At 38.4% G+C, this 280,330-nt stretch overlaps 30 protein-coding genes and 4 pseudogenes across 49 annotated transcripts in view; 22 read left to right on the top strand and 12 right to left on the bottom strand.

Moving 5' to 3' along the window:
• Positions 1-7,644, top strand: part of LOC149014016 (rho GTPase-activating protein 5-like) — an 8,023-nt gene extending 379 nt beyond the window's left edge. For 2 of the 3 annotated variants that reach the window (XM_089159378.1, XM_089159377.1), the window contains exons 2-6: positions 1-545; positions 4,794-4,914; positions 5,015-5,134; positions 6,293-6,523; positions 6,787-7,644. The exon at positions 1-545 is cut by the window's left edge and continues 4 nt beyond it. In XM_089159378.1, coding sequence (XP_089015504.1) covers positions 25-545; positions 4,794-4,914; positions 5,015-5,134; positions 6,293-6,523; positions 6,787-7,110 — 1,317 coding nt within the window. In that variant the 5' untranslated portion in view covers positions 1-24 and the 3' untranslated portion in view covers positions 7,111-7,644. The remainder of the gene's footprint in view (positions 546-4,793; positions 4,915-5,014; positions 5,135-6,292; positions 6,524-6,786) is intronic. The other variant, XM_089159376.1, reaches the window with a different exon arrangement.
• Positions 7,645-14,310: 6,666 nt separating this feature from the next.
• Positions 14,311-16,086, top strand: LOC149014015 (basic helix-loop-helix (bHLH) DNA-binding superfamily protein). The gene is given in 2 exon segments (XM_089159809.1): positions 14,311-15,192; positions 15,194-16,086. Coding segments are annotated over 2 exon segments (1,524 nt in total). The 5' UTR covers positions 14,311-14,340; the 3' UTR covers positions 15,866-16,086.
• A 1,150-nt stretch (positions 16,087-17,236) lies between these two features.
• On the top strand, positions 17,237-28,921 carry LOC149014014 (uncharacterized). Of its 2 annotated transcripts, none has more exons than XM_089158526.1 (16): positions 17,237-17,804; positions 17,892-17,960; positions 18,059-18,307; positions 19,374-19,472; positions 19,584-19,639; positions 19,912-20,023; positions 21,097-21,276; positions 21,488-21,754; positions 25,289-25,510; positions 25,608-25,808; positions 25,915-26,034; positions 26,199-26,498; positions 26,588-26,686; positions 26,774-27,300; positions 27,425-27,457; positions 28,617-28,921. In XM_089158526.1, coding segments are annotated over exons 1-16 (2,658 nt in total). In that variant the 5' UTR covers positions 17,237-17,681; the 3' UTR covers positions 28,618-28,921. The 2 variants fall into 2 exon arrangements, with proteins under 2 accessions (XP_089014652.1, XP_089014651.1); XM_089158525.1 differs by lacking the exon at positions 28,617-28,921 and adding an exon at positions 27,571-28,602 and having other exon boundaries at positions 18,071-18,307.
• Positions 28,922-30,637: 1,716 nt separating this feature from the next.
• LOC149014013 (GRF1-interacting factor 2-like) lies at positions 30,638-34,350 on the bottom strand. Its single transcript, XM_089160133.1, has 4 exons — positions 34,182-34,350; positions 32,587-32,663; positions 31,101-31,185; positions 30,638-31,020 (listed from the first exon to the last, which is right to left on the bottom strand). Exons 1-4 carry the CDS (start codon positions 34,263-34,265, stop codon positions 30,748-30,750), a joined length of 519 nt encoding a protein of 172 aa, XP_089016259.1. The 5' UTR covers positions 34,266-34,350; the 3' UTR covers positions 30,638-30,747.
• A 4,491-nt stretch (positions 34,351-38,841) lies between these two features.
• LOC149014012 (putative lysophospholipase BODYGUARD 3) lies at positions 38,842-42,549 on the bottom strand. Its single transcript, XM_089160026.1, has 4 exons — positions 41,471-42,549; positions 41,023-41,360; positions 40,706-40,908; positions 38,842-39,502 (listed from the first exon to the last, which is right to left on the bottom strand). Exons 1-4 carry the CDS (start codon positions 42,060-42,062, stop codon positions 39,178-39,180), a joined length of 1,458 nt encoding a protein of 485 aa, XP_089016152.1. The 5' UTR covers positions 42,063-42,549; the 3' UTR covers positions 38,842-39,177.
• Positions 42,550-51,223: 8,674 nt separating this feature from the next.
• On the top strand, positions 51,224-53,246 carry LOC149014011 (GDSL-like Lipase/Acylhydrolase superfamily protein). Its single transcript, XM_089157767.1, has 5 exons — positions 51,224-51,467; positions 51,686-51,825; positions 51,923-52,165; positions 52,296-52,554; positions 53,011-53,246. The coding sequence occupies exons 1-5, from the start codon at positions 51,224-51,226 to the stop codon at positions 53,244-53,246; spliced, it is 1,122 nt and encodes a 373-aa protein (XP_089013893.1).
• Positions 53,247-58,070: 4,824 nt separating this feature from the next.
• LOC149014010 (CBL-interacting serine/threonine-protein kinase 9-like) lies at positions 58,071-66,597 on the top strand. Of its 2 annotated transcripts, none has more exons than XM_089157961.1 (15): positions 58,071-58,559; positions 59,078-59,140; positions 59,337-59,408; positions 61,699-61,806; positions 61,983-62,063; positions 63,096-63,149; positions 63,278-63,403; positions 63,496-63,585; positions 63,776-63,898; positions 64,184-64,291; positions 64,574-64,690; positions 64,802-64,858; positions 65,416-65,490; positions 65,590-65,661; positions 65,769-66,597. In XM_089157961.1, exons 1-15 carry the CDS (start codon positions 58,383-58,385, stop codon positions 65,781-65,783), a joined length of 1,338 nt encoding a protein of 445 aa, XP_089014087.1. In that variant the 5' UTR covers positions 58,071-58,382; the 3' UTR covers positions 65,784-66,597. The 2 variants fall into 2 exon arrangements, with proteins under 2 accessions (XP_089014087.1, XP_089014086.1); XM_089157960.1 differs by having other exon boundaries at positions 65,763-66,595.
• Positions 66,598-69,364: 2,767 nt separating this feature from the next.
• On the top strand, positions 69,365-71,446 carry KCS1 (3-ketoacyl-CoA synthase 1). Its single transcript, XM_089159327.1, has one exon. The coding sequence runs from the start codon at positions 69,590-69,592 to the stop codon at positions 71,213-71,215; it is 1,626 nt and encodes a 541-aa protein (XP_089015453.1). The 5' UTR covers positions 69,365-69,589; the 3' UTR covers positions 71,216-71,446.
• A 4,949-nt stretch (positions 71,447-76,395) lies between these two features.
• Positions 76,396-80,614, top strand: LOC149014008 (uncharacterized). The gene is made up of 2 exons (XM_089158845.1): positions 76,396-76,778; positions 79,649-80,614. The coding sequence occupies exons 1-2, from the start codon at positions 76,656-76,658 to the stop codon at positions 79,742-79,744; spliced, it is 219 nt and encodes a 72-aa protein (XP_089014971.1). The 5' UTR covers positions 76,396-76,655; the 3' UTR covers positions 79,745-80,614.
• A 108-nt stretch (positions 80,615-80,722) lies between these two features.
• On the top strand, positions 80,723-82,690 carry LOC149014007 (protein CANDIDATE G PROTEIN-COUPLED RECEPTOR 7 pseudogene; annotated as a pseudogene).
• Positions 82,691-89,647: 6,957 nt separating this feature from the next.
• LOC149014006 (protein BRANCHLESS TRICHOME-like) lies at positions 89,648-91,837 on the top strand. Its single transcript, XM_089159747.1, has one exon. The coding sequence runs from the start codon at positions 90,142-90,144 to the stop codon at positions 91,144-91,146; it is 1,005 nt and encodes a 334-aa protein (XP_089015873.1). The 5' UTR covers positions 89,648-90,141; the 3' UTR covers positions 91,147-91,837.
• A 162-nt stretch (positions 91,838-91,999) lies between these two features.
• Positions 92,000-95,768, bottom strand: IQD17 (IQ-domain 17). The gene is made up of 5 exons (XM_089159799.1): positions 95,087-95,768; positions 94,650-94,943; positions 94,300-94,548; positions 94,061-94,198; positions 92,000-93,959 (listed from the first exon to the last, which is right to left on the bottom strand). Exons 1-5 carry the CDS (start codon positions 95,210-95,212, stop codon positions 93,156-93,158), a joined length of 1,611 nt encoding a protein of 536 aa, XP_089015925.1. The 5' UTR covers positions 95,213-95,768; the 3' UTR covers positions 92,000-93,155.
• A 2,097-nt stretch (positions 95,769-97,865) lies between these two features.
• On the top strand, positions 97,866-98,438 carry LOC149014004 (uncharacterized). The gene has a single exon (XM_089157766.1). The coding sequence runs from the start codon at positions 97,866-97,868 to the stop codon at positions 98,436-98,438; it is 573 nt and encodes a 190-aa protein (XP_089013892.1).
• Positions 98,439-103,700: 5,262 nt separating this feature from the next.
• On the bottom strand, positions 103,701-105,845 carry LOC149014003 (NAC domain-containing protein 43-like; annotated as a pseudogene). Its single transcript, XR_016173947.1, has 3 exons — positions 105,528-105,845; positions 104,929-105,236; positions 103,701-104,806 (listed from the first exon to the last, which is right to left on the bottom strand). The product of XR_016173947.1 is annotated as an NAC domain-containing protein 43-like (transcript).
• Positions 105,846-120,329: 14,484 nt separating this feature from the next.
• LOC149014002 (uncharacterized) lies at positions 120,330-121,317 on the bottom strand (annotated as a pseudogene).
• Positions 121,318-127,008: 5,691 nt separating this feature from the next.
• LOC149014001 (alcohol dehydrogenase-like 4) lies at positions 127,009-131,205 on the top strand. The gene is made up of 9 exons (XM_089158595.1): positions 127,009-127,184; positions 127,298-127,434; positions 127,572-127,621; positions 127,761-128,175; positions 128,293-128,368; positions 128,435-128,511; positions 130,154-130,249; positions 130,644-130,805; positions 130,933-131,205. Exons 1-9 carry the CDS (start codon positions 127,136-127,138, stop codon positions 131,041-131,043), a joined length of 1,173 nt encoding a protein of 390 aa, XP_089014721.1. The 5' UTR covers positions 127,009-127,135; the 3' UTR covers positions 131,044-131,205.
• A 9,096-nt stretch (positions 131,206-140,301) lies between these two features.
• LOC149014000 (RNA-binding (RRM/RBD/RNP motifs) family protein) lies at positions 140,302-143,115 on the top strand. 2 transcript variants are annotated; one of them, XM_089158756.1, is made up of 6 exons: positions 140,302-140,870; positions 140,976-141,108; positions 141,585-141,702; positions 141,798-141,834; positions 141,939-142,194; positions 142,322-143,115. In XM_089158756.1, the coding sequence occupies exons 1-6, from the start codon at positions 140,664-140,666 to the stop codon at positions 142,426-142,428; spliced, it is 858 nt and encodes a 285-aa protein (XP_089014882.1). In that variant the 5' UTR covers positions 140,302-140,663; the 3' UTR covers positions 142,429-143,115. The 2 variants fall into 2 exon arrangements, with proteins under 2 accessions (XP_089014882.1, XP_089014881.1); XM_089158755.1 differs by having other exon boundaries at positions 141,582-141,702.
• An 829-nt stretch (positions 143,116-143,944) lies between these two features.
• LOC149013998 (polyadenylate-binding protein-interacting protein 12-like) lies at positions 143,945-156,270 on the bottom strand. Of its 5 annotated transcripts, XM_089158135.1 has the most exons (12): positions 156,039-156,269; positions 155,273-155,912; positions 154,988-155,098; positions 154,841-154,885; positions 154,622-154,694; positions 154,426-154,538; positions 154,257-154,316; positions 154,082-154,129; positions 153,904-153,972; positions 144,749-144,810; positions 144,512-144,617; positions 143,945-144,426 (listed from the first exon to the last, which is right to left on the bottom strand). In XM_089158135.1, the coding sequence occupies exons 2-11, from the start codon at positions 155,870-155,872 to the stop codon at positions 144,560-144,562; spliced, it is 1,239 nt and encodes a 412-aa protein (XP_089014261.1). In that variant the 5' UTR covers positions 155,873-155,912; positions 156,039-156,269; the 3' UTR covers positions 143,945-144,426; positions 144,512-144,559. The 5 variants fall into 5 exon arrangements, with proteins under 5 accessions (XP_089014261.1, XP_089014260.1, XP_089014262.1 ...); XM_089158134.1 differs by having other exon boundaries at positions 143,947-144,617; XM_089158136.1 differs by having other exon boundaries at positions 143,948-144,617; positions 154,988-155,095; positions 156,039-156,268.
• LOC149013999 (putative clathrin assembly protein At4g40080 pseudogene) lies at positions 150,622-153,053 on the bottom strand (annotated as a pseudogene).
• A 334-nt stretch (positions 156,271-156,604) lies between the features above and the next one.
• LOC149013997 (uncharacterized) lies at positions 156,605-168,052 on the top strand. The gene is given in 8 exon segments (XM_089157856.1): positions 156,605-157,113; positions 157,115-157,766; positions 157,974-158,329; positions 164,162-165,355; positions 165,436-165,582; positions 165,737-166,088; positions 166,229-166,347; positions 166,823-168,052. Coding segments are annotated over 8 exon segments (3,408 nt in total). The 5' UTR covers positions 156,605-156,894; the 3' UTR covers positions 167,192-168,052.
• Positions 168,053-168,841: 789 nt separating this feature from the next.
• LOC149013996 (glucan endo-1,3-beta-glucosidase 11-like) lies at positions 168,842-171,489 on the bottom strand. 2 transcript variants are annotated; one of them, XM_089157858.1, is made up of 3 exons: positions 170,902-171,489; positions 169,686-170,815; positions 168,842-169,593 (listed from the first exon to the last, which is right to left on the bottom strand). In XM_089157858.1, the coding sequence occupies exons 1-3, from the start codon at positions 170,951-170,953 to the stop codon at positions 169,588-169,590; spliced, it is 1,188 nt and encodes a 395-aa protein (XP_089013984.1). In that variant the 5' UTR covers positions 170,954-171,489; the 3' UTR covers positions 168,842-169,587. The 2 variants fall into 2 exon arrangements, with proteins under 2 accessions (XP_089013984.1, XP_089013983.1); XM_089157857.1 differs by having other exon boundaries at positions 168,846-170,815; positions 170,902-171,487.
• A 5,708-nt stretch (positions 171,490-177,197) lies between these two features.
• SR34A (SER/ARG-rich protein 34A) lies at positions 177,198-186,080 on the top strand. 4 transcript variants are annotated; one of them, XM_089158542.1, is made up of 15 exons: positions 177,198-177,370; positions 177,480-177,548; positions 178,189-178,229; positions 178,709-178,832; positions 179,075-179,140; positions 179,229-179,303; positions 179,384-179,480; positions 180,739-180,785; positions 180,873-180,930; positions 181,162-181,211; positions 181,301-181,357; positions 183,127-183,212; positions 183,295-183,357; positions 183,471-183,519; positions 184,891-186,079. In XM_089158542.1, exons 4-15 carry the CDS (start codon positions 178,746-178,748, stop codon positions 184,909-184,911), a joined length of 756 nt encoding a protein of 251 aa, XP_089014668.1. In that variant the 5' UTR covers positions 177,198-177,370; positions 177,480-177,548; positions 178,189-178,229; positions 178,709-178,745; the 3' UTR covers positions 184,912-186,079. The 4 variants fall into 4 exon arrangements, with proteins under 4 accessions (XP_089014668.1, XP_089014669.1, XP_089014671.1 ...); XM_089158543.1 differs by having other exon boundaries at positions 178,189-178,558; XM_089158545.1 differs by lacking the exon at positions 178,189-178,229 and having other exon boundaries at positions 184,891-186,080.
• A 1,086-nt stretch (positions 186,081-187,166) lies between these two features.
• Positions 187,167-188,556, top strand: LOC149013994 (large ribosomal subunit protein P1-like). 3 transcript variants are annotated; one of them, XM_089160085.1, is made up of 4 exons: positions 187,167-187,278; positions 187,385-187,453; positions 187,645-187,863; positions 187,936-188,556. In XM_089160085.1, the coding sequence occupies exons 2-4, from the start codon at positions 187,385-187,387 to the stop codon at positions 187,987-187,989; spliced, it is 342 nt and encodes a 113-aa protein (XP_089016211.1). In that variant the 5' UTR covers positions 187,167-187,278; the 3' UTR covers positions 187,990-188,556. The 3 variants fall into 3 exon arrangements, with proteins under 3 accessions (XP_089016211.1, XP_089016210.1, XP_089016209.1); XM_089160084.1 differs by having other exon boundaries at positions 187,363-187,453; positions 187,936-188,553; XM_089160083.1 differs by having other exon boundaries at positions 187,169-187,278; positions 187,380-187,453; positions 187,936-188,542.
• Positions 188,557-191,938: 3,382 nt separating this feature from the next.
• On the bottom strand, positions 191,939-197,066 carry LOC149013993 (granule-bound starch synthase 1, chloroplastic/amyloplastic-like). Its single transcript, XM_089159694.1, has 14 exons — positions 196,841-197,066; positions 195,467-195,837; positions 195,249-195,329; positions 195,062-195,160; positions 194,848-194,937; positions 194,338-194,401; positions 194,141-194,241; positions 193,923-194,032; positions 193,576-193,819; positions 193,289-193,465; positions 192,995-193,186; positions 192,810-192,896; positions 192,595-192,723; positions 191,939-192,425 (listed from the first exon to the last, which is right to left on the bottom strand). Exons 2-14 carry the CDS (start codon positions 195,821-195,823, stop codon positions 192,309-192,311), a joined length of 1,848 nt encoding a protein of 615 aa, XP_089015820.1. The 5' UTR covers positions 195,824-195,837; positions 196,841-197,066; the 3' UTR covers positions 191,939-192,308.
• A 2,246-nt stretch (positions 197,067-199,312) lies between these two features.
• On the bottom strand, positions 199,313-209,199 carry LOC149013992 (uncharacterized). Its single transcript, XM_089158278.1, has 6 exons — positions 208,165-209,199; positions 207,743-207,905; positions 207,377-207,553; positions 207,210-207,293; positions 205,202-205,283; positions 199,313-200,235 (listed from the first exon to the last, which is right to left on the bottom strand). The coding sequence occupies exons 1-6, from the start codon at positions 208,539-208,541 to the stop codon at positions 199,799-199,801; spliced, it is 1,320 nt and encodes a 439-aa protein (XP_089014404.1). The 5' UTR covers positions 208,542-209,199; the 3' UTR covers positions 199,313-199,798.
• Positions 209,200-217,161: 7,962 nt separating this feature from the next.
• On the top strand, positions 217,162-219,987 carry LOC149013991 (28 kDa ribonucleoprotein, chloroplastic-like). Its single transcript, XM_089160181.1, has 4 exons — positions 217,162-217,734; positions 217,830-217,931; positions 218,024-218,329; positions 218,412-219,987. Exons 1-4 carry the CDS (start codon positions 217,315-217,317, stop codon positions 218,466-218,468), a joined length of 885 nt encoding a protein of 294 aa, XP_089016307.1. The 5' UTR covers positions 217,162-217,314; the 3' UTR covers positions 218,469-219,987.
• A 1,480-nt stretch (positions 219,988-221,467) lies between these two features.
• On the bottom strand, positions 221,468-224,567 carry LOC149013990 (30S ribosomal protein). Its single transcript, XM_089160207.1, has 5 exons — positions 224,077-224,567; positions 223,799-223,942; positions 223,437-223,685; positions 222,077-222,185; positions 221,468-221,987 (listed from the first exon to the last, which is right to left on the bottom strand). Exons 1-5 carry the CDS (start codon positions 224,422-224,424, stop codon positions 221,857-221,859), a joined length of 981 nt encoding a protein of 326 aa, XP_089016333.1. The 5' UTR covers positions 224,425-224,567; the 3' UTR covers positions 221,468-221,856.
• Positions 224,568-231,375: 6,808 nt separating this feature from the next.
• On the top strand, positions 231,376-237,697 carry LOC149013989 (two-component response regulator-like PRR95). Its single transcript, XM_089158836.1, has 8 exons — positions 231,376-231,876; positions 232,754-232,915; positions 233,027-233,157; positions 233,255-233,392; positions 233,908-234,022; positions 234,144-234,576; positions 235,876-236,638; positions 237,036-237,697. Exons 1-8 carry the CDS (start codon positions 231,693-231,695, stop codon positions 237,162-237,164), a joined length of 2,055 nt encoding a protein of 684 aa, XP_089014962.1. The 5' UTR covers positions 231,376-231,692; the 3' UTR covers positions 237,165-237,697.
• Positions 237,698-238,135: 438 nt separating this feature from the next.
• On the top strand, positions 238,136-239,489 carry LOC149013988 (NDR1/HIN1-like protein 12). Its single transcript, XM_089159875.1, has one exon. The coding sequence runs from the start codon at positions 238,734-238,736 to the stop codon at positions 239,406-239,408; it is 675 nt and encodes a 224-aa protein (XP_089016001.1). The 5' UTR covers positions 238,136-238,733; the 3' UTR covers positions 239,409-239,489.
• Positions 239,490-247,726: 8,237 nt separating this feature from the next.
• Positions 247,727-249,361, top strand: LOC149013987 (Late embryogenesis abundant (LEA) hydroxyproline-rich glycoprotein family). Of its 2 annotated transcripts, none has more exons than XM_089158435.1 (2): positions 247,727-248,682; positions 248,831-249,361. In XM_089158435.1, the coding sequence occupies exon 1, from the start codon at positions 247,976-247,978 to the stop codon at positions 248,627-248,629; it is 654 nt and encodes a 217-aa protein (XP_089014561.1). In that variant the 5' UTR covers positions 247,727-247,975; the 3' UTR covers positions 248,630-248,682; positions 248,831-249,361. The 2 variants fall into 2 exon arrangements, with proteins under 2 accessions (XP_089014561.1, XP_089014560.1); XM_089158434.1 differs by having other exon boundaries at positions 247,727-248,686.
• A 650-nt stretch (positions 249,362-250,011) lies between these two features.
• On the bottom strand, positions 250,012-254,092 carry TTG1 (Transducin/WD40 repeat-like superfamily protein). Of its 2 annotated transcripts, none has more exons than XM_089158430.1 (2): positions 252,776-254,092; positions 250,012-251,313 (listed from the first exon to the last, which is right to left on the bottom strand). In XM_089158430.1, the coding sequence occupies exons 1-2, from the start codon at positions 253,796-253,798 to the stop codon at positions 251,293-251,295; spliced, it is 1,044 nt and encodes a 347-aa protein (XP_089014556.1). In that variant the 5' UTR covers positions 253,799-254,092; the 3' UTR covers positions 250,012-251,292. The 2 variants fall into 2 exon arrangements, with proteins under 2 accessions (XP_089014556.1, XP_089014557.1); XM_089158431.1 differs by having other exon boundaries at positions 252,763-254,091.
• Positions 254,093-254,283: 191 nt separating this feature from the next.
• Positions 254,284-259,299, top strand: LOC149013985 (large ribosomal subunit protein uL11c-like). The gene is made up of 4 exons (XM_089158433.1): positions 254,284-254,568; positions 254,945-255,117; positions 255,508-255,571; positions 258,690-259,299. Exons 1-4 carry the CDS (start codon positions 254,331-254,333, stop codon positions 258,896-258,898), a joined length of 684 nt encoding a protein of 227 aa, XP_089014559.1. The 5' UTR covers positions 254,284-254,330; the 3' UTR covers positions 258,899-259,299.
• A 2,874-nt stretch (positions 259,300-262,173) lies between these two features.
• DMR6 (2-oxoglutarate (2OG) and Fe(II)-dependent oxygenase superfamily protein) lies at positions 262,174-271,614 on the top strand. Its single transcript, XM_089158432.1, has 5 exons — positions 262,174-262,593; positions 263,202-263,449; positions 270,599-270,923; positions 271,033-271,307; positions 271,409-271,614. Exons 1-4 carry the CDS (start codon positions 262,396-262,398, stop codon positions 271,288-271,290), a joined length of 1,029 nt encoding a protein of 342 aa, XP_089014558.1. The 5' UTR covers positions 262,174-262,395; the 3' UTR covers positions 271,291-271,307; positions 271,409-271,614.
• Positions 271,615-276,896: 5,282 nt separating this feature from the next.
• On the top strand, positions 276,897-279,041 carry PSI-P (photosystem I P subunit). 2 transcript variants are annotated; one of them, XM_089158429.1, is made up of 6 exons: positions 276,897-277,348; positions 277,503-277,609; positions 277,836-277,922; positions 278,190-278,252; positions 278,444-278,481; positions 278,571-278,631. In XM_089158429.1, exons 1-6 carry the CDS (start codon positions 277,177-277,179, stop codon positions 278,587-278,589), a joined length of 486 nt encoding a protein of 161 aa, XP_089014555.1. In that variant the 5' UTR covers positions 276,897-277,176; the 3' UTR covers positions 278,590-278,631. The 2 variants fall into 2 exon arrangements, with proteins under 2 accessions (XP_089014555.1, XP_089014554.1); XM_089158428.1 differs by having other exon boundaries at positions 276,907-277,348; positions 278,602-279,041.
• Positions 279,042-280,330: the final 1,289 nt, after the last annotated feature.

Genomic DNA, 280,330 nt, shown 5'->3' with positions numbered 1-280,330 from the left:
AAGTCTTGTAAACCTGGAGGGATAATGGCGTTGAACTCTTCTCCCCCGAGTCCTTCTTTATATTTCACTGATGAAGAAGACGAAGAAGACGAGGAGTTTGAAGAAGATGATAACGAAGAAGTAGTAGTAGTAGAAGAAGAAGAAGAAGAAGAAGAAGAAGAAGAAGAAGAAGAAGAAGAAGAAGAAGAAGAAGAAGAAGAAGAAGAAGAAGAAAGAGAAGAAAGAGAAGAAAGAGAAGAAGAAGAAAGTGACAGGTATTATACGGGACCAATATCCACTCCATTGATTGACAACTCGGCAGGGAGAGAGCGGAATAGGAGCGGCAATCAGGATAACCAGTTCTCGGTTCTAGCGGTTTTGCTTGCGGGACTGAGAAAATCGTTGGCCACCTGTAGTGTGGAGAGGGAGGAAATTGATTCCATGGAAATTGGCTGGCCGGTTGATGTCCGCCATGTCTCCCACGTTACTTTTGATCGATTCAATGGTTTTCTTGGTTTACCCGCCGAGTTAGAGCCTGAAGTTCCAGGGAGGGTCCCCAGTGCCAGGTTAGCAGCTTTCTCTCTCTCTCTCTCTAGAATCGTTTGATTCTGTGATATTACATTTTAGTGATTTTACATGTCCTTAATACTCTGCACTCAAATGGGAAACATTTAATTCAGAACTTACTACCCTAGTTCACATTGACTGAAGCCATTCGCCCGTTGATTTAGCCGTGCTGGTTTATACATATTGAACCTCTTACAGCTTTCAGCTAAGATTCGAGTTTCTCTTCGCAAGGGAGAACTAATGTTAGATCTATCTCTGTAATGTCCACTGTCAAGATATGGATGATTTGTTGGTTTAGGATTATACTTATAAAAGTCCTGTTTGACTGTTGGATTTTGTCAGCAACAATTTCGCATTGAGAAAGAATTTTGATCCATAGGCACTTCCACAAAACTAATTCTGCTCACACAGAGTACTTATATTGGTGTCTGATAGCGAGAAAACTGCTTCCAGAATAGAAAACCCCCTCCCGGGAAAGAAAATATGAAGAATGTTATTTGTTAGACACGTCATCGGAATTACCTGCAATACTACTTATCTACAACAACAACATCAATGACTTATTTAGGAACAGGCATCCATATTTGTTAAAATTCATTTTCCCTTGTATTTAGGAAATCCCCCATTACATTTAAAAGAAGACTTGGTCATCAAAATTAAGTAAATGACCAACAGAATAAGAAAAACTACCAACATTGACAAATAACTTGAACCAGATCAATCGAAAAGAAGGCATTCAAAACACAATCAGGAAGAGAGAAACAAAATACATGTCTAATAAAACCAGAGAACAACATAGAGTTGGGAAGAAGGGATGATGTAGATGACAGGCCCATGTGTAGCCACAGAAACAAGCCCCAGAGCAGCTCAGTCCTGTAGGATTCCACTGCTGTTACGGACAGGATGATTAGAGCATGTGCTAGGTTTTTGTAAGTCCACTGGAACATAACTAAGGAAGCCCCAGCCCAGAGAAAAGCATGAGAAAGAGAAGGGACCAAGAAAGAATTCAAAGAAAAAATGTTGCTGGTCACGCGAAACAGTACCATGAGTTACTCTTCATGTGAACAGTGATTTGCAGGCTGATATGGACTGCTGGCGTGAAGATTAGATGCTAGATATTTGTGGAATATTCAATTAGAATCTGCTACTATTTGGGTTTCTGTTTGGTAATAGTTTCTTTGTTATTAGATCTAGCTACCCAGTAATTCCTAACTTTGTTTCTCTTTTTTCAGTGTCCATGTTTGTTTAGAAGGCTAGATCCTATAAATCCTAACTAGTTTTTAGTTTCAGTTTAGACTTTCTGTTATGTAATTTCTTGGAATACAACCTACTAGTTTCTTCTTTGTTGTAATTTTCTTGCCAAGTTATAGCTAGTTGATGTAATTGACCTGCTGATCGTCAGAAATGATTCAAATGAAATGAAAAAGGAGTTGTTTTTACAACCATGTAGCTTTCGTATGTAGCAATGATGAGAGGTAGAGAGTCCCAAGGGAGAGTGAGATGCTCAGTCCTAATTATCCATCTTTATCTTTTTCCATATATCAAAAGGGCTGTTTTTATGCAGGTGACAGTCTATGATGAGAGACCCTAGGAAGAGAGTGACATGTTCAATAATATTTATCCATCGATATCTTCTTATATCCATCAATCTTCTTGCACCTTTTATATCTTGTTTTACTTCCCAACCAACTTGGTGTTTTGCTGTTGCAACCTATCATCGACATCACTGCAGAGTGGTTCTTAGTTAAACTAGTTTTTACATTATCCTGTGTCAAAGCTATGAAGAGGCAGTAGACAAGATCAACATTTGCTGTGTTCTACATCCAACTGAAGATTCATCATGCAATTCTGATTCAATAACACCACTTAAGTCATGGAAGAGTTTTTCCTTTTAAGATAGTGAGAGCTGATTTAGATCACACATCCATGTGTAGCCACAAGAAAAAACCCCAAAACCAGCCCAGTGTTGTTGTGGAATTCAGCTGCTGCGAGATGCTGCCTTGTTGGATGACGTGGCAGTTTTTTTTAAGTTTGATGGAGCATCACTTGAGGCAGCCCAGCCTTGAGAGAAGCATGATGATGAGACCAAGATTGAGTTCCAAAAAACATAAAAAAGAAGTTAGTGTTTCCATGATCAGTATCATGAGCTGCTTTTTTGTGAACAGTGATTTGGAAGCTGATATGGAGAGCTGGTGGGAAGATTAGATGATAGATGTTGGTGGAATATTATATCAGGATTTGCTTTTAATTTAAGTTTCTGTAGTAGTCTCTTATTTGTTTACTCTAGTGATCTAATAGTTTCTAATATTTTTTGGTTTTCAGCCTTCATGTCTTTTTAATGTTTAGATTCTATAACTTCTTACTAATTTCTACTTTCAGTTGTTAGAATGTACACTTTCCATTTTATGTATTTGATTGGAAAATATCTGCTAGTTTATTTTTGCTGTAATTTCTTTTGGCTGAGTTACAGCTATGTGATTTAATGGATTTGCTGGTCCTCAGAAATGGCTTTGATGAAAGAGAAAAAAAAGTAGCTATGAGGTGCCTTGACAGAGATAACCGTGGGTGAGAGACCCAGGAGAGAGAGTGAGAGGCTCAATCCTGTTTATCTTCTTGTACTTTCCATCCAATTTGGTGTTTGGTGTTCTGCTGTGTCCTATGATCAATCCTACTGTAGAGTGGTTATCAGTTGAACTTATTTTACGATACAGAAATATAATGAAAGCAGTAAACAAAGCCAAAACAGAGAGGCCGGGAAATCGAAGATGGAGTCAGGAATAGGGGTTCTGCCAAGGATTGGACTGCGATTCAAAAGTGCCCGAAACTAGATCCCACACACTTGGAAATAATGTGATTACAGAACAGAGCCCAACTGAATTGTGATTTGTATAGCCAGCGCCATAGAAGATCCTAGGGACAGCAAAACATTGAAGATCAACAGATTACTCTGCACCAATGCTTGATGGATTATCAAAGTCTAACTGACACAATGACTTGGTGAAAATGAGTGGAAGCCACTACAACTCAATATTGGATTGTAACTAATGGGGGACAGAAAAGTGAAGAGTAAGGGAAGAGAAGAAAAAAGGGGGGGGGGGTATTGGGGAAACCTGAGGGGAATCAGAGTTGCAGGGAAAGAGGTGGAAGAAGAAGAAGAGGACTTCAATTATTTTTCTATTCCATTCTCAATAGGCTGATTACAGAATTTGAATGAAAAGAGGCTTCTAGTTCAATAAAGTAGAATTAACAATTTATAACAAACAAAAACTACTCCTAACCTTAATAAACTTAACCACCCTAATCCTTCATTAAGACACACATGGTATTTTGAAATTAAGTTAACAGGTTAAACTCAATAAATGAACCTAAAATTATTAAATTTCCTACTGAATTCAAAATTTAGTTGGACCCAATTCATCTTGATCTTGGTTCCCAAATAGTTGTGAATAGGTCCAAGGCTATGCTGCATTATTGTGAATTCTAACTAATGAGATACAGTAAAAGAAATGACAACTTTGTTTATAAGCAATGTTTCATGTGGCATCTTTCTGATATGGATGACTATTATGATCTAGTAGAAATAACCTATATTATTATATGATTAAGAGGGACACCAAACACTAAATTTAGCCCAGGTCAAAGGTGTGAAATTTAAACATGCCAAAAATTTCTTTTTTTGTAGGTAACATGCAATTGTAATTGTTATGGCAGATATGATGTCTATTAAGAATTCTGTTGTATAGCCTGCATGCTACTTTTATTATGGATTTGACCCAAAATTGTCAAATCTGCAGGGACCAACTTGCCATGAAATAATTATTCACAATCATTGGAGTGAGCAACAATAGCTGCTAATTCTAGATTAAAGACCAGGGGATATATATAAAGACCAGGAGATTTTACATATATATAAATCTGAAGAACTCTGTCAATTATGTATTTTGGGGTTAGATTGGTTAATCTTGCACTCCAGGTTTGTGGTAGGCTTAAGGGAACTCAAGATAAAGGAATAGTGTACTTGATTATTGAATCATGCATGTTGCTTATGAATATGCTAGAAATCATTTGAGTGCAGAACATTACCCTACTTGACTGAGATAAGCATTCTTTTGGTTTTGCTCTTCATTTTATCTTTTCCTTATGCCTTTGGAATAAACTATATCTATGCATCTGTATTCCACCTTCTTTGGTAAAATTCTTCCTATTTGATGTTCTTGGCCTTCCATACTTTTTCTTCTCTTGTCCAGTGCAAGTATATTTGGAGTCTCTGTCAAGTCTATGCAATGCTCCTATGATCACAGGGGAAACAGTGTTCCAACAATTCTTCTCATGATGCAAAGGCGCTTGTATTTGGAAGGAGGCCTTCAAGTATGTCTTTCTTTCGTTGGAACTACTAAACAATAATATTACTCATATTGGTCGTTATGTTTTTCCATTTATGTTTTTCCATTCATACATGTGCTTGAAGGCAGAAGGAATTTTCCGAATCACTGCAGAGAATGGCCAAGAGGAGTATGTCCGTGACCAGCTAAACAAAGGTGTTGTACCACATGGAATAGATGTGCATTGTTTGGCAGGTTTAATAAAGGTAGTCATCGGAAATTTCAAAACCTTTTCTGTTGTCTTGATGAACTGTTTTGGCATAGATGGTGATTGTGGGAACCTGTATTCTGTCTGGTTGGAGATTCTGAATGCATTCACTGCAGAAAAACTCTTAGGTAACACATGGCAATGCTGATCTTTGGAGTTCTGGATCAGAAAATCCAAAGAAAGGATTGAGCTGATCCAAGGAGAAATAACCATACATGCATGGATAGGCTGATCCACTCGCACAACCAATGCATGGTTGGATTGGCTGATCCTCTGTATACTAGATTGATTCTGACCGCTTCAGTTCCAATTTTTAATGCATCGTCTGAACCGTAAAATAATCTATAATTAACATTAGTTGACAGCACAACTCCATGCTGCATTGAAATGCTTCTCTGTATCAGAATCTCATAGAGACATAAAGCTTTGAATTTTTGGTGAACCCAATGCACAGTGTCTGGATCAACTTGCATTGCATAATTTTGAAGAACTTATCCATTTCTATGTCTTAAGTATTATATTGCTGTAAAAGATGTGATTGTGAGCTGTGACAAAGAAGTAAAATTGAAATAAGTTAGCTTGTGCTATTTTGCTAGTTATTAACTTTATAGGAATGAAGATAGACCTCATCGAAATCTTAGTTCACGATGTAAGGAGGAAGGAAAAAGAAAATCTGGCAGTGTCATGTCAAGCTTTCAGCAGATCCATATTCTTTTAACAATGGCCTCAGTAGTCAGTCTTTAGGTCCTGCGTTTGCTAGTCAGAGAACCCAACAATTTGGAGCAAATGGCTTCGAATAGTAAAATAAGAAATCTATAAGCTGTCAGTTTCAAGTGATTTTTTATCTAGATGGTGGGGTCATTCCATCTACTATTAGGATTTATGGATTTTGTACTGCAAAATTGAAGTAATTATCTTTAGTTCCTCTCTCTCTCTCTCTCTCTCTCTCTCTCTCTCTCTCTCTCTCTCTCTCTCTCTCTCTCTCTATTTTATTTTTATTTTTTTTGGGGTAAGAAGTTCCTCTTCTCTGTGAAATTAATTTCTTGTACATGGGTGCTGTTCAGTGGATAAGAAATTTCTAGTGGTGTACCTTGGTTCCCTCTGAGGTGTTACTGTTGTGTTAATTGGTTAGTATGAATCTTTTGATGCTCAACAGGCATGGTTTAGAGAACTTCCTACTGGGGTACTCGACTGTCTTACTCCAGATCAGGTAATGCACTGCAAGACGGAAGAGGATTACACCCAACTTGTAAAACTACTGGGTCCCGTGGAAGCTGCTTTGCTCGACTGGGCCATCAATCTTATGGCAGATGTTGTGCAGCATGAACATCAGAACAAGATGAATGCTCGCAACATTGCTCTTGTTTTTGCACCTAACATGACACAGGTAATTGAACTTTTCCTTAAACATATCCCATATATTTGCCAGATTCCGTTTGGAGATGCTGTTGGTAGTTACTGTAACTAGCCATAGAGTTCAACATCTAGGTTCGCACTCAGGATTATTCCATCATATATGATAATTCATCTTCATTAGATAAGTTTGATCATTTGGTTTTTGACATTGGAGTTCTACATGGGAAAACATGATTCTGCGTCTCTCTTTGTTTTCATTTTTCATAAATAATTAGTTACTTTTTGGCGTGGCAGATGGCGGACCCCTTAACTGCCCTGATCCATGCAGTTCAAGTAATGAACTTCCTCAAGACTCTGATCTTGAAAGCCCTCCGTGAGAGAGAAGAAACAAGTCAACTAACCGCTGATACTGGATTATCATCTTCTAGTTTTGCGGACGAGAAGGATGAACCCCCTTCGCCAAGGGGGGAAAGGGAAACTAATGGCAGAGCCTTCAAAGAAACGGCCGGTGTTTGTGTTGGCGATGGAAATGTTGCCACACATACCATTCTCAGAATCCCTACCGATGGCAAATCTATCGTTGAACAAGAATCTGCTTCCTGGAATGGCAAGTGTTAAGTGTGAGATGTTGGGAATGACAGTAGAGGTGGTTATGGTAGTGAGGATGTTGAGTTCTTCAATTGATTGAGCTCGAGTCAAGGAGTTAAAAAGCTTTGCAGGAGGCACCCAGCATCTCAACCGAGTAAACCAGTAAAAAAGAGCTTGAAAATCTTGTCGTTGTAAATAGTAGCGGACGGGGTGGTGAGGCTGCGGGGTAAGATTGTTGCTCGTGTCTGGGAATGTAATTGTATCTTTTTTTTGTTTATATTGAGGCCTTAATGTTTGTGAAAAATCACTAGTTAGCTGTTGTCTTTAAAATTAGAAGATGTATGTTGTTGTTTCGGTTGTTGAAAGGATTTGCAGATGCTAATTCACTAACATAAAAAGAGGGTGTCAAATAATGGGCGTGTAGGAGTTTTCAATATCCTTGGCATAGGAACATCCAACCTCACGGTCTTCTTGGGAAAAAAATGTGTAAAGAGAACTGGGAACAGAAAATCCTACTTTAATGGAATTGCTCAACAGCTGGGACCGGACGCATTTTACTTCAAGGGAAGAAGGGGCGGAGATACTAAGCCTGAGCTCTTTCTTCTGCTGGAACTTATGGCTATCAAGGAACAATGAATTGTTCAACAACTTGAGTTGGTCACCGATTGAAGTGTTTCAAATAGCTCATCGAGCTTTATGAATTTCGGGAAACTACAATGGCAAATAGTAGAAGAAATTTAAGATATACAATCAGGCAATGGGAAGCTCCACTGGGTGGTAGCGTCAAGATTGGGATGCAGCTTTTAGTGGCCATACAGGGGCTGGAGGGATTGGAATAGTAGGGCAAAACCAATCTTCGCTTCATCGGAACCGGTTTCTGCTTTATCAGGGTTAACTTCTGAAGCTTTTGCTTGAAGAACAGCAATGTTAGAAGCTGTAGGAGAGGGCCACCGAGTCTCTCTCTCTGAAACAGATAATACTGAGTTGGTGAACTTGATACACAGATCAACTCAGCTGGTCCTTTGGGAGGTTTACAGAATTGATGATAATTAGAGACTATTAGCCTGCAGGAGTAGTTTAATGTGATTTTTATTTTTAGAGTTGTGAAAGTAGTAGCAGATTTCTACCAAAAAAAAAAAAGTAGTAGCAGATTCTCTAACAGACTAATTTTTTATCAGCGATTAAAATGGAAAAAATTATCTGCACAACAATGCACTTATATGCTAAATAAGTGATTGAGGAAAAGGAAAAGAAAAGAAAAAAAGAAAAAAAACTAAAAGACTATTGAGGATTTTTTTTAATTTAAAATCAAACTTTTAATCACAGCTTTCTATTTGGTACAGAAGTGCATTGCCCTGCATAGCAAAGAGATGTATACAATAGATGATTTTTTTTCTCCATGAGTTAGTGGCTTCTTGATCTTTGTACTCAAAACGCTTTGAGCTTCACTAGTTTCTCTGGATAAATTATCTTAAAAACAAAACTTTGGAATTGAGAATTGACTTTTCTAAGATATATACTCTTGATGTGAGAGATGAATGCATAACATGCTTGGGCACGATTGCTTACATCGACTTGGGAGAAAAAGACTTTATTATTTTCTAAAAATCTCGCCATTCTCACACCTCACAAATGCTACTCCATTGCTTGCCTCCCATCCCCTCTAGGGGCGGATGCTTTCTAGGTTATCCCACATGGTGTGCTTATAGGAAAATCCAAAACCCTAGGCCTCATATAATCACACTTGTATCCTTGTGCAAATAGGTGACTCAAAACCTTGTTTTAACCTTGTTCTAATTACAAATACAACCAAACTATAGGTATATGGACATGCAGGATACAAAACACTCAATCCCAACCCTTGATGAAGTAATTATTTTGAAAATGTCTTCATGTTTTAGGGGATTAGTGTTTACTATGAGTGTAAATTTTACTCTATGACTTGAATCTATCTTAGTCCACTTTGAATCCAAATAAGTTTTAGCTTAAAATTCTAATCCCGGATAGGATTAAGATTATGGCTAAGTCAAGGTTGAGTGTTTTACCAAACTTAGTTCAATCTTAATTTCTTATAGCTTGTTTTTGGTAGGAGTAGGGCAACAGCTCTACTGTTTTATAGTTCATATTAAACTCAAGATCAGAGCTGAGTTAAGGTCAAGGTAATGTGTCTTATCTGACTTACCAGCATGGGCCTCTGATCAACGGTGGGTCTGGCTAAGGTATTTTGGGTTCAGATAGCTGCGCAGAGTATACTAATATTTTGTATGATAAAATATATATTATCTAAAAGCAGAGCACAATTGTTCTCTCTATGCTTTCATCACCACACACATGAGCTTATATATCCAACAGCTCCACCTCCACTTAAGTAGATATTAAAACTGTCACGTTGCTGAATACAAATTAAAACCCCACCCCACTTGCCTTTTACTATATTATAAATTGTTTTTAATTCAGTAAAAACCAGTTTAACATATTTATGGTGTTCTCTAAATCTTCCCAATATTAAAGTTCCAGAAAGTAGGCACCTATTATTACATGTGGTTCATCATCTTATTAAGACTAAACAAGGTATTAGCCTTTTGTCCCAGACGGATTTAAGTTATTAACTTATTACTCTGTTAATCCAAGATCATTGATTTATAATTTTGATGTTATATTTTTGCTTGGTCCTTTTCCTGTGATACCTCGCTCTCCGTTTTCTTTTCTTGTGTGGAGTCGAATATATTCATACTAGGTGTGTTACGTTTGGTGGTGGTTTGTTTATGTGGTTTTTTATTTTGGTCCCTTGAATTAAACGTGTTGTAATTGCTTTCGATCTTTTAGAGTTGTTTTGTTTTTGTTTTTTTGGTAAGGATCTTTTAGATTTTTTTTTTTTGTTGCATTAGAGGTTAAGTAGTTACAAATATTAGTCTGTTTTATTCTCATCCACCTAATTCTGCTATATTAGCATAATTTTCATACAATTCCGTTTGATTTATCTTTCCCATTTTTGTTGTATTAGCCAGTTCCATTAGCATGCCTAAATCCCCTAGAGGCCATATCTTTCTTGATGGCCATGGTAATAGGGCCGCAACTTGTTCATTGTTGGTCCAGATTTCTTGTATTTTTAACTCCATTCTATATAAAGACTTTGGCTGACAGAACTTCTCCATGCAATGAGATTCAAATGCTCACTTTTAAGTGGGTGTCCATTCCAAAATCTTTTAGAGTTGCTGTCCTCTTTATATGGAGATTGAATAGGGACCACGGGGGCGACTTTGAAGAGACAACAAAACTTTTCTATTCGGACTCTTACACATATTCACGTGAAAACACTGGTGTGACCGTGCGAGTATGAATAATTAATGACGAAATGTGTGTATCGTGGTTTTTTTTGGGGTTTTTTTTGTCTTTTCTCGTTATCCGATCATTGAATTTTTTTTGTGTTGTTGTTGGGACTATGGTCGTCTTTCACTGTGGTATCTCGGCTGCTCCTTTTCTTCTTGTGTGGGTCGTTTTCTACTGGTGTAGTTGCGTTTGTGGTGGTTTGTTTGTGGTTTTTTTTTGGTCCCTTGTTCGTGTTGTTGCTTTCGATCTTTGGTTGTTTTGTTTTGTTTTTGGTAGGTCTTTAGATTTTTTTTTTTGTGCTTTGTTAGTGTTACAATATTAGTACTTTTTTCGTCTCCACCTAATTGCGCTATATTAGCATAATTTTTCTTGGCACGGTTTGGATTTTCGTTTGCCCATTTTGTTGTATTGCCGTTCCATTAGCTGCCTTCCCCTAGGGCCTTCTTTCTGTGGCCTGGTTGGGCCGCCTTGTTCTTGTTGGTTCATTTTCTTGTTTTTAACCCCATTCTATTGCTTTGGCTGCGAACTTCCCATGCATGAGTTCTGTCACTTTAGTGGGTGTCCATTCCAATCTTTTGGTTGCTGTCCTCTTTATGGGTTGATGAGCCACGGGGCGACTTTGAAGAGACAACAAAACTTTTCTATTCGGACTCTTACACATATTCACGTGAAAAACACATGGTGTGACCGTGCGAGTATGAATAATTAATGACGAAATGTGATGTATCGTGAAGTTTTATTTTGTTTTTGAGGTTGAATCCTTTGGAAGCTGACATTGACATGTGGAGGAAGTAATCTTAAAAAGTGAGACGAAAATTAATAAATGGTATGTTTTTTTTTTTTTTTGTTTCTTTGATCATTGAGCAGCCCACATTTCCCAGAGTCCGGATCAGCTATTGGCATTGGTCCTACTGCAATGATTAAGAAATGCACTTTTAGAATTTTGCGTTATTTTATTTCAACCCTATTGCTTCTGATAGCTGCATCGTTCATCAATTTTAGGGTCTTGAATAAAAGTAATTGAGTGTAATTAAGGTTTTAATTATTAAAATAATTAAAGGGTATTTTGGGGTTTTTAACAATAATATTAACTGAGGATAATTTAATATTTTAAATAATAAAATAATTGAAAATAATTTCAAGTATTAAACTAAAATATATCTTTAATTAAAAGGTAATTTGGAGCTTTAAAAAATATATATAATAGTAAAACTATAACTTAACAAAAAAATTTAATAGAAGAAAGGCATTTGATAACTTTAATAGGTAAGAGCCTAAGAGGGGAGGTAAGTGATATTATCCAATAAAGAGGGGGTTCAAGTGTCATTTGGTTAACTAAGAGTGATGGTAAGTGATATTTACTCAATTTTTTTCTACTTAATTTAAGAAAAATTGATTGTTTTTTTCTTTTCGTATTAATTAGTTAATAGACTTTAAACTTATAAATTTCTCCCCCACCTTATTTATTTTATGATTTTTTAAAATTTTAAAATGATAACAAATATAATCCTACATTTTTAGTTCCTATGTTTTATTTCAATATATTTGTAATATTGTACATATAATTTTGTCATCTATATTTTTAATTCACTTATACGTCTGAATATAATAAAACAATTCGGTGTATGATCCATTGTAGGTCCACACAATATGTGCGGTGAAAATACGCTAATGTTTTCCCGACGGAAAGATGACCCAGATTCATTATTTGGCCCTCTAGTGTTCAATTCTGGATCCACCATTGGACACCCAATCCTTTTTCCTTCATTAATTAATGATGTTGTTGTTACATTTGATTGTTTTGAGGGTTTGCATTGTTTTGAGTATAGATATTGACCGATTGATATCTTTTTTATAATTATTTATTGATTGATTGTTATATTTTAGACTTTTAGTTAGTACAATAATTGAAGGGGATAATATGAAAATTTTTAGTACCACCGGTTGAATTATCCCCTTAAATTAATGCCACCTTTTAAGTTATTTAATTTATCAACTAGACCTCTCGTACAGAAGAAGGAAAAAAATATCAAGAACACTCCTTGATTTTAGAAAGTAAAAATTAATTGCTAATGTAAGCAAATTCAAAATTTAAAAAAGAGAGTAACATCCTTGAACAAAAACCCCTATATTGGACTCATCTTTATCTTTCCATAGTGTCTCGATCATTTATCTAGTTGCATTATTGCATCTTTGTGATTTCTATTATCACATAAATATTTGTTCTTTTTCTCTCGCATTCCATAACTATGAAATTGCCTTTGAAATTTTCCAAAACAATAATACCAAAGAGGTTTGCTCTCTCACAAGCATTCAGGTTGGGTTTATTAAATCATATATAAAATAAATCTGAGCAGATATGCATTGGTTTCATTCAACAGAGAATCTCTGGACTAATGACCTCAGATGGAAAGAAAATGAAATCTTTAAGGAGCTTTGTATGAAACTTTTTCCAAAGCTTTAATAATGTCTGGTTACATAATTCCACGGAATTGCTTGCAGTGGTATGAATTTCAAATCTGTGGTTTCAGTATTTGTGTGGTCGTAGTTTTCTTAAAAACCAATTGTTTGATTATCCTGGTCTTGTCAACTGCTTGATTTTAAAAAATAAATTAGTTATCATGACTATATAAGTGTAGTCAATTTGAGGAATTCATGAATTTGATCAGAAGAAACTATTAATTAAATTTAAATAATTGTGATTCTCAGGTGAAATTGATAATTTCAAAAGATTCTTAAAGCCATTATGGAACACTTAACAAAAGTAAGCAGAATGGAGGTAGACCGAACATAAGCTTACTATGGTATAGGATTATGGACAAATAAAAGACATACAAAAAAGAGACACTGCATCGAGACAACTAATGAAGCATTTATTGGAAGACATTTGGGAGGTGATAGTGATACAAAGGGCACAAAAAGAGGATATCTAACTAAAGCATATTTAGTGTGATACTAAAAACAAGCTCTTTAAACTATCACATGAACATGCAGGACTACTATGCAATGAGACTATGTCTCATTCTAAACGTAGTCATTATGTTTAATATATATCTATATATTTTTATCTTTATCATTAAAAAAAAAAAAAAAAATAAATGATTGTTTGGCCCACTCCTTAACTCAAGAGGTTTTGCCCCTAGGAAGTAAGATTTTTTTCAGGAGATTTACGAGATTTTGTCCTTATCAAGTAAGACTTTTTGGGTCCTAGATCCAGGATCCCAATAATCTGAAGTCAATGCCTTTTACTTGGCCTTTTGAAAAACAAAACAGACACAGACGATTATTGAAAATTGGACTTATAATTTTTCATATTTTCCATGAATTTAAAATGTAATGAAATTACCAACAAACCCACTCAAGCTCAATGTAAAAATGTGATGGGACCTATACATTACTGCCTAGTTAGCTATGAATGTGTTTCCACCCCCTTTATAATTTTTCATTTTTCCTCCAACCATGGTCATGAGTCATGACAAAAATCTAGATGTAGACGTATAAAAAAGGAATATATTTGTTTTCATTAGAAGAGACAACAACTTCGTTTTAAACGTGGCTTTAAACATGTGACCAGGAGGCGGCCGGGCTTATGGATTCACTCTCGGAATAAGATTTCCTTCTTCAGTTTGGGATAAAAAGTGCAGCAGCAGAAATACGTGCACAGAGAATTAAATTAAAAATAAATAAAATTATAAAAAAAGAAAGAAAGTTGTCCATTCGATTCAGCAATCATCTCGATCCAGAGTGTGTCACGTTGGGAAGTGAAAAGCAGTGAGTAGGACTACGGTAAGTAGAATTTAGAACCTTCTGTTCTGCCTCGTCCTCCTATGGACCATTGAGTTATAAAATCAAAGCCAGGTCTGTGGACATGTTTCAAACCACTGGGCGTTCATCCTCCTGCAGTGTCAGGTGTCCGTGTCCACGGAAGTGATGATATCTTCCTCTTCCTCTTCACAGTTTTCTTTTCCATTACACCTTGTTTCTCAAACAGACCAAGAAAACCCACCAACTCTTAAGCAACGTCTTCATCTTCTCCTCCAAAGCCAGCCTGAATGGTGGGCTTACGCCATTTTCTGGCAAAAATCCGACGACGATGCGGGCCTCCCACTATTAACTTGGGGCGATGGCCATTTCCGTGGTACCAATAAGACAACCACCACCACCACCAACATATCTCACCAACACCACCAAATATGTACCAGCTTCGATTTGGAGGGGCAATGGAAGCTGATGGACAACAACGATGACACCGATGCTGAATGGTTCTTTATGCTGTCCATCACGCGGTCTTTCACTGCAGGCGACGGAGCCCTCGCCCGGGCTTTCACTTCCGGCTCTCCAGTGTGGTTGTCGGGGAATCTGGAGCTTCGGCTATACGACTGTGAGAGAGCCAACGAAGCCCAAATGAATGGGATAGAGACTCTCGTCTATATCCCAACCTCGACCGGCGTCCTTGAGCTAGGTTCTTCTGATGAGCTCATGGAGAATTTCGCCCTACTTCAACAAGCCAAAGCTCTGTTTGGATCAGCTGATTCCATCCCCAAACAAAGACTACCAGCAGCTCCTCCTACTAATTCCAACTCCAAGGGCTTTTTCGACATGAACCTTTCCAATACCGAAGCTGCAGTACTAAATCGGGAGAGAAGAGGGAAGCAACAAGTGGGAGCGGTAGACAAGACAAAGAGAGATCGACAGTCATCTGTATTTTGCATGCAGGTTGAGTCGGAGAATTCTGATTCGGAAGGTACTCTTCCGGTGACGACATTAATGGTGGATATACCCAGCTGCTGAGAATAGAAAGAGAAAGAAGCGAGGGAGGAAAGCTACACTACTGAACGACAGAGACCTGCCGGTGAATCATGTGGAAGCTGAGCGGCAGCGGAGAGAGAAGCTTAATCATCGCTTCTACGCTCTCAGATCGGTAGTTCCTAATGTGTCGAGGATGGACAAGGCATCATTACTTGCAGATGCAGTCACTTACATCAATGATTTGAAATCCAAGATTGACGGATTGGAGGCTCAGCTCCGACAACAGAGAGAGAAAGAAACCATCAGAGTCAAGATGGAAGCCGCCGCCGCAGAAAGCAGTACATGCTCCACAACTTTTAGTACAATCATTGCTGCGGGTTCAGGCGGTGAAGCAAAAACAGGTCAAGCTCCTGCAGGGACGACGACGCAGGTAGAGGTGAAGATCCTGGGATCAGACGCAGTGATCAGAGTTCAGTCGGAGAGTGTGAACCACCCGTCTGCAAGACTGATGGATGCACTTCGTGATCTCAGTCTTCAAGTTCATCATGCCAGTGTTTCCAGTGTCAAACAAGTTATGCTTCAAGATGTGGTTGTAGGGGTTCCTCAATCTATTATTACTGCTACTACCACTGCTGGATTACTAAAAACCGAAGAGGCACTCAAAGCTCACCTTCTTAGGAGGTTAGAGTTTAGTACTAGTTATTAAAACCAAGAGTTTAGTACCAGTTATTATAACCAAGAGTTTAGTACTAGTTATTAAAACCAAACGACATCGTCGTCGTCACCGTAGTTCATCGTGCTTCAGCTCATCAATTTCTCTGCTACTGCCTTTTACACCACTTCTTTTCTTCTTCATACGCAAATAGCTACCATATATATTTATTTACCTTGTGTATTTCACGTGCCTGTAATCATGCAGTTTGATCAACCGGAGGAGTTTGGAGTGTTGCTCAAGATTCACACTCCTGCAACTTTTATATTTCGATCAGGTAACAATAATGGAATTAATGTATAAAATCTGGAACCATAATATGTATATTACTATGTTATTGAACTAACTACTAATTATTATTAAATGTATGGATTGAAGAGTTTCTCCATCAAAGTATTTCTTTGCGGTAGTATTGATAAAGTTACTCTTTCCAAAAAAAAAAAAAAAAAAAAAAAAAAAAAAAATTGTAGGGAAAGGGATTAAAGGGGATGTGGATCCGAAATACCTATAGAGGTGGCTGAAACATGTTCACAAATTAACTCAAGATTCTCTTTGTATGATTTGTATTTATTATTTTTTTTGGGCAGAAAAATATTTGAATTTATTACTTATTTTTAAGAAATCATTTGTTCTGATGAATTACACTAATTATGTTCGTTTTGTTACTATTTGTATAATTTGTTGTATAATTATTAGAAATTAATAGGAAACAGGTTTGATAATTCCCATTTGAAAAATATGTAATCTTTTACCTAAAACTTCTTAGATATCTAGGGTCTTTTAAGTCACAAGACTCACCACATCTCAATCAGACATTTATCCAAACAATCTATAGGCATCAGTGCTTCTGATGATGCCAGTCTATGTCTCAAGATCTTACTCAATTTCACTACACTTCGAGTAATAATCAAGCAAGGTGGTCCTCATCAGTTTTATTAAGAAATTCGAACCAAATGGATGGAATGAGGTAAATTGCGAATTATCCAGAAATGAAAAATATGGAGGAAACTAAAACCCATGGACCTGGACTGGAAATACTTAAACCCATGGAAATATCGAGAAATGGACTGGAAATACTCAAGCCCATGGACCTGGACTGGAAACTAAAACTTAGTCAAAACCTTTCTATGGGCCTGGGCTGGAAACCGAAAAGGAGAATTTTCTCAAAGCTTCCTTCATGGCGGGAGATTTTTCACCACCTCCGCTTTCTCGATGCTCACGTACACACACTCTTTCTGTTTCAGTCACTCTCCCGGCTCCCGCCCTTTAGCCCATATGCGACTTCATTAGTCAAGTATCGTTTCCTTCACTTATTTTTGTTGCTACCGTCAGTGTGGGGAAATTGGGAAAAACTCTTTTTTGAAAAAAAAAGAAAAAAATAAAAAATAAAAAAAAGAAAGAATCTAATTTATCGGAGGCCTTAATATTTCCAAACTCCCGTTTGTAATTCCTGCTGGAGAAGTTGTAATCTCGAGCGGCCGATATTTTTTGTTCTCGAGTCGAAATTTAAATCGCTTCTGTTGTTTCTTTCGATTCATCGGCATTCCATTTTGCAATCGGTGTACGAGTGAGAATGCTTTGGTTCTAGGGTTTTTTGTTTATTCTTTTCTTTTCTGGAAGAAAACTAGGGTTCTGATTAGTGAAAAAGCAGTTGCAATTGTATTTCATATTGAGCTTTTGCCGGGAAGAAAGATATTACGCATTGTGCTTTAAACTTCATTGGGAAGGAGAGTAAGAGAGGAAGATACGGAGAAAGGGGAGAGCGTGAGTGGAGAAAACAGTATCGGAGGAAGGTTGGAGCTTTGATTTGATGGAGGCTACGGCCGGAGTCGCCGCTGGTCGCGGCGGTTCATTGCCGATGTCGTCTTCTCAGTCTGCAAGGAAAGAATGGCGAGCTGTTTCCGATAATTCGGTTCGGAGCTCCGGGAATGAGGTAAAAGTTGCATTTGCTTCTTGTTCAAGGATGGTGTCTGTTATTTCTTCTAAATTTCTTTTGTTTCTCCCTGTTGCCATTGCTTAGGACGAGGTGGTCGAACAGGAGTTGGAGCGCTCGAAGTTGTCGCAGTCGGAAGAGAGAACGATTTATGAGGTGAGGGTCATGTTTTGACTATTGAGACCTTAGTTTTATTGCTGTTTTACAAAAATTTTCGGCTGTAGAGTTATGGAGTCTAGACTGACACCAATAAGGTGTTATGCAAGGTGCAGCACGGAGCAGGACCAGTTGATGTGGACTTCTGTGAGATAACGATGGACGAAGGCCTTGATCACGACATACTACAGCAACGCCTTCATGGTATCTCCAGACAGAGAGAAGAGCTTCAACAGATGGAGATCGAGCTTAAAGCTCAACTTATAACTAAATCGGAGATAATGGAGATGCGAAACAACTTCGATGCGCAGATCAAAGAACGTGCTAATGCTACTGCCAAACTAAAGGTATTGCTCATCTTGCTGGTCTCTTCTCCCATCTATCTAGTTATGAAAGGGATAACAATACTTATCAGCCTGCGAATTCCAGCTCATCTGAGGAGCATATTCTTCTTCTAGACTGCGGTACTTCTACTCTCCTTGAGTGTTAGTCATTTAGATTCTCCTTATGTTATCTACTCTGCAATGCAACACTACCTTTCCCCACGTATGCCTGCCTCGGGGTTGATTGAAGCGTTAGTTGCAGTACTTTTTTTTTTTTTTTGGGGGGGGGGGGTGTTTAATATGTTTTATTGACTGAGGCATATAATGAGTAGTGTTAGATCAGCACTGCTGTTTTGGTGCTATGGAAAACTTTTCTGGGGGATTTTACCAGACAAAAACTGCTAGTCTGGTGCTATTGTAAACTTTTTCTGGTTGATTTTAGTTTCAAAGGAAATTTATGATTTTGGTTCTCATGTATGCCACAAACTACAGTTGGTTCTTGGTTCTTTTGGCGTCTTAGTATCCTGTGAGATACTTTTGCGGTTGGAGTTTCATTGGTACTCTACAAACCTTTTTGGTCTGTGTTCTTTGTAAAGATATGTTGACACAATTGGGGTGCAGTTTTTAATGGTGCCCCTATCACAGTTTTCTTCATCGCTTTATCTGTTTAACTGTTAGTGCCCTACTATAAGTAATTCTTTTCGGCTTTGTTATGTCAGAGTTATATTCATTTATAATTTTGTTTTGACTTAATATAATTATATAACTGCTCTAGCTGGCTGGAATGGTATTACACATTCGATTTCAGAGCCTTTTTCTACCATTTTACTCTCTTCTTCCTCCTCAATCTCTCTTTTTCTTTTTCTTTTTCTTTTCTTTGATGTCTCTCTTCTTCTTCTTCTTCTTCTTCTTCTTCTTCTTCTTCTTCTTCTTCAGTGTCTCTCTTTTTCTACTCTTAGTAGGCATTAGTTGCAGCTTTTAAGATTGTTTACATTCTCATAATGAACTAGCAAATCATCCTAGCATGTCGAACTTGAGAGTCAGATAATGATTTGTTACTTGTGTTGATTTCATTTGTCTTTTTATGTAGGAACAAATACAAGAAAAGGAGCAAACCATACATGAATTGGAAGTGAAGATGGAAGAAAAGGAAAGAGAGCTGCATTCAATTAAAATCGACAATGAAGCGGTTTGATTATCAACTTGTTTATTTATCTAGTTCACTGTTTTCCTTTCTGTTTGTCTGGTGATTTGTTTTTCTGTTTGTTGTTCCCTTTTTCTCTTATATATACTATGACAGGCCTGGGCCAAGGAGGACCTTCTTAAGGAACAAAACAAAGAGTTGGCAACCATTCGGTATGTGCTGATGTCTTTATTAAATCATCTAATATGCATCTTTAGTGCCTTTATTTTAGATTAGATATTTCTGGTATGGATATGCCTTCAGTTTGGGTTCATCAAGAGGTGCCATATATAGTCTGTAGCATCTGAGTTACTAGTGGTTTTAGAGTGTCTTACAACTGGCAGATTTACTTTGAAGTAAGCTTCTGAAGAAATTATAAGTTATGGCATTATTTTGGAGGCAAGGGCCACTAAATGATTCAATATGTGGTTCCTCTCTATTGCAGAAGAGAGCGTGAGAATTCTGAAGCTGAAAGAGCACAGCATTTCAAACAGATACATGAGCTTCAAGAGCATATTCAAGAAAAAGATCGGCAGCTTCTGGAATTGGAGGAACAGGTTTAAATATTCGAGTACATTGACTGTTTTGTAAATGCTCTTTGTCAATCTGTTGTACTTTTAGAGGTGAACCTAGCATCATGTATTGCTGTAAGCTTTAGAACCCTTTTAGTTACAAACTGTACTTGCAGATTTTAGCTTTTCATGGTACATCTTGTTGGTACGGTTGTACCTTTTTACCCAGATTCAGCACTCCTGCCAAAGCTCCTGTTGATATTCATTGACATGGTTTTGGTGACTGGTGCTTCACCACTTTTGGTGGTACTGTCTGGAAACCCTTTTGAGGGGGAAAGATAAAAATTGAAGAGAGGAACAAAGAAAGAAAAAGGTAGATTGAGGGCAAAAGAAACCAGAAACAGCTAAGGAGGATATTGGTGGAAGTAGTAGTTGAAGAAGGGCACAGGTGGAGACGAAAGCAGTGGGAGAAGAACATAAAAAGGAAACAGATGGAAGGTGGCAGGAGGAGAGGAGGAGATGTCTGTACCTGTTTTGTTGGTGATCCCTCGTTTACCAGTCAAGTAGGCAACCTTGTTGCTCTATAATTTCCCTAATCAAGCAGGCATAAGTATGTGTTATAGCCAGGGACTGTAGTGAAGATCCTGATTAAAGGCCTTTACTCTAGAATCTTCTGATTTGAAAATTGAAATTGTTAAAAAATGTTATTTGGACAACGATCCATCTATTATTAATATGTAAATTTTATTTTTGATAAAGTGAAATTGCTAATACTAAATCTGAAATTAGTTAAACAAAAACCCCTGAATTTTTTTTCTTTCTTTTCCATTTGTTGAATCAGACTCCTTGTGTTGCTTTTGGGCTCACCCTTGCAGACATATCTCACAAAAAAGAATAGTACTCTGCTGGGTCAAATTTTCTTTAGATTTGGAAATGTGATGAGCTACCTCATAAATTGTGTTTGTATGTTCAGAAACAAAAGTTCTCTATTAAAGATTGGATGTGCATCTGTAGCAGCATGTTATAACATAATAGCCACACTGTTTCCCTTCCTGCCCCCACATAAAATTTAGACAAAAATGGCACAGTATGTTTTCTAACAACAAACTGTCTTGCAGAATAGGGCTGCACAGGAAGCTATACTTTATAAAGATGAGCAATTAAGGGAGGCCCAAGCTTGGATTGCACGCGTTCAGGAAATGGAAGCATTGCAATCAACAACCAGCCATTCCTTACAAACTGAGCTGAGGGAACGCACCGAACAATTTAACCAAATATGGCTTGATTGTCAAAGACAGGTTCCATTTATCTATTCACTGCACCTTTCCTTTGTTTGAATCTTCCCCACCCAGCTTTGCAGGAAGATTGTTAATGACCACATATCTGATAGATGTTCCTCCTTTCCCATGACGTAATTACGGGAATCATGTTGGAATGTTCCTCCCTTCTGTTGAATCTTTGGTTTACTTTAAAGATAGATTGATTTTTTTGGTATTCTATTGTATCTAGTTTGCAGAAATTGAGCGGATGCGTTTGCACACGATACAACAGCTTCAGTTAGAATTAGCTGCAGTTAAAGAAAGGAGTGGAATTTATAATGATGAATCAAGGATGGTTCATGCAGCTGCAAAGGATACATCTCCATTTGGACAGAACAGAGGAAACCAACTCAATGTAAATGAAAGTGGAACGTTGAGTGGTAATCCTGGAGCTGCACCCAATGGAAATATAGACAATGCCACTCCATTTGTTGCAACTGTGGATTCATCAATCAAGGTATGAATTTTAGACAATATTCTGTCAGCTGGGTTTGATTGTTTTTATTATTATGATTATAAAATTTCCACATTTTTTTGTTATATCCAGTTCCTAGCACTGAATCGAATGCTTGGTATGCAACTTTATTAGATTGACATCTTAGAACATAGGATCTTTAACTGGTAAGAGCTTAGAATTGATAGATGTTATGAGGAGAAGAAGGATTAATGTAGCTTGCATTCAAGAGACTAGATGGAAGGGTAAAAAAAGCCAAAGAGTTGGATGACTTTAAACTTTGGTATACTGGGGATAAACAAATAAAAATGGAGTGGGTATAGTAGTGGATTAAGATTTAAAAAATGATGTGGTGGATGTTAAAAGAGTGGGTGATAGGATTATTGCTATCAAGCTTGTAATGGAGAAAGAGTTCGTAAATATAATTTGTGCATATGCACCTCAAGTAGGATTAGATGAAAGTCTAAAGCTAGAATTTTGGGAAAATATGGATGGATTAATGCAAGGAATTCATCAAGGAGAAAAGATTATCATAGGAGGTGATTTAAATAGACATATTGGAAAAGATCAAAGAGGATATGAGAGTGTACATGGAGGATATGATTTTGGAGAAAGGAATGAGGAGGGGAATTCAATTTTAGATTTTGCTACTGCTTTTGATCTATCTATTATAAATACTTACTTCAAAAAGAGAGATGAACATTTAATTACCTTCAAAAGTGGACAGCATAGAAGCCAAATAGATTTCTTCCTAACTAGAAGGACTGATAGATTGTTGTGCAAGATGATACCGGGGGAAAACTTAACTGCACAACATAGACTTGTGGTCTTGGATATGTGCTTAGTCTCAAGAACACATAAAAGGTCCAAGGTGAACTATCCCAGAATAAGATGGTGGAATTTGAAAGGAGAGTGCTCGAAATCCTTCTTTAATGAAGTAGTCAAACAAGGAAAATGGGGTTTAAAGGGGATACCAATGCAATGTGGAATGAGATGGCTATGTATTAAGAAGGTGGCTAAAGATGTCCTAGGTGAATCAAAAGGAAATCTCCATTCTTATAGAGAGACGTGGTGGTGGGATAGTGAGGTTCAAGCTGCCATTAGGAATAAAAAAGCTAGTTTTAAGACATGACAAAGAACTAAGGATGTTGAGGATTTTCAAAGGTATAGGCTGGATAGAAATGAAGCTAAGAAAATTGCGGGAAAAGCAAGGGAAAAGAAGTATGAAGAGTTATACAATAAGTTGGGCACAAAGGAAGGGAAAAAATCTATTTATAAGATAGCTAAGATGAGGGATAGGAAGAGTAGAGATCTTGACCATGTTAGATGTATTAAAAATAGAGATGGTAAAGTATTAGTTTGTGAGGAGGACATTAAGAAAAGATGGGAAACCTATTTCTCTAGTTTACTAAATGAGAATTCTTCAAGCACTAATGATTTGGACAATTACACCTTTCACCAAGGCACCAATGTCCAAACTTATATACGTAGAATTTCGATGTCCAAAGTAAAAGAAGCTTTAAGGAGGATGAAACTCGGCAAGACACAAGGTCCTGATGAAATCCCAATTGAAGTATGGAAGAGCTTAGGAACCCATGGACTAGTTTGGTTGACTAAGTTGTTTAATAAGATTATGAGCACAGGGAAAATGCCAGATGAATGGAGGAGAAGCATTGTGGTTCCAATTTACAAAAATAAAGGAGATCTTCAAAGTTGTAATAACTATAGAGACATTAAATTGACGAGCCATACGATGAATTATGAGAGAGAATAATTGAAACCCGTTTGAGACACTTAACTACAATTACGGAGAACCAATTTGGGTTTATGTCGGAAGATCTACAATGGAGGCTATTTACCTAATTAGGAGACTTATGGAAAGATATAGAGAATGTAGGAAAGATTTTCATATGGTATTTATTGACCTAGAAAAAGCTTATGATAGAGTCCCTAGAGCGTTAATTTGGTAAGTACTAGAGAAAAGAAGTGTTGCAAGTAAATATGTAGATATAGTTAAGGATATGTATGATGGTTCAGTGACTAGTGTTAGAACAGTGGGGGGGGGGAGAATAATGAATTCCCGATAACAGTTGGACTACATCAAGGGTCAACTTTAAGCCCATATCTATTTGCACTGGTAATAGATGAATTAACCAAAGACATTCAAGATGAGGTCCCCTGGTGTTAGGTTGATGTGTCTCACATTCTTGTTCCTCTTTTTAAACTTGTAGAATTTCCTTGAAATGTCTTCCATAAATACAAATGTAGGTTCGCAATAAAGAATCTCCAACCCTGCAATACCCCTGTATTTTGCCATTTGACTTGTAACCTGCTATCTCTCACCTCTGCAATTTTTTTGGGGGTTAAAAGGATGTGTTCATATATAATAAATAAGTGATAGCTTTTACATTCTGTAAGTAGGGATACCTGCAGAATCTCTTGATTTAATGGTTGAAGACGCGGGGGCAAATCACCCATTTCTGATCGTTGAGGATATCCTGTTAATATCTGACATGCCATCCCATCATCAACTTTCCCGTTTCTGGATATCATTTTCTACATGTGCCTCTTTTTCTGGTAAAGCTCAAAGCTTTCTCATGTCTATCCATCTGTAAATATGCTAAACATATCTCCTTCATCTCATCCATCCTTGCTTTGTTTTACTTAAATTTCAGAGATCTTGTTTCTAGTTTTAGTTTTTCAGACATAAATCTGACTGTTCCGATTCAAGCCCTAGAAATCAAAGAAATCCAAAGGTGTTGGAGATCTTCAACAAGGCGGAAGAACACCCACCTGAGGAGCTGAAGAGTCCTGTTTTCTTGAGAGGGCTAAAAGTCCCAATTTTCCTGAGGAGATTGTCAAGGATTTCCTCTCTTCTCATCCAGAAAATGCCATCTCCATGCCCTTCAACGATGATGCGGTTCTAGCTTATGTTCGTGCTGACCGAATCTACTCACTCACTAACTAAAGATGTCCATTCATTCATCCATTTTGTTTGATTTCTTTCTTCGAGTTTAGATTTAAAAACGAAAAACTTTTGAAATCAAAATTGCAGGTTCTGTGGATATGATGAAAGAAGAACGAGGGTCCAGAGAGGAGAGAGCAAAATATATGGGTTGAGGGTCAAATCGGTATTATAAAAATTACTTGAATAAGAATGGGTAAAATTGGTATTTTGAACATTTGTTTACCAATGGATGTCTTCGTTTAATCCCAATCCTAAACCGTAGGGGGGGCATTTGTAATTGATTTTTTTCCCAAGGGTAGTAGATGTATTTGATTGCAAACACACGGGGTCTATATGTAATTTGCCCTATAAGTTATAACAGTGTAGATGTTGTGGAATTATCACTGATTACTTTCAGTGTTATAATGTCTGGAAATTGAAATTATACTGTGTCTAATGCTGAGTTTTAAGTGTGTTATTTGCAGTGAGCCATATCAATACCTGATTGCTCCTCCCCCTGTTCTCTGAAAATCTGTGGTCCCAGATGTTGAACTTCTATTTTTTTTCTTTCTTTTTTGGTCTGTTGCTAGAATGATCATGCCCCTGGAGTTCCAGTTGTCCCGTCTTCACTACTTGGGATGGGAACCTTACTTTCACCTGGACAGATGACGGCACTGCATCCTTTCATCATGCATCATCAAGGTGTTCCACAATCTGTACCATCAACTGAATCACATGTGCCTCAATCTAATGTGACCCATTTCCCTCCAGCATCTGCAATGCCATCCCATCCACATTGGCAGAATCAGCAGGTTAACCATTGAAATTCATAGTGGGAAGTCTTCATTTTTTAATTTTTTTCAGTTTTTAGTATGCAGTTACTTATTCTTGACTCCCATTTTGCCTCAGGCTGTTTCTGAGGGTTCAGAGATGTCAAATCAAAGCCAATACCCCTGCCAAACAGAAAAGAACTTTTTAATGCCTGGTGCGCATTATGAGTATGAACTTACTAGAAATGGTCAAATTCTCCGTTCAGACTATCTTGACTCTCATATTGGCTCAAACCCGGAGACTGGTTCCGGAGTCACTTCATCCAGTGAGGAAGCTCAGGTGGTATTGATGAACATTCTTTTCTGTATTTATTTGATTGTTTGATATTCTGCCTTTGGTTATATACAACACTAACCTGATCTATTGAATATTGTGTTTGCGTTAGGTTCTTGAATCAAGTGGTACAGGCTACTTGATGATGCAACGGCAGAACACACCAGAAAGCTCTTCCCAGTTTCATGATCCATCAACATTGGAACCTCCTGTGCAGACAAATGGGACCAAGGTTTGTCATATTATTGTTCTATGGTACACAATTCATTCAGGTTGGACCAGATAATACTGCACTTCCTGAATTTTATTGTTGTCAGCTTGGACATTATTGAGACCAACTGAAGCCCAGAAGTTAAAAAAAAGTTATAACCTAATACTGTATATCTGATGGGACAGGATGAAAGCATCACAGAAGCCAACCATTTGCAGGATAGTCAGTCTACTACTGTAGAACAATCATGGTCAGCCGTTCATACATCGCCATCAGATACCCCAAGCTGCCCAGTTAATTCTAATGAGAACACAGAGTTCAATATAGTTGTGCCTGAAGCTTCGATCTCAGTTGGACAGGCCCCAAATTTTCTGACACCAGGAAAGATTTCTGAACCTACTCTTTTAGATGAAAAATCGCTGTTGGCTTGCATTGTTCGTGCAATTCCTGCTGGATCAGGGGGCAGAATTAGGATTAGTTCAACGGTGGGTTTTGTTTCATTTCACACTAGTAGCGTTTGTCTCTTACCAAATTCTGTTGATTACTGATTGTGTTGTATCCATCTAAAAAGCAGCTACCAAATAGACTTGGAAAGATGCTAGCTCCTCTCAATTGGCATGATTATAGGAAAAGATATGGAAAGCTTGATGACTTTGTGGCTGCTCACCCTGAAGTAGGTATCCTTATGTGTGCATCATTAAATTTTTGCTTCATGACATAAATTTTTATCCTCATGTGTGCACTCACTTTTCAATTTCAGTTATTTTTAATTGAAGGGGACTTCATTCAGCTTCGTGAAGGAGCACAAGAAATCATTTCAGCTACTGCTGCTGTTGCCAAAGTTGCTGCTGCAGCTGCAGTCTCTGCTCCTTATTCATCACTATTGCCTGCTGTTGCTGTTACTCCTATGGCTCAGACTCATCGTTTAAAAAAGGTTCCATCTGTTGTCACCAAACCTGTGAATGTTGTTTCAACACAAGCAACTAGCACAATTCCAGTAAATATGTCGGGTAAGCCTTCACACTATTCAGCCGTGCAGAATCATCATTCAAATGGTGTCTGTTTTAATAGTGTTCAAGGTCTCTCAAATGTGAAAATTTTGAGCAAACCTAAAGATTCCCAGGAACCAAATGGCTACCGATCTGAGATTAGAACTGGCCATTCTTCTGTGCATTTATCTGTTGGAAATGGAGCCAATCCTGACAGAAATGTTTTAGCTAGCTTCTCAGACAAAGGATCAAGTAATGGGAGACATGGCCTGATTTTTGGAGAGAAGCAGCCGGGAAGGTATTAAGGATTTCATTGAACCCTAGATTATAGCTTGTGATTTGGAATTTGACACCACTCACTTTTCCCATTTGTTCCTTCTAAAGTTGTCATAAACCTACTTGAATATTTTATTCTTTGACAGGCAAACTACTGCTGCCTTGACATCTAAAAGATAGTAAGTATCCTTTTTTCCTCCTTATTCTGAAACTTCAAAAGAATTTTTACATTCTATTAAGCTTTATTTGCTGCTAGTCCCATGGTAATGTTCTTTTGTCATTGTTACAGCAGTATCATGAGTGGTTGATAAATGCCTTAGGTTTTCATTGATGTCATAATAAATTAAAAGTATAAGACTGAAAGATTTTATGTAATGTTCTGGAATCTGGATACTACAATGTTTGTCTGACATGTTTGTGATTGTTGAGAGTTAAGTCCTATTTTGTTGAACCCAAAGTAAACCTGCCTGGTCTAATATGCCATAGTACTTTAAAAGCCATAATTTTGTTCTTACTATTAAGTTGTTTGGGTTGAGAATAGGCCATGCATTTGATGGACTGGTATAGTCATCCAGCGTGAACATGCATATCTAAAAGTTTTCATGTAATAATGTGATGGAGGTAATTTGATTGTTTTCATTAGTTAAGGGCAAGAGGTTGCTGCCTTGTCTCATGGCTCCTTAATCCCTTCAGGGAAAAATGAGTGTGTGTACATGGGCATTAGCATAAACGTTTGATTACATGAGGGCAGGGGCAGTGACTTTGTGAGCTCCGTCTGGGCATGTGATCGGGGGAGAGTTTGTCTTCCCAGAAACTAATTAGCTTTTGTTTTTTTGCAATTTATATTTTAAAAGGAAGTTAGAATATTCATTTTTTTTCTCAGCAGGCCACCTGAATGAATGAACCTACTTGTAAATTGGCTGGGAATGGGCATTAGCACGTCCTTCCCATTTGAGAACAGAGGAAACTTGAGTCCGTCATATAAGGTTGAAATGCCCTCATTCATCTATAGTTGAAAACTTCTAATCAGTTTGTTACCCCTAGGTACCAAACTCAATGTACCAAGGGTTACTGAGCAAAACACTAATTACCCGTACCATTACTTATCGTTCATTTTTTACAGCTGGGACTTTAGTAGTTTGTAGTCTATGCATTATCCCATGTGTCTTTGCTTTAGTTGATGAGCAACGTATTGTCATTTTAGCAGCGTATAGTTACAATGGAAAATAAGATATCTTTTCTATAAGGCTGATTCAAATTTTCTTGTTGAGTGCCTCTTGATGTCAATGCCATTCGTGAATATGGTAATTATTGTATAATTTTGTTACGGTCTGGCAGGAAGCAAATTAGAAGCAACATATATATATATATCTTTATGACGAACTGAGTCATCCATCGCTTGAATTGGCGGGAAGTGCTGTGTGTTTTGGAATGACAAAGTTTGGAATTTGATCTCCAGGTTGGATCTTTGACTGTACCTTAGGAGTCGCCGTTTTGGATGACCTCCAGATTTCTTTCAGTCCCCTTATTTTTATATTCATTTTCATGTAAAAGACATTTCAATCTTCATTTGGAACGGCCAGCTGGTTATTTGTTTGTCCTTTCCTTATGCACGATATTTTCGTTCTAACTTCTCTCATGACATAAGCTATTTTTTTCTTCTGTCGGGGGGGGGGGGGGAGGAATTGCTTCTTGGGGCAGAGTGATCAGTTAATAGTTTGAAAGGATTATTGGATGAACCGACACCCGCACAAAAAGGAAAGAGAACCACCACAAACAAAACTAAATAAATAATAAATAAAAAAGGTCCTTTGAACGTATCTCATCTTGACTCGATGAGTCATGAAATTGCAATATCAAAGACTTTCTCAGTGACCTGAGTATCATCCCATGGGAAAATGGCTTGTAATATCGAACAGGGGTTTAAAATGTCAAAATGCACATTGTGTCAGGTATCCCACGAGCAAAAAAGGTAAACATTCTTGACAGATTGTGTCTGTAGAGTTTGGTTTGAAATCTAACTCTTCGGAGATAATGATGCGCTGATACGGTGAGGTGGTTTCGGGAGGTGATAATTTTGAAGGATGAAGCTAAGGGCGATGGCTTAAAGATGGGAATGTCTAAGCTTGGCTTTGCTGAGTGATGGGTGTGAAGCAAGGAATAACAGTATATAGGAATGGTCACTGCAATTGAACCACCATTATATTCTGACATGGGTCTTTAATTGAAAATGGAACGAATTATATTCTTACCGTTTCTCCACTTATATTTCTACGAATCCTGATCCGGACTCTATTTCTACTTCCCATGGAGCGCAACATCCTAAATCCTGTCCTTCCTGCTAAACTTACAGCCGAGAAATATGAAATGATTCGCTTTACCTTTTTGTCCCTTCGGTAAGCGTTCTTTTTAGTTTTAGTATTTTCCAATGATCAAATTTATACTCCCCTATGTTTTGCATATTATTATATTTATACCCCTTAATATTTTAATTATTACAGAAATTGCTGGTTTAAAATAAAAGGAATTCTACTTACTCTAAGTTTTCTTATAAATGAATCTGAAATAAAAACTTCACAATCAATTATTGTTGATCTTCACCTACTCATTGTTAAGGTTTGAAGTATCCACGATACTAGTCAATACGTATCTATATTTGATACAACCGATATGATATATCTCAATATGTCTCTTAAAATCAAATGACTGATACAATATTCGATACGGATACTTTAAACCTTGCTCATGGTACTTTTCCGCCTGAAAGTTGGACCTGGGTTTTTTTGAAGGTAAACGAAGGTAACATGTTCCATCTCGAAAAAGCAATCAACGCTAAGTTATTATTAAAGCCTATTATTTTGGGGGCAAGGATAACGTTGATATAATTTAGAACACAGGCAATTTGACCGTAATAGGAGAGATTTCAAGAAGCATAAATGCAATAATATACAAAGCCAGGGAGGTAGTCCACATCGGATTTGCTCTTCCAAAATACTTTGATCTCATTGTCTTTAATATCAGTCTTGTAGCATTGACGTTCCTATAAGTGTAGCAGCAAAACTCGCCAATGTTAGGGAATGTAAACTCTGTACAATGAAAATTCTGCTTCCCTCATTTTTCTGCCTCTTTTCTAGAAATTCACCCCAAGCAGAGGACCGTCCATGGAACTATGGAAGCACATAAAAACCATTTTGCAGCAGAGGAACCAGACACATTGAAGTTCACACAAGCATATATACCGTAAAACAAAAGACTCACTCTATTCCTCTACCCCCCCCCCCCCCCCCTTTTTTTTCCCCCCCCCCCCCCCCCCCCCGGGGCCCCCCCCCCCCCCCGGTTCCCCCCCCCCCCCCCCCCCGGAACCTACCTCTAATACATCATGCTTATTTCCTACCTGCATCTCTAAGGATCCACCTGAAGCACCACTAGCAGTATTACCACCGCCACCACCACTGGGGACAAATTCACTTCAGCCCGCAGATGACGGTTGACTGGCACCACTCCCACCTCCCATAATGGTCTCATTATGCATGGCAAGCATCCCATTATTGGCTCCAGATCTCATGCTCATGGGACCTTGCATGGACTGTTGCTGTAGTTGAAGTTGGTGCTGGCGCTCCTGGTTAAACTGCAGTGGGTTCCTGGGTGAGAAACCACTGGGCTGTTGAACCATTACTGCTTGAGGATATTGCATGTATTGCCCTGACTGTCCTCCTGGTTGCACCACAGATTGTGGGGCCATCTGCAATTGTTGATGGGGAATAACCAGTGAAAATTTGATATCTGCTCACTACTGAAACAGTAAAATGGGATTCAACCTACCTGAGGAGGCATGCTTGGTGCTTGTGGTTGGGCATCAGCAATTGCAGCTAGATACATCAAATTCTTCTGAAGCTGAGCTTGGTATCTAATTATTATATCAAAGTTGCATAAGAAAAGTATATTAAATATAAGTACTATTAGAAAAGGCTACATCAAATGACCTCAAATTGAATACAGCAAAACCTATCGTTTCCTGATATATGATTTTGCAGGACTTGTGAATACAAGAAGCAGGAGATGGAGGATCTCCCCTGGGATTAAAAACAAAATATCCAAAGCCCATGTGCAGTAAATGTGAACAAACACAAATCTCCACCTTAATGACAAAATGTTCCTCATGGGCTTTAGGATTGGCTAACTATATCCGAAGCTTTTAGAAAAGGCTAATTAGACTCAAGTTAACTCGAATATAAGCATAATGAGTTGGGCCAAGTCCAGCCTAGTTTGACTGAGTCTCAGTTCCAACACTCATGGAAACTGATCCCTATGTGTCTAAGGGTTTAAAACATGACTTACATTGACTATCTCAGGATGAGTATTCCTCTTAATAGTTTGTTGTCAAGAATTAAGTGTACCATTTTTCTCCTGCCTCCTATATGTGATCCCCACAGATACACTATGAATTGACTCGGGCAATGATGAAGTGAACAAATGGCAAAACAAACTCCAACGCTCCAATAAGTTATACCCAGTACTCAACATACCTAGACGCCTGTCAGTTACAGTGATAAGTTCTTAAACTCCAATGTCTAAAATTATTCAATATATGCCATGTAAACTAGTTTATATAGCAAACTACTCCAAGAAGACAAGGGAACCTCAGTTCCATGTGAGCAGTATCTTAGTAAAGAATACATGTCAGTAACATACAATAGGACAGCAAGATCAACAGTACGTGTACCAGGGCAAACGTATATAGCTCAAGAGAAGTGCTCTCACCCTGCAGTGGACCATTTTTTTATATAGTTATTTTGAGAGACACAGGAAGGAAAGAGAAGGGGGGAAGGGGTGAGTTCACTTGATGGCAGGGATCCCACGCGTGCATCATGCAACACAGATGAGGCTAGTAATTTCAGTAAAGTAAGTAGGTAAAAATATATCTATTTCAATTCAGGTAAGCTTTATGCACCAAAATCTTAAAAGTAGCAGATAACGTATCAGTGGAAGAATGGCAGCTCTACTTTCAGTTTCAAAGTACAGAAAAATATGGTCAACTATACAATTATTATAGAGTGTTTAGCATGTTCATAGGGTTGAATACGGTCTTGTGGCCAATAAGTAACTCCCATGAACCCAAAAAAGAAAAAGAGAAAAGTGCATTAACTCATACTGATCTCCATATGTAAGATAAATATTTACTGAAAGACAAAGCTGTCTGTGAAGGAAAGCCACAGGAAATGGTCACTCAACCAAGAACTAAATGAGAATTCTTCATTGTAAAACAAGAGGTGCCTGTTCAGGTATACCCTAAAGATAAGTTACTTACTGGGCACATTCCGCCAATCTTCCAAGGTTTTGGTTCTCCAAAATCGCCAAAATCAACCTTTTGTTTTCATCCAGGTGCTGCAAAAAGCATATGATATCAAACATTAGAACCACAAGTTAAGGGCCACTAAATCAATCAAATAATTTATCTGAGATCCCTGAAAAATATCATACGGCCTCCCAAATGGGTCATTGAGATCTTGACAAGACATCTTTTTCTTCCCCCCCCACCTTCTTTCCCCCCCCCCCCCCTTCTTTATAAAAAAAAAACCCCCCCCCCCCCCCCCCCTCCCCAACCCCCCCCCCCCCCCCCCCCCCCCCCCCCCCCCCCCCCCCCCTTTTTTTTAAAACCAAAAACCATTACAGAACCGACAAGTCACATTTATAAATGAAATTTTGGAGCATATAACTTGCATATATAGCTATTCATCAGTGGAAAACACAAAAACATACGACTGAATATCTATTGTAAGCACACAAATTTTAGGGAATTTTCTCCTAGGGGGAGAATGGATAGGGTGGCAGCCTCGTGCCCCAAAAGTTGCCTCTCTTCTCATCATGTGAAGAGAACCATATAGACATAGGTGAGGGATAGACTTTTGGGGATGGGGGCAGGGCTGGTGGATGCTGTGCCCACTGCAAAGAAAACTGCCCCTACTTTTTAACAGTGTATCCTAAACTCAAGTAAGCATATTCCCAATTAGATGAGATTGACTACATTATCTTTGTCCATGCAAGTCAAGAAGCATACATACACTAGAAATTAGACTTATAATTGAGTGTTTATTATGAATTTCGCAATGCCTCAAAAACATAACAGAGCATTGAATACGCTAGCTTCTACTCTTTTGATCATGGTAGAAGTATCACATAAAAATCCAGTAACCAACAAAAGATGGACCAGCTGATAAGCAACAATTAGTGACAAATCAGTTCAATTTAGGGAGAGGGGGCAAGGGGCGCAGGACGGTGATACTAAGTTATGAAATATCAATACAGAACTGTACAAGGACTACCACTAACGTACAATATTAGGCAAAGCACAAACAGGATATAGAGATAGGGTACCTTCAAGGTTGTCTCAAGCGTGGTTTCAAAGCTACAATTATCATCATGTAGACACATCCTACATGAGGTAATGGACATAAAAGATAACAATCCCTTCATTTTCTTGAAGTATCCATGTCACTGGGCGACATCTAGGGCATCCTAGATAGACTGGAACACTTAAAGATGTGATATTATAAATACAACAGACGTGACAACAATTATTAAAGCCATCAAACAGAAAAGAAAATTTTATGTTGTGACCCGAAAATTGTTGTACCCGACATTGAATTGGTGGATGAACCACGCTAGACCTCTGTGTTCTTTTCATTTACTTTCTGTTCAATTCGTGATTACTTGGTACTTTAAGTCGTGTAAACGTCTATTTGCACTGGAAGAAGCAACAGAGGGAACACTAGTAGTATTTCGCGAGGGTCTAAAAATCGAATATCTTCCAAATAACTGGAAGAGCTGTGCTAAAAGAAAGAGAAGAAGAAAAAGGAAATCCCTAATCGAGAAAATGAAAGAATAGTGAATAGGAAATCTCACCTTCTGAATCTGTTCCGTTGTAATGTTGGCAGGAGGACCTGAAGGAATCATGGGAAGCATCTGGGGCTGCGACTGCTGCTGCATTACTTCCTTGGGACTGCTCCGACTTCAGAATTGAGAGAGAGAGAGAGAGACTGCAAATGAAAGGAATGCGTCTTATGTGCAGCGCCGCCCATATCGCTCTTGCGGCCTCGCCTATCCGTATCGGTATTAACCGTATCAAATCGTTATGCCCATTTTTACCGGAAAAAGAAAACAATCGTTTTGCCCATTCAATATTTCACTTTTCAATCATTGAATTTTTCTCGGACCGTTTTACCCTTCTCTGCACTGGTCTCTATTGGTGATGGGTCTCACAAGTCACAAGTCACAACCTTATACATTACGCGCTAGGATTATGACAACAAAATACATTAGGAATCATGACCTCTTTCTTCACCGTGCTTGCTTCTATGGGCAGCTTTTGGGATGAAAAAAAAAAAGTATACTGTTTGGTAAAGACCTACTTCTAGGGGTGTAAATGGATTGGATTCGGATCGGATAGTGGTAATACCATATCTGCATCTTATTATATTCGGACGGATTCGGATAATATCCTATCGGATTTCGGACGGATTCAGCCGGATTCGGATTATAATCGGATAGTTATTTTTTTGAATAAATTATTCTAAATGCAATGAATATAGATTGAATACAAGTTTTTGTCTACCTAGTAACATCTTTACCACTTTATTTGTGAGGGTTAGGTTTCAAATTTAAGAATTTTATAACTTTAGTAGCTATTTTAGCAACAAATCTAGAAAAATACTCACATATTTCAAATAAAAAATTTATAAAATAAGAAAAACAAATCCAAATAAGTAACTTAATCGGATAATTTTATCGGACGGATAATAAAATGATAGAAAGGGGTATACCATTCCGCATCCTATTAGTTCGGCGGTTCGGATCCTCTACGGATGCGGATGCGAATTCGGGAGCGGATTTCGGTTATCCATTTACACCCCTACCTACTTCTCACTCGATTAGGAAAGAAAATTGAGAATAGAAAGAAAATTGGGAATAGACAGACAACCCACACTAGGTCTTGGATTCTATCTCTCCCAACAAAGAGGATTACAAGTCCCCAACCCCTAACAACCTCACGGTTGTGATTGACTTGATGATTGGAATAGACGTTGTTGGAACATTCCACTTATCATCTCTTTGTTCTCTCAACTCGAAATGGATGATTATGTTGCATATCTTCTCCCAAATCACCCCCGGACTCTTGGTATTGGACCAAACATTATCAAGGAAAATTTCTTGTTAAGTTCGCCTGTTTTTCTTCTCTCCTTTGGCTCCAGGGGCTAGTCCTAATGCCTCCTCTTCCTCTTCTACAACTTCCTGGAAATATATTTGAAATATTTTAAACATTTTCAAAAATTAAATATTTTATTTGGAGGGCGGCTAGTGATGCCATTGCAACTTATGAGAACCTATTTCACCGAGCAAAGCGGCATATCACCTTTATGTTTATGGTGTGCCTCATCGATTGAATCTCTATTGCATGCATTAATTAGTCCATTGTCCTCATGCACAAGCATGTTGGAAGGCTTCACCATTAAGAATAGATTGTACATAACTTGCGGGTCTCTATACATGATTGGATAGATTTATCCACTAAGTTTGCATCTACAAAAGATTTGCAACTTGTGGATTTAATTTGGAGTACTCTATGTTGGGTTATTTGGAAGGCCCGCAATGCTTTTCTTTTTTATGGAAAGCAATTATCTCTGAAGGGATCGATGAAGTCCTTTGGTCTATTGTATAAGGAGTACAATTTCCTAATTCTACTCACCTGTTAGATGATATGCAACAAATTCCTTAGGTTCCTTCACTAGTCCCTAACTCACCTTGTTTTGATTTTCGTTTTCAGGTTTATTTTGATAGTGCATGGGATAATCAAAGGAAAAATGATGGGCGAGGATGCATTTTGTGGGATTTTCATGGTATTTTCCTAGCTGCTAAAGCTTCATACAATAGAGTTTGCTTAGCTATGGTAGTTGAGATGGATGCGATTAGCAAGGGCATGTGGTTTGTTGGTGCTTTCTTTAGGTGTAACCAAGTTGATGGTTAACTCGGATTGCAAAAATGCGATTAACGCTCTTAATGGCCATGGGAGTTCAATAGACTGGACTGCATCTTGCATTTTGGTTGAAATCCTTAAGTTTAGAGGAAAAAAGAGGTAGAAATTTTTTTGAAAAAAACAAAATTTTGCTACTTTTCCTCTAAATCCTAAAAGTTTAGAACAAGAAAGAAAGGGAAGGAGTGAAACCCGGGTGGGTCAAAGTTTGTTGTCTCCGTCGGAACCCATTTAAAAAGCTGTAAACGTGGTTTGAACTTGATATTTATCAGAATGGGCTGGGCTCAAACCCATGGCCTCATATGGGCCTACGAATCTCTATTTTGGCCCATGGTCTTATGAGGTGAAATATCTTTTTTTTCCGGTAAGCGGGGTGGGGTGAGGCGAGGTGAACTATCCCGCCCAAGCCTTTTCATGGTCAAGGGGGCTCACTGGGAGCAACGCGTGCTTTATTCTCTTTCTTCAATTTGTGTGTGCGTGTGCTGTATTTTGGGGAGTTAACGTAGCAGTAAGACGGCTATGGAGACGGTTTTTATAGTAAGGCAAAGAGAAAAGGTAACAGCACCAAATATCACCAATAAATAGTAAAGGCCCATGTAACAGTATCTAGGCCCAGTTGGTAAAGCTATCTTGGCCCAGAAGTTTGAAATTGACAAGCCCATTCGAAAACTAAGCCAAGCTGAGCCTTTGTTATGCACATATGCTAATGCCCAAGTTAACAGACCTTGCTTCAAGGACTGTTCAGCGGTACATGTCAAATTCAACCATTGAGAAATTAACGGCCAAGATCAGAATGTCAACCAAAATGTCAGATCCGACGGTTCGAAATATGGCAAAACTGTCCTGCCCATTTAATGTGCATAATTGAAGGTTTTATTCTTCAAGTTAATGGGTACAGAGGCATGGCCGGACCCTAGACCCCACTCCTCAGGAATCCGGATCATCTTCCCATCTGGGGAGCACACCCCATGGTTTCCTGATCACAAAAATCAGTGGGTCCCACTGGTGAAAAGGTTTTTTTTCCCCCTTCTTCCAAAAAGTGTTTTTCACCGTAGGCCCCACAGGTTTTTGTGGTCAGGAAGTGTCGGGGTCGCAGATCCGGACTCCTCTCTTAGTGCCATGTTTCCTGTCCTATCTTTTGGACTTTCTAGATGTTTCTCAAGTACTAGATTGTAATTGAAACTCATTCTGCGGCAGACCTAGAAGAGGAAGAGAGTTTAGTAATAGTTAGGTTACATTTTTCACCAACCTGCAAGACGAGGCAGAGGATAAGGGAGACCAAACACTCCAGCCCTTGCCTTTTTTCTTTTCATTCTAAGGCGTAGCTTCAGCCAAGGTGCAAGTGCAACCGTCCAGTGCATTTCTCTTTCTTGTAGTACCTTTTAAATCTAATTAGGTGATCTTGTTTTGACTGGTATAGACTTTATAGACTCGGAATTTGAATATGGGGCACGAAACAGACTAAAACTTGCTAAAAAATATGTTAAGTTAAGAGACGATAGATTTTTGTTCTAAATGGGTACGTACATTACTTATACGAGGAAAAAATTCACACGAAATAGTGCGATTTTTCTGTTCCTCCTTCCCTCCTTCAATTTCTTCTCTCTCTCTCTCTTTTACAATCAAATTCAATATACCTACCCAAAAAACAAAGAATCTAGGTTATTTACTTAATCTTATCATGCAAGTAACTTAATAGAGCTGCTTGGACTGTATGATTGAAGAATCTCCTTTTAAGTGTCCCCCAAGCTAGCTAGAGATGTTCATAAACACAATAAACGGACAGTGGAGTTGGCAAACCTAAGTACCTAACTATCTATTTCTTCGTACATAATTTGTCTGCCACACTAACATGAAAAAATATAATAAGAGGTTTGGAAATTGGAAAGATTATAGAAAACCTATTATCTAAGTCAAAGATTTTATCCTCCACAGCTAAAAGAGAAGCAAGGGGTGGGACTTGCTCTCGTCAAGTGAGAAATATTCTAGTCTTACCCAAAAGAAGAAGAAAAAAAAAAAAAAAAGACTTTAAAGTTTTCATGCCTGTGAGATAGTCACTATTGCGTAATGTAATGCGTAGAATCTTGGCAAGAAACCCTTTCTTGATATGCTTTCAGAGCAAAAAAGAGCCACAAAACCAGTTTAATTTGTCTGTTTCCATGAAATGTGATCATATGCATGTATGCTTCTTATCCAAATGCGACATATCGAAGTGTTGACAACCAATAATGTCTATGACCAGAGAAAGAGCTTAAAAGCTTGCAACTATTGTTCCCACATTTATTAGCAGACAGATATCAATTAATATATCCTGACATAATAAATCTCAGTGCGTTAACGTGACCCATATGTTTTTAATGCCATCAACAACTACAGATCGAAATCACAAATTTCATCTACATTCTACAGTGAGAAGGTTCAGTTCAACGGACATGGATTAATAGATTGGTCTATCTAGCTAGTAAATGTAACAAAATAACCACTGTATTGCTTTATGCATAAATATATATATATATATATATATTTTCCCTTTCTCATCATAAGATCGAGTTTAGTGAAATTATCATTAAACATATCTCATTAGAATTTATGGGTGGTAATAATCACATGGGGCCAGCTGAATTTTCAGCATTCAGTCACACTTGAACCAAAAGATACTGAGGAGGAGAGCAAATGGAAAGGAAAGAAGAAGAAGAAGAAGAAGTAGTAGTAGTAGTAGAGAAGAAATAGAAGAAGAAAAGACATTGGGGGGTTTCCAAGTTTCTTGGGGAGAAGAGGTGGGTCATATACATACCCTTTCTTTTTTTCTCAATAAATAAATAATAAGAAAGAGGGCGGTGCATGCATGCACGGTACGTGGTCCAAATCAATCTAACCACTGGATTTGTTCCAGATCTCCTCAAGCTCCCTGGCAAAAGCTTTCTGTCTTCCAACAACAATGGTGATGTGATCTTTCTTCTCTATCACCTTAACACGAGCTCTTGGTATTCTTGTTTGAACGGCGTAGCTACAGTCGACGGGGAGAAGTTCATCGTCTCTTCCATGGAATATGGTGACTTCGCAATTTAACCGATCGCGAACTGCATCCAAATACCCATTAACTTTTCCGGCGCTTCCACATATGATGTTGTGTAGAGTGTGCCATGCCGCGTTGTGTGTGTGGCAGAAGAATCCCTCCATCATATACGTTCTCAGCCTGTACGTACGTAACGTAATTTCTCTTTAATTCTGACCATAATCCACAGGCCACAACAAACAGCTTACAGAAACCGGGGTTCAAAACTTGGAATCGGATTCATAGGCAGGCCAGGCCAGGCCAGGCCAGGCCTTATGGGGCCGAGTTGTGACTAATTCCGGCCGATTCCAAACTTTAAAACACCCCAACAACTAAACAAACTACCAATTACTTCAACTTGGAAAATTTTGGCACCAATTATGATTCGCTCCGCTCATTTTTAAGTACGAAGAAAGGTATGGGGGTCCAACCAACGGTCAGCATAAAGGCCCACACGCTTATGTATCCTTCTTTGTTTTATCATTTCTTTGAAAATTTGTTTCTAAACCCCTGAAAATTACCTTAAATTGGTTCTTCTTGGGTTCTTTTTATAGAATATAAATATCAAGGATGTCCCACCGACTTGAATAATCGACCATCTAGTGGGGTGAGGTTGGATATGGAGGCCCATGGCCCTTGGGTATGGACTACAGCTCACTGCTATTAATTCACAATGCTAATTTTGTTCCAGGTTAATTTATAAATACTAAGTAAAGTACCTGAGGTCGATTTGTTAAGATGCTCTAATGATATGTTTCTTGCATATATAGTTTCATTTTTTTGAAATTCTTTCCCTTATCTTCAATATATATGTATAAAAGAAAAAGAAATTAACTTAATATTGACGATCCTTGCCCATTCTAATTTGGTTATCTCTATCCTCCTAATATAGTTAATTACTAAATTAGGAACAGGTGCATTATGATCGATGGAAACTTTTGTTCTACTCCCTGTCCCATCCTTAAGGTACAGAAATAAGCCCAACTACCCTGAACCCAATAGAATACTTCCCCTTCCTTGCTTTTTCCTCTTGGCTTGTCGAAGTGGTGCCCTTAGAACAGTGGAGGGGGAATTGGGTAATACTACAGTATATTGATATGGGGTCCACGTTGGGTTATTACTAATTGATTAAGATTTAGGAAGAACACCCCACCAACCAACCAAAAAAAAAAAAAAAAAATCCTAAACTATTTCCGTCAAGTTGAAGAGCGTGTCAATTTCAAATTTGACTACTGTAGACCATCCGAATTCCAATGGCAGTGGAATACTGGAATGTAGTATATTTTTAATTTTTTTTGGAAAATGATTTGATGAATCTAATTTGAAGGAATCTGGAGTGTTTACCTGTTTCGGGTGATGAGTTTGGTGAGAAACTCCCACAAACGGTGGTTCTTGCAGATAAGCAGGCATATCGTCCGACTGATATGTTCGTACCAGCAAGCGATGGATGCACCAAAAGCTATTGGCGGCCACACTCGCCTTGGTGCCACCTTTCGTAGCACATATTGTGTCGGCGCCGCTTCACCCTTGGGTACCGGGAAGTAAGGCTTCATAGGCCACACACATGTAATCCAGAATTAATGAAAGTCGCAGAGACACTGATAAGCGATGATACGAGTTGCTCAACATAACCAACAAGAGTGACATCCAGAGAGACTTACGGGTGCTAATAAGGTTAGGGACTTGACAGCTCCGGGGTGGTTGACGGCGAGAGCTAGGGCAAGAATGCAACCCAAACTGTGCGCTACTATGTGGAAGGATTTCACCTTGTAAGGTTCCAACACTGATCGTTGGATCATTTCTACGTGCTCCCTTAGCGTGTAGAGAGAGTCCGTTGGTTTGGGACTTCTCCCAAACCCAAGCAGATCCACAGCGATAAACCTGTATTTCGATTTCGCCTCCCTAGAAAAGTTTGGAAATAATGTCTCTGTCCAAAATTTTGAGGATGAAATGAACCCATGAATGAATATCACATCTTCTCCACCCGTGTCTACTATCTCTGTTTCCGATTGCTACTCTCAATTAGCTCTTCGATCAGAAACACACATATATACATATACATAACAAATGGATGGATAAAGAGAGAGTGGTTAAAAAGAATGGTCATACCTTTAGGGCCTTCGGCTCGGACAAAGAGGGTCTCTTTGCAGGAGGAAGAGGAGGTCCAAGAAGTACAAGTAATGCAGTCACAGTCAGACCATCTTGGGATGGGATGGGAACGCTGACCACCGATCTTGCCTTGTAGCATCTCAACAATAGTTGAGTTGATGGTGAACTTCGATCTCACGGTCCCATTCTTGTTGCTCCTCTCGCGAGTCCGGATCATCGTCGTGGTGGCATCCACCTTGAGACGCTTTAGCTCCTTCACAGTTGATTTCGAGAGATCGGAAACTAGAGAAGGACGAGAGTAGAGCGTATCGGAAAGATCCTCCCACTGTAACTTACTCGAACTAAGGCATACAATTTTTGATTCTCCTTGCTCAGAAACCAAGATCTTGCCGCTGCTGGTGATTGCCTCTTTGGCCGAAGAGCAGTAACAAGGCTTCCATTCTGCCTCGATCAAGAGATCGGTGAGCTTGTAAAGAATACAAAGGAGGACATCGAGGAGGTCAAGCAAGGTGAAGACAATGAAGCTCACCACGTCGTTGGTGACTCTCCCAGTTACCATTAACACCGATCTTGTTGCACCCATTAAACCCATCCCACTGAGAAAGAGAGAGAGAGAGAGAGAGAGAGAGAAATGGGATGGATGGATGGAAGGAAGGAAGGAAGGACAATATTGGAAGAGAACAGCAATAGGCTAAGCGAACAAAGAAGAGAAGAGAGCAGAGGTTTAACTTCTACAAGCCACCCATTTGAGGTCTAATATACCTGGTAATGCGGCTGTCTAATCCTACCCTTTTCCTATACTTGTTGTCTTGATTAGGAAAAAGCCACATCAAACACATAAAAAGAAATCGTAAACAAAACAGTCTATATAGAACTAGGCTAGACTGGCCTTTGTTTGTGTCTTCCGTCTATCTGCAGCGATGGGCTACAAACCCACCATGCGCCACCACCACCACCACTGCTAGCACTTTGAGGGGAATATAAAGTGAAGAAGACTCATTTGATCCCCAAACGCATTAAGAGAGTGGGAGAGCTTCTCTTATTAAAAGGTGGGGTAAGAGAGGTAAAGGGGGAAAGAGAGGGAAAACCGATTTGCGTTTGACACGTACTAACAGATAGCAGATAAATGTATTCATTGTTCATTAAAATCGTTTGTTGGCCAAGGGAGAGAAAGGGTAGGTGGTGGTTGAACCTCCAGGGAAGAAAGTAAGAAATCTCAGAAATTTCTCTCTCCCTCTCTTACACACAAATACAAATACTTACTTACTTAGTGCCATAAACTAAAATATTACCAAAACCGGTAAGAGGTTCTGCGCATCTCATAGTGGCTAAAGCTACAAGTCTCTGGTTTCCAATTCCCATTTTTTTTTTTTCTTTTTTCCAAGTCATGTAAGAGAGATCAAGCCAGCCAACTGGAGTTGAAAATGTGGGATGTAGCAAATCCATCTTAGCTTAAGTACTAGTGCTGTTTAAAAGGGTACGTGGAGCGAGCGGTGAATAATCCTTTAATAATACCAAAAAAAAAAAAAAAAAAAAACAAAGAAGAAGAAGAAGAAGTGAGAGAAAAAAAGAAAAGAAAGGAAAGGGAAAGGGAAAGGGTGAATAAGGACCCTCCATTTCCAAGAAGGCAAGAACCCAAAAGGTCTATGGTATTAATTACAAACTGTGTTGGCCACATGACTCCCATCCCTTGAGAAATTAGCAACCGATAACCATATTGTCTGGCTTCCATTGTTCCATCCCTCCACCGTCCTTACCTCCCTTTTAAATGTTGACGGAAAGTATTGCTTCATTTCCTTGTCTTTGGGGTCAATCGATCGGATGGGCTTAGATTTGTGAATGCTGATAATGAGGGCCAAAATGGTCGATACACACTATTGCGTCTACATCTAGCTCCCCATTTGAAAACACCTTTTAAAACATTGATTATCATTGTCACAGTAAGATGGATGACAGGGAATAATCTTGATATTTTTTGGAACAAAAATAAATAAGGGCAGTAAAAATCACTTCTGTTTCTTAAAGGCCTGTTCGGTTATATGAATCCAGAGATTTGATTTGTAGGAGCTCTTAGAGCAATGAGAACCGACTGACCCTAGTAGCTCTAGTTCGTGAAAACCGGTCACTTCTGTGGTGACTCTGGCAAAAACTGCCAAAGAAAATGAAAAATCTTCACATGGGTATCCTACACAATATCAGAGTATATTTGTTATTTTAGAAACCAGACTTGACAGTTAAAGGAGTTACTCTGAATATTACACTTGCAAAGGGTTTTGTAAAATTTAATCCACTTAAGATGGCAGTTACTAATTTGAAGACTACTGAAGGGAACGCCATGCAAAATACTCTTATTATTATTTACAAAAACACTAGCAGTCTACCTGGATTCCAAATAAATAACATCAACAAAAAATTAGAAAGTCATGAAAGTTCTCCGAAATCCTTTTTGTCATAGAAAGATGAAATATATATCCAAAATCTATAAACAAATCGGTGTTGCAGTGTTTTGGGTGTTCTATTTTGTTCTTCTTATTATGGAATAGATGGCTAGGAGTCTTGCATGTCGCTGTGAATTGTTCTATTCATTTCGATCTCAAATGATGGTTGAAATGAATTAACAATTTAGGAATCTTCAAATCCATCTCTGTGACTAATGCAAAGAGAAAGACATTATTTCGTTCATGAAATTTCTCTATCACTAAAAATAACAAAGGGCTGAAGAGAATTCCATTTTCCATTTTATTTTTCATCATTGTAACTTCCATTTCATTTCTAAGGATGCCAACTTTATACTTAATTCAGCCCATATCTATTGCAAGTTGGACACACTTATTGGTAGGGTTACTCCAAGCTCCTGGTCAGATACAATTTTGACCCGGGAGAGTTACCACCTAGGTTGGATATTATTGTTTATAATGATATTGCTGGAAAACCATACTATAGATTGTAGTCCTCTTATTTAGTTACTCTTTTAATACAAGTTCCTTATTCTCACCCAAAAAAAAAAAAAAAACTAAACCTATATATTGGTTGATGGAGCTTATAATTTGACAAATATCAACGAGGATACCTTTTGATAATTAAAAAAAAAAAAAAAAGCATTACATGTCAGATTTGATAATTACAAACTTGCTTTAATGAGTAGAATTTTTAGGATCCATTTTCGAGAGTTAAATGCTGGAGTTGATTTCTTAACTAGTCTTCAATCTACTGCCACTGAAATTTACTATGCTTCTATGAATTTTCCTGAGGCTCTTACTTATATAATAGGGAAGAATACCAATGGCAGGCAAGGTTTACTATAGAATGTAAACTTATTTTGTCTTATTAACACAAGTTTTTATTTTAAAAAAGGGAAAGAAAAAAAAATTCTAATACCCAAAAAATAAAAGCATTTGTTTGTTATAAAGGGTTTTAATTTGTATGAATGGATGGGGTTTAATTTCTAAGTTTGTGGGTTGCTCTCCTTGAAGAGCTTGTATTTTTTAGTTTGTATTAGTTTGGAATTCTTGAGTTGAGAACTTGAGATTGTACTTCTTTTTAGTTGACACGTATAGTACTTGCTCAAAATTTTTTTAAAAAGTTTCTCCAAATTTTTGTGAAGTTATTCTTTATGTTATCATTTAAATAATAGTTGGCTAAAGATTAATTTGATTTATTCACATATCTTATTAATGGTTTAAAAGAAAAAAAAAAAAAAGATTTCTTTTCAGCATCAAGTGTTAAATAACTCATAATACAACAAAAAAAGAATACATGCATAATCTTTTAAATTTTTATTTTTGATGTAGAAGTTTTAAGAAGTAGGACAATATGTCAAATGTTAAATAACTCATAATACAATAAATAAAAAAATACATATTTTATTTTTATTTTAGTATGATAAAGATGTTTTCAGAAGTAGGGCAATAATTGCATATTTGGATCAAAATTCACATGATAATGTCATCTTCTAAATTTTAATAATAAGATAATGATACATCTTTCAAATTATTTTAATACCTTGAAAGAAAATGAGATATAGACCAAAAAAAAAAAAAAAAAAAAACCCTTTTAAAGTTGACATTCATTCTACTTCCATAGAAAAGTTTAATTTTTCATTTAATAATGTCTACATATATGGAACACCGTATTTATAAAGTGAAATCCCAATTAAGGCAGGCTATATGGTTGCCATCGGCCCCAAGTTTCACTTGTAATCTGTTTAGGTTATTTAAGCGTAAAAGTTTCAAGTAGCAAAAAGTAGCTAGCATCTTTTTGTAGGATGAGATGGTTTTTCATTATTTTCTCCCTGAGCTGTCATTGGTGATGATCACTTTTTTCTCGACCATCTGTTTTTATTTACTTATTACTTTTTAAACTGCACCGAAACACAAGAAAAATAAGGGAAAAAAGAGAGTTTACATTCTATAGTAAACTAAAACCCTTTATGACAAACTAATGCTTTTTGGTTGTCATTGGTTTCTCAATCTCAAAAGTGTTAACCTAATTCTTCTACAGTAAGCTTTCTCTCGCGTTAGACTAGTTTTTCAGGTTGGGTGTAGTGTGGGGTTGCGGGTGGCGGCTAAATTATTTTTCAATATATAATAGTGTTTATGGCAGATGGGACTGATGATAATGGTTGGTGCTAATTAATTCATCCAGTCAAGGTTCCAAAAGACATAGAAGAAGGAGAAAGATCTACATCATGACCTTACCCAAAAAAAAGAAAAATCTAAATCAATACAATCCATGATACGAGCTAGGTAAAGGGAGCAATAAATGTTGGAGCCTACCACTTATTTTCCACTAAAAGCCGGTTCTAATCTAATATATTCTGGGCCAAAGTCCTCCAATGAACTGTGGAAGCTCGAGGTTCACTATTCTTTTTATATCATCCTTACTGTTCTCCACTTTTACAAACCCAGATAGAACAGGTAGCCTTTTTCGATTCACGGGAAGTTTATGTTTTGCTTGACTTTTATTCCATGTGTCACACATGGTAGTGTTCGGCTACGTAGTTTAGTTGTTGCTTTTCGTATTTGGAAAAACTTGCAATTCTACATAGCTGGTCTCGCATATTGGACATACGCGTCCGGAGCCGCCCCTTATTAAATGGGATCCTCCAAATTCCTATTCCATAAACCCTGAATGTAGATGGATCATATTTTTCAATTTACAAAATAGGCGGCTTCGGAGGAATAGTTCGGGATCACAAAGAAACGATAATATTTTGTTTTGGTAGAGGGACATAGATTCAAGAGATTCTCATCATAGAAGCTTAGCAGTGCGTCATGCTTGACGTGGGCCCGTGATTTCAATTTGCTTAACATTGAGTTGGAGACGGGATAATCAGGCCCTTTTCCACATCTTGCAACACATTCCGACTGAAGTCCCATGGAAGATATTTCCCATCATAATAGACATTATCAATCTTAAGCTCTAATTTGCTTCCATAACCTTTTGGTACATTTATTAATGCGAAGCTAATATGATAGCGGACGATTTGTCGAAGGAAAGTGCTCTTACACAAGAAGTTTTCCTAACTATCTCCATCCCACCCCCAATAGTTGCTGGCTGTTAATGTTTGACCAATTAGGAGTAGGTTGTAATAGGGGTTTCTCCCTTTAGTTAAGTTATTTCATAAAATGGAAGCTTTTAATCAAATTATTATTGTATATATGTATTTGCCTAAGATTGTTAGGTTGTTATTTTGTCTAAGTATGATCTTTAGAGGCAGTGATCATGCTGGTAAAACCCCCTCTAGCTATGACTCGGTAATTTAGGTCATTTTTAGTTTTTTCGGTGCAAGACTTGGTAATTTAGGTCGGGTCATGTTGGAGCGAATGATGATGCTACTACATATGAGAAGACCCTTAAAGCTTCATGATCATTAATTAAGAATTTAAGAAGACCCTTGCCTGCCTTGAGCCTTTGACATTTAATCCTCCACCATCATTAATTGACGTGTTGGTATTATTAGAGTAATCACTCATGGGAGCTAGCTAGATCTACGGAATATTGGTGCATTCATGCATAGAGCTAGCTTTTCAAAAATACCATATATGGCAAACTTTATAGGTGCTTAGCACTTGGTCCAACAATTTTGGTGTGAAAGATCGTTAGAGGTTTCAATTAAACACAGTCCCTGATCAGATAGAGATTCATATATGTGGTTCATTCCACAAGTCGATCAGGGTGTTGGAGTGGAGAGAGGCAATGAATTGGATCTTGAGGCCGGCTTTGATTACTTCATGATAAAAGGCCGCATGAACTGATCGTTAACGTTGCATCCACGTCCAAATTAAAGACCTTTCATTTCTCTTCTTTCCTCGATCAATTGATTTGGTTATTATTAACAGCAGGTGGTGTTCTACAGTTCTACTTACTTAAAAAGAGAATAGGTAATGTCACACACTTAGGCATCTTAACTATAGTTTGAGAGCGCTGTACATGTAACTCTACCGATCAATTAAGGACTCAAGTTAATGTTTGGAAATTTTTCTTTCATTGCGTCAAAGTTCAGATCAAACAAAGCCGTTGATGGGTTGGATATCTATTTGATCCCATAAGAGATTCATCTCTGGGGTTTAACTCATCCAACCGGCAACTATCAATAGCCAACAGATCTAGCTGCTTCTTGATGAAGAGTCCATGGAAATTAAGAAGGAAACATTACTCCTCATTTCATATGCATGCTTATGTGTATGTTCCCACTGTTCAGTATACATGCATGTAGGCTCTAGAGATCAAGGCAATTAATGTCCCCTAACTGAAAATGTTTATAAGATTACTGTTGTGATCGAATGCTTCTATTATTAAAATTGTTTTTACTTTTTATCTACAAGGACAAAATTAAGAAGTATACTTAATTGATGTATGTGATGCATGCATTAGCCTTCATGCCCAAACACAAAGACATGTAGCACAATTGCACTGTGTGCATGGGTCAATATCAGTAAGATGCCTAGCTAGCTAGCTAGCTCTTGGCATTTCTCTATCTCACTTGCGTAGCAAATTTCTCTATGACTTAATGTCCGAATTAAAAGTACTAAATATTATTGGTTTTAGGAGATCATCCAGTATTTGTTCATCTACATCGTTAGGCAATCCTGAAGATAATGACAAAACCAAATACATTGAATTGTTCTGAGCCTTACAAACCTTATGGAGTGATTTTGTCCTTTCTTAGTTCGATCATTTAATTAATAACCGGGATAGCGTACGTATGCCACTGTCAGTGTTACTTGGTTTATATCATCTTTCCTAATTTCCAACCTCCTTCGAGGAAAATGCTGCATTTGGGTTAGATACATGGGGCCAGCAGCAGCAGCAGCTTAATTAATTAATTAATTAATCCTAATTTCAGATTTGATTTTTGTTCTTTCTATTCCATGTGGAGGGTGGAAATTTCCTTTTTAGGAATGATACAGTTCGTGTGGATGAATCTATTTCATATTTTAAGTTTATAACACAAGGAGTAGATATGACCATTCCAAAAAAAGAATTTTTTTTTAATTTTTTCCTCCTAAAAACAGCAATCTACAAAGTTTCTCAGTCAAAACCAAGAGTTGCCATATCATACGTGCATGTGTAATGATCTTCCACAAGTAATATCAACCACCCATATGACAAAAACAAATTCAGATTTCATCAAAAAAAAAATAGCATGCATGCATGCGACTTAGTGATGCCGTGGTGAAAGTGAAACAAGTACTGTTAATTCAATTCAATTCAATTCAATTTTTGATATCTTTCAAGTTATCATATGATAGCAAATCTCACTCTTTTCTGGATTTTCTTTTCAATCATGATCTTTTATTATTGCCTTTCATTTTGAGGATAACTGTTGGTTGTCAACTGATGGTGCGTCTAGAACTATTTAAGTTTTTAGTTAGCCATCACGATCGTGAGGTATTATTTGGGTTTGGCCAAAAGAAATTAAGATTTCACCAGAAAAAGATATCAGATTTGGATAAAACCGAAACAAATTATTATTTTAATTAATTCATCATTTTATAGATAAAAGAATCCTTCATTAGGTCACCTAGAATTAGTAATTAAAAACAATACAAGGTGGAAGTCTACACCAACCATATGACTGATCATACATTCATTTAATTAATGGGTTTTCTTATTATTATTGATCGACGAACAAAGAATACAAGGATCTTAAATCGAAACTTCAAAGTTTGAACTTTCAACTACAGTGATACACCTCTAATCTTCATATTTAAACGTGGATTGATAAATGAAACTAAGCATGTCTTCAAATCTCTTACAAAAACTAGGTTCACTGCATTTCTTACTATACATCAAATTAGAGCCCACCAAATAGTTTCCAACACGACGAACTATGTGTTGAGTGCTACGTACGTGTTTCAATTAGAGATACCAGTCCACTAATTGACCCACATTTGTCACAATCACTGATCTATCGTGGGCCCTAGCTAGATCCCCAGCCCAAGATGCATGTGGCAAACTTCAAATCCTGCTGGGTATCGTTCAATCGCATGCTCATCCATGTACCTGGTAGATAAATAATGGGTTCGTATATTCTCTACAGTTTCACCTCACTTCATGCAATTCTTATCTAGGATTGCCATACGTGTATTTAATTATTCAAGCATCAGAATTAAAATTTAATTAAGAACTAGATCCAATAAATCATTAAAATTAAGTCTCAAAAACAAAAAGAGAGACTAAATGGAGAGAAATTTTAGAGATTTATTAAATTCAATTCTTAGTTGCGTTCTAATTCTAAATCTTGGATAATTAACTGCACCTGTCACAATCTTAGATATGAATTACATTGAATTGTATAATGTAAACCCATAACTAACTTTTACTTTTATATGTTTATTTAAATTAATTTTTTTAAATAATATTAGCACAGTCCAATCAAGGAAAAAAAACCCTCTGATGCTTCCTGTGATATTACACGGTATATGTAATAGTTCCTATTCTTTACAATGGAACTACTCCTTACTATAAAATTACTAATTCTTTAAAAAAAAATATTCATTTGAAAAATAAAGCAAAACACATTAGGATTCAGAATCAAATCCCATAAACTAATAGCTTGGGTTTCCATAATTGGTGTCGGTGATCATGGTCATCTGACTTGGTATAGGTTGAAACAGAAGTGATTTTCATGTGAAAACTGAAAGGCAGCAAGGAAAAAAAGAAAAGTAAAAAAGAAAATGAAAAAAAAGGATGATGACCAAAGGTTAATTTGTTGGAGGTAGCTTGTCAAATCGAAACACGCTTCCTTTCCCTGTGATTTTAAGCAAGCAATAAACCACGGGAGAGGGTCAAATGTAAATCAAAGTGACGACTACCATATATGGACCCATGTTAGTTCTGATGAGTTGTGAATCTTGTGACAAATAATGATGGAATCATGTATGGTTCGGACCTGAGACCTATTCTTACAAGAAAGGAAACAGAGATGAAAGACCCTGAGACCTATTCTTTACAAGCTAGGAAGAAAAAGAGATGAAAGACCTGGTCTCAGACCTATTCTTGAAAGGAACGAATAGAGAAGACATTGTCAAATGCCTTTTCTCTCATTCCCACCTAACATTGCAGGCCATGCAGGTCTGTTCCTTGAATTGGAACCCTTCTATCTTGTAACTCGTAAGTGCTCGATCATGAAGAGCAACTACTCACTCCCGAGCCGTAATTAAGTAGTCTCGTTTGTCAATAAATTTATCTATCTATATATATATAATAAACCTGTGAAGAATATCGTAAAGGGTCAGTGAGAAGATCATGACCATGCTTAATGCTTACTCTATCTTTAGGATAGTCGCTACTGTTCTCTCTCTACATGTACCCACCTCTGCAACTTTTACTTCTTTCGTGTTTGGAGACTCCTTAGTGGATGCCGGAAATAATGACTATATCTTCACTCTTTCTAAGGCGGACTCTCCTCCTTACGGCATTGACTTTGCACCCTCTGGTGGCAAACCCACCGGAAGATTCACCAATGGTCGAACCATCCCCGACATTATAGGTGCAACCACCACTACTTTTACTTGTTTTCTTCTACGTACTCTTTCCCTCTTATATATGATTATCATGATTTTCTCCTGGCGTTCTTTTAATGATATTGGTGCATGAGATATATTAATCATGTCAGACTGTTCAAGTAATTAAAGACGAAGCTTCCATGCATGTTTGATAAATAAATAAAAAAAAAAAGTAAACTTCAATTGGTAATTGGTGTATCAGGTCAAAATCTAGGAGCCAAGTCATTTGCTCCACCTTATCTCGCCCCTAACACCTCTAGCAGTACTGATGATGTGATTCTTGGGGGCCTTAATTATGCTTCAGGAGCTTCAGGAATCTTGGAGGAAACTGGATCCTTGTTTGTGCGTACAGGCTTAATTTCATCATTTATATGAGTTTTTCGTTCTGCAGAGAAATCAATTTAATAAGTCTTTTATGTATAAATACATTCATGTACAGATAGGAAGAGTTCCACTAGGGGAACAGATCAACTACTTCGAGCAAAGCAGAAATCTAATGGTAAGGTTAATGGGGGAAAATGGAACAAAGGAATTCTTAAAGGGAGCTATATTCTCCGTGACAAGTGGGTCCAATGATATCTTGAACTATCTCCAACCTCCCATACCATTTCTTGTTGCAAATAAGGTATCTCCTTCCAAGCTCCAAGATTTCTTGGTTTCAAACCTCACTGCATATCTTAAGGTATACAAAATTAAGATTATATATATCTGAAGAATTAGATCTGTACAATAGATCCGAACCTAAGTCACACGTTATATAAAAAATATCTGAGATTAATTTATTGGTTGTTTTCTGATCTTGGATGAATCAGCAACTGCATAGACTGGGGGCTCGAAAATTTGTTGTGGCCGGCGTGGGGCCTCTCGGATGTATACCCTTTGTACGTGCACTCAGCTTATTGCGAGATGATAGATGTTCATTCTTTGCCAACAAGTTAATACAAGGCTACAATAAGAAACTAAGGAAAGCACTTGATCATTTTAATCGAGATATGGGACCTGAAGCCATTTTTGTCTATGCAAATTCCTATGACATTCTTATGGCAATCATCCTTAACTACCGACATTATGGTCAGCTTCGATCTATTACTTACTTAAATTAACCATGCATCTTTGATTATTAGATATAATTTGTTGCAAAGTTTGCACAAAAACACGTAACTAACTTCTAAACTGATTTCCTTTTCTTTCCTTTAATTTCCTTTTGTGTGGCAATCACAACTTAGAGCTCCTCAAAGAGAAAAATATTCTAACAAATACAGAACAATAAGCTTTACCTAAGAAGCCAAACATGCATAACCAAGACAAGAGAATAGCTAGCCCTTTAATTGAGAAAGGTAGCTGGAAGATATAGAATTAATTAATTATTTACATTTCATTCTTTATTAAGATATTAAGTTGTACCTTTGTTTTAAGCTAGCTATATATCATTTTGAACCCCATAGCTAGAGAATTAGTCATTTGCATGTATTGCTAGCTATGATTCTAAAAATATGTTGTAATTAATATTGGTTGGCCGTTTGTTAGGTTTTGAGAATACATATGATCCATGTTGTGGTGGCAGCTTCCCTCCATTCATTTGTTTCAAAGGGAATAATGCTGAAACAAGTTCCTTCTTGTGTGCTGATCGATCAAAGTATGTGTTTTGGGATGCCTATCACCCCACGGAAGCAGCTAATATCATTATTGCAGAGAGACTATTAGATGGCGACAGAAACATCACTACTCCAGTAAACATTCGAGAACTCCACAGCTATATATAATGCTTGAGTCTTGACTGCTACATACAATCATAACATATCTTATATATATATATGTAGTGTGCCTGTGTGCGTAGTCGTCAGTAGTAGGTCAAGATATTTTGCAAAATTTTCAATTTAAAAAAAAAAAAAATCACTTTACTCAATCATCATGAATTATCGTACTTATTGATAACATGCATACACTTATTAAGGGAATTAAGTAGAAGCTTGCTAGCGAGGATTTGGAAATGGAGAGGATGACCACTTGTTTCAACAACTCTACCGAAGGAGACTGACGCTTGACAGAATTAAAGTGATGGATCTCAAATCATGTTAATTTATTTGTGGAAAGAAAATGATCGAGATTGTAATATAAGTGGGGTAATGCATGGGGACAAGTAGTCTTTAAATAATCAGCTCGAAGATTAATTCAATGCCGGAAAACATATTACATATCGTTTTCTTATTCAATTTCATATATATATATATATATATATATAGCCTTGAGTCTTGACAGCAATGTTGTACTATGTTCCTGGAATGGCAGCCAGCAAGATTATAGAGTGGTGTGGTAATTAATTAGGATGTATTAATGGTGTTTTTTTTTGGTATGATGGTGTTGAAGGCTACAACTTCCAGTAGTACTATACACTCTGTCGGTCCCACCCAACGACTTGACAGTCAGCGTTGATTGCAGATTCGAATGGTTTAATTAAGCAGTTTGGTTTAGTAGCTACTTTATATCAATTAATTAAAGATGGTCTTAATTATTACTTAATGTTAACTATCTATTCCAAAATATGTGACACTTGGTGCATGATTTCTCATCATATTTATTTTATGATGTTTAGTGTAAGGAATAGTTGTCAGGTAGGGAACTGGGCTTCAACTCCAAGGCCCAGCTCCAAAGTCCAAACCCTCCCTCCTCCTCCTCTAAATGTAAATGTAAATGTAAATGAAACCCAGCAGGGGAGTTACTTTTCGATATTTTAATTTGGGCCGTGAGTTCATAAATAGCATACAGCTAGGGGAGTTACTGTGCACTACTGCATGCACCGGCCATGCACCTTGTAATTCTGAAACAATGTCAACTCTTCTTCTGCCCCCAGTCCCCACCCTGATCTGAAGAAGTTCTTCTCCCCCACAAATCCAAAAAAAAATTAAGGAAGTAGATTCCTGGTGAAGCCTGCATATAGACTCTCTCTGGGCCTCTGGCTCTCTTCTCTCTGATATTCTTAATCTTTAAATCCTTGGATTCCCAAGGCGTACAGGAATTGATTCATGGAGACAAGACAGTTATATGATCATCACCACGAAAGTGTTGAGACCAAACACAATCCACACCATTTCAGTATTTCACCCTAATATTTGAAATAAAAGGAAATCTTGTTATCAGGGAAATCGTTGACCTATTCATCCATCATTTTCTATACAGGCCTGTGCAAGTGTGCAACAGTTCCGAGTTCTGAAGCTGAGGGTTAATTCTCGCTTCTTTCATTCTTTGGTTGGTTGATGACTTGATGTGATCAAAGAGGAGGAGAGCATGCAGCTGGCTTGCACGGATATAGTAAAGATTAACTAAAGTAGTTCTCTCTTCTCCTTGATAACCCAACCGAAACGGATGTCCATCAGTCCATGCACTAGAGTAAAGTAAACCATAATTAAATGGAAGAAGCATCCCTAGAACTCTAGAAGAGAGAAACTGCATGGGTGAAAGTAGTGAGACTCCAAAGTCAACCAGACAATATTGAATAAGGTTAACACAGTACTGCTGCGCCTGCACAGAAACATGCAAACGACATTAAAGAGGGAGTGTTGTGTCGGATGTTGGTTGATGAGCCATTAACTAACCTTTGGTCTCTGCACCAAAAAGGAAAGCTTCACAGCTCGTTGTATTCTTAATTAATCCCCCTCTTTCTCGACGACATATTTCTGCAAATGGCCAACTGAAAACATATTCAAATCCACCAGGTGTACTCATCATCATACAGTAGTTAACTCCCCTCCCCGATAGATTGATAGATTGTCAATGTCAAGGTACTTGAATAGTCATTTCTGGGTGCGCAACTGAAATTTGGAAGGGCAGATGGGGCTCAATTTGAATTTTGGCCAGAACCAGAAGTTGCCCGCAGCGCCTCTATCAAATTAAAGTTTCACACTTTCTACTGAGGTTTAGGTTTTCTGCGTAACTTATCATATTTGATTTCCCGTTTCAGATTCGACGTATTTATAGATTTCAGATTTTGATATCGTGTTTGAGATGACCTCACTAAAAATAAGTCCATAAAATAACATCCTTTATATGGGCTGGGCCAATACCCTTCAATTGGGTTATCGTAAGGAAATGGATCCAATCCATGACATGCATTCTGAGATGCTATTTTCGAAATCTGTATGTAAACCATCAACATTATGGTTTCAAGTGGTATCCATGATTGCTGTAGGAAAATTTTGAAAATATAAGAATTGAAATATTCTCTCTCGCTCAATGAAAATAATATTTTGTTTCCATATATATATATATATATACACCAAAGTTAGGAATCTCGAATCTGTAGGTAAACCATCAACATTATGGTTTCAAGTGGGATCCATGATAGCTGTAGGAAAATTTTGAAAATAAGAATTGAAATATTCTCTCTCGCTCACTCAAAATAATATTTTGTTTTCAGATAGATGATCTAGACAAGTTGACTTGAGCACTATCAATGAGCTCAAGTGAGACATGTCTATTGGGCAGCTCAGCCCAAGTACAAGCTTGGTTCATCAGGTTAAATTAGGAAATGGGCTCAGCAATTTCGTAAATTATTATCCTCTCTAAAACAAAACAACACATGATCGCTGTTACACGTTTGCTGCTGCTGTTTCACTGACCATCTCAATTAATACCCATAAAGTAGCCATGACTGCTAATCAATTTACACTCACTTATTTATGACAATAACACTCTTAATAAATTTCAAGTAATTGAAATCAGTTGTTAAAAAATCAATATTTCATGCTTAGAGGATTTTGAGTTAAAGTTTTGTTATGATTTAAGTCTTTTACATATTTTAATGCATATCTGTTTCAGTGGTTGAAATCAACACCTGTTAGTGAGGAGGTTGTGGATTTGAATCTCGCTGAGGTATATCACAATATCCCCATCCCCATCCCCGGTTTAATAAAGTCCATTCGTACCAAAAAAATAAGTCTTTTATACATAAGTTTCTTGAGAATATGTTGGTTTTGAATGAATAGTTCTCAAGCATAAAGTATGTGTAAGATTAAGATTGATGCGTCTGCAAAACAATGTTTGGGTGTAGGTTACTGGTTTATATAGGTTTTACTTTGATTCTGGATCATTGGATGCATTCGTGATCCTTTTTGATGACCGTTATATTACCCTGCTTATGAGATGAGAGTGGTTACCTACCTAGGCATGATCTCCACTCCATATTAGTGGAAGTTACGTATTGCGAGTCGATCACGTATCCCTCTATATTATGAATCATGTTTAGATCTCATAACTATCAAATTGCTTCTCCACACACAATTGCTAAGACTTGGTCAAGATCAGTCTCGATCGCGGTTCAACCGGAATTAAGGACTCAACCTAGGACAACCGGATTCGATCTCATTTGTCCCATATCAAAGATACACCCATTTACAAATTTATATATTTTGTAGAGGTGTGTTTGAAAAGCAAAACCTCATAAATTGTTAGTCTAGTGGAAGGTCGATGGATCCCATTAGAAGGTGATGAAACTTTGTCGTTGCTATGTTGATGGATAAGTTTTATTAAAGTAAGGAAAGCGTTGCCACTCTCTTTAATTTTCCATGAATAATGCTTTAATTTCCATCTCTTTAATTTTGGATGTTACTAATTATTGCACTTCCAATTATAGCTACTCTTATTTTTTTTTATTATATATATTAATATATTTATACGAAGTTTTTTTTTCTTCTTCTTTTCAATTTATACTGTAATTTTCATATACTCTTGTCGTCATCCTTTTAAAAATCATAGTTGATTTGATGTATTTATTAATTTACCTTTTTATAATTTTTCTTTTACTTGTTTATCCAATTTATCAAAAAGGCATCAACAAAATCAAACTCAAATATGAACAGAGTCTTGGCAAAAATTTGATTAGCATAATTAAAAAAATTATTTGCTATAAATTTAGTCAAGATTAAATTTAAGATTAACAAAATTTTAAAACTCTATATTTGAAAAAAAAAAAAAAATAGAATTGATCAAAGGAACTATTTTATAAAAATGTATTTGTTTTTTCAACCATCAGCAATTAAAAAAGATCCGAGGTTAAAACGCAAAATATGGAAACAGAACAAATTTTTTTTAAAGAATTTCACGTAAGGAGCACACAATTGTTGAATTGTTGAATGTAACAGAAAAACAAAAAAAAATTTGAAGGACATGACATTACGTCATACCATATGGTAATAATGTTTGAACCACTAAACCATCCTCCATGGTTTCTTTTAATTAATTCAACATCATAATTGCGTTTTACGCAAAATAATAACGCAAGGTCAAACAGAACAGTGGAAGAAAAAAATAAGAAGACGACAAAAGTTTGACAGTTTGATCTTTGTCGTTTATCCCATTATGATTTTTCTCGGCAATGTACCGGGGAAAATAATTGTGTGATAGAATGGATCGTTAAGTAAAACATAAATAAATAAATAAAAAAAGAAGAAAGGGTAGTTTGGTCATATAGACGAACCAAAGTCCCGCAGCTCCCGCCTCCCGAGTCCCGATAGGAGGGGGGCATTTGGGGAAATAAGAATGTTACCGGTGTATTTTAGCGGAGCTCTGTTTTAAGGAGGAGGAGGAGGAAGACGAGAAGTTGACTGGAGAGCGAGAGAGAGAGAGAGAGGGATGGGGACGGATGTGTTGGAGTGTTGGGCGGTTGAATATTATTATGGTCCCTCACTCCCTCCCGTATCCGATCGAATCAAATTTCTGTGAAACCTTCTTCAACCTCATCCTGGGATCTTCTTCTTCTTCTTCTTCTTCTTCTTCTTCTTCTTCTTCTTTCTTCCTGAAACGTTCTCTCGCCCTATCAATTTCTCCATTTGTCAAATCTAGAATCGATCAATTCATTGATTAGAACTTGCGACCCAGACGCAGGGTGGTGGAAGACAGAAAAGATGACTACAAGGGTTCCTGCAACACGCACGCGGGTGGGGAAATACGAAATCGGTAAAACGATCGGCGAAGGCAGCTTTGCAAAGGTCAAGTATGCCAAAAACATTGAGAACGGCGACAGCGTAGCCATCAAAATCCTCGACAAGGATCATGTCCTCCGTCACAAGATGGTGGAGCAGGTTTCACTTCTCTCTCTCTCTCTCTCTTTCTCTTTCTCTTTCTCTTTCTCTCTGCGTCATTTGTCGATGCTGGATTACTCTTCTACCAAAATAATGAAATCTGATGCCTTCCAACTCATCCCCCATGGGAAGCCTCTATTTATTTGGCACCAACTGCGCTAGGAGTTGCATGCAATCAACTCTCTGTTGTTAGAAGAGAGTCAAAAAGTGAACAAGAATCATTATAAAGTACCAGACCGTTTGATGCTTTCGTATCGATTAAATTTTCAATTTTTTGTTCAATTTGAACCTTTCGGCCAAAATATATACTAGATTCCTTCCTCTCTTTTTCCCCATTCGTTTCCTGGAAATTTTGAACACGGGAATGGTATGCGAACCAACAGTATAATTTATAAAGAAGAGGGGAAATGATGCACTAAGTGTTAACGTTGCTGTTCTGAAAAAGAAAAAAAAAAACATATAATTAGCAATATGTCTGAACCATTCATTTTCTTATGCTTTGCTTTTGCTTTTGCTAGATAAAAAGAGAAATTGCCACCATGAAGCTTGTCAAGCACCCAAACGTAATCCAGATCCATGAGGTACTTTGCGATTTCGGGAAATCAAATACGTTTGAATCATCAGGTGGTACCAAGTTTCACATGTGACCAAAGCAAGTACCATTTGGATGGTCTGCGTTCTGGCCACGTCCTTGATGCTGCATCATGTGGAATATGATTTTCTATTACGGACTCATCTTTCGTCCTCTCATCCTTATATGTTTGTGCATGCACACAGGTGATGGCGAGTAAGACAAAGATATATATTGTGCTTGAATTTGTTAATGGAGGAGAGCTTTTCGACAAAATAGTAAGGCTCTGTTTATTGGGTTTATTGTCATTACTTCTTATGGATCCAATTATGCATTAATATCTTAGGATACACTTCATACTCATTTGAATTACTGCGACCAAGACATTAACTAGGAAAGTCCTATTCTAAAACATACATCTGTAAAGAAAATGTAGAATCAGGTGCACCACAAACCCTTTTTCCAAAATGATTACAGCCTCTGTGGTGGACTTCTGTAGTGGGTTCTAGCAGTAAGAGAAAGACATCTAGTTCTGTTAACACTTGAACAGGGTGGAAGGTCAATGTTCAGTATACCACAGAATATTTGGTGAGTATTGTAGCTCTAGCATGGCCCAGTATTACTCAGTTCCATAAGAAACAAAAATATAAACCATGTGCAAGAAGATGAGATGGGTCAAGTCTCTATCTATTTTCTTGGGGATCTCACCCACCAAGTCTCTCATCTCATGATTAACAGGTAGTTTTCTCATTCATCTAGTTGCTGGAAGCAATAATCCCCTTATCTATTTATATTACAAGTACAAGCAGAAAAAGGGATTGCATTTGTGATCTAAAGAAACCTGCTCAAATTATGACTAGGTTCTTTCTTCTGTAGCTTAAAAACTCAATAAAAAGGAACTCCTAAGTTCTAGTTACATTTAAGGGTAAACGCTAGGCAAGCTGACACTGTGCCCAGCTCTTTGTCTGCCTCAATCCTCCTTCATGTGGAAAAGCCCCCAAATCACCCCACCTCTCGGAATAAAAGAAAACCAACTTTGTTGAACTGTTAGCATCGGGAAATCTACTAGCATGCTGAACCTTTGCCTTACAATTAAATAAGAAACCAAATATTTGAAAATAAGATGACCTAAAACAGGAATCATCTCCTATTCTGCACCAGCGTAGTAGCTTGTACTCCAAGGAAATCCACTGAATGCTATTGAGCCTCACAAGGTCTATTAAAGATCTTCATATGTTGGACTTAATTTAACATGCCAAGCTGTCCAGAGGACCAACTTGATCTGGACGTTATATCCTCCTTAACCAGTGTCTGGTAAACATCCATATGAAACCGCTTGCGATACTCTGTCCTTAGAAAAAGGGGGCATACTGGGTGCACGGCGCTCCTGTCACTCTAAGGTGTGGAGAGGGCTCAAAATGTACTCTGCCCAAGTCCTGATTTTAGTGGTGAGGTTGTTTCCCAAACTTGAACCTATTACCACATGTCACAATGGAGCAACCTTTACTATTGCACCCAAAACTGCCCTCTTTCAGTTACCATGTTCAAAACTGGAAATTATTCTGGAATGCATGTTCCTTCAATTTAGACTGATTGATGGCTAATACCCCCAACATATGCTGGCTGACATGGACAAATAATATGTTTAGCCAACAGGGCTAACTAACCCCAAAATATGGGTTAGAGTGTTAAACATATCCCTACGTTGGCCCAAACCAAAAGCTGCATAGAAAAAACATTGTCAAGGCAAAATCAAGAAAACCAAAACACTGATAATAATTTAAATGTATCAGACATGGTAAAAACAATTATATTTTGGGAGGACAAACTTTTCTAGTAATTATGGGTATGTGTGTGTGAGTTTACAAGAACTTCTTGGATATGTATGGTACTTTGGGTTGAAATTTGAGATTTGATTAGAAAAGAACATTTATTTAGAATTTTTGACAATTATTGTACTGTGAAAGTAATATTATCAGTAGATTATCGTATTTTGTTTGGTTACTTCCAACATATATGTGGATACAAGTGCACTTTTAAAAAGGTTATATTCCTTTGTTAGTGAAATTTAGAATGCATTTCCTCTGCAATTTGGCAACAAAACACTAAATGTGATCTAGGGGGTTTTTAAATTTGCATTGCAATGGCTCAAGGGAATTGTAAATTTTTGAACATGAAACCGTGATTGTTTAGAGAAATACATCTACTGCTGTCAATGGTCATTCCACCATTATATTGAATTTTGTTCTAGTCTGATCTAATACAATTAGGACTGCAATCTGATTGCATGTTTGCATGCATATGCACATACAATGAACTTGTCAAACATAGTTAATCAAAGATCTGGATCCTGTAATAGAAGCTTCTGTCAGTTATTCAACTCATTGCAGAGATTTGGTAATGGGAATGAATCCAGGTTCTCCAAGTTGCCTTCTAATCTGGCTTGTTTATAGAAAAGTTAGGGGTGTATTCTAAATTATGGCTTCAGCATTTCTACATTGGATCTGTGTGTTTATGCATGTCTACATTTACTCTGAAACATTTCCGTAAGAGTTTTTTGATTTGTAGGTCAAGCATGGGAGACTTAAAGAGGATGAAGCTAGGAGATATTTCCAGCAGCTAATTAATGCCGTGGATTACTGCCATAGTAGAGGCGTGTACCACAGAGATTTGAAGGTTTTACAAGCTTTAATGAGTTAATTCTTCATTAATTGCCTGTCTTGCATTTCCTCAAACATGGGTCGGGGGGGGGGGGAGGAGGAGTAGTGTGATTTAGCCAGTCCAGCTATTTGGCTGTAAGAAATAACAGCTAGCTCACCATCCTTAATGTATTGTGTTTCCATATTTGGCAGCCTGAAAATTTGCTTCTTGACTCGTGTGGTGTTCTTAAAGTTTCAGACTTTGGATTGAGTACATTCTCACAACAAGTAAGGGTAAGTTCTTGTTCACATTGCCAAAATTCATAGTAGTAAAATAGGAATATGTCCACTTTCGTACTTGGACATGTTTTGAATAACAGTTTTCTTATATTACTGGGCAAACATCTTTTTCTTTCTTTTTATAAAATAGCTGGACTCTTTTATGAGAATTATTTATTAGTGCTTTTGTAGATTACTCACTCACTTCTGGCAAAATAAATATTACTTAGGAGGTTGTCAACTAGATATTGCCTTCTTGATGAATGTGTTCAGTAGGCAAACACTGACTGGTAACCCCCAAGATACTTTAGCACTTTAAAGTTGAATGAGCGTAAAAGTCTTTAAGGCTGGTTTCCCATATATTGAACCCACTAACAATACTTATAATAGAACTCAAAATAACATAACCAAGGTAACAGGTGGAGCTTTATCATATAACGGTTAGTCATGTTTCTGATTGACCAATAACTGGTCATCTCTAGTGCACTAAAAGCTTCTGTTTGGGATTCATGTGGTTCAGAAAACGTCAGATACCTTACACATAACTGATGCTTCAGAATCATCTCTACTTGCTTGTTTGTGAGATGCAAACTGGGAAGGATAATTTTGAACCTCATCCATATTTAGCTTTAATATATTACAATTTTATGGGAAGTCTTCTTCTTGAAATTGCTTTATCTGAAGTGATTAAGCACTAATGGTAGGATATTGAATTTGCATACATTTGTTTTACAATAATATTTAATGTAAGCCATCATTTCATCAGGGAGATGAAAAATGTGATAGAAGGTGCCCTAAGTATTAATTATTTAAGTCAAAAAGGTGCTTTCCCCCCCTCCCTTTCTGGTGAATAGAGTTACGTAGTTACTCTTTATAAAGACTGCACAATACACTACAAGCATTATAAGAGCTGTTCAAGTTCATCCATCATCAATATGGTGGCCAGTAGTGATGAGCGTCCCATGGAGAAACCTGTCTTCTCTATACTGAAGCTATGCTGAAGACATTATACATTTCACATGCCTTTTTAACATATGTCCATTGTAGGATGATGGTTTGCTACATACAGCCTGTGGGACGCCAAATTATGTTGCTCCTGAGGTGAGTATGTTCTTCAGAGCCTTTTTATAAGCTGATTGTCAAGCTCAAGAATTACACATTTCTTTTTGGAAGAGAATGTTTCAATTTTATTCATTATTATGAGGGTTTGCTTAATTGTATTCTCTCAGGTGCTCAACAATAAAGGTTATGATGGTACAACAGCTGATATATGGTCTTGTGGGGTTATTCTGTTCGTTCTAATGGCTGGATACTTGCCTTTTGATGAGTCAAACCTCATGGCTTTATATAAAAAGGTAAATATTTCAATAGCATGACTCTCCACCCTTCTATTTCCCTCAGAATCTCATGCAAATAACGTACGCCCATATGCTTACTCAAACTGCAGATATACAGGGCTGATTTCACATTCCCTTCATGGTTTACCTCTGATGCCAAAAAGTTTATAAAACGTATTCTGGACCCAAATCCTGTTACTGTAAGTGAGCTAAATACACTAAGTTGTTGATTCAATTAACACATACTATTGTTTCGTCCTGCGCGCTATGAATTTAAATTACTTGATTAGTAGCTACTACTACTCTATTGTTGGTATCGACATATAAATAGCTTTAAGCATGTTATCCTGCATTCTGGGGTCAGATGCTGAAATGTTGACTTTGTTACAGCGGATAACAATTTCAGAGATCTTGGAAAACGAATGGTTCAAAAAAGGTTACAGGCCAACAGACTTTCAACAGGGTGAAGATATCAGCCTTGATGATGTTGATGCTGTTTTTAATGACTCGCAGGTGAGTAAGTATATTTGAAATTGTTACCCAAAAAAAAATAAAAATTTGAATATGGAGTGATCATATTTCAACCTAGAATCCTTTTCAGAATTTAAATTTCAAGTACGGAAACTTCTATTTTCTGATCCAAACCCTGCTTTAGAAAGTACTCCAGTCTATGGACCTAAAATATTCTCAAATGTGGAAAAGCCTTTGCTTAAGCAGCAGGTGTATGATGGTTTAACCAGCTGTAAACTGAAGCATGATAATAAGGGCTTCATGGAGTGAGTTTGTGTATTGTTGCAGGAACACCTTGTAACTGAAAAGAAAGAGAAACCAGTGTCGATGAATGCATTTGAGCTTATTTCTAGGTCACAGAGCTTCAATCTCGAAAATTTGTTTGAGAAGCAGATGGTATGTTGCAATTAAGTGACTGTTTCTTGCTTTGAATGTCTATAACTGCTTGTTTAATATTATACTTGTATACAAAGCGTAAAATTCATTGTTGGGATATTTACAATTTACCTCAAGAAGTCCCTGAGATAATTTTACAACCTTGATACTGTAGCCCGAGAGATGGTGTAAGAATGTGTTCATTTTGCCTCACATCCAAGTCAGAAGGATGACTTTCAAGACAAAATTGAATGCTGTTGCTATATGTATAATTTTCCTGTTTGCTGCCTCTTCAAATTTTAGGGTCTTGTGAAGCGAGAGACTCGCTTTACCTCTCAGCGCCCTGCAAATGAGATAATGTCTAAGATTGAGGAAACCGCAAAGCCTCTTGGTTTCAATGTCTGCAAGCAAAACTACAAGGTGATCTCTTTGTTTCCATGTTACATTGTTAATTCTGAAACAGCATATGTTTACAACTACAAAATCTGAACTTGATAATGAGAAACTATTTCTATATTGAGCTCTTTCCAGATGAAGTTGCGAGGTGACAAAACTGGAAGGAAGGGCCACCTCTCCGTAGCTACAGAGGTACGTTCCCTTGTGAATGAAAGCTCCTTTTTCACTAATCTGATTTCCTTCAGTGTACCAGCTTGTGTAGCTTCATTATTCTATACTGTTTTGCTTTTTGTCAATAATAATCTGAGAAAAAATTTTTGGGGGTAAGACTACGTAGGAAAATTGCCCCCTGCCCAGGACTTTGCTTGTGGAAGCTTTTGGCCCTGGGTTTGCCCTTTTAATAATTTGAAAAAAAGACTAGTTATGAAAAATATAGTTAAAAGTTTCACCTACCAGTTCCATATTGATAGATTTGTCTCTATGTTTTGTTTTCTCAATCCCTGCTTATGATATTGTGTTGTGCCGCTGCATGCTGAGAGTTGGCTGTTGCATTTTGCCATTATTTTGGTACTGGCAATACATCATTTTATACTTTGCCCATGAACAAGATTTGGTTTGAAGATGTCTTGTATTGGCAGAATGGTTTTTGATCTTGTCTGGAACGTATTCTACTCCACAAGTGAAATATAATCTCTGCTCTGTGGAATTACAAAGACTGCTCTTTTAACTTTGTTGAATCTTCGTTGCAGGTTTTTGAAGTGGCTCCTACTCTGCATATGGTAGAGCTCCGGAAAACTGGAGGTGATACATTGGAGTTTCACAACGTATGTGAAGTTTGAGACTCTTTCTTGTGAGATTTTCAAGGATATATGAACCTTCTCTAGCTATCCTAACATATTGCAAATTCTTTGATATAATGGCAGTTCTATAAAAGCTTCTCTTCTGGGTTGAAAGATATAGTCTGGAACTCTGATACAATCGCAGAAGATACAAAGGTGAGCTTTTTTAATGCCTGGACGAGGGTTTATTCTCTGACTAGTTCCCATGAACTGTAATGTCACCCTCCTGTGTCTCATTCTATAGCTTCTTTGCATAGGTGCAGGTCATAGCGAAGTAACTTCCTCTACAAGGAATATATTTGTGGGTTTGCCTGTTTCTCCATGGTCTTCTCATTATTTGTATGTTCAATGTGTATGATGATGAATGGATGTCCATGAAAGACATTAGGTGGATCTACTGGATCTTCTTAAGCATTGAGGTCTCATGTAAATAGAGCACTCTAATGTTGTCGAAGCATAATGCTCAGCAGATGAGATCTTGCAGCAAATCACAACTGGTTGATTTCGTAGGAAAGTGTTGTAGCTTCCAGAGAGGCAGCCATCAAATCCCACCCAAAGCAAGGGATAGATGTAACTAGTATGCCGTTGGATCTGTATTCTGTACACTCTTGCAGATTAGATTAAAGCACTTGGATGGAAACAGTCCAATTCTTTTTTTTCAAAATTTTTTTTTTCATATTAGATTAGATTGTTTGGGAGATGCACAACCTTGATACATTCTTACTTTTCTCTTTAATGATCGAATGGGCTCCCTGCGTCCCTGCGTACGATTCCCGGCTCCTTTGAAAACCTTGTTGTGGTCCCTGCCTGCAATATTGTCCAATCCATATCAGTCCAGCTAACATTGACCCAACTTACAAGGGGATCATCAAACATCTAACTTATTTATAACGATAGAGAATAGAATAGAATAGAATAGAATAGAATAGTTAACACGGAAATACGTATGAATGACTGTTGGAACTTGGAAGCTTTTCTTCTATTTCTAACAAATTAGATAAACGCCATCATGCATAACGACGTTGCAAGGTTCACGGAACTGTGTGAAATGTAGGTTTCCCTTGCAATTAACGAATCGTTCACGGAACATTGCACGAAAAGAAAGCGGAGAAAACCTCGTAACATTCACTTTTGTTCACCTTGTGCAGTTGTACCCAAAACTAGGTTTGTTGTGTTCATTTCCAATTAATTTTCTTCTTCTTTTTCTTTCTCTTTTTTCAAATTTGGGGCGATAGGATAGAAAGACCAGAATCATTTTTTGTTTCTCAATGTTACCATAGACATTACAGGTACAAAATTACACGCCCTCCTCCAATAATGGATCATGCGATGTGTTACGTGTGATGAGTAGTGATTAATGGATCATGTTGAAGATGATTTATTACTCGAAGACTTGGAACGATTATTCCAGCCCAGCATGCCCAGATATGTGGTTGGCCTAATTTAATACACCCAACAGCCCAACTACCCAATACCTTAATGTTTTCTTTTAAAACATTTAATGGCTTCCCATCCGTAATAGTCAAAAAGGGACACTTAACTGCACCATATGTTAGTAGGTTGTCTCAGCGACCCAGATGCCGAGCGTGGAAACATATTTGAGATTTCACTGTTGCAGTTTTTTTTTTCTTTCTCAATCTCCCTATCTTTTGAGTTTAAATTCTTTATCCCTAGACTGGACTATGTAGAGGATTTTCTCTTCTTACATTTTATTACATCCACACATTTAGAAGATAGGTTTGTTCCTAAATACTGATATGGTAGATTAAAGATAGATAGACCTATTTTCTAAATGTATAGTGAAGAGATGACAAAAATAATATATTCCTCTATCCTCCTAAGTAGAAGATCTCTCTTTCATTCTTTTTTGGGTAAAGAAGACATTTATTGAAGACTGGAGCTAGTACAACATTGACTTCTTCATTGCACATCTGAAGAAGCCCAATGATTAGTATTATGCCAAGCAGTCTGTAGCTCGACTGAGAAAGAAAATGAATGTTAACGACAATCGTCAACCATCTGTTTTATAAGAAATGGATCTAATAAAAAACAAAAGAATTTTCTAAATTATTCTTAATATTTATTCAGATGTGAATGGCCAAGACCTATTGTGTCAATCCAATAAAAGATAGAACAAACCAAATTTTGTTTTCGTTAGTCTGCTTTGGTTTGGTTTTGTTAAAAGAAAAGCGAATTCTCGAAGTGCAGGACTTCCACGTTTTCCTATTTTATTTTTTCAAAACAGGAAAACATATATATTAAATGAATCGGTGGATGTCAAATAAAGGAAAGATGACGATGACCAAAATTTGGGCCACAATCGATGCACAAGGATATTGAACTTTGACGTTTGACTCATCGCCCTGATCCTTTAATAGCCAGTCACCTAATTCACCTGTTCACAGTCAATAAATATGCGTTTAGTTGTATAAATATAGCATAAAATATGTAAGAGAACATAATTTATTTATGGTTTTCCGAAGATAGAAAAAATAAACAATTTTTACACTTTAGGAGGGAATAATATAATTATTAAAAAAAAAAAATCGAAAGGAATAATATAAGAAGTATAGAAGGAATAGGAATTTAGACCTTTAATAAGAGATTGTCTTTCAATGCACTATGAACACCGTCACAACTCATGATTTCCTTACATCCATTTTTCTGTTTTTTTAGTAAGACACCACATCCATTTTTTCTGACCTTTTTATTATTTTATCATGTTTCCCTACAGTGTGAGTAACTCTCATATTTCACGTGACAACATTTTTTTAATGAAAAAAGACATGTAAGGAACAATAAAAATTATGCTAAGCTTTAATGATGCACGTTTAATACACAGGCACTATGCTGCCGACCGTAGAAATCCACATATTTTGAAGTTCGATTGCCAAAAATCACTTTTTTTTTTTTTATCAGCAAGGTGTTTGAAAATAAAACAGAAAGGGTCAAAGATCCACCGGCTATTTCTATAATCAGTCATCAGCGGCTACAGTAAAGTCTGCAGTAATGATGCATGGGCTTGAGTTTGTGTGAGAGTACAAGCATGAAATCTCGCATCCTCACATGGACAGATGGACATGGTCAATACTTAAGCCAAATTCAAGTTTAAGGCTTCCCACACCTAATCCAATCACCAAAATACCAAAAATGTTAGTTCCAGCAGAAGCAGGAGCAGCAGCAGCACAGCGGCGGCGCCACTGCCTCCTCCTCCACCACCATCACCACCACCACTGCCAAATGCCGATATATATACATATAACCCTCTCATTCAGGAGATACAGCCTCAACGACAAACTAATATATATACATATATTACCCGGCAGTGGTAGATGACAAGGTCTTGACTTTGTAGTCTATTTTTGTTTTTCATATTTTTAGATAGATAAGAAAGAAAGAAAAACCCCTCAAAATTAAGTTTAATTAACTCATGGGTGGTTGAGCTATCCTCCCCCACTTCAGAGCTACTTACAATTAATTACACCCCTCGTTCATCCAGCTTTCTTGCAGCTAATGTACAACTCCCAACCCAACCCGAAATTGTTCGGGTGTTGCGCAATTAATGCGGAACACCTGCAATGAAATGTTGAATGGAGATTTTGATCGTCCGTTTCTCAAAAGTGTGTGATCGAAATCTATTTTGATCGATCTCCACCGCACAGTGCTGTGCATTAATTGTGCCGCAATGAAGTATACGTTCCCCCAACCTCCATCCGCCTCCGTCCCATTGTTCTGTCTTTTCTCTTTCTTGTGAACAAACCTAACGGGTCCGCTGTCGGGCCCTGCGCTCTTTCTCTCTCTCTCCCCACCATTTTTCATTTTTCATTCTTCATTCTTCATTCTTCATTTTCACACCAGTTAGCTGAACAAATCGTGTGAGGCGTTACTTCCTCTTGTGTCTCTCTCTCTCCCCTCCATTCTTCAGGGTGGTTCACATCAGTTAGCTGAACAAATCGTGTGAGGCGATACTTCTGCCTTCCTACACGTTCGTTTTTTTCTTTTATATAAACAACACATTTCTTGTTCATTTCACCAAAACGAGAAAGAAAGAGAAAGGACAGACAGGGAGACAGACAAATCACAAATGGGGGATATAGAGATGGAGAATGAGAGGCTAACCGCAGAGATGGCTTTCAAGGAAGATTCATCTTCCATCGTGATAAAAATCCGGCGAAATTTGCCGGACTTCTTGCAGTCCGTAAAGCTCAAATACGTGAAATTGGGTTACGGGTATGCATGTAACTATGCCACTGTTGTTGTCTTACTAGGGGTTGCTCTTCCCATTTTGTTAGCCTCCGCAGTTCAGCTCAAACGTCTCATCACTAGTTTCCATCAGGTCCCAGAATTTGGTGATATATGGATGATCAACACGAGCCGCCCCAACCTTCTGCTCGACAACACTCTGGCGGCCGTATCGGCCGCCGCAGTTCTGGCCTTCGTCCTAACTCTCTACTGGATGAAGCGGCCCCGGCGGATTTATCTGGTGGACTTCGCTTGTTACAAGCCCGACGACGAGCGGAAGCTCTCTGGTGAAGCCTTCCTGAAGATGACGGAGGAAAACGGCTCCTTCCAGGAGGATGCGGTTCACTTCCAGGAGCGAGTCTGCGTCAGGTCAGGTCTCGGTGACGAGACTTATCTGCCTCTGGGGATTACATCCAGGCCACCCAAGCTATCTATGAAGGAGGCTCGATCAGAGGCCGAGTTGGTCATGTTCGGCGCCCTCGACTCGCTCTTCAAGAAAACCGGCGTTCGACCCCGGGACATCGGCATCTTAATCGTTAACTGCAGCCTCTTCAACCCGACTCCCTCTCTCTCCTCCATGATCGTCAATCACTACAAGTTGAGAAGCGACATCAAGAGCTTCAACCTGGGTGGGATGGGTTGCAGCGCAGGCCTCATTTCCGTCGATCTCGCCAAGGACCTCCTCAGGGCCCAACCAAACACGTACGCCGTTGTGGTGAGCACTGAGAACATTACCCTCAACTGGTACTTTGGCAACGACCGCTCCATGCTCCTCTGCAACTGTATCTTCCGAATGGGCGGCGCCGCCGTGCTGCTCTCGAACAGGGCCAAGGACAGAAGCCGCTCCAAGTACCAGCTTGTCCACACCGTGAGAACCCACAAGGGCGCCGATGACCACAGCTACAACTGCGTGTACCAAAGAGAGGACGAAAAGGGGACTGTTGGGGTCTCACTCGCCCGAGAACTGATGGCCGTCGCGGGTGACGCTCTAAAAACCAACATAACCACTCTGGGTCCCCTGGTTTTGCCATTAACCGAGCAGTTCAGGTTCTTCGTAACTCTGGTGCGAAGGAAGGTGATGAAAGCCAAGGTGAAGCCCTACATACCCGACTTCAAGCTTGCATTTGAACACTTCTGCATCCACGCCGGCGGGAGAGCCGTGTTGGACGAGGTACAGAAGAATTTAAGACTCAGTGAGTGGCACATGGAGCCGTCGCGCATGACGCTTCACCGCTTCGGCAACACCTCCAGCAGCTCCTTGTGGTACGAGTTGGCTTATACAGAGGCCAAGGGCCGAGTCGGACGCGGAGACCGAGTCTGGCAGATCGCATTTGGGTCCGGGTTCAAATGTAACAGTTCGGTATGGAGAGCGCTGAGAGCGATTCCTAGCAACGAGTGTTTAGCCACGTCAGCCAACAACCCTTGGGCTGACTGTATCGATCGCTATCCTGTCAAGGTTCCTGTTTGAGAGTTGTTGGAATTGGGAATTTGGGATCCTTCCTAATAATGCATTAATGCCTTCCTTTTAAATCTCCATGGAGGATTAGGCTTAGGCTTAGGCGGGATCCATTTTATTGCATCGCTTTTATTGCCTTGGAATTGTAATTTATTTCTCTCCTCGTTTCATGTATGTATACAGTATTAATTAATTAATTAGCAATCCCTAATTATCATTATTTCGATTAATTCTCCAAAGTAAAAACGATTATTATTTCTGAGTATAATCCGCACCCTTTTTTTTTGCCAAAACAAACAAGTAGCAATTAAATTAAATAAAAGAGTTAAAGTCATAAGACCTATACAAACGGGAATGATCCACAATAAACAAAGGTAGTATACCCCACCAAGATCTATCTAGAGATAACCTGCAAGCACCCTTAACAAGAAAATCTGCATAGCCATTGCCAATTCTAGGAATATAACTAAAAGAAACTCTATGGAAAAAGGAACAACGCTTCAAAATATCTGCAACTAAACTGAGACACATCCAATCCGCACCTCTTGTGTGAGCGTAAACTCCGACTCAAAAGTCCTTACGTGCAGGTTAATATGTGTAGATAGAGGATTTTTATTATTTGAGTTGCGTGTAAACTTTTAATAGAAACTAGCATCCACTCTACTTCCTTTAAAAAAATTCTACTTCCTTTACTCTCCACGGTAGATGATATATACTATTATCTTTATTCTTTGCATATAATATGCATGTAGTATAATGCCTATTTTGTTGCACATGTGAATTCTGGTGAAGGAGGAGCGTTTTTTTTAATCATTAAGGCATGGCAGAAATCGAGGCTAAAGAACTCAGCCAAGGAGTGGAAATAGACCAAATCGTCGAGCCCGCAATCGACAGGGCCTTCCTTGCTAAGACATGAGCAATTACATTACTACTCCTAGGGATTATATCAAAACGACATTTAAGAAAATCAGATTGGATTTTTCTAATATTTGTAATGATAGAATCAAGGGTCAAAGGGACACCAACCGAAGAATTTTGAAGGATCTTAATGAGCTCTGCACAATCTGTTTGAAACACAGCCCGATCAATACACTCTCCAATTGAACCCAACATAGTTGACCTCAATGCGAATGCCTTTCCTATTAATGCTGTTTCAAAAGAAGCCTGCTGGGATACTGCCATCACCATTACTCCATTAGCATTATAAAAGACAAATCCTAAACCCATAACATGTTGATTTAACAAGAGTGAGGCGTCACTTTGGATCAAGTACCAGCCCATACCCATAGGAACCGAGTGATTAAAATCAATGCAATTCCTTGGTACAGCAACAGGCCTTGGTATGTGATCGCTTTGAACTGAACTTTCTTTAAGTATCCAGAATTCTCTATGAAGTTCACATGCTCTTTTAACCACATCAATTGGTGTTCTTTTTTCCATTTTGAAGATAAAGCCGTTTCTAGTTGTCCATATTTCCCAGAAGATAAAGAAACAGAGACTTAAGTATCTTCCTGCTGGCTTCATTTTTCTCTCTTGGGAGTACCAAACGCATACCTTCAAGCCGTTCTCCTAGCAGCAGGGGTTGATGAGTCGGTGGTTTGTAGTTGAAAGGGCTAGCGAACCAAACTCTACGGGCAAATTCACAATCCAAAAAAATATGTGCTGGTGTTTCTTCATTGCTACACCCTCTTTGACATGTATAATCCCCTATCATGTTCCTCCTCTGAAGATTTTCACCTGTAGCAAGACCTTCAGCACAAGCTCTCTAGAGTAAATTCTTTATTTTTGGGAGGGTGTGTGCCTTCCATATCATGTTCCAAGTAATGGAAGTAATGGTTTCCCACCATGGTACATGTGAAGTAGAGGTCTGTTGTTGTTCTTCTTCATTCAGTTTATTTGTCAAAGCATGATAAGTGGATTTAACAGAAAATTTACTAGTGTTTGCAGCTCCCTAGATCAACATATCTTCAGTGGGAAAGAGACCTAGATATATTCTACGATAGCAGCAGCATCTTCATGATGAAAGAACTCAGTTAACAAATCTTCTCAATGAGATCAGTCACCCAGAAAATATAACAACCAACTGGTTTTTCATATCTAAGTTTGCCTCCATGCTGGTTAAATAACCATCTATCTTCCCAGATCTTGATTCTGTTTCCTCTGCCGACTTTCCACCCCAAATTCTCAATTAAAATTTATTTGCTTTCTAATTTGCTCCTCCAGGCCCAATTTGGGTTATGACCCACAGTTGCATCCAACAGATTATTATTTGGGAAATAAATGCATTTCGTGAAATGAGCCCATAGAGTATCTGAGGCTGTCCATAATCTGTATGCCACTTTGGTAAGTAGAGCTAGATTCTGTCTCTGTGTATCACGCAAGCCTAATCCACTTGTTTCTTTTGAAGAGCAGAGTCTTTTCCAACTGATCCAATGAGTCCTTTGTTTCCCTCCACCTTCACCCCAAAAAAATTCGCTAACTTTTTCTTCAGATCATCATGTATAGTCTTTGGAGGGGGAGTGTTAGGATAGTACATCAACGTGAAAAGGTCTATATTGTTAAAACATTTCAAAGATTCAATCTTTTAAATCTCAACATTTCCTTTCTGTTTTAGAATTGGAAATACTTGGTACATCGGTACATGTATGTATTTGCTTTTCACATTCTTTTGAGTAAAAAATTTATTAACTCGAACAATATTTGAACTACTATATATAAGTTTGGTTTAAACACCAACAAAAAACCCCTCTCTTACTGTCCTTTCCTCTGCAAAAGCATCAATCAATCAATGCTTTTATATGCAAAAATATCCATTCAATGGTTTCCCAAAAAAAAAAAAAAAATGTAACTTTCTCCCATGCAAAAATATTCAAATGGTATCGCAACAGTTAGTAGTTTGGCCCAAAGAAGAGTACTATTAGATCCTATGTGTCGTAGGTGCGGGGGTGATCGAGAAAATTCAGCTCACTTACTATTTCAGTGTCCATATGCCGAAGTTGTCTGGTTTGGTAGTGGATTGCACTTTTTGATTCCCAGAGGCCCTATAATATCATTGGTGGAGGTTGTGAAAGCATGGGAGAAAGTTACATTTCCAAGTAAAGAGGTGGGGAGAATGGTTCTAAGTCATTTTGCCTTTGTGTGCTGAAATTTGTGGCTAGCTCGAAATGAGGCAACATTTATGTACAAAGGCCTTGATCCATAAGAAATTGTAGCTAGATCCCAACATGCATTCCAAGAGTACTGGAAGGTAATGGGGAACTTTGAGGGTGCGACTACTCAATATCATCTTCCAACTCAAAGAGAGGACCAAGAGGCTGATGTTGCAATTGATAATCTTGATGCGACCATTTGGTGTGATGCGGCTGTACCTTTGAAGGGTCATGCGGGAGGTGCGGGCTTTATTGTAATGGATCACAACAGCAACATCCTACATGTTGTATCTAAACCGATTATAGCTTTAGACAGTTTGATTGGGAAGGGTTTAGCTATACTAATTGCCATGCAATGGGCAGTGACAGAAGGAATTGGCAGCGTGCAAATTAGGTCGGATAACGCTACATTGGTGAACTGGCTCAATGGCGGATGGGTGTGGGAATGGTTCTGTTGAGGGGCAATCAATTGTAAGAGATGTCAACTATGTAATACACCACTTTCATCGCTGTTCTTTTGTGTATTGTTCTAAAGAAGTGAACCTTGTTGCTCATTCTTTAGCTAGGAAGGCCTTGCCTTGGAGGCAGGAATACATGACCATCTTCCTCTCCTTGGCTCCTTGAACTATGTAATCAGTGTGTGTATGCTTTTTTTTCTTGTGTGTGTGTGTGTTAATTTTTTTGTGATGGCATTGACATGACAGAAGGGTTCTCAACTTACTTCAAGGAGAAGAAACTGCATTTTGCATTAAATGCATAGAACTGTTCAGTGGACCGTTGGATTGAGATTTCGGTCGAAATCTCGATCTAACAACTGACGATCTCGCTAAACGTGTCTTGTGCATTAAATGAGTAAGACACAAGCAAGGTCTGAAGAAGCTTACACGAGGTCTGGAGAAGCTTTGTTTGGCCAATATGAAATGACATTTTTTTACCAAAAAGTAAAAAACTAAAAAGTAAAAAAATATAAAAATGAAACGACATCTTTAACCAAACTTCGTTCCAAGTTCCAACAAGAATACTGGTTTCTTACCAACGAAACAACGAAACTAACAATTGTTATGGAGGGTGTGTGCGAAAGGCCTAGCAACAACTGAAGGCCTTCGGATTAGGAATATTGATGTGGATCCGTGTTGTCCTCGTTGTGGAGCAGATGTTGAAACAGAGAACCATATTTTCTTGGCTTGTCCTTTCGCACGTGTGGTGTGGTTTGGCTCTCCCTTGTCATTTGTGGTTCCTCCAGATGAAGATGTTAAAGTCCATAAATGGATACGGTCATGGACTCTTTGAAAAGTTCCACGAAAGATTTCGATCAGTTCCCGGTTTGGCCTTTCTAATATGGCGATTTGGATTTCAAGGAATGATCTCATATTTAACAAGAAGATCATCTCGGCGGAGACCATTGATAGGCGGTATCACAATTTGGAGATTTCATAGAGCCAACAAACCATTTGTGAGGGAATCCGATACAACAGGGGAAAGTCGGAGGGGGGCCTCCGATTGTGGGGGGTGTTGAATTCGACGGGCATGTAAGGGGGGGGTCTCTAAACCGGCCCGGCCCGGCTCCTCTTGAGCGAGCCATGGCATTAAGAGATGGATGCTCTACACACTAGGAGAAGGATATGATTTTGTGATCCTAGAATCGCCGTGCCGTGTTGATCAAGGCGATTAGGCACAAGACACTCAGGGCCCATTGAGCAACCTCACGGTTTTGGATGATATTCTCTATCTAAAATCCATGTTCATTGAATGTAGCCCACTGTTTTTAGGGAGAGTATGCACGGCGCCCTATCCAGGAAGGCGCTATCTTCTTCGAGCGAGATAGTTTGGCCTAATTCCACTCCTTGGATCCTTTCTCTTATAGAATTGGACTCCTCGGTTGTAGCTCGCAATGTTCTTCTATAAATGAAGTTCTTTACCAAAAAAAACAAAAGAACTAAGAAAACTGGTAACCAAAAAGAACAAGGATCCAGAGAGGAGATTCTCTCTTCACGGGTTCAGGGTTCTCCTCGGGCTGGGGGAAAACCGATCTAAATAAATTAGGGTCAAGTCGTAGTCCGCGGCGCCGTATCACGTTTAGAATCAAGTGCGTACTACGCCTTGGTCAGTCTTGTGTTTGCCCAAACGGCGTAACTTCAACTTCAAGGATTAGCTCCACATAAGCCTTTGAACAAACAAGATACCTGCATACTCACAGTTTCTGCTCTTTTGTCCTGCGATACGAACGAAAATACATACTTCAATTCTGATCTGGTTATTTACCAAAAGAAATTCTGATCTGGTTCGCAGCAGGGGAGAAAAAGATGGGTTACTTTCTGAGAGTTAGGTTAACATCTTTCTTTGCAGGTGCTGCAACTGCGTCCGCCGCTGGTCTATTTGTGCTTTACAAGGACTACAAAGTGTCTCAGGAGTCCATCTCTCAGCAGGTTGGTACTTTTTTAATGATTTCCTTTAATCATGTTAACTTTTAGTTTTTATCACACTCTGGAAATTCTTACTGCTTTGAGTGGATTATCCTCAAATACTATTTCAATATCTGTTGTGCACATTTGCGATTGCCCCAGTATCAAATTCTCACATTGGAGTATTGGGAGGCCAGACAATAAGATGGGAAATGTTTGTTGTCATCTACATGCGCAGAGGTCTCATTTTTCGTGTTTTGGATTTCCAGGAATTTTAGAGTTTGTACGCTTTGCTTTCTTTCGGTTCAAAGATGCTGTTGTCCAAATCATGTGGTTTCGGTTGATTTTTTTTTTTTAATATTTGCGTATTCCTGCAAACATGTTACTTTTTTGGATTACATTGCTTTAGGAATCCTTTTCCTAAGGGGGAAAATGAAGTTCGTAGGGGGTTAAAACACTACACATGTCCTTCATCAGAATACCAGGATATTTATCAAAAATTAGAGAAAATAGAGTGGAGAGTTTACCATCACCTGGAAATTGTCCTGAATAGGTTCTTTACTGTTTCAGGATGATAATGTCATAAGATTGAATTCCAAAACGTAGAAACAATGGTACTGATAATGGGATTATGATGTAATCCATGGTGGCTCCACCAGCAGGAAGGAAACCCAAGGCGGAAGCAATGAAAGACAGATCAAATTGGGAAAATGAAAATTGTTTGGTCAGGAGAGTGGAGAAGGAAGGGTTTAAAAGGGCGAACCCGGTGCCAAAGGCTTCTGCACAAGCTGTGTTCGGGGGACAATCTTCCTATGCAGCCTTACCCCAACAATTTTTACCAAGATGCTGTTTCGATACGTTGACCTCAGGCTACAATTGTGGTCCATTGACCATCACACCAAGGCCTGCACCAGAGTGGAGAAGGGTTTATTCCTCATAATGTTTTTTTGATGTCGGGCTGATTGAATGTTCTGTTTCCTAGACAACATGGCATCTGAATTAAAATAACATTCACCTCAGAGAAAAGAATCTATTCAAATAACAAGATTTTTTTCTAACCACTTAAATGAACATGATGCTCAAAAGTCTGTTATCCTGAACATCCAAAACAGCATTCAGAGCACCAACTCAATTACAAGTACTGATTTTCTCTTTAGTAACCGAAGTACTGCTGGAAAGTGTCTCACTGTAAAGGAGAGAAGCTCTTATAAACTTTGAAATAGAAGAGATTAATAGTGTTGACAGATCACTTTGGTTATTCCAACTAATGCCTTTCGAAGTGTTATTTGAAATCCTTAGGTTATGAAAAATTAAACTTAGGAGGGTATGCCTTGATTCAACAGCAAGGTTGCTGAACTATGACCAATTGTTTAGAGTCTAGAAACAGCCTTAATATGATGGGGTAAAAGGTTTGGTTTTTCCTTCTTCTTTTTTTTTTGGGGTGGGGGCTGGCAAGTCCTCATGCGCTGGGTATGCCTTTCATGAAATTTTGAACTTAGTTGACTTCGCTTGTCTGAAGTATACTTAGCTAGACCAATCTGCTTCTTTTGAATCTTTGTGTCCATTCCAACATCTTCAATTTAGGAATGGCCATTTTTTTGCCACAGCCTGTTTGGTAAAGCATAGCAAATTGTGTGGCCTTCTGCCTCATAAAAGTTAAAACAAGACCAGTCTTTAATGTAATTTAAAATGAAGTAATAGTTGAGACTTGTGTTTGTTCCTCATATAATTTCCTTAAAATTTAACCCGAAAGGAGCGCTAACCTTGGTAAAAGCTAACCGGGCAGTATGAAGCTCTGGTCTAACTAGTAGCTAACGTCTCCCTACCTCGCAGTCTTCGACCTGATCCTAGCTGCCTTAACAGAGCGAGCAGTCAGCTCCTTCTTTGTTTGTTGAAGTAATAGCTTGGCATAACATTAGTTTGGTAGTACCGACATATTTATGAACTCCAGCTTTCCTAAACCTTGGTCTTACTTGTTGTGCACTTCTGTGTGAGATATCACTGATATGAATAGACTTTCTGCGTCCTTTATTTTGAGCATTATTCTGTGCATTGAATTTGAGATTGCTTTCCAATGTCTAATCATTGGTTTCCAGGTTTTGTTTACATGATATTGCTTGATTTTAAAACAAATTCTCCTCTTTATAGCAGATAATTCTTTTTTTTACCTGATAGATCTTTTCACATTTCTAGCATTCGAATTCAAATTGGTGAATACTTGTTATTTGTGTCTTTGATGCTCACAGAATACTGAAGAAAGTAGGAATAGAAGTTTGCGTAATAGCCTGTAGGTCATTAAAGAATGGAAATGGTGAAAAAGTATGAAACGGGAAAAAAACTTGGGTGACAGTATCAGACCATGAAATGCTCATTAAATAACTGCTTGGCATACTATTCACCTTTGCATAGCATTTTATGTTGAAGATCTTCCTTCTTCCTTGAGGTGGATATTTTCCCCCCTAAATGTATTAGATCTCCCAACATTAGGCACATCATGTGATACAAAAGTCATTTTGTTGTTCTCAAATATGGCACTTAAATCGTCTATAGCCTTTATTTTGGTGTTAACGGTGAGATTGGTGGGAAAGAAAGAAAAGGTTATGCAGTTAATTGCAGATTCCTATTTTTCATAACCAAAACAGATTCTTTATCAGAGATTTATCTCCCTGTGATATAATATTTTTTTCAATAAAATCAATGGGGATGTTTTGTTATTCTTGTTGGGGTTTTGCTTCTCTATCACAAACAAGGTTTGCTCAGATTCTCATGGAAGGAGCACTCTTATCCTCTATAGGGTAGACATTGATCTGTGGACGAGTCTGTACTTCTGCAGCAACCTGAATATTTTCTGTGTGCTGTTTCACTCTGCTAACTGCTGAATTTGTTTTCTCCAGATGAAAGGCCACTTTGAGTCACTGGATGGGCGTATCTCAGCTCTAGAGAAGTTGAAAGAAGCCGAGTCTCCTCAACCTGTGGAAGCCACCGAGTAGATGTCTCTGAGGTTTGGTTGTCAGCCCTTAAAATGTTTACCCTCAACATGCCAACTGGGGGGTGGGAGTTGGGTTGGGTTTGTGTGGATGGAGAATAACCACACTCAGCTGATCTTCCTGTGATTTGGTTATTATGACTGAAATGAAGATGATGTTCATACAATTTTTTGTAATTGAATGTGGCTAATATTTATGCGGCCATCTGGACTATAAAACATTTGCAGTTTGTCTAAGATTTAGTTTTGTTTGTTCTAAACTTTCTCAGTGTACCAGTGCGTGGGTAATATTTATGCGGCCATCTGGACTATAAAACATTTGCAGTTTGTCTAAGATTTAGTTTTGTTTGTTCTAGATTTTCTCATTGGACCAATACGTAGTAATTTGAACCGGTATTACTATGGAGGACTCCAAATTTTCAGCCAGACAGAAAATGATTGATCTTCCATCTCAAGTCTGCGTGGGGGAGACCCTTTGCAACATTGTGATGGGTATGGGTCATCCCATGTTTCTGAGGCTTCGAAACCATAGGGTTCTAAATCACTCGGCCTTGGCCCAGCCTGGTCTATAAAGAGAGTGAAAGAGTTCTAGTCTAGCACTGTGATATCGATGGGATCATTTATGTTGTCATAGCCTTACACCTGGAAACTTGTTTGGGTTTTTTTCCTTCAAATTTGAAAGCAGTTCATATTAGATGATGGATGAATGGAGTGGGCATTGTGGATGTCATCCACCGTGTTTAAGAAGAAAAGAACATTTCTATAGATATCTCAAATTATCTTTTTTTTTTTTGAGAATGGATATCTCAAATTATCTGATGCCCATGACTATATACCCCACATGATGTACCACAATCACCATGCCCTATCTTTTACTCTCTTCGTTACATGGTATTTATTTTCTTTATATAGCGAACCCTAGGAATCTTTGGGGGCCTACTGGGTAGCTTCTCAATTTCCTGATACCCAGGTGATGCCGGCCCAAAAGATTGCGTGCTCTGGAATCTAGTGTTGGTCTTGGTATGCTGTATTGCAGATGCAGTGACCCACAAGACGGCAGCCCGGCCCAAAAGATGGCGTGCTTCCTAAATTTTGACATGAGGTTCGCGGCGTCTGTTGGCGTTCCAGTCAAGCAGTCATAGTGCAGCGAAAGAAAATTCCAATCAAACTGTGGTGAGACTTGAGAGAACATTGAAATTTCTCGTGCTTCAGGGAGTCTTAGCAGACGAATTGGAGTGTCAGACAAGCTAAGAGAAAGTGAGTGAGAAATAGGGAGAGATTTGAGAACTGAGATAGATAGGGAGAGATTTGAGAACTGAGATAGAGAGACTGATCCAAAGACAGACTGATCCAATAAACATGGCTATCTCTTATGAATCCTCTCGCTTCGTCTCTGTTTTCATCCTTGTTTCGTTATCCTTCTCTTTCACATTCGCTGAGATTCGTTCTTCGGAGATCCGGTCCGACGATCGATCCATCATCCTTTTCGATGAGTTTGGATTCACCAATACAGGTCGCCTTGAGCTCAACGTCTCCCAAATTTCATTCTCTAACCCTAGTCCGGAACTCGATCTTCAACAGGTTGGGTTTTTTCTCAGCACAAGAGATTCTTGGATCCATGTCCTTCAACAGATACAGGATTTGGACATCACATGTGCTCTCCAATCCGATCTCGTCAAGGTTGTCTATACTTTTGACAGTCTCAAAGGTGCTAAAAGCTTTAGTTCTCTCCTTCCGGTGACCGATGCGAATCAATACACTCTCGTCTTTGCAAATTGCCTTCAGCAGCTTCAGGTATCTATAAATGTTCAGTCTGCCATGTATAATCTTGATCCAAAGACCAGTCGCCGCGACTATTTATCAGCCGGTGCGACCATTCTCCCAAGACTGTACTTTATGTTTTCCTTGGTTTATTTCTCTATGGCGGGTATTTGGATCTACGTCCTTCACAAGAAGAGGTTGACTGTCTTCCATATCCATTTCTTTATGCTGGCCGTTGTTATCCTAAAAGCGTTCAATCTTCTATGTGAGGCAGAGGACAAATCATACATTAAGCGCACCGGAAGCGCTCACGGTTGGGATGTCTTATTTTACATTTTCAGTTTTCTGAAAGGTATTATGCTGTTCACCTTGATTGTCTTGATCGGCACGGGCTGGTCCTTCCTAAAACCCTATCTGCAAAACAAGGAGAAGAAGGTTTTGATGATTGTGATACCTCTCCAGGTGGTTGCGAATATAGCGCAGGTTGTGATCGATGAGGGCGGACCAGATGCACAGGACTGGAACACGTGGAAACAGGTGTTCCTGCTTGTTGATGTTATCTGCTGTTGCGCTGTGCTGTTTCCTATTGTGTGGTCCATTAAGAATCTACGAGAGGCTGCTCGCACTGATGGCAAGGCTGCGGTGAACTTAATGAAGTTGACGCTGTTCCGGCAATACTACATCGTTGTTATCTGCTACATTTACTTCACACGCGTTGTGGTCTACGCCTTGGTGACCATCACATCGTATCGTTATATGTGGACAAGTGTGGTGGCTGGAGAATTGGCAACTCTTGCATTCTACATATTCACGGGGTATAAATTCCGGCCTGAGGCTCACAATCCTTATTTTGTAATTGATGATGACGAGGAGGAAGCTGCTGCTGAAGCGCTGAAGCTGGAAGACGAGTTTGAATTATAATCACTTCAGGATTGTTTTTAATGTTGAACCAGTTGCTCCCTCCATCCGGGCTCCAATTGATGAAAATTGCTGCGGAGGACTTAAAAGTTACTGCTATACTGGGAAGCAGGGTTGAGGTAGGAATTTCTCTGGGTTTATTGATAAATCTTTTTAGCAGGCTGTATGTGGGTTTTCTATGTGTGCTGTACCTATGGTTGTTAGTTATATAGTGACTGGAATTCCGGTATCTCTGCATATCCACATGTCCCCAACCCACCCCCACCCCCACCCCCACCCCCACACCCAAAACCCAACCCCTTTTAGGGAAGGGAAAAAAAGAAAAAGAAAAAAGAACAAGCTATAAAGGATACTTTCTTTTGTATATGTGTTGCAACCTTGCAATTGACCAAGTAGTTTTGTGCTATAATATCAAATTACAACTTTGTTAAAATTTTGGGTAATTTTCATCTGGAACCCCTGAAGTTTGGTCCAAGTCATTTTTAGTCCACTTTAAGTTTTCTTTTGCATATGGATCCCCTGTAGTTTCAAGAAATGATTAAATAAGGACAAGTTTAAATTGTTAGTTTAATAAACTTTGTGACGAGAATACCCTTGTGTCCTTTAGATTTCTTTATTTTAATTTTAATCTACTAAAATAGATACTATAAAATAAATAAATAATAAATAGTCATCGGATTCATTGAACAATTAACGGAAGGCTTCTTCTTCTTCATCGCCACCGCCTCCAGCACAACCCATGCTGCCACCCTCCGCCACCTCCCCCTCGAGTTATCCTAGAACAATTCAACGACACCCAATTCCATAAACTTGGGGAGTTACAGTTCTACTGAGGCTGATCCCAATCTTTTTCAAACAACCATGGTTACACCTGGTCGAAGCTTCTTTAGATAGAATAGTTCACCGGCGGAATTTCTTGCTCAGTTGAATTCTCCTTTAGGTATTGGATGCTATGAGTTCATGTCAAGCTTTATGAGTAGCCAAGAGTTTCCTCCGTTGCCTGATATCCGAACTAATAAACGTCCCACAGAAAGAAATTTTTAACAAGAGGCGTTTACTTTGCCTCAAGTGGTAACAATTTGAGCCGGATTTTGATGAATCTATGGCTTCTACTGCGTCGAAGGTAATCGCATTTGAGTTCTTAAGCTGCACGTTTTTTAATTATCATTGCGATTCCCTGGTGGTTGTGGATTAGGTGTTGGTTCCTGTTGCAAATGGCACGGAACCTATGGAAGCTGTGATCATGATCGATGTCCTGCGAAGAGGCGGAGTTGATGCACTGTAGCGTCTGTAGAAAAGGAGCTTTGTGTTGATGCTTTTCTTGGATTGAAATTCGTGGCGGATGCTTTGGTTTCTGATTTTACCGGAGAAGGAAAAGATTATGATCCGATTTCTCTACCTGTAATATCTTTGGCTATTGTTTTATAATTTCTCTACCTCTAATATTTATGGCTATTATCTTATGTTTCCATCGTCATCAAGCTTTTCTTTTGCTTCTTCCCGTAATTGTTCAAAGTGAATCCGATGACTATTTATTATTTATTTATTTTATAGCATCTATTTTAATAGATTAAAATTAAAATAATAAAAAAATCCTAAGGACACAAGGGTATTTTCGTCATAAAATTTATTAAACTAACAATTTCTGTTAAGTTTGTCCTCATTTAATCATTTCTTGAAACCAAAGGGGAGCCATTTGCAAAAGAAAACTTAAAGTGGACTAAAAGTGACCTGGACCAAACGTCAGGGGTCCAGATGAAAATTACCCTAAAATTTTCCCTTCATTTTGTTGCTTTTTTCTTTTCATCTTTCATTACTCCTGCTAGTGTTTTTCAATATTTCAGTCCATAGCCTGGATATAGAGCAGGCCTTTCTTAGGTTTCATAACAAAAGCTCTACAGAAATTAAATAATTGTGGATTGTGATTTTTTTTCTCTGATTTGTAATTTAGAGCTAGACTTATCTAGAATCCAAGTAAATGAAAACCCTTTGGTCATAGGAACTCTGGCTTGTAGAAATGTAAAGAAGGTAGAAAGAAGGGGCATAATGGATTCCTCCCTGTATTTCACATTGTTTGTTTTGGTATTTTAAACTGAACTGGTTCAGTTGGTTTGAACCAGTGCTTCAATTTAAGTTGTTTTAGAATATTTCCTTTTTTGGCATAGGAAATATTTTTTTAATAGTTACCTAAGGAGGTTAATGGCTACAAGAACTTGAATTGCATAAGATTGTACAATAATTGGATGATAATTGATAAAAACCCCAAGTTGAATTTTTAAGTTAGTCAATGGTAAAGGTAAAGGATAAGTTAATCTTATCATACTTAGATAGTTCGAAGAGAGATGATGTATGCATTTGTACAAGCATTAGTACTCAAAGACCAAGAACATTTTGTGACCTTTAAAGGTGAATGGAGCAGAGCAAAACAGACTTTCTTCTCACAAGGGTAAAAGAATGGATAATATGTGAGTTTTGGAAGGTCATCTAAGGATATTACAAACTGCCTGAGGTTGATATTTTTGCAGGTAACTTTTGTCACCTTTTTTTATTTTTTATTTTTTTTACCATTGTCTGAAGCTGTTCCGTGAATCCTATTTCTATTTATTAGATTAAAAATCAACATACTACAGCCCTATCAAATGGATAAGTTAGGAAATATTGGAGTATGTGAGAGTTCATTAATGTTAATGATTTGGAGAAAGGAACTAGGGTCTGTAATAGCTATCATGTACTTGAAAATAATAAATGATTAGGTGTGCTTTGAGTCTTCAAATGTTTGGTGTCAATTGTTATGCAGCTTTTAAGAAAATATGTTTAGTCAGTTGCTGTCTACCAGTGAAATGAGATAGCAATTGCTAACAACGAAAAATAGAAGGTAAATTACTTCATCCGGAGTACTAGATTGGATGACAAGACTGGAAGACAGCTAAGAAAAAAGGAACTAAAACAACCCTGGGGGCCAAGACTAAGAAAATTGTGGCTGCCAGCTAGGCAATTAGCTGCTGCTTCTTCCTTGAGTATATCCTCATATGTGCATTGCATCACTGAAAATGTTTATGTTTCTAGTTGGTTACTGAAAAGTGAACTAAAATGTTTTCGATATGTGGACTGAAGAAAGATAAAAAAGAGATGGTAACGAAAGGTTAGTGACATAAGGCAATTCCATGCATGGGTGGGGGGGGGGGGGGGGAATTAAATAAGGTAGCTAGCTTTCTAAGAAAACAATAGTGAGAGAGGTAGGTCCTGAAGAATTCAAAGATTGTGACAGTGAGGCCATTGTCTTCTTCCCCCCCCCCCCCCCCCCCAAAAAAAAAAAAAAAAAAAACCCAACCTCAAGAAAAGTTAATACTTTATATAGATGCTTAAGTGGTCGAACAGTCCAAGTGAAGGCTATGGTCCAACCTCTCTGAATATAGTTTATTTTTCTTTCTGTGCCCCCCCCCCCCCCCCCCGCCCCAAAAAAAAAAAAAAAAAAAAAAAATTCTGGAGCTGCTGCATTTGTCTACTTTGTCCAAGTATGACTCTTGATGATGTGGTTTCTAGTATGGATTGCGTTTGCTAAGCGGAGTTGCTTTATTGAGTTCTTGTATGACATTTTCTTTTCAGAGGAAATTGACTGTTGTTTTCCTTGTTAAATTAATTGCCGTCAACCTCCACCCATCTATTTGGCATGGTTCTTGAATGAGTTGCAATGGTGCTCATGTGTTGTAGATTAAATTATCTCCGTGAAAAGGATTTTTGTGTTTTGTGTGTTCCAAGGAGTTCCATAAAGACCATATCTGACACATGTGATGTATAGTGGATAATGTTTAAGTTTATCCTACTTTGGAGATTGCTGTGGGCAAAAAATGAGAATTGATAAAATGATTTTGATTATAATACCTGTAGTATCTTTCATTTCAAATTCCTTTTAATTTGGCCGGAATTGTTTATTTTGAAGTAGAACTTTGGCTCTTGCTTTACATAGTTTGAAATTGAGATGACTACCTACCCCTCAGTGATTCAGAGGAAAGCCTATGGTAAAATTGCTGGGCTTTGGAAGCCCAAGCCTAGAAAGAAATTAAATCCAATTCCTGAGGCAATTGGCCGGAATTGTGATAGACTTTATTTACTTTGGTGATGGGGCTAACTTTTTGAGGTTCTTTTGTTATTGATTTTGGGGTTAGTGTTGGGTTACAAGAATTTTCTAATATTGAGAGATTGGGAATATTAAGAAATTGGGAGTAATGGTCCCTTTACTAGAGTCCTAGTTCCTGGTTATACTTAATTTCTTGTTTTTGTTAGTGTATTCAACTGTTAGGATATCATTATCGGTTTTATGTGAGGAATTTTATTTGCCATTGTGCCAATGACTTCTTGATATTTGAAGTTTCTAATTAAGAGATTGGGTTTTGAGTTGCTTTAGAAGAGTGCCGAGTTTGTCATACTTCATTCTTGTTAGAGTTTATTTGACTGTTTTTATCAATACCAGTTGCTTTACAAGAGTGCTAAGTTTATCATACTTCATTCTTGTTAGAGTTTATTTGACTGTTTTTTATCATTATCAGTTTGTGTGGATGAATTGAGTTCATTTAGTTTTGAAAATCGAATTTCTTGTTGGCACCAATGACTTGTTCAGAAAGGGACTGAGTTGTGAGCTTTGACAGCTTCTTTCTCCCTCCCTCTCCAATATGTTGTCTTTCCAGATCAGAATTTCTGTTTTTTTTTTTTGGTAAAAGATCAGAATCTCTGTTGTGAGATCAATTATTTGAAGTCCTGTTTTTTTGCTTTTGTTTTTCCTGGGTCTATTACTTCTGAATTCATGTTGCTTCCATCCTTTAACCCATTTCCATCTTGTGGTTGAAGTTCTGTCATGTGATTCACTTAATTCTGGAGAGTTTTTTCCCGACCCCCCACCCACCCAAAAATGAAAGGGTTTTCTGCTACTGACCTGCTGTACAATTCAAGAATCATGTTAACAATTGTAGAATATGAGGTAGTGGAAAATTTTGAAAAAAATGAGCTGCAGATCGAGAAAATTCATTCCAGAGTCGTCAAGTCTCCCAGTGCATCTGAAAACATAATATCAATATACAGATCCAGAATTGAATTAGCAGATAAAGGTTCAGTCCTAAGACCCAGGCTCCTGCTTGCAGCACATGCTTAGACACATGGCACCTCGAAAAAACATGCTAGACTGATTCGGTTGCACACCGCACAAATGACAACCCGTGCCTGTTTTAGATTCTGGTTTTGGGGATGATTTCCAGTGAAACTAACAATGAGGCTGTAATAAGCCAGCGTGAAAGCGAGAGTGGTCATAGACTCATAGTAGACCAGACCGAGTAAATACCAGAGAAGATAAAGATCCAATTTCAGAGAACAAAACACAAAAAAGTAGGGCTACGATTGCTTGTATAAAAGAGGAAAAAACAAATTATCAAAATTAGAAAATGCATATTGTCTCACTGAGGTTTTGTGTTATAATTTTTCTTTTCATTCACCAAAGACAGTAATTTTATACAATAGATAACCTGTCATACGTGATACATAGCATAACATAGAAACGACTTCATTCATTCAAAGGTAGTATCTACAAAGGATACAAGGTTCAAACCTTGAGACACCAGACTTATGAGCTCTGGTAGAAGGTCACAAGGCCAACGTTTACAGGGTTTAGGTAGAACAATAGGTAAACTATAAAAACTAGTAATTATACTTATGGAAACATCGCAAAAACTCCAGCTTTAACAGCTGCCAAAAGTCCATCTATGATTGTATGACGATCCGTTGTGCCCCGGCGATCTTCCAGTCTTTAACAAAAAAAGAACCATTAACCACTATGCAGAATGCCCATCAAACGCCCTTCCTTTAACCGTTGGAGTGCAGTACAGTACCTGCAATCCAAAGAGTAGTGTTATTATCCTTAGGCCAGTTGAGAGTTGGAAGAGTCACTTTGTGAGCTGTCTAATGGAGGACAAGGAGGGTCTTCCCTGTATAAATTAAGACATTGAACCCAAAATCCAACTGTTTCAATAACATCCGTTGGGAGTACAGAGTTAAGAGTTAAAAACAATCTTGTTATGGAATTCCCACAAGGAATGACAGGTGATGATCATAATAGAGAAGAGCCAAGATTGTAAACACTTATCATGTTGCAATAAAGTAAACCAGTACATAATACACAGCTACCTTTTACCAAAAAAAAGAAAAAGAAAACCAGTACATACAGAATCCAAAGGTTTAGGTGCAGGGAAAATTAGAAGGGAAAGAAACAAGCAGAAGTTTATTTGGTATGGTTGTAAGTCAGGGATCAAAGGCAAAAGAGGCTGAGCTATTAATTCCAACATTACAAACAACCCAGTCTCGAAGAGCTCGAAGATAATTTTACTCCCAGCCAGATGCGAGACCCAGATTTTTTCTTGACTTTAGGATAAAAGATAGAGGAAAGGAGAAAATATTTAGATTTAAGAATTCTCGCCCAAAGTGCAGATGGATTGGTTAGAAGTGGCCAAGATAACTTAAATAGTAAGGTTTTATTGTGATCCTTAGCTTTACGAAAATCCTGACGACCATGAGATAAAGGACCAAACATACGATCCCCGGAGATTCGAGAATGCTTTGAGGCCTTGGTAATAGTCCATGCCAGAGTTGAGCACAAACTTGATCCAGAATTTTGCAAATAGTTTTTGAAATATGAAAGAAAGACATGTAGAAGGTTTGCTTTCCAAGCTTTGAGTTTGATAGACTTTATCTACAAGAAGCCTAATCTTTTGATGGATCGAGAGTGGAACAAAGAGGTACCGAAATATTTGCACACAGAGTTAGAAGAATTTATATCTAAAATATTTTGGTTCATGTTTTGTGTTATAATGAAAGCTAACGTTTGCCAATGACAAATACTCTGAGCTCCTATAAAAGGATATTCTTTTTTTTTTTTTTTTTTTGTTACATAAAAGGATATTCTCTACTCTACTAAATTGAATGAATAACAATCTGAGAATGAGTTTGAAAACCCAAAAAAGAAGAAGAAGAATATGAGAATTACTGGATTAAGGACCGTATCATTTATCAGAAATAAATAAATAAATAAAATACCCCATTAAACTTTTTGCTAATAGTTTGTTCTATATATCAGAAGTCATACATAGTTAGTTTCTTTGATAAAACAAACTTTGTACCTGACTTAAAACTTTTTTTTATATGAAAATTCTTGTACATCAAACCTCCAGTGGACCAGGTTAGATTCTGTCGAGTCTTTGAATAGTTCTCTTCACGGGTGTTCCTAATGAGTTATAGCCTTATAGGTTCAGTCATATGAAGTATTTTAATTTAAAAATTAATATAAATTCAATGAATACCATTGCATTAAAATATTACACGTTGAGTGAAATTGTAGAGAACCCTGATACCTGTTGAGTGATGTTCGTGACTAACTAGAGAAGGATTTGATCGATCCTTTCATCTCCATTCTCCATCACGAAGACTCCATTCCTCACCAGGTTTGATTATATATTTATATACAATTATGAGATGCGGAAGGCGCATGTGATCCATTGTTTTCTTTTTCGATCGATAGAAGAAAACGGAAACGGGTAGAGAGAGGGGCCAACCCCTGTTGCCTTTTCTTTCGTTGAATCTTCATCTTCGGTGGTAGATCTTAGAGAGAAAACCAAAAACGAAACAAAGAAAGGAAAGAGAGAGACAGAAAAATAGAGGTAAAGAAGATAAAGCAGAGGAGATATGGATGAGACGATGGCGTTGATGATAAGAAACCCAGAGGAACCAAGGAACCAGAGCATAAGTACGGCCATAACTTTGCCAAGCTGGAAGCTTTACGAGAACCCATTCTATGATCCACAACAGCAACAGCAGCAGCAGCAGCAGCGGCGGCTGCCACCGCGAAGAGGTCGTGGCCACATTCTCCACCTGCCTGTCTCGGCCCGTAAAATCGCTCCTCCTCCGTGGGATCGGGATCCCAGCATCTTCAGACCCATGATGGATTCTGAGCTCAAAATTCTTAGGGCCCAGATCGCAGAATTGAAGTTGGGGCTTCAGCGGGAACGCGAAGCTCGTGAGAATCTTGAATACATAAATAAAAGACTGGCCAAGGAGTTGTCGGAGGAAAGGAGAGGGAGAGGCGCTGTTGAACGAGTGTGCGATGTGCTGGCCATGGAGATCGCATCGAATAAAGCAGAGATAGATCGGATGAGGAGAGAAATGGAGGAGGAGCGGAAGATGCTGAGGATGGCTGAGGTGCTGCGGGAAGAGAAGATCCAGATGGAGCTGACGGAAGCCAAGATTTTAATGGAGGAGAAGTTGGTGGGGTTTCAGTACCAGCTTCACTCTCCATCTCAAATGCACGAGACAAAAGCAGAGGAGGATAGAAAGAACATATCCGACGAGGTCGCTACAAGCATGACATCGTCTAAATATTATGGGAGTTCTTCCTGTAATTCCAACATTGCAAATTCGACGACGTTATTAGGTTTCCACAATGGAGATAGTAGTAGGGGTGGTAGATCGATCATGAGTTCGAATCAGAATCAGAGAAGAGCATCGGCTGAGGTAGAGAACCCCCACATTAAGAGAGGCATCAAGGGATTTGTGGAGTTCCCGAAGGTGGTTCGGGCAAATGGCCCCAGAGGGAGGCATTTAAGCACCATGTTGGAGTGTCAAAAAGCTCAACTTCGCCTTCTCTTGAGACACAGAAGCCCCATCCGAAGCCATAATCTAATCAGGAGTTGATTCCCCAGCATCTTTATTTCCCCCGGCCTCTACTCTTTATTTCGTGTCTCTTACTGCGATACTCTTTTCCTCATCTTTCAATTCATTCATTCTTTTGTCAGTTGAGATGGTTAAGTACTTGAGCCTTTCTGGGTCGTGTTTCTTCTGATAATCTATAGTTGCTCTGTTTTGTCATGAAAATTTGCTTCAGATGGGATCTTAATCCAATTTTTGAATTTGACTTGGATGGTCTGTCACTTGTTCTATCATTTTCATGACTTAGAGATTTTGAAAAAAGTATCTGATGAACAAGAGTCTGAAGTTGAAACTGAAAGGGACTAAAACTTGCAGAAATTTCCTTGATAATACTGGTATTCACAAAAATGTCTAAGAGGTGTTGAAAAAAGAAAACGTTTCTATTTATTGAAAAGAAGCATACAAGTGGTATACTGTGCGGCAAAAGAACCGTCAGGGGCACAGAAAAGCTAGAGCACATTTCAGCTTTATGGCTTATGCATTGCAAGCCCACTACAGTCATTTTAGTGTCACCAATTCAATCTGAGAGTGGAGATCGATCGAATGGAATCTGAATGGGACCTGCAGGCATCATTCTATCGTAATGGGACTTGCAGGCATCATTCTATCGTTTCATCCATGGAAATATAAACTTGCATTTCAATTTTCTGTGCGTGACACAGGTTAAGGCTTTTTGTCAGCGAACTGCATTGTTGTTCTAATATATACAACCGGCTGCCTGTTTCCAGTGAAGCTTACCTCATCTATCACTTGCTATTACAGTCAGTGACTGCGGCTCCCGGTGTCTTCAGCTGTTATATAGTTATCCCTCTGTTCTGGATCACATCCTTTTGTTTATAGTTTAGGACTACGTCATGACAACTCATCTTCTCTTGCAGACATTTTGGTGAAAACAGACTTGTTTGCAAGAATTAAGGAAGAACTAGCATAATAGTATTCGATCCAAAGGTTATGGAGTCGTTGAATTTTAGTTTATTGTTTTCTGCAGCTCCTCATCTCCAACATTTATGATGACAAAAGACCCCTCCTGCTATAATTTACAGCAATAAGCTCTCAAGCATCAATGATTTTAGCTATACCTTAGAAAGTGCGTATAGCATTGTCCACTCCATTGAGAGCTCGGTTGAATTTGGTCAAGTCTTAAGTTACTCCTGTGTCCTGATGATGTGAAAGTCAAAAGCTATGACTGCTGAGACATTTGCCTTCTAACAATTACTTCAGAAACTGAGTTCGATGCTCAGAACTACTGGGTTAAAAGTTTTGAACCATTTGTCTTCAGAAATTAAGTTCTAGTCTCAGATCTACTTGGGTCCTGAAGCCCTCACAATAGAAAGAACTTGATAATCCAGATGGATCGGGAAACCTCAGAATCGTGTACATGCTAGGCAACAGTGTGATATATTCCTCTCTTCTCTACTCGAACATTTTTTTAATCATTGAGGTCCGCTGCTACTGTTAACCTATCCCCTTTGAGACGATCAGGATTCCAGTCTACATACTTTGTCATGTCATATTATTGTACATGATGATTGCTTGAATGGTAATGTTTTGGCATGTTGACCTAAAAGAAGAAAACAAGCAAAAGGAACTCTTGGCCCTTCCTATTTTGGGTTCGATTAAGTCACTGGTTGAATCAATCAACAATCAAGGATCAGGGAAAAGAGGCGAAATCTGACGGAAAAGCGTAAAATCGAATCTCAATCAAAACAGCGAACAGGTCTGAATTGTTCAAAATTTGATGAGATATGCTGCTGCAACTGGCGGATTGAACAAAGTGACATCAAGCATTGTGTTCGATCAATCATTGGCTCTTTTCAGTTCTTGATTGATTTGAACATCGGATTAACTTAACAAGGAAAAAAGAACACAAACCAAATTTATGAAATCACCAACCTAACTTTGACGAAAAAAGAAAAAAAGAAATCACCAGCCGACAGCCACTCTTGGACAACTTGTTAAACCTGGAAGCCCCATGCAGGTAAGCATTCAAAATCCTAGCGCAACCACCTCCTGAGGTCACTCGTCGAAGAGGGAGATATTTCGCCACCGATGCTGTCTGTGTAGCAGGAAGATAAATTTGACTGTTGCTCCATACCGAATTGACCTCCATGAGCGCTCTTGAAGCTTGGGCTCTTTAAGCTGTGGCTGTAGTAGTTGTACCCGCCGACACTGCCAGTGCTGTAAGTGTCGGGAACGGGAAAGGAAAGACGTTTCTTCGCTGACCCCACTCGCTCTCTTTCAGGCGTCGCTGGCCGCTGCCTTGGTGCACTCTGCGACCTAATACGAGCTTTTGCCGATTCTGTGGCAGCCATGTAGTTTGGCATTGCCGCAGAACCAGACCCAGCCCCAACCCCAATATTTGAACTGGGTCCATGGTGGCGCATGGCGTTGTTGAGGTAATAGCTGGACCCTAAGCTCGGTGTTTGCGCCGCTGGGTAGCTCCTCTCTTCTCTTTGGCAGCGAGGACTGGCCGAGCGTACTAGTAGAGGTCTTGCTCCAGAGGGAGAAGGAGTGACAGGGGACTGGTGATTAGACAGATGCAGCTGGTGGGCTCTGTGGAGAGGAGATGCAAGACCATGCGCACCAGTTTGGGGCTGCGATCTTCTGTTCTTAGGGGCTGAATAAGAATAAGGACGAGAAGTATCGATTTCAACTGTCTTAATGGGTTCCCTTTGATCAGTCGAAGCTCTTCCCCTGTTTTCCCATTGTTTCGTGGCCATCCACCTGTCCAGCCATTTTGGTCTATCTTCGAGTTCTTCTTCGTCTCCGATTGACGAGTTTCTACCGGATCTCCATATCTTGAAAATGAAAATGGAGATTTTTTTTTTGCAAATGTGAATTCTCAAATGTTATAAATACAGAGATAGATTCAGAAACAGAGTGAATGAGAGAGGTGAACCTGCTGAGAGAAAGCGTAGGCGAGGGCTTTCTCGCGTTTTAAAGCAGCATCCTTTCTGCTCTGCAATATGGCTTGAATCTCCTCAACCGTATGTGGGCGGTCGTCCCAATCGTCTGCAATGCTGCTTCCGTCTCTTGACTGTGAAGGAGAAAAAGAGACTCTTGGGTTTAAACCTAATTAGAGAAGTTTATGGTAACTGCCAGGAGAGGACTCGCTCGGACATAATGAGAATACTGTACCATGGACCTCCTCTCTGCAATGTCTTGAAGATATCGTGACTCCCACAAGAAGCTGTTAGCGTCATGGAAGACGGACCTTCTGCCTCCATCCTGGGAAAGCTTCACGCGTTGATCCCGCACTCGAGCTTGCACTCTCACCAACGCTTGCATGCACCGAAGAGTCATCTTTGCTTGCTTTCGGACATTATGACCTCTCACTAGAGCTTGGAGCTTTACAAGCCCTTTCAGCGCACGAAGAGCCCTTCTCGCCTTCGCCGCCACAGAAAAAAAATTAAGTTATCATGAGAAAAAGGGTAAAACATAAAACTGAACAAAATCTAGGAGAATTTTTGTGTTTGATTCCGGATTACCAAATAGCCTCTGAAGGCGGTCTGAATCATAATAGCAGCGTAGTGTTCTCTAAGGAGACCAGAAGGCCTGGTGAGGCGAACCACTTCCACAGCTGCTTGGGCAGTGGCAACGGCCGCCTCAGCAGCAGCAGCTGTTGCTACTGCGACGGCAATAGCATGCCTTTGTTCCTCTGCTGTAGCCGCAGCAGGATTCGTGGTTTTGGTCGACGTAGCTGCAGGCTTCGCTTCGCATTGTTGTGTCACCAGGTCATGATTAGAAGGTTTTCGGAAAATCCATCGTCGCTTCTCCGGTTTCTACAAAAGCCCAGATCGGTTATTGCATTGTAGTGATTCCCGCTGGAGTAGGTAAATCTGCGAACAATGTGCACACCACAACCAAAAGGGGATAACACAAGGAAGAAAAGCAAGTGAGAAAGGGAAAGGGAAAGCGAAGTGACCTTTTCCTCCTCTTCTTGGTCATGGTCTTCTCTCCTTGTGCTATTCCTCGACTCGTTGTCCTTGGTAGGAGACCTGAAAGCCCTCTTCACCGCTGTCAACCATGAGGTTCCACCTTTCTTTCCCATGGAAGCAAAGGAGGACACTGGGCTGCATTTACAGGGAGAGACACCAAGGTCGAAGCTAGCTGAGGAAACTGGAGCTTTTGATTGGGATTGGGTTACTGGAGCACCGGTGCTGCTGCTGCTGCCTTTTGTTGGAGTCGTGGAGATCGATTCCTTTTCTGTATGAACTTGTTATTTTATTTTGGAGTGAGAATGTGAGATAGATAGAAAGACGAAACTGGGTGGGGTTGAATAATGGAACGTTATTCTGTGCAGGAACATATTACGAGAGCTGTGCAACTGCGAAGATTAGGTGTAATTTTTTTTTTGCTTTCTTTTTCTCTTGGTGGCATGGAAGACACTAATGGAGGTGTCAGAGACAGAGAGAGGGAAATAAACTTGATGACCACCACCATATGCGGGCTTTGCTAGGTGCGTTGGGGGAAGAGAGAGAGAGAGAGAGAGAGAGTGTGTGCGTTGAAACTTGAAAGCAGAGAAGGGTGTCGATACCTGAGGCCTGAGGGAGATGACTGAGATAGTATGGAGGGAAAGAGCCCCGGCGTGACGTGGTTTCGGAGGAGGAGGAAGTACTAAAAAGAGAGTTTTATTGGCGCATGGCTTTTTATGGATGTACGTTCCACTTTTTACTCGTTAAAAAACTGACCAACTCTCATGGCATCACGTGTCGGCAACAGGCAACAGCAAGAGCAAAATGAAGAGAGAAAGAGAGAGAGGGTTGGTTTGGGGCGTTTCGTTCTTTCTTGCGTGGGTCTTTTCTCTGGTTCTGGGAAGGAACGAGGGAGGGAGGGAAGGAGAGAGGACGGGTTACTACAACTTACAAGCACAGAGGTGGGTGGATTTTATTTCGGCTGAGCCGTTAAAAGCGATAGAATATAGGTCGTGACTCGTGAAGTCGTGAGATTAAGATCTGGATTGAAATTTTGATTTCAATTTGACGGTCCAAACTAACACTAATTAATGGCGCTGAATCAAACCAAAATCCACAGGTAGGTAGGTAGATGAGTAGATGTAGATCTCAGTTAATTGACAATTGTAATGTAGGCCGTAGGGTAAGGTAAGGCTGTGTCCTCCAAGACCGCTTCTAACTTTTACGGACCTTTTGGTAATATAGACGTGTGGTTTCAGTCCCCGGGAGATCGGTCAAACCATTGATAGATTCTCCTTCAGATTTGTTCAATTAAAATAATAAATGAATAGAATGGCTTCCAAATTCCAACAACAATTAATAATTAAATTAAACAAACAAAAACAATGATAATCTCTCTCACTTTACGCTGAGTGAAGTCTGGATTTTGGAGGATTATCTCCACTCGGTTGTAAATTAATTTTGCTTGTGTCGTGCCCATAACCATCAAGCGAGATTTTGGATCTCATTCACGGTCAATATCATTGAATTTGAATGGCTAAGATCAAAATTTCGATCTAAATAGTCCAAAATGCTTTGCTTAACCGTCCTATGCATTTAATGCGTAGTGTTTATTGTAAGCGCTCTAATGAGAAGTGAAGTGAGAAACATGACCCAAAGGGAATTATAATATTCATTGACAACATAGTCTACTAGTATATTCTCTCTCAATCATTTTTTTTTGTTTCTTGATAAATCAATCTTAGTCATGCAGTCGTTGAGAAAGAAATAATGAAAATCCTAGATCTACACAATATGCCTTATTGTAAGGTTAAATTTGAAAATAATCTCTCTTGTCTGAGGTGCTAATGAGGACAAAGTTCTCAATGATCAATGGTCCATCGTACATTGTCAAATATTTAAATATCCTTGGGACGAATAGTGAAATCTACTATGTATTTGATAGTTGTCTCCTCTTATATATAAAAGTTATTCCTAAGATGTAATAGAGGTGTCTGACAAACCTCTGTTTCAAAAACGGGTTTGATATATATATTTTTTTCCATTTCTTTTTGTTAGTCAACAATTTGATTCAATGTTATGGTTAATGGTTGGTCTTCATAAAGGAGAAATGATCCCATCCCAGGTAAGGGAGATTTTGAAATGGAAATGGAAGAGGAGGGAGGAGAGTGGAAGAGGATGATCTATAGACCCTAATATGAGAACTAATTTTTTGGATCTGCCGCACATATGGAATTCAAGAGCGTAATAGATCCAATGTATGGGTTGGCTCTATAGTCTTAGTGGGTGGGCCTAATGTGGGCTTTGATAGTTTTGAGCAAGGATTGGGCTTAGACGTAATCATCCATGCATAATGGGCTTCAGGGAAGTCAATAATTTGTCCCTATAAATATAAATCATCCATAATGGGCTTCAGGGAAGTCAAATTTTGTCCTGAGAACCGGGTTCTCCTCCTCGTAGAGACGAAGCCCATCCCATTAAAACCCCAATTATCAATGCCATGACGAAGCTCAATATTCTATTTTGGGAATTTGGTGGTCAAGCGACTCAAGCCCATTATCAAAGGATTAGAACAGCTGATGTTTCTAAGGCAGAAGCTATGTCTATTTGAGTTTGGATCATCATATATACGTGAGCCAACAACATGTCTTCTTTCATGGCAATATTGTTGTTCTGCGCTTTTATTATTTTTCATTTCTTGAATAATTGAACAAATCAAGAAATGACACTATATTCCACACACGTACTTGGACCCCAAAACTTGTGGGAGAGGCTGTTTATTCAGCAGCCATGGAGTTTTTCCAAGCCCATGGGCTTTCCTTTGTTGGTCCAAGCAGCTACACAACTCAAGTAGGCCCAACTCAACAATGGATTCCACCACCCAGAGGTTATCACAAAATCAACAGTGATGCAACCTGGGATAAACAATCACAAATGGCAGGATTGGGCTACATTATTCGAGACCATCTCGGACTCCCCATCTTGGCGGTGTCTAAACCAAGTGAAGCAACTTCACCACTTTTGGACGAGGCAAAGGCTTTACGGGCTGCAATGTTCTATGCTTTATCTGAAGTTGTTGGAAGAGTCCACTTTAAAATGGATTGCCAAGAGTTAGTGACCTTATTAAGTCGCCCACATGGCCCGTTTCCTCTAGAAATTAGCCCTATTGTAGCAGATGTTCAGCATATGAGCTCTTATTTTGAAGAGTGTCACTTCATGTATGTTTCTAGGGAGATCAACTATATAGCTGATCACCTAGCAAGGAGGGCCAAGTCAGTTGCGAGCACGACTATTTGGCCTGTATCCGCTCCTTGGTTGCGGGAACTTTGTGTAACTGTTTCCTCGGCTATGCTACTTGAATAAATGATTTTTCTACAAAAAAAAAAGAAGATTGCACAAATAATATTCAATATTGAAATGACTGAGAAAAAGATCATTATTTCGTGGTATATATTCCATGCATTGTGTTTGTCATATGAAATTGTATTTACAACTCTATAGTTGGTATGGATTGGTTATATTTAGAGCAATATTTGTAGGGGTCCTTATTGATTTCAATCTTTATCTTTATCTAGCTTGAAAGCATTGTGACATGAAAAATAGATTTTTATATTAATGTTTGATGGTTAATACGGACGGACCCAACCAATAATGTAATCCATGTGTCATCTATAGAATGAATATTTTTCTTTTAACAAAAAAAACAGCATGCCACTTTTGTTTCCATAATTAAAGACCTTCTTATTCTTCCCTTTTTTTTTTTTTTTTTTTTTTTTTTTCTGACAAAATAAAATAAAATAAAATAGAATAACATACATAGTTGACTCTGGATGTGGGCACGCAGCATTCAGAAATTGGTAATGTGGCACGGACATATTATTGATTCTTTTTCTGGGCCGGGGTGTCTTATCTCTATACAAGTAGGAAGGACTCTGGGAGCCACAAAACCGCTTTTTAATTTAGCGTCCAGATCCCAAAAGATTGCTATGAGACATCCACCAGTATTCCGGGACACACATCACTTCTCTTCCAAAAGTAGCTATGTGATTGTAGGGTTCCTTTTTCTTTCTTTCTTTCTTTTTTTTTCTGCATATCGTCGTGTCTACAACTTGGCTCAAGCATGCATGGCATTTTTCACCCCGAGAAGGAAAAAAAGAGGACAAATTCCAGCCCAATATCGAACCCTACCATATAGTAAATTTGGTCTGTTACAACTCAGCGATGCTCTTTTGTTCATCAACCATGCATTAATTCACGACTCCCACCAATTAGCAGCTCCAGCTCCAGCTCCAGCTACAGCTTCTTCTCCTTCAGAGATCGACGGATTAGACACCTCCATCCAATCACTTTTTACTTTTTTTTCCCCCGCCCCCTTCCCTTTCTAGGTATGATATAAATTTACACGTAATGGATGTCTCTGCTGTCTTGTTCCCTTTTCTTTTCTTTTCTTTCCGTGAAAGCCTGCGTGATCTCTTGTAGCTTTGGATCACAAAATGCTCGTAGAATGTCTCTACGCCTTAACGGAGATGGATGAAAGGATGGGATCATTCAAATGTGGAGACAACGGAGGAGGAGAGGAGGAGGAGGAGGAGGAGAAAGTTACAGGAAGAAGGTGGTGGTGGTGGGATCTGCGAAACCTTTTCAATCCCGTCATGTTATATTCTTTTGGGTGCCATTTGAGATTTGATTCCCATTAGGACCTCCATTTTCCAAACGCTGCTCCCATTCGCCCCACTTTATACACATTAAAGTTATTTTCGTTGCTTTCGTTGCCCCATTTTTGAGGCCAGATGTAACCTCTTGGGGCCCCATCCACCTAACTTCTATTACTTCCCCGATTAATTATTAATCCCAAGTGCTCTCTCCCCCACACCACACCAGACCCACCCATTTCTCTCTTCCATATTCTTTCTCATCATCAAATTTTCAAAATAAAAATAAAACAAGTTGGCGGACAAGTCTTCCCTTGTAGGTGAACCTCCCTCTCGCACATCGATACTAATCAAAACTAGTCTCTTTTGGGAGATGGTTTGTCGGCAAAACCTGAAGCCCGTTTAGACCAGTTATATCATAAAATCGCGACACAAAGGCTAGCATCTCCACGGGACCAATTCAATAAGTTCATCATAAGACGTAAGTCAAATCCCGGCCCCACTTAGCTGACTGTAAAGGGAAGGGTACGTAGAAAATTGAAGCTTTTTCTCCAATCCTTCAAAACCATCTACCTATAGCCATGAAAGCCACAAATCATGAATCATCTATCATCTATCATCTATCATCTATCATCTATCATCCTTAATGCTGGCACCCGGGTTCTAAATGTAGCCCATAATGCTGGCACCCGGGTTCTAAATGTAGCCCAAACTTTTAAGGTTGCATCCCAGAAAGGTTATCCTTTTGAAGCTTTTTCTCCAACCCTTCAAAACCATTTACCTATCTATAGCCATGAAAGCCACAAATCATGAATGTAGAACCAAACCTTTAAGGTTGCACCCCAGAAAGGTTATCCTTTCGACTCATATAGAATTATTAATATTATCTTTAACCCCAAAGTATATTACATAAGTCCTTACTATATATAAACGAGATAATCAGTTCCTTTCTGTTCGATGTGGGACTAAAGTTTTCGTTATAAAAACATAGGATAAAAGACATGATTAAAACATATATTTAAAAAAATAATAATAATAACAAACATATAGTTTTAAACATATTTACATAATCCCCACAATGATTAAAACTTCAAATATAAAGAATGAATACCCAAGCAATAGTGAACACATTAGACACAGTAGGACATGAAGTCTTTCGGACTTAAAATTACACAGATCTGATAAAGCACGCTACAACAGAATTTCCAAGGCATGCATTATAGGAAGCATTGTATTGTGGGTGAAATCCATAATAATATGATTAATATCATATCATAGGGTTCATGGTAGATTATATGTTATGGTTGTTAAAATGTCCTAGACATCTTTATACTAGAACATTTATATGAGCAATTCTTCATTTCCTACATTGAAAGATTTTAAAAACTTAACTCGAGTCCCTAGTCTCTGACATGCAAGACATACTCACGCATACAAAATAAGAAAAGTTACGTAAATCCTATATGTATCGATATATTGAGAATATCGATATTTTTAAAAGTGAAAAGTTGCTGTAATCAAAACACCTATACGTAAAGAAGTTATCATATTTTACTGGAAAAAAAAATATATATTGAGCAACATTGATTAAATCATAATCAAAAAAAATTAGGTGAGATAGTTTTTCGCAGAAAATTGCCAAAGACAAAATGGCTGTCCATTCTAGGGGTCCTGAAATTCAAGTGCAGTTAACAGCCTTGTCTATTGCTACCAGAGGTGAAGAAGGAAAGGGGAAAAGAACGAAAAAAAAATGAACCAAAAGGAAGTAGGTAAAATGGTTACCTCAGAGGTTCAGACTAGAGCGAGGCACGAAATGAGCTGTCCATTCAAAGGCTTCAGAACTCGCAAGTAACCCTAGGTGTATATGGGTCTTACAGTTCTAGTCGAGTAGCTTCTTCTCTGAAGTCTGATGTTCCATTCAGGCCCAAGTAATACATCTGAATTGGTGAAGCCCTAGGTTAGATGAACAATGGATCCCAGACCTGGATAAAGCCCTTGATTTTATTTTAATGGAACTATTAGCCGCAATGGTAGAGAGTGAGTGGAAAGTGATTGAGCAGACTTGCCATGGTATATTCAATAAAGATGGAGGGCTTTAAAGAAGTACCTTGATAGAATAACTTGAAGATTTTGCATTGCTTTAGGGAATCAAACTTCATGGTTGATTTCTTAACAACTGCAGTACAAGCATCAAACTTCCCAAGATGTTGAGATATGACCAAGAAGAATTTTGCAATAAATGTTGTTTGACGCTATTCGAAGGTCTCTGTCTGGGTTTGTTTAATGTTTGGTTTTAAACTTTTAATTGCTATAATTAGTAAAGGGTCTATACCCCTATTGAGGGATTTGTAGTGGATGAGAGTTGTGGATATGGCTAGTGTTGCTTGTACTTTGTATTGTATTTTTTTTTTCCTTTCTGGCTTTTCTCTTGATACAAATAAGCTAATGGTGAAAAAGAAAAAGAAAAAAAAAAAATCTATATTGACATGCAGAGAAGAATTATGTATTCATTTGAAAAATTAGGTTTTGACACCTTCCTTCTATCAATTGAATTTGTAGACTACAGTTTCCTCTTTAGTCATCAACAAACACATAATATTTCACTTCTTTCAATGCTAGGGTCTTTTCTGCTTCTATTCGAATTGATATGCCCTACAATGACCCTGGCTAAACTTTCTTGAGCCAACGGAGGATTCTTACAGTATTCCTATTCCTATTTACTATTGATGATAGACGAATTAAATTCTTGTTATGAAAAGAAGAAAAAAAAATTCATCCATTCAGTTAGAAATGACAAGCTTGGTCCTACTCAGTGAAAGTTTTCATTCACTGGATTTTGTTTTTTTCTTTAAGTTACAATCACGTGAAAGTTAGCATGTCTTTCATTTGGGTGATCATTCATGTTCATAAATTTCATGGTCATAATAATAAGAAAGAAAGAAAAAAAACCTCTTCCCCTACTCGTCTTTTTTTTTTTTTTGGGTTAGGGTTTAGAAATTTATATGTGAAACAAGGACGTCCACGTTCAGAAGGAAATTAAAGATAGAGAAATGATACAGAAGAGAGAAGGTAAAACCTATCCATCACTTGTCCATATTGAAGTTTTGAGGGGTCAAAGTTGGGATCTTTAATGAATTTTTTTTTTTTTGGGACCAAACCTCCTGAAGCTTCAGTATGAGCTTTCCCAAGGGGAAAAGGAAAAAAAAATGTTTATTTGTTCCGTTTCATTTCTGATTTATGGACAGAGCATCGAAGATTACCGGGTCAAGTTTGTCTTTTTCAGAACCATGCAGCAAAGTCTAGCTCAGAATGTGACAATACATTCAACAACTGATTCGTTTTTTTTCTTTTCCTAAAGTGATTTGATTCTTATTTTCAAAAAGAAGATATTTGCGGAAGCTTGAATTCCAGGATCGAGCTGATGCTAAGGCCGGAATCCCATCTCAGGCGTATGATCTTCATGTGTACGTAGTAATTAACTGGGTGAGATATTTAATTAGGTCTTATTGGTGAGGAAGGTGATGGGCGAACGGTGCTGATGAGTTTCAGAATCGAGGGGAGAGAAAATACGGAGCGCAGGAACCGGCGGTTATCCCTGCTCGATGATCAAAGTCTGCGAAGACAGCTGCAAGCAAGCAAGCAAGCGCACGAGTTGGAGCGTCGGAGCCATGGACCCAAAACCCTTTACACACCGCCACCGGCCACGGAGTCAAGTTGGTGGAAAAGGTGCTTGAAAATTATTGTATCCACTAACCAAAGCTCTATACGTCGTCAAGCTTTCAAACCAAACGGGGTTTAAGATTACTGGTAAGAAAAAGGTTTTAAAGTAAGTAAACATGATCATGATTGGGAAGCGGAATAAGAGAGCATCACATTCGCACCACCCAAAAAAGAACTTGAGATTAGTCTTTGACAAGATCTAGTAGTGAAAGTTAAGACGCCTGATTAGTGATTCTTAAATAAAGGGGGGGAAATAAAATGCAAGTTGACACTTGAGAATGCCACACCAACTTAGAATTCTGACATTCTGCATTATTATTATTATTATTATTATTATTATTATCAACTCATACATACGACTAATTAAGCCATTCTCTCACTCATATAGACATGGTCCTTTGACTTTGGGAAGCTGGTATACTATATGATGATTGAAGGTTGATACCCACTCGAGTTCTCTCAATCTCTCTCTGTCTTGGAAAGTATTTGGTTACAAAGAAGCAGTGGACACGTGGCACAGTGGGTCGGATGAAGATGACGACGATCTGGTGAAGTTCCATAAATCAATTTCACTATTGTAATCGTTGGTGTTATGATATGATCTATTGAAGATGGAAGTGGAGGGGTTGGAGGAGCGAACTTGTGGCAAAGGATGAAGATGATCATCTTGATCTTCATCATCTTCACGAGGGCGTGGGAGTAGTAGTGTAGGTGAGGACGGAGAGAAGGCCATGCTGGTCTCGTTAAAACAGGCCAGGTGCTTGCAAGTCTCTACTTGGCCATTCAGGTGAGAGGCAACCAGCCGATCTAGGGCTGCCCAGTCATTCAGCCCTGGCTGATCGAGGTGGTGGTAGGCTTGGTTGAGATGCCCAGTGTCCCTCCTCCTCCTCCTCCAAGGTGGCTATGGGGCAACATGTGTCCATCATCATCCAGTGGTGGGTAACAACCCTGGCTGCCACAATCCTGACTCTCTAGTGCTGGAAGTTGCATGAATCTTTCCTGGAGTCCGTTGTTGATTGCATTAATTTCTATCGGTTTTGAAAACCTCATCATGTTGCCATGGGTATTGATATTGTTGGTAGTGCCGGTGCCCGTGCCGGTGCCGGTGATGGTGTGGATGTTGAGACCATCGTTGATGTTCATGATTGCTTCATTCTCTTGCTTACAACTCCTTCCCATGTATTGAAGAATTTGGTCCAAGGCGCCATCAGTGCTTGGGTTGAACAATTGTGCCTTCGCTTCTATGGTTATGGCAGAGCTTTTCGGGCTGTCTATGGCCTTATGATGGTTTCTTTTCTTGAACACCCGGCAAACCACCCACCCTTCTTCCTGTGCCGCTTCTCCAGCCGAGTTCGATGCCTGGATTTTAAACACGCACAAGCAAATGTTACAAACAAATTAATCAATGATGGGTAGACTAGAGTAGAAAAAATATGTAGAGTAGCGAAGGAGGGAGGGAGGGTGTGGTTGGTGGAACGTACGTTAATGTCAGAGGAGGAGGAGGAGGAGGAGGTGGCTGAGGCTGAGGCTGTTTGTTGATCATCAAGCCTGTATTCATGCATGATCCAATCGGATTTCTGTCCATGTGGAGCTCGACCTTTATAGAAGACGAGCGTCTTCCGCATTCCAATACGCTTAAAGCTGCTGTAAATGACTTTATCACGGCCTGTAGCTTTCCAGAAGCCGGCGGCCGTTGCTCGATTAGTTCGGGTGCCGGTTGGGTATTTCTTGTCTTTGTGGCTGAAGAAGTACCAATCATTCTGAGGAGTGGAACCTATTTTGCACTTGTCTGTTCAGCCAAATAGTCAAGGCATGCATGATGAACATTGGCTATAATTAGAAACACTAAGCAGCAGCATCATGAATGATTGTTACTTCAAATAACAAAACAGCAACAACGGAGGTAATAATTAAAGGAAGAGAATTTCAAAAGGGAACAGAGGTAGCAACCATAAGAGGAGTGTAAGTGTTAGATAGAGAATGGAAGATCGATCTGATTAATTAAAAGATATTAACAATATTAATGGAGTTTTAACAAGGCACAAATAAATCTATCTATGGATCGAGGGAAAAGGACGACCTTGAATATCCCATGGCTCAAGCTTGTTAAGGTCGACCTCCCTAATTACGTCCAAGTCGATCTTCTCATAATTCACCTTCTTTCTCAAGTAGTAGTGAAGGAGCTCCTCCTCTGTTGGGTGAAATCGGAAGCCCGGAGGCACTCGAGACTGACCATTCACTGAAAGGTTCATTTCCTCCTGCATTCGACTTGATAAACGTACTACCAGAGCTGGGTCCAGCCCACACAGAGGCTTCCTTCGATTGGTACTCACCGATGCAGCAGCTTTTTGAGTCAGAGAGAGAGAGAGAGAAGGGGAGAGAATGGAAGAAAAGAGAAGAGAAGATGATGAAAGTTTGTGAATGTGTGCCCCCAAATGGGAATGATTTATATGTGTGGTAAATTGGTAGGGCATGCGCTGTAAGGGTCTGGAGATACATGAAAAAAAGGTTTGATTCCTGTCAATGGGGTGTACTTTTCAGAGAGAGGGGTTAGTTTGCTAGGGCTTCCAGAAGAAAAAAGGCCACCCACCTTACCTTTCCCCGACTTTCTCCTCTTCCATATGAATGAATGAGAGAGAGAGAGAGAGAGAGAAGGAGAAAGAGATAGGAAAAAAAGAGGTCTACAAAGGGGGGGTAGCAAGAAAGAAAAGAATGGACCCCAATAGGACGTTAGGGCCACCAGTGAGTGAGGAGACAAGCCCCCATCTGAACTACGACCCTCGACCTTAAAATCTTGGCGAAAAGCACCAGCGAAACCACCGCTATCCCTAAAGAATCTCTCTTTCTTTTTCCTCCTCTTTGGCTTTTATTATTTTCTCCTCTCTCTGAGTCGCGCGCACACTCAAATACACACATGCACAGAGAGGAGAGAAACTGAGAAAGCATTCAATCACTCACTCACTCACTCACTCGTTTCATTCGCTTGTGCAACCACCGCAACGACATGAGACCGAGAGAGATGATGGGTTCTGGAGGACTTGCGCTTTCAGGGTCCCACCAGATAAGAAACACATAATAATGAGAGATATGGAAGAGGAAGACTCTATAGGGGTCCCACCCTTTTTTGTCGCATTTCTTTTCTTTTCCTTTCATGGCAACTACGAGCTACATTTGAATTTTTTATTTACGTACACGACCGAACAGATTTTTGTTTCAATTTGTTTTTTTTTTTGTGGGGGGTGTTTTTGGTTTTTAACGTTCCCCCCCTAATTTAAGTTCCTTTTTACTGAGTTTTTTTTTTTTTTTTTAGGGGTTTGTTGGGGGGTGTTTCCGGTTTTCCGGCCCTTCTTATTAACGAATATCTCATTAATTAATCATCAACAGCATCACCAAAGAAGCTCGTGCCATTCCAGCCATTTATATGATGATGATGGGATTAGCTTACGACTATTTTCTTATAGTCCATTTATTTTTCTATTATTCGAAATGAAGCTTAAGTTATATAACAGACATACAAGGCAAGGCAAACATACTTTGTTGATGGTTGATTGACAAGTCAACAAATCAAGACATACATATTTAACATTAAAAGAAAAATCAGTGTGGGGGAGATTTTTTCAATTTGGATCCTTTCTGCCTAGCCTGCTATGTAACTAGACATCTACATTCTCATAAGAATGTGGTCCATCTTATTTTACTCTAATACATGCATGTTATGTATAGGTGAACTCCTTAGTCCTTACTCATGTGAGTGTGAGTGTATGACTATAAGAACAGGCTTTGATAGAGAGGATTTGGACTTAGATTTCTTTGACGTTTCGTACTGTAGTGAATATTGAATTTTTATAAAATCAATTTGGATGAAAAGATTTTCTTTTTTCTCCAAAGGGTTGGAAATTCTTTTCTTCCTTTCACCAAAGTGAGATTGGACCCAACACCTCACCTCCTAGACTCTCTCATGGTCTCAGCTTACATACATTTGCTCTACTACAGGTTGCACCATATAATCAATATTCTTAATTATCAGATGGCTAAAGGGTTCTCTAGGATCTTCAAAAGTAAATATAGAGGTGTTGGAGCAATGCCAGCTAGGCAGCCTAGGGTAAGGGTGTTAATCGATACGGTTTCAGTAATTCGGTAGGGTACTAACTTTGAATACCGAAAACCAGAATCGTACCGTACCGAATTTACACAGTATAGTACGGTTTCGGTATTTGAAAAAACGGTTCGGTACAGTTTCGGTATTAAATTGGTACGAAGAATAGTTTAAACACGGTATCTAGTGCGCTACAATTTTAGTACAAACGAACTCATGCTGTTTTTGTTATTAGTTCATTAAGATCCTAATGAAATTGCAATCAAACAAACGATAGAATATGATACTAAGAAAGACAAAACAAATAAATCTAAGAAGATGAATGAAGGAAGAAACAAAAGACTGAAACATGGAATTAGGAATCGGGTAAAGGTAAAGTGTTTTAATTGTAAAGTTACATTTATATTCCAAAATTTGGTACGGTACCAATTTGGTACGGTTTCAGTACCATATCGACAGTATGAGTATCTAAAACCGGAACCGTACCGAATAAATTCGGTTTCGGTAAGTACCATACCAAATTTTGAATGGTGCGGTTTGGTATGGTTAAATGGTTTCGGTATGCAATTGACACCCTTAGCCTAGGGGGTTGGGTTCAAGTGGGGCGGTTGGGTTGTAGCATGCAAGAGAGGCTTAAACACGATCAAAGCAGTCCCGTCCAAGGCCAAGGAGCGTTCCCCCCCCCCCCTCCTCCTCTCTTCCTTTTCTCTTTTGTTTTTTGTTTTTTGTTTTTTTTTTTTTGTTTTTCTTCTTCTTTCTTTTGTTTTTTGAACATTTGAACTTTTTTGCATATGTAAATATGAGTACTCGATCTCCATTTATTGAAGAAAAATTTTTAAAGATAGAGACAATAGGATGCTCTCTCTATCTCTAAGCTTAAATGGCTTATCAGGTGGCCAAGCGATATCTCTGATTGAAGACTTACGGTGGATGATAGTCAAGGAAGAGGTTAACCATCATTATCATGTTAGGATTTAGATTTTAAGTAAAAGGTTGCTTAAAGCATTACACCCTGAGTATTTAATTTGGAATATTCAAATCGTTGCTTCCAGTTAGTATTTATAGAACAACACTAAATTCTACAGTTAGTTGAACTCTCCCACAAAGTCCCATTACACCATTGGATTGTAACTAATTCGATGGCCTATTTTAGAACATATGTTAGGTATAACTCGAATACCTAAACCATATTTGAGTATGACTCGAATACCTCAACAATCTCCTCCTATGTTCTACATATGATTTTAGCATTAATTCTAGAAATGTAAAGGTCAAATTAATACATAATCATTCATAATTTTCCAAAAGGAATAATGTCCAATTAAATTCAAATGAGTACTTTAAACCATAATCATGAGCTTTAAATAAATCTTAAAATAATAAATAATAAAAATAATAATAAAGGCTCTACATAAACTATTTAATTTATGAAAAGTTAATAGTTCCTCCTAGCCTTGAATGATTTTACTCATCAAATAAATCTTCTCATCGAACTTCAAATTAAGATGCTCTCCACCATTTTTGTCATTCATTTTAAATTATCAATGAATTTCATAAGAATATGAATCTAATCATTTAGACAATATAGTATTTAGTTCTACCAAAAGAACTTAGTACAATCCACATAATGGTTGAAAAACACGTGTATTCTCATCAAGTTTCTACGCAAAATCTTGTTCGGCCGATCGAACGTGCAAACCTGCAAAAAAAATGCTCGACTGAGGTGGTTGAGTATCGTCTTCGACGAGCAAGTCAGTCCTCGCTCTCCGCAGAACATGCTACTCTTATGTAAACCTTGAAGCTATTGGAATAACTCAAGAATGCGTACCTGGTAATGGTGAAGATGTTAGTATTTATAGCTATTTGGGAGCAATTACCTATTGTCCTCTATGTTAGAGTTGCAATAAGGTTCCTTAACTATCTCTCTGGAGTTAGTTGAATTCCATTCAAATTGTATTGATAGGATTTGGTATGAACTCCTAGTCCTATCTTCATGGAGTCTCGTTCCTATCTTTGTACTAGAGTGATTGTGACTAAAAGACTTGAAATGTGGTCTACTTGGTTTGATCTTGGTTTGTCCAAGATCTTGTCGGCTTGGCGGTCTAGTCAAACCACTTGGTCCAAGTGGTTTGACCATTACGTGTTTCATTTCGACCACAACAACAAGAATAGTATCTAAATGGTTTCTTTTACAAAAGAACCATTATATGTTTCCATTTGGAATGTTGTCATTATCATGTCCAGCACAGTTATCGGTTGTATGATGAAATTTGGAATGACACACCCTTCCATGGAATATATATCATTAGGAGTGGAATAATATAAAGATAACAATAACATCATTAAAACATATTAACAATTTTCATATTCTTTATTTTGAATAATAAGGTAATTAAATTTCATACAAAGGTTGCTATATCATCAATGTGGAATGACTTCGCACACCTCTATACCCTACAATCCTACCAAATTATTTGAAATATGTAAATCGTTATGAATGGAAACTACAGCTAGATGAAATTCAAACAATTCAAAACAATGTAGAGTTGGATTAAGACCTACCAATATGGTCTTTAACCACATCACCTCCACAGTTTTGAATGTTCAATATTTGTTCATTCCCTTTGTAAAGGCATCTACCATGTTCTCCTTTGATCTCACATCAATTAAAGTGATCACTCATTGTTTAATAAGATAATTCAACAAGACGTGTTTTAGCCTAATTTGTTCTTTTTACTATTAAAGAGTGAGTTATTGACTATCACCGTCATTGCTTGATTATCACATAATAAGTTCAAAAACGTTATCTTTAAGTTAACCGATGGAATATCCAGGATCAAATCTCTTATCCACTCTACCTCATCTCTTGCTGAGGCTAAAGCATATAATTCTGATTTCATAGAGCTTAGAGGAATGTAAATCTGTCTGTTAGATTTTCATAAAACAGTTGCTCCACTTTGTGTAAAAATATAAACACTAGTGAATTTGTTATTTCCTATATTTGAGCACCAAGATGCATCAGAATATCCTTTCAAAATTGCGGAGGATGTCCAATATAGAAAATGATGTAGTTTGTGGTACTTTTAAAGATATCTTTAATTTTTTTTCTAGATCTGTAATTTGGGGGAGTATTTCCTTATCTTCAACAAATTTAAAGTCTATGAGTTTATCCACTAGTTGAGTTTGAGACAATTCTTCCTCATTCCTATATTAAACATCTAGGTTGTCCCATATTTCCTTAGCCATTTATATTTGTTATAGGTTTCTGTAAGTTTATCTGATAGGACATTCAACAAGTAATCATTTTTTCACAAAAATCATCTCTTGTCCATTGTATTTCATCGACATTCTCAACAATATCTTCAAATGAAGTTTGTACTGTATAAAACACATTTAGAAACTTCAATCCAAATTATGTCTTTTTTTTTCTTTTTTCCTTCAAGCATTAAACTCAAACCCATTAAAAGTCTACAGTTTGACCATATTAATTGGGACGACATCCATTATAATCCTTACGGTTGGTTAACACCCAAAAAGGAATTTGAAGATTAGTAATACCTCACAAACGAACTCGTCGATTACTTCTCGTCTGATCAACTTAAGGAAAACATTTAATGCTTTAAAATTGTTAGGGTTTAGGGTTTAAGCATAAGATTGTTTAAAGCATTACACCCTGAGTATCTAGTTTGGAAAACCAAAACTGTTGCTTCCAGCTAGTATTTATAGAACAACATTAGGTTCTACAGTACAGTTAGTTGGACTCTTCCACAAAGGCCCATTACTCCGTTGGATCATAATTAATTCGATGGCCTATATTAGAACATACATTGGGTATAATTCAAAGACCTAAACCATATTTGAGTATGATTTGAATACCTCAACATATCCTCATACCACGATTAATATTGGTGGATTAAGGATACAATTGTGTTGCTCATGTATTGATTGGTCTCCTGAGCAGCCGTGCGTGATTAAAAACATTTAGGGTTTTGATGCACGCAGGGAGTGCACGTACGAGGACTGCACTCCATTAATTTCCTGGGTTCTGCTAATACTGCATTGCTTGATTAGGCCCGGCCGGAGTATTTGCAACATGCAACAGGTATTTCATACTATGTAGTAGAGTCACTGGCTTCATCTCATGCATCCATTTGCCTGAAAGCTTATAAGTTTCTTAGATTTGTCTGTTTAAATCTATCTAAAGAGTGAAAGAAGAATTGTGCTCATACATTTCAGATATATATATAATAAGAGTGAGAAAAAAGTAAAGGAAGATTAGGAAGATCCAGCGGAATTAAGGAAGCAGTGTAACATTTAGTTATGTTCACGGTCTCATCTATAATCATGATCGCTGCAGCCTCGAATTCCTGGGCTAATCATGAGAGTTTGGCCAACAATTGATTGAACAACCACTTTGTACTGACCTGCATAACTGATGTGTTCTCTCTTCTCACCCACATCGCACATCGCTTTAGTTGTAGTTGTAGTTGTTGTTATTGTTGCAGTTGCTGTTGCCGCTGTAGTTGAGAAAGAGAGAGAGAGAGAGAGAGAGAGAGAGAGAGAGAGAGAGAGAGAGAGAGAGAAAGAAAGAGTCATTGAGTGATTCCGTTAAATGATCGAATGGAAAGATACCCATTGGTTAGAAGACCTTTTACATGTTTCTGGTGAGATGGTTGCAATTCACACTTAAAAATTTCTTAAAGTCGGAAACTGACGATAGCTATCGCACTGCGGTTGGTGAAATAACTTATAACGTGAAAGACATATTCTAAATGTAGAGACTAGAGAAGAGGGTGTGTGCTTTGATGCTCTGTCTTTTCAATGCATACAACACTGCAAATCAATTATGAGAAAACGGAAAATTGATTTAGCAGTTGGTTGTGCGCCAATTTTTTTTTTTTCTTTTTTTTCTTTTCTTTTTATAAATCGTATCTTCATTGATCGGCAATGCATTGGAAGCAAATCTCTCTTTCAAGAAATAGATAATTTGGAGTCCAGATTCCTCTGGTCCAAGGAGTTTTTCCATGATGTATATATTGTCTCTTTTTTTAGGATTAGTGAAGGTGCACCTGAGTTAGACCGACACCTTAATTTCAAAATAAAACTAAAAATAAACCAATAAGTAAATAAAATAAAATAAAGTTGATACATAAACAACTTCTTGATATCTAGACATAGTCCACGTATTTTTTATATTTTTGTCATAATATTACATACATTAAAGTTAGGAAATGTGCTGTTTATTTTTTTTTTTTTTTTTTACTAGGGAAATGTATCATTGTATAAGAATATTTAATTTATATTGATTCATCTTTGTCCAAGAAATAAAATTACTGTCCTTCCGATGTAATGATAACATTTTGTCGAATTTCATGCACTCTCACTAGTGTTTAAATAAAAGATCCTCTGGATAAATCATCAAATTTTACAAGTCATCAGAGAGGGTCTCTACTCTCTCGTTGTAAAAGGTTGAACGTTTAAAGCCATGTGAAAACCATATTAAAACCTTTCTCCACAGCACCTTTACATTGGATCCACTAGATAGGATCTCATTTGATTTTTTTTTATTCTTTTTAATGATCAAACGGGTTAAAGAACCCAAAGCGAGGGACACTACAAATGAGAGCCGGTCATATCTCACCCTGAAGGAACTACTCCAAACCTCGAGGGGTTCTTGAAAGTAAAGCAAAGGAGTCATATCTGATAAGATCTTTTAATTAATCATTTGATTTGATTTTATTAGTGCATAATGGTTTCATCGAGAAATACTCTCCAGTGAATCAATATGAATAAATCTTGTGGTCTCCTAGAAAGCAATCGACAAGTAGAGGCAGGATTATTTAGAACACAATAAGGACAATGTGTTTTCTGGAGAATATTTATGGGATCCACACTTTTCTTTTTCTAAGTCAAATATGCCATTCATTTCATTAGGAACCAAATTTTCAAATACAAAAACAAAGAAATGAAAGAAAGAATCGAAGCAACCAAGCCAAGTCCAGATTTTATCATTTTACTATTATTATTATTATTTTTAAATTTTTTTTTTAAATTTAGTAATTTTATATTAAAGAGTAAATACTATTACATATACCATAGAGAACATTGAATCTATGACATCTACAGTAAGAAGTGCTCAACACTACCAATTGACCCTTCAAGTATAATTTTTTTTCTTCTCTTTTGTATTCCCAAGGACGATATTTACTTATAAAGTGCATTAGAGCCTAAGCCATACATTTATTTAGGGGTTGTATCTTCTAACATTTTTACTTTTTGTTTGTTGTTGTTTTTCTACATTTTTTTATTTTATTTTATCATATTTAGTCCAAATCTCTATTTCTTGTGCCACTTATTTAGGGGTGGTATCTTCTAACCATCCTCTTTTTTTGTCTTTTTCGCTTCATTTTATTTTGTAGAATAATTACCTAATCTGAACTTTGTGATAATTTGTCCTGTTCAATTAATGTTCTACCATGAACTCCCTAAATTGTCCTTAAGTATTTCATTACAAATGATAAAAATGATGAAATATTGAAGGTTTGGAAGCCGCAAAAGATAAGATGTTATCAGTCATAGAATTGTCAAGAGATTGAAGGAATTTATAAGCCCTTCTCACAAGTATTTATATATAAGGCTTTAGAAAAATTTGGGCAATTCATGGTAGAATATTAGTTGGATGAGAAAAATTATCACAAAATCTGAGATTTGATAATTATTTTCAAAAAAAATAGGAGTAAAACTTTTTTAAAATATTTTATTAAATAAATCATTTTGAAAATCTAATCACCTGGAAAATTTTCCCGATTGTTTGGGCATGTTTGGTTATATGAGTCTAAAGATTTCAAATCTATGGAGTCATAATTTATAAAATTAACTGTTTGGTTAATCGAATTTGTGGAATGAAATCTGTGGATTCATATGTGATTTTTGTGAATGTGCAAATGTTTAGCATTTATAGAGTAGAGATGAAATCTCTAGATTTGACCACATACCCATAAATCTATAGATTCACGTTTTTAGTGTAAAAAGAGGAATCTCTAAATTTCATGAATCTAAAGATTTTCACAACCAAACGGGTATAAATCGCATTCATGAATCTAGAGATTTGAAATCTCTGGATTCATATAACCAAACCGGCCCTTAACGCATAAGCTTGCACAGCTAATTAAAAGCCCAATCTAATGGGCCAAAAAACTAATGGCCCTCTTTGTTTCCTTCAAATTTGGTGGCTTCTTACTTGGATTCCGTATCTGCTGTGGACCCTATGACGTATAAGTTGTCAAACATGCATCTTTCTCATCTTCCTTGTTGGTACATGAAACTCACAACGTCGAAAGAATTATATATCATCATTCAATTCACATACGACGCCTCCAACTTGTATACTCTGATGATCGAGGGCTCAGAAACCCTGAGAGTTAGTCAAATTAAAATGCAATGCGTGTGCAGCAAAAACACGCAAAAAGCTTTGTTTGTGGGTTCTTGGAAGTTACAGCTTAGCAAACATTGTCTCGACATCTTACCTAATGGTGAAGAAACAAGGCTAACCAGTAGCAGGAAGGGAAGCATCTCGACAATGGGTCTTTTCTACCGCTTCCTGTTTTTCAATTCCAAGCTACTCAATCTAGTTAGCTAGTTTAAATTGCTAAATCTGGAAAAAAGAAAAAAGAGGGATAAAATCTGAAAAAGTATGATCAATTGGTCATTGCATGCGATCATGTTTCATGAGTCATGACCATCTCCTTCCCCACCCCAACCCCTTGGATTCCTTCCACAAATGAATGATCGATTGATAGTGTTCAGACCTGAAAACGACGAGAGATTCCCCAGCTAGTTTCCCATTCATTAGTCTCCGTTCTTTGATGAGGCCATTGAAGAGTCTGCAGTTGTGTACATACGAAGAAATAATTAATTGCGAAAACAACACACGCACCGGCCGACATTAATTTGTAGTACGTGGGGTTTGTACGAGTGAAGAACAAATCATCAACGTCAATCTCTAGCCTTACGTACTCGAGCCACATTTGAAAAACCATTCCCATTCACGATAAGAATCATCTATCTATCTATCTATGCCATAAAAAAAACACTGACTATTACGTCAAATTGATGGCTTGCATTTTAATTTCCAAGTTCCAGGGGCCACCTGGGCCCCCTGGCTGGCACATCGGGATTAATGCATTGATATTTCAGGAATGCTCGGAGCTAGACAGAATTCTGTGAACCACGAGGCAATCTCTCATGTCTTAAGAAAGATCTAGTCAGTTTTCCAGCCGAGAATGAATGAATGAATGAATGAATGAAGGAAGGAATGACAACCCTGATCACACAAGCTTACAATTGACAGCGGAAGACAAAAGAAAAGCTCTTTTTTGGGTGAACAAGACAAAAGAAAAGCTAATCACCGATATTATATGAAGATTGTATTCCCAACAAAACCCACGCTGAATTGGCCAACTGTTGTCGTCTTCCTTTAAATGGGACCTAATTAAGCTTGGATTGGTTTCGGTTTAGTCATCCCATTGATTGGGTACTAGCTAAAGTGAGAAAATCGCCATAATAAGGAAATTAAGCATGCATCAACTCATTAACAACAGTTTTTGCATCAATATATAATATATAACACTAATTAATAAAGCAGTCAGTCAGTTAGTTTACTCACATATATAATATATTCAAAAAAAAACCATTCATAAAGCGGCTTTATGCAAATTGCAAAGGTAGTAGCAGGTAGGTACCCATCACTGACCAATTATATGTATGACATAAAAATTTGGTACCTGAAAATGGATATCTGGATCTGGATGTGAACGTAATATTATTGTCTCTTTGATATATATATATATATATATATATATATATATATATATATATATATATATATATATATATATATATATATATATATATATATATATATATATATATATATATATATATATGCTCGGGTGGAGGAGGGCTGGACACGTCAGCCAGTGGACTCACATAAAAGATGAAAAACTCTAGCAGCAGCTTGTAGCTAGGCTCGTGTTACAGCGACTCTAAACACATGATCCAACATGCATTAGAGAGGGCTCTTTTTGAAGGATTTTGTGGCTCACAACTATTAGTTTAATTCTTGTGTTCATTGTCAATTTTTAAACATCCAAGCAAGCGCCCAGTGGCCGGCAAAGGTGTTGGTAAGATTCTTTAGCTGTTAATTGAAGAATTGAAGAATTGAAGACTTAAATATAACTCGGGCATCCAAACAATGGTTTAAATGTCATTTCAATCACGACATGAGATTACTTTCTGAAGAAATAGCTGACTTTTTTTCTTCCCTTTTTTTTGGGTTGAGAAAACAAATAGAAAGATACAAACCTTCCCCGATTTTAATCGCAAAAAGTGAATGCTTACGTGTATTATTCCTTTCCGAACGCTCCTCGTTTTGACATGAAGTGTGGACTTAGAACCCCACTATACAACAAAAGAATCGTATTAAGACGCCTTAAATAAAAAATAAATCTTTTATAAGGCATGTGTTTCAGGCTTACCACCATTTTAAACTTATAAAAAAGAGGTAAACTATCTTCATTATCTCCAGTTTTAAGGATGTGAAAGTAAACTAAGGTTTAGATTTATGTTAAATCATTAAATCATGCAATAATGTAGAATTTGTCTAATACATAACATGTCATCATTGTTTGGCTGAAGAATGGCTAATACGTTTGTCACTCCAACAATTTAAAAAATGAATTATGATAGACAAAATAAATAATAAAAAATATTTTCCAAGTTCTTTATATATTTTTAGTGAAGAATTTATTTTTTTATGATGAAATGACTATACTTTCGGCCCTTTCACCCTTTAAAATATACCCCGCATTGAGAAAATGATTTATATAAATCCTTTTTTTTTTTTATATATATATGTATTAAAGCACAAAAGATGATGCTTGACAAAATATTTAGTATTATCATGTTTTATTAATAGGAAAATACATCTTTACCATTATCATGAATGTAGTAGCTATTAATGATAATTCAATCTTTCACACTTTAGAGATAAAGTGACTCCTTAATTACTCTACAGTTATCCTCCTTCAAAAAGAAAAAAGAAGATAAGAGATTCTAAATGTCTCCAATTAAATAAGTCATTCCATGCGTGGCAGAGGATGGGTGGGAGATGGCCATATCCGTTCCCTCATTGTAATTGGTCATATTCTGCTTCCTAGTTATTGGATATTTTTTTACCCCCCCGAGTATTTTTACACGATAAGTGGGAGATGAAGGAGATAGAAGGCAACCAGCAAATCTCCAAACTATTATCTTTCGATTCTTTCATTGTTATATATTCTTAGAAAGAGAGGGGAAATAAACAACTGAAAATTCCTCCTCAAGGATTCCAACATCACATGCATACGTAAACAATCAGTAAACCACTGCACCAATTTAGCTTTTAATGGGGATGCATTGCATCCTGAAATTTATGTTATCAACCATCAAATGGTTGGTTTAGTTGGCAATTACTAATGCTTCTTAGTGAAGAGATTAATTAGGGTTCTAACTCCTCGGTGGTATATGTAACTTAATGGTCATGATGGATAGATGGAGTTTTCTCCGGCATACTGTTGTGCTTTTCGTCTCGTCCGGCCATGTGTTGTGTCTTTCATCCAAGCTATTTCTATTAACCTTTAGTGGCTTTCAGTGATCCCTGTTTCTACTATAGCTAGTAGTAGTAGTCGTCCCTAGAGACTAAACCCTCCTCGCTTACCTCCTCCTAACCTTTGTTTCAGTCTGTCCCAACCCCAAATACCCTTGTCACTCCCCTCACAACCCTTTCTTCTATTCATCAAAACCTTTCCTTAGCTGAATCTGAGTCCGATGATGACCTTTTTGTTCCGGATGAAGAAGCAGAACATCGAGATCCTACTCTGTCCTGCACACAGCATGGAATACGTGCTTTCCAATCAATATATCGCTGATGCATTTTGAGTATTTGACTGGCTTTGAACCCATATGAAGATAGGCAAATCTGGGTGCCCGCCAACAAAATCTGCATACCACATGTTCATTAATCATAGGGATGCTCGAGCGGCTACACAACCTTCTTCCTCACAGGTGCATGCATGGGAGACAGTGCCTAAGAAGACATGGAAGAATATTTTGCACTGCCATGCGAATGAAAGATGTGGTGAGTGTGTGCAGGAGGTAGTCGCAAGTAACGAAGGTTAATTTATGCAAAAGGGGAGTCCTGAGTCCATGTGGATCGATGAAAGATGCAGAAGATGCAACCATGAATCTGAAACGAGTTCCCATGTCTTGTTCGAATGTCCTTATGCACGAGCAGTGTGGTTTGGTGGCTCCTAATTAACTCCTGTGCTTAATCAGGTGGATTTCCTCCTCAGGGCTAATGGTGGACCTGTAATGGCTTTGTCGATTCCTTTGGTATTGGAATTGGAAGACCCTTTATTTGGTGGATGCTCTTTTTGAAGGTTTGAAATGGGCCGCTGAAGCCCAGTATATATATACTGTGGCCCAGTCAGACTGTTTGCAGTTGTTGGAGCTTCTGAATAATGGAAATCAAGCCCAAGGCCCATACAACTTGACTACCATTCTGCAGGCGATACCAAAGCATTGTTCCAAGCAGGTTCACTTCTTGCAATTTGTTGCTGGTTTCTAGGGAAGGGAATAATGGTTTGTGCTACTCCTTAATCAGGTTGGCCTTGTCCCAGAGAGGCAGGACAATTTGGTCGAACACCGATCCTTGAATCTTAGATCTTAATACCCAATTTCCTTTGGCTTTAGCCTCTTAATGAAGTGTTTCTTTTAACCCAAAAAAATGTAACATAATGGTGCCACCCCAAAATATGTAAAATCGCCCTTAAGTGTGGCCGCTTCGAATTTTTGGGCCTAGGAATAGGATTAGACTGAAAAAAAAAAAAGAACCCAATTAATTAAGGTCGGATTGGGTTGTGTTGGGCTTAGGTTGATGCCTTAGGTTTCCGAAAATCATATTATTCATGCAGATTGCCTTTCTCGTATTCAAGTGAAAAGGATGATAGCACAAGAACAAGCCCCAGTTACCAAGACTATGGTTTTGATAGTTTTGGTGGACGGATGTTTATCAATCTATTGCGAATTATTGAGAAAGACAACCCATGAAAAAATGAATTCATGCCTTTCCTTTTGCTCCAATCGATCTTCCATGCCGGCCCTAACATGTAATCTTCTGTTTACATTTAAGAAAAGTATTCAGAGAAAGACAGAAAAATAATAATAACAACGAACTGGATCATCATCCTAGTATTGCAGGATGCATGGATTTCAATTGGTTGGACTACATTTATTTTTTCTGGTAAAAAAATTGGTTGGACTAAATATACACAATATATATTGCAGGATGTGCATGGCTGGACTACATATATATAATACACAACCTAGTAGCTACACCTAATAAAAACATACACTATTAATACATAGATATGCATGCATGGTTGATCAAGGTGCCTATATCTATGATGAGGTGAAAGCCCTAAAAATTATTTCCCTCTACATGGACCAGTAGCAAGGGAGAGCATGTTGTTCCATATCTGTCACATTCTAACTTCCCACAAGATCAAAATTGAAGTTGAACAACCAATATGATGATGCATATATAGAACAGTAGCACACTATTTCAGTACTTACTGGCGTAGAAAATCAACCATGCATGAATTATTAGTTATCTACAACTAATGCCCCTGTTTTGTTTTCCCTTGCTCATGAGCTAAACACAGGGTCGGTTTTAAATTTATGTTTCCTTTTAGTTTCATAAAAAAATAAAAGCTAAATTGGAGGCAAATTAAGAAGATGACGCTTAGCAGAGGAAGAAAAATTAATTAATCAAAGCTAAAGTGAAAAGCGCTGGATTTTGGAGTTGGTAATTGGTAATTGGTACTTGGTACTTGGTCTTGGTACTTGGGGGAGAGGAGAGCATAAAAATTCGGCTAATAAACTTAGGTAAGCTAGAAATCAAAGAGGCCATGCCTATCGTCGTCGTCGGAGGAGGAAAAAGCCTGCTTCCAACTAGTGCTGGAGATGCTCGACTTATCAGAATTGGCTGGAGATGCTACTACTCCATTCCCACACTTGGCCACCGTCCTGACGCTTTTAACCAACGCCTCAGTGCGTGTCTCTTGAGACAGTATCTCAGCCAGCTGTTCTGGGCTGATCACCAGCTTCACCTTCCACACTGACAGTACTCCTCCTGTGCGGCTGTAGTAGTTGTTGTTGATGTTGCAATTGTTTTGTTGTTGTTGTTGTTGTCTCAGCAGAACATCGCTCTTGGACCTCTTCAGGATCCTTTGGGTGTCGAATGACATACGGTAGGGTGTCACCACGGACGAGGAGGATGAGGAGGAGGAGGCGCAGGTGGGTCTGATACCGTGAAATAAGAATGCTCTCTCACGGTTGCTCGTGTTGATGGGCCGAAGGTAAAATACACTTCTCCAACCAGAAGCTCCTCGTTGTGGAGGAGTGGCCGTGAGGAGGAGAGATCATGGCTCCGGAATATGCCGTGGCCTGGGAATTCACTGGTGACGAACTCCGCCGTCAGTGGTGCTTGGAGTTCCATGATCCCACCATTTGATGTCACCACTTTGATCAACTCTTCTTTTTCCTCCACCCCATGAAACACACAGTTCCCCATCTTTCCCGATCCTCTGCTGCAACCTGATTAGAAGTGTGGAAGGAAGATTGATGCATCCACCCAAAGTTTATGGTCCTGAAAGTGCCATCTGCACAGAGAACTTGTGAGAGATTTTGTTGGTATTCTCATGTTAAAGCTTTGGGCGGCATGAGTGGGTGAATTCATAGTGTCATTGGATGGTAGCATCAGTGGATCTGTGGATGAGTAACGACCATCATTACTTCTGGCTCATGATTACTATCACCACTGTCTCCGAGCGGGAAAAAGAGGCTTTAAAAACACAGAAGAGTCAACGACGGCCATATAGCACAGTTTGAGAACAATATTAGACAAACAGCACTTGCAAGTGAACACTTTTGTCATGATAATTTACTCGTCTTTTCAAACGTGTTAATGAATGCCTTGGAGACCCTTGAGGCTCGTTGGGCTCGATCAGGAGTAGGAGGGTTTGAAAAACAAAGAATCTAAATATAGATACGCCAGAATCCATTATTAAAATCAAAGAGGCCAGGCGAATTAATAACCATAAATTCCTAAACCTAGTTTTCAACCCGGCATCATCCGAGTCAGTCCATGTGATCTAATTTTCGAACTCTAATAAATTCCCTATTCTCAACCCTGATGTGGTGCTCAATTAGCAAGTGTTTCGAGTCTTGAGATTCCATGTTCCTCTTGAGTTTTTCACCAAATAAAGGGGAAAATTTTATTTCCCCCCCCCCCCCTCCCCCCCCCGTCATGGGATCCTAAAAAAGTTCATTTGAGTCTTCTACCGCTCTCGGAAGAAATAGTCCGGACTATCGGTTTCGCAAATCATACCTTTCATTCTCATTTTCATCACCCGCTCATTTCATCTCCTTCATTCTCCTTTCCGTCTCCCTCCTATAACTTAAGTTCCATTTTTAAATCTTCGTTTGTACTCCAAAAAACTGTGCTAGTCGCTTCTTCGGCTTTGGCTCTTCGGTAAAATCTTCAGAGATCGTAGTCTTCGGTTTCTTTCTCTTCTCTCTTTCTCTCTCTCTTCTTCTTCTTCTTCTCCTTCAACATCCATCCCTCCTCTGTCTTTCTTCCGTGAATTTCGCCGGTTCCAGGCGGTTTTCTAAATCCGGTCTCCACCGAGGAGAATTAATAGAAACATAAAGTTCAGCAGAATTCATTGCCCCGCCCAAAGAAACAACCATCCCTCTCCCTTCTCTCCTTGCTGTCATTCCACATCGGCACCCTCATTTCCCCGTCTTTGTATGTAATAAACCCCAACCCCTCAGAATCGCCCCCGGTGTCCTGACTTACATCCAGATTCCGCCGTTCACCCTTTCGGATACTTTCTCCAGATTCATCTTCGTGTTCGTTCTTTGTTCTTTGTCGTCATTTCGATTTGGGTCTCGCTGGTTTTTTTTTTTTGGTTTGGGTTTTTGTTTCTTCCTCTTCCCGCGGTTCCTTTTTCTTTTTTTCCCCCTTCTCCTCCTTCCCATTCGTCGATTGCCGGATCGTCTTTTTCCGCGATTATAACTAATTCGAATCGCCTTTTATGGTTCGTTTCTCGTTCTCGGGGGGGGCGCCCCTGTTCCGATTTTGGAGGGTATTTTGGATTACTTTTTAACCATGGCTGTGTGTTTATTGTTGGGGTGTCGTGTTTCGTGGTGGGCTTCATTTGGGGTGTCGGTGCTCTTTTATTTTAATAACAAAAAAATCCATCTCAGTTCTTGTTTAAGGGCCACAAACACCCAAATCCAAAAACTTACCGCCTCATCAAGGCCATCCAAGCACACCTGTATTCATGGCCCATTTATAGCCTAAGAATCCGGCCCCTTGTGAACCTCCTGCTGCTGCTGCATGACCAAAGATTCAATTACGAATAGATAATTGACGCACTGATCCAATTTGGCCCAAAACTGACATAAATCCACTATTTAGGCATCAGTTGTGCTCTGTCACTTGGATCGATGCTGATATAATAGACCGAATGGAGTTTCGTATGTCTTGTATTTGGTAGGTTTATGTAATTAATTATTTTTAAGAAAAATTACTTATATAAGGATTAAGGTATTATTGAGTTGTCCTATAAATATTGTGTTTATTGGATGACCAAGGAAAAAATCAAACAAAAGTCAGAACTTAGTATGGTGAAAATGGTGTAGTGAGGTTTTGAATAAATGATGGAATCTCTTTTTCTCTCAGGTGAAGATGAATATATAATTTTGGAAAATTACAATGAATTTTTTATTATTATGATGTGTAATTTGTTTATGTTCTTCTTAGTAATTGTACATCCATTCTCAATAAAATTTATTGGCCTAATATTCTTTATAACTAATCCACCATATGTTTATTATTGATCTTCGATCCCAATTATACCCATAAATATTAATTATTCGTCGTTTCAATACCAATACTTGGAAATATGTTTATTTATTGCCTTTGACTTTATATTGAATCTACATAAATAAATAAAATAAAAAAATTTGTACAAAAGTGCTTTTTAATATATAGGGGATAGGAATATTACATATGCTACCGGTAAAATGCCTATGATTACAAAATCTGACTATAACATTTTTTTTATTATTATTATTAATTTTTATTTTTTTTAAGGTAAGCTATGAGTACACTTTGATGGTTGATTGAAATTGGAAGCTCCAAAAGAGGGGAGCTAAATATCTAGGTCCAAGTTGATAACAAATTCATATCCCATACCTAACCCTAGTGGCCAGGCCAGGGAATATTTGAAGTGCATGGTCAGAAAGTTGAAGGCGTCAACTTACCTGGAGCCAAGCATTGATTGTGTAATTGTGACGGCAACGCTTCAACTTGCTTCAACTTGCCTCAATTACTCAAAGCCATCAAACTGTCAATGTTGAATGGATCGACCCATACTTTGATTGCCTAATTAGTTAGATCCATCGGATTCTTCGTCGGATTATTATAAGCGAGTAATTGCTGGTCCGGCCTGTCCTATCTCTGGTGTCTTTTGCATAATTTGATTTAATTGATAATGGCAGATCTAGTAACGCTTGCTTGTCTCTTGTCTTTTGGTTGCTGTCCCATTTGATTGATGATGAGTTGATCGAGATTCCTAAGGTCAATTAGGCGCAGCATGTTTGGCACAGTGCAGCTGAAAGCAAAGCATACAGGAATCCGTTCTCTCACAGTGGCCATATATATATATATATATCCTTAGGGTTGGGTTTCACCAAATCTTTGTTCTTCCACTTGGCCAGCGTTGGTTAATTATTAATCAAACATAACTAACTAATTATACCGAACGAGTTGCAAAAGGAACAAGAGCGATAGGTGCTTCTAATACATCAATCCACATCCATCACTGATGATAACGTTAATAGCATTAATGGGGAATTCCATGACGAATTAATTTGTTTTTACTGTTTACCCCTTCAACTTTACTTTTAACCGCCATGACATGGCTATCTTGTATTGTTAACCACACGTTGAACAGGTCAAACCGTTGGAGTCACTGTTCATAAATCCAAAGGATAGAGCTCCATTGAGTTTCGATGTTTCTACTAATTATTTAATGGAGGATTTTGTTCTTTTCACATATATCTATCATATATTTTTTCATTACATCATATATGGATCAGACATAAATTTCATCCTAAATACATAGGGGAGGAATGCAAAATTTTTATCGTCACGTCAAAAAAAAATCCCAACTCATCACTTACAAGCCCTACACAAAATAAATTAAGATTACCTACAAATTTAGAAGTTTGACTGTTAAACATTCCCATCTGCTTATTTATGATAGGATTTGGCAGCCTCCACCCATGAAAAAAAAAAAAAAATTTGATCTTTGGACTTCAGATATAAAAGAAAGATCCGCATGTTACTCTCCTTCTTACGTCTTCATTATTATTATGATTATTTGTTAAAAAGAAACAAAAGAGCTTTCTACATTTTTAAATTAAAAAAATTTTTAAAAAAAAAAAAAACCTCTGACTTTTTGGTGGAGGTGAAGTTTTGTCGTTTTCAGAATATATTTAAATGAATGAAACGAAAAAATGTAAATAGCTACATTTTTTTATTCAAAACACTTCACCTTTTAAAATATAATAATAATGTACCAAAATATATAGAATAATTAATCTTAAATAAAATCATACCTGCTTATAATCAACAAAGAATGACTTGGTCTTACAAATATGTTTCTGTTTAAACTTTAAATTATAAACTAATGAAGAGAAAGAAAGAAGGTGAAGACATCAAAGTATATATGTTGCAGTACATACGAATAGGTATATTCGTAAAAGAGTGAGTAAAGGAGTAGGGTGAGTTATTAATAATAGAGCCTTTTTTTTACTCATTTTTCGTTTTACTCTTCATTATTATTATTGTTGTTTTATTTTGATAAACTATTGTTTTTTGTGTTAGTTTTTGCCATTATTCGGACAATAAGTAATGGAAATGACACGAAGAAGAGGAGTAGACTATCGGTTTAAATATGCAAGGAGCTTAGAGATTTTGTATGATGCATCCCATGCATCTTATCTACTCATGATGTATGTACAGTTATTTATTGATAAATAAGAGAACTTCTCCTTGACGTCTAATTAATTTGATAACTTTACTAAAGAGTTTTACGTTTCAGCCATACAAGTAGTTGGCATATCAATATTATTATTATTATTATTATTATTATTATTATTATTATTATTATTATTATTATTATTTTTTGGGTGGGGGTTTGGTTTTGAATGATCATCATACTTTTCTTTTCCCTTAACCATGTGTCAAGTTTTATATTGAAATTCACTAAAATCCCTCCAATGGAACTCAATCCAAATGGAACTCTCAATTAACGAAAACAAACTGGGGTTTGACTGACTTAGTCATCACCCTTCACCAAAGATGTTACCTGTTCATCCCATCTAGTTCTTTGGTGGTAGAGAACTCATTGGATCCGCCTTTTGAGACTTCAAATTAAGGAATGACACAACTTTAACTCCCTGCGTTTTTTGTTGATCATCTTTGCATGCGAAGGGTTAGTACGTACTTCCAACATGTAGTTTCCAAGCAGTAACGGAAGCAGCTATCATCTTTTCTGTTTTTCAGTTCTTTGCAGAAACATATTAATTACCCGTTATTAATGTCCATTGTCCATTACTAAAGGGTTTGGTGCTAGTTGGTTTTCCTCATGGTTTAATACGATGAACTCTAGAAAATTTGTTTGTTTGAAATTCAACCGCATAAATTGTTTTTCAGCCCTTAGAAAATTCTATATGAAGCAATAACCATTGTTTGTGAATCACGAGAAATCCGCTTCCCAAAGATGAAAAGCAAATAAAGCGAGTACATCGATCATAGGAGACTTTTACCAAGCAAGAGTCGTTGTAGACCTCTTGGACTTTCCGATTAGTTAGTTAGTTTATCATCACCATGGCTTACCTGTGAGTGATACAACAACGTAACTCAGCTCAACTCAATAGAGGTCATGACCGAGTCAAAGACTCAAAAGATCCATCCTTCAAGTTCTGTGTCCGGCGCAGTTTACGAGCCGCGTGGTTTACGATGCCAAAACAGGGTGGCACGGCACGGCACGTAGGGCCGTAGGCCACCCTTACCCTTGACCCCACACTCCCTTCCCGGAAGGAGACAAAAAAGAAAGACTTTAAAGCTTTTGATTGACTTGTGCAATAATTAAATATGCAGCAGTGATAAAATCCATAATATATATATATGATATATCCACCATGTTATGTTATGTTATGTTATGTTATGTGTGGACTGTGGAGAGAGCGACATTTCTTTTCGAATTAATAAAGAATGGCGAGAAATAGGAAAACTTAATAGTGACTATCTGTCATTATAAATATGTAGCACTACTAGACCTGATTATCCTCATCTGTCCACAATTAACAAGCTTTGATTGATTGAGAGAGTAAGAGCAGGAATTGAAGAGAGAAAGATGGGCAAATTCGTTGCTGAGACGAAAGGGAAGGTCATCACTTGCAAAGGTATTTATCATCATCGTCTGTCGATCTCTTCTTCTTCTTCTTCTTCTTCTTCGATCCTGTTTTTCTTCTGACTGTATATGAGACTAAAACTTGTTGCTTATTCCGCCTTGTAGCTGCTGTTGTCTGGGGTCCAGGACAGGCAATTTCCATAGAACAAGTGCAAGTCCATCCTCCCCAGAAGATGGAGGTCCGAATGAAGGTCCTTTATACCTCGATTTGCCATACAGATCTCAGTGCTTGGAAAGGAGAGGTAAGGATACATAGGCAAAGAGAAGCTACAACCCAATTAACACACTAGTAATTATATAGCTAGCTAGCTAGCTCTTGGATTAATAATTGATTATTGTCGTCGTCTCATGTAAAATTTCAACTCGATCCTACTCCAAGAACGAGGCTCAGCAAGCGTATCCGCGAATACTTGGTCATGAAGCTGCAGGGTAATTAATTAATTAATTAATTAATTAAGCCTCTTATTATAATGTTAATTTTTGTTTTATCCTCAACTTGTAATTTACCTGTTGAAACTTGAAAGAAAGAAAGAAAGAGATTGATTGGATTATATTTATGGATGGACAGGATCGTAGAGAGTGTGGGAGAAGGAGTGTTGGACATGAAAGCAGGTGACAACGTAGTTCCAATCTTCAATGGAGAATGCGGTGATTGCGAGCAGTGTAAGTGTGAAAAAACCAACCTGTGCAACAAGTTCCGGGTGAATCCGATGAAATCGGTGATGGTAAACGACGGGAAGACAAGGTTCTGGACACGGGACGGGCAAAAACCCATTTACCATTTCCTGAACACGTCTACCTTTGTGGAGTATACCGTGCTCGACTCGGCCTGTGTGGTGAAGATCGACGCCAAGGCTCCTCTAAGGAAGATGAGCCTTCTCAGCTGTGGCGTTTCTACAGGTATCGGTGCTGCTTGGAACACGGCAAACGTGCAACAAGGATCAAGCGTCGCCATCTTTGGCTTGGGTGCCGTGGGACTTGCTGTAAGTCTCGAATCTGGGTGTTGTTGACTATATCTATATCTATCTATCCCGTACGTTGATTTTATTACTGATAATTAAAAAGTAGTGTTACATGGGTGGGGGATGCATGGGGCGCAGGTGGCGGAAGGTGCCAGGCTGAGAGGGGCCTCTCGAATCATAGGCATCGACATCAATCCAGACAAATTTTTCAAAGGTAACGTCGACGTTTTCACTTATTCAATGGGAAAAATATATATGACACTTAATTGGTCACGTACAGGTAAAGCAGTAGGAATTACACATTTCATCAACCCAAAGGATCTCCAGAGTGAGAAAGCTAACAAAGCCGTGCATGAGGTAAGTAAGAGTGGTAACAACTCTAATCACTCATGCCTTTGCATGCTTCGATTTGAAATTAGCATGCATGCATGCATGCATGGCGTTATGGGTGATTGATTTCATGAGGAATGGCATATATGATGTATGCGTTATACTCTTGTGCTGTCCAACTCCAACATATATGTCCTTAATTACTAACTAATATTTAACAAGTTCATCTCATCACTTTTTTATTATCTGTAGAATAAAATTTGGAAAGTTAGAAAGATAAGATTAGCATTAAACGTGCATCGATTTACGCAAGTCTGACCAGATCCAGATCCAGACCGTGTGAAGGGATGGCGTGAAGGTGAAGCCATGTGAATGTGAGACACGGGGCCTGCTGCCTGCTGCATGTGGAATTGTAATTTATCGAAATCAGAGACGATCACCGTAAACAGAATGATAGTTTAAGACAGATTCATTATTATTAATTACAATAAATGTCTATCTCTAACTTTAATTTAATTGCACATTATTAGAGTAATAATAATAATAATAAATCTCTTTTAATCAAAGTATTGTTCTTAAAAAGCTTACGTTGATGAAATAATATTATAACTGGCCAGGGAAAGTATCTGTCAGCCGCCGGGGAATTCTTAAATACTCTCACAAGTCACAACTCACAACGTATAATATTGAGGCAATAGGGTAATAATATTTTTTTGTGAGTATCGGTTGCCTAATATCCCTAGTGGCCCTGAGAGAATTCGACTTTTATGTATATTAAATTTCAATTAAAATTCCTTCTGAATGAAGTATATTTTGTGCAGCCAGCCATTGACTTTATTTACTCTTGGCATTCCATTCTCTTTGGTCGGTCGGTGTAGGGATGGATGAGGTGGCCAAAAATTTTTAACATTTTCAGCTTGTGTTATTGTTGTTTTCCTTCTTCATATTGTATTGCTGACTCCCCCGGATTAGTAGATGTTATTAATTGTCAGTGTTGTGTGTAACAGTTTCAACGTGTTCTTATCCATTAATCAAGAGTTTGATGCGTTGTTATAGGCTCTTTTTAATAATATATTTTCCCTAAAAACTGTCTAAGCAACTTCATCTCATCTCATCTCTTCTCTTTCATGTTGAATTTATTCTATTTCTGAATATATATATTATATATCATCAGGAATCTTCTCTTTTCTATATCAGATGGATCTGAAAAATAATTTGACCCATAGCTTTATTCTGAGTAGGTCATTTTTCATCCTCCCTAGCTCACTGGTTTTAGGGATTTTTTGACCGTTGTAATTCTGGGTTTTCCTTTTTCTTTTTCTTATTCCTTCCTATACGTACGTACGGTGAACGGATTTCTTAGTTTCAAATAAGAAAACGAGACATGATGAGGAAAAGTCTCTCATTTAAGGGAAGTAAATCTCCAGATTTATCTAGAAACTCTTTGGTACCATGTATCCACTAGTTTAATATAATTTTTCTTACAACCAAAAAAAATTATAAAGTTATATAATTTCTACTTTATCATGCCTAACCAGATTTGAAGATAGACGTTCATGATACCTCATTCTTTGCTTTGATGTTATTCGATAGAAGCAAGTAAGCATACGTATGGATACAAGATTATTGATAATTAAACTATTAACACACTGGATCCTCGATTGTGCAGATTATTCAAGAAATGACGCAAGGTGGTGTTGATTACAGCTTTGAGTGCTCAGGAAACTTGGAAGTTCTCCGCGAGGCTTTCGTGTCCACCCATGATGTACGCGTTCGTATGTTTTTGTTTGTTTTTTTTTTTTTTTTAATTTACTAATTTTATGATTTGAACAATGAGAAAATATGCCAAATGGACGGAGAGGAGTACCTTCGGATGAATCACATATCTCTCTTCCCCTTAAATCTTTTTAAGTTACCGATTTGTTTGACTATCTTCTATCTCTATTTTCTGTGTTGAAAGTTGAAACTCAACACGTAGGCTGATGGAACACCTTAGACCATCTGTTCACAAAGGTGTTTTTCGTCATCAGAATGATCTACTACTAGTACTAATTGGGATAATAATAATAATAATAATTAAATTATAATTTATTTAGTAAGTAGTTAAAAAAGCAAGCAATATTATTAATTAATTAATTAATTAATTAATTTTGGTGCAGGGATGGGGATTGACGGTAGTATTGGGTATACATCCGACGCCGAGAATGCTTCCTCTTCATCCCATGGAACTGTTCGACGGTAGGAGAATCGTGGGATCTGTGTTTGGAGACTTCAAGGGAAAGACTCAGTTGCCACAATTCGCCTTGGAATGCATCAAGGGGGTCAGTCAGCATGCAAACTCCTCCTCCTCCTCCTCTTCTTCATCAACTCCTATATATATATATATATATAATTACATGTTATATTAAGTATTGATCACATGCACGCACCTTCGTTTCTTGAATTCAGGCTGTGAATTTGGATGGCTTTATCACTCACGAGCTTCCTTTTGATGAGATCAATGAAGCATTCCAATTGCTCGAGGACGGGAAAGCGCTGAGATGCCTTCTCCATCTCTGATCTATATATATATATATATATTCTCATATACTTGCTAGCGCTAAGCTGTTTGTGTTTTTGTTTCCGGCAGTTTCTTGCTCGAATAGAATAGTTAACTGTTTTCAACATCTTGATTATGTTGTGACTGTAATTGCTCCATGTTTTTCAAGGATATCTCTTCTCGATCTTTGAGTTGTTCCTACACCCCCACCCCACATGGCCACATATAGAGCCAACTCCTCGCGCTGATTTAATTATATATGAAGATTAGGCTCATGATGGGCCCACTTTCCTCAGCCTAGCTTTAGCTAGCTAGTCCATTCTACCCAAGCCCACTCTGTGCATGTACTGTTGGAGTACTGGCCCAATAGTGGTTAGAACTTACAAGTTAACCGGCCTAGTCAGCTGGCTTGAAATGGAGTCAACTACTACTGCTTCAGCTTTTTCTCAACAAATTAACCAGGTTAACTTAATTTGCAAATTCTCAACATTCTTAATCTCACATGCTGGTGGACTGGAAGGGCCGTGATATGTCTTTTTCAGTCCCACATAGTGTAGAGAAATGTATTTCATACCTTTATTGATTTATAAAACTGTATTTATTACCACAGTAGGTGTAAGTATGCTACCTATACTAATATACACTTGAATGTACAATACTACCCTTAATGCACCCCCTCAAGCGCAATGGGGTGGATACCGTAAGCATGTCCCGAAGAGCAAGAAACTGAACCCGAGGGAAACCCTTGGTGAGAAGATCATCAAGTTGATCAAGAGTGAAAACATAGCGAACAACAAGCTGACGCGAAGAAACAAGATCGCAGACAAAATGAAAATCAATCTCAACATATTTTGTCCGAGCGTTAAAGACAGGATTCGAAGTCATATAGGTAACACATATGTTATCACACCATATCACAGGAGTAGTGGGAAGAAATGCATTAATCTCTCCTAAGAGGGAGCAAATCCACAAGAGCTCCATAGCAACAGATGCAATAGCACGATACTCATCTTCCGTGGAAGAACATGAGACTGTACGCTGCTTGCGAGAACTCCAGGAGATGAGATGATTACCAAGAAAAACACTAAATCCAGTTGTAGAATGTCGATCATCAGGACATCCAGCCCAGTCGGCATCAGAGTACCCAGTAAGAGACATAGAAGATTGGCGGGAAAAGAAGAGACCATATCAATTGTACCACACAAATAGTGCAAAATCCGCTTGACAACACTCCAATGAGTGTCAGTTGGAGAATGCATAAACTGAGCAACACGACTAACCGCATAACCAATATATAGGCATGTGTTAGCCAAATACTGCAGAGCACCAACAATATGACGATATTCAGTACCATCAGGTAAAGGAGAACCATCCAAAAGAGAAAGAGTGACACCAGAAGCAAAAGGGATAGCAATAGGCTTGGCAGTGCTCATCTTGGCACGATCCAATAAGTCAGTGATATACTTCTTCTGAGATAAAAACAAACCCTCAGCAGAACGACTGACTTCAATTCCCAAAAAATAATAAAGATCCCCTAAATCTTTGATAGCAAAAGTAGTAGCAAATGTCTTAATAAGAGCAGAAATATCATCCAAACAATTACTCGTGACAAGAATATCATCAACGTAAATCAACACATACAAAGTAACCGTAGATTTTGTATAATAATACAAAGAACTATCAATTTGAGAACCAACAAAGCCATGAGATGTGAAAAAAGTAGTAAGTTTGGTGTACCAGGCACGAGGTGCCTGTTTCAAACCATAAAACGACTTCCGAAGATGGCAAACATGATGAGGAAAAGTAGGATCAACAAAGCCAGAGGGTTGCTCGATAAAGACATTTTCTTCAAGATCCCCTTGTAGAAAAGCATTGGAAACATCCAATTGTCTAATTGACCAATTGTTCGAAATAGCAATGGATAATATGAGACAAATAGTTGTATATTTAACACAGGACTATAATTATCTCCAAAATCAAAACCAGGAGGTTGATGGAACCCTTTGGCTACCAAACGGGCTTTATAGCGCTCTAGGGATCCATCGGGTTGCCTTTTAATCCGAAAAACCCACTTAGATCCAATCACATTTTGAGTGGGAATAGAAGGAAGTAAAACCCATGTCCCATTTTGAATTAAAGCATTGATATCCTCTTGCATAGCGGTCAAAACGAGATGCTTGTGTGTAAGTAGTAGGCACACTAGTATCCTCACAAGAAGCTAGAAGAGACAAAGGCAGTCGTGGTTTTAAAGAGCCAGTACGAGAGCATGTAACCATGGGATGATGACTAGTAACATCTGAAATACTTGTGGGAGCAACGGAGGGTACAGCGCAAAAAGTAGAAGAAGAAGGACATTGTTCACTACCCGATGCTACTCACAATGTTGGAGCCATTACTAAAGTTGATGCAGTAACACAACCTGAATTATGTGGCATCTCAAAAGTGGGCTCAGGTGAAACAATTGAGGAAGGCCCACGAAGTGAAGAATTAAGACATGAAACAGAGTTGGTTTGAGGCCCAACCAACAAACCTGATGATGGCTCACTTAAAAATGGCCCAGCTGGAAAACCTAAAGGAGGCCCATCAGCAAGAGCTAGCGATCCAATAGGGGATGGGGATTTTTCATTAATATTTGGTGTAGGCCCATGAGTGCCATTACAAGTAGGCTTTACAACTGAATTATCAACTAAAGGTACATATGGACTTAGCATAGGAATCCAAGATTCAAAAGAGACCATAGAAGATGAATTTACAATACCCTCAAACGAAAATTGGGATTCCACAAAAACAACATGCCGTGAGATATAAGACTTCCTAGTGATAGGGTTAAAGCATAAATAACCTTTGTAAGAAGCAGGATATCCTAAAAATACACAAGGTTGAGATCTGGGATGAAGCTTGGAGCTAGCATATGGGCGCAACCAAGGTTAGCAAGGACATCCAAAAACCTTGAGCAAACCATATTCTGGTGACATCTTAAAAGGAACTTCAAAAGGAGATTTGTTATCAAGAGCAGCAAGAGGAAGTCCGTTCATTAGATAGACCGCAGTTTGCACAGCAGCAGACCAAAATGTTTGTGGCAAATGAGCCTGAAACATCATTGCAAGTGCTGATTCAAGAATGTGACGATGTTTTCGTTCAGCAATTCCATTTTGGGGTGGTGTGTATGGACATGCAATTTTGTGAGTAACACCAACATCAGTCAAAAACTGAAATAACTTACTAAATTTTGTACCCCCATCAGTTTGCAGCACACAAATTTTAGAAGAAAATTAATTTTCAACTAAACCTTTCAACCTTTTGAAGACTTCAAACAAATCAGATTTCAACTTCAGTGGATACACCCAAGTGTATTTGGTGAATTCATCAACAAAAACCACATAATATCGAAATCCATCATAGGACACAAACGGAGCAGGCCCCCACAAATCAAAATGAATAACATCTAAGGGACCTCTACTAGTTGTTACAGAAGAAACAAAAGGAAGCTTGTGACTTTTAGAACACTGACAAGCATTACAAGATGAAAAAGAACCAAAATTCTTCAAACCTAGAGAATGCAAAATAGCCAAAGTTCTCTGAGAAGCTGGGTGACCAAGACGCCTGTGCCAATCAACTGTGGAAACAACAAAAGCAACTGGAGCAGCCGAAAGAAGAAACTGTGAAGCAGCAAAAGTATCCAAACTATGAAGGGTAGCCGAACCTTTAATTGTGGCCTTAGACTTCAAGAAATCAACAAAATACAAGCCATTAGAATTCTGTCCCTTGACCAGCACCTGATGAGTCTGTCGATCCTTTATCAGAAATTCATTGGCAAGAAATATAAAATAAACATCATTATCTTCAACAAATCGAGAAATGGAAAGAAGATTACACCTAATATTCGGAACACATAGAACAGGTGCTAAATGGAACTTATAGGAATTAGCTTGAACAACCAAAGAACCAATATGAGAAATTGGCATAGCAGAACCATTACCAATAACAATACCCTGTGTACCTGTATATGGTTCTTGTACAGCGAGATGAGCCAAATCTGAGACAATGTGATTGTTAGACCAGAATCAAGCACCCATTGTGTAGGAGAACAAGAATGCAAAGAAGATATAGCAGAATGGCAAACCATCTTACCATCATAAGCATGGTTGAAACACTGAGGACACTGTGCACATAGATGTCCTTCAATTTTGCACAATTGACAGAGTACACGAGATTCATTCATAAAGGAATTCGACCCCGAAGAAGAGAAGCCATGTCCAGAAAAATTAGTAACATCACGCAGCTCTTGAGTAGTAGAAACAGAACCAGAAGGCCGAAACCAAGATGAATATCCAGAAGCAACAGTAGAAGTACCACGCCCATTGTAGTGTCGATTCCAGGGCCGTCTTCCAGAACCACCACGCCCACGCATAACATTTTATTGATTAAATCGATTGAAACCAGAAAATTGTTTGCGATCTTGAGAATTTCGCATAGCAAAATTTGCAAAAAGAATTGAAGAAGAGGCTTCAGATGCAGAATTACGCATATGACTTTCTTGAGTAAGGAGTAAACCTTGCAACTCCATGAACAAAACTGGATCAGCACGCACCAAAACAAAGGTAGAAAAATCTCGAAATTGCTCACCAAGACCTCTCAAGGTAGTAAGAACCGAATCCTCATCAAAAATTCTGGATCTAGAACTCGGTGCAAACACTCATTCAGAATTTCCCAAGCCTGCGCTAAAGTTCTTGCAGATACAATATGCGTTAAAGCTCGCTCAGAAACAGAGGAAATCAGCCAACCCAAGATCAACTGATCTTAACGATCCCAAGCAATAGAAGGTGAAATCGCAGGAACAGAACCACTCGAAAATGAAGAAATTACTGATTCTGCAGGTCGGCGGTGACTACCATCAACAAACCCCATCAGATCATAACCACGGAGAAGAGGCACAAATTGCGCCCTCCATAACAGAAAATTGGAATTTGTAAGCTTGCTCGGAAGTGCTGCGGCAACATTTAAAGAAATGAGAGAAGCCACCGGAGTTGCAGGCGGATTGAGCGGAACAGTCGACGCTTGTGGCGGAGGAAACGACGATGATGGCGGAGAAGCCATAACCAAGATCTTAGGGCTCGTGAGAGCGTTATTTTCTCGATGATACCATGTAGAGAAATGTATTTCATACCTTTATTGATTTATAAAACTGTATTTATAACCACAGTGAGTGTAAGTATGCTACCTATAGTAATATACACTTGAATGTACAATACTACCCTTAACACATAGGAATTAGTCTTAGTTGAAAACCGGTCAATTAAACCCCTAGTTTCCTACTGCATGTGATTAATTAATAGCTGCACCTGCTACCCAACATTCATTTCAATGAACGGGAAATGACAAGGTGTCGAAATTGCAAAGATCCAACAACCAAGTAGTGGAATTTGGCCAGTTAGTCCTCCCGTTAAGGTAACTCAGTAGAGAATGAGCAACAGTGTGCATCCCCTAGGACAAGTGAAAACTACAATCCATAAAATAAGAAGAAAGGTGGATGATATCCTCTACAATATTCAAAATATCAACAGAAGTAGTGACTTTAGAATTAAGAGCATTGATCAACTGTTGACAATCACTTTCCACCATTATATGATCAAACCCCTTCGCAGCTGCATCTAGAAGAGCCTCACGAACAGCACGCACTCAATAACCGTAAAAACACACACAAAAGTGCAAAAGTAACAGGTGTATCGAACGGGATCTATCAATGGGCCGGTCAAGGCCTCATGACAGGGTCAGGTTGGTCAATGCGTCTCTCTTCCCCAACCAGCTGCTCCTACAGGACTCGTGCAGTGAGAGCTTTGAAAACAGAAAAAAAAACTCATGCACGAGAGGGAGGGAGAATGGGACGACATACATGGAAAATAAAGTTGCTGATAACAAGCAGGCAAAGCATAGGTCTGGAATTGATCTCTACTTTTCATGAACTTTTATAGAAAGAAAGGGACCATGCATCTCCGTAGTCCGTAGACGACGAGCAAAGACGACGTGGCTTTTTGTGATTTATTCTTAAATGCTCAAAAGCAGAATGATAGGACTTAGGAGGAGGATGGTAGAATTAGAAACTTAGGCGTGCGGTACGATTACAATTGAATTGACTATGGAAACAAGGAAACATCCAGATTGAAACGAGAGGTTCAAAGCAACAATATACTAAACGAGCGGTTGAGATAAAGGTACATAGCACGTTACTGCGCGTTCGTTTAGCACCAAAACAATTAATTTCAAAACATCCCAGTTGGTAACTTTGGAATGAGAGAGCCCAATGACATGAAAATTAAGATTGCTGCTGCAGCAGCTGCAGCAGTTGCAGCAGTTGACAGTGTTGTTTGGGACAGAAATGGTCAAGGTATAAGTTTGTTCAGATTTCAGACGGAGATGGCAATGTATGGCATGCACCCTTAATTCTCTCCACCGATCGATCGATCGATCATCATCGATCACATGCAGCCATAAAGGTAACGAATATGAGAGAGCCAATTGATTTTTTATCTTGGGAATAAACGTTCATCAAAAAAACTGGCAACCAGGCCAATCGGGAGACGCTCGATCTGTTTTAAATTCTCTTTAGGTGAAACATTAAATTTATTTCCAAAGGAAGGCCCCCATCTTCAGTGAGCAATTAATTAAACAAGAACGTACAATATCAAACCTGCAGCTGCAAGAGGGAATTTTGAATTTTGTTTTCGGAGGGAATCGTAAGAACCAAGAACCAAGAACAGAGAGGAAGGGAAAGGGCAAAGTAGGGAAAAGGAAATAATAATAGGGGATGGAATGGTAATCACCAATCAGGTAATCAGGTAATGGCCCTAATGGGCATTGGCATGTGAGGGTTCTGACTTCTGACTACCTGCCTGCCTGTGTGGTTTGCAGCCTTCATGTGGAGAGTACGACGGGATCCACAGGACAGCTGTCTATGTTCCTTTTCTTTGAGACATTTACATTCCAAACCCACCCCTGCTAGCTTGGACTCGGCTTCATTTTGCCTTCGACTCCAAGCTAGCTAGCTAGCCAGCCAGCCAGCCAGCCAGATTAATAATACTCTTTCCTGCATCATCCATCATCCATCATCCATCATCCATCATCCATGTGCCTGGTTGGGAAGTCAATCATCCAGGGATGGCAACTGGGAAGTGTGGGAAGGGAAGTAGGGAACCCTTACACCGTTACACGTACGGCGCCGCATCTTTGTTAAGATAGGTAAAATGGCAAATATGGCGGCGAAGTGGCCGCCACAAGAGCCGACAAAGAGAGGTGAGGTGAGGAAACGAACAAGCCGATCTTGGGTGGGTGGAAACCGTAGAATCATGTTTGACCCATCTTCTCTCTATCTCTCTCTGTTTTGATATTTAAATAGTCCAAGGCCCGTTATGGTAGCCGGTGGCGACACTAATGATTCAGTTCTTGGGTTTGATTTTTTTTGGTCAAGTTCTTGGGTTTGATTGGCCAACCGGTCTCAACTCTTACCATTCCCTAATTGACCACTGGAGGCGCCGCTTTACACGCTATTTATTCACCCAAAATTTATCTCCTCTCTCTCTCTGGGGTCTCAATCATCGTTTTCCCTTCTCTCTCCTTCCTCAATCAATTAATTATACTGAAATTTATGTTAGTTGTATCTCTTTAACATTGTACTTAGGTTCTTTTATTTTCTGGTGTTTCTTATAGGAGGGAAAAAAGAAAGTAAAAAAGAAAGAAGAGAAAGAGAAGGATAGTTTTGGAGGCCGAGCCAAGTCCAGGAAAGACACCTTGGCATTTGCTTGGGTTTACCCCTCCTCCTCCTCCTCTATCCTATCGCCTGCACTTTTTCGGTTGGAAGAATAGCTGCTGCAGCAGCAGCAGTTTCTCTGAGAAAGAGCTCTCTGGGTCAAGGTATCTTCTTGGACCTGACAAGTATTGCCATATCATGCCTTTAAAAACAACATACACTTACAACTACAATATAATAATGGATGGGTACGTTACGACAACATATATTATTACTTAGACACAGGGAAAGAGAGGGAGAGAGAAGGTTGAATACAGCGAAGCAGTTCCAGAAGAAGCCGATTGACCCAACATAAGTGTAAAAACTAAAAAGTGGATATTTTGCCTACGAGGCGTAGGCACTGCTCCAATCAGTAAATGGTTCAGATAAAAAGTTGAGTCTTTGATTAAATTGTCGTTATTTTTCTCATGTGCAAGAAATTAAATTTTAAGTGGAACAGACCCGGTTCATTCGGTTCAAACAAACCATTAAAAAATCAAAACCTTATTTAAAAATAAAAAATTTTAAAAAAAATCATTTTCTTCCTTAGGAATCCTTGTACTCTGTAGATTGACGTTCTCATCTTGAAAAACGCTGCTGAACATCAGTTGGCATCTGTGGAAGGCCTAACCAATAAGGATTGGAACATCATTATACCACAGCCTTCAATCCCTCCTCACCATGAAAAAGGTCATAAAGCAGAACAAATCTGTAATGTCGCATGATGAGCTATCAAATGAAAGCAGCTCTAAAGCCATTGAAAGTAATTAGTACACTGCAATAACTCTGCAGTAACCGATCTTCAATCTGGTTACTGTTTGATTGCTTCGGCCAAAGCACATCTAATTCTTGCAATTCTTCCGCCATTTCCTTGGTGGGTAGAAAGAATGAATGAATGAATTAGATTGACGCCTTTATTTTCTTTCTTTTTCCTTAGGTATAACCGCCATTCCTTGGTGGTTCTTCTGACCAAGTTTTCTTCATTCCTGTAGTTTGCTTGAAAGCTTTTATTTTCTTTCTTTTTCCTTAGGTATAATGATTTATAGTGCAGAGAGAGTGTGATTTATAGTGCATAGTAGAAAGATCGATAAGGAAGAAGACAACTTTTTTATTTTTTATTTTCAAATTAGGTTTTGGTTTTGTAATGTCTGTTTTGAACCGTACGAACCGGGTCTATTCCCAATTAAACTTTACTTTCTTGCATATGAGAAAAATAAACCCCGACAATTTAATTTAAGATACAACTTTTCATCTGAACCCTTCACTCCTTGGAGTTGTGCCACATAGAGAAAGGGAAGGGAAGGCTACAAAAGATATTATCCATATAAACACTCCTGATTTCCCATTGGAGTGTGTTTGTACAACCAACCATGAACCATTGTTGTGGGTGCCCACTGCCTTTCTTCTCACTTACCTTTCTACCCTTCCCCTCGTCTTTGTTTATAAATTTCTGCCTCCTTCGTAGCTAGAATCCTTTCTTTCCTTCACCCTTTTTATAATTTTTTTTCCTTTTTAAATTCTTGGTTCTTCCTTTCCACCCTCACCAGTAATGATTTTCTCGTTACGGGTATCGTTGTTGAGGAATCTGAGGAGGTGTGGCAGTGAAAAGGTATGGTGTTTGTTGGCGATAACAGTAGCAGTAGAAGAAGAACGATCGCAGGAGTTGGTGTGAGTTCTGCATATATTGGCTTGATCAATTCTATTTGTGATCAACACGGCTCTTACTGAACTTTCTCTCCCATCCCATTTTGGGTTCTGGGTTTTGAAGGAGGTGCTGGTGTTTGTCCTCTGTTTGGTTTTGTTGTCTATCGATTAATTCCCTCTTGTTACGGATTTGGTTTCTTTCTGCCTTCTTCCATGTCTCATCAAAGACAATTCCATATGGTGGGCGGAAACAACACTGGGCAGTTTGGCGATACAACTTATACTAAGATCTTTGTGGGGGGATTGGCCTGGGAGACTCAGACAGAAACCATGAAGCGTTATTTTGAACAGTTTGGGGAGATCCAAGAAGCAGTGGTGATCACCGATAAGAACACCGGAAGATCAAAGGGATATGGCTTCGTAAGATTTCCTTCCTGGTTCTCCACGCATAGATTTCCTGATCATCAGGGTGTTTTGTCTTTCTGTATCTAATACATAGAAGGTTTTTCATTTAATGTCTCTCAGGTCACATTTAAGGATCCAGACGCTGCAATGCGAGCTTGTGAGGATCCATCACCTATTATCGACGGGAGGAGGGCTAACTGCAACCTCGCATCGCTTGGAGCCCAGCGCAATCGACCATCTACTCCTCAGTATGGTTTGTACCGATTTTCCCTCCCTCCCTCAGCTTTCTTCCCTTGAAAAACTACTTATTTTCAGGATATGCATCTCCTTAATCTCCATTCTCTGGATCACAAGTTCCTGTAAATCGCACAAGAAACCCTATACCAAGTAGCATTACAGATTTGGAACAATGGGTATCATTCAAGCAGGGTTTTTTTTTTTTTTTTTTTTGTGTGTTTTAATGACACTTTGTGTTTCACTTGGGTCTAGGGGTACTGGGACCCGGGGAAGAGATATTGAGGGAATTTGTCATTAAGATCTTGCAAGATGTTTCACTTGGGTCTCCTAATCTCTTTTATCGTCTGCACATCTAAAACTCTCAACTGTCTCAACGTGCTAATAGCTTCTTCTAATCAGTCGCAATTAAGCTATCTAGCATATATGATGATAAAGTTACTGCTTTTCAATTCGTTTATTCTATTGAAATATTTTAGTTCAAATATGTAGCAGGTAATGCGAGGTTGAGAACAGCAGCAGCATCGGCCGCTCCACCCACTTATCACGGCTCCTCTTCCACGTATATCCATCAACCCGCCGCTCAATACTCACTTCCTTATTCTGCTCTTGGGTAGGTAATTAAAGCTTCGACCAAAAAAAAATAATTATAGTTTGATTTGGTTTATGGGTCTCATCTCATCTTCGTCCTCTCTCTCATTTGTTCAGGTATTCTGGATATTCCCGAGACACAATGTATCCCATGGTTTGTAATTTTGCTCACAAAAACCCACCCAGTTAATTTTATAAATGAATGAAGAGAGCCATTGATTAGCTTCTAATCATAGAAATTGATACATGGATATGCAGAATTATTATAGTGTATATGGAGGACAGTTTTCTCCATACTACACAACTACAGCTTCTGGAGCTCCCGGGATTATCCACCATTACTATCCGTTCTACGCCCCCTACGTACAGAGCAACCAAGCGCAGGGTTTTGGGGCTCGTCAGTATCGGCATCCCCAGACGCTACAGTACCCTTATGTTCCTCACCACTTGGGTGCTTCGCCTGGGATCCTGTCGCTCCCTTCTACTTCACTTCCCTCTGCAACCACTACCACCGGTCTGACATCTCATAACTAAACCTCAAACATTTCTTCTTTGTGACTGGAAAAATTCTAGCAATTCCCATTGACGAAAATAAAAACAATACTAACTCAGGGTGGGATTATGCGATGGAATTGCAACAGGTGCGAGCGTGACGGCTACAGCAACAATGGGTGTGACAGGAACAGAGAGCACTGCAGCGCAATCACGAGCTACAGGGACCAGTAACCCACAGAATTCATCAACTTAATTTATAAGAGGAAGGAATCTCATTTCATTCAGTTCCATCACTAACGCAGTTGATATTGATACTTGATAGACAGGGAAGGATTGCTTGCAAGAGCGACTCAACTCAGTTATAAGAAAAGAATTCTTCAGTAGATGATTGACGACGCCCGACTGGGAGGTAATCCGGACACTGATGAATTTAAGACGGCACCATCAGAGACTTAAATTCTTTGGGGGTATGGGCCGACCGATCGATCAGATACACACAGCTCGCTCAACAGCATGGTTCGTTACTTTTTGCTGGCATCTTCTTCTTCATCATCATCCTCATCATACTAGAATTGGGTTTAGAAGAATTAGGGGAGGAGACATTTAGCTGTTAGCCATTAAATCATACGTCTTGTTTATGTATTAACACAAGGTCGAAACGGAATATTGGGTTTTCGAATTCGACCTCTGATACTGATTCTTGGATCGGTACGTCTGCGGAATGTAGAGGAACTTCTTCCCTTAGGATAAGTTAGTTTAGGATCACTAGCTAACAGGTCCTGGAGGTTTGGTTTTATATCTCCGGACCGACCACAGTACCAGCATTTGTTAGTCAAGAAGAGGGTGAACTTGGCTAGCTTTTCTTATCCACTAGATTTGTAATTTCTTTTTCTGCTGTTGACATTTTGCTTCTTCATCCTTCTCATCATATCATTATTCATGATAAAATATTTAAAAAAAATGTAAGGTTAGTTAGGAAAGGCATGTGCTGTCTCTGCTCTCGTCTCTCTGTGCTTGTTATTTTTTTATTTTCTTCTCTTTCAACGTCTCTCTCAGTCTACCCCTTTTCCCCTTCCCCCAGGCCCCAATCTTTTTCTCTTGTTCTTCTTTCCGATTATTACCTTTTAAAGAATGTCTGGAATCCGATGATATCCCAACCTCCTTTTTATCTTCTCTGGGTTGGTTTGGGGTCCTGGGTGACTTGATGGGTTCCATTTCAAAGTTGAGCATGCCGGCATGGATCATTTGGTTCCGAGTCAAACTAGGACTTTATGTATAAGAGGATGGGGGAAAGAAATATGTGGCTCTGCCCATGAGTCAAACTAGATTTTTTTTTTTTTTTTTTACACGATAGAGATTGAACATCAGATGATTAAAGGCCCAACCTCCCACGGGTAGGTCTTAAGTTCGCACCCATTTGGTGGAATTAAGATTCTCATTCCCATCAGTACATTAGAAATTCTTAATCCAAAAAAAAAAAAAAAAAAAAAACAGAGATATGAGTGTAAATATACGTAATAATCACCATGAAGTTACTAGGTTTTTTTAAAAATATAAAATCTTACAAATCACATTCACTGACTCTAAAAAAATTCTAAATTTTCAAAACAAGAGCAAGGAGATCCGAAACATTTTTCTAGAACTAGAGTTCCCCAAACGCTCCATTCCCCAAAAACGTCTTAGGGAAACAGAAAGTGGTGATCTTAAGGCTATATTTTTTAATCTAGATTGTATAAACCTTACTTTCAAATTATTTTCTTTCTTTTTTCCCGGCTTAGATATGTTCTTGACCCCATAGTATTTCCAAGATTACATACGAAACAAAGCCTAAATTATACAGTCAATTGAATAGTCGTCCCTTAAGAAAGACCAAGGTCCATAACATTGCCGCAAAATAATATAATAAATAAATGGCAAGGCCTTTTTATGTGCATTTTTAATCTCCTATTTTCCACAAAAGAAAGAGGTATTCCAGCAATTCCCAATGCATCAAGTATAAGTTCATATAATCCCCATCAGGTGACCAAAGATCAGATACACAAAAGTAAAGCAACCAGACACCTTTGGTCAAAACAGCTTTCATTAGACCTTCAACAGCACTAATATAGACACCTTGTTTTAAGAATTCCATTGTTAATGTTAAACACATTCATGATCCTAACCATTTTTTAGGGAAACCCCCCCCCTAGAGGTCACCTTCATCAGCAGCTAAACTCTTTCAAAGCCTTTCAGTTCCACCGAATCGTCCATGCTGAAAAAGACGATCCGGAGCCCCATTAAATATAAAAAAGACACCAGCAAAGACGCAAGGAACTAGATAAACTAAACAGCCCCACCAGACTATTGCTGAGTGCAACAACGATTTCATCTAGTCCTGTGAGGATTCAACGTATGGGTGGCCGAGGTGCACGCGGTCGAACTGGTGTCTTTGATGGGCTTATCCTACACCCAAATTATAGAATCAACTTAACAACTCCTCCGGAAAAGATAATAAAAGAACGTTGTAACCATGACGAGTCTGACATCACCAGGTGTTTATTACAACCAGAATGTCGAAAATCAATGACACATACCTTATTGGCAAGGATCCCAACACGACACCACTACAGTTAAGTGCAGCAATTGCGCTCTCTGCCTGTGACAAGGAAATGAAAACAGGGATTAATCTCCAAGCTAAGGTAAGAAAGCAGAAGGTCGCTGTCGCTGGATAACCATACTTGCAAGGAAGAAAAATTAAGTGTATGGGTATTGGGGGTTACAAACCATTAAGATACACTTCACCCACATACATGGGGGACACATACATAAGACATTACTCAAGGGCATAGCTCTGGGTGCAAGGCCCACGGCTGAGAGAGCCTACCCTACCCTACCCTACCCTTCTATTAATCTTCTTCTGCCTTTTTCTTCTTTTGCCTTCTAATCAATTAAATGTTTTAGAGTTCTTCTTAAACCTATCATATTCAACTGCAGGGTGGCAGCTGAGTTTCTCCTACAATAGCAAACCTATCCCATATTTCTGCCATCTGGCTAACATGTCTCCTGATACTTGCCATGATCATGAGTTGACATGGACATCAATAAACATAACATCTGCGAAACAATTAGCTTGCCTTGTGGCAGATAGAGGAGGTAATGTAGGAAGAGCTCCTTTGCTGCCTGAAAGGAGATTGACAAAACCCCAAATGTCTAAGGATCATTTCGTTTGAAGTCTCATGCATACAAATATGATTGATGCTACCACATGGATTCTGATTATAAAGCAATTGCAAATAGTGCATGACAAGTGAGATAAAGAAGTTATAGCAAACAACCTAAGAGAGCTTCAAAGGAAGTTATATCAAACAACCTAAGGGCATGTTTGGTAGCATTCTTAGAAAACGTTTTTGGCGTTCTTCTATTCTTTGGGAACGGAAGAACGGGTTAGAGGCGTTTGTTAAAACGGTTCGTTCTTTTGTTATTTAAGAACGGATCAGTTAGAAAAGTGGTCTGAAGAACGCCTTTTGTAGAACATCAAAAAGATGTTTTTACCAAATAAAATAAACGAAAGTGATAAAATTGGTCCCCATTGGAACCTTATGACAAATTAAAACCTTAGAAAGAATTTATCAAATCCCTATTTCCAATCAAAGAACGGTCTTTTAGCACAAAAACACTAAAAAATGGTTTTGCATAAGAACTAGTCCTTTAGAACGGAAACGTTACCAAACGCATACCAAGAGACCTTCAACCTATTTCTTGGCTTACTATAATAGATATATGCCACATATTTAATGCATTCTTCACATAAGTGTGTCACAACATACAAAATACATTCACCGCAACAAACATGTAGTTCAGAGTTCTACCACTGAAATTTGAAACAAATCAAGGCTCAACTACACTTTCTGACTAGGATCTGAAATGACAAAACCTGAATGTCAATACATCCAGACCAGAGGTCAGAGAACAAGTACAAATCAGATCGCTTTACATATCTGGACAAGTATAGAAAAAGGATGGCCCAATACCTGAGTTGGGAAAATTTGAGCAAATTCTAAGAACTTCAAATATATCAATAGTAGGGTATGATCAAATCTAACATTCATATCTAGAATCAAAAGTTCACAGAAGTACAGATTTGTGGTCCTGAACCAGCAAGTATAGATGAAGAATAAATATGGCAATATGAACTATAATAAACAAAATTCAACAGATCGATGCAGAAATATGAATACTGGTGAAAAGATGTCACATTTTACAGTAGGACTAGAACTAGAAGATGAAGTAGAGAAGAAGCTGTAGGTCAGATCTGAAGCCACCAATCCAAATAATACATGCTCACAGCATCAGCTCAAATTTTCATTCTAAAGAGTTCAATGAATTCATTGAGGGGGACAACCATATTTACAAAAGACCAAATAGACTGTCTTTAGGGCTGGAAACAGATTAAATAGTTGTTCCCTTCAACTTGTATAAACAAGAAGTATAAGTCAACAATACTTCCAATAGAAGACTTCTCATAAACAAGAAAACAAGAAGTATAAGTCAACAATACTTCCCACACAAGACTTAAACTCACTCTTACCACCCAACCAAATTACCAAACTCAAATGCTGCTAGGAACAAAGATGACTGCTATTCCCGTATAGGACCTCAATCCCACTATACAGGTATATATATTAAAGCCAACTACTAAAACAACCCATAAACAGGTAACCTCAGGCCAATAGAACCCATTCATGGCCCAAAAGGAAGATCTTCCTAGGCCTGATTGGGCAAGTCTTGGCTACACCACAAAAGCAAGTTCATGCAAAGCAATTCCAAGTTCATTGAAAAGAACGTGAAAGTCATTAAAATCTTGTGACACAAGAACCAAAATCTATGACCTAAATCAAACCATCAACTATGTTGTGACACCACATATATTAGGAGTTCTTGGATGACAAACTAAAAACTGGAGATATAAGCAAAAAATTTGGATTAAAACAAATCAAAAGTGTTATGTTTTGACCTGCATTATTGTAACCGATTTGGAAGATGAACCTGCACCGACATATTTTGGTGGGCGACCTGAATGACCCGTTTGCAAAGATATGTGGTGGAGGTGGAGGGCTTGCGCCAATACAACCCGACCCGATGGGCTGACCCCTTTACCCGACTGTGGTATATCTTATGTTTGCCTACCACATATTATTGAGAGATTTGGGATTTTCGATTAAGGTTTTTGGGTGAGAGTTCTTATAACGCCATTCTTGGAAATTGGTTGTAAGATCTCCTATTCTTCTACATAGTGGAAAACTCTTCTTCTTCACCTGTGGACGTAGCATACCATATCGGTGTGAACCACAAAAGAAAATTCGACCGAATTGTCAAAATTTCGGTCGAAATGTCTGCATTTTTTCAAAATCGAAAAAAAAAATTTCCAATTATTTCAGAAAAGTTACATATTTCCACCATTTCAGAGGTTTCGACCATCTCAACCGAAATTTCGGAGATTTCGACATTCCAACTTGTTTTTCCTCAATTTTTGTTAATTTCTATCCCATCTTCACCTAAATTCCACGACTCCTTTGCCTTCAAGCACCTCTTTTGCTCATCTTTTGCATCCAAACACCTCCTAAGCCACAACAGCTACAAAGGAAACTCTAGCAGCAATAACATGTGAAGCATGCGCCATACCCAACAGTTCCAAACTTCCCTTTTTTTTATTATTGTTTTGTTCGTGCCTTAAATGATCTTGTATTGCCTTGAAATTAAGATATGTTTAGCCTAGAACTAGAACTATGATTGTGTTTTGTTAAACTTAATTTTTTATTATTTTCTACCATTTTTTCATTTTATAATTTTAATAATTATTTTCTAAGATTTATGTATTTTTATTTTATGTATATATGATATATAGGCTTCAACTTAATATATGTGAGATACCATCACTTGATCTAGTTGGTCATTTTATTTTGTATATGTAACTATTCTGCCAAACAATTCATGTATGCTGATGATTTTATGCCTGTATGCAATACAATTTGTACTTGTCGAAACCAGTCATTTATTAGTATACTTGAATGATAAATTTTCAATGGTTTTTCTTTTGGCAAAATATTAGTTGCATCGTGTTTATTATGCTTTAAATAGGTAAGAGACAATAAATCAGATGAAATGGACGTCATATGAGGCCCGAAACCTAAGGTCGATATTTCAAAACAAAAATCACATGTTTCAACCTAAATTTCGATCGAAACCTAAAAATTTCGGTCTTTTCTTGGATCAAAATCTTGGTTTCAACCGAAATTTTTTTCCTTGGTATAAACACGTTAAATCTCTCTGTGTTTTCCTTTTTTTCCTTTTTCAATTTGTTATTTCGTGGTGTTTGTTATAACAAGAAGCATCAACACGTGTGACCTAAATTAACAAAAATGTTCAAATCGCATAAGAAAACCAGCTTGAGTTCTTTTCTTACTATTTCCCGTTTTTTCAGGTGAGGTGGGGGTGGGGGGGGGTATAACCTTGAAACCCCCCAGGGCGGCGCTCAAAAAGATAAGTTCTAGCTCTCACAAAATTTGCAAATTCCAAAGTGGCAAGAGCCTAAGCCATGCGACATAGAATTTAGAATACCAAACTTATAACATGAGATGCATGCTAATATTTCCGGGAAACTATATAGTTAACACCCAAAACATTCAAGAAGAGAAGGAGAGAAAGATGCCAACTCCTATTTTCTATCAATTTTTGAATCCTTATTTTAAGATACAATCTGAAATGAATTTGTTGCCTTGGTTTTTGGTTTCATCTTGAAGGCTGTTTGGTTGCCTCTGCAGTCAAAGCTAGATACAATGAACACGTTTGAGAAAATTCTCAAAGTCCTACTAAAGAATCTAGTTCTCATACCTTCACAAGTTTTCAGGCTTTATTGAATAGACAAGAATTAGTTATTTCTATTACCAAGCATCTTCTGTTGTTACCAATTAAACAAATCAAGTTAGGAACCTAAATTGTAAACAGGTTTAAGAATTTTGCCTTTTGCATACTAGTTTTTGTTCTTTCAATCACATAAAATGTTGTCCTTGGAGATAAATGAGTACTAAAAATACCAAAATTTAGAACATGGAGGGAATCCATGGAAATACCCTAGTAAAAAGCTTCCACCGAAAACATGCAGGAAAAAAAAAAAAAAAAAAAGTGAAGAAAATTGTGGTACAAATCCTATTTTCCATCAATTTCGGGATTATCAGGTACTGTAGCTACAGTTACACTTTGAAGGCTGCTCAATTACTTGAGCCATTAAACCAAGGTACACAAACAAGATGTTCAAGGAGTTCTGGCCATCAGAACCAACAAACTTTCATTTCACGTTTAGTTTCATGGATTACAAGTTTATCCTCTTTTTTTACCAACATATTTATCAAGCTTACTGAAGATTACGCCGTTTCATTATTTCCGACTAACTAGAAGTTTATTTGGTCCACAGAATAAAGCATTTTGCCCTTTGCAAACTGGATTCCAGCTCATCCTTTCTTTTTGGGTTTTATTTTTTTAACTCCCTTGTGTTGGTTATAATTCTTCTGGGACTGAAGTCATTGGAGTAATTGAAACTTAAATATCATGTCCATTCTAGTGCATTTACATCTTCTCCAATTGTCCTTGATTCCAGTAGGTCTTTTGCATGCTGAATTTGACCGATACAATTCTTGGTTATTTGCATAACTGTTCACAAGTTCATCACCCTGATCCTCTCAATAATAATGCCTCCAGTCTGAATCAAATCAATTCCCCACATTAAAGCATCTAAAGACTTTGTTCTACATGGCCATGCCAACTCAAACAAATTTCCCACAGCATATCACTAATTGGAGCCACTCCCAAAAATCAGTTCCAGTTTCTTCAATCCTTCTTCTATCCTTCCTAGGTTCACCACACACCGATCTCAATATCCTCATCTCAGCTACACTGAATTTGTCAACATGACGTTTCTTGAATGCCCAGCATTCCACATCATATCATAGCAAGTCATATGACTTCATTATAATCTCTTCCTATGAAGTTTTAAAGGAATATCCTAATACCTATGAGCAAATCATCTTGTAATCCAATGCCAACTATCTCACCACAGTTTTTGAATTCAATGTTAAAGAAACCATCTCTATAAATAACCAGCAGCACCCACAGCAAATCAAAAGAATGAAGAACTTTTAAAGAGGCAATAGTAAACAAGTGGTCCAAGTCTAAACATTGATTTAGACTGATAATGCAATATCCATTCAACAAGAGAAACTACTTAATCTTCATAATCTCATGAAAGAGTGGAAATGATGCCTTTACATTGGAACATGATAGGAGGGGCGGGCCTTGGCACAATGGTGGTGGACCACAGCTGTAGCCTGAGGTCAAGGCATCGAAACAGTGTATCACCAAAACTTGTTGGGTTAAGGCTAGCAGAAAAATTGCACCCAACCCCCCACCCCCAAAAAAAAAAAAAAAAAGACCTTGTTTGTCTAGAAGCCTTCAGCACCAGGTTTACCCTTTTTCACATCGGATCATGATAACATTATGGTACAAACTCAAATAATTTATTTCTCTCCCCCAAAGAGGAGCACAAAAGTTAACAACATGAAAGAATTTTGAGTTTTTTGCATGGCACCCCTTAAGTGGGGCCCAAATTCATGACTGCCCCCTTAAGAGTGACATATTTCACAGTGCCCCCTCTGCATAAAACTCAATATTCCAAGTTACCCCCCTTAACGGTCAAGCATTTTGATTGTTAAGGGTTGTAAAATGACTATTATATCCCCATTAGTCTGTAAGGACCAAAATACCCCTCATTTATTCTTTTTTCACTTTCCTCCATTTACCTCCGCTATCTTCCCGAAGACCTCCTTCGAAACAAAGCTTTCTCTCCTCTGACTCTGACAAGCTTGTGCCTATGTTCCACTTTATGATCAAAATCTTCACCCATCAAGGATATGATCTCATGAACCAACACGTTTCCCTGGGCGAACAATGATTTTGGTGCTTTGCAGATCTCTTCCACTATGCTCACCAAAGAACCCACTTTTTTTAAATAAATCCTAATTCAGAAGCGAAGTTAACTTGTTCCTGTGTTCCACTTTATGATCAAAATCCGATGAAAAGAGGAACCCAAGAATTCGAGAAGTGAGCAACAACTATTTGATGAAAGTTGCATACCATCTGACCCGAGAAGATAATTCCCAAGATTCAAGGGAATCATTGTCGTGGAAGTTAGAGAAGTTGAGGTAGTTCCCACCACTAGTGGAAGGTGACGAGGCACTTGAGTGCTACTGTGGAGTTTCATGTCTTGTGAAGACGACCCATCATAGAATCGATGCAGGCTGAAGCGGTGAGGCGAGAACCATGTCCCAAGGAAAGCAGGGTTTGTTTTGTTTCTTGTTTGGTGGATTTGAGGGACGGCTCATGTGTGGTGGCTCTCTTTACTGCAACTTGGAGACCAACGTTGCTCAGCTTGGATAGCAGAGCTGCTTTGCTCAAAGATGTTGCGTCTTTCAGAATTACCATCAGATCTCTAAAGCTGCCCTTCGTTTTTGTCTCCATTAGCTCACATAAACTATAACAAATAGAGAGATGGGTTCTGACTTCTAAGCAAGAAGAATTCCTAAATCTTAACCCAGATCGAACTTCAATGTTGAAGAGGGGAACACAAGAACATAGGAGTAGTTTTATGCAATTAAAGTTTTCAACCCATAAATCATTGAGGAGAGAGAGAGAGAATGGGTTGATTGCCGGCAGGGGAGGGGTGGTGGTTGCTAGCGATGTGAAGATGGGCGACAAGATTCTCCCTTCACCCACCTAGGGTTGGGTAACTTAAGTGAGTAAAAGGGTAATTTCGTCCTTACACATTAATGTGGGTATCATAGTCATTTTACAACCTTCGCTTAGCAGTCAAAACGCTTGACGGTTAAGGGGGGTAACTTGGAATATTGAGTTTTATGCAGGAGGGAAGTCGTGAGATATATCGCCCTTAAGGAGGCAGTCACAAATTTGGGCCCCATTTAAGGAGGCGCCATGCAAAAACTGAAGAATTTTTATTTATACCTCACTGAAAGTTGGTAAGCTTTCCAGTAGCAGACCAGTACATGATGTATGATTTCTCAGAACAATAGATTATACCCCATTATATGTTTGATGCCCCATCCCAATGATGCTTATTTGGATATGGAAGCAGACCCAGGATTAGGAATACGGGCTGAGAGATCCCATCATTGCTTGGAACACAAATGTGGGCACTCATATCCATTTAACTATTCCTTAACTAGTCATTAAATTAATGCATCTATTGGTATCTACATAATTCTTTCTTGATGGAAAACATTTGATATACTTGTTTCCAATTAATTTTATAACTTTATGCTTCAACATAAAATCGAACAAAAGGATAAGGTTGGAAATTAGAATAGTAACAAACTGATATGTGATACTAGAGAATATCATATAGGCTGCGTTTGTTTGCAAAGGTGGGGTGGGAAAAAAAAACATGTGAGCCCCATGTGTAGTAGGGTGAGGGAGAAAGAAAGTAAAGGAAGGAATTTTGTGGGAAAGTGTTAATTGTGGGTCCCACATTTTATTTTTTCACACTTTTTCACAAAGTCCCACACATTTTGTGGGGTTTTGAAAAGGCTTGGGATGGAAAAGTTGACTTGCCACCTCACTAGACAAGTATCCTTAAATTGAGGAAACTTGTCTCTAACTTTCCCATCCCAAGCAACCAAACAACCTAAACTTTTAGGATTTAAAGGAAAAGTAGAAAAAATTTGCTTTTTTCAAGAATTTTCCCACCCCACCTTCATTCCAGCAAACAAATGCAGCCGGAAAGGTTAGAATATAATAAAAAAAAATAAATCAAGTCAAAAAAAAAAAAAAAAAAAAAAAAAAAAAGCACAATGGACTTGGATGCTTTTACATGGTGACCTAGTCAAAAATCTCAGTTTCAGGAAAATTACGGTTTCCCCATGCAGAATTAATGAAAATGCCACTGTTGTGTCCAAACATCTTTAGAATTGACTAACTGTCCTAGCATAGATGTGTTTTACAATTCTGGGCTTTGTCAAGTAAACCAAAATGCCCATGTAATTAATTTATATTGTCCATAGCAAAACCAGACACTGAATGTCACTGAGTTTCATTATTATAGACTATATGTGTCTATTGCAAATAGGGACAAGGCCAACCCATCCAAACCCGACCCAATCTAGGACAATCAGAGCACGGTTGGGCTTGCCTTGGCCCATCAGGGTTCAAGGTCAAGGAGAAGAACTTTGGGATTGGGTTTTAAAAAGCCCAACCAAGCCCGTCTCAATTGCAGCCCAAGGAACCTTTTGATAAGGAGATTAATGTTTAAAAATGTTGAGTATGAGATTCAATAGAGTTGCAAAGTATAACAAATAAAAACCTTTAGTGAAGTGAGTTCTAACAAGTAAAAACCTTTAGCGAAGTGAGTTCTTTTTGTTAGCTGAGCTTAAGAGAAGCCTTCTTCATCTAAAAGAGTAATAACGCAGCATTCTAACTAGCTAACCAAGTGTTATATCTCTAGCAGCTCATATCCTGAGTTTGATGGTTCCCCAGTGAATATGCTGGCTTTGAAGCTTGTGTATAATTGTATTTAGCTTCAGCCATGGACACAAACAACTTACTGAATCTAACAATAACAGTGAGAAATGCTCACAGAAACATATAACATAACCAATAACAGTAGAAGGAAGCTAGAACCATTTACCAGAACAAATTCAACAAAAGCAATACGGGTAGAATGATGATAGTCTCCAAGCAGTCTCAAGCGATACACCTACACCAAGGGATATGCACCTCATCAATAATAGTAAGAACTGAAGATACGGGGTAGCCAAGCAAAGTAGGAATTAAGCCTGATGCACAACTCAGCAGTAGCTACAAACCTCCCCACAAATTGCTTCAAAAAAGAGTTTGACCACCGCCTGAGAAACCTATACCAAATGCCGAAGAAAAGAAGATTCAGATTAACCAATGGAAGTGAAGCACAAAATGACAAATAGGTTTGCCAATTTGTGCTCTGCTTTCAGTGTACTTCAGAACACTGAACAAGATAGATACCTTCTTGTCAATATTTGTGCAATAAATTGTTCTTGCACACATTTCACGTTCATCTTCAGACTGAAGAACACAATTACAATTAGTCCTCATGTAACATAGAAGGCTGGTAAAAGTATTGCCAACATATTGCAATGTGTAAGATAATGATATGAATCATATATTTGCTCACTCTAGGTAAAAAAGTTGGATTGACAGGTGCTATTGCAGTTTTTGAAGGCAGCACCCTCACTGGGTAGAATCCAAGCATCGTCCCCGCCAGACTCAAAGCAGCCCTTGCACCATCTGCATAATCAGAAGGCCAGAAGGACATTGGTTCACAGTATAATCTCACAAATTATGAGAGAGATTCTGGTTATGAAAATTACCCTCATCGGTGAACTCGATAAAAGCAAACCGAAGAACAGAATTTGGATCACCACAGACTCGGCAATCAACAACCTTAAACCAAAAAAAGGCCAACTTATTCAGAGACACAAGCCTTCTCTTGGGAATATCAAAAGCATTTCTAGTTTTGTATTTGTGGAGGGGAGTTGGGTTGGGTTGCTGCAATACTAAAAATCTTTATTCAGTAGCACATTGACTACCTGGCCGCAATTGATGAAAAGGGCTGCAAGCTGTTCCTCCGTGACCTAGGCACAACAAAATTTTGTCCAGGCTCAAAGCAGATGCGTTGATATCCAAAAGCCATAAAAGCAATAGAAAACAAACTTTTATAAATAGATATTCCTGACCTGTTGATCAATATCGGAAACATACACAGTCCTCCTTATTACATCTTCTCGCTGCGCCACACTTGTTCGACTATTCATTCTCCGCTTCCCTTGATTATAGTTATTTTTCTTCTAAAGGGTAGAGAAGAGAAAAAGGGATGCGCGAGACAAGGGAAAGGAGAACAAGTAGAAACCCGAGCACACGGCATGAGGTAGGGAAATCAAGGAGATAAAGGAAATAATCGATCGTCAGCCCCAACACCCAACAAAAGGGCAACGAAACTAGAGAAGATGAAGTGATCGTACCCGTCTATTAGTGTTTCCATTGTCACTGCCATTGCCATGAAGCATGAAAAAGTTGTTAGCATACAGACTACCGCCGAGCGATCCATGGTTGGTGAGTGAGGGAGGGACAAATTCTTCAGCCATAGGATTCAGCTTAGACAATAGTTCCTCTAAATCCCTGATATCTCTTTTGAAACCCTCAGTAGCACCCCCGTTTCTCTGTAAATCGACACCGTTCGACCGCTGATGCGTATGTCCAAACGCAGATTTTCCGGCGGCACCATGCTGTGTAGTCATCGCACCCACTAGCAGGTTTTGAACTCCATTTTTTGGTCCCTGGTCCAGATTGTGCTGAGTTTGAGGCTTCTGGCTGCCTACATGCCCTGAGGAAGTCGCTATCCTCTGTTGCTGCTGCAGCTGATGAAACTGCTGAACTTTCATATGAAAGGTCTGATCATGCGAGCGGAAGCTCTGGTGATTTTGCTGCATGCTAGGATCCGGCATCCGAACACCTAAATGGTTTTGTTTAAGCACTTCAACGTCGTTGGGAGTATGCAAATCAATAGTACGACCATCCAAGTTAATCCTCAAATCTATCCCACTATTCTCAACCACAGCCATGATCAGAACTCCACGCTCCACGAACCCTCTCAAGAACAATCTGTGATTTTAATCTATTCTTATTGATGCATCTACTGAACAAGAAATCCATTCTAAACAAACAGCGAAAGGGAAAAATAAATAAATGAAGATATGGCGAAACATCGATGACACACGAGACCCGTACCTGCTTCTCTAAATCAGCTGATCGATATGTGAACCACCTCGAGATCGCTTCAGATAAAACGACATGCCAGACGAAGAAATTCTCAGCGAATCCGGGACGGAAAATGGATGGAGAGAATAAAAAAGTAACGTAGTAACTTCTGTGGATCGTCAGTCGACTGGCCTGCCCTTTTTTCTTTTCCCTCTTTTTGGATTTGGATTTGGATTTGGATTTGGATTTTAGTTTTACTCTATTTGTGTATATATATATATATGATATATCTGTGTTGTTTTTCCTCAACAGTCTGGGCACATGTATGCGTGGTTTGATGGCTTTGCATGTCGATGTTATGCATATGGGATAGGGGACATGCATTGGGCTGGTCCTTTATGTGGTTCCTTTGGGCTGGCTGGGCCGTTAGGTATTGTGTGCACACATCCTGGCTCGCGTACAACCAGCCCACCGATTGTGGGCCGGTTGGAGGGAGCCCAAGGCAGAAGAGGAACTGCAGAGCGGCTTAGCCACGGATCAAATATCAATGGGTTGGACGCCAATGAACAAATAAAATAGAGCTTGATATTCTTTCGATTCCGCTCTTTCGTGTGAGGAAGGAACCATGTGCGTCGAGGTACCTATAGCAGCAGCGGCCCTTCCCTTTTCGTTCGTCGATATTGGAACGGAAGCAGAGGGATCGTCACCTATTCATTTCTCTGAAGCCGATGTTATGAGGTGAGCTTCCTTTTCTGTTGAAATTTTCTTTTTTCTTATTGCCACCATTAGATTAAGTTCAAGCTCAAGGGGATGGTCAGAATTTGCCTTGTCCAGAGAGCTTTTTGAAAGGCTAGGGTTTAGGTGTCAGAGCGGAAAACGGAAAGCCATGAAACGCAGGTCTCACCGTCTGCCGATCTCTGATCCTCCAGATGACTGGGGTGATGGCTCTTGGACTGTGGATTGTGTTTGCGGTGTGAATTTCGATGACGGAGAGGAGATGGTGAACTGTGACGAGTGCGGTGTTTGGGTGCACACGAGGTGTTCGCGCTTCGTGAAAGGGGAGACGTCATTTGCTTGCGATAAGTGCAAAAACAAGAAGAAGGCGGAACGACAACGAGGAGACGGAGGTGGCACAATTACTTGTCGAACTCCCCACCAAGACATTGAGGATGAACTCATCGTGTCCATCGTCTGTTCCTTCACGGCCTGCTTTCAGGCTATGGACTGATATTCCTATCGAGGAAAGGGTACACGTACAGGGCATTCCCGGTGGGGACCCTGCCCTGTTTCGGGGGCTGTCATCAGTTTTCACCCCCGAGTTATGGAAGTGTACAGGTTACGTGCCGAAGAAGTTCAACGTTCAGTACAAAGAGTTCCCTTGCTGGGATGATAACCGAGTTTCTGATGCTGGAATTGAAGAGGAAAACGAGAATTTGGTTGACAAAGGTGCCGGTGTTCTGTTCTCCTTGTCGAAGGAGATTGTTTCTCGTCCCTCAATGGAGACATCCACTGGGTTGAGAGGTCCATTTGATGTAACCGCTGATGAGAGGAATACATCTCCAAAAGAGATGAAGAAGCAAGAGGGTAAAGATTATAGCGTTGAGCGCATGCAGAATAGTGTAAAAAAGGAGGGAGACCAACTTCGGCATGTTGTTGTTTCGGGAAAGCGGAAGAAGGAAGAATCTGGAACTTTTAAGGATCGGAGTGGAACGAAGAAGCCTAGAAGTTCTGATAAGGAGGCGGACAATAAAAAGAGAGGTAAGCTTTGTTCTCAATATCGGCAATTTCATACGAACAATATTGCACCTTTTCCCATAGGGGTAAAAAGTTGCCACATTTGAATGATTTGCTGTTGTCTGCTTAGTTGTTCCGTTTTGTTTTTGTGATGACTGATGAGCACATTAGTCGTGCATGTTGTAGGGAGTTTCTAATGCTTCTGTGATTGTGCTTATTTTATTACTCTAGCTTCCGGACATGCTAATGGGTTGCATAAGCTGGAGTTTTCTGATGACGGGGATGTCAAGATCAAGGCTGACAGCTTTGATGTGAAGAATGAAAGTAGAACTGAATCAGTATCTCATGATCTTGAGGCAACTAGTAATACCGACAAGACCTTGAATGTATCGTGTGCCAATCCATATTCATCTGTTCGTCTGTTGAATGACAACTATAGAGATGCTTTTCCAAGGGAAATCGAGTCAAGTGCTGAAAAGGTAGATAATCAAGCTCCTTCGAGAAATGAGAATTATCCTATAACTGGTAGTGGTGCGATTTTGCCTTTGGATTTAAAAGATGCTGGGTGCATCAGACCTGAAATTGAGGTATCCCAACTTTTGCATTATGTTTATTTCTTCATTTAATTCCATTATTTCTTTTGGCATTGTGGTTCTTTGTTTAAACAGTTTTTAGTAAAAGGATATGGTGCATTATTATAGATTCTGATACAATTATACTGTAGGAAAGGATATGGCATGGTATTCCACATTTTGATTCAGTTTACTTTAGTCTGGTGCAACGCATTGCTCATTTTATTGGTGCTTGTTTACATAGCATGTTTTTTTCGGTTACTGTGGGTTCAGTTTCACTGTAGTGTGGTTCAAGGCGTTATTTATCTTCTTCCATGTATCCCATTTCCTCCTCCACTCCCAGCACTGCCTTCTTGTAACCCCTTTCTTCTAATTCTGCCACCACAGCTGTAGCACTACCGTTTACATGAAGCAAAGAACTAAGCTTCAATACTTTTTAATGATGACAATTCCACCTGTAATCGTCCAAGTTGACTCCACAGTCAATGGGATGGTGTTTTCTCTTTAATGTTTCTGGTCACCTTAAGGACTTCTACTATCCTTGACATTGCTATTGACAAACAGCACCAAATATTCAGTTGCTACTTCCTGATCCACTGATCTACCTTCGTAGTAAAAGAGTGGTCTACAATCACAAATTCACAACCAAGAAAGTGGGAGACTATTGGTGAGCTCTTCTTCCCCATGGTTGTTGTCCTTCACGAAAACCTCTCTCAAGGGCGGCGGGTCCCTCAGCAAGAGATCTACCATATCAGGATTTCAAGATTTTTATAAGCAACTCCACCCCTGCTGGAGAAGGGGAAAACATTTTGGGATTTCAAGCGTATCACACATCTCTGAAGACAGGTGGTTTTATCCTAAAGAAGGATCTATCATATACACTCCCAATTTAGCAAGGGTTCGAGGATATGAAGGCTGGACAGGCTGCTGCTTCCCCACTTTATACTGCAGATCGGGCGGGACCGGAGACGACATAATACCTTTGTCTCTTAAGTTTCTCTTTGTTAAATGAGGCGAGACTTAATCGGGGCTTCTTAGTGGTCAGCAAAAGCATATATCATGAAACAGAAGTTGAAATCCAATTTGTATAGAAACCGCAAAAGAAAAGGGGGTGGGGGAAATACTTGAAGTTGTAAGTTACGGATCAAATTAAACTTAAACATATGATTAATCTCAATGATCATATCTTTGGTTAGTCTATGTGAAACAGAAGATGGGAAGAGGTAAGTGATGCTTATAATTTTTATTAGCTTACCAAAGTAAATAAAGAACATACTGAACAGGGTGCCATGAATACAAGCACTAAGGGATCCTAGAAACATTAAGATGTATTCCCAGGAATGTGCAAAGGCAAAGACCTTCAGAATTAGAACATGATGGGTTTGTTCTTGTTTTGCTATATTTGAACCAGATTCCAGAAATTCTTTTACAAGTATTGGTGGAGCTTTTTCAGATTGACAAATTGCTCTGTTGTGCACCCCTTCTAACTGAAGAACTCGTGAATTGTGGATCGGACAGAAAATATGAAAAGGTGCATTTCATTAAGAATGAACCTCTGACCGATCAGCTAGCAGCAGCGGCCTCCCATATTTGAACCAGATTCCAGAAATTCTCTTACAAGTATTGGTGGACCTTTTTCAGATTGACGAATTGCTCTGTTGTGCACCCCTTCTAACTGAGGAACTCATTTCACTCTTTCTTCTGTTTGATTTTAGTTTTTTTCTGGATACTGAAAGTCTCCTTCCCTTCTATTGTCAATTGATCTGTCTCCTCTTTTCCCGTTTTGGTAGTTGGACCTTTTCTTAGCTTTCCTAAACTGCTTCTGAAAATCTGAGCTGAATCTTTGCATGATCCGTCTTTTCCTTCAGATTTTGGAATGGAGCATTAGAACAGTGGCAGTGGAGGCAGTGATGAACAGTGGTGGTAGGGTGTTTGATTTGCTTTGGAAAATGTAGGAGATGGGTGGAGGGGGGGTATATTTTGGGGTTGGAAAGTGTTGAACACCCCCCCCCCCAGGAAAAGGAAAAATACCTCAACCCTGAATCACTTTGGAAGGGGGTTGCTGGCAGACCCCTGCGAGGGGGGAAAATCTCACTTTCCCATATTTTTGGAAAACCAAAGCTTTTACTCTTCTTCTCCCTCCACCTTAACCCGTGCAAACAAATGGGCTATGGGGTAGTGGTTGAATAATTTATTCAATAATTGTTATTGATTTTAATTATACTCAACTGCTAATGATGCCTGTTACTTCCAGACTGTTGTATCAGTCTCAGGGATACTACATCATTGGAGTTCATCATTCCTAGATCAGAGTTTTTTGTGAGGTGAACATGTGAACATGCTAAATTATTGAAAACCAGGGATATCATTGGGAATTGATCAGTTCTTAAATTTGGTGTTTTTCTGATGAGGTGAACATGAGATATCTGATCATTTCTTAGGGGATCCCCCCCCCCCGGCGGATGAGATGAACATCAGGAGCTTAACTACCTAGTCTGCCTGAAGATCTCTATATGCTTTTGAAACTTCAGAGCAAGTATTTGTTGCCTTCTCCCCCCCCCCCCCCCAACCCAAAAGAAGGGGGGGCGGGGGGGAACAAGTTGAACATGATATCTTTTCATTTTTAGTCTTTCAAGATTAAAGATGATGCAGATCCAGCACTGAACTGGTCTATTTTCCTTTCAAGTCAACCTAAGGTTGATGGATATGGATGTTGGGCCTTTGTTTTCATATGTTTGTGTGGTCGTGGGCCTATTCTATGTGCCCAAAAGTCTAATGTCGTTTGGGTCGTGGACCAAGTATCAAAATGGATGAATTAATTAATTTAATTGATCTAATTATGTGAATTCTGCCTTACTGAAGTTATAAGGGCAGAATGGTCTCTTTCACTTTTCCTTAATTCAGCTTTAAGTGTCTTAGTCTAAGTTGGTTTGTTTCTATTTTGATTTAGAGTTCAATTAGGAGTTCACATTAGATGGGACATCCAACTTATTATGTATAAATAAAACCCCTCCACTCAATAGGATGGGGTGCCAACCTTGATATGATTAATAAAGCTTTTCAGTTCGAGTATTGTCTTGTGTGTTGGCTGTGTTGCTGTTCTAATTGTGTTTGTTCAATCAGTAAGGTCCAATATTGAAGAATAGTTAAGGTTAAAATCAACCCTAGAGACTTGCTATGGCTGAATTTACAGCCTACAATTCTATCTCCATTTCAATCTAGCTACACAAGTTTCCCTTTCTAATATCACCTTTTTTCCTTGAATTTTGGACTTCTACCCCAAGTTTTAAGAGTGTCGACATTTAACAACAGCCCCAACTTGGCTCTTTTCCCCTATAACCAAGCTCATCCACCCCCCACCCCCACCCAATTGAATTGAAGCTATATCAAGAGGTTTGAATTGGAAGGTCTCAAAGGAAATGTCATTCCCCTCTCTTGCGTGGCCATTACATTTGGCTGCACTTTTCTTTTGGTTTTTTTCTTATTTTTTATTTTTGGATTGGACGAATAAATAAATAAATAATTATATATATGTTAAAAGCAACAAGCAATACTACAGTCTACAGGAGAAGAATACAAAGGAGCCAAACGGCGGGGGGGGGGGGGGGGAGCACTATCCTCAAGAGGGGGATATAAGGGTGGAACTTAGACCCCAGAAACTAACAATTAACCTATTTATGGGGTTGTCAACAACAAAGGGATGGCGAAGGGATAGCAATCTAGAAGATACATCAAAGTAGATGGCTTTCCAAATCAAGTCTAAGGATTGAGATTTGGAAGTCCATCTTCTAAGGTTGCACTCCTTCCAAATGTGATGGATGGTGGCACCAAAGACTAGCTTGCCTAGGCGATCGCAAATGGCGCGACCGGCAAAGTTCCTCAAGATCCAAGACCAATCACGAACAAACCTGTATTAGCTTCTCGAGCGGGGCCAAATGGAAGCAAGGGCTCTATCCCCAAGGGGACGGGAAAATGGATAGGTGAAGAAAAGATGGTCAATGTCCTCTGAACCACTCCAACAAAGGGTGCAGCTAGGGTTGGCAGATATATGGCGGCTAATAAGGATTGGGTAGGGAGGGCATGGTTGAGAGTTCTCCAAAGGGTGAGGGTATGACAGGAATGTGACCTTTGAACCAGACCAAATGGGACCATGGGATGAGTGGAGTGAAGAAGGTTCCAAGCAGAGGAAGTGGAAAAGGATTTGGAGGGCGACGAGGTCCAAATGGTGGTATCTCGAGACTGGTTATGGATGGAGGGAGAGCATTCCTAACATGTGTGAGACTGGGGTGGGGGAGAGGGGACCAAGCCCCATTGGGGATGAAGATATCAAGGGTGGCAGTCTTGGGTATGCGAGTCTCATAGACTATGCGGGGGCCAAGAAGGGTGTAGAGAGTGCCCAACGGATGCCAAGGGTCTAGCCAAAAAATGGTGGAGGTTCCAAGCAAGATTTGGACAGAGATGGCAGAGAGCACGGGGACAAAGGAGCAAGATCTTCCACCAGATCCAAGAAGGATTTGAGGGGCAAGTAGCAGTCCAGAGAGAATCATTTTTGAGAATGTAAGGATAGACCCAGGAAACCCAAATAGAATAATGCTTAGAAGCAATCTTCCAAATGAGCTTTAGGAGGCAGGCCAAGTTAACGTCAAGAATGTGACGGATACCAAGGCCACCCTCCAATTTGGGATGGCAAACAGTGGTCCAAGAGATGGGATGCAAGAGATGGGATGAAGGAATCTGGAGGACTTCTGTTGGTCTTTCCAGTGGCCAATTGGCCTTTTTTGGTCCAAAATTTCAATGAGATCTACTCAAGTGCCATTAAATATATTGAAACCTTAGATTGTATATTGTGCACCTGAAACTGCGATGTATGACATATCATGTTGTATTCTTTTTATAGTATATAGTCTGTTCTACATATAATTAGTAGTAGAGCACTCAAATTTCCACTTAAATAACTGTTAGCATGTATTAGGAATGAAGGAAAACTATTTATATGTACTATTATATCTGAATCATGATGTGGTGGATTGGCCTGTGATGTCTTAACAGTTAAAAATGACCACTAACTGTAAAATATTTATCCTATTTTATTGCAAATATTAAATTCAGGTAAAGAGTATAATTGAACCGGAATTTTGCACATTTTTAACAAATTTTAATGTAGATGTGTTGTGTTAGTCCCGCACACCATGTTCCATCAAGAAATTTTACTAGTTTGTGGAAGATCACTAAATTGGTTGGTCTCTGGACCCCCCCCCCTTATATTGACGGTGGAGAGTTGCGAAATCTTATTCCGTTTTGATCAGAGTAAACTGCATCTATACCAAATCTGAAGCTGGAGGAATTTATGAGAAATGCTGGAATTTCAACCAAAGCATTTCATACATATTCAGTAGACCTATGTTTGTTTCAACCCTTATCAACTGAAATGAGCTGCTGGATTTTGGATTTCAGTCATTTTCACCAAAATAATAACCTTGCTAATATACTACTCGATCCTATGAATAGCTTCTATTGTTGCGCCTCAGTGCCCCCGGAGAATCTTTCTTTCATTAATTTTATGGTGAGACTGTATTAGTATAGCTTGATGTGTGCATAGCTACAGTTCAGCCTTTTCATTTGGGTCTAGTTTGCTGGCTGCTGCTGTTGTGGTGGATAGCAACTTCAGGCACTGGTAGGCAGTTCTTGTTGTGGTTGTTTATACATCCGACCATTTTCTTTATAAATTGTGCAGTCTATTCTGTTCTTGGTAACAATTGATCAGGTTTTCCCCCTTCCTTACTTTGCTTGCTTTTTTTTGGCATTTGCCGTTTTGGAGTAACTGTGTATTGCTGTATAATGCATTAGGATGTTAAGACAGCTGTTGACGATTCAAATCATCTTAATGATGGGAACTCTGATCTGAGGGACTTAAATGGAGCTTCTTCCAGTGTTGCAGTAGATTCTCAGATTATGAGGCCCCTTGCATCAAAGCTATCAAGTATGACTGTAGAAGTGCAAGAACATCAGATGCTTCAACATTCACATGGTTGCAGTCCTCTGATCGCTGTACAACCTAATTCCAAATTGAAAATCATAGGGGGTGATGAGCATCTGACTAGGGATCCAGTTATTCCTTCTTCACCTATTAATGATATGAAGAATGACACGACCAAGTTCTTAGCTATGTCTCTGGGGAAGAAGGCTGCTTTGGCACCGATGCATGACAAGACTTTGGCAGATTTTCCATCCAGTGATCATAAAACCCAGGATAATGAAAGGGAATCAAAAGAATTAAGCCATTCTGAGGAAAGAATGGTTTCTGTTTCGGAGGAGCCTCGGAGGTGTGAGCAAGAAATTGAAGACGCAGTTTGTCCTGCAACAGTGCAGGAAAGTTCTTCAGAACCCAAGTTTGCATTCCAACATGCTGAAGAGCTAGTGAAATTAGGAGACATGCAGCCAAGTCCGCCTGCCCAACATACTCAACATAAAGTAGTAGCTGGTATTGCTAAATCTTCTACTTCATCAACTGTTGTCATCTCAAAGTCTTCTGTTTCTGGTTCTAGTAAACCTGTAGCTGCTCCCACTCCCCCTAGGCCTTTTCCTTCAACTAAGCGAGTGAAGATGATCTCTTATGCTGATACTAGGAGAGGTCATTCTGTGAGTGAAGTGATACGGGATGATTTAAGACATGAGGTGGCAAGAAAGACTGCAAAAGAGAATGCTAAAGACTCTGTATTAAAAACACAGCAAGTGAACAAGGCTTCCCTAGCTTCGCTCTCTAAACGTGCCCCGACAGATTCAAAGGAGCTGGTATCAAACACATCTTCAAGATCCCATGCTGCACAGAGCGTAGCAACTTCTTCTGGCTTTGTTGAGTCTGCAGTGAACCTGCATACCCATGGTGCTTCTTCACATGGTCAAAGCAAGATTAGTGCTTCAGGCTTATCCAAGGGTGAAAAGTTCAGTCAATCAAGTTCTCAGCCGTCATCAAAGTCAAATAATTCACCGTTGATGCATCCTCCAGCACCTATCTCTTCTGCAGCATTGAGTGATGAGGAGGTGAAAAAAGAACTGCCTTTTGTGTCTATGCTGTTTCTTTCAGGAATTGCATGTGTCACATTGTTTTGTTGCTTTTTCAGCTTGCATTACTGCTGCATCAAGAGCTGAACAGTTCTCCAAGAGTTCCACGGGTTCCTCGTGTGCGAGCAGGTAGTATCCCTTCATCGGCTTCTCCAGCCATGAGCTTGCTTGTTAAGCGCTCATCAGGTTCAGGATCAAAGGATCAGGTAATGATAAGCATGCTTCTTTGGTGTGGTACACCACTTACTGTTTGGTACAAGTCATGGCCCTCCTGGGGTCATTTGCAGCGAGGTTTTTTGGCATTGATAAACCTCTATAGCATCATACGAGTAACTAGTCAATCTTTAATAAATTTTATAGGTTTCCAGGAGAAAAAACAAAGAAGATGCCTCTAAAGATGACTCTCGGGGTTTGCGTGAGCCGGGGGATGATCCCAAGAAGATTGATAGAGTGACTTCTTCCCTTGATCAGAGGAGACTGGATCTAGTTGTTACAACAGACAGTTCTGCAAGCAGGGAAACATGTGATAGATCTCTGGAGTTGCATTCTGGTAAGAAGATTATGCCTTCTGCCTCCTCTATTGCAAACAGTGGTCCATCTTCCTCCACTGAGACCAATGACCAGAATTTGTCCTCCATACGCGACTCACCCAGGGAAATAGCTGATGATGATATTGGTACAGCATCAGGTCATGCTCCATGCACCATACCAGGTTGGTTATTCTCTTAGAGTCTCTATATTATCTTGATTGTTCGTATGATCAATTTGCTACTAGAAGTTCGTGGGTTTTTTCTGCACCATTAGTGAATTATCTTCATGCAATAATTCTGTCCTGTTTTGTTCTTTCTGCAGGCCCCATTAACTTGAGGAAGCATAATGGAGAACAGTATGCACCAAGTCAATCACAAGCTACTCTTGATTGCCCGAGGAATCACAATGAGTGGCCCCAGATGGTTGATCATGGTCCCAAGGTATGCAATAATCAGAAAATAAGGCTACCCCAAAGTAGTGGTTATGAAGATGCTACTGCACCCTTTGAAACTCCCCCCCCCCCCCCCCCCCCCCAAAAAAAAAAAGGGTGAAAAGAAAAGAATCCCAATGAAAAATCAAAACACCAACAAAAAAAAGTTAATTTGGAAGTTTCATGAATTATTTTTCCAACTATGAACTCTTTGTTCCAGTAAGCCTTGGAAGGCTCATAATTGTGAGTATCATAGCCAACATCACTGCATGAACATTGTGCTATGGATGCCCTCATGTTCCCTGGAAATATAGATGACTATTTTACACGGGTTGAAAAGTACGTAAGAGCTGAAAAACTAGTTTGGTTTGGATTGAGTTTTGAAAGTTCATAAAGAAAAATACCATTTAGTGAAAAGAAATGAACAAAAGTTCTGTCTGTATTGTGCTTTATGTGTCACGCTCAAAGATATGTGCATCCTACAGGCTAATGGCGGCAGGAAGAGACGGAAACTGGATGCTGAGCCATCCATGACAGAGATGGAAAACGAAGTTGACAGGGGTAGATGCTGCCAGGAGTTTGAAGGTAAGAGTGTTGACTCGCAGCAAGAGGACTTCCCCAAAGGTAAAAGGAAGGCTCGGAAACGCAGGCGATTGGCACTACAGGGCAGGGGAATAAAGGATGTCAGGAAGGGGCAGAAAGTTGCGGCTATCAATGATGATGATTTTGGCCCATTTTCTTATTCGAGTGACGGTACTGAAGGCATATTCAGTGAGGATGAGAGCCAAGGAGGTAGAGCTTGTCCAGTGGGAAGCGAGGCTTCTACTGGTTCTGATGAACCAGGGCTTATGTAATTATCGAATGGTTGTTTTCCTCTTCAATTGTCAATTTGATTAGGTAGATCTGTAAAAAGGGCTACTGTTGTTGATGGAAAGATGTGGATTGTGGCCCTTGTATGTCCAGTTGCTTATGGTACAGGCTTTTTCATGCTGAGATTCCCTGTTTATCCATTCATTGTGGGGATGACGTTGATTGGGAGCTATTTCCATGATGTGTCATTATGTATGTATGTATGTCTTCCTCAGTTGATACTTGATGGTGAACCTGTATAGTGGTTGCAACTTGCAAGCAAGTTCGTGCCTGGTTTCCTGGATTATGGATTAAACGGCGAGGAGCCATGTGAAGTAGCACAGGAGGGAGCTTGTGATTTCCTGTAAATTATTGGCTCGGGGAAGGGGGGTGGGGGGTTAGGAGATGTATAATTGTACTCTTTTGAAGTGTAAAGTATAATACATATTTGTTGCTGTAACTACTCGGAAATCGGAATTTTATTTGTGATTATCATCAATCCAGTCACATGGGCTGGGGTTGGTAGACCTCGTGGAGGGGAAAGAAGGCATTGGCATTGCGGAAACGGCTGGAATAAGCGTAATCTGTCGTTCTGATCTTGGTTGGTCGTCTTTGCCCTCTGAATGCCTCCGCCGCTGGGATTGCGACTTGCGACTAGGCTTGATGGAGATGATGAACAGAGGCATGCGGGTAGGTCATTGAGTTATTGTAGGTGGTGATCGGCGGACAACGATTTGTATCCAGATTATTGTGGATGGTATATACTTGCACGGACCCTAGGGTCTCTTGACTGTGTTTCTTTCATTTTCTTTCAAAGGATAGTAACAAGGTTGTGGATTCCCCAACTCGGCGGGTATTATGGTTGGCATGCACAGCATACTAGCCTTGGTGGTTGCAGGCTCTACTGGAGCCTCAACCGTGAGTTTCACACGTTTTCCTCAATAAAAGCACTTTCTTAGCTCCCAAAATTAAAAGATTGGATTTTGACAGTGCACAGTTTTCTTTGTGGGGACGAAGGTTCATGATGTGGAGTTATGCACATTCTTGAATTGTAGAAAACAGTGACAGGAACATTCGCTCTTAAGGATCCGAAGAGATTTTCTTTATAAACTGATAATGTGATCTACGGCCAGTTTAATCAACAGTCAAGAAGAAAGTGATCTTCAGTTTGCTTTTGCACATCTTTCAAGCTCTATCAGCGTATTCTTCCCAAGACTAAAGCGAGTATAGAAAGAACAGTGAGAAAATCAACCATCCACATATTGCAGCACCGCGCATCACGCATACACCATCCTGAAAACGAAGCAAACGTTTTGATGAACATGAAAGCTACCGCATGATGCATTCATTGGAAGCCTGAAAAAAGGAAACATGAGACTACCATAATAAGATCTAGGGGTTAGTGTTTCATTTTAGCTATATTCTTCCATTTAGTCACTCAATAGCCTATGGCTCTTCTTTTTCCTACTATACATAGAGGTGTCAACCGGTACTGTTTCGGTAATTCGGTATAATTTCGATACAATACAAACTTTGAATACAGAAAATCAGAATCATACCGTACCAAGTATTGTACAGTACAAGTTCGATATTTACAAAAACGGTTCAATATGCTTTATGTATTAAATCGATGCAAAAAAAACAATTAAACACAATATCTAGTGCGATACAATTTTAGTACCAACACAACCATGCAACTTTTGTTATTAGTTCATAAAGATAAAATATTTTAATTATAAAATTATAATTATATCCCTTCATTTGGTACGGCAGTGTGAAATGGTACTGTTTAAGACGGTGCGGCTCGATACGATTTGACGGTTTCATACAGCCTTACTATTACATTACATTACATTAGAAAGTCTAAAATGTACCAACCATTGCCACAGTACAGCACGGCAGTACGAACCCCAAATAACACCCCACATGGGATGGGATATCTTTATTTTCTTTTTATAACAATAATAATTAATAATTAATATCTATTAATAAAAAGTAATCTGAAGTTTAAGACACGGAATCCCGAGTTTCTTTTCCTTTTGCAGAAGTAATCAACGAAGCATATCTGCTAAAATGCGCCTTCGTTGCGTACTACTGCGTAATACACCACCAACTCGAAGGAAGGAAGGAAGGAAGGAAGGAAGGAAGGAAGGAAGGAAGGCAGGCAGGCGGCGTGGAGTGTTGCGAGTTCGATACTTGAGAAGGAAGTGAGAACGGACGATAGTGGAGTAATCGGGTAGGTGGATGTGGATCTCTGTCTCAACTCTCAAGTCTGAACATGTCGAAATTCTCGGGGGAAGTGGCCAGTGGGTGTGAACTGAAATCTCCTGCAAGCTCGCCACAGCCGCCCGCCCCCATCTCAGTCTCAAAGTTTGGCAAAATCACCTAGTGGCTGGAACTCTCAAGTCTGATCAGAAGGGGGGGCGTCAATAGAATCCATTGCGCGGTAAGAGCCAAAATGATAAGAAACAAATAATCAAGTTGGATATGGATAGCTACCGCGCCAGAAGATATGGACAAGTAACCAGTCGATGAACTTGTCGGCGCAGGCGGAGTTGCAGAATGTCCGCTACCACCGGTGCCCGCTCCTCTGCTACTGCTACTGCTACTCCTAGTGCTATTACCGCTTCCAGTGGTACTGGGGAGTCCAAGATCGTAAGCCGGAGTTCCGTCGGGCTTGAAGAGTCCGTAATTCCTCTCCGATGTCGGTCCGGTCTTCATGTTCTCGTTAAACAGAGCAAATACGTAGATAATCAACTTGGAGCTTGGCCTAGATGGCGTCCCATTCTTCAGAGCTACCAGTTTCATCAGATTCCCGTTATACTTTTTCGCGTTTTCCGGAGTCGCGCCGGCTTCGTCTTCGTCGCCCTTGGAAGGCCAACCAGTCTCCGAGATCTGCACCGGCAGCTTCTTGTATCCCAGCGACGCGAGCGCAGCGTACACGGCGTCTATCTGAGCGAACAACATGTTGTCGTAGCGGAGGTTCGACCCTGGATCTACAACCCCTGGATTTGGCTGGAACAGAACGAAATCGAGAGAGACCTGTTTCGGGTTCCCCTTGTACGCGAAGTACGGGTACGCGTTGATGAGGAAAGGGGAACCGGTTTTCGCATGGAAGTTCAAGATGGGAGAGATGTACTCTGCGAGATCTTGGCGGAATGCTCCGGCAGACGGTGGATAAGAGTTCTCAAGCACCGCTAAGGAGTGCGCAGTTGTGACAGTGATTTGCTTGTCTAAACCCAGGCTTACGAGTGCCGCGTGAACACTCTGCATTGCAGGGAGGAGATTCTCCGTCAACGACGTGTCGTTAAGTGTCAGGACCTCGTTCCCCACGGTGATGCAACTGATGTTGGTTGCTGGCAAGAAGGATTGAACGTTCGTTTTCACCCAGGCGCGAGCTTTCTCCGCATCCTTCATTTTCGCCAGGTATTGGTTCCCGAGGGCGACAACAAATTCGAAACTAGTGTTGGCAAATGCACGGAGTACTCGAGGATCTGCATCATAAAGCTTTACTTTGTTGACGCCGACCGATCGAAGCAGAGGAATGACATCTTCCGGCGACGGAAGGTTGTTCGCGATCTGGCCATAGTTGATGCCGATGGAAGCAACCAGTAAGGGAAGTACAAGACCTGCAACAAAATTTGGCATTCAAGGAAACTGGCCGTGAGCATCTCTGACGGAGAAAGTGGCTTAGTTTAAAGATCATCACACTTACCTGAAACAAGACCAAGTAGGAAATAGGAGTGAAATCTAGCGATAATCTCCATGGGCGGACTAAAATGTGAAAAGAACGGAACCGATCAATGCAAGATTTCTTTGAGTGTAGAAAGAAGACCATTAACAATCCACCACAAAACGCGTCGACTTCAGGATCTGCAGTCACAATTGAAAGTTGGGTATAATCTTGACGGTTTTCGGCTGCAGATCACGTGATCTGTTGTTCAAAGATGCGAGCTGTTAGAGATCGCACTTGGGTGAAAAGGAGAGAGTTGTACAGGTGATGAAAGCTTTTGCTGTTTCCCACGCCTTCACCATTACCTGTCCAACTGATCCACTCCGGCGGGGGCTCGGGCACCTGCAACTCTGCAACTCTGCAACAGCTGAGACTAGTAGTACTGGAGCATGAGAATGCGATATTTATTTATTAGGGTTCCGCGCCTCTTGATTCCAATTACCCAGAAGTAGCATTATTAATTTTTTGATCCTAAAAAATGACGAGTGCGAGTGGGACTCTGCGGCTTCTCTAACGGCTCTGATTGAACAAACAGCCTCGTGGCTTCTTCCTTTCTTTCGGTTTGGTTTGGTTTTTAAGCTTTCTCCCTTTTTCTTTTTCTTTTTCTTTTCTTTTCTTTTCTTTTTCTGCCATCTCTCTCTTTCTCGCTTTGTCGTTGTTGCCCTGACAATGCAGCTAGTCAGTTACAGCTAAGGCTGTTTTATGACGCTCATGGCCTCAGCTATTTCATCGGTCGTATCCTTCCTGTCCAGGACAAATCGGTAAAAATACTAATGTCTTGTACTTTTTTTTTTTTTTTAATAACCGTCTTGTACTCTTATGTAACTGGATTTTTTTTTTTTTTTTTTTCTTCAACAAAGTTCAAAACTTCAAACACAAACACTGGAGATATTTTAGGTATATCTTTTTCAACTTTTTAATTAAGGTTTGCTAGGGAAATTAATTTCTGATATGATGCCCATGTCGGCATGCCCACATTCCGGGGACCCCGATACAGGACGTGTCTGATTGTCCAGCTTCCACAGCCTGATGGTACCGGTGCCGCTCTTCCCCACAGCAAAAAGGATGTGATTCGTCATAAAATTCTGTTTTAGGGGAATGACCTTTTTCTTTTTGGGGGTAAAGTCGGAATGACATTGTATCGCTATTGGCTGATCCACATTTTCTTTTGTATCAAAGTGCGATGTCTCGGATTATATTTATGCCACATGCTAATGGACGGTTGGACGGTTCAAATCCAAAACCCACTTCTACCCACACAAAAATAACAAATAACCACATTGCCACCACACGTGTAAAATATATAGCCAAAACTCCCTCTCGAGACAGTAGCCCATGACAATCCATTAGAATTAAAAAAAAATTAAAAGAACTTAGTCCCTTAAAGGGATTTACATTGTCTTAAAAGTCATAAGAGTGTAGAATTAAATTTGAATTTAGGTAATCAAACGGTTACCTAATAATATTTGGCACATCATTTTTGCCATGAAGATGATTGATACATTCATAGTTGCCGATAATTTGAACCTTTTTATATTAGTTTTTGTTGGGACAAATTATATATAGATTGGCGGCGAGAAATATTTTTTAGTGGATATGAGTATTGAGTAAACATACTCAGTTGTGTGTAGCAATAAAGATATATACTAAATAAAAGTCTAACCAACGGTGTTGGTCCAAGTAGTAAGCAGCTTGGTCCGCATAAGCACAGTTCCGATATCAAAACCTTGTGGATGCAAAAAATTCCCGCTGAGAGACTCACCCACCACAGCCAGATGTGCGACCCAGGTCAAACACCGGATTAGTCAGGGCAAAGCCTTGGAAGCTTGGGTTGGCAAACCAAAAAATAAATAAATATTTGAAAAAACAAAATAACTAAAATATTATTTTGAATTTTTTTAAATTTAAAATTAAACTTTTAATCTCACCTTTTATTTGATTTTTTTCTTTTAATGTCGACTTCTTCATATTTGACTCAATTTATTTCTACTAATAGAATGATACTTTAATTTGTCTTCCCTATGTTATTCTAACAAACTAAGGACAATACTTATATTTTTTTTATATCTTTTCCCCATGATAAATTAGAAGACTAAGCAAAATACCAAAGTGTTTGGTACTTCATTCTTCTATTTAAGATTTGGGTAAATTGAATAAAGAAAATCAACAAGGTTTTACAGCGTTTTGTCATAAAAATGACAGTATTTTCTTAATTGGTTTTTCATATCACAAGAGGATTAAATACAAATGTTTTTTCCTAGATAAAAAAATTGGAATAAAAAATTAAGAGGGAGAACAAATGAAAATTACCCTAAAGACATTTGCATTTAGATTTCGAACTTTTGACATAAAAAATAATAGATCATGGATCATCCAATTGAATATTGGTTTATGTTGATGTATCGAATAAACAATCAGTAAAACAATGTATTTAAATCTTGCATGAGAAAAACCCAATCATCTCCCGAAAGTAAAAGAAAACTTGTAAACAATTGGTTATAAACCTACATTGCCCAAAAAAAAAAATTATAAACTTACACTGAATAAAATACCAAGCTACCAGTTCTCTTGTCTGCCGACACATAAGTAAAGTAAAATCATCTGATTTTTTAGAGAAAAAAAAAAAAAAGATAGGAAGAAGAGAGAAGAAAATCATTTATATTAACGCCTTTGCAAGTGCTCTCGTTAGTCAATATCCGGTGTATGTATGGCATGGCAAGATAATGGCATATTGTCTTAAATGAAATGTATAACAATAATAAATTTAAGTCAAAATTAAATCTTATAAATTAAAAAAAATGTTAAAAGAGAATCTGAGATGTAAACAGTTTGAATTATAAAATTTCTCATGTCTCTTCATATTTTATTTAATTTTTTTTCTCACGTGTGAAATTTCTTTACTTGGTGTCTCAAATATTAAAAATAATTTTAAAATTAAAGTTTAACGGGTAAAAGGTCGTTCTCATTTATCATTGAAGGATTGCAATTAAAAATATAACTTTAAGGAAGATACGGTATAAAAGCTAATTAGAAACCAATTCATGAATTCCTAAAATTCTTCCTATTTCTTCTCCCATATTTCTTTTCCTATTTCATCTCTCCTATTCCTTCATATGTTAGGTAATTTTTTTTTCATTCTTCTTGGTAGATTGGTTATGTAACTGAATTAAACCAAATATTAGCAATTCATTCTTGAATCATCTCACGTTCAATCATATTATATCTTTCTTGATTTTTATTTTTTTTATTCTTTTTATTTTGAACTTATACTGTGAATGGAGTAAGGTAACTCACTGATTATTTGATTTGCATCTATTAGCCTATTACTATTGAAATCGTTTTGGTTATTTATAAGGTTTTTTCTCTTTGATAATTTACTCTTAAAAAATATATATAATATATATCAAAAAATTTATCAAAATTCAAATTACTTATAAAAAATCATATTTAAACTTTTAAATTTTTAATAATTCACTTCAAAAATTAAAAATAAATACAAGAATTGGATCCCACCTACGATTTATTTCATTAATATTTGTAAGAAGGCCTCACTATTACTGTGTGTAAGAGAATCTGTGACTCAGAAACTCATAACTCAGTAGTTACCCATCTTGACTCGGGAGTCAACTCAGTAGTTACCCACCTTGACTCAGCAGCCAACTCAGTGTTAGCAATTAGTGCGTTTACTAGTTTCTATAAAACTGTATGACTTGAATATCTTTCTGAATACGAAATTCTAGTTTCATCATGGTATCAGGTTCATAACAGGGCCTTACTTTCGAACGAAGTCGTGATCATGGGGAAGTGTTAGGGGCACCCATTGTCTCCCTCCCCCGCAAGGAGCAGCTCTAAACTTTGCCCCTACCCCCCAATATTGAGTCTTGGCTCTGCCTTTTATTAGAAGTAATAATGAATATATCCTTAAGAGTATTATTTTATATCTTATAATGTAAAATAACAAAAGGAAAATAACAAATAATCATAGGGGAGGGGAATATGATATTTAGGGTTCTATTTTACTAGGTGCAGCACTATAATGTCACAAGAGATTAACAACAATTAAGAATTATGAAATTGTCTAAATGGAATTTTATAACAAAGTGTACTATTGTACAAATTTAAGAGACATTTTCAAGTGTCTCTGTCAATTTGATATATTTTTAGAATGTCTATGTCTTTTACTAGTTATGTTGGGATGTCTATAAAACTTTTCCTAAAACATAAGATTAGTTATAACCAAAATTGTTGACCTTAAAGCCATTTGCACAGATTTTTTACAATTAAGTCCACACGATTGAGGAATCGTTCTCCAATTTTTTGTGGGTAAACCGTAAACCACACTCACACACTATATTCACTAGAAAAGCTATTACACATGCCAAGCTCCAAGGATTTTAAATTAAAGAGCCATTGAGAGTTCATAGGCCAAACAAACCTAAAGCCAACAAACAAACAACGTCAGAACAAAGCCTCAACAACTAAGTTGAAAGACCTCGAAACAAAGAGAAAAACCTTGGAATTGTTCTCCATTTTGATCGACTAAATTGTATGATATATACATAAATGATCAAACAACACAAATAAAAAATAAAAAATATATATCAATGAGAACTAAGGATTATAAAACACATTTCAAGGTAAATGCAACTCACATTTCAAGGTAAATGCAACTGTCTTTAAATGAAGCAATTATAATGCTTTAAGCCTTTAACATGAGATAAATGAAGATTTCATGTTATCTCAAGTGCAAGGGAGAAAAATATCTTAGGTGCAAGGAAAAAAGAAAAAGCAAAACTCATAGTACTAAAGAATCATTCCGAAAACTCCGAGGGGTGGCTCAATTGGCAAAAGACCAATGCTTCCACATAGGAGGTCATAGTTCGAATCCTCTCGGGGCCAGGGGCGAAGCCCCACCCATATTAATTATATAAAAGCTTTCTTGAGGATGTAGTCATGGTGCGCACAAGCTGACCTGGATGAACCTTGGATACAAAAAAAAGAATCATTTTATATCATTAAAAAAAAAAAACAAAAAAGAATCATTCCGAATGATTAAAACCCATCACAATATAACCGTACCCGTGAAATTTATTTTATTAAAAATCATATATTAAAATATATAAAATCAAAATTATCAAAATACCAAAAAGTTGAATCATGTTGAGAAAGATACCTACTAATAGGAGGAGAAAAAGTACATATATAGTAATGGGGTGAAACATGAAAATATATTGAAAATGTGACCTTGTAATAAAACATTAAAATCAAGATTAAACCACACAAAACCCAATGAGAACCATTCAATCTTTATGCATGACATATTAAAATGAACTAACCTAATTTCCAACTCTAGTGGAAATTAGCATGGATGAAAGTTGGATATCAAGGGCCCGTGTTGTCCTTGTGAGTTCATTATAAGGCTTAGCGTCATTATTTTTTTTCCGTGTTGGCTGAGGCTTGACCATGGTCTCTTCTTCCTCTTCCTTTATTTGGATTAATGAAATTTTTATCCATTAAAAAAATAAAAGTTGGACGTAAAGATATATATATGCAATATAAAGATGAATGCCATCTAAGATTAATAGCTCATGAACTACCATGACACCGCATATATGAATAGACCATGAATTATCATTGCAGGTAATTAATCAGTTGAATTTGGGCTTTTTGTTTGAACTGGGTTTTTTATTTCTACATAAAGCCATCAGATTCAAACAACGAATTGTATTTATAGGTTTCTTTGATTTGCTGTTGGCAAAGGTGGGAGACGAGGGTGAAAAACTAAAAATAAAGGAATGGAGAAACACTGTTTTAGTTACTTTTGTAAAATCAAACTTATTTTTATTTAGTTTAGCTAATTCAAACATTGGGTAGCCACTTTTGTAAAAAAAAAAAAACCTAAAATTAGCTAATGGTGTAATTTTCTTCAATAAGTTCAAATCATCTAAACTTTAAAGAAAAAAACTAGTTGAATTAAAAAAAAAAATAAAAAACAAAAAATCAAGGGATAATTTGAAAATAAAAAAATATTAGGATTTAGGAAAGAAGGAGAGGGGAGACTTCAGGTTTCGGTCAGGCTAGTAACTCGGCTGAATGACCATGACCCCGGCTTTTGACTATTATTGAGTTGCATGGGCCGGACCAACTTTAAGACCCATATAGCCACGGCCCACAGTAGCAAGAACCATTCTCTCAAATTTTGTTCCCCCTCCTTTCAGGATTTCAGCTTTGTTTGTCAGGGAGGGAGCTTCTATTAAATATAAGTAGTGAGTGTCAGAGAGGAATAGGATAGTGTGTCGTTGGGAAAGGCTGTGCGAGCGATATTTCGTATCGACATTTGACGAGCTGAAACAGAGAGCAGCAAACTTCCGCCTCTGGTGTTTCAGGCTTCGATACTTGAGAGTTGAGACTTGAGACCGTCGCATGGTTGTTGACTTGTTGTATCCCCTCCGTAAGAGAATAGGTTTCTTTTTTAAATCTGTATTTATATTTAGTTTTATCCGGATAAGAAACCAACGGAAACCCTAATCGTGCACGAATCGGGGTTTCTATCTTTGCAGATCTCTGTAGTGAAAACGGAAGAAACGAAGTAGCTCATTTGTTGCCCTGCTCGCCAGCCTTCAGCTCTGGTATGATTTTCAATTGATATTCTATTTTGTTCTCTTTGGGGTATCTTCTTAGAGTTGTAAGGAGTTGTTCTGCGGTTGATGTTTGTGTTTCTGTTCTTTTTTCTCTCCCCCAAGCGCGTTCGTTTTGATTCGTTCTGGCTCTTCCTCGTGAAAGACTAAAGAGCCATGATGCATGAAACATTTTGCTGTCTGCAGCTTCAATTAAAATTATACCTCGGCGCTATGAACTCTGAAGCAGTTCCTAGGCAGCTCTCGACGAGGGATTTAATTGTAGGCATCGCATACTCTGTGGTCATCCCATCCGGGGGTCCAGACCAGTATTTTCCTTTTTCGTTATAGAAAAAAGTTTTACGTGCTAAATAAGATTAACCCGTTTGTTGTAGTTTCTCCCCTTTATCAGAGCTTAAACGGCTAGCTGATCTCTAGAAGGTGTAACTCGGTTTACCCTCTTTTTGTTGTCCGTCATGGCTTCAAGTATGTTCATACTCGTTAAGATGGCGAACTTATGACCACTTTTATTGTGTTTTTCTTTGAGAAGAAAGCGAGTTTCTTCACTATATGTATGCAAAACTGTGTCATAACATCTCTAAAATTAAGGATCAACATGAATGATGTGGTTATGTATTGCAAATTCTCCCAGGTCTGTTTACTTCGGTGCAGTTGTGAAGACATCTCATTAAGGTAAATGCATGGAACTTTGCCAACATTATCGCGTGTCATAATGCCGACGCTTGCTTTATGATAGATGAAAGGAGCTGTGACAAAATAGGAGCTTTGCAACCATACATAGGGTCTGTAGAGGGAGTGGGTGGAGTCACTGTGGAGTTGTGGGTATTTGATAAATGAACTCTCTTGCTCACCCCCGGGAGATCTTCTACACCTCTGCAAAAATCAGAGAGAGGATGAGGAGATCAATTTTTATTCGAAATTTATTAAAGCTGTGGAGCATTTTGGAGCATATGAGGATTGGAGCTTGTGGAGCACCACTCACATCGAGGATTGCTCTCTTGGTTTGCTTCATAGTTTTGGCTTTGTTTTCATTGCATTCTCATCGAATAGAGTCCATGGTGCTGAGAAATAGATACAGTGTAGTCTGTCACTTCTCCAGAGACCTTGGAATTCATTTTTGATTTAGATGCTTCTGTTTTTCTTCTGTGCAGCAAACGTGATCATTGAACTTCATCTCTCACAACAAACATGAGTGGTCGTTCTGCTCGTACAATTTATGTGGGGAACCTTCCTTCTGATATTCGAGAATGGGAAATTGAAGATCTATTTTACAAGGTTTGATTTTCAATTATTTTATTTTGGCCAGTCAAGCATCCAATGGCATATCTGCCTTGAACTCTTAATTTAAGTTATCAGAAATCTTTATGTCGAAATATTTTCCAATGAACTGAATAATTGCTTTCACAACGTAATCCATATTGGTCTAGAGACTTGAAGTTTGTTACCTATTATTTAGTTGCATTGTTGGTCATTACTATCACAATATTGCTTGTCAATTGAGTTTTTTTCCTCTGCAGTACGGTCGTATAGTTGATATTGAATTGAAGATCCCACCTCGCCCTCCTGGTTATTGTTTTGTTGAGGTATGCTTTCCTTATCTTTAAGTGTCTCTGATTTTACTTATTTACGTTGAAGACTATTTAATTCTTGCTGCGACTTTTCATTATGCAGTTTGAGAGCTCACGTGATGCTGAAGATGCCATCAGGGGTCGAGATGGCTATAACTTTGATGGTCATCGATTGAGGGTATGTTGGTTTCCTTCCTTTCTACCTCCATGTAGGTTGCTTCATTCTTTTGTTGATTTTCTAGCTGATCCTTGTTCTAGGTTGAGCTTGCCCATGGTGGGAGGGGGCAGGTATCGTCAGTTGATCGGCGTGGTGGTGGACGACTTGGGGGTGTTTCACGCCGTTCTGAATATCGAGGTGCCTTCCACCTACATTCTTACTGTTTACATGGTGCATCTTTAATGTAGGACCAGGTCACAAATGGACACCTATTTGCCTAACCCACAATTGGATTACCAGATGCTGATAACAATTAAGTATAGTAGCACTTGTTTCTGGTGATGGAAAATGAGAAACCACAAAAACACTAGCGATCATAAAAAGGTCTTTGACACTTCGAGTCATTACCAGTCTGAAGCACAACTCAAACATCTCAGCCAAAAAGAGAAGACAGAACAGCCGAGGACAGCAGAGTATCCTCTGCTGACAGGAACTGAGAACTCTAAAAATCAGTGCTGTGATGAGTTACAGAATTAGTAACCTACAAACTCAGTTGAAATCATGGAAGAACTATTTCCATGAAGGTGGAATACCAGCATCCCTTGGAAATTCCACCCACTGTTCATGCGTAGATCATATGTTATGTCAGGAATTAAAAACCCCAGTGAGAGTAGCAAAGATGAGGGAGACTGGTGCACCTATGGATGGGCTGTTATTAGTCTCAAACGGAAGTGGGAAGGAAATAAAGAGGAAAAAAGGAAGTAGAATAAAGAGAAGAACGTGAGGCTTGCTGTAGCCGAGCCCATCCGGATTCATCCTAGCATGAGTCCTCAAGTAGGACTCAAAATAATGTAACTGGAAAATAATTCTAATCTCCTATGTAATCTACCCATAACATGATTTTCTCTAAATAAATTTCTGCAGTCAAATCCTTCTAGATTCCAAATACCAATTAGGCCGGTTCGTAGTCTGGGTTCCAAACAGTTTCTGGACGATCCTTTACGCTTATAATAATAATAATAGCAGCTGCCTTTCTCAAAAGAACAAGAAAATTAAAAGAAAATATCTTTGCTGTGAAAGCAAATAATTACCGTCTAATAGCCTAAGATTACAAAGGGTAACTTGAACAAATGTCCCCCATGATGTAGGCCTTTTTTTCTCTTTTTTTTTTTTTTGGGGGGGCGGCGGTTATGTTGGACCATGATCTAGTTTTGGTTGAACCAGAAAACACCCTACCCAATTGGCTTTCAGGCCAGTAAGCGATTAATATAACTTTAGTGAACTGTGGCCCATTTAAGTGCTGTGGGTTTGGTTCCTTGGGTTCCCACTGCCGTATTGCTTGCTTATGGAGCCATCTACTTCAATCCTTATTTATTTACCATTTAAAGGACTGTTCTGGTTTACTTCCAATTTCTCATCAATGGTGATGTGACTTTCGTCTGCTTTTGCAACACAGTTGTCGTTCGTGGGCTTCCCTCTTCTGCTTCATGGCAGGATTTGAAGGTCAGGGATATATTGTTTTATTTTCTGTTTTCCTCACATATTTAGTGTTCAACCATAATAAGTCCACACATTGTAATTTGATTTCAGGATCACATGCGCAAAGCTGGTGATGTGTGTTTTGTCCAAGTTTTCCGGGATGGTGATGGTAGGTTTTGTAATCTCAATTACACTTTGAGTTACTGGTGGTTTCTGTTATTTTGCATGAAAAAATCTCACTGGTCTTACGTAAATAGTGGATTTTATTTATATCACCAGAGTGACAGTAGGTAAAAAATTTAAGCTGTTTGGTTTCATGTTGTTTTATTTACTATCTTTTATGATTAGATGCAATTTGGGTCTAAATTTCAGTGTTCTCAACTGCTTGATGTGGCTTCAGGAACCATGGGTTTTGTAGACTATACTAACTATGAAGACATGAAATATGCTGTGAGTTTTAAGACAGCAAATATTGTTACCATTGATTTTGTTTGCTTTTTGACTGCAGTTTGGTAACTCATGTCTTTCTGTGCTGTCAGATTCGTAAACTTGATGACACTGAATTTAAAAACCCATTTTCAAGGGCTTATATTCGGGTAACTCCTTCATTTATGTAGTGATTATGTTTATTTTATATATTCTGCTCACCCTTTCCTATTGAAGTTTTTTTTGGGCTAACCAACAAAGAAGAGTTGCCTGAAAGATTTCCTTTTCTGATATTTTCCATATAGTTGTTGTTAAATTACAAAAACCTTTTACGTTACCCCTTCCTCATTATCATAATGGTTTTAATTCTTTTCCATTTGGCATATTCTCAAGCTAAACTAGAAGTTGCTGGAAAAATAGAATTGAAGGAACTAGAGCTTAGCCCCATTCATTTGCTTTTGTCCTTGTCCTTCCCTAGTTTTCAATTATTTTTTCTCTGTAAAAATGCTTTGAAAGTGAAATTTTTATTCTGGTTGCTTTGGATCTTCTGATATGTTTACACATATGTGAATTGTTCCTTCAATGGCGCACTTTGGAAGGCATTCATAGTTTGCCTTGGTATTTGATGACACCCAAAGTTTGTTACAAATTACATGTAGTGAGTTGTTACTTGGGCGTCCCACTTTGGAAAGTATGCATGTATTGCCTTAATATACCATGTGGCTAGTGTGATGAGGACTAAATTATGTGTATAGCTTTCCAAATTCAGATATGCCTTGGCAGACCAGAGTCACAGGATTGGTATTGGAATTAACAACTAGAAAACCAGATAATAAAATAATGACAAGCCTCATCTGATGAGTCAGATTTGTACATGTGCAACAATCTTGATAGGGATGAAATACTTTGAACATAATTTCAGATCTGCAACTTGATAGCTGGAAATCAAGGTGTACAGAGCAGATGTAGTTGAGGGATAAAATTGATTGATAGAAAATGAACCTGTACCTTTAGTGAAAAAAACATGAATAAAAGAACCGCAAAACTCTGCCGAACTAGATATTTTAGAGAAATAAACTTGAAGTAGCTCTTTGAGGATGATGCTTTATGTAGTGACTATTCTTAAATCTTACTTCTATTTGTGGATTAAAAAAAATCTAAGGCAGCATTTAGGATGATGTTTCACTTAGAATTAAAGTGGGATGAATGAGTTGAATTGTGCATCCCGAGTGTTGTGTGATTGACATATTCCCTTGAAGCTTATTTGAAAGTTCTATTTGATGTGTAGTGTACATTTGGTCCTCTTTGTGTCTATCTCTCTTCTTCCTCCTATGAAATGACATTATCTGCCCCTATTGTGGGTGTGAGAGAGAGCCATGGGAAGACATTCTGTTACACTGTGCAACTGGACAGGGAACTCATTCCCAGTAAAGAAAAATAGAACTCCTAAAAACTAGCTCATATTTTGGGGTCCGCTTCTTCCTCTTCTTGCTTGGGCATGTTAATTTCTACTCCAGAATGAGTTTGACACAGGGCAACACAAACCTTACAAAATCTACAAGCAAAAGGGTGCCCTTTTTTTTTTAATGTCAGATAAAAAGATGTGTCATAATATCGACCAGAAAATTACTTATTTTTGGAAATTGATTTAAAACGTGCATCTAAACATACAAGCAAAAATGGCAACAAGGCTTTTTATTTTTAGGGCAGGGGGATGTATCATATTTTGCCGAAATTTGAAATGTGTCCAGTCTGGATCTAGACCAGGCCCTAACTATCCAATGAGCTACATCAGTTTTCTATGAGACATAATTGAGTGGATCATACAATAAGGTGATTCATTGTGGGCCTTGAAAAGAAACTGTTGTTTTCTTTTAATAAGTTGAAGGCTTTTTCCTATTGTTTCTCCTCACTTTTTTAATACTTTTAATGGGGTTAGGTGAAGAGTTATGAGGACAGCCCATCTAAGAGCCGCAGTCGAAGTAGGAGTCGCAGTAGAAGCAGAAGTGTGAGAAGAGATCGGAGGTAAAATGCTTTGACTGACTGCTTAATTTTTTTACTTATGCAGTCCAATCATGTCTTGCTAAATATCTTGTCATTTTTGCAGCAAATCTTTGGATCGTTCTGTCTCGAAATCACTGTCAAAGTCAAGGTCTCCATCTCCTGCCAGGTATCCAGTGGTTTAGTTTCTGGTTTCGTTGAGTGCATCTCATGCTGTTTGATGCTGTATGTCATAGCTTAGCATTTATCAACCTGATATATTTCTTCTTTTTTAATATGCAGGTCCAGATCAAGGTCTAGGTCTAAATCTATGTCAGGCTCACCCCGCCAGGTAAAGCTCTCAATTTAAAGACTTGTTGTGTATGTCTGAGAGAGAATACTGTTTAGTGATTGTATTGTATTTGCTTTGCCATGAACCTGAAAGCATTGATGTTTCGCTCACTACCTATTCCCAAGTCATTTTTGATCTGTCTCTAGTTCTTCTGCCTCCTCTAAGGTGTGCCGTACAACTCCTTTTGGAGCATCTAGCGGCCATCATGTGTATCCCAAATAACCTCGAATAGCTTCTCTTGAAAGCTGTAGGTACCTCTCCAAGGCATATAATTTGCTTTGAGCTTTGAAGGGATACTTCGACGACCCAAAATCCTGAACTCACCTCTCCACTTTATCTACTCTATTTTAATTGATTGGAAAATATCATCTTGTTTATTACCTTCTTTATTTTTGATTGAGGCAATGTACCTTAATTGCTTTTTGAGATCTCCTCCTAATGAAGTTTCACCACCTCATTCCGGAAAAGATATCCATTGTTCTATTTAGTATAAAACCCTTTGATTCCAAAGTTTTTTTTCCATAGCTCTAACTTAGTATTAATCCCTATTTGTGCTTCATCTACCAAAACAGTATCATCAACAGATACCTACACCAAGGAACCTAGTCCTGAATCCTTTGGTTAAGTCATCCATTATAAGTGCATATAAATATGGGCTAAGGTGATCCTTGACGTTGCCAAATTTTAATTGGGAATTCACCACTTTGTCCCTGCATCATTCTTGCATTTGTCATTGGGCTATCATATATATCATTAATTATGTCCACATATTTATTTGACACATTCTTTTCTCAAAGTACTTGCCAAATTAACTCTTTAGGGACTTTATCATTGGCTTTTTCTACGTCAATGAAGATCATTCTTATACTCATTATATCTTTCCATAAGTTTCTTAAAACTTAAATAGCTTCCGTTGAAGATCTTCCTAGCATAAAACTTAATTGGTTCTCCATAGTAGTGATTTCTTGTCGGGTTTCAATTGCTCTTTCCATAATTTCATAGTGAGACTCATCCCTGGTCATTAGCCTATCTTGTCTCTGATGGTCCCATCTTTCCTATCAGGTAGCAATCCCACCTGCCATTTTATGCTTCTATGGTTATTATTGGTTTGATTATCCCCTTTAGTTTTGTAAATTGGGACCAAAATTCTTCTCCATTCATTTTGGATTTTCCTTGTCCCCCTGGTTTTATTGTACAATTTGGTTAACCAGGCTAGCCTAAGATTGGTAGTAAACACTAGTAGAGTTGGGAGTTATAATTTGGATTTCTCCATTTCTCATTTTCACTGGATAATCTGTGTTGTAATGTTTGCGTTACCATTATGTGTGTGCATGGGAAGTGTTTGTTACGTGGGGTTGTTTTCTTTTCCAGGCTCGATCAGGAAGTGCGTGAACCAGTTCAAAGTGGAGTTTAAAGGTCTCTGATGGCTATTGTCGGGGGAGGGAGATGGTAGTGTCTAGGTCTGGTAGAAGCAGTATGAATGTGAATGCCTTCTCTGACGGTTATAGTCAATTCGATAATTCAGGTGGAGAACTTTGTTGTTACGTCCTTAATGATAGCTAGAACGAGTACGACTTCCCAGCGTGATAACGCATGTGCTTGATACTGCCCCAAGACCTCATGGTCAATTTACTATTTGGTTAAAGCATGTATGTCGTCTATATCTTATTTTGAAGAGCCATTGCATTGCATTGCATTGCATTGCATTCCATTCTGAATGGGTGATTCACTAGATAATGTCAATGTGGATTGTGGGATAAGAGGCATCTGATAGTATTTCTACATCAACTCTTGCCCATGCCAGTAATCGTTTACGTTTATTGTTGTCGAACTCCTAGTTGCTCTTTGTCCGGCTGTGTTTTGTTTTTTTGGTAAAATAAGTTCATTGAATATGTCTATATCTTATTTTTTTGCTCACGGATCCTGGAAGTGGATAATGGCCAGATTGTCCTATTACTAACGGACAATCTGGGGTTGGGGGTGTTTCCGTGTTAAATGTCGCGACATTGGGTGTCTCATGTCAACTCCATATCTCTTTCCTTCTCTCTGCGATTGTGCATATTGAATACCCAATGTCCCACTGCGATCTCACAAATTGAAAAAACCCAAAACAATTGATCCAATTACATAGAACGGTCAGGGGATCTACACATGTTATGAACTTGATGGGTCAGCTCAACTCAACTCAACTCAACAATTGGCGCGTATGGATGCTGAGATGTTAGAAACGGTGTTTTATATTTTTTTGTTGGCCGGGGGTGGTGGCCATCAATTCTTTCCCGTTTTCAATCAGTTGGTGATTCATTATATTGACAAGTAGATATTTGGTAGATGAACAATTTGGATCAATCATGGTTAAGGTTCAGTTTAAATTTCAAGTGTACATTTCAGCCCGTACTTAAATGATTTATTGGAAAAAAAAATCTTTGTACACAGATTAATTTTTTTGTTCAATTGGAAAATCCAAAGTTACTGTAAACTAAGAAGTGGCGACTGCGTTTTATATTCATCATCTTCTAATAGCGACAAGCGATGTAGTGCTCAGGTGTGAGTCAAGGATGCTAAAAGCCCATTTTCAAAATTTTCACATTAGCAATTCTGTTAGCTAGTTAACTAAAATTAAATATACATTCTCTGATTGTCAATGGTTGGTTTCATGGTTTGGTTTGATTCTTTTTTAAAGACAAAAAAAAAAAACATGGGTAATCGTGATCTCTTGTGCTCATAGCCTATATGAATTTCATGCTATATTTAATAATGATATATTGTATTTGCAATTTTTACTAACTTATTAAAATCGAAACGAAACCGATGTAAAGTGTGAACTTTTTCCCTCACTAAAGCAAAATTTGATGTCTGCACAGGGAATGACTTGGGAATAATATAATTACATAAAGTAATAAACACAAATAATTACAATTAACTTTTATTTTGAGTATAAAAAATTCTTTTCCTTTTCATTAAATTTCCATTGCAACCAAAGGAACACTAAGATACAGTGACGGAACGGTTAGCTCTTTCGGGTGCTGCACCTCATATGTTTACAATTTTGATCAACAGGAGTGAACCAGTCTAAAAGAGATTGAGATTTCTTTTATATCTCTTCAGAGTAGAGCCCATGAATTGGGCTAGAGTTGAAATAGCCTGTTTCGTATCCTCAATTCCACTCTTGTGAATGACAAGAGAAAGCGATCTTCTTGATTTGAGAATCGTTATGTGAAACTGCCTGCAAACAGCAACTATTCCTCGTTGCGTTGGCTTGCTTCATTGGAGAGTTTAATTTAGAGATGTTCAAGAGTAATAAAAAAATCAAATATTAGTGATAATAATTGAAGATTGTCTTTCATCAGCTAACTTTTTTTTTTTGTTTTTGTTTGTGGGGGGATCCATTTGCCACTGTTGATCGCGATATTATATTATGATTTGTCAATCCACCAGTTTTGAGTTTTGAGGGTTGGGGCTATGGTGGTGGATGCAGCCAGATCAACGCTAGGGCTAGTACTTTTTGTAAATAATGGATATGGGCCCTAACTTACTTTCTGGGCCGCATTACCAGAGAGGCCCAACTCTACCGTTTGCAACGTAGACGCACATCCCTTGGAAACCCTAATTCATGATTTAAAATGACAACTGAGACCCTGGGGTTTTATAAACCCATAATTCCTCATTTGCATCTTCCTTCAGATCGTGGAAACCCTAAACCAGAAAGAGGGCCGTCAGGCATCGAACGAGCTTGCTTCTGTGTTTCAATCTTAAGAGGTAACGAGTATAGACCCCTTCTCTCTCTTGTCTCGTTCTCTCTTATAGTGATTGTATAATTTTCCGATTGATCATCGTTTACAGATCTATTTTCTTTTCAGCAAAGATGTCTACTGGAGAAGTCGCCTGCACTTACGCTGCTTTGCTCCTTCATGATGACGGGATTCCCGTTACCGTATCCTTTTTAGTCAGGCTTGTTGATCCTCGAAAATGAATTTTTATGGATTTAACTGCTAAAATTATATAGTATATGTATTCGTTTTCTTTTGATGTGTTAAATGGGTTGGGTCAATTTAGGGTTTAGTTCCTTGGATACATTGTTGGAGTTGGTATTTTTTTTTTCTTCCTTTAACTAATTTTACTCAGGCTGAGAAGATCGCAACCGTCGTGAAAGCCGCGAATGTGACAGTTGAATCATACTGGCCGAGCTTATTTGCTAAGCTTGTAGAAAAGAGGAATATTGAGGATCTTATAATGAATGTGGGATCGGGTGGTGGCGGCGCTGCTGTTGCTGTTGCTGCCCCAACTGGAGGTGCAGGAGGTGGTGCTGCCGCCGCCGCCGCTCCTGCAGTTGAGGAGAAGAAGGTAACATCTTTATTTACTTGTTTCTTCTGTTAATTCTGTTCGGATTCTTATTGGGTTCTATCTGACTTTCAGGAAGAGCCGAAGGAAGAGAGTGACGACGATATGGGATTCAGCTTGTTCGATTAGGAGCTCCTTTCAGTATGGCAAGGCCCTTCTGCAAATCTGCAAATCTGCAAGTTTAATTATGCAGTTTCTCTTTTAGGATTTTTGATGCTAGTATTAGATGTTTACTGTTTAGGAGTACCATCAAACTCTGAACAAAGAAAATTACATTTGCCGGATGTTTTGTAGCTTTTTGCGGTAAATTTGATTAATTCTGAAGAGTATGCAAGTTGCTTTAAAGGAATTCTATTGTTTTTGGGTTTTGATAGTTCTATTGATTTGATTTCTGTTTTTGAGAAAGGATTCATAGTTGTTAACCCTGCTTTTAGGGATTTTTTTGAGTTTTGGTGCAGCTGAAGTTCTAGTCTTCAATTTCTTTACCTTTTGGTTTCATAATTGTGGTGTCCAATTGATATACAGTAGTCTATTGTCTTGCCCAATTGATCTGTAGCATGGATTATATGTGGTTTCTCTGATTGGTGATTCCCCTCTGCCATGGAAAACCGGACTCCATTGTTATCTGATGTTATTAGATTGGTACTGTAGCTTCACTAATGATCTAGTTGACCATAAAGATGCAAAAACATGTTGTTATCCATCATCCATCACCTGTGGTTGTTTTGGTGGTTCCTTTTAGAGTTTTGCCTCCTTTGTTGCCCCTTATTATTTTGGATGGTGGGAGAGAGTTTTAAATTTATGTGGCGAGGGAGGGGGTTGTGGTGTGTGTGTTTCGGTGTGTCTTGCGATTGGCAAGTTTTGCTCCTTTTTGGGGATTAGAAGAAGTTAGTCAAGGACACACTTCAATTGCTGCAAGAAGTCGACTGGAATTCTTATTCCCTGTTGCCATAAAGAGAGTATAGAGAGTATATATCCATTAGACTTACCTGCAAGAAGTCGACTGGAATTCTTATTCCCTGTTGCCATTTTACTCATGCCCTATGATCAAGAATGTAGCTGACAAACTCTGCGCGCTTTGTGTGGGCTCTCTTTGGTTGTAGCTTGTAAGGAGAATCAAAAGTAGCTGAATTATTCATGCTTATTCTTTTTTGCAATGAATGTAATGCTTATTTACTTTCTACCCAAAAAAAAAAACAGAAAAAAGTAATGCTTATTTAGTATTTACTTCACAAAATTAAGGTGAGTAACTTTAATCACATGAATGATTTGGACTCGTCCAATCCATCTCTCTCAGTGTCGGCTGTCCATTTAATGCATCATTCACTCTTTTACTTGGGCTGAGGACCGGTAAGAAGCGTTGCTAGTAAAACCTTTAGAGCTCGCTTGTTATCAGAACCTTTAGAGTATTAACTTCGTAAGTTTTGGATAAGAAATATTGTAGGAAAAAAATATACAAGTTACAGATATGTATGATAGTTTAATGGTAAGTATAAAAGTGGTGGAGGAATAAAGTAGTGAATTCTTAATCATAATAGGGGTATATCATGGATCACTTTTGTGCTCATATTTATATATACTTATAATGGGTGATTTAACTAAAGATGTTGAAGATGTTGTTTTATAAAGACCCATCACACAAGAAGGGATTGCCGTCAAATTATAATCATCTATAACAACTTTGGAATGAAAATGCTTTAAATTAAGTTGAATGAAACCGAAATGTTTAGTGTTTAATTTTGGTCATAACCTGAAGGATGATGTGGTGGTAAGCCTTGATGAGAAAGAGTTCAATATATAAATCAGAAAGGTGATATAAAGGATGAAGTTTCCAAAAGTTTTTTAGATAGAGTGGATGAATTGGAGGGGTGATTCTAGGGTTTTGTGTGATGGACATATTCTTTTAAAGCTATTTTTTTTTCGAAAGCTGGTAATCGGAAAATAAAAATCAAAAATTAAAAATAAAAAAAAGTGACAATCACCAATCAATAATTAGATATCGGGTTGGATAATTATCGGATACTCGGTAAAGTTCTAGATTCGAATTCGGATGCCTTCTCTAAATTTTTGCTAGATTCAAGTTTGGATAGCAATTTTGCTATTTGGATACTAGTGTATCCGAGTTGAATCTAATTCTTTTATAAGTCTAATTGAGGTAGAATAGGCTCGTTCAATGGAGGCTTTTAAATTAGAATTCTAAAGGGATAGTCGAAATTCACTCCTGAATTCGGATACGAATCCGTTTAGGTATCCAAATCCATCTTGTTATTAATATCCATCTTGTTATTAATACTATGTATATATGGTAGTAGCCCTTTCCATCGATAAAATAATCCAATTAGAATACTTTTGTTCGATTTGTTTTATTTCTTATTTTTCTGAATTTCTAACTCAAGGTATATAAATATGTTTGTAAAATATATAAAGAAAAATCAATAGTGAAAAAAGGTAGAAAATCAAAGACTAAAAGGAGTAGGAAAAAAAAAGTTGATAAAATACGATTGAATGGTTGATTAGTCGGTAATGTTCATGGGTTCAACACTTTTTTATGGTATATATAATAGTCCTTACCCACTAATATAAACCTACCAAAATCTCCCCCTCCCCACTAAAAGGGAAAAAAAATAATAAAAATGCTAAACTCTAAAATTTTAAACTTCATTCTCTATAAAATGGTAAACAAACGTGCCTCTATGAAGAAACAAATTAATCCATATCAAAGGCATTAGAAAAAAAAATTTTGGATAAATAATTAATGATATTAAACAAACAACAAACTACAAGGACGAACCAAACTGGGAAGGATCAAGGAGAAATGATGATTTGGGAGTAGAGGCCTCAGGAGATAACAATGAATCGCATTCCAAATCGAATCAAAAAAGCAAGATTTAGAAGTCCAACATCTTAGATTCCGCTCCCACCAATGATAGTGGATCATAACGCAGGAGCGGGCCGAATGAAAGTAAGTGTTTTTATCCAGAGGGAACTAGATAAGGGGCAGTAGAAAAATAAGTACTCAATGTCCTCAGAACCAATGAAAAGTGGTGAGAAAAGATGTGTATATCTTGAATCTATTGTCTAAAATTGAACTAATAAAATGCTGGAATCTGCATAGTTGTATGGAGTGATATGGGGTTGGTTTAGCTCACATAAAGTATAGTTATTGAAGCTTCGTATTTAGGCATGGATATTTTTCTCCGTTTTTTTTTGAATATCCCTTACAATCAAACGTAGGTTATGGATTGAACAGTCACACAAAATTTCCTAGTATTCTGGAATCAGTCACCGGTCTTCGTCTTCACAAAATTACTTTTGTGAATCAGTCGATCTCGACAGTAGACTACAGTGCTGCACATTAGTTATAGAGCACCCCAGCCAGACTCTGCAATTTGCCTACAAAAATCTGAGTCTTAGAAAGATTTTCTTTTTATTGTCTGGAAGCATGCATTCATTCAGACTATGTTTTGTAGCGACGAACAAAAATACCTTTTTATCCACGTTAGTTGATGATTTCATGGCCTAGAATGGACAACTTCGTTCTTGAAATTTGATTTTTTTCCGTCATGAGAATGCCTTATTACTACCTACTTCAACTGTATTTAAGATCGTGAATTAATCCTGCTGGTCTGAGACCGGTGGCAATAAAAAAGTAGAAATCCACAGACTTCCCTGCAAGAACTCGAGAGAAATTCTTATGCCCTGCCGCCATTTTTACCCATGGCCGGTGATCAAGAATCTAGCAGAGTAACTTCTTGAGCTTTGTGTGTATGCTCACTTAGGTAGTTAGGTTGGAAGGGGAGTTTAGGAAGTGGAAGTGAAACATTCATCTTTGAAAGGACACTCTGCATTCATCCGATATTGGAGAGTAGATCTCATTAATTCATGTGTCGGAAGAATCCCCGTATGTAAGATGATTCCAATTCTAAAATTCACCTCTTTTTTGCTGAAAGAGGAATCACTCTTGACCCTTAATGGATTCGTGTCTGAGAGAATTGATAACCAGAACCTTAACAAATACCTAAAGAAAACCTTCCAAATTTTTAATGTGTCTGCATATGATTTTCATGATCAAATGGACTGGAATTAGAAGCGGTGATTGCGAATTTCAAATTAACTAGTACAATGAAAGCATTGTAAAATTCTATAAAAAGATTTCTATTTATTAGTTTAAGCTAATCGCAGCTTGCAAGAACCAGTTGCCAACATTCCTCTCACATAAAAAACCTCGGTGCATTGGATAAAACATACATCCACCCCACACAGTACTTCTCTCCCCAAAATCACCCTTCCCTTATGGCATGTCCAATACAGATGCAACAGCCAGATCTGGTTTCTAACTAGGGAACATGCTAGACCAGAGATAGAACCATTGGTATTCAAGGAAATCTTCAGCGATATATGGCACCAAGTTATTTGAGAAGGATCCTCGATCAACTTGGGAGCTAAGTTCAAGGAGTGGCTATGTTTTCCTTTGCAAGTGGAGCGATTTCCTCGCCATCGACCCCAGGTTCAGTTCCTGCAACTTGTAGGCTCAATAGCAACTTCTCCCATTCTTTGCAAGGTCCCTGTGATGGAAAGAAGAAGAAGAATACAGACTTTACAAGTGGCTACAGATCAAATAAGCATGTAGCTAGCCTTGGATCCTATTATGGTGTTTCCGATTCTCACAACTGCTAGTTCACAAAAAAGCAAGCAGAAGCAAAAACAACTCTGTAGATATTTATTTTTCCTCACCTTCCAGGAAAGATCCTGAGCCATGCCATCTACTATCATCTTTTCTAAAACGGGAGTTCCATATGTCTTAAGAGCCCTTTTAACAGTTTTTGCAACAGCAGTAACATCTGCTGGGTCAACAGCATCACACTGAAATAGCCAAATGCAAAAGTTTTGAGCGTATTTTTCACACCCCATCAATTAGGTAACTCTCACGACATGGCAAATGTTGTTACCTCTACATTGAAATCTCCCATCTGAAATCCAGTGATACCTTCCTTCACGGTGTCAACTAGTCCCCCAGTGGATGCAACAATAGGAATCTGGAACCATGTTTCAATATAGCAGTTTGACTTCAATGAACTCTGAAGAGCAATAACAAACATAGAAAAGAGAACCCAGTAATAGAAAGGGATTGTACCGTTCCGTATCGCATGGCATGTAGCTGAATGAGACCACAAGGCTCAAATCTGCTAGGGATCAGCATAAAATCAGCCCCAGCAATGATCTTATGTGCCAGAGGTACATTGAATTTCGCTATCCCTATGGCCTTTTCAGGATATTTTGTTTCCAACTGTTGAATCTGCTTCTCCATTGCCTTTTTACCAGTACCCTAGGAAGAAAAGAGGAAGCAGCCAATGATGGACTATCAACCAAAAAAAATTACAAGGGGGAACAGAAACACGAGGAAAGTCATTCCAAGTCTGATACATACAAGTATAACAATCTGAACATTCTCTCCGACAAACTGAGAAATTGCTGCAGCAAGAATATCTGAGCCTTTCTGCTCCTCCAGTCTACCAATAAAACCTATTACAGGGATATTTCCATCCACAGGCAACCCGACCTCAGCTTGAAGTGCTTCCTTTAAAACAGGTTTAGCATCGAGGACCTGAAATACCAATTTATAGGGGTAGTGACAACCGAACAAAGCTGCATGGTGGGAGCTAAAAAAGAAGGGGAGGGGAGGAATTGACAGAGATTTCACCAAACAACTCTTACAGTTGTAGAGTCATATTTCACATCAATATATTTGTCCGTAGAAGGGTTCCACTCTTGGACGTCCATCCCATTCACAATACCAGCAATGCCGGTCTTGCGAATGATGTTATCCAACTCCACACCCTTCTTCACGCCTGATGTGAGTTCTTGGGCATAGTATGGGCTGACAGTGACGACCCTGTCAGATTCTAATATTCCGGCCTTCATCCAATTAATTTTCCTTCCCTTTACGGGCTTCTCATATCTGCAAAATTGTTTTGCCAAAGGAATGAAGCTCATACAGATAGGTATTTCCCACTGCAACTAAAATTCTGAAAAGAAAACTATTTACAGCCAAGACTACGTACCCATCCATAAAATCGAAAGAACTCCTAAAGTCATCCGGAAGATTTAGAAGTGAGAAGTCTGAGAAGGAAAATCTGCCCTGGTAGGCAATGTTGTGTATGCAGAAAGCAACCTGTTAAAAGTAACAAAGCCAGCTTAGTCCCTCAGGAACTTGAATGTACATATCATATTGAAATGGAACAATTCAGAGCAGAATAAAATGTTGCTATAAGATGCTTACCTTTGCATTCTTGTAAAGTCCCATAGGCTTGTACGTACTTTTCAGATAGCATGGTAGAAGAGCCGTGTGCCAATCATTGGCGACGAACACAACATCCTCCCCTGCAACAGGAAGAATGGAAGGCAGTGCTTAAATGAAATTATTTTGGTAAAATCTGAAATTATCAGGATAGAAGAATCAGAGAAGAGGGTCCCCACCATATGGTCCGGAGAAATACTTGTTGTTGTTGAGATTCAAAACTCTTGGAGCTTCTATAGCTGCCTGCAAGCCGTAAAATGTACTGGGTTACATACGAATAAGTAGACAGAATTGGTGATAACATCATTCACCATCCCCAGATCAAGTTTGCAGACAAAATTTTGTGGCCTAAACTCTACGTTTTTCAATTGCCATCATGGCTCAAATAACCACTAGCTTCTCCACAGTTCCACACAATGTGTGGAGCTACCCACCACTCACCAGCTTGAACCACATACCAGCAGGAAGTATCACAAGTAGTGGGCAATTCCTATCTAAATCTTGACTGGAAGACAGAAACTTTGACGTTTCTGTTCTGGCAAAAGAACATACATCTAAATAGAAACTTTAGTATTACTAAGATAACATAGTTCTGCATAATACTATTAATTGGTTACAATATTAAAGTAAAGATAATAAAGTACTCCCCCCTTGAGGGAGGAAACAGACGATAATAATGCATTACTAACCTGGCACAGCAAGCTGAATCTGAGTTGGTTATCCTGATAATCCACTCCAGCTTTGGGACCATAGATCTTGGAACCAGTTTTTCCCCATACCTTAAGATTTAAGAAATGAAGCATTGCATGAGCATTAGTTTTCCTCATAGTGCTGGTTTTACTGCCTAAGTACAACAGACCCCCATGAGGTGGACCTAAGAACTATCCTCTGGCTTAAACAAACCTTCTCAAGGAACATTGGGTGGTCCACAAAAACACGATCAACTCCTCGTTTGTAGCAGTGAAAGAATCGAACAGTTTCAACTTTATCCCCAATTTTTATCTGCACATTATTATTAGCCAGTTAGCAACATCATATAATATGAGCTCCAATGAAATGAAGAATTTTCTGGAAGTACAACAGAGATCACCTCAACTAGAACATTTGTATCCCAAGCATCTCTGTACTGGTCATAACGTGGAGAAACAGTCATAACTCGGTGTCCATTGGCCTAGAGAAGTGACAACCAAGAGTTCAGTATATTAGTATTCATCCAACGATAAGCATAGATTAGTGCCAGAAAAACAGGGACAGCTACTGCTTTTGCAATTCAAACAAGCAGAAAGCAAAACACAGATCCACACTTACAGCCATAGCTGGTGGTAGTCCTCCAAGGACATCACCAAGCCCACCAGTTTTGCTCCATGGACCAACCTCTGCTCCCACAAAGACCAGGTTCATTCCTTTTCCGCATACAATGTTTCCAACCAGCCTTTTGTTGTCAGTTTTGTATCCCATCTTCCTAGCTCGCCCTACAGTTACCTTGGTGTTGGTTTTCATCCGTAGAATATTGATGTTGTTCAAACATCTTAATCCATTGTGAGTCACCGTTTGATTCATTACACCAATTTGTGCCCATGTTGCCTTCGTTTGAGATCTGGATGCTCTCTCACAATTGAGGTCTGAGCCTCCAGAAACAAATTGTGATGCACCCACAGTTGCCATTTGTAATTCTTCCACTGAACAAGGAGTAGATCAATTAGGAATATTTAACAGATCACAAGCACAAAACAATAGATTGCTACCAAATGACCACAGACATGAAAGAGAACACAACTGAAGCAGGGTTCCAGGGGAGTTGAGTACTATTACTCATCCATAAAAATGCTATACAATATGATTAGCCAAAGTCATGTATGATGCAGAATGTCGCTGGCAATTAGTTATTTCCTCCTTAACTTAAAACCTCCATTAATGGACACACATAATCTTGTGCACAGCCGGAGCATCAGTTATTGGGTGGAAATTACTAACTCATATCATGAGATTTCAATAGCCTTAAAGATAAACATTTTAAATATAATCAAACAAACAGACTTTTCTCCAAGCACAATTCTGACGGTATTGCACTATGGCCTTGACAACCAAACCTTTGATGAGAAATTCTCTATTTCAAGTATTATGATGCTTCCCTAAGGAATTAAATTATGTCGAGAAAATCGAACCCACTGCATAATATATCTATACAACTCGGCTTACAAAGGCACTTGAGTAAACTCCCATGGTTTAACTTATCAGTATTCACAATAGCTTTTCCCAACAAAAAACAGACAATATAATCAGAGTAAATAGCTGAAATCAACCAGGTTAACAGGCAGATCACTGTTAAACCCATTACTATCCCGTCTTCCGGAGAAATTCTGGAGACAGCTGGAATAACGAATGAAAGGGGAAATCAAACAAATAAACCACCAAGTGATGGAAGAAAAAAGAGTAACAAATCATAAGTGGAAAATAGAATTTTCATTGAAGCAGCAAGCTGGAGCGTTCGAGAACCGAAAAGCAGATACCCAAAAAGCAAACATGAAGAACATGTACACTTACAAATCAGCGAAAATCTCTCAGTAAGTAGCTAAACTAGAAAGAAGGTGAAGGTGATGAAGAAAGAAAGTTTTGTCAATTATTTATAGTAAAAAAAGGATTAAAAGGGGGGTTCACAGGGAATAGCAGAGTCAAGCTTACCACTTCAACAGGGACGAGAAGTGGAGGAAAATCCGGGATCCGGAGGAAAAGAGCAACTCTTCTCTCGGTTCTTCAGTTCCTGTTGTGATCTTTCCGAATCTCAGGTAGCTAGTGCCAGCAACTTAAAAGGAGCGTTTGATTGATTGATGATGACTTACACAGTTACACTTACTTACGATTAGTGTGGAGAAGAGAAGACCATGAACTGACTGGGACAACTTACCAACTTGTTTGTAATCGAGTCTGTAGCAGTAGCTGAGTAGGAATCTAGCTCAAGCTGCCCTTGGGAGTGGGCGTCGTATTCCACGTGGCTGGAGGAGAATCGTGCACTCTTCTTGGATCTCTCGTACACGTCGGACATTTTAATTTCATCAAATTGCAACAAAATCGAGAGATGACCTCGCGGTTGGACATGTCAGCACCAAATATATATATATAGATATCAACGGTCAAGGACTCAAGGAACAATTCTTGGCTGGACTGCAATTGCAGACTTTGCGGTATAAATCTTTGATTATTATTTCAAATAATTTTGATTTGTTACAAGTTACAAACAAACTGACAAGTGACAACTACTCTTCTGCCACAGTGCCACTTCCACTTGATGGTTGGATCAGTGTGCGGCTGCGTTACCGTTCATGTCACTTTCATTCTTAATTTTCGTTACCTTTGTGAGCCACATTGAGTCATTATTGACATTGACAAATTCAAGTTTCGAGGCATTGAACTAATTAGACCCTCTTTGCCCAAGTAGCTAGCACGCTTGTTTATCTCTCGACAGTCGACCCTCTGATCAGTTCAACGGGCAGGCCATGTGTCACCTGTCCAGAAGGCCGAGGGAATATATAGGATTTATACTCAGTTTAGACATTTCCACCCTTGAAGTTTGGTTGATAAAAGTATGCTTTTCTAATCAAGACTCAAGAGTACCTATTACCTAAGAGATCAATTTAACGGAGCCAATCAAACCCATTTTAGTGATTTGATTTTTTCCTCATTTCTTTAAACGTTTGATTTGATGGGTGGAATATTTAATTTAGGTTTCTCTATATCAACGTCAATTCTTTCTACCCTCGTTTGTGATTGTTAATAATAAATTTCTTAAATTCATTTTTTTCTACCCTCTTATTCTTAATTAGGGTTTTTGTTTTTCTGGTAAATAGACTGTTAATTAGGTTCGCTAGATCTTGTAGATGGAAAAAAATCGTCTGTTGTGCATAGCAGTGCACTACTGCAGTACGCCACGTAGAATATATCAAATAGATGAATGAGATTAAAAGGTTAACTTTAAGTGAAAATGACTAAGTTTTGAGACCCGGTTTGTTTATACCCACCCAACTTTACAAATCTAATCCGACCTCTCCTCACTCCCACGACCTCCTTTTTCGTTTGAGACTCCATGCTCCACCTCTCCTCTGCTTTGAGAACTGAGTGACGAAAAGAAAATTAAGAGAAAGGAACAAGTTAGCAATTGTAGTTCAGAAAGAACAATAGGTTATTCCACTTTCTTCTCATGCTTTCACTAAGCTGAGATTTTTACAAGCTACAAGCTGAAGACCTAAAATTGAAACCACCATTGTCTCCGCAGAATGTATTTAATTAAAATTGAAGCTTGTTTATATGAATTGCAAAGACATGCAAACAACTCCGCCATTGTCCATGAAAATTAAATGTAAAGAACCCAATTCCCAATTCCTATTCTCATTTCTACTTCAAATTTCTGTTTTAGGTACTCTTACCGCTCGTTATGTCAACAAAATTGTCAGACCTAGATTTTAATTCAGCAATTCGGTTGTTAAAAATTTCGTTTATGTTATCAAACATAAAATCACACGTCCTATTTCCGTGATATTTTGGTTTTTGATTGTACATTATTTAGGGAAAAAAAAATGAAGAATAGGGGTTAGGGGTTGGGGATGGTTTGGGTTTTGAACGATAAAAATCCTCTACTGAGGTGCTTTTGTTTTATCCTTTTGTTTTCCACAAATCAGAGTGTCTTTGCCACCTAGAATATGTTTTTAGGAATAAAATGCCCTTGAATTAAATGGAATTCTCATATGGGAATAGCAGGGAAGAAGAAACCGATAATTGGAAAAAGAAAAACAATGGAGGAAAATGAGTGACAGGAAATTCGTGAGAGTTGAAGAGCCCTTGATTTGGGTTTTCAGAAATGGGCGGGTGCAAGGTAACTGGATCTCAAAACTGGATCATTTTCACTTAAAGTTAACCTTTTAATCTCAACCCTCTATTTCACATATTCTACATGGCGTATGTCAGTAGTGCACTGTTGTGCACAATAGATGATTTTTCTTTTCTTGTAGATGGAAATGAAATTCATGAAGGAAAGATGCAAATTAAGGAGAAGATTTATTTTATTTTATTTTATTTGTTTATTTATTTTCAGCAGTATATCTTATTATCATTAGTCAAAATGTTAAATATATCTAAAAAGAATAAATAAATAATAGTAAATAGAAAACTAAAGATATTTTTTTTAAAATAAAAGACAAGAAAAAATTTGCCACAAAAGAAAAATACATACTTTAAAACCTAAGGCCTGGTTCCATCTAACTCTACATTGAAACTCATTAAGGTTTCCCCTCCCCCACTAGAAGGCACAACAGCGGGAAGTAAACATTACTGGACATCCAAGCAGGAAAGAAAATTTGAAGGAATGGATCTGCACGTTATTTGGAGACCATGGGATTTGGATGGCATTTTTTGTATTTTCATCGAATACAAGAAGCATACCAAATTTGGAAGGCTAAACATACAGCATCTCCCTTCCTTCTTGGTCAAGCGAAAATAAATTTTCAGGAATTATTATATTTTTCCATCAATGAATGATCAAGAATGCAATTTGAGATCTGGTTGATCCATTCTGCCACTCAATCGCCAACTAGCAGCAGACCCTTGTATTTGTTCTTGTGGCCCCCCGTCCCTGGTGAGTCTCAAAAGTCACAACCTCCTCCCAATCTTCGCAAACTGTCTAGCCACTCCTAATATGACTGCCTTAGTCAACAGGCCCCTATCGAGACTACAGGCAAGTATGACAGCTCCACCCATAATCACAAGCTTAGGAATGTTCCTTCCCCTTGGTTTCACAGATGGATCCACATGGTCCTCCGATGAACCAGCAATGGTTTCTAATGATCTCACGTAGTCTGCATTGACCTTCTTGTTGATCTGTGCCAAGAAAGCACATCGGGAGAGTGGTGCCCCTGATGCCCTAGCTTTCTGGTAGGCACGTAAGCCTGGTTCAATCTTCTTCACAGCTCCCCACATACCTTGTCGAACACCAAACTTTGCAATTTCCCATGGGATGCCCATGTCTTCATGATGGAAGAGTAGCACTTCACAGGCAGGCAACTGGCAGTCCCCTCTCTTTGATTCCACTGGTTCAAGTAAACGATGGAAGCGTCATTTTATCTGTCAGTCAAAATGTGAATATAGGATTCTCCCAACAAAAGAAGGCGGGGAATCAATTTCAAAACAGTCATATTATAAATCTTTTGCAAGAAGATTGACACTAAAAATAGGTCATCTTCATATGCAAGTACCTGGTAACCAAAAAATATCATGCTGCAACAGATTTATGTTATTCACTCAGACTTTGGTCGGGGGAGGGGGGAAGGGATTGAGATATCTCAATATTAAAATATTTACATTTTCAGTTGTCACTCAAATGAAAATTTCAGCAAATTTTGGCCAAGAAGATCGTTTAACTATTTAACAGAACAAGGAAGATATTTAGAATTGGAAAACCTTGACGAAATCAAGGCTGGTTACAACTTTGTATGTAATAACCTTACTTTCTTGCCCTTTTCAATGTAATACTCTTCTTACCAGTGAAGATGATCCATCGTTTCACATAAAAACATATAAAATGCTGCACTGCATAACTTCTAGAAGACCCCTTTCTTACTCCCGCATTTATTAAATTTTGGGAAAAAGACAAGGGGCAATTAAAAGAAGGTTACAGCCTTCTTAATTCACCATCTTGGTGACAAGTTATCCCCAATTTTAAATCCTTGGAATCTTCTATTAAATTTTAAACTTCTCCCATATTATGCAAATATTCCCAGGAAATGTTTCAAGGGACCATCGAATCAGATCAAACTATGACCAACAGTTCACATCTCATCAATAGTGCACACTCCTAGGGAATAAGACTAGTAGGCATGGATGGATGGATCTTCATTGCCGACCTATTGGCCTTTAACAATCCAATACCAGGTGTTACCATAAAACATGGCTTCCATCTGTTCTATATGACATAAATACTGTGTTGATTAAATAGTAAGTAATTAGTGAAATGCAATTCATTAACTAATAAAATAAAAGGCATAGCAAATCAAGTCTTGATAGAGTTCTATTGGCATTAGAGAAAAAGGGGGGGGGTGTTAAAAGAGGAAGGGGAAAGGAAGAGGAGGCATGGTCTTATGGTTGGAAATGGTTAGGAAAAAAAAACACTTTATATTTGATGAACTAGACAAGAATACAGGCGCATATAAAAAATTGCTCCTATCACAAGTAATTTTTTTTTTTTTGGGGGGGGGGGGGGTGTTGTACTCAGTTATAATACTCAAAATTTTGTTCCCTAATGGGACACAGGATTAATTTTCTTAAGTGTTGAATTAGATTTGGATGCTTATTAGTTGGACAGAGCACTACCTTTAATCCAACTAATGTCAATTCTAGCTAATGTTAGTGTTTAAGCTTTATTAGAACACTTAGTGGTGTTTAATTCTATTAGAATTTGTTTAAAGCATTTGAAATTTCCTAGGTTTCTGCTGCGGAGTGATGTTTATTCAGGGATTTAATTCTCAACAGATTACCCAGTTGAATTGAATTTATTGGTGAAAGTGTAAGCTGTCAGGTCTTCCCTACCCCCTCTAATTCTTTTGTCCGTTCGTGTTGTTCACAGTCCCGAAACGGCCCTCCTATCCATAGCAAGACTCTCAGCACCCAGTTTGTCAGGAAAATCTTCTTAAAACTGGGATAGCTAAGCAGCCAGCAAAGTCTTAATTCCAACATAAGCCTATGATTGAATCATTGAATCATGTAGTCAAAGAAAAAGGGGGAAACCCCCACATATACATAGCAGTGCATGTCATTGAAACAGACCACCAAACTTGAAGGTTGTACCATGTAGTTAAGGAAACAAGGGAATAAGCACCCTATATGGCAGTCTGAGTCATTGAAACAAGCTACCAATTGACATGTAAAATATCCAAGGGCTTCAACATATATTAAGTAGACCAAATGACCTTTTCACATGGTGAAAAATGGGCTAGAAACCTCTCCACTGCATCGCAATTGGTATCCCTTCCAACATATGCACAGAACAGAAATCCCAATTCTTCATGAGATTCTAAACTCAATGACTTAGGGTTTACTAACTCAAAGTGTTGCACGAGCCACGATGTGTTGATATTATTAACTCAAAAATAAAAAAAAAGAAGGGTAAGTGACAGTTACTGTCCCCCCTTAGTTGGCTGAGTAACACTTAAAACCTCCTCATTATATGATACTGACACTCATTAGTTATTACCCTCTCTACCATTGAAAATGTGACAATAAGGCCTACCATCAACTTTCCCAGTTAAGTGGTACCTTGCTGTTGACTCCCCCCCCCCCCCCCCCCCAAAAAAAAAAAAAAACCGAAATACCATCATATAAGATATGGGTGAAGGAATTCTCCTTTCACCCATTTTCGCTTCCTCAGCCAGCAACCACACCCAAACCCTTTGCAGGCTTCATGTTCCCCAGCATGACCATCACCCCCAACCCCTCCCATAAGAGCTCTGTTATCCAAACTAACCTTGGTGTTTCCTGCACAAAGTGCCATGAATGTTCATAATAGAACTCCAGATAACAGTACAGTCGGAGATCAGTAACCCCTCCCTTAAAAGCTCTGTTATCTAAACTAACTTGGTGTTTCCTCCACAAAATGCCAGGAATGTTCATAATAGAACTCCAGATAACAGTACAATCAGAGTCCAGTGATTAATGAAGCTGTGGAGAAAACTAAGTCTGCCTTGTTTCTTGGATTTTCTCTCTCATGCTCCTGTTGTGGATGTTAATGAACCTGTCTCCACATCTCTCAGTATTCCTTCTCATTGCCACTACTTCCAATTCACCTTAATATATACCTCTCTATCTTCTACTTCCTCCTTTATTACCTTCGAGAATGGCTGTTCAAGCTCAGTACCCATCTAGTATTTTACTTCTAAACAAGTATTCTGATCTCTCTGCTTCAATCTTCTCTTCCCATTCTTTACTTTTCCCTTCGATTAATTTTGGCTTTGAGTGGGTATCTTTTTAGGGTTCAGAAACGGGCAGATCAGAAGAACTTGCTTGGGAGCAATTATATCTTCCAGCCACAACTGGGTGGATTCCTTGATCAATCCGATATGAATTTCAACAATGGAGGTGGTTTGGGTCTTACTGGTTATTTGATGAAGATAATTTCAACAATTATTAGAAACCTGCAAATCTGAATATAGGGAAAGAGGGCAGAAATAGAGAAGAACACAAAACCCTAATAGGGAAATGCATGCTACTTATATAATCAAAATTCTAATTTTAATTTTCCACCGAAGCCATCCCAAGAAGCAGCAAATTAACAACTACCTGAGTTAATGAAGCTTTGGCAACTAAGATATGAATCGCTCTCCGACAAGAAGAAATGGCTGAAGGATCTCTGTTTCTTCACTTCTTTTCCCCTCCCCAATCCATGTCTTATCATTTTCTTCCCCCCCTTTTGGAAATACAGGTTTTGGGTTTGTCTCTCAGGATCTTTACTTGCATGGGTTCTTCAGTGCTTTGATAAAGCTACCAGCAGACTAATCAGCCAGCATTATTGTTGCACTTTACTTAAAGGTGTTTAGGATTGAAGGTGGGTAAAAAGAGAGCAAAGGTTCAGAGCTTCAAGGCGAGAAGAGTTGAAGCAAGGAAGCGAAGTGGAGTAGGTTCAATTCTTCAACCTGATTTCTTTACTTCTCTTGTCATGTTCAAAGCTTATAATTATCTAGGCGATGGCAGGAGGAATAGTTTTTGGGTTTTGTCCTGTATCTTTGCATGTCTGCCTTGATTTAGGAGATTGCATTTTAGAAAAAGCAAGAAGATGGGTGAAGGAGGTACTTCTTCTGATGCGGGTTCAGCACCAAAATGGTCAACTTCCCTTCAAAAACAACTTAGGGTTGATAGATATGGGGTTGGGGTTTTGTTCAGCAGTCCTATGTGGTCATGGGCCAGTCTTATGGGCCCATAAGTTTACTGTTTAGACCAAGTATGAAGATAGATTTTTATCTTAGTTTAATTGGTTTAATTATGTAATTTCTTGCAACTTCAGTAATAAGGGTAGAAGAGTCTTGTTCTTATGTTTTATTTTAGTTTTAAACGTCTAAGTCAGTCTAGCATAGGATAAGGAGTCATTTTAAGTTTAGTTAGAGGAGTCCTATTTGAATTTGGATTAGCAAGTTGAGTACAACTAGGAAAGCCAGCTTCTAAGTCCTAATTTCACTAGGACTTGTTATGTAGGCTATAAATAAATCCCTGGGCATGTAACAGGAGATAATATAATTAATAAGAGAGTGTGAGCAAGGTTAGTAGAGCTTCTCATCAGTAGTAAGGGACCTCCATGTGATCGAGTAAGCACCCTAGGTTTCTATTTTAAGGAGTCTCCTTCGGCAGTGCTTGTAGCCTGCCCACACTTCTTTCCATCTCCATCATACTCTTAATATCCTTATACCTTTATCCATCTATATCCCATCAAACAGACCAAACCCCAAGCAGGAATTAGAACACCATAGTTAGGAAGTAATTGAGGAACCAACCAGTCAACCACCCATACACCCTAACCTCAAAATTTCAACGAACCCTTTCTTGGTCCCATACGAGTTGGCTCTCTTCAAAGATCCTGAAAGAATTGGCCCTCATTCAATGGAAGCTACATCACCTTCACCTTCCTCTATGATTTAAGAGGAGTATTTTATTATTTTTACACTGTCAGGGGTAAAATTGACATTTCATTCTGCTTAGCAAGGAAATTAATGACGGGATTATTGTCGGGTTTTCCAGGTAAGAGGGGGTGTTGGTGTCATTATCATATTACAAGAAGTGTTACTGCACCAACTAAGAGGGAAGTTGACTTTCATTTACCCAAATAAAAATAAATGAATAATATAAATTAGAAACAAAGATGATATTCACAAAAAGTGCATCACCTCTCTGGTTAAATTCAAACTAAATTTCCACCAAACACCAAGCCAGAAATTAGATATAGATCACGACTTAGAAACTTTTAAATTTGCAACATCAGCATGAAGAGAGGCAACAAATGGAGATTTAACTTACCTGCTCGAATACACCAACTTGAGTAGTAAAGGTCAACACGTCTTGGTTTGTCGCACCTTGGCACTGAATCATAGGGTACTCCCTGGAATTGGAATAGATACAATGCGCATTCAGGTGGCAGAAAGTTTCTCTCCCTCTTCTCTAATTGAGGAAAAGGTGTGTGCATGTGTAAAGATCAACTAAAACACATAATAGTGGCATATCAGCCATGGACTGAGGGTGAACACTAGCAAACTGCAAAACAAGAATCACAAACTCACATTGACTAACATGGCAAAACATTCACACATAAGGTTTCTAGTAACTAGTGAGCATGCAAGAGGTGAAAATAGAAACCCACTAACTCAAATGAAAAGTAGAACCCCAAGAGGTTCACTCAATTGGCAAAAATCATCACCCACTAATTAAGAGGTCAAGAGTTCAAATCTCAATCAAGGAAGCTTCTAGACTTTTTGTTTCTTCCTTTTTTCTCTAGGTTTTGATATATTACTTATTCACCCCCCCCCCCCAAAAAAAAAAAAAAAAAAAAAAGAAAAAAGAAACAAACAAACAAATACAAAGTGACATAATAACCTCAGTTGAATGAGGGCCAAATCTTCCAAGATCTTTAAAGAATCAGCCTGAAACCATATTTTTGAAGCTGTAGTGGGGTGTTTTGGGTATTCCAAGGTTGGGATTGAATAATACTTACAAGGAAATATTGGTATGTAGGTCCCAAAGAGGAAATGGTGTGAAAATTGATAAAATCAGATGGCTGGTTTAAGAGTGCTAAACCTGGTAGGAGTTTGAATCCTAGTAGACTCCCATGTTTAATGGGTTCAGAGGATTGGATGGAACTGAAACTTGAGGGGAATATAGACCAACTGTGGGGAAAAGGCTCCTCCAAGTTTGAGCCAACCCCAACTGGAAGATTCACATAGATTTGACTTGGAAATTTTGGTGTCTAAGGGAATCTGAAATTTCAAGGGACAAGAATAAAATGTGATATGAGAAGGGGAATGAAGTGTAGGCTACCAGATACCTGGATGAGGAGCCTTATAGAACTTTAATATGATCAGATTGGCTTCTTGAAGTTGTCTATCCAACTATAGCAAGGATTTGGCTTGACTTCACAAAGAACCTCAACAGAATACTCAACTCTTGGACCTTCTGTGACTGAAGTTGACATAAACCAGTAGTTATAGCAGCAACACTCACATAAAAGCACTTGAGGCTTAAAGGGAAAATAATCTATTAATCAACTGTAGTTTACTCTAGAAGATTGGGGGCTATTTATAATACACAAGAAGTCCTAGTGAAATTAGGACTTAGAGACTGACTTAAAGTAGGAAAATAGAAACCATCCAACAAACATAAGAAAAAGGCTATTTGGATAGAATTTACATAATCAAACCTATTTTCCTTCTCTCTTTCATGAGGAAATTCCCTATGCTTAAGTTTATGAAAGGATATCAAGTTCAAAATTGTATTTGCAGAGAAACAGAACACAAAAAATCATGGTTTGAGGCTAAAACAGAAGGAATTAATAGAGAAAGCAGAAGGATTGGGCACAACATTTGTTTTTATTATCTTTTTTTATTATTATTATTTCAAAGCCAACCAAAGCAAATAGACTAGTAGAACACTACTACTGTAATTATCACTACAAGAAACTGGGTAAAACAGAAATAGAAATCTGGGGTACAAGCTACAACACAGCTAAATTCAGAAAATATAAAATCTAAAATAACACCTTGAAAATTAAAATAATAGACATTCCTGTTCAATAGGCCGAGACAATACGCAAACATGTCCACAGATGAGAATTTGTATTCCAGTTGAATCTTTTCTAACTCACAGAAAACATCAGCTCAAACTTAAGAGTTCTTCCTGCAGTACTAGAAGATAGGAGAAGCCCGTACGACAAGAATAGCAGCTTAGAATGAGTTGTCTACCAACGTTCACACAAAAACATAAGCAACAAAAAAGAAGATTCAACAAATATTATAGCAAGTTTTCACTCCCATACCTTGGTGACACAATAATATGTTCTCCCTGATTCCCAAATTCGACGTCCTATTATGTACTCTCTGTCACTACAGAAGAAAGGGAACTGTGGAACAGAAGAATCAGAGTGTAAGCAGATATAACCAAGTTTAAGAAATTCACAAAGTGGGCAAAAGCAAATCTTCTTACCTTTCGAATCCAATGAACTACCATAGTTCCTGTGGCGAGGCACTCCTCTAATGTGGCAGAACTTATAAGCATGTCATCCCACTTCTTCCGGAACTCATCATCCCAGAAGAAATCCCTCATCAACTCTGGTGTGGCATCCTCATAAACAGTTCTGCTGCGGTACTGTGGAGGGCCGGTCTAGAAAGGTTGGGAGAGAGGGGAAAAAAACATACGGAGAAAGAAAGGTCATATGGTAAAAATTTTCCGTCTTCTCAAAAACAGTATACTATACCAAGTCCTTCCAGGAGAACTACGTACATGTTAAAGCTCGTAATGCCACAAATGCTCTATCAAATCGAAGTAAAATACCAGCAGGAGACAAACTACCTCGGGGTCTCTCCGCCAAGCTTGATAACTCATACTAGGTGTCGAGCGATCCATCATGCGTATCCATGCTGCGCCCCCATCTTTCTCCTCCACTAGCTGACACAAATGTTGTAAGTCCTTCTCCGTCACAGCCACCGTTTTTTCACTTTCCGACCGTGGAGTCCTGCATACTCGTGCAGGTAAAACCAATCAATAATTCGAGTTAAAAATGAACAAATACACAAATTATTGAAGAACAGATTAAGCTCCCACATTGCAAGCTAACTTTTTTTTTTTAATGAAAATCAGCAAATTTCACCTACAATGCTTATAGGTACAGTTTTACAAACGGCAGAAGCTTAGGCAAGGAATTACAATTTTATTGTTCAGGAAGTTACAAAGAAGACGATAGGGAGAACGACGAATTCAACATACTTACATACCTACAGTCGTAAGTTGCTGCTGTGGGAGCAGAGAACGGTTGCTTATCCAACCCATCGTCAGACATCCATGAAATGCAACTTGGCAACTGTGGTTTTAAGGAACTAAAGGCTTTTGGTATGGAACCAAAACCAAATGATTGGGGCGAAATGGAACCAGGCAAAAAGGAAGACGGTCGTAACAATGAGGTGGGATACGAGACTGAAAATTCCATTTTGTCTATCCCGAAATTCGCCCATCTTGGCTTCCAAGACCATCCGATAACAAGACCTACAAAAACAGCCATCCATAGAGGACTGAAGAACATGACCAACTCCATGAAAACGTCCCCAATTGTAGGTCTTTGTAAGATATCCAAAAAAACCGAAATCAAAGCCATAAAATTTAGGAGGATGAAAACACACAAGGGAGAAGGAGAAGAAGGAGAAGAAGAAGAAGAATGGGAGGGAAAAATAGAAGAAAGAAACCCTCGACTCAATCGATAGTGCAGGCAATAAGCACGGCGATGATTCGAGGGCTTCGGAAGAGGGATAGGCAAAGGAAGTAATATGCCAGAAGAAAAGGAGCGGCTTAATTAAGACGAAGACTTGCAGATAAGAGAGAGTGAAGTAGAGGGAGGGAAAGATGAGATTGAGATATGGTAGCAGAAGCAGAGACGGAAAAAGACAAAGGAATCCACGCAGCAACGGATAAGGATTTCAGAGACAAGCGGTAGAGAGGGGTTATAAGTTGGATTACCGTAGGCCCGTCATACTGTAATCATCTGGAGTTGGAATTTAGAAATTAGAAGCCCTCTCTTACGCTACTCTCTGCCCTGAAACAACTCTACCTAATAAAAGCGCAGAATCTGGAGAAAACAGGCACGACGCCCAGATCAGCTATTCAGTATATAAAAAAAAAACTATTGATCCGCAACAATTATCGGAAATCAGATCGGTAATAGTCAATATTCTGGACTCCTTGAAAAAAAGAAAATATTCGAAAGATGAATGGAATGCGAAGCGTTCCCTCCCTTCCCTTCCCTTCCCTTCCCTTCGCAGGCTCCAACCTTCCCTCTAGCTTCGCTGGTTTCACCAATCCTAAATAATAATTTACAAACGTTTCTGTGGTCGCCGCACCATCGTTTATCACGTTTCTTGAACTGAAGACAACTTATTCATTTGAAAGTGTTGGATTTTCACCAACTTAGCAAATCTCGGTGGTAAATACTAAATATCAATCCTTACATTTATTAGTTTTAAAATTTGATTTTTTTTTATTTTTTATTTGGTAATCAAGCCTTCATTAAGAAATAGGGGCAGGATTAGAATCTGAACAAAGACTTAGAATCCAATCAGAGGAACATGACCAATAGCTTGGGCCCTGAACCAAGTAAGCCTTCCTAGCTAGGTGATCCGCAACACAGTTGGATCTCCTAGAAACATAATTGGACCTAAAGCCCAAGAACTTACTTCTGATGACTTTGATATCTTCTATCACAGGTAAAATAAATGTGGGGGGTAGGGTTGACTCGGATAAATAACTCACAAGTAGTTGGGAATTTGTTTCTACCTCCACGAACTCAAAGCCATTCGCAATAGCCTCTAGCATCCATGCACGCATTGCCTTGGCTTCCCCTTCAAACACCGAGGAGAAGGATTTGGGGATGGATGATGCCACAAGTGGTTTTCCTTCCCAGTTTCTAATGATGATCCCGATACCACATTTTCTTGTTTTCTGTTGCCATGATGCATCTGTATTCACCTTGATGAAAGGTTGATTTGGTGCCTTCCATTCCAACCTTTCCTCCATTTCGGTTCTAGTTTCGGCCGTAGGATTGTGATTTTCCTTTTTGATTGCTAATCAAAATTCAGAGTGAGCTTTTAGTGCCAGATGCATTACCTCAGTTGGTGTCATCAAATTTTCTCCAACTGTCCTTGAATTCCGAGCTTTCCACAAGGACCAAAGGATAAAGGATATCATACTTTTCACTTTTTCACCATCCTTCTTCTCTATGGTCTGTATATCTGCCCAAGTCTTCATCAACTCGGCCATGGTATAAAATTCCTTATGCGAACTTCTCCAAGTTAATGGACTCCCAAACCACATTGCTTCAGCAAATTCACAATGGAAGACTTCCACAATATTATTAGTTTGAATAAAGCTCGCTTCCGTGTGTACTGGCGGATTCAAATCCCATTTGTTGTTTAGTTTGATGTATTGGCCAATTGTGTGTTTTTTGACCTAGCCTTAGGATCATTACTGGCTTCTATTGATATACTAGCCCTTCGGTAGGACTACGCTGATGGAACCGGTACTTGTACTAGTAGTTCAGAGAAATAGTGCCTATATAGGTCGAACTCAAATATTTGAACATTGCATAGCACAGGGCACAAGTTCGCCACTACTGTTGTAATGCTTCCCCTCTTCAAGAAAAAAATAATCGTCTTGACACAATCTTACCCTAGAAAAGTAATTGATATAAGACATAATCCCAAGTACGAGATGGATAATCCCAAATGATAGATTCCAAGTGGAAGATGCGATTGCAAGGGTTGCTACTGAGTTTCGGAACACTTTCCTTAACTTAGCGAGTTTGACTTTAGTTAATGCACAACACTGTATAGTGAACGGTTGAGATCCAAAATGGACGGGCAAGATCGACCATTAGCACAAATGGTTAGTATGGATGCCTAGCACAAATGGTATTTTTTTCACTTCGCAATAAATGGGATAGCCTGCGTAAGAGGTTTGATAAAGTTGCTTGATCGACAATGATCTGGGCAAAGCGAAATCACCCTCGTTTTGCATTTATCACTTGGCTTGCATGTATAGAACGTCTCTCAACAAGAAGCTAGTTGCGTAATTGGGGCGTAGCGACGGAGACAACTTGTGTGCTTTGTAATAGATGCGAAGGGAACTTAGATCATATCTGTCACACCCCACCCAGCTCAGATCTAGCCATACCAGAATACTCGTGGGGGTGATACACTGCAGGACCTAGGTTCAATGACAATTCCATACAACACAAGATATAGCATAATTAAAAGGGCAAGAATAAATCAAGTTCAAGTATAAAGTTATCAAACTTGATTGATCAAAAGGTTACAGTCATCCATATATATAAAGTTAATCAAAATGGACATCAGAGTTTGAATGAAACATAGTTTGTTGCAGCGGAAATTAAACTAAACTGATTTCCTAATGGAATCCAACCTCATAAGAATAGTCTTTGCACAGGCATGAAGCTCCATGCAAGTCTACATCTTCTTCAGTCACTCCTTCAAGAAAGCCTGCCGACGACGAATCCTCCATTTGGAAGGAGTTCTCATAACCTGCAGAATATTCTAATAGAAACAAACATACAAAAAAGAATGAGTTCAACAGAACTCAGTGAGGTCAACTCAACATCTTATCATACATTCGTCCAAGAGATTCCACATCATATCATGCATTCGTACACAAGATCCCACACCACACATATAGTTTGAGTATCGATAATGTAATTAATGATAGTGATATGATGTATGAATGATTATGATATTATGCTCCTAACTCTATCATGAAGTCTCTATGGTAGACACGCATTAAGTTTGTACACCAATCTCCTTTGGGCGGTCTCAGTCACTCTCCCTCAACAAGAGACGTCTATTGGGTTCTCCGCGGTTGTTGGGTAAAGTCCTGTCAAGCCATGGTTGGGGTATAGGTCACCACTTTCTCACATCACCGTTTGGTATGAGATTGGCGCGTGTCAAGGATAATCTTAGCCCAGTGCAAAGTCATATAGGGAATCAGTTTAGTTTAATTTCCGCTACAACAAACTATGTTTCATTCAAACTCTGATGTCCATTTTGATTAACTTTAGATATATGGATGACTGTAACCTTTTGATCAATCAGGTTTGATAACTTTATACTCGAACTTGATTTATTCTTGTCCTTTTAATTATGCTATATCTTGTGTTGTATGGAATTGTCACTGAACCTAGGTCCTGCGGTGTATCACCCCCACGGGTATTTGGGTATGGCCGGATCTGGCTGGGTGGGGTGTGACAGAGATGGTATCAGAGCCTTGGTTCATACAAGTCCTAACTTCATGTGATATAGTAGGGGCATCCTTGAGTCATAGATCCAAAAATGACTTAAATCTTTCTTAGAAGTGAATAATAAAAACTTGGATTAGAAACTTGAATAAATGAAGCATAAAATACCAAGTTTGAATAATGCACAATAATTAAAGTTTATGACTTGTACTTGGGTTGTAGTCATGGTTAAAGTTAAGTTGTCAGTTTTATGTTATTGTGTATGTGTGTTGAGTTGTGAGTTGTGAGTTGAGTCTTGAGTTGAAAGTTGTCGTTGTGAGTCGTCTTTGTGAATGAGTCTTTGTTGTGAGGTATTGTCGAGAGTAAGCTCTCATGGTCCAGAGTCGTCTTGTCGTCATGAATCTCAAGAGTCGTTGTTGGGAGTAATGGTTGTGAGTGGTCATTATGAGTTATAAGTCATAACTAAACATTTACAATTACTAATACAACAAAAGAAATGCATAATGTACAATAACATAAGTGAGACAACTCAATTTCATTAATCATAGGTTTTACAACTGAAAGGAAATACATCCGTGAAAGCATAAAAGGAAACTCCTAGCACTATCTATTTAAGTGATTGACCCCCGTGATCTAACCGGCCCCTCCCGGATCCGAACTTCTTCTCCGGTCGTGCAAATTTTCTCCCAATGTATACATATAAGACCATATCCTCTCTTGTCAATCCTTTATCCTCTTAAGCTTGGAAGAAATCGATGACGAGAGAAGCCACACCGAGTCCAAAAGTCGTATGGAATGGAGAGCATCCAGCCGGGTTGCGAAATCTCACAAATGATGTGTCAAGAGAGCCTACCTTGGGTTCCAGGGAGAGATGCCCGTCCCAGGTTGCATCTTCGTAGTGGAATGGCGTGTGTGGACAATGAAATCCCCGTATTAACGAAGATTTTGTGGGATAAAGTTACATTTGATTTTGAGAAGAAGATGTCTCAAATCCGTTAGGCGTGCACATGGTTTAGATGATTATAAGAACACCCCCCCAATAAGAGAGAAGGTGAAAAGATAGAAAAATGGGTGAAAACATGTTTTTGGGGCTGGATCTATGACTCAATGATGCCCCTACTATATCACATAAAGTTAGGACTTGTATGAACGCAAGGCTCTGATACCACCTCTGTCACACCCCTACTATATCACATAAAGTTAGGACTTGTATGAACCAAGGCTCTGATACCACCTCTGTCACACCCCACCCAGCCATATCCGAATACCCGTGGGGGTGATACACCGTAGGACCTAGGTTCAGTGACAATTCCATACAACACAAGATATAGCATAATTAAAAGGACAAGAATAAATCAAGTTCAAGTATAAAGTTATCAAACTTGATTGATCAAAAGGTTACAGTCATCCATATATCTAAAGTTAATCAAAATGGACATCAGAGTTTGAATGAAACATAGTTTGTTGCAGCGGAAATTAAACTAAACTGATTCCCTAATGGAATCCAACCTCATAAGAATAGTCTTTGCACAGGCATGAAGCTCCATGCAAGTCTACATCTTCTTCAGTCACTCCTTCAAGAAAGCTCACGACGACGTAATCCTCCACTTGGAAGGAGTTCTCATAACCTGCAGAATATTCTAATAGAAACAAACATACAAAAAGGAATGAGTTCAACAGAACTCAGTAAGGTCAACTCAACATCTTATCATACATTTGTCCACGAGATTCCACATCATATCGTGCATTCGTACACAAGATCCCACACCACACATATAGTTTGAGTATCGATAATGTAATTAATGATAGTGATATGATGTATGAATGATTATGATATTATGCTCCTAACTCTATCATGAAGTCTCTATGGTAGACAAGCATTAAGTTTGTACACCAATCTCCTTTGGGCGGTCTCAGTCACTCTCCCTCAACAAGAGACGTCTATTGGGTTCTCCGCGGTTGTTGGGTAAAGTCCTGTCAAACCATGGTTGGGGTATAGGTCACCACTTTCTCACATCACCGTTTGGTATGAGATTGGCGCGTGTCAAGGATAATCTTAGCCCAGTGCAAAGTCATACAGTCTCGTACTACATATGGTCCGGATATCTCCCCTCATGCCTAGTGCCCTTTTGGTTCAATACCTTTCCACCTATGAATGGAATCCTCAACGGGAGGCATCTGTTGGATCCCATTCCTTAACCCAATGGTCGTCCACATATAATGGACAGGATGCGCCCAGGAGCCCTTATCTATTATATGCAACCCTACATCTCTATGATGATAGTGGGCCTGCTTGACGCTCAGGACCCAGTCACTAACATCACGGGTTAACTGGCTTCAATACCCCTGCCGGAAGGGTAGTAGTACTCGTGAGGTTACCTAGCCAAACACTTCTAGACACTTAGCATTCATGTACTTAAGTCTAGATGCATACTCATGTAAGTTCACTAGGGTAATGGGCGAACCCACAACCCTAGTTTGAAACATAAAATAAAAAGAGTAATTTAATTCAACATCATCAATATATTTTCATATCAATGATTTAGAATTTGAAAGTAAAAGAAACACTCAATCCATTCAATCTCATCCATCCCATACATTCTCATATTGTTTTCAAAGAATATTGAAAATAGAAGCAAATATACTTGCTTACCTTTCATTCGTGCAAAGTCTCACACATAATCACAAGGTAATAAATATTAAAACAAGGCAATATTATCAATAATGAAATTTAATTACATAATTAAACATGCAAGATAAGGTTGAATATATTCCTCACCTTTTTAGTTAGCATAAGCTCTCCAAGTTTCCACAAAGTCACACTTACAAGTTGGTGATTATAATCAAAATAAACCTAATCATGTAAGAGGATCATTAGACATAAATTAGAAGTCAATTGGGTTTTAATAAAGTTCCCAAAATAACCCAATAAAAGCCTAATCTGCCAATTAGTTTCGAACCCACCTTTCTCAACCTAGTTTCGGCAAAAATCAAATTTCGCCATCGATTCGAAGTCGAGTCGAAACGAAACTTTGGGAATGTCTAATTGGCAGCAATAGGGTCCTAAGTATACCTTCAATTTGATCTAATTCCATCTCAATCAAAAAGCCCCAATTTTGGGCTCTCGCGAGTGCTCTCGGCTGGGTCTGAGAGCCAAAATGCAAAGTCGTTTGCAACGACTCGCACAAATCACTTACAAACCAAAGGGAAACATAAACGAAACTATTTGCAAGCATTCAAAACACCTATCAAGCAACAACTACTCAAATCTATCATTTATTGCGAAGAACTATTCCAAAAACTAAGATTAAAGAAGAGGGTTTGATGATTCTTACATTTCCTAACGTTTCCGCAATGATCCGGGTGTTAACACGCGTCCAAATGGTTAGAAACCTTACTTTCCCTTGGTTTCTCTTCCTCCTTTAGCCTCAGATTCGTACTAGCCTTCTAAAATGAGAGTATGAGAGGTTAGAAACTCAAAGTAGGGTTTTAAACATGAAAAACCCGATTCTGCCCAGAAGCTGGAAAATGGTGGGGGTTGGGGCGTTCGACCGGCCTTTCAACCGGTCCCAATTTGACCCCTCAAATGGACTCTGATATTGGTGATTTTTGGCTTGTTGGAAAGGTCTTTCGACGATCTTCGATTTGATACCTTATTTGCGTCAATCGGATTCTCCATCGCCAATCTACGGACATTCCAAAATCACCCTTTTTTCACCATCGAGATTAATCTTTTTTTCACTTCAACTTTAGGAGAGCTGATGAGTCATCACAAGGGTCATCCACCAACTTTGGTTCTATTTCCAACCCTTCGGGCTCCACTTGAATGACCCACATTTGCCGTCAACTCGAGGCTCGGTTTTCTCGATTTTGAAGCCATAGGTTAAAGGGGTAGAAATCCGGGGGATTTCATAATTTCTTCTTCTATTGTACCTACTCTAGCGGAATATGACGTCATATCTTAAAACTAAACGGGTATACCAAGTTGTCATTGGCTTCTTGAAATGATGAACTCATATGGATCACCACACATTTTGTAGTTTTGATGGCAAGAGCTGTAGTCCGATGTTTTTCTATGACAACAACTATATATAGAATTTGGGAGGAAAGGAACAGTCGAATATTTAGTGGTACTACTACTAAAGCTCAGGCGGTATTAGGGAAAAATTAATAAGGATACTCGCTTGTGATTCGCACACCCTCCACTCAAACTTACTAACACTCAAGAAGATAAGAATTTTTTTGCTCGATGGTACATTGGGGTGATTTTTAAACTTCCAAAGGCAGTTTGTCATAGATGGCCCAAGCCAGAAGGTAATTGGGTGGATATAAATTGTAATGGTTCTAGTCAAGAAGACATTGGTGGGTATGGAGCTATTACCTGAAACCGTCATGGTAAGGATATTTTTGCTTTGGTCGTAGTAATGAGAAAAACATTACTCGGTTGGAATTATATGCGATCAAGCGTGGCATGGAGACTGCTTGTGAAATGGGTTTGTCGATGATAAAAATTCGATCCGATTCCATGGTGGCCATCCAATCTATTCAGGGACATTTTTCTACATCTTGGAGGGTTGTTGATTTGTTCATGAAGATTAGGAAGCTAAGGGGTGGTTTTTTTATATGTAATTTTGTTCATCATGTTGGGAGATTAACGTTTGTGTGGACTTCCTAGCAGGTTTCTTTAATAGCTCCTGAGAAATTCATCTAACTACAGATGTGCTTCCGTTAACTCTTTCTGTTTTTGTTTGGGATGATGTCAATGGTAAGAAATTATTCAGAAATGTAATTTTTTTTTCGTTATTTAATCAAAGCTCCCTTTCTCCAAAATATTTTTTTTCCAAATTCAGCAGCTTAAATTTAGTTTCGCCTAAGCCCTTATTTTTCTCTTATTTTTTTTTTTTTTTTTTTTTTGGGTAAAACTGAAAAGGCGTTGGCGTATTCTGGACCTTAGATTGCCGGTTAGATTTGGCGCTTCCTTGGCCTCCCCATCTCGCTGTTCGTCGAGGTTACTAATCTCCAAAGGACGAAACCCCAGAAACTAGCAGGAGCAGAGTTCAAGCAAAAGTTGCACGAAAACCCAGCGGAGGCTAAAAGCTTCTCAGGTTTAGGTTTTCAAGTCTCGTTGGCTATGGCAATTACTGGATTGACATCTCCCTACTCCGTTACATCGACCTTACCTTTTCAAACCAGATCCAATCAACGTTTCTGGTCTTCGTCATCCTCTTCTCTTCGTTTTTTCAATCCAACCTCCTCATGCTTCCATGGCGTATCTTTTCAACTTTCCATGTCTGCCTCCCATGAAACGTTTTCTTCTGTGCTGAGCTCGACTCCTATAACTAGGTCTCCCACAGTCCCGGCCGTTGTTGACGAAGAAGCAGTGGCCGCACCGGAGCCGGTAATGGAGGAGAACGACGGGGATACTTCGTCCACGGATTCGAAGGTTAGAGTCAGGCCTTGTCAACTTTACGTCTGTAATCTTCCGAGAAGCTGTGACATTTCAGACCTTCTGGATATGTTTAAGCCTCACGGAACTGTTCAATCGATAGAGGTACGTTTTGCTTAATTCCCGGTTCCTTCTGTGTGTCCCCTCTTTTTTTTTCTTGGCCGTGAAAAATTGATCTGTTGCCACTAAGAAATGTTTAGGTTTCGCGGAATGTTGAGACAGGAATAAGCCGAGGATGCGGTCATATCACAATGAGTAGTATCAATGAGGCGAGAGCTGCAATTGCTGCTTTGGATGGATCTGTAAGTTGCTAATTAACCGGAAAATGGGCAATATAGGGCTTTTACCGCCGGAATCCTGTTTTCATTTCCCAGCTGCTCCATCTTTTGCCTAGGACGTCGGCGGCCGTGAAATGCGGGTTTTGCTTTCCACAGAGATGAATTCTGGGGGAAAGAACCTTGCGGCTTCCAATTCTGCGTCCAGGAGGAATATTGTTTTTGAAACCCCTTATAAGATTTATGTTGGCAATCTTGCTTGGTCGGTCATGCCCGAAGATTTGAGAGAGCATTTCAGCCAATTCGGAACTGTGGTTAGTACAAGATTGCTATACGATCGCAAAGCCGGGAGGAGAAGGGTTTATGGATTTCTTTCTTTCTCTTCAGCTGCAGAATGTGAGGCTGCCATCTCTTCTGACGGAATGGTAAACTCGATCCACTATTCGAAAATTTCTCACCATGTCTGCTTTGCTCTACTAGCTTTCTTAACGCCTCCTACTTAAGCAGGACTTTCATGGTCGCACACTACTGGTCAGGAAAGGCCTCAAAAGGAGTGAGTCGTGATATATCATCATGGTTCCGTTATATATTTCGGATCTCCATGAGATGATGATTTTGTCCAGTGTTCTTCAGAATGAGGAGTACCTTGTGAAGTCTCACCAAGTTAATCTGCAGTAGCTAACAGCCAGGTAGCTCATGCTTATCCTTAAGTCCTTCGGATTTTGCGATTCTTCCGCGCAGTCAAAGCCTCAAAGGAGGATAGCTTTCACGCATGAATCCCTAGGCCCCGTTTGGCTGCTGGGTTATTCTCTTTTCTTGATTCTTTTTCAGGGCTTAATTAGTTTTTTTACCTAGGCGCCTTCTTTAGACTTTCTTGATGAGAATGTTATTGTCCTTAAGCTTCTACCAAAAAAAATTGTCTTTAAGCCTGATTAAGTAACTGCTCTAGATCCTCTGGGTATGTTGAACCCAATATCATTTTTCCTGTTATGTCTTAGAGAAATGGAGTTGTCTACTTTCTTTAAAAGCTTCTTTTACTGTTTTACAATCATTGGTGACCGTATTGTTTTTGGTTGATCTTATTGGATCTATGCAAATCAAGGAATTGATCAATTCCCCCGCTGTGGAAGCAGATTGGGTATACAAAACCCTGTGTACGTCCAGGGTTTGGAGCCAGGATCTTCATCTCATGATTTTCTTGTCATCAAGTTTTACCTCTTTACACATCTCAGGATTGTAAACAATGGGTAGGTTCATGCTGTAGATGATGACATTCCTATCGTAACAGTCCAGTTTCATCCTTGTAAGACTCTCTAGTGGGTTTCAAAACATGATGAAGGTATGTAATCTTAATTCCACTCCATAGCTTCATGAACTTGTCGTGCATGCTGTCGGCTGTACGGGTTCACATTCTCTACAATACCCTGTAATTCTTATCTAGTATTGCGACGCATGGCAAATAATTATCCAAATGTCAGAATTATAACCCAACTAAAAATTTAGATGTGCAATTTATCCTATCATAGACTAGATCTTCTGATGACCACTAGCATTGAGCAAATGTTGGTGTTTCTATTGAAAATTTCCTAACTCCTTTTGAAGTTGAGCCCTCACAACGTGAGAGGCAAATGCGTTAGAAGGGCAAGCAGATTTGAATTTGAATTCTTACTTGTGATGTATTGATTTTTTCTAGTTTAATCAACTCTTGAAGTTGAATTTTTTGGACTTGATCGGACAATTTGACTGGGCCAAACATTGGAGGAAGGATGTCCAATGAGTTAATGTGAAACAAAAGTAACTTTTGTGAAAGCGGATGGTAGGTGGGATTGCACTTTTGCTATGAAAGTCACCAAAAAAATTAGCCAGCACATAATTTGGGATTTTTATTGGCAGTTGCACAAATATCCTTTTCCCACAGGCTTAAATGATAACACATGTCATTAAAAACATTCAACGGTCAAGATAGTATTGGTAATTTGGTAAATAGGTTTATGAGGTTTAAAAACATTACTAATTTACAAAAATCCATCCATTTAAATTTACAAAAATGTGTCTTACCAATTGCTAAAAAACAACTGAAAAACCCCCAACCACCATCGTTGAATTCTCACCCACCATCGTTGAATTCTCACAAATCCATCAAATAAAGAAACCCACCAATTGATTCAAAAACCCCAACAGTAAAACATGGATAAGATCTGGTGGTGTTCAAGCTCGAAGACCCCACCAAAAGAGGGGGGGGGGGAGTGGACAAAAAGACCTAAAAGTTAAAACCCAAAATCAAACTACAAAGTTCCTATACAAGGAGTACAAATCAAGATCTAAGTTTCATTCGATGTTACAGAAACTAGAGGAACCAAACCCATCAGCAATCGTTGATGTCACATATTTACATTCCATAGAGCTTCATTGCATTAAAGTAGAGAAAAAAAATAAATTGGAGAAAATAGAACTTGTCAAAATGAATAATCGCTTTAGGTTTGCATAAAAACTTGTCAAATTCCTTACCTTCTTCTCATGTTCTCGATAGAAGGGACAGATGAACGGAAGTGAATTGAATTGACTTTTATTTTTAAACGAAGAATGAATTAAAATTATTTTCTTTTTCTTTGGATTTTTCATGGAAATGATAGAAATTCTAAAAAAACAGATGTAGTCGACTCTCCCAAGTGGAAGATTGAGTTAGTCATTGGAGATGAAAAAACAAGATCAAGAAATGCCTAGGGTTTACAATTTCTAATTCTCGATTTGGTTTACTTGATTTTTGACCTTCTTTTGTAAATTTAACTTCAATAAGGGGTTGAAGTTATAAATTCTTTAAAATTTTCTTAAAAATAAATTAATTTTATCTCAACCAATGGATTAATAGTACACATGTCCCAATACAAGCTGCACAAAGGATATTGCACAACCGCAAACAAAAACCCCATAATTTAACCACAAAGTGGCAAATGTACTGAAAATGTATCAAAAGGAACATTGAGTTACTACTAAGTGGTCCAACAGTGCCATAATCTTTTTTTTTTTTGGTCCCCCCCCCCCAAGGGCGCGGGGAAAATTTATTAACGGGGCGAGCAAGATGTTGAACGATAGTCAAGTTTGTTGTTCCACCTAGAACATAAACAAAAGGAGAAAACCCAAACCCAGAGTCAAATGTTTTGGCAACTGCCCCCCGAGAGTGAACGAGCAGTTTCAGTCCAAATGTTTTGGAACTGCCTTCTCTCTCACATCAAATTTGGTTAGTGTCATTTTCACCTTTTTCAGAGGCTATAGCACACAAAAGTAAATCCCTGGTAATATCTCGAGAAATCAATCAAAGAACTTCAATTGTCTACCAGAGGTTCACGTTTGAGATATCATTTTTCGCATGAAAATATGTTGTATACTTTTCTTGGAGAAAGTCATGAAATACTGCCATGTCCTACACAATTTTTATGTGATCAACATTATCATTTTAACATGGGATTACTTTTCAATTTGTTTAGTCAATATAATTAGTCTCTTTGTGTGTGTCTCGAACACTTGTACCTACATTTTGAAAAATGACTCAATCCTAGATATTTTTCGTGGTGTTCTAAATGAATGGATACTTTCTAGATATATGATAATAGCACAAGGCAAAGGCTAATGCTCCCATCCATCTGTAGGAGTATTTATATACCCTACTGTATTCTTGTAAGAGGGTCTTTCAACTTATAGTGTAAGAATTTGGGTATGAATTTATAGTGTAGTAGTCTTGGGCGTTTTCAAAAGTTCTCCACTATAACCCTCTTTCATGCAGAGTAAGAACATATTCCGCTTCACCCTTTAAAAAAGGCTAAGATTTACCATTTCTAGGATCAGATTCATGCCAACCTAGATTAGCTATGCATCTCCAACAAGTACACAAGTCTTCCTTCCGTAATTCTACTGCCAGTTTGAACTTAACGAGCTTCCAGCACCATCAGTCTGTCTATTCTACCACAAAGGACTCTTTCATGGGTTCTACAAACACTGGTTCTAGCTTCTCAGTCTCTTCGTTGCCTTTAGGAATGATCAACCCATATCCTCCAGCTCTTCTTTTGTACAATATATTAATCTCACCTGTAACCAAACCACGATACACCCTCACCATTAGCCTTAGAGACTCAAAGACATCCAAACAAGGAATGGAAGAAGGCAAAAACATGTACCAGTTTCTTCATTTCTGAAAGCATAGAAGTCATGATCAAGATTCTCTAACTGTTCTATGGCTTCAGCAAGAGTCAATGGTGGCATCTCAAAGTATTTTGTACGAACAATCTGGCAGATACATAAAAAATCAATAGACAAGAGACAATGAACAAGAAAATAAAAGGCACTGCAATGACGACACATTCATCAGACTTATATTCGGGGTAAACTAATAAACTCCTTTGTGATAAACCAAGTATTGAGGGAATGCAATATCCATACAGTTAGCTTCTAAGAGGTTGTAAGACAATGATGAAGGAGCCTAATTCAAATAACACAATTAGGCGAATCCCATATGGCCCCATTCAGTGCCATGTCCTTGTCTGAGAAGGCAATAATTTTCTATCGGCTCTTATTTGTTTCAATGTAAAAGGTTGGAAAAGGTAATTTTACTTCAAATTTTCTAGCTAACTATGATGCAAGCATTATTTTCTACCATGGAAAATGTAGGGTTATATTATACCTAGATTTGACACAGTTTTAAGGAATCATTTTCTGAATTTCACAAAGCAAATTATAAGACAACCATGGTCCAAAGAACATGCATTCTCGGTTTCAGCCATCCCTGGATGGATGTGATAGCAGAATAACATTCAGAACTTGCGATATACTGCCTTTACTGGAGAGACACCGGTAATGCATCCCTCAAGCATTTCGAAATAGCGTCTTTATATTGGATTAATTCTTCCAAATGAGAGAGTATATAGTTGCTGATTTAGATAAGAAGGCAGCAAAATCTTCTTCATATCTAATGAACCACCACCCGGGTTTTGTTGAAGATGAAGTCATCTGAAATGCTTTTGGGAAATACTGATTTCACTTTGAGTAACATTGTGTTCCCACATATAATCTTGCTGATGGCAATTCTGAGGTTAGAAGCCTATATCTCCTGTAGGTATACATAAGCCAACACTAGTTATCCTTTTCTTCTAATTCAATTTATGCTGACCTTTAGGTGGGAAGAAGAAAGGTGTGAGGGCCTGACCCTGTTTAGGGTACCATCTAATCCTAAGCTAAAACCCAACTCTTTTAAAACAATAGAATTTAGAAAAACCACGAGTCTGACAATTGTAGTTATCTAAGCTACTAATTCCCTTTAAAAATCCTTATGGTTTCTCAGTTGTCAAGCATTAACTCCAGATAAAATAAATTGAAATGGAAGCAGAAATTCAAAAAGGATGAATGTAACCAAAAAAATAGAACTTCAAAATGATGCAGAGAACAATAAATCCCAGAAGAGTTTAGACTAATAATGCAGTTGCCAACTGGGATATGGCAGAAGACAATTAAAAATAAGTTGATGGGTGAGAAGAGGAATACCTCATCAATTTGGTCCCCTTCATCTTGCTGGGGAACTGTTTCCAGATTCTCTTCCAAGACCTGAATCTCTGGGTCCCGAACTTTCAGTCTGTTGAAACCCTTCATATGACGACCGTGATCGGAAACTTTTTCCTTAATTTTTCTCAGTTTCCTCTGGATAATTGAAGAAACCAAGTCTATACTACCATAGAGTGTCTCAGCCTCCTCCTCTGCTCGAATAACACCATGTTTCTTCGTGAACAAAGTTACCTAAAAGCAGAATTCCACAAACTTCAAGCTACTCAAGGAAGGGGAAGTAAAGGAAAACTAGAAGGGAAGCGTATTAGAATCGAAGCCAAGACATTAGGGTTGGAGGGAAGCACCTCGCATCTCCGGAGCTTGGGGCCCTTCCCAAATTCTCCACCCCGAAGGGATAACCGAACATCGACTTCTCTCACTAGGTGACTATGCTTCTGAACAGCCTTTCCGACTTTTTCCTCTACATAACTCTTAATTGTATCAGTCAGCTGTAATTACACAAGCAAGTTTGATGGACTTCTTGATGAAGATAGTATTAAGAAATCACAATTAGAAAGGAGAAATAAAAAGACTAGACTGAAAATGGAACAAGCAGCAGAGAGAGCGAGAGAGAGAGAGAAACCTCTAGATTTTTGCCTTGTAAAATAAATTTGACGGAGGAAAGCGGGCCGTCCCATGACATTCGAACAACATGGCGCGTCTTCCCATTCTTCTTTATCTTCTTCGGGAGGTAAAGCTGATTAGATTTGATTAGGGGAGAGAGGGAGAGAGAGGAGAGATCATTGAAAAGGAAGGACTTGTGGGACAACAATGCATCGCATGGGTGACAAATTGTGCAACTGGACGTGGAGGCGGCCATCACAAAAGTAGTAGCAGCAGCTACGGCCGGAGATTGCTGCAGGAATGGGGAGTAGGATGAAGAGGAATGCAGATTTGGTTGCTGAATCGAGCAAGGGAACAGCGTTGCCATTGCCAGATTGAGTATGGTACACGGTTGGCTTTGGGGTTTAGGGTTTAAGATATGGATTTGATCCTTCTTCAGGACAAATTCTCGAAGAGAACAGACCAGCGCCTGGCGGGTCCGGCCGAGGACGGTGGAGACGAGATTCTCGAGAAACCGGATAAGAGAGGAAAATGTTTGAAACCGTGGGACCAAAAATACGAAAGCGGATAAGAGAGGAGAATATTGGAAACCGTGGGGACCAAAAATACAAGTGCCCCAACTTGCGCATCCTGATTCCGACCCATTCCTATCCTTCCAACTCACTCGCGAATTCGGATCTTCTCCCCGTCGGAGCACAGGGCTTGGTGACCACAAACATCAGTGGGTCCCACTGGTAAAAAAATTTTTTTTTTTTAATTTTTTCTAAAAAGTGTTTTGGGGGGGGGGGGGGGGGGGGGGGGGGGGGGCCGGGGGCGCCGCTCAAATCATGAACAAGTAGATTCAACTATGATTCACCTGGTTTGAGCACGCGGGGGAAGTGGGATGAATCCCAATGACCATTGGGCCAAGCCATGGAGAAGTGGGGGGCGGAGGCGGCACCGCGGGGGGGCTAGTGATCGTGGAATCACAAAGCGATCCCACCTCTATGAAGGTTCTTGACACACCGGGCACTGCGGTGGTTTGCAATGCTGGAACCACTCGTTTCACCCATAAATGAAAATTTAAGTTTTAAATTTATCACCCACTTAAATAGTGCTGAAATTCTTGACTACGACTCAAGTGAGAACAAATTACCAGTTACGCCCGTTTTTTTATAAAATCCAAATTTATTTATTACCGGGGTTGATTTTCTATTAAATTGATATTGAAATAATCATTTTTCCTATAAGAGAGTGTTATGATTAAATTCTCTTGAAAAAAAAATATTTGCCACCACTAGCCCTCCAGAAATCACCCATCACCATACCTACTGGCTTCCTTTCTTCTTTTTCATCCGTTAAAATACTTCCCCTACATTGTTGGTGAACATGGAGATGATAGTTTCGTTGCATTATGATCATAGTAGAATTCTTGTCAAACTTTTCTAAAAATTGCAGACTGGTAAATCAAAAAAATTAAAGAAATCACATGGCAATTTGAGTGGTGAAATCCTACAAATCAAACTGAAGTTTTGGGAATAAGGGTTTGCAAGCCGTAATGCAAAGAAAATCAGAGGCGACCTTAGAAGATGATAGACTTACCTTTGAAACCATCGGATAGCAAACTCTACCATTGTTGCATCAACTGGTGCTTCAATAAACCCTCATCTCATGTTGTTTAGGTTGGTAAAAACCTTGTAACGCTAGGATGCAGTAGGGCATCTAGCAGAATTGTAGTCTAATAAATTCTTTGTGATCTGGTAAGCACATTGGTTCTTAAGCTTGCTACCCATCTTCCGCTCAATTTTGTGATCAGCTTTGATATTTCGTTGACCTTCCTCTCATTGATCAAACTAAGATACAACTCAATTTAACAAAATTATTGTTTCTTAAGAAAGGTAAATGAGGTTATTAACAGCTTCAATGTTTTAGACGCTATAATGTTCTTTTCTTTCATTTTCTGGGGGTAGGGATTGGGTTTTGAGACGAAAGTGGATTCAGAATTTTGGGGCTGATTTCGATATGGTCTGCATTAATAGCTTAGATCCAAGAATCCAGTTTTTAACGTTCTTACAATCCTGATTACATAGAATAAAAACTTCTCTACTCTCTTCTATTTGGAAATATTTTTGAGTTTTTTACAAAATAATCATTATTATTGGGATGAAAATAGTGATCATCTACTATTATATTGTAAATTACATAGCATTCATTTGAAAAATTACAAGTTACTCATAGATCTCTGCAAACGGGTCATTCGGGTCACTACCAAAACATGACAAGAAAACAAGAGATGAGGAAAAGACACTAGGGAAGAACAATAGTGAGAAGGAAGAAGATGGAGTTGAAAAAGTGAGAGATGGAAAATTTCTTAATGTGTTTTCTCTTTTTTGAATCTGGGTCTTGGAAACAGGTAAAATTTTGCTAAAACAGGTCATAAAAATGGATATCCTTCACTTTAAACCCAACTTTCTAATCTGAGCCATTAATTAAAAATATAACACATGTCAAACTGTGGAATTGCATTGTTGTGCACAATAGACAATTATTTTCCCCTATTGGGCTTCTTATGCTGCATTAAAAAAAAAATGGGTCAAGTTGTAGAAGTTGTCAGGATTGAAGAAGAAGAGAGGAGGGTTGGAGAATTCCAGGCGGGTGGGGTGCCATTTTTGAGTGATTGAAGAAGCTTTGCAAAATGGGTCAAGTTGTAGAAGTTGTCAAGATTGGTAAGTGGGTCTCAAAATTGATTCAGATTTTAGATTCCTCTACATTTTTCGACAGTGGAGACCGGCATTTTAGAGGAATGTGGAGGTTACAACTTAACAAGGTGCGATATTTCACTAAGTGTCACCGGTTTGCTACCTAGCGAACCGGCCAAAATGGCGAAATCTCGCCAATATTTTGGCGAGATTTTGTCCAAATATCGCAAATTTCGGCCTCCATTTTGGGGGGTATTTTTTGTTATTTTGGATTGAAACTTGGTGTCTACCATAATTTGATGCCAATAAACACAATGGAATGACTGATTTTGCCTAAAACCTCACCCAAATTGATGTTCTCGATCGTCACATACCCGACTGTATACGGGTAAAACTGGAATTCTATGACATTATTTTAAACAATTAAACCAATATAAATATGCACAATGACAATAGAGTGATAAACATCATTAAAAAAAATTCTATTATACCAATATATAAAGACTACTACTTCAACCTTAAGCTCCACTATTCTTTTAAAGTCACTCAATGTCATCTCATGTTGATAGTTGTTGACGTACAAAGAAAGCTAAAAATGCCAAGAAGTTAGAGAGAGAAGTTTTGGTGGAGGTTTGGAGAGGAGAGAGAAAATTACAAAAAATCAGGTGGATAATATGACCAAAATTCGGCAAATTCAAGTATTTATCGCTGAAATTCTCGAGAATTTTGATATTGCTAGTTTGGCGACAAATAACAAGATATCACCGATAATATTGGTGATATCTCGCAATATCGCCTTTTGGTGGCCGTTTCGGTTCACCATTCACTAAAACGGCCGAAATTCGGCAAAATTTCGCCAAAAGGTTGTACCTTGTTGTTTAAGAAGCCCCAAAATTTTCACCAAAATAGGGTTATTGGGGGTTGTGGGTTCAATTAGGGTAAAAATATTTTATAATTTTAGCCATTGAGTTGGCATAATTTACATGTCAAATACACAGAGCTCATTAGGCACTCTCACGGAGATATCCTCCCTACAGATGAGAGATATTAATGATAGAGAAAGCTTTCAACGCTGCCAAAGTTTAGGTGATAATGAAATTTGAAGTCACGTGAAAATGTGTGAAAATGTTGGAGGATCTTCGAGAAAAGGTTAATCTTTTTCTATCTCTCCAAGGGCATTAAACCTAAATTAAAACGTTCATTAATACTAAATTGAATCATATAAATGAAACTATTTAACATATTTTTTTGACCAAAATAAAGTCGTATAATAAATATTTGATTCTGATTTTAAAAAAAGTGAGACTCTGTATTTAAACAATTGTAATCAAATTTAATCATGGAACAACTGGCCAAAAAAAAAAAAAAAATTGAATCATATATGTTGGGAGTAAACAAACATTAAAGAAAACTATTGAGACGGATAAAATACCCAATAGACAGGAATCAATTAATATCTGCATAAAAACTTTAATGCTTTCCTTTGGGCATTGTTTGGTTACATAAATTCAGAGATTTCAAATATCTGGATTCATGAATGCGATATTTATACACGTTTTTTTACTATAAACGTGAATCTGTAGATTTATAGATATGGGGTAAAATCCAGAGATTTCACCCTTATTATTAAAAGGCTAAATAGTTAATTTTATGAATTATAACTCCATAAATTTGAAATATATAGATTTTAAATCTCCAAACTCATGTAACCAAACATATCTTGAATGCATTTTAATATATGATTTTTTTTTAATTTTTATATGAGGTTCATCCAATTACATCCTCAGGGGAGCTTTTATATAATTAATATAGAAATGGGGACTCATATAACCAAACATACCCTTAATGCATTTTAAATATATGATTAATTTTTTTTTGGATATGAGGTTCATCCAATTACATCTTCAAGTGAGCTTTTATATAATTAATATAGAAATGGGCAAAGCCCTTGGCTCTGAGAGGATTCGAATTTTGACCTTCTATGTGGGTTAATATATGATTATTTGATCTATAGACATAGAGAGATGTTACTTGTATAATTTATAACCTATTTATGAGTTAAATAAATTGATTTAAGCACAAATTTGTAAATGAATCTATATGTTATTTATGATTTCATTATAATTATTAATTTATTTTATATAATTTTTATTTGTGGGTTTCTTTAGTGGACCATAAACTAATGTTGAGTCTCCTTAGTGCAATATATTATAAGTGGGTTCTAATTAGACTAACATTAAGGGTGTCAATTGTGTACCGAAACCGTTTAACCGTACCGAACTGCGTTGTCTAAAATTGCAACGTATTGTACTATTTAAAATTCGGTACGGTAAGTACCAAAACCAAATTTCTTCGGTATGGTTCTAGTTTTAGGTACTCATACTGTCGGTATGTACCGAAACCGTAGCAAATTAATGGATATAAATTGTAATTCTACAATTAAAACACTTTACCTTTATCCTATCCCTAATTCCCTACTTCAATTTGACATTTCATCAGTCACTCCTCTTCTTAGATTTATTTGTTTTGTCTCAATTAATTATATTTACTTGCTTTATATTTGTTAATATAAAATTCTATTGATTGGTCAATCACAATTTCATTAGGATCTTAATGAACTAATAACAAAAGTGGCATAAATTATTTGTACAAAAATTGTACCGCACTAGATACCGTGTTTAAACCGTTTTTCCCACCGATTTAATACCGAACCGTTTTTGTAAATACCGAAACCGTACCATACCGTGTAAATTCAGTAAGGTTACGATTCTGATTTTCTGTATTCAAATTTGGTATCATACAAAACCGTACCGAAGTACTGAAATTGTACTGATTGATACCCTTAACTAACACCGTTAGTTGCCATTAAGTATATTTAAATTTCAAAAGTAGAGAGACCAAATGCCCCACAAGTTATTTAATACATTATGTAATTATATATTTTTTTATTTTTTCCAATATATATCTATATATTACCCATTTAATTAAGGCTTAATGACCAATTGTCTTTTTTAAAACTATATATTAATACAATGTATTAAATTTAAATAACTTAAGGTGTACTTTGGTTTTTTTACGTTTGATTTTTTTTTTATGAAACTCATCCATTCAGAGGAAAATGTGAGTTACACGTGGGGAACAACCAATGGCTCATTCAACCACAGAGTGACAATAGGCCAAATAGTCGCACACGAACAAGACAAGGCTGTCTTTACTAAATTATCAGCCACAAAGTTGGCTAATCTAAGAACATAAGAAAAAAATGCAAGAATTAAACTTTAAGGTGGGGCAGCAGATGTGTCATAGATTTAGTAGTTGAGTATTAAGAGGGGGAGCTTTCCTTTCATCATGTAGGAAGGAAATGAACTTCACTGTTGTCAGACTCCCACTTCTAGTAGTTCAAGTCTCTACTCTAGCACCCCCTTCAAGCCTTCCCCCACCGCCATAGCCTCCCCTTCAAGCACATCTCCAAATATCATGGGTATTGATCTAGCCACCTCAATATGACCTTCATCATTCTTTAGTATAAATCCCACGTTTGGCATACCTGTAGCTATAACCTTTGCGGCATCCACATTTAGTTTAAGCCATCCTGTTTGTGGTGGAATTCAAGACACTCTTTGCTGAAATTGAGGCTGGTTATGCTTACTTTTCTTTGGTGGCAGCTTGCTATCCATTAATTCCTGTGCATAGTGGATTGCTGTCTCCATCACATCCAAGCTATCCATGAATTCCTTTGCATAGTGGATTGTTGTCTCCATCACATCCCTGGGTTGAAAGGTACCCTTATTCAATTTACATTTGAAAATTGAATATATTTAAACGGGGACTAATGGTGTTAGTCCGTTTGGGGCCCACATATAATATATTGTATCTAAGAAGACATAACATTAGTTTATGGTCCACTAAGGAGACCCACAAATAAAAATTTCTTTATAGAATATACTTTATATATATAATAGTTTTATACTTTTATACTTTTATATTAAGAGGTGGGAGTCTATTACATATTCCATCATACCGGCACTCATGACCTTTTCACTAAAATGTTGGTCATTCTCAATTGAACAAACTTTTGGTGATAAATTTAATATATTGTATATATTTTGAATCTAAGATTAATCAGGGCCACCTCTTCATTTTATAAATTCAATTTATATACACATTTAAAGTTCTCATGTTTTCGTTGGATTAATATTTGCACACATGGTACGATCTCAGCCGTTGGATACTGCAAAGAAAGATCGCAAAAAAAAATCTGCTAACTTAGAAAGAGTGGAACAATCAAAACCCGCCAAAACAAAGATTCTTTGTTAAAACGTCACCACGTGTCTTCTTCCTAGCCATGAGATTTTATGCGTCTTCCTCAGCTAACTCAGTCGACGTGGCAGGAGTCAGAAAATATCCTCGGCAAGTGACCACTCCTGAGCAACACGTGTCTTGGTTGCGGGCCCCAAAAGAATATGTACCGCTACCATATGAAATATAGAATAAATAGGACTGAAAAGGAAAAAATCTAAACCGGTGATCTACAGTAGGCCACGTCAGATAGTGCTAGCCAGGACCAATGACGGCCCCCCTTCTGATCTGATATTATTTTTGAAAGTTGACATGGCAGATACCATACCAGAGAAGGAAACGAGAGTTAAGGAGATATTTTGCGCGCACCGCGGTTTGGAAGGACAAGTAAGTAATCAGGACTTTGAGGCGGTTACGCTGTTATTGATACAAAAGGCCATAGCCATCTTCTTCCTAAACTTCAGACGGCGCTTCGGATATTTTCGGAGTGGAAAGAAAGGAAGGTCTGTGAAGGATGAGGGTGAATTTCCCAGTTCAAACACCATTTTTGGCTGTATTGCTGGCGGATGATGAGTAGTTAGTTAGGGTTTCGTCCTGAGTTTGCTGAATTGGGGGTTTAAGGAAGTGATACGGAAGCTCTCTCTGGAACCAGGAGTACATGGAGATGACGCCACAGCTCGAGGAAGAGTGGAGGGAGACAGATATAGAAAAGGAGATTTATTCCACTTCGATCAAAACAGATCAATTTTTTCCTCGGACGTCTATGAGGGTTTTGTTGGTTGAAGCTGATGATTCCACCCGGCAGATCGTCACGGCACTTCTGCGCAAGTGCAACTACAGAGGTCTGTGTACTTTATTTCGCAATTTTGTCCTCTTAATTAGTCGTCTTGAGCTGAGGATCACAACATGGCTGTCAATTGCTTGGATTCATGATGGTCTTCGAGTTTGTTCAGCAGAGGCACACGTTTCTGTCGCTAACCTGAGGGAAAGCCAACCTAGTTGTTGTGTGAACCTTCTAAATCTTTTATTCGCCTCTAGAGTCCATTAAACTGGGAAGGAAATTGGATTGATAGTTTGTGCTGCTAAGATCTTCTCTCAGCTTGTGCTAGATTCATAATACAAGCAGACTCAGGTGTATTTCAGTTGAATCCGTTAGGTTTCAGTAGTTTTCCAATTAGTGCTCTAACGGGGAACCTACTTACTTCATGTGTTAGATGTTCTATGTGTCTCAACAGGGAAATTTTGTGAGATCTATAATGGTAGTGAGTATAGCCCGACTTGGAACTGTTTTTGTATGTCCTATTGTCTTCTTGGGTTAGTGAAAGAAGTGAGATTTGTGGGTCTTCTGCGTCAAGAGCTTTTATTGGGAGAGTTCTTGCCAGGACCTTTGGTGTTCTTGAGATATCTCCACTATACTTATTACACTTGACCCACGGATTAGCTTATCATTTTTGTTTGTGAACCACGTTAATTGTGTGTGTCAGATTTTCTGTGTTTTGTTTTCTTCGTGTTATTGACTATGTTAACAAAAACTTAAATATAACGTAGGGATAATTTGGCTTTAAACTTGCATGGATTTGTATTCGCACTGAACTGATACTTCAACCCTTGTCAAAATAATTTGTTTATTCTTGTCATTGATATCAAGACTGAACCTAAAGTTTTCAATACATTACTATGTTGGAACTCAAAACCTATTATTTGTTTTCATTCAAGCAGTTGTTGCAGTTCCTGATGGCCTTAAGGCATGGGAGGCACTAAAGGGGAGACCTCAGAGTGTAGATCTCATCTTGACAGAAGTGGAGTTGCCATCAATATCTGGGTTTACTCTTCTTACCTTGATAATGGAGCATGAGATCTGCAAGAAAATTCCTGTTATAAGTAATGATCTGAAAATGATGTCATTTGAATGATATTTCCTTAACATATTGAATATTTAGCATTGTGGAATTCCATTCTGAATGTGTTTAAACTGCTGTTGTGATAATGCAGTGATGTCCTCAAGTGACTCTATTAGCATGGTTTTCAAATGCATGATGGGGGGTGCTGTTGACTTTCTCATTAAACCTCTTAGGAAGAATGAACTTCGGAATTTGTGGCAGCATGTTTGGAGAAGGCAATCTGTATGTCCTGCTTCTGCATTTTTCCTTTCAACTCCATTTTTAAGTTTCAAGAACTTGAGTTCAAGTTTAACTTGATTTATTTGTGTTCTGTTATTAGTCAGCCGGTGATAGAAGCCTTGCAAAACGAAAAGTTGAAGCAATATCTGAAAACAATGCAGCGAGTAATCACTCAAGTGATTATGTTGCTTGCACAAAGAAGAACAAGTCAAGCAGTGGAAAAGGAAGTGATGCTCAAGTAAGAGTTCTGTAGCCACTAAGTATTACATCTTTTCTGCTTACATTACCATGTTTGGAATGGATTATGCTCCTTACTTCTTGTGCTTCTAGGTTTTGTGGTAATGCTTCCTTATATTTTTGGTGGTGAATATGGTAATTCCTCATGAGCACTTTTATGATGCCACTTCTAATGACATTTATAATAACGAAACAAATGTTTGTTGATGAGGTGTTTAGTTTGCGACCACATTATACTGAATTTCTCAACACAGACGTGTTGGAATTATTACCAGCTGCTTGAATTCCATCAGCTGATGGGATTCATTATTCTGTTTGGTCAGTGTAGCATGTACGTCCTGCTACTGGCAATCCTAAATACAACTATTGGTGAATAATGAATTTTCTAGGATATGTGTTCCTGTTTGTAGTTGAAGGCCACTGTGCACTACTAGAGGAGATCTCATTTTTTGGTTTGTGTCATATGCATGAATTTTTCTATTAGATAGCTTATTTCCTTGTTCCTCATTTTGGCAGAGCTCTTGTACAAAACCAGATATGGAAGCTGAAAGTGCATGCATGCAAAATATGCAGGATGGTTCGCAGCCAATATGTCAGAGTTCCTCAATCGAGCAGGGAAACAAAAAAGAAGGTTTGGTCTGTTCTGTTTTTTAATTTTGGTTTCCACATACTCAGTCATTGTTTTAGTTATCTGTCACAGTCTCCTTAAATTTTTTTTGGTAAATGAGTGTCTGACAAGTTAATTGTGACAGAGAAATCAACTATATTGGGATCGGAGGTGACACTGTCAAATGAAGCTAGTGACTCAGCTAGATATCTTATAGGAGATGCTTATGGGGAAAGAAAGACCAAGGATGCTGCACCAGGGAATAACAGGGATGATGCTAATATAACTGGTGCAACTTGTGACAACAGTCATGAAGGGACAGAATTTCCTAGCGAAGCCATTGACTTGATTGGAGCATTTGATAATCGCTTGAGGAGGAATTTTGGCCATTCATGTAATGTTGTTACCAAACAAGTGTTATCTCATGATATGGAAACTCTGTGGGGTTCTAATGATAGGCTGAGTTGCACTCCATCACTAGAGCTTTCCCTGAAAAGATCCCATCTGAGTGTCTTTGAAGGCCAAGAGACCAATGGAAGGCATACATTGAACCATTCAAATGCATCAGCTTTTTCATGGTGAGATCCTGGTTCCTTTGCTTCATTCTCTTGGGGCAGAAACATTACTGTTAACATTAATATAAACTGATACATATTTTATACACACTCTTCATAGGCTTTTCCAACAGATGTTTTATTTTGCGTCAAATATATTTCATAATTTTTTGGCTTTGGGCTCTGGGGAGATTTTTTCCGTGCTATATGGAAGAGTTTATTTTATTTTTTTCTTCCTTTTGGATGAATAAAAAAATTCATCACCAAAGTAAAGAAGGGGGAGGGAAATATGAAGAGAACCAAGAAGGCTTCATATACAACACATCAGCATCAAGCCTTGCAACAAATCTAAATGGGTACAAAAAGAGAAAGAAGATACAAAGCATTTGGCAACAATGGGCCACAATTCAAGGCCAAGAGGCTAAGCTTGACTGAGCCATACCTAGGAACATCACTCTTTCTTTTTCTTCTCAACAAATGAACTAGAGTAGAGAAGGTATTTAGTTCAAACTGAGTTATAAATTGATTTCCTACTATGTTGATGTCATTTGGAGACTGTTGAAAGCCATCCGGATGAAACTAAAACTAAACCGTTGTGGGGGAAGGTTCTTTTAGAAATTCAATTTTATAGACCTAGTCATTTGGATCACTATTCTGGGGACAAATACAAATGGTATTACATGTATCATGTTGCCGCCTCTAATGTTTTCTTATTATCCTCCTCGATTCTGCAATTATAGCTGTCAATCCTAAAGTGCACTAACATCAACTTAGTAGGTTATCTGTTCATGATGGATGGAATGAAAGTCCAGAACTCCAGAGTTAGGACCTTAAGGCCCAGTGATAGCTTTAGTTTCCTTATTTGCTATAGTTGCTTTTGAATTTAACTCACATTAATGATTCTGCTTGAAGTCGTTTTGGGCATCTACTGTGTTAGAAATCTTGGGATAGCTTCTTAAATAACCAGTTTTTAGTTATCATCTTATAAATGTTAAATGATTTATGTTTTATTACCCGGAGACTAATGCAACACTTGTATCATGAGGTTTCCATTGGCATTTCCATTGTGTTGAATGCTGCATTTCATGATGATTTTAGTTAATTTCTAGGAAGGCTAGTGATGTGTAGTTCATTTTTGCTCTGTTTTTCTTGTTTAGAGGAAAAGGTGGATATTGTTGGAATGCTGAAAGGAACGTGGAAAATGTTCCATATTCTACCTGTACCAAAGCCTGTAGTTTCCATTTATTTGTGTGACATCAAAAAGCCTCATTGCTACTACATCAAATAATGGATCAATTTTCATTGGACACATACTTTCTGCAGGTATAATAATAGGAAAGTGCAGTCTCCTCTTCCGGCATACAATGTTTGCTCTGAACCCAAAGATAGTTCAAGAAAATCTCAAAAACATATGGAGTATCAGGGTCCTGGTCATACTGCAGGTCCTTCTCAACAGAATAGTCTAACTTCTTCAGCTGTTAGTCAATCTGATCCAGCTGAAGCAATGCTACCATGCCATCATCAAGTCATCCGTGCCCCTGTTCCTTTCAGAGGGATGAGTTTTGATGGCTTATATGCCAGCTATGCTCCTGTATTGCCACAAATGTTTTATGAATCAGTTCAACCACCATTACAGGGTCAAAGTACAGGCAGCCAGCAAGAACACATGGCTGTTTGCCTGAATTTGTCTCACCCACCCAACCCTGAAACTCAGTTTGAAGAGGGTAGGCACTTTCAGAATCAAAATGGTGAGAGTTCCACTAACCAAGCGTTGTGCGACCAGGCTCATAACATTGAAGAGTTGGAGGATCCAAGGGATGTTTTCCCATATACTGGTCAGGGTGCAAATAGCTGTATATGCGATGGTGCTAGCAGCTACTCTAACAACAGTGGCAGTGGGGGTGTTAGCAATGGAAATAATGGGAAGGTCACTGCAGTTATTGCTGCCACGACCACTTTAGAAAAGAGGAGTGGTGAAGGTCTCTTTGTGCATGATAGAGGGATGGATCCTCATGGCTCCACCCAGAGAGAAGCAGCTCTGACCAAGTTCAGGTTGAAACGGAAAGATAGATGCTATGCAAAGAAGGTATGCTGCTGCTTTACTAAACATAGTTGCAGTTGTTGCATGTGCATCGGCCCCCCAGTTTCATTTGATGTGTGTATGTGTGTGTATCTATATATATATATATATTCTGCGGCATGCCAGGCTAAATCCGCTTGTTAGCTCTTTTGCATTCACCTTGCCATACCTACATCTTAGAGAATGATAGATGTGGCCTAAAGATTCTGTCAACTTCAGTCTTTTTGCCAATTGATGGTGTTTAGATGTGAGGTCTGGGAAATGTAGCTGCTTCATGATAGTAGATATTTGATGGTTCAGTGATCAAATTGTGATTCGAGTACTAGTTTTTCAATATATCTGCACATAATCTGTAAATTCTGGATTGCTGACTGTTGGTTCGGTTTTGGTTATTCCTGCGCAGGTCCGTTATCAGACCAGGAAAAGACTTGCCGAGCAGCGTCCTCGAGTGAAAGGACAGTTTGTTCGTCAAGCCTTGCAGGATCTCCCCTCAGCTGGAAGTATCATTACCAATGACTTGGTTACTGCATAATTTGTGGAAATATTTCCTTGCATCGGCAAAACCTCTTCCCCCTTACCTCGTTGAGTTTGCAGAATGATGATGACATTATTGGTGCATCTGTAAATTTTGTAAATACAACCAGCTTATTCCAACTGAATGAGGTCGGCGACGTGGATTTTATCCTCCAATCAACTCTATTTAGAGCGATTGCTGCTATGACTATTTTACAGCTAATGGACTCGGGTCTTTGTATGTTTTTCCGCACAACCTCTCATAGAATGTCTTAGGTTTTTGTTTTAAAGGATTTTTAAAAATAGGTAAAAGAATAGGTAAATTTTCCTTTAACTAAATCCGGTTAGCTCGCCCTCCTGTACCAATTCTTCTGTGTACCCGTTTGAGTTAATTTTTCTGTCATTATGTATCGGAGTTGCTCCTGACTTAGTTATAGTGTATTCATTCCTTATTTTTATTAAACTTTCATTGTAATCTTTATTCTGTATTGGCAAAAGGGTATATGTCGATAAATCTTGTTAAAATGAGTAAGGTGCTTGATTTTGCGAAAACATTTTTGTCTGCTGAAAAGGAATGCTGGAGAAGGTCCCCTGGGACTTCCGCCTAGCAAGTGTAAGTTGTTTTTGTTCTCTACAGAGACGATGTTGCCAGACTCAGGCGAGGTCTATTGCTGGAACTCCTCCTCGTGTTCTAGTTTGTTACATTTAAGTATGAGTATTAGGGCCCAGCTAAAGAAGCATAATTTATTGTAAAATAGTATATAGTGCAATGGTTGGATTTCGAATTTGAGGCTTGGGCCCGAATAACGGAGTAAGGACGATTTGTAAGTTGGGTGCAGGTTCTAGATTTTCAAAATCTATAATATGAGCAGGGGGTATAAAAAAAGGGGGAAGGGGCCCCTAAAACAAAAACCCCCCCGATGCTTTACACCCATCGATAACTTGACGGTGTGAGTATGTTAGATATTTATTTAGCAGGTTTATGAAGCTTTTTGTTGTTTCTAAGCTAAGAGATGTTTGATTCTTCTTGGATTTTTCTTTCTTCTGGATGTCCCGAAGGGAGTGAAAGTCTCATTTTCAAGAAACGAAGGAGAAAGACAATTGCTGGATCGGCACGAGGGCGATGAGTCTAGTGAATCTTCTCTCCGCATTCACCATGTGTGTGCGCTTTGTGTTCCATGTGTTGAGACGTGTTCAGCACAGGGTATCGTGGTGGCGTGGCATGGACAAGCGGCCGCAACACTGCAACAATTAACCCCAGCACTGCTTTTTCTTCTCTAGTTACGTAGCCAGCGGTGCTACTGCAAATAAATGAGAAACAAGTAAGCGCTTGAGTGTTCTGAGTTTTGTGGAGTGTGTGACAACAGCTAGGCTTTGGAGAAAGGAGAAAGGGCAGAAGGGCATCGCTGGCGCTAGAAGGAAGAAGGAGCCTCTCTGCGTCTCAGCATCGACAGCGCTTCTCTTTAACCTAAATCCTTGTGTCTTGTTCTAACAGCGTTTCTCCTTCCACTTTAGCTTCTCTCTCTCGTCTCTCGTCTCTTTCTTGTCTTTCCTATATAAATAAAGCTTGAAATCCGGCCAGGAAGTGATGTCTGAAGAAGTAAAGCCTAACTCAGGCTCAGTAGAGGCCCAAAAGCAGGACGGGAAGATGACGACGAAAGGAGAGGCTAAAGGTCGTTACGCGCGGACCCCGTTGCGACACGCAGTGTGGACGTCTCTGGTGATTTTTGTGGTCTTAGTGGGAGTGACAGCTCTGGTGTTGTGGATAGTGTATCGTCCCCAGAAGCCTCAATTCACGGTGGTCAGTGCGATTGTCTACGACCTCAACATCACCTCCCCGCCCGTCGTCTCAGCCACCATTCAGTTCACCATCGTCACTCGGAACCTGAATCGCCGGGTTTTCATTCACTACGACCGTCTACTGGTCTTCGTCTCCTACCGGAACCAGGCCATCACGCCGCCTACCATGTTGCCACCGCTCCACCAAGAGCGACACAGCACGGTGGCTGTGTCACCGATATTGGGGGGAAGGCCGATGCCAGTATCGATGGAGGTGGTGAAAGGGCTGGAGGTTGATCAGGCTTATGGGGTGGCGGACATGAGGTTGGTGCTGTTGGGAAGGTTGAGGTGGAAGGGTGGACCCTGGAGAAGTGGACCCTACCGAGTTTATGTCAAATGCGGTGTGCTTCTTGGTTTGAATAAGGCCTATTTTGGTCAGATTTCCCTGATTCAATCTTCTTCTGTTTGCACCGTTGACATTTGACATTTGACATTTCGTTTTTGTAATCTGATCTTTTCCTTTTTTGGGTAAAATTTTGTAATTTAATCAACTGCAATAGAAGCTTAACCCGAATCCGGATCTTCTCCCCGTCGAGAGTGCTCCCCATGGCCCCATGGCTTCCTGACCACAAATATCAGTGGGTCCCACTCTCTACAATTCCTTGTATTTTTTCAAAAAGTATTTTTCACCGTGGGACCCACTGATCCGAAGGTTACCCAACAAAAAGCGAGTGTAGATAAAATTCAAATTTGTCCCCGTCGGGTTGTAATGAAATCCGGACTCGCTTAACCCCGCCCCCCGTGAATTATGCGCAGCGCTATGCAGTAACCTGTACAGGCCTGAACGAAACTTAGTGATGTTGACGAATTTTAACTATTCCTTTTGTGTAAATTTATTTTTTATTTTTTAAGTTTAACTGAAAAAGGAGTGGTCCAAATTTTATCTTCATCAACTTTTGATGTGAACCAAAAGTGCTACACTTATTGTGTAGCATTTGAGCAAAGTCTTCTCACCGGGCAATCTCTAAGGTGGTATGTGGTACTTTATATGCGCAACATGTTCTAAACAATTAAGATTTTGATCTTGATTGTTTGTTTCTCATGTTTCTCATGTGAAACATGTTCCGAACAGTCTAAGATCTTGATCTCAATTTTTTGTTTCTTAAAAGTGTTTTTCATATACATTTAAAAAATGGTCTAAGATTTTTTTTATCTTGACTGCCTTATTTTTTAAAGTGTGTTTCATATACTTAATGTGTAGCATCCCAACAAAGTCTTTCGTCTCCACCAGGCAAATCCTAAGGTGGTATGTGGTGGTAAGTTGATATTTTATATGAGAGAGACTTTAATGTTGTGCAACATTGTGCTCCAAACTGTTGAGATTTTGATCTTGACTTTTCGTTTTTGAAAAGTGTTTGAAAAAAAAAAAAAAAAAAAGAGAAGAGAATATGGTATTACCATATTTCAATTTTTGAGGGAACCTAGCAAGGTGCGAACTTTCAACTAGGTTTCGCCGGTTCGCTAAAGTTCGCCCAAAATCGCTGTCAAAATTCGAAGATTCAAACCTGATCTGATGAGGAAGTTCGCACCTTGATTTGAATCATCTGATCCAACGCTCTTTCTCTCTGTGTCTCTACGTTCGGTGCTGCATGCTTGTGGTGGTGGTGGTATATGCGGTGGTAATGCAGTTGGCGGTGCTATTTTAGCACTACCACTGCTACTGGTTCTCTTCTGTTTCTTTCTCCAACTGCAGTGGTGATGTTTTAGTACTGCCGCTGCTACTAGTTCTCTTTTGTTTATTTCTTCAACTACGGTGGTGCTGCTTTAACACTGCCGCTGCTACTATTTCTTTCTCTTTCGTTCTTTCTTCTCTTCTTCTTCTCCTTCAACTAAACATTTGATCCAACTTAGAGATTTGAAGGAAAAGACAGAGATCCAACGAGATTTCAACGATTTTTGCTAATTCGTTGATTTTCCAGTGACATTTCACAAAATTTCGTTTTCGATCCATTTTTTATATTGCTGGTGAACGGAACTACCGAAAATCAGTGAAATTTCGCCAATTTTCAGTGATATGTTTTACCCTGGAACCCAGTCTATGTTTATCCTTTTCAATGCCTGAACCTATCAATTTCATCATGATTTGGACTTTTATAATCCATACATCTATGGTAAAACCTCATCAATTTAACCTAGTCGAATCTTGGATTCAATGAATCTAGATCAGCACCCGACGGCTTTACCACCACAAAACATGTGGGGGCCCACAGGGGTTGGATGATGATTTTTTTTCTTTTATGTTTTATTATTTTTAACTTGTGGGCCCCACATGTTTTGTGGTGTTAAAGCCATTGAGGAGCTGATCCAGACTCGGATTTAATGGTCCTGTACACACGTGGAATAACCGAAGAAGGGATAATAATAACAAAAGATATGGCTAGATAAGGCAGTTGCAAATGTTGAATGGCTTAGTAAGAATGCAGTAGTATTTACCAAGCCAACAATAAACTCTGATCATAAACCTCTTAAACCTCTTGTATTGGATTCAAATGGTGGGAAAGTGAAAGGTAGGTGGCCATTGCGATTTTATAAAAATGTGGTTGAGGCATCATCCAACATGCAAATCTAAAATTGAAGGATGGGGCCAAATCTATCAACAATGATGAAATTTGTAAGTTGGTTCAATTGACAGAATAACTACAAAAAAACCTTGATGAAGTGAAACAAAAAGTTAGTAGAAAATTAAAGAAAAAACATTGTGAAACATTGGTCTAGGGGGTGAACAACATATTACAAGGTTGGTTTTAATTCAAGCAACATCATCAGTCATGCCATTACATTTCATGTCTTGTTTTAAGCTACCAAAGTTGACGTTGGAAGAATTGGACAAAACGATAGAAAATTCTTTTGGTCTAATGGAGCAAAATGTTTGGTCCACACAATTAGTTGAAGCACAATTTGTCAATTAAAGAGTTCTGGAGGCCTAAACTTTTTAAAAATGGAACTAATTAATTTAGTTGTTTTATCTCCGAAGGCTTAGGAGCTTCTCAATCCCAATCAATCATTTTGGGGAAGATTGATGAAGCATAAATACTTCAAAGATGTACACTTCTTGGAGGCAAAGGCCACCAACCCCATGAGCACCTCCTCATGGGGTTGGTGATCAATTTTGCAAACAAGAGACTTTATGAAATCAACTTTCCTTCACTTGGTCGAAGATGGTAACACCATTAACCCATGGATAGATCATTGGATACCTGATATAAACCCTCAACAAGCACCACTATATTTAGTTCTAAATGCTCCAAAACAGTGTCTTTTCTTCATCGATTAACAAACACACACATGGAATAGAGAGATCCTTAAAGCATGGTGGCTACCTGAGTTAGAAGAAGTGATCTCACAATTTTTCTTACCTCTCTTTGATAAACCTGATGAAATTATAAGGAGCCTCACAACATCTGGGAAGTTTAGTTTGGCATCGGCATATAGATCAAATGCAAATCAACCCTTGGAGCATAATAGTACAACATGGTTGAAGCTTTGGCATCTCAATTTAGCCCCCAAAGTCGTTTTATTTGAAAAATTTTGCATAACAAAGTCTCAACACTGGCGCTGCTCAAACAAAAAGGATGTTGAGTATCCCAACGTGTTGTTTCTTGAGTTTGAGCTCAATGATGCACAACATCTTTTTCTAGATTGTGGATTCAGTAAGCAGGTTTAGTCACATTTAATACATCTCGTTGGACTGCAATTAAACCTTTTCATTTACAGGTAAAGGAATTGATTTTACATCACGGCAAACAACAATAGAAAAACACAAATTTACATCTTCATTTATATGATTTGTGGTTAATCTAGAATAATAAGAATCAAGCTATCACTAATCATAAATCAAAGAATTCACGGGAAATAGCACAAACTGCTTCAATTTTAACTAAGGAGTATTTGAGCAAGCCTACACAACATGTCACAAATTCCAAGGACAACAGAATGATCCTCTGGTTAGCACCCAAGTATGGTCGGCTGAAAATAAATGTTAATGGTTCTTCTTTTTTGAATGTTGCTTCTGCTTCTAAGACTCAAGTTGGTTGTGGTGGAATCACAATTGAGATCATTTGAGTTGAATGTTATTTTGTTTTTATGAAGGTTGTGGAAAACAAAATCAACAGCTGTGGAAGAAATTCGGGCTCAAGATTTGGGGCTCTCCAATATAATATTATTGTCGAAGGGGACAACTGGGATGTCATAAATCTTTTCTTTTACATCCTCAAAGGGAGCCATACTGAAAACTTAAGCTCATTATACACAATAATGAAATTTTAGCACATGGGTTTGATTCAATCTAATTTATTTATACTCTTCGGGAAGATAGTGGCGCCGTAGATCAACTTGCAAAGGAATGAGCAAAGTCCCAATAGAAATTTTGGACTGATTCTCATCCCTTGTTTTTAATTTAGTGTTTAATTTTGGATGCTTTAGGTTGTAAACAAGTTCGTGGTTTTAATTTTTAATAAACAGCTATTTTATCCCAAAAAGAAAAAGAAAAAGAAAAAGAAAAGAAAAATCCAAACGATTCCAAAAGAGTAGTTCAATTCGATCGAATAGAAATTCGATTTTCCAATCAAGTTAGAAATCCAATTGGCGGAATTTCAGTGAGCGAATACATAATTAGGTGGGGGCCGGCACCTCACATAAGTAGTGGATTTTGGTTTGGATCCATCAGATCGGCATGCATCAATTCAGCAATATTAATGCATGCAGGCGACTCCGCGATTATCTTCTTCAATCTTCAGCGCCGAGAGCGAGAGCGAGAGCAGGTGTGTGTTTCTATTGTGTATGCCCAAGACAACCATGATTAATTTCTTTCCTATGATGATCCACGAAGTTGAAAAAGTCCATAATAGAAGGTTGCATGGAATTCATTCTGGAGCCGTGGTTCCTTTAATTTTTGAAATTAAAGGGAAGCCCCGCATGCATAGCCATAGGGTCAGGTGTGAATGTGTGATTGCAAGTTCCGATGAGGGTGTGCGCCTGTCGCCTTCCTCCATTCTTTTTGTATTGAAAAGGTTGAAAACGCAGTCTTAGCGATTAAGGAAAGCTCTGCCAGTGATGGTAAACAGGTAATCCATGGGACTCTGATCTGCTGCCTGCCTTTGAGACTATTGAGTTGTTGTTGGGGGGTTTGGATTTCTTTTCAGCCACAGGAATTATCACAATCCACCTAGGAATCTGTGGCCTATGGGTTCCACACCTCCACTACTTCCTCCACGAAACTGCTTTGATCTGATGACGATAAGACTATATAGCCTCTCCCTCCGACACCAGCAATGGGGCCGGCCGGGATCCCCCAGACACTTTTTCTTTGCCCTGAAACTCCTGTTGTCATCCTTCCATTGGATTGGATTGGATTGGATTGGATTACTAATTGGTCACCGGTGGCACTCTGGGATCGGATCGTGAGTCATGAATGTCTAGCTATCAGCTCACAAATTACGTGCCAAAGAAAGAAATTAATTAAAACCCATATAGCTATCTATCGCCTCATCCTCATATAAAAGAGATATATTTCTCTCATTCTCAGCCATGCCATATTTGTGTATGCAGCACAGGGAGGGCCCCGCTCTCCACCATCTAGAGATATCTGCAACAAACCACTAATGATATCATCGTCTTTTCTATCTGAGAAACTAAAGTCGAACATCTTTTCCGCAATATACGTGAATGACAACGACCACCAAGATATAAAGCCAATGGAAAGGTGGACAAAGTATAAATCTTAAAACTCACGAAGCGGAGGAGTGGATGAAGATGAAAATTTGGGAAAATTTCGGTGCGACTGGAATGAATGAAGAGTGGAAAGATGTGGCCGGAAATATATAGCTCCCCCCAATGAAATTCAAAAGTCTCTTTTCCACCGCATGAAAAGTCTCTTATGATATTACAATTAATAATAGCAAATCAAACGAAGAAGAAAAGGATAGACAATTAAGAAAGTAAGTTATCTAATAAAGCTATGTCTCTTTATCTTTTTACTGGATGGATCTTCAGTTTCACACCTACACTCAAACTTCATTTCTCTCGACAAGAACAAGAATACCACCAAATTAATTATGAGTATTGATGCCAACTACCCATTCTTCTGCGATCAACATATATAGCAGCAGGATGAGGAATTCCGATCGGGCCTCTTAGCTAGCCAGTGTTGTGTTGTTACTTGGGATATGATCCATCGATCCATGATGTCCGAGTCCAAAAGCCCCCGTCTTTATGGTGATGAATACAGAATACCTCCATATGTGGGATTCATACACCTCGATCGTTGCTGCATCGTACGTACCACTAATGAAAACATATATCACCCTCCAAAATAAATGATAAGATGTGTCAGATGAGATATGCAAAATAGATATTCCCTCTCCACTGTTTTTATGGTGGGGTTTATGATCCAACAATGGAAACACACAAGTACTCTTTACTTTCTTTTTCTTGTTTGGGGTTGCATGATCAAACGGATGTGAAGGCTGAAGCGGACACCTCACGCAACTCTCTGATTTTGGCCTTGTGGGAGCTCGATCTTGATGATCAGATATATAGATGTGATGTTACGTAACAGATCAACTCCTGTCCTACCATACATTTTTCGGCTAGCTACGATTAAAATGGCAACCAAACTCGACCCCACCCCAGTAAGCTTTAAAAAAAGATGGAGGTCAGGTTCTCCATGTTTCGAGCCTTCCCTCCTCCTCCTGCCTAGTTTAATAAAGCAATTGAACGGTGATTAGTGATCCACAAAGTCAGAATCCATTGTCAAAAGGAAAGGGGGAAAAAAACAAAAGGAGCAGTGATCTCATGAATTATATATTATTGTTATTTGATCAAATGGGAAATTTAACCTGTCTAATTTCAACTACTCTGTTTGTTTTGCTCTGCCTATACGTGTTGCTTAATTAATAAAAGGCGTCTCCATGTCCCAAATTCAAAAGGAGGGAAAGTAAAAGAAAGTAAAAGAAAGAAAGAAAGAAAGAAAGAAAGGGTAGTGGCTTTGGTCTCATCCGTAAGCCAAGTTGAGTCATTCTAATCAAGACAAGGGCCCCAGGCCATAGTAGTAGTGCTATCCTTTTCTCTGCAATTATTGTAAAAGTGAATCCTAGTCCGACCCATCTGATACCGATAGATATCCCATTCCTTTTCCTTCAAAACTTTAAATATGCACGAGATGATTCCAATAAGCAAGTTCACAGGTCCTACTGGTTCATATTTACAATACCATACCAGGGGTTGTCTTCTTCCTCAAGACTCATCTTTTCCTACTCTTTTTTAACTGACTCCCAAGTACTTTTTTGTTTTTGAAAGCTAGCGCTTAGCTTAGCTTAGCTTAGCTTAGCTTGGGTGTTCAAGCCAGCTACCTACCTTTCATTTTTCAAGCTCATGGGATGGACCATCGATGGGAGATAGGTAGAAAAGAGTTAGAAAAGAGTCTTCAGGAGGAAGACAACCCTACTAAAGCACTTTTTTTGGGCCAGAACTTGCTTAAGACACGAAACCATTGTGGTACAGGCTTACAGCTAAATTCCCAGTGCTGACAAGTCTAAACTGTGTCGACTATTTTCATCCCTGATTTTTTTTTTTCTCATAAAAAGGAGTTTAAACAAATACATATATCTTCCATTCCCTATTTGAGTAACCATCCACTCCTCCACTAAACAATGGTTTGAGATTTTAGATATTCTAATGTTATATTTTAAGACTAAAGTGTAGCTGAAAGGACATGTGAATAGGTTAATTGGATAACTTTAAATATTCATCGTCATATTTGTTAAATTAAATCTAAATTGTCAAATAAAATTCTTATTTTGAGTTCTCTTGCCATTATTTTTTTGTTAAATTTAACTGTGGTAAAGGTTATCTTAATTCTTGTAATGGGGGAAAAACTCTAAATTTTATTCGCTCCTGTTTTCCTTCTAAGGTAGTATGGTTATTTTCACATTGGTTCAACACAATTGCTATTTTCAAATGAGAAAGGCATGACTTAGAGAAAAAATGTTGGATTTATGTCCAATTAATGCAGGTAACACCAATGTGATAGACTTGAATTTGTGAATTGAGTGTATCGTGTAATCTTACTATTGGTTATGAGTCTGAATTACTTTCTTCTCATGAGAAAAATACGTACTTTTCCCATGCTATCTTATCACACAATAAGAATAGAGTTTATATAAAATTTACTAGAAGTCTTACTTCTAATTTATTTTATCAATACTCAGAGATGTCTTACTTCTAATTTATTTTATCAATACTGAGAGATAGTCTTACTCTTATTTTGTAATGGAAGAACTTGAAAAGAATACATATTTCTAGCTTGAGGAGTAGAGAATTCATGGTTGCTAGGTATTCAATCCCACGAGTGTTCTGTGCAATTGTTTTAACATAATATTCTATATACCAAAAAAATGAGGAAAAGAGAAAATTTTCATTAGACATTCTCTCTCCCTAAGTCCCAACTGTGACAAAGACTACCAATGAAGGATGCTTAGTTTGAATGACCAGTACCTATTATTGAAGAAGTTGCAGGCATTGTGTTACGACGACTTAGTGAAATGGTGAGGATGGAGACATGGGTAGGAAAATCTCTAATTCAAGATGCTTCCAGCGGTAGAGTATACCCACCTAATTTGTAGTTTCCAATAAAAAAAGGAAAAAAGAAAAAAGAAAAAAAAAAAACACCTCCAGCAACAGGATTTGCCGGTCAAAAGCGCTGGAGAGAAACAATTGCTGCTTTACTTTGGAGCTTGGACTTTGGACTTTGGACTTTGGAGCTTGGAGCATCGCTTGATGATTTCTGAATGCGACCCTTGCCTTGGTGTCCCCTCACTCGATCCGGAGCGAATCATCTTCCATTTTCCCAGCTAGCCAGCTTATATAAATGACCACAACCCCTTCGTTCCCTCGATCTCCTCGTCGTTGGTCCTTAATTTGTGGGTTTGCTAGCTAGCGCTGCTACCATTCCTGACTGAACTCGTACCACAAACAACGAATTCTGGCTTGCAAATGTCTCAGATATTCCTCACCAACTCTCCAAAGCACTGCGCCAAGCACGGAGTCCTGAAGGCAAACATTAAGTTACCCAAGAAGCTACTATACGGCCTCTCCACCTTCCTCCTTTCTCTTTTCTCGCTGGCCATCTTCATCTGGCTGATCCTACACCCTTCCAAGCCTGAATTCTACCTGAAAGAGGCCGACATCTACCAACTCAACCTCTCATCCCCTCCTCACCTTCTCAACTCATCCATACAGCTCTCTTTGGTGTCCAAGAACCCTAATAAGAAAGTTGGCATCTACTACGACCAGCTCCAAGTCTACGCCTCCTACAAGGGTCAACAGATTAGCGTCTACACTTCTTTCCCTCCATTCTATCAAGGACATGAAGATAGCAATCTCTTGACGGCTTCCTTGGTGGGAAACGGACTCCCCGTCGGCCCTTCTTTTGGTTATGAAGTGGTTCGGGATCAAACGACGGGTAGACTCATTTTAAGTCTCAAGGCGAACGGACGGCTCCGGTGGAGGGTCTGGACCTGGGTTTCCGGCCCTTACAGGTTTAATGTCAACTGCGTTACCACCATGGATTTTGGATCAGGCGTGGTGTCAGCCGTATCAGTCCCCCTGAGCTCCAATCGAGGCTCTACCTGTTCTACTACTGTTTAAACCAACCTTCCCCTTTTTTTGACCTGTCAATACCCTTCTTTAAGAAGCTGCGAGTAAGTAAGTTTCTAAATCATTCATTTTCTGGTTTGTTTCTTGTTGACGTACGTTCCTCTATTTTAGCTTCTCTTTAATCTTTACTTTGGGGTGCGAGGTGCGAGGTGCGATTCTGATTCATGAATATTGGGTGCATGACCTTCCTAGGTAAAAGTCCGTTGCCCCTCCATCGCCCGGCCGGCCACTTCCTGTAATAAACTTAGTTAAAAGGAAAGGATCGATGGAAAGCTATGTCGTCGATTGGAGTAGACACTCTCACTCATCTTATCTTCTCTCCACTCTTCTCCTTTATCTCTTTTCTTATCACTTTGCTTTATGGGAGGAGGAGGTTGGGGAATGGAATGAAAAGGTTGGTTTGAATTGTTATCAGCAGATTTTAGAGAGTTGGGTGTGGATTGCTTCATCTTCGTTCCTTCTACTTTAGATTTCTTTTAATTGCTTCGCGTAGATAGGAGAATAGGGACCAGAATTGATGATGGATGGGTGATGATGAGATTCCAGGCAGACCACAGAAAAAGGAAGAAAGGGGGAATATAAAAGTAAAAGTTTTCAAAGGCGGGCAAATCACGACCAAAATTTAAGCTTTTATGGGGCTATAGAATCTTGATGCAATATTCTCACCTTTGTTTGTCCTTAAATTCCATGTCAATGATATAATGACTTTGTTTTTTTTTTTTTTTTTTTTTTTTTGGGAGAGGGGGTGGGTTCTTCTCTTCTTCTTCCTACTTACTACTACCTATACCGTTAGGCTTTCCCTTATCTTTTTGACTGATCGTCTTATTGATTTTAGTCTTACATGCTCACACGGAATTATAGATATAATCAAGGAGAAACAAAAGGTCGAAGTTAGCAAGGATAATTGTTTTACGCTTACAGAATATCAGCAATAAAAGAAGCTGCCTCAAACCCATATGAACAACACCTCTCTCTTAAACGTTGGATCTAATAGAGCATGGAAACTTTGTAATTTAAGGGTATAACATGTAAATGTGTCATCTAGCTAGCATATGACTGGGCTGTGCCTGTGATGTCAATGTTTCTGGCATTAAATTTAAACCTGATTTGATTCAGAATGAGGATCTAGCATGCAGGCTCTGCATTGGCATGCGAAGTTGTAGATATTAGTTACGGTTTTTATTTTGGAATGTAATTTCTCAATTACTTTTTTTTGGTAATGAAAATTTTTATTTGAGAACAAAAACATGTGTGCAGCTACAGCATCAGCAAAGGAATGAAATGCTGTCATTGAATCCTGTTACACATTTCTTATTTAGGACCCCCTTCACACTATGTTGATGCTTCCTCTACCACACTCAGGAAAGGGATATGCCCTTCAAACCTGTGAATAACAATTACCAACAAGGTGAACCCCCTGAATATATGACGACTCTTTGAAGGTGATGGATCTTGATTTTTGGATTGAAAACACCAGAAAAGTTGAAGTACTCGAATTTGTCAGTTCTGGAAATTAATTCCAGAGCCAGGTCAACCGTTTTGATCCAAACCTAATCGGCAGGCATTGAGACAATCAAGCCACTCTCTCCCTCCTGCTGGGACAGGATGATCACGCTAAACTCCATCAAGTCGTCATTTGACATGCTCCTTTGGATTTAGGCGATTTAGGCTCAACGCCATAGTGTAGAAGCCTTTCTCCTCTATCCAATTTGTTAGGTTAGTCGCCTTCGCCGTTCAGTAACAAGCAAAAGATGACCCACCTTTGCGCAACAGCACAGGCAGAAGCAGACCAAAACCCCTCGAATTGACCTCACATCCTCACTTTCTCTTCCCTGCGCTAGTCTTCCCAAGGCCTCCTCCATCCTCCAAAACCTCGTCCTAGAAAACCCCGTTTAGTTTAATCAGATCTCCCTTGTTGAAACTTGAAACGTGCCTACTTATTTATGGATTTTTATGCTATCTTTCACCTTCATTTTTCCTTGTTAAGTTTTTTTTTTTTGATTTTTCTTCTCTGATCTCACTCTCCAGTCTCCACCCCTCTTAGACCCATCTGTATTAATTGCCTTTTGCTGGAACCCAGTATCCCCTGCTTGTGTTTATTGAATCCATGATGTTGGAACTGGTCCGATCAGCTTTAACGATACAAACCATAGTTTTAGGGTAATCTTTTCATTATCAATGTAGTTTTAGGTTATCAGGAGAGGAACTTCATTGTCATCGCGACCCTAAATGCACCAGGCGTCACCCCAGGAATCAGACATGAAACAGTAGCATTCTTTGGAAAGTAGATGAGTGACAACAGTCTGCCATTGATTCCAGGAAAGATCTCTGAAAAGTCTGCTTGGATATGCAATAGCATAAGAGAACCAAATCGAAAAAAGATATCCTACAAGTGCCACAGTAGCAGCTAGCAATCGAATAGCCAACCATCCATTCAGAAGTCTATCTTTTAAGTCTTAACCCCTCTGTTACAATCTACCTGCAAAATATCAGGTGCACACATGATCCATGAAACACTTGCAGCAATACCTTGTGGATGCTGAAATTGAATTGAATAAGAGCACACTGATGAACCAAAGGGTACATTAAACCCATCATCGCTGATTAATAATTCTTCAAACTAGCAATCACTGTTCATACTGCTTTTCCAAAGCTTACTCGATCTTGAACGCACCCTGTAAGTCAAAGAATAGTGCTCACCATATCAGACCATCAACAAATCCGTATTCAAGCCATCTGAAATTAACCATTTGTATCCAAGGTATTGAAAATTATGATCAATTTCCTTCTTCATATTGTAGATACGGTAGTGTGAATAACATAAATACAATGGATTCACATTCCCAGAAAATGGGCCAAAAGCACTAAACTGCTAAATATTTGTGAATCATGCTATGCAAGACTGTGAGCTTCTGTTGTGGAAGGACCAAAAAAGAACAAAGAAAAAAAAGGGCATTCGAGCCCATGAACATTGCCACTGTTCCAAATGAAATACCTCACCATATATTTCGTCTTCCATGAATCTCAGGGTAATAAGAATCACCTACCAATAGTTACTCTCATGGATGCTCCAATGATGTAATTGGATTTGCCAATCGAGTACTCCTATTTTTCCATAAAGGCATTTGAACTCAACCATAAGCAGCAACTACATTTCTTATGCTACAAAACTCTAGAGAAATTGTACACCCACAGGTTGGCCAAATATTTGGTTGGTAATTTGAGCCAAATTTGAGAGTGCATAATACAAAACCCCCGTTTTAGTGAAAGAATCCATGAGAATCCCATTATAAGACCAATTTATCATTCAGCACAATATGAAGACCTTGATCGTTCAGCTTCTATGGCTCTTATCAATGAAGACCAAAGAATCAGCTTTAGCTATTGGCACATAGGGGCTCCCTACCTTTCCTATCAGATTCAATCAACGGGGAGGTGTTCCATGTAATGTAATGCTGGAATGGAGATCCAAAGCATAATCTTCTTCAGCTAAAGAGACCCAGAAGAGGGAGAATAGTGACATGATAAAATCAGGTAGTCAGATTGGACCAAAATCCAGTTTCCTTGATTCAGTATGTGTCTGTGTGTGTTCTTCTAAATAAAAGACCTGAACCGCGGAATATGGAGCTGAAAAAGTGATCTCATTGAGATTGAGGGAATTAAATGAGCTCAGGCCTAAATTAACCATGGAAGTGGTGAGAAAATACCTGAATAGCTCAGACCTAGTTCCATTTGACATTGAAAAGAACTGATTGGAGAACAATGATCCATGTGGCCAAACCCCAGTAAATGGAATTAGGCTATGTGTGTAAATTACGAACACAAAATACAAATGATTTATTTATCAAAAGATAAACGAATGAGAGCGGGTAAAACAAGTCAGGGCCATAAGTGTTAAGTGTTGTTAGAAGCACCGTGCACTAAGCCATTAACCCAAACATAAGGATTTAACAGATGAAAAACTTGATCTAGAACCATATGAAGTCATCAAAGCTCCGAAGCAAGCATTAATTTTAATTAAAATTTTTTTTTTTTTGCAAGAGTACATCCAGCTTTAGGATTCTAACATCATCAAAACTCTAGTCACCAAAAATCTAAGACGAACAACAAAGAGATGAACTCACCTGCACCTCATACCTTCAGCAGCTGCATTTTAGAGGCAAACGAAATTGCAATCCAGTCGGGCTGTGCAGCCGACCACTGCAGTTGGTTGATTTCCGAACCTGCCGAATATGCAAGAATGGGATCGATACCGCTTGGACCGGCAACTGTGGGCAGCTCCCAAATGAGAGCCTGTGTATCGTCCCCCGCAGAACAGATGTGGCGGCAACTCTGAGGTGCCCACGCAATCGCATTCACGCTCCCTACATGTCTCTCTAGCTCAGCAACGGGCATGGTGGGCGAACGAATATCCAAAATGACCACCTTGTTGCTGTCCATTAAGATGGTGGCCATGTACCTCAAGTCCTGCTTGTTCCAAGCCAATCTAAGCAAGGGGGTATCAGGCTGAGGACTTTCGTAGATAATCGTAGAGTGCTCCTTATCTCTCAAATCGAAGATGCGAACTGAACCATCAGCGGAGACCGAAGCAAACACACCAGCTTCACCCCATGCGATGTCATAGACCTCCTTATCATGAGCGATAAGCTGCGTTTCGACGACGCCTCTTTCAACATCCCAAATTGTGCAGGTGGTATCTATGCTCGAAGTGCCAATCCTCCGGGGCTCCGATTCGTTCCAATCGAATGAAGTGAGAGGGGCACAGAACTCGCTGGTCTTGCTGTTGTTGAAAACCGATTTGGGCTCAATCGAATTCTCACGAACTTCCCAAAGGCGAAGATAATCTCCAGATGAGGCGAGGAGCTCGGAAGATTTTCGGAGTGATTTGGCACCGTTAGGGTTGAACATGAGCTTCGTTGGGGGATAAGGATGGTCGAAGGAGAGATTGGGATTGTTTCTGAATGTTAGGGTTTCATCGTCGAAGGAGACGATGTCGACTTTGTTGTTGTACTCTTCCAAGAAGCTACCGACGGCAATGCGTTGTGATTTGTCGGAGGAGGGAGATGGAGAGAAGGCCATGGCATAGATTGGGAACGGAGATTCGTAAGTGTAGAAGTTTTCTGCTCCGAGATGGGATTCTTGAGTCGTCGAATTCTCCATTTTTACAACCCCCTTACTCAGATTTCTTTTCTTTTCCTCTTCACCTTTCACTTCTCAGAAACCTGAAAGAACTTCCTTGATTCCTTCCTTCTTCTCTCCTCACGGTCTCTAAATAAGAGATCGACAGAGAAATTCCAAGAAATTGCTTGCTTCTCTCCTGTATCAATCCTGCTCTTCACCTAGGGTAAAATGGAAAAGTTTATGCTCAACTCCGCACATCAATCAATCATCAATCATCGACCGTAGAAAAGAAAACAGACCAGGGAATTTTGTATCTTTCCTGAAACGCACACTCCTCTGCTATTTGGCCCCGGGACCGGGAACAAAAAGAAATGGTTGGATCCGAATCTTCGGTAGGGATTTGATCGATCAGACTGAGGGTAGGGCTGCTAGAGGTCCCACTAAAGTCGTAATGCTGGGTTGCGACTCTGTTGGACGTCTCTCTACTGCGGGTTTCTGTCCCATTTAAACCCTTATCTCAAGCAAGCCTAATCATGCCTTCAATTTCTTTAGTCACTCCGCGGCTCCGCCTATGGCGTCTCTGGCTACCTATCGTCTTCCCCTAACGCATCTCTCAGGTTCATACACTCCTTCAAATGTCGAATATGGCAAGCTGCCCAACTCTTCCTTCCTCGCATCAGTTAGCTTGGCTTCAACTATGCATCTTTCTACTCAGTTGCCCCTCAGAAAACAATCTCTTCTCTCGACTCCAAGGTCCTTCACCGTGAAATCAATGGCGCCTCCCAAACCTGGGGGAAAACCCAAGAAAGGTATCACTATGTGTATCTTGTTCCTTCAAAAACTTGCGTTCCTTTATCTACTTATTAATTGCGGGCTCTATTTCTCTCTACAGTCGTCTGCTTAATTTGTTCTTATGGTAGTTAAATTAGCTATTTCTGTATTTTCATTCGTTTCTTGATTAATTCGGGTTCATTGATTGTGACGGCCTTTTTCTATAATATATAAATTATGGATTTTAACTTACTGTCTGCAAATGTAAATTTATTCTTCAAATTCTTACTTTCCTTTCTGCACTTATTGTAGTGCTGAATTGTTCTCAATGCAGCAATTAGTTGGAACTTTCTGATGGATTGTATTATTAATTTGTTCAATTACTTTTCCTGTTTATTCACTTTCTTGGTGCAGTGACTGGAATTATTAAACTTGCTCTAGAGGCAGGGAAGGCCACACCTGCCCCGCCTGTTGGGCCGGCCCTTGGTTCTAAGGGTGTCAATATCATGGCTTTCTGTAAGGACTATAATGCAAGGACTGCCGACAAGGCGGGTTATGTGATTCCTGTAGAAATTACAGTCTATGATGTGAGTGGATCACTTTGAAGGCTAGTTTCTCATTTTATTTAGGCTCCTTATTTTGTGAAAACACAATGGTCAATACCTTACTTTGTACCTTACTGTTGTTTTATGGAGCCTTTTAGAATAATGGGATTTATCCAGTCTATTGGTTCTGTCTGTCACTTCACATACATATACGTGGACATTGTGTGAAGGGTTTTAAATGTTTGTGACAGTCCTTGTGTAGTCTTGCAGTTCTCAAATTTGAGTATTTCTGTTTCTCTCAAATTTGGATGTCAGTCCAGCTGATTTTTCCTTGTTTCTATGTGGGTTTTTTTGTGTGCGCACGCGTGTGTGTTGTAGTATTTCCTCATATCCAAGCTTATATTTATGTATCACCTAATTTTGCATTGACAGGACAAAAGCTTTACATTTATTTTGAAGACTCCACCTGCATCCGTTCTTCTCCTCAAGGCTGCTGGTATGTACTTATTTATTTTGAACAAACATTAACTATGATTATCGTATACTCATGTTCTTTTTGTTGAGTTAGTTATTGTGGATAAGATACCTTAACTAGACAAGATCTTATCTTTTAGGAGTTTGTTTTTATTTGGAAGTTGTTAAGTGTCCTAACAAGATTCCAATCTAAGGATTGTGATCTTGTAGTAATTTGATTCCTTTTTGGCTGTGATAGTCTAGTTTTGGGATCCTCATCTATTAAGGATTCTCAACCGTGGTGAGAGTCTTTTATTTTTAGGCTATAAATAGCCTCTTCTTGCATTTTAATTTTCAGCTTGAGTTTATGAATGAAAATTGATTGAAGAATTGACCGTGAGAGTCGTGGGAGCCCTAAGGCTGACCTGCTGGTTTTAAGCTATTGTTTCTGCAATTTTCAAGTTTGTTTTCCTTCTTCAAGCACTAAAGCAATAATTCCAGCAAACCTTCTCAAAATACAAGTATAGGCCTTCCTCCACCCCTTCCCTCTCCTATGCAACCATTCTCAGCCCCCATAACTGTTGCCGCTCCAAAACAGCAGCCCCTCTACTTCCCGTAAGCCCTAGAATCCCCTTCCCTTTGCTAATATAGACATATAGGCTGGGGGTGTAAATGGATAACCGAAATCCGCTTCCGAATTCGCATCCACATCCATTTAGGGGTATCCGAATCCGTCTGATTATTAATAGGATACGGATATGGTATAACCCTTTCTTACCGAATATTATCTATCCGATTAAGTTACTTATTTAGATTTATTATTTTTATTTTTATAAATTTTACCTATGATAGTATGATATGTGACTATTTTTCTAGATTTTCTACTACAATAGCTACCAAAGTTGTTAAATTCTTAAATTTCAAACCTAGCTCTCACAAATTAAAAGGTAAAGATGTAAATAGGTCGTCGAAAAGTTGTATTCAATCTATATTCATGCCCATTTAAAAGAATCTACTTAAGAAAATAACTATCCGATTATCATCCGAATCCAACAGAATCCGTCCGATAACCGATAGGATATTATCCGAATCCATCCGAATATAATAGGATGCGGATATGGATATACCACTATCCGATCCGAATCCGGTCCGTTTACACCCCTAATATAGGCACCCTTCCCACCGTCCTGCAATCCTCCTAGCCCATTCCCCCTTCAATCCCAGCCCCTATAGGTCCTAGTAAACCTCCCCCTCTCTCATACAGCTCCTTGTTTAAGCAGAAAATAGACACCAGAAAAATTCAGAAAATTTCTGCAATTAGTACAACCATTCTGAGATCTGAACTCTACTCTATTGCTGTTCAGAACCTTCCATTATCAAAGCCATTAGGAATTAGGTTTGCACCTGCAAAGGCAGCAAGCTTACTCCCCTTTCTACCCTAGCCAAATTACCCAAAAACCATAGTTTGTGCTGGTTCTTACCTAAGAAGATCTTGAAGATCTAACCAGACCTGGGTTGCATTATTGGTATCAGAGCTACATGAACCAGCAGCAGGCAGCACCATGGATGACTCAATTTATGGCCACAAAGAAGGAACTGAACACAGACTCCTATTGCGTCCCCTCCCTCAATGTTATCTGCAATATGCTTCCAGCAGAGCAAGAAGAAGAAGAAGAAGAAGAAGAGGGAGAAGCAGAAGAAGACTGGAGGAGTTGCCCCTCCTACATTAGAGTCCAATTAGGTGACCACAAAGCTTTGGTAATGGTTGACAGTAGTAGTAGCTCCAATGTGTTGTCTGAAGAATTTTTAAAGAGGGCCAATTTTAAGACTGAGTGGCATCTCCAGCCCAATAGAGTCTCCTTTGTATTTATTGAGAAATTAGAAATCCTTCATTGGTGCCTAGTTCCCATTAGTCTCCATTCTTACTCAGAGGAGATATGGTGTGATGTAGTACCCATGGGGTTGTTTGACATTATTCTAGGGACATTATATTTTAACGATGTATGGGGAGGGAAAACTTGTACTCATAAAGGCTTGAGAATTTTACTCTTACCCCTGGACCTGCCAGCAGAGGACAAGAAGAAACAAGCCCTCAGAGTAACTCGAAAGGACTCCAATGCCAAAACACAACACTTGGTGGATCCAAAAACTGAAGGATCCATTCAAGAGATCAACCAAGACTCCATCACCAACTCCAAGGCCAAGGCACCACAACCAAATGATGAACCCTCTTCACCAATCTAACAGTTTCCTACAAAGGAGGTGATAGAAGAGCTTGACAAGGTCATAGCAACTATGGAAGGAGTTGAGGCACCCACTCCTGTAGGAGTTCTTTACAGTACAGATGAGCATTGCTGTCCACAGATATCAGGTCTACACCAGTGCCACTCCCCTGTGAGACTGGACCCCTCTTGTGTTTCACTTTCCCTCTTGGGGAAGACACCATAAACATGCTTAGGGCTATAGTGACAGTGATGATAAAAGTGCTAACAAGTAACGACAAGAGGTTTCAAATCCATGACAATTGACCTTATCCTCCCTCCTAGGGCTTCAAACACTCAGGCCCCCAAGATTGAAGATAACATTGCTACCAGTCCAATTTCACCAAGGTGCTGACAAGCAAAGGTGCAAGCAGCTGTGCATCTGCTACTTCCTCCCCACTGCAAGATGAGAGGATGAGTCCACCTGCAAGCCTTCCAAAGAGTTGACCCAGAAGCACATGACAAGCAGTCATTGGGAGATGAATGTTTTCAAGAATGAGAGAGCTGATGTAACTAGGGTTGCGCCCCTAAAATTGGGCCCAAAAACCAGACCCAAAAAAGGCACTTAAAGCTGGCTGAATACCCCAGGGTAGTTGGGTCATTTTCAAGCCCCCTTTTGGGGCTCAATTTGGGTCTTGACGGAATCCCTTTGATCCAAGGGCAATGGATCTACTTTTGATTTTTTGCTTGAGTTCAGTGGTTTGAGAGTTAGTCCTTTTGTGTTGATTTAGTTATTGTGGATAAGATTCCTTATCTAGAGAGGATCTTATCTTTTAGAGTTTGTTTTTATTTGGAAGTTGTTATTGTGGATAAGATTCCTTAATCATTATGAATCATTCTGATTGAAAATCTTTGCATGGCTGGTAGAATAGATTCATTCTATTGACATTGGGTGTGCAGGAGTTGAAAAAGGTTCTAAAGATCCGAAGTTAGAGAAAGTTGGGAAGATCACCATTGACCAATTACGAGTAATTGCAACTGAAAAGCTGCCAGATTTGAACTGTTCAAGCATGGAATCAGCCATGAGAATTATAGCAGGCACCGCTGCTAATATGGGAATCGATATTGATCCTCCTGTCCTTGAACCCAAAAAGAAGGCAGTTGTGTGATGCTGTGAATTGTGTCCTCGAGTGTATGTATTCATTCAGAATCTTTCCAAATGAAACTAGAAGGGGAAAAAAAAAGGTGGGAGCAGGCATTCCTCCCGTTTTCACTGCCCTCCGGTTTCAGTTTTGGCTTTTATCTGTTCTCGTGCGGATGGGAGCACTGGTTCAGGGAACATCTTTTTTTCCCAACCCAACTTCCGCACCTTCTTCTCAACCAAAAGTAACACCTTTGTTTTTCTTTAGGTCCGCTTGCCCAGTCGTGGAAGAATCACAAGGAAGTAAAAATTTCCGAAAGAATTTCCCCACCCAAAATGGGGAAGCGGTGGGTGTGAGCATGTCAGGTAATCAGAAAATTTGCCGTCTTTCTAGTGCAAGAAAATTTAAGACAATGAAACTTGAAAGAAAACAATGGAACTTGAAACAATGGGAACTGGGGGGGGTGGGCATTGGAAGTGCAAAGGAGAGGGGGTGCTTCAGGAGTTCCAACCTGCCCAATGCGGAAGAGTGGAGTGCAGAGCAGTGCAGAGCAGAGCAGAGCAGTGCGGAGAGATGCGTCTCAGTTTTCTTACAAGCAATTTGTAGTCAACCAGAGTATTGATGGGTACTCTGAAGGGGGATCTGCCGTACATGATTCTGCGGTGGAGGTTTGTTAATGACTGTTCTGATTCGTTACTCATTAAGAATTAAACGGTTTATCTCAATAATAATAACAATAAAAAATAACAAAATAAAAAAATGGTAGTAAGGGAAGAAATAAGGGATGCACAAGGAAATTTACAATAAAGCATTGTTTTCATATGGTAGGTCACACTATTCACAGATCACTTTTAGTAGCGCCTCTGTTTTCCACATGTATGTCCATATGGTAGGTAGGCCACATTATTCACAGATTACTTTTAGTATCACCCCTGTTTTCCACATGTTAATTGGCTATAGCTTTTTGCAAAGTGGAATCCGCTGATGTCAGACTAAATCTTTCCCACTCTGGCGGTGCCGTAAGTGGGTGGGTAGCATCTTCAACCATGAGTGAGCAACAAACCATATCACTTCATCTCGTATACTCAAATCCTAGATTCGAGTTTTATTATTTTCCAAGACTTACCTTTATTATGTATTCAATGGAATCCATCATTCCACTTGAGACTTTATTAGAGTAAACATGCTAGATTTATTTGAGTATTTTCTTTTGCGTTATAATTAATTATTTTAATTTATCTGATGTGAATATTACTTGGAGCGTTAGAAAAAACCTTCCCTAACTTGAAAACTTTGGATTTGATAGATAAATAGTCTTCTATCTCGTAAATGAATATTTAATTAATTGTATTATATACTAAATTATAAATTCAAAAATATAAACAGTTTTTTGGTAATAAGAAATTCATCAAAGACAAAATATATGCAATAGTTTTAAAGCCCAGTCTCTAATACAGAACTGGGCTCAATGTGAGGCCTCAACTGGGCCACCAACCCAACCTAACCCAACCTTAAAAGTCCAATCTAAACCTGGAAACTCTCATCATGAGGATAAAAAAAAAAGGTCCAATTTAAACCTTATTCGGCCCAAAAATAGCTTGGCCGACAGAAACAAACCATTTTGTGGTTTGCTTTTTCCTCCTACCTTAAAAGTGGGGTCTGTTTTCAACTGAAAGAAGAACAATTGTGTATTGACCCCAAGGTCCCCAACTGGGAGCAAAAGGAAATTGAGGACCACGCCTCCTCATAAAGTAAATTCTAGAACCAAATCCTTCGACCCTCCTATTGGGCCACTTGCACGATTTTCCTATGGTTCACACGGGGTTTCACACTTTTTCTTCTGCTCTAGAGTTCAATGGTTGTTTTTGCGGAAATATAATACTCTGTGGATTCTGAAAAAGTGTTAAAACGCAGAGATTCGAATCTCACTTGGACCATTTCTCAAATTTTGATGGTAAAACAGATTCTTAGATTACAGCAGGCGCAGGCGCGCATACGATTGAACATCGGATGACCTTCAAATAAACAGGAGGGATTGAACTTTCAAATGCTGTCAAATCTAGACCGTCCGTCTATTTTTTAATCACTTGAGACTTGTGAGACGGACAATTCAGATCAAAATCGACAACAAATATTGTGTATTTAATGTGCAGCATTCAAGTCTACCTCAAACTGAAAGATTATCAATTATTACTGGAGGAAAATGGAAGAACGTGCAGCAGACGGATGTGATACCATTGCCACACATGGAAAGATATAAAGTCATTTACTATGCATAGAAAAATAGATAAACTTCCAAACGTAAAAGACCCGTCGACAAGAAAAACCAATTTTCCATTGATGATTATCGGAAATTGAAATATGAGGTGACTTAGCTTGACGTTTTCAAGAGGATCGGGCAATCAGAAAAAAGGTTTTATCAGATCATTATGTCTCTTTCTTTTTCTTTTCTTTTTTTTCTTTTTTTTTTTTTTAATGTAAAAAGAAAATTATTTTTGCCCCTGAAAAACGGCATTCCTTTCGTATGAAGAAGAATTAGAAGGAGGTCCCTATTATATTAGATATTTTTATTATGAATAAGTAATTTTGCAAATGAGAACGGGTCCGTCGTTAAGGCTGATGCAAATGCAATGCTAAGATCCGTAGGCATACGTCATTAAGAGTTTTGACATGTGAATCAACAACCACTACCAAGGCGAAGGCAAGGCAAGGCAAGGCAAGGCAAGGCAAGGCAAGGCAAGGCAAGGCAAGGCAAGGCAAGGCAAAAGGCTGGGCTACTCTCTACTCTCTATTAGGCTGCGTTTGTTTGCTGGAATAAAGGTGGGGTGGGAAAAAAGGGGTGGGAAAATTCTTGAAAAATGTGTAAATTTCTTACTTTTCCTTTAAATCCTAAAATGGTAGAGTGTTTGGTTGCTTGGGGTGGGAAAGTGGGAGACAAGGTTCCTTGAATCAAGGAACCTTGTCTGCTGATGTGGCAGTTCAACTTTCCCACCCCATGATATTTTAAAACCCCACATATTTGATGGGATTTTGTGGGAAAGTTGGGAAAAGTAAAAAGTGGGACCCACCCCATCACTTTTCCACAAAACCCTTTCCTTTCCTTTTCTTCTCCCTCACCCCACTATATGTGGGACCCATATGTTTTTTTTTTTCCACCCCTTTTTTCCCACCTCACCTTTGCAAACAAACGCAGCCTAAGTAAACACATGATGACTTGGTTTGGGTTGGCTTGGGGTCAGCGGAATTCTATCTAAATTTGCGTCTTGGCGCTCCCCCATCCACTTCTATTTATTTACCCACCTTCCTCGAAGCAAGCCTCACCGTCTGAAACTGCCTGGATACTCTGCTTTCTTTCTTTCTCTTCTTCTTCTTCTTCTTCTTCTTCTTCTTCTTCTTCTCCTCCCCCCCTCCCCCGGCAGGGCCGGCACCCCAAAAATAAAAAAAGAAGAAAAAAAAAGAAAAATCCCAAATCCCAACCCAACCCAACCCTCTTCTCTCTTATAATTGACACAAGTCAGTCATCCATGGAGTCAAAGGTACTTTCTACCGGAGTCCGGCTGTCAAGCTTGCCGCTGAGTTACATCAGACCTGATTCCGAGAGACCCAGGCTTTCAGAGGTGACCAACTGCGAAAACGTTCCGGTGATCGACTTGGGCAGTGCGGACAAGCCCCAAATAGTTCGACAAATTGGGGACGCATGTCGTGCCTTTGGCTTCTTCCAGGTTTTTTTTCTTTTCCCTTTACTCCTCCGAATCATTTTTTTTTATTATTTTTATTTTTATTATTTCTAAGCTCAGTTATCTATCCATCTTAATTGCCGCCACCGCCACCGCTACCGCTACCGCCTCGACCTCCTCGACCTCCTCGACCTCCTCCTCCTCCTCCTCCTCCTCGTCCTCGTCCTCGTCCTTGTCCCCCCAATGTTTTCCATTCTTTCTGCGTGACTCTTTTATGCTCTGTCTCAATGACCATGTGTAAAGGTTCTAATTAAGGTTGCCCTTTTTAGATCTTTTATGCTCTGTCCCACCCCCTCACAAGTCCACAACGCCATTCTATCCCCCCACCCCGAAGAAAACCCCACTTTTGACGACTTGGTCTACCCTCTTTTAATTTGGTTTTTGACTTTGATTTGTGATTGCCCGTTTGGGCGGCACCGATGATGTTATCGGTTGATGATATATAAATATATACACACACGCACAAGAAGAGCTCATCACACGTACGAACGAGCGTATGAATACTAGTAAATTATATTTATGAATATACATTCTACTGATGTCTGATGTATGTATGTATGTATAACACGAAATTACATGTTACTACTAAGCAGGTGATCAACCACGGAGTGGATTTGGAGTTGACGGAGAAAATGCAAGAGACGGCGAGAGACTTCTTCAACCTACCGTTGGATGAAAAGTTGAAGTACTACTCCGACGACCCATCCAAGACGCTGAGGCTGTCCACCAGCTTCAATGTGAAGAAAGAAACAGTTCACAACTGGAGAGACTACCTCAGGCTCCATTGCTATCCTCTCCAAAACTACGTGCACGAGTGGCCCGATCACCCTTCTTCTTTCAAGTCAGCTTTCTTATACCCCTGCTGATCTTCCTCTTCCTCTTCCTCTTCCTCTTCCTCTTCCACCGTTTATATATATATTCATGTCTTTTTTATTTCAAGTTCATTTTATTTTTCTCTTTCAATTCGCTTATTCTTCTTAGCATACATGCATGAATGAACGATAGATAGATAGATAGATTGCACCGCTAGGATATATGCTTAGTTCACTGTCCACTTTCTTCATTCATCCACTTCTACTTGCAAAACTAAAAGAAGCTTTTACCATTGAAGAAGGGTTTCTCAGTCAGTAATGAATGATTGGCATCTCTTACCAGAGAAGTCGTAGGTTTAATACTCCATATATACATAGGTCTCCACCCCAAATATAAAGTTATCAGACTTCTACCTCTGGTACTTTCAAGATATTACAATTAGATTATTAGGGCTAAATTTACCTTTAGAATTCCAAGTACAACCCCAGGTAACCAAAAAAAAAACTGTATATTAGAAGTTCCTAAATGAAAAAAGAGATTTAAGAAGAGTTCTTGCTTGCATATGTATAAGACTGAATCTATTTTCTTATGATAAAAAGAAGAGCGTGTACTAAACCATGATGAGCACAAATTATTATTATTATTTAATACAGTGAGTACAAAGCATTCAGAGGAAGTTAGGATGCAAGGAAAACACTATTTATAACATAGTTTATAGGAAATAATAAAAAGAAGAATTACTGATGTTTGTTGTATTATTATTGAATTACTATTTTATTTTCTAAATTTTGTGAATATTTAATTCAATTAGATTTTGTTTCAAATTTTATTGATGCTTTTTTTCGTTAAATTCTGTTAATTAATTAATTGCCGTTAAGTTCTATTAATTAATTGATTTACTAGACATTTTTGTGTTTTTCTAAATAAAAAAAAATAATCTTAGGATTTATTATTGTTAGTTATTTATTTTTTAGGACTAGTTTGGTTACATGAATTCAGGAATTTCAAATCTCTAGATTCATAAATGTAAGATTTATATTCATTTGGTTGTGAAAATTCTTGAATTCATTAAACATAGATATTCATCTTTTTACACTAAAAACATAAATCTGCATATTTATGGGTATGGTGTGAAATCAAGAGATTTCACCCTGATTATAAAAATGCTAAACATTTGTGCGTTCACAAAAGTCAAAAGTCAAAAGTCATGTCGACTAAACAGTTTTTCAAAATGAATCCACAAATTCAGGTTAATGAAATAGTTAATTTTATGAGTTATAACTCCACAGATTTGAAATTTCAAGACTCACATAATTTCACCAGTTCAATTCTTTGAAATCTAAAATGACTACGTTATAACAAGAAAATTTAATATTTCATATGATTTTTTTAAAGTGGATGTTGGTTTTTTTTATTTATTTATTTATTTATTTATTTATTATTATTCTAACTAAGGTCAAAATAGGAATTTTATATCCAGACTCAAGGGGGAAATAATAATTTGATAGTAGGAGGAGGATTTAATTAATAAATAAGTTAATAGTATAAGCTAGAAGGAGGTATCAGCAGCCCCTACCCCACACTGAGGAGTCAGGACTGAGGAATGAAAAGCAACGAAGTAGAGACTAGAGAGCTTGAGACGGACATCTGAACGGTGTATATTCTACTGCCCTGATTTTAGGGGCGGTGGAGGTTGGGAAGAGTATTTAATTAAGGACTAATTAATTTCTAATTAATTTCTCATTAATGATGATGATGCTCCATTAGTCTTAGAGTTAGAACTTAGAACCTTATATTAAGGAAACTTCGTTGGTATCAATGATTGCCAGTCAACCAATGACGAGTAGGCTGCCGGTGTACGTCACATGTGCTACGGAGTTACTTAAGACTTAAGAGTTAATTATTATTATTAACATAAACATAAACATAATAAGTCACCGAAACACCACACCACTAAAAGTCTAAAACTAATTTTTTAGGTCGTGTTTGTACTTGTACAGTTCTGTATCTCCTGGAAACAATGGGAACACAGCATTGTGAACCGTCACTACTATTATTATTATCTTTTATTTTTATTTATTATTATGTAAGTGCGTCTTGCGTGTGCACGTACGTAATATACGTAAACATGTGATGTCAGCAGAAATACGTCAGCATTATATTCCCTCCAATTGTGATGTGGGTCCATTCTCAAAAATCTTTTTATCTTTAGGCACCGTTTCTTTGCCGACTCAAAAGTGTGGCGAGAAAAAACAGAGTAAGATAAAATTTAGAAAACTAAATTTTGCATAAAATCTTAAAGTGGTTGACTAGTTTGCCAAAGTTAGCAAAAAGCTTATTTGTCCATGTCACATACTAATTTTTTTACCATATATTTTTTTAAAGTATTATTAAATAAATTAGATTTTGTTAAAAAAAATATAAAAATTATCAACGGGAGTTGGTCCAAGTGGTAAGCAGCTTGGTTTGTTTAAGCAAGGTTTGGGTATCGAACCCTTGTGAATGCAAAAAACTCCCGCTCAGAGACTCACCAACCACAGCCAGGTATGCGACGCGGGTCGAACCACCAGTTAATAAACCGGGGTTGGCAAACTAAAAAATATATAAAAATTAAAAAATATATATAGATTATTTTTTTTCCGTGAAAACGAAGTGTAGTTTATTTAGCTCATTAGGATGCAAAAGTTGACAAGAAAATTGTTTTCTTGCAAAAAGGAAGAAAAAAATTTGAAGATTGAATAAAACAAGGAGAATTGTGTAGCGTGATTCACGCCTTGATTTTTTTATTGATTTGTCATTAGAAAAAATAAAGAACCACACATCAACCCATGCTAAGTACAAAGCATTGAAAACAAACAACTCGCTATACCAAAAGGAAAAAGTATTGGCAATAGAAACAAGTCTTTTCTTAATTTAATGGGATTTCGCTGCATAGATACTTGTGTTTAGCTTTGATATTGCAATTAATACACAATATTGAATTGCAAATGGTGAGATCGATTCGGGTGGTTGATCAATTTTGCAAATGGTGAGACCATCCGTTTTAAATTTTTTTTTTTTACTATTTTTTGAACTATACCACTGAACACTTCCCCCAAAATAAAAAAGAGGTGGTCGAGATCCAATCTTGACTTCCACTTTAATCTCGACCGTAGGCAACCTAGTGCTGCACATTAATTACATAACACTGACCCAAAATGTTTACTTTTCAATGAGTTTTATTTAAGGTTAAACTTGCTATAAGTTTTTTTTTTTTTTTTTTTGTTTTTCATATATGCGAGGAATAAATCTAATCTTGGGGTGTGGCTGACATGGCCTCCCAGTCAATTGAATTGTTTAGTTACCTTAAAAAGAAGCCTTGTTTTCAACCCAAAAAGAAAACAATGTTCATGCCTATGTTAATGTGTCTCTCTTTTAAAGTGAAAAACACATCTTCTCTTCTAAGACTCTAACCTTGGTATTGGGGAAGATATACATGCCATGGTAAACATTAACTTGATAGAATGAAGAGGTGTTAGAACCATAGTGTGGTTTTATCCCTCCCAAGTCCCAACTCATCAGAAAGTGAAAAAGAAGAAGATCAAATTGGGATTCAATCAGAATTGACAATTCGAAGTCGATTCTGAAACCGATTTGGATGGACTCACTCATATCGGAATGACTGATCCATTCCTAAACCCCAAGAATGGGTCCGCTACCAACTATTTTTCATTTACAAACTTATTATTCTTTGACCCGCTAGATTCCAATCCGAATTTTGAAACCATTAAGTCAATTTCGGAAGCATCTTTTTCTCTTAATAGGTGTGCCAAAGGAAGATGCTAATAAGTGTTGTCCCTCTTTGGTTTTCTTTTTCTTTTTCTCCTTTTCCTTTTAATAGGTATATATATATATATATATATATATATATATATATATATATATATATATATATATAATGAAGTTATATACAAAATAACTTCATTTTATTATTATAACAAGGTAAAAGTCCGCCAAGGATAGCTCATTCTTTAAGACAATTATAAATCTTTCTTTAGTAGATGTCCGTCACCCTCTAATTACAAGTAATGGGACCAATTCTTAACAAAGCAAGAGAAAAAAAAAGGGTGCTATTTTCATTTTTCATATGATAGTTTAGCAATGGGATTATTTATTTATTTATTTATTTTTATTTTATAAAAAAATGGTAGTTTTATATTAAGGAGTGGAGAGTATTATATGTATACTATAGAGAGCATTGAGCTATGATTTCTTCGCTAAGAGATGTCGATCATTATTGACTGAGCAACCCTTCGATGACTATAGTGGGAGAATTTCTATCTCTATCTCATTCTTTTTTTTGTTAATGAAGAATTCATTCATAGAGTGGGAAGAACTCATAGTGTCAACCTTACACAAGTCTAATAGCCATAGAAAGGTTAATGCCCTATCAAACCCTCCCCGCCTGCAAGGTTAACAACCTCTGTAGCCAATGAGTGTGCAATTGAATTGCTTCTCTTGGGAACATAACAGAACTTACAAATTTCAAAAGTAGAGGATAAATTTGGTATTCTCTGAACTTGACATGTTAATCAAGGCTTGATTGTCACTCTTCACGTGAATAGTGGCAAACAAGTAGGGTATTTTCTTTGAGATCCACTAGAAACAATCAGGAATACAACAAAATCTTTTCTTAAGTCTCCTACAAACAATAATTTTATGAGCACAATGATCTTCTCTTCTAAGCTTTTCTTTAGTACAATTTGTGATTCACTAGGATTCGAGGAAGAAACTATATAACCAACTCATATCAAAATTATGGTAGCTGTATAGTTTTTTAATTTAGATCAATTAAGGAAACTCAATAAGAATCAGATACAATCAAATATACTCCATCATATGTAGAATAAGTATTTTGAAAGAAGGAAAAAAAAAACAATATGTTTGATTAAGGGTAAAAACGAATGATAATTTGAGCATTGAAATACTCAAATCCTCAATGAATAATTAAAATACTCTTGCTCCTTCTCTTGTTCATCTCTCTCTTCCAAAATTATCAAATTTCACTTCTAATTAAAAGATATCCCAAGAATAAATAAATAGACAAAGATATTATCTACACATCACAACTCACAACAGATGACTTGCATTTCACGTCTCACCCCCCCCCCCCCCCCCCCCCCCCCCCCCCCCCCCTCTCGGGGTGTTAGTAAGAGCAAATAAAGAAGAGAACCAAGCACAGGTAGGGTTAATTTGTGTTGTGATTGCCTCTGCCTCTGCTTTCACTTTGCTCCTTCAACCATTGATAAATTATTTATCAAGCTTTGTCATAAGAATTATTTATCAATCAGGGTTGTCGCAGATTCAATAAAATTTTTCATAAAATCTTTAAATTTTAAAAGTATAGTTTATTTAGTTGTTTAGAAGGGGAAAAAAATCTAAAAACATTTGTCTAGTAACCAATGACAACCTCAACTTTCACAACTCAATGAAAAGAACTTTAATACATCACTTTATTGAAAGAATCAAGAATAAATAAATATAAAAGATTTAAAAGAGTTAGTTAATTAGTAATAACAAATAAATAAATAAATAAGCAAAGGTATAAGGGTCACTTTCAAATTGATAAATTATTTATCAATCTTTGTCTTAAGAATTATTTATCAATCAGGGGTTGTCGCAGATTCAATAAAATTTTTCTTTAAATTTTAAAAGTATAGTTTATTTGGTTGTTTAGGATAAAAAAAATTTAAAAATTTGTCTAGTAAAATGACAACCTAACTTTCACAATTAGGGAGGCCCCCCCCAGGGGCCCTTGGGGATATTCTTCACTTGAGATCCTTGTTTCGGGAGTATATTTTAGTGCATGGTGTTAGGGAGAGTAATAGGTGCGCGGATTTTTTAGCCGGATTGGCAACGTCGGACCAAGAAATTTTGTTGGATCCTCTCTCTTTGCCTGCTCAGCTCTCTCAATATGTTGTAGAAGCGCGACAAGGTCGTAGGTTCTTTAGAACCTAATCCTATATTATTGTTTGTATTTTATTTATTTCTATTAATATAAAGTCTCATTTTCTAAAAAAAAAAAAAAGAAAGAAAGAAAAAGAAAAGAAAGCAAGAAAGAGAAATGGTGGATTAAGGAAATTTATTAAAAAAAAAATCGTGAAAGAAATCTTAAAAGCGGTGGTCCAGGCATTTTACAAGAGGGGAAAGGGAAAGGAAGTGGGGTTCTTGATCAAGTCTCTGTCTGTCTCATCTCTCATGTGTATCATGATGATGGTTCATGGTTCATGGTTCATGGTTCATGAGGATCATGTGTGGGGTGCCGTAGTCTGTCGAACAATCGAACACAGTTAGTTAGTAAGACCCATGTGGTGTGGCACTGGCCACCATGAAGTCGTCGTTTTCCGCACTTCCACGTGACGTAAGATTCTCTAGAAACACACATTGCATGTGTAGTGTAGGCTGTGTAGCTGTGTAGTGTAGCGTAGTATGTCTCATTCATTATCTGCCACGTGCTTGGCCACCCCACCAGCACCAGCCCTTTTATTATTATTCATTTAAATATTGTGCCATGACTTCATCCTAATTGGATGGGTGGGTGGGTGGGTGGGTGGGGCCCAGTTCCAGTCTAGACTCTAGCCCCACCCACACCATCACCATGGATGGTGGTGGCCTGGTCAGTCATGGTGGGTAGATACATCATACATCATACATTACATCAGATACACTGGCTTCATTATCGTTAGTATCTGACAGCTACTAACACTAAGTAAGTAGTAACGCGTGATCTCCGTGTTGATAGATAATTTGTATTGTATTGTATTGTATTGTAGATTCACATTCACTGCGGGATTTATATTCAAATGAATGCTTAATCTGTTTACTAAAAAGTGAACACTTTTATCGTGTGTGTCGGGGGCAAAAACAGCGTTCTACTTTTTGGACTTTGACTGGTTATAAAATAAAATTGTTTAAGTGCTGCATATTAATGCAAAACAGAAACGGTCGAGATTTCAATTTCGATGATGGGCTGTGTATGGTTTTATAGTTAGACATGAAAAAAAAAAAGAATAAAAAACTTGAGCGTATATGGGCTACACCAGCAGCCAGCCCATTCCATAATGAAGCAGAGTGATGAAGGTTAATTAATTAATTAATTAATTAATAGGTATGGTGGTTTTTGATTATTGTGTTACAGGGAAGTGGTGAGCACATACTGCGGAGAAGTTCGAAAACTTGGATTCAGATTGCTGCAAGAAATATCGGAGAGTTTAGGGTTGGAAAGGGAATACATAGAGAAGGTGCTGGGGGAACAAGGTCAGCACATGGCCATAAATTACTATCCACCATGTCCAGAACCAGAGCTCACTTACGGCTTGCCGGGCCATACAGACCCCAATGCCATTACCATCCTTCTTCAGGACAAGGACATCCCTGGCTTGCAGGTTTTCCTAGACGGCAAATGGCTGGCCATCAATCCCTACCCAAACGCCTTCGTCATCAACATCGGCGATCAGTTACAGGTTGGTGCTCAACAACTGCAACTACTACAACCTTTTATATTTCATTTCATTTCATTTTCTTGAACAAACAACAGAAAGAAAGAAAGAAAACTAATTAAATTACTTGCAGGCTCTGAGTAATGGACGATACAAGAGTGTGTGGCATCGGGCTATTGTCAACTCCGACAACGCAAGGATTTCGGTGGCTTCGTTCCTCTGTCCTGAAAATTGTGCGCTTATCGAGCCCGCCAAGGAGGTGGACCACCACGGTTCCCAGCTGCCTGCCATATACAGGAGTTTCACCTACGCCGAGTACTACACCAAGTTTTGGAGCCGGAATCTCGATCAAGACCACTGTCTCGAGCTCTTCAAGAATCCAATAGAATAATGAAAATTAACAAAAAGGTCTGCAAATTTTTCAAATTTTAAAATCAACTATATTTTCTCCATCTTGGGATTTTCAAGTTTCAACTACTTACTTTCTTCTTTTTTTTTTTTTTTACCAGTGCCAATTCTTTTTCGTCCGCCGCCCATGATGCTTTATTACCTGATTTAAAATCAGGTTTTGAATGGGTGAACCACCGAGTCAATTCAAAAGAACTTGAAAACTGGTTAGGAGGCAGAAGATGAAGACTTGATACGCTTAAGAAGTAAATAAAACACCTAGTCCGTATTTTGTTTTTTATTTATTTATTGTTAAATCATATATTAATATATATATGAAACATGATATCACAATGCTTATGTTGTATGTTGTTTTTTGTAATTTTACCGTTGGGCGAATTTTTTAACATAGTTACTTTATTTTGTTATATGGTTTTATATTGTAAGCATGTTTTAATTATATGGTTATTATGCAATTGTAAGTTGCATTGCATTTATGCTTAATAAAGTTATGATTGTATTTTAGTAATTCTATAGTTTTTCTTTAAACAATGTATTAACATGTATTGTAATTTTATTGGCAGTCTTATACAATTACAACTAATTATCATATTGTGGGCAATATAAAGTATATCTCAACATAAGAGTTTGATTAGCATTAACACCAAAAGACATCTTATTATCTTATATAATTGATATTCTACAAACATAACCATGATTTTAAGAGAGTGATATATACAGTATATAATTGAGGAGTTGACTGATTCAAGAAATTTATATACTTAAAGGTGGTAGATTTTTAAAGATTGAACACTCTCATGGCCCCTGATATGTGAAGGAGTATCACAATTTTATGTAATGAATTATGCTCAAAGATGTTTTCATTATGATATATGTGTATTATTTCTAGTGATACACTTAAAAGTTACATATATTTATTCACTTTATGATAATATAGTAAAAGAAAATCACAACTGTATGTCATGAATTTTGTCAAAAAATAGTTTTCATGATAATATATGTGTATTCTTTTTAGTGATGTACTTATAAATTACATATTAATTAATGTGCTAACAAAGTGAGGGAGTATCATAACTATATGTCATGAATTCTGTGCAAATGTATCTTTATGATTATATGTGTGTGCTTTTTTTAGTGATGTCTTATAAATTACATATTAACGTGCTAATAAAATGAGAGAGTATCACAACTGTATGTCATGAATTTGATTCAAAGGTGTTTACATGATGATATATGTGTGCTTTTTTCAGTAATGTATTTATAAATTACATATAAACGTGCTAATAAAGTATGCATTGTTTGGTGTTAATTATCCTTTATGTCAATAACAATATGATTGTTATATTGTTATTGAGATTCTTATAAAGACAAACTTTAAGAAATTGTAAAGGATGTATTAATGTTTATTATGAAAATAGTAGATGAACATACATTTTTAGTTCTTTGAAAAACTGATAGATATGACTCATGATATCATATAAGACAAAAGTTGATTTACATGGTAGAAGTTAAAAGTAATTACATCTACTTACTTCCCATTAAAAGGTTCATCAAAAAACACTTGAAGAGTTGTTTACCCACTGAATGCACTGTTTTGAAATTGTTGGGTGCAATAGCACAAATATTTTGAGTTTCATCGAGTTTTGAAATAAGTACGTTTCTGTAAGAGTTCTTTATTATAATGTGTTATGGTTTTAGAGGAGTTAGGGATTATTTAATTAGAATAATTATTTTTCAAAATAAAAATTAAGACTACTAATGTTTCTCTTCATTACCTCTACTATTATCCATTAAAGCGCTTAGCATCCTCCATTGAGTTTGGATACATAAATATCAATTACTTTTTCCAAGAAAAAACTTTGTTCTTATAAGTATCAATACTCATAAAAATTCTCAAGGTAAAGATAAAGAGTCTTGTTAGACTAACAATTTGGGACTTATGAGAGCTTCCTTATAAAAGAGAAATGATTGTTGTTTTTCTATAAGTAGAAGTTGCATCAAGTATAAGGCCTGATTAGCCAAGTGCAAGAATAAAAATAATGATTATTTGGCTCTTGTTTGAGAATCCAATTTTTTCTTGTCCCATTTAGTTCTAGTGACTAAATAATGATACTTTAACAATACAAATATTCAAAAATATGTGTAAGTCAATAAATAAATTAATCAAAGCTCGCAATGGAAACACATGGAGAAGAGGACATAGAGTTAGTGGGAGACATTATTTCAGTATTAGATACTACTTTTAAATTAATGACACATTCTATGTACCTACACTTGGAGGAAAATTATTTTCTCATTCAATTTTAGATGTGTGTAGATTATTATAGGAATAAGTTGACAAAGACCAAAGAGATATCTGTAGTCTGTAGTTCTGGCCTTTTGGAGGGCATTCAAACTAACATTAGTAGTCTTTATTCAGCCACCTTGTGTATAAATTATTATTTCATCATATTTATTGATGAATCGCTTTCGATATGGTTTATGTACTTTAATTAAGGAAAAGTGTGAATCTCTTGAGATCTTTAAGATTTTTATTATGCTTGACAGTCCCGAAGCAAAATGGTGTAAGAGTGAAAGGCCTAATCACACCCTTATTGTTATAGTGAGAAGTATGGTTAGAAGAATTAATTTACAATAATTTTTTTATAAGGTGAAGCTTTAATAACAACCCTTTATATCATTGATCATGTTCATTTTCGAATATGTTCATTTGACTCCATTTCCATTACAGATTATTCATAAATCTAACTTGAACCATCCAAAAGTTTGGCGTTGTTCTGCAAAGCTAAGGTTGTGTAATTCAATATTGCAAATGTTGTAACCTAAAAGCTTTCATTGCTAATTTGTTTTTTACCCAAATCATGTTTTTACCATCTTTGTTGAGACACTAGAATTGTAGATTCTTAGATAGTTAGTTTTTTTGGAGTTTGATATAGTTAAGAAGGATAGCTTATTCTAGACAACTTGATCTAATTTTAGTGCACATGACTATAACAATGACATTATGGTTGACCCAGTTACTAAAAAGTTGTCTTTAATCTTTAATTATATTTGGGATTGAGAGTAATGAGAGATATGATATAGTTGATGAAACATAATAATCTTTAGAAAACTTGTTAGGATGCTCAAAGGCTATAAGCGTATTAGTTGGTGTATAAACCGATAATGATTTCTAAGTAAAGATAGAGAGGTTTAAAGTCATACTTGTTAGCTAAAGAATTTATTCAAAAAAAAAAAAATGTTGACTAATGAGATTTCTCACTTGTCCCTTCTAAGTATTCTTTCAGAGTTATGATAGATGGATGTGAATACTATTCTTTTGATTGGAAACCTTAATAAGGAAGTTAATATCATTTAGCTTAAGGGTTTTGCGATTGATGATCTTAATCATCTTGGTGTAGACTCAAGAAGTGGTTTTAAGTAAGTTTTCAAATAGTGGTGCTTAAAGTTTAACAGTATTGTGAATTCATTCAATTTTGTTGAGAATCTTGTAGATTAGTATACATATGGCAATGTCAGTGGAAAGAATTTTATCTTCTTCATTATTTATATTTATAAGATTTTCCTCACTAGTAGTGACATTGGCCTACTGCATGAGGACCGAACAATTGTTATTTGAGAATTAAAGACCTTGGTAATACATCTTTGTCTTAGGTTTTGAGATTCATAGGGATTGTTCATGTCATTTATTGAATTTTTCTCAAAGAGCACGTATAGTTTATATCTAAAGAAGTTCAGTATGCTGGATTGCAGACTTAGGAATGTTTTGATTCTCATGAGAGATGCATTGAGCTTATTACAATTGCCCTAAAAATAATATTGAGAGAGAACAATTGAAGAAAATATCTTATTTTGAGGTACCTAAAGAAGACAAATGATTATATGTTAATCTATAAGCATCTTCCAAACCTATAGCATGAGAGACAATATCGTGAAATTTGCTAAATAAGGTATAATTACTTATTCCATTATATAGGTAGAGTTTGCAGCATGTTAGAGAGCGATTACTTAAATTGTTTGGATAAATAATCTCATCAGATAATTGACAGTTTTATTTTAACATCGTGGATAGACCTTTCCAATTGTACCATGATAACAATTTTTTTGTGTTGTTTATTAACAACAAGAAATGAATGATCACATGGTCTAGATACACCATGGTCAAGTATTGACTACTAAAGAAAGTGATACCACAATAGGGCATATTTGTACAATGATATGGTTATAGATATCCTAACTCAAGGTCTCCATCCAAACATCATTTACAAACGAACAACTATAAAGGGTGTTAGGTAACCCAAAAATAAAACTAAAAATTAAAAATTGAATCAAAATCAAATCTACCAAAAAAGAGGGACACACAAACATGTTGATGTTTGTTTATGATATATGAAGATCCTGTCTCGGCATAAGAGTCATATATCACATGCAACCACATGGTGTTTTAAGTTTTAACTCCTTTATGTGCATGCCACTAATTCTTTTATAATTTTCTTTTCATATTAATTTCCAGCTTGTAGTGGCCGATATGAATCAATGCAACAAAATAGGATTTAAGGTAAACTATTTTCTTTTTTTTTTTTGTCGATTGCAAACCCATTTTGACATACCCTAATTAGAATCGAATCAGTATTCATCTTCACTGACCCAAAGACCAACCTCAATATTTCAAGCCATGGGTTTACGGGTATCTAGGTGGTTATCGCAATTGGAGGCATGGTAGGTATAAATTGGTAAACTGCAGTCAGTCAAATCCAATCATACGCCCTGCTCTGATGAAAATATTGTGGGTTTTACTGATTCAATCATATATATATATATCATTCGTTTGTTTTCATAAGCACCATTTTCTGCTTGTAAATGGCAAAAATATAAACGACATTTGGGAGTTCGTACTTTGGGCTTATGGATGTGGATTCATGGCAGAGAAAATGAACTTGTTTACAGTTTGGGGTCGACTCAAGCTATCAATTTGATGTTAGATCTTCTCTTCTAGACTCTTTCTATTCATTGGCTTGATGAAATAATCTTTTTTTGATTAATGCAGAGAATAATGTGATAATGATTAAAGTTTGGAGGAGGGACCTAGCATCTTTTATAAAGGTAAACTCGTTAAATTGTCCATTAAAATCTAATTGTCCTTATTAGCCCATATCAGTCTATCCATATAAGAATTTTAATAACCATATATTACCCATATCAGACCAATAAAAAAATCAAATTAAAGTATAATACAATCAATAAAATCCATCTTATATGAAATATTTAATTAATATTCTAGCAGGCTAGGCCAAGCCATTCCATGGAATTGAAGCCGGTCTTATTTAAAAAGGAACGGCAGCCTGAGACGTGAGATATTTGTGGCTTCCCCGGCGACAGGTAACAGCTACATTAATTAGCCGATCCCAGTGGTTGAGACTTGAGAGTAGTCAGTACCTCCTTGTGAGAGATATTTTAATTTCTTGAGTCTTTTCTTTAATTAGGGTCTAGTAGCATAGCATCATCTCAAAATCTATGCACAGGGAACGAACCAATTGAACGCCATAAAATGCCTATCCGATGACCACGTCAGCACTATCCTGATGGTGTCAAGGAATGAGTGGTCGGCCTTCCCTTCCCTTTCCTTTTCCCTTTCCCTTCGTTAGAAGAGAAGAGAAGAGAACTAGAGAAGAGAAGAAGAAGGTTACTTGGATCGTGCATCTCTCTCTTTCTCTCTGTGTGTCTCAACTCAAAACAGATGAGGCTATAAGTTGGACTGTTTAAAAGGAGGAGAAAAATTAGTTAGTCCCTGCGGTCTAATCTCCATTACTCATCAAGTGAAGCATCTGGGCTTCGGTAATTAGCAGCACAGAGGAAGAGCGGGGAAGCAATGGCATCGACCTCAACCACCGTTTCCATCTCCTCATCGTCAACCCTCATAGATGGCAAAGCCCCGCGGCGACCGGCAACCGCATCCCCGCAATGTGTGAGCCTCCCAACGCTATCTTCGCCTCCCCCGCCTGTTCCTAGTCAGAACCAGCACTCGAAAACTACTGCCTATTGTAAGTCGTAAGATTTCTGGAATAGATAGTTAACAAGTAAACGAAAAACAAAAGATGGAGAAATTTGCTTTGGTAATTAAGGTACGTACGTTGCGTGTGTATCTACCGCAAGGATTGAATTAATGGTTACATCATTTTTCTCACTAATTTTCAGGCCGTAGGATTGCCCGGAATGTTGTCGCAATGGCCACAGGTACTGAAACATCTGCGGAAGTCGCCGCAGCTGAACTGCCAGAGATGTTGAACTCCATTCAAGATGCAGTAAGGACTCAATATTTCATCCGATCATTAATCACTATTTTTTTCGATCTCCTTGTTAATTTCCTGGCTAGTGGTTTTTCTTTTTCTTTTTCTTTTTTCCCGGCGGCCCGTCCCGGCCGTATAATATAATATAATCGAGAGCGTGTGGAGGAGGTATTTAGTTAATCTTTTTATCGGATCGACAAGTACGTACGTACGTTGATGCATGGATGATGATAATGTGCAGTGGGACAAGCTGGAGGACAAATATGCGGTGACTTCTCTAGCATTCGCTGGGGCGGTTGCGCTTTGGGGTTCATCCGGGATGATATCGGTGAGGTTTTCTTCCTCCTAAGTCCTACCTCCTCCCCTCCTCCTCCTCCTCCCCCCTGCTATCGCTTACAAATTAATGTCCTTCGTTAATTTGATCTTTTCTGTCTTTTCTTCTTTTATGGTGGAAACTGAAAGGCAATATTGAAAAAGAAGGATTTCAATTGGAAGTCGAAATTGCAAAATTAATTAGTTAGAAGATTCTCAGTTACCTATTCTTTTGTACGTACATGTGTAATTAATATTTCTCCCCTGGAATTCTCATGAATAGGCCATCGATAGACTTCCGCTAGTTCCAGGTGTTATGGAGCTTGTTGGAATCGGTTACACTGGGGTAAGTCTTGCATGCATGTATGTATGTTTTGGATTTGTGTTACCAAAGTAGCTAGGAAGCAGCCACCATACATTCATTCAGTACACATGTACAGGGAGGAGTCAGGAGTACTCCGGTTGTTTAATTTCCAGGAGGCTACTGTTGCAAATTAATACTATTTCTTATCTTAATTTGCCATTAATTCCTTGCAGTGGTTTGCGTATCGGAACCTGATTTTCAAACCCGACCGGTAAGCATTCAAAAACCTCACTTCACCATGAAAAGAAATGTTATTTTGATCCAGTTAGTTCGTTAATTTCTCTCTTTTCCTGCGGCAAGCATGATTAGTTATGGGTAAATGGAAATCCAGGGAAGCTTTGATCAAGAAAATAAAGGACACTTACAAAGACATCATTGGGAGTAGCTGATGATGAAGCAATAGATGTCGCGCACTATCCTTGGAGATTAACTGGGCTTCATTTTGGTACTGGAGCAATTATATATCAGCATCAGTAAGAATGAAATCGTTATGCATGGTGCTTATTCTTGTTTCGCAGTAAATGGATCAACCCAATACATACTTCATAATGTACCTGTATTCTAATATACATTTACCTCTCTATCTCTCTCTCTCTCATATGAATTTTCGGCACATATGTATGCCTGTGGATCTTTATAGGGCGTGGTCTTGAGATTAGCTCTTAACGTATTGATTCCCATTTGGCCTGCCTAACTAAATTGGTAATCTTCATATTTCATTCCCTCGGGAAATCTTGCATAATATGGAAAATCTACTCCCTGAACACATTGTTCTTATGTTTGTTCTGAGCATTCTCACCCTCACCCTCACCCTCACCCTCACCGTCGCCTCCTTTGATTCATGCTTTATCAATATCTTTGATCTGTCAATATCAATAAGTTTCCATCTATGATACTGCTATGGGTATGCATTATTTGGGTATCAGTTCGTGTGCCCATCCGGGTTGTGAGGAAAACAGGCCGAATAACTTTGGTCGGGGAGTTTTCATAATTGCCAAGAAATACATATGGAAGTACACGTTTGTAAAGACGTAAACAAGGAGGCCAATCCGCCTTAGAGGAAATTCCTCAATTAAAGGCTCAATCAAAAGAGTCGGTCAAGGAGATACGCAAGATGCTTGTAAAAACATAAATGGAACGAAAGATAGCATAATAGAGGGTCATTCCCTCATGGTAACATCAAAAGAGAGAGAGAGAGAGAGAGAGCGGAGCCTTCGTCTGTTCTTGGATTAATTGAATTATCCATTGAAGGCGGCTTCCCGGCATGCTAGCTGGCACATAGCTATTTCTCTGATTGCAAGGTCAGCCTTTGTGACGGTTAGGATGTTGTTGCTCTAAGAATCTCTTTTGCTCTTGAGTTGGTTTGAAAACACTTGGGTCAGCTTTGAACCAGTTGTCTGCACATGAAAAAACTGTAACAGAGGACCGCCTCCGTGGACGAGAAGTCACCTCAAACAATTTAGTTAAATTTCGAATCACACAATACCTCGTTGTGAGGAGTTAGAGCTCAAAGAGCAATTAATTCTACGGGTGGTTGTAGGAGAGTAAATGCGTTTGTTCCCATTTGATCTGCCTTTGCTCTTTCATTCTTACCTTGATACTAAGGCTCCATGATGTCATCATGGAGAAGATTCTCCTACTTCCTTAGATTAGCATATGCCAAATAAAGAATCAATATTGACTATGACACTTAGTTGGCTGGAGATGTTCAAATCTTCTTTGAGAAGCTAAGGGTACGTTTAACATATCTAGCTTCAAATATTATCAAGAATATCCTCCCACGTATCCCATTGATTTGACGTGTAGCCTTATAATCTCCAGAAAAATCATCAATAAGCTATCCCAATGAGATCAATATGGATAAATATCTTAGTGATTGACGTTAAGTATTCAGGGTAGTGGAGCAAAGTATTAAATGCTGAATTTAATGCTTTGACGCATCTTGATCCAAATTCTAATTGTCTTTCATCTTCCTTCTGAGAAGCAACACCTCAGAAGGCATTTTTTCGACATCAATTTTGTCATGTGCTAATGTCCACGTGGCTCTTGTCGTAAAGCAG

This window comes from Hakea prostrata, chromosome 6 (genome assembly GCF_041222555.1).
Source record: "Hakea prostrata isolate BN-2017 chromosome 6, UWA_Hpros_2, whole genome shotgun sequence".
NCBI classification, from domain to species: Eukaryota; Viridiplantae; Streptophyta; class Magnoliopsida; order Proteales; family Proteaceae; genus Hakea; species Hakea prostrata.
This window is presented reverse-complemented; position numbering and strand designations above follow the sequence as displayed.

Excerpts from the sequence above, each read along its gene's own strand:
- LOC149014014 (XM_089158525.1), top strand. The coding sequence starts at position 17,682 with ATGGAGGCTACGGCCGGAGTCGCCGCTGGTCGCGGCGGTTCATTGCCG. Across the intron at positions 17,961-18,070 it reads AAGAGAGAACGATTTATGAG|GTGCAGCACGGAGCAGGACC; the intron begins GTGAGGGTCATG and ends GTGTTATGCAAG. Across the intron at positions 26,687-26,773 it reads TTGTGGCTGCTCACCCTGAA|TTATTTTTAATTGAAGGGGA; the intron begins GTAGGTATCCTT and ends TTTCAATTTCAG.
- LOC149014013 (XM_089160133.1), bottom strand. The coding sequence starts at position 34,265 with ATGCAGCAGCAGTCGCAGCCCCAGATGCTTCCCATGATTCCTTCAGGT. Across the intron at positions 31,186-32,586 it reads AGATTGGCGGAATGTGCCCA|ATACCAAGCTCAGCTTCAGA; the intron begins GTAAGTAACTTA and ends TATAATAATTAG. Across the intron at positions 31,021-31,100 it reads CACCAAGCATGCCTCCTCAG|ATGGCCCCACAATCTGTGGT; the intron begins GTAGGTTGAATC and ends CAACAATTGCAG.
- LOC149014012 (XM_089160026.1), bottom strand. The coding sequence starts at position 42,062 with ATGGGTTTAATGGGTGCAACAAGATCGGTGTTAATGGTAACTGGGAGA. Across the intron at positions 40,909-41,022 it reads CCCTAACCTTATTAGCACCC|CCTTACTTCCCGGTACCCAA; the intron begins GTAAGTCTCTCT and ends TGGCCTATGAAG. Across the intron at positions 39,503-40,705 it reads AAACTCATCACCCGAAACAG|GCTGAGAACGTATATGATGG; the intron begins GTAAACACTCCA and ends ACGTACGTACAG.
- LOC149014011 (XM_089157767.1), top strand. The coding sequence starts at position 51,224 with ATGACCATGCTTAATGCTTACTCTATCTTTAGGATAGTCGCTACTGTT. Across the intron at positions 51,468-51,685 it reads AACCATCCCCGACATTATAG|GTCAAAATCTAGGAGCCAAG; the intron begins GTGCAACCACCA and ends TTGGTGTATCAG. Across the intron at positions 51,826-51,922 it reads AGGAAACTGGATCCTTGTTT|ATAGGAAGAGTTCCACTAGG; the intron begins GTGCGTACAGGC and ends ATTCATGTACAG.
- LOC149014010 (XM_089157960.1), top strand. The coding sequence starts at position 58,383 with ATGACTACAAGGGTTCCTGCAACACGCACGCGGGTGGGGAAATACGAA. Across the intron at positions 59,409-61,698 it reads GAGAGCTTTTCGACAAAATA|GTCAAGCATGGGAGACTTAA; the intron begins GTAAGGCTCTGT and ends TTTGATTTGTAG. Across the intron at positions 64,691-64,801 it reads TCTGCAAGCAAAACTACAAG|ATGAAGTTGCGAGGTGACAA; the intron begins GTGATCTCTTTG and ends AGCTCTTTCCAG.
- KCS1 (XM_089159327.1), top strand. The coding sequence starts at position 69,590 with ATGGGGGATATAGAGATGGAGAATGAGAGGCTAACCGCAGAGATGGCT.
- LOC149014008 (XM_089158845.1), top strand. The coding sequence starts at position 76,656 with ATGGGTTACTTTCTGAGAGTTAGGTTAACATCTTTCTTTGCAGGTGCT. Across the intron at positions 76,779-79,648 it reads AGGAGTCCATCTCTCAGCAG|ATGAAAGGCCACTTTGAGTC; the intron begins GTTGGTACTTTT and ends TGTTTTCTCCAG.
- LOC149014006 (XM_089159747.1), top strand. The coding sequence starts at position 90,142 with ATGGATGAGACGATGGCGTTGATGATAAGAAACCCAGAGGAACCAAGG.
- IQD17 (XM_089159799.1), bottom strand. The coding sequence starts at position 95,212 with ATGGGAAAGAAAGGTGGAACCTCATGGTTGACAGCGGTGAAGAGGGCT. Across the intron at positions 94,199-94,299 it reads TTGCAGAGAGGAGGTCCATG|TCAAGAGACGGAAGCAGCAT; the intron begins GTACAGTATTCT and ends TCTCCTTCACAG. Across the intron at positions 93,960-94,060 it reads CCTACGCTTTCTCTCAGCAG|ATATGGAGATCCGGTAGAAA; the intron begins GTTCACCTCTCT and ends TTCATTTTCAAG.
- LOC149014004 (XM_089157766.1), top strand. The coding sequence starts at position 97,866 with ATGGAGTTTTTCCAAGCCCATGGGCTTTCCTTTGTTGGTCCAAGCAGC.
- LOC149014001 (XM_089158595.1), top strand. The coding sequence starts at position 127,136 with ATGGGCAAATTCGTTGCTGAGACGAAAGGGAAGGTCATCACTTGCAAA. Across the intron at positions 127,185-127,297 it reads GAAGGTCATCACTTGCAAAG|CTGCTGTTGTCTGGGGTCCA; the intron begins GTATTTATCATC and ends TCCGCCTTGTAG. Across the intron at positions 128,369-128,434 it reads TCCAGACAAATTTTTCAAAG|GTAAAGCAGTAGGAATTACA; the intron begins GTAACGTCGACG and ends GGTCACGTACAG.
- LOC149014000 (XM_089158755.1), top strand. The coding sequence starts at position 140,664 with ATGTCTCATCAAAGACAATTCCATATGGTGGGCGGAAACAACACTGGG. Across the intron at positions 140,871-140,975 it reads GATCAAAGGGATATGGCTTC|GTCACATTTAAGGATCCAGA; the intron begins GTAAGATTTCCT and ends AATGTCTCTCAG. Across the intron at positions 141,703-141,797 it reads CTTCCTTATTCTGCTCTTGG|GTATTCTGGATATTCCCGAG; the intron begins GTAGGTAATTAA and ends TCATTTGTTCAG.
- LOC149013998 (XM_089158131.1), bottom strand. The coding sequence starts at position 155,872 with ATGGCTGTGGTTGAGAATAGTGGGATAGATTTGAGGATTAACTTGGAT. Across the intron at positions 154,695-154,840 it reads TTTTCATCAATTGCGGCCAG|GTTGTTGATTGCCGAGTCTG; the intron begins GTAGTCAATGTG and ends TTTTGGTTTAAG. Across the intron at positions 154,130-154,256 it reads GCACAAATATTGACAAGAAG|GTTTCTCAGGCGGTGGTCAA; the intron begins GTATCTATCTTG and ends CATTTGGTATAG.
- LOC149013996 (XM_089157857.1), bottom strand. The coding sequence starts at position 170,953 with ATGGAGATTATCGCTAGATTTCACTCCTATTTCCTACTTGGTCTTGTT. Across the intron at positions 170,816-170,901 it reads CCTACTTGGTCTTGTTTCAG|GTCTTGTACTTCCCTTACTG; the intron begins GTAAGTGTGATG and ends ATTTTGTTGCAG.
- SR34A (XM_089158545.1), top strand. The coding sequence starts at position 178,746 with ATGAGTGGTCGTTCTGCTCGTACAATTTATGTGGGGAACCTTCCTTCT. Across the intron at positions 179,304-179,383 it reads TTGATGGTCATCGATTGAGG|GTTGAGCTTGCCCATGGTGG; the intron begins GTATGTTGGTTT and ends TCCTTGTTCTAG. Across the intron at positions 180,931-181,161 it reads AGTTTTCCGGGATGGTGATG|GAACCATGGGTTTTGTAGAC; the intron begins GTAGGTTTTGTA and ends ATGTGGCTTCAG.
- LOC149013994 (XM_089160085.1), top strand. The coding sequence starts at position 187,385 with ATGTCTACTGGAGAAGTCGCCTGCACTTACGCTGCTTTGCTCCTTCAT. Across the intron at positions 187,454-187,644 it reads ATGACGGGATTCCCGTTACC|GCTGAGAAGATCGCAACCGT; the intron begins GTATCCTTTTTA and ends AATTTTACTCAG. Across the intron at positions 187,864-187,935 it reads CTGCAGTTGAGGAGAAGAAG|GAAGAGCCGAAGGAAGAGAG; the intron begins GTAACATCTTTA and ends TCTGACTTTCAG.
- LOC149013993 (XM_089159694.1), bottom strand. The coding sequence starts at position 195,823 with ATGGCAACTGTGGGTGCATCACAATTTGTTTCTGGAGGCTCAGACCTC. Across the intron at positions 194,402-194,847 it reads GATTCAGCTTGCTGTGCCAG|GCAGCTATAGAAGCTCCAAG; the intron begins GTTAGTAATGCA and ends TACGGCTTGCAG. Across the intron at positions 193,187-193,288 it reads ATGTTCAGATTGTTATACTT|GGTACTGGTAAAAAGGCAAT; the intron begins GTATGTATCAGA and ends TTTTCTTCCTAG.
- LOC149013992 (XM_089158278.1), bottom strand. The coding sequence starts at position 208,541 with ATGGCTTTGATTTCGGTTTTTTTGGATATCTTACAAAGACCTACAATT. Across the intron at positions 207,554-207,742 it reads CTTGGCGGAGAGACCCCGAG|ACCGGCCCTCCACAGTACCG; the intron begins GTAGTTTGTCTC and ends CAACCTTTCTAG. Across the intron at positions 200,236-205,201 it reads AAGTTGGTGTATTCGAGCAG|TGGAATCAAAGAGAGGGGAC; the intron begins GTAAGTTAAATC and ends TACTTGAACCAG.
- LOC149013991 (XM_089160181.1), top strand. The coding sequence starts at position 217,315 with ATGGCAATTACTGGATTGACATCTCCCTACTCCGTTACATCGACCTTA. Across the intron at positions 217,932-218,023 it reads TTGCTGCTTTGGATGGATCT|GACGTCGGCGGCCGTGAAAT; the intron begins GTAAGTTGCTAA and ends TCTTTTGCCTAG. Across the intron at positions 218,330-218,411 it reads CCATCTCTTCTGACGGAATG|GACTTTCATGGTCGCACACT; the intron begins GTAAACTCGATC and ends CTACTTAAGCAG.
- LOC149013990 (XM_089160207.1), bottom strand. The coding sequence starts at position 224,424 with ATGGCAACGCTGTTCCCTTGCTCGATTCAGCAACCAAATCTGCATTCC. Across the intron at positions 223,943-224,076 it reads TACAAGGCAAAAATCTAGAG|CTGACTGATACAATTAAGAG; the intron begins GTTTCTCTCTCT and ends GTGTAATTACAG. Across the intron at positions 222,186-223,436 it reads AAGGGGACCAAATTGATGAG|ATTGTTCGTACAAAATACTT; the intron begins GTATTCCTCTTC and ends TGTATCTGCCAG.
- LOC149013989 (XM_089158836.1), top strand. The coding sequence starts at position 231,693 with ATGGAGATGACGCCACAGCTCGAGGAAGAGTGGAGGGAGACAGATATA. Across the intron at positions 232,916-233,026 it reads CAAGAAAATTCCTGTTATAA|TGATGTCCTCAAGTGACTCT; the intron begins GTAATGATCTGA and ends GTGATAATGCAG. Across the intron at positions 233,393-233,907 it reads GAAAAGGAAGTGATGCTCAA|AGCTCTTGTACAAAACCAGA; the intron begins GTAAGAGTTCTG and ends TCATTTTGGCAG.
- LOC149013988 (XM_089159875.1), top strand. The coding sequence starts at position 238,734 with ATGTCTGAAGAAGTAAAGCCTAACTCAGGCTCAGTAGAGGCCCAAAAG.
- LOC149013987 (XM_089158435.1), top strand. The coding sequence starts at position 247,976 with ATGTCTCAGATATTCCTCACCAACTCTCCAAAGCACTGCGCCAAGCAC.
- TTG1 (XM_089158430.1), bottom strand. The coding sequence starts at position 253,798 with ATGGAGAATTCGACGACTCAAGAATCCCATCTCGGAGCAGAAAACTTC. Across the intron at positions 251,314-252,775 it reads CTAAAATGCAGCTGCTGAAG|GGTGCGTTCAAGATCGAGTA; the intron begins GTATGAGGTGCA and ends TTTGACTTACAG.
- LOC149013985 (XM_089158433.1), top strand. The coding sequence starts at position 254,331 with ATGGCGTCTCTGGCTACCTATCGTCTTCCCCTAACGCATCTCTCAGGT. Across the intron at positions 254,569-254,944 it reads TGGGGGAAAACCCAAGAAAG|TGACTGGAATTATTAAACTT; the intron begins GTATCACTATGT and ends TTCTTGGTGCAG. Across the intron at positions 255,118-255,507 it reads TAGAAATTACAGTCTATGAT|GACAAAAGCTTTACATTTAT; the intron begins GTGAGTGGATCA and ends TTGCATTGACAG.
- DMR6 (XM_089158432.1), top strand. The coding sequence starts at position 262,396 with ATGGAGTCAAAGGTACTTTCTACCGGAGTCCGGCTGTCAAGCTTGCCG. Across the intron at positions 263,450-270,598 it reads GATCACCCTTCTTCTTTCAA|GGAAGTGGTGAGCACATACT; the intron begins GTCAGCTTTCTT and ends ATTGTGTTACAG. Across the intron at positions 270,924-271,032 it reads ACATCGGCGATCAGTTACAG|GCTCTGAGTAATGGACGATA; the intron begins GTTGGTGCTCAA and ends AATTACTTGCAG.
- PSI-P (XM_089158428.1), top strand. The coding sequence starts at position 277,177 with ATGGCATCGACCTCAACCACCGTTTCCATCTCCTCATCGTCAACCCTC. Across the intron at positions 277,610-277,835 it reads TGAACTCCATTCAAGATGCA|TGGGACAAGCTGGAGGACAA; the intron begins GTAAGGACTCAA and ends GATAATGTGCAG. Across the intron at positions 277,923-278,189 it reads GTTCATCCGGGATGATATCG|GCCATCGATAGACTTCCGCT; the intron begins GTGAGGTTTTCT and ends TCTCATGAATAG.